This window comes from Schistocerca serialis, chromosome 6 (assembly GCF_023864345.2).
Source record: "Schistocerca serialis cubense isolate TAMUIC-IGC-003099 chromosome 6, iqSchSeri2.2, whole genome shotgun sequence".
NCBI classification, from domain to species: domain Eukaryota; kingdom Metazoa; phylum Arthropoda; class Insecta; order Orthoptera; family Acrididae; genus Schistocerca; species Schistocerca serialis.
Genome location: NC_064643.1, coordinates 484,848,941 through 485,137,298, shown reverse-complemented (window position 1 = coordinate 485,137,298; position 288,358 = coordinate 484,848,941). Strand labels below are relative to the sequence as shown.

Sequence of the window (288,358 nt, the reverse complement as noted above, 5' to 3'; positions counted from 1 at the left end):
GGCACGCAAGCCTCCCCACCAACGGCAAGGTCCATGGTTCATGGGGGAAGTCTGTCATATAATGTGTGTAAATAAATATTGTGTAATATTGTGTATGTGAATCAGTAATGTTGACAGTCATTAGACATCATGAACATTGTGTTGCTTACCCAGTTCCTACAGATCTTTAATGTGGCATATGATAGCTTCACCTCATACTTAATGTTTTTGGTGTTTTCATTTCTAAATTTCAGATATTTAATTTTTTGTGTGCACAAACTGTGACATCTATAATTTTGTGGGAAAATACAGTGATGCTTCCATCATGACACAGGACCTCTGCTGTGATTGATGGCATGAGCAACCTGAGCAACTGCAATATTAATTTACATTTACATACTATTTTTGCTGTATTTATATTTATGTATTATGAAGATATGTGTTTTAAGTAATATAGCACATTACAGATTTTTCTCTCAAACATGTCCTTTTTAATTTATTTTATTTATTTATATTTTATTTATCCATCCATTGACAGTAAATATTGTATGGATGTTGTCAACAGTACATGTAAGCCATTTCAAAGAAATGGGACACAAACAATATATATGTAAAAAAGTACAAAACAAAATAATACAATGAAGTTAATAATAATACAATGAAATTAATATAGCCTATATACATCCCTGCTTGTTATTTTAAATGCAAGGTCTGTTTTTCATAAGGCTTTAGTTTTGTCCTCCCTAAATGGCAAGTCCATATATACACAACACTGCTTAAGTATATATTTACATCACACAACAGCTGTCCTTTAAGTATGTAAATGTAATTAATGATTAGGTACAGATAGAATATTTTCCATTTTGCCTTTATAAATATCATCAGAAAAAATTTATTGACCTACATAGTCATTTACAGAATAAAAACATTGTTCTACTAGAAATTTTTTAAATTCTGTTTTAAATTTGTTATCATCTTCTAACTGCCTGAAGTTGACTGGCAGTGCGTTGTACAGTTTTGGACCGATATGGCTCACATGCCTTTGTGTATTCGTTCTTTTTGTTCGCTGAGTATGGAGTGCTGCGCTATTACAGGTATTGTAGCTATGGAAGTCGGCATTTGTCTGAAAATCTGAAATGTGGGTCCTGACATACGATACACATTTGTATATGTATAATGATGGTATAGTAAGTATTCTAAGCTTTTTGAATATGGGTTTGCAGTGTGTCTGTGGATGACTGTGAGTTATTATTCGGATGGCCCTCTTCTGCAACAGAAAAATTTGTTTTAGGCGCACTTTTGTGGAACCCCAAAATATTATTCCATATGTGGCAAGAGATTGAAAATAGCCAAAATATGCCATTCTGGCACCCTCTGAGGTACAAACATTTGCAATAATACTGAGGGCAAAACAGGCTGAATTAAGTTTCTGTGTAAGTTTTATTACGTGGTCATTAAAATTTAAGTTTTCATCCACATGAATCTCCAGCAATTTTGTGGATATCACTCTATCTGAGGCTTTGTCACCCCACACTAGATCAAGATTTACATTTTGACATATTTTCCCAAACTGCATATAATTTGTTTTATTTACATTCAATGTCAACCTGTTTGCATTGCACCAAGAGTGGATGTAATTTAGTACTTTATCAGCAGTTGTTGGTAGCAATTGCTTTGGTGCACTTATTATCACACTAGTATCATCTGCAAATATTATTGCTTTGGCTGCATCACCTGAGGTGTGAAAATCATTTATATAGACAAGAAACAATATGGGCCCTAGGATGCTGCCTTGTGGTACTCATATTTCTACATTTTTTGCCTCTGATACTGAATTTATTTTGTGGTTGGAGTAAGTTGATGTCAGTCCTACAACCTGTGTTCTGTTTTTTAGGTATGATTCAAACCATTCTTTTTCCTATCCCATGTATACCCAATGCTTCCAATTTTTCTAAAAGAATGTCCTGGTTCACAGTGTCAATAGCTTTGGAGAGGTCTAGATTTACTCCTACTACACTATAATCTTTTTCTAGATTTTTGATTATTTGTTCAGTGTAGCACATTACTGCTGTTTCAGCATTTTTACATGCTTGGAAGCCATGCTGATTTCTGTTAAGTAAATTACGGTCATTTAGATATTTGTTGATTCAGTGCTTCATCAGTTTTTCTAATATTTTTGAAAATGCTGGGAAGAGAGATATTGGGCAGTAGTTTTCTACCTTATACTTGTCGCCGTTTTTAAATAATGGCTTCACTTTTGAAATTTTCAGCCTTTCTGGAAAAGCTCCTTCACTGAATGATAAATTGGCTATGTGTGCAAAGGGCTTTGCAATTTGTGATGCTGTTGTTGTAATGATTGACACAGGGACCTCATCTATGCCAGCCGACATTTTGGGTTTCAAGCTTTGTATCACTTTCAACACTTCACCCTCATTTGTTGGCTCTACCCTCATCCTACAAGCTGTTTGTGGATATTCAGGTTTTTCTTCATTTGTAAATTTTAAGCTTAATGAAGTTGTTGCATTTATGAAATAATTTTTAATATAATTTGGCAAATCTTGTTTATTAATATTGACATTTTTTAAATTTTTGAGGCTAATGTCCTGGTTTTCCCAACTCTTCCCTGTTTCAGTCTTCACAATACCCCATATGGCTTTTGATTTGTTTTCAGACTGTCTTATAAAACTATCATTACTCATGATTTTTGCTTTAGCAATTACTTTTCTATATACCCTCTTGTAATTCCTGACATATTCTATGAATTGTGGGTCTGTGGATGTTTTCATTTTAGAAATTAGTCTCTTTAGAGTTCCACAGGAAGTTTTGATGCCAGCTGTGATCCAAGAACTTGGCTTTGTATTGCCATGTGACCTGATTTTTGACAGCTTTTTGGAAAACACATTTCAAAATATCCCACAAAAATGAAAGAAAATGTGTTATATGCATCATTTGTATTTGTTAGGGATAGTACTTCTGCCCAAGCCTCATTAGTTAGTATATTTATGAATTCTACACAGTTCTCTGTAGAAAAATTTCTTTATACATGAAGTGTGTTTTTTTCTCTTTCAGTGGCCTTGAAGGAATTTTGAGGACAAGAGCATTGTGGTCTGATAATCCCAAACCAGTATTTGTTACTTCAACTTCTGTGCATCCTACATTTGAAAATATATTATCAATAAGATTGACTGTATTATTTGTTATTCTTGTGGGTGTGTGTATGTGTGGAAGCAGGTTGAAACTACATAACAGATTTATGAACTGGTCTTTTAGCCTACTTTCACTCATAAGATTAATATTGAAGTCCCCACACACAACTACAGTGGCTCTATCGGTTACTTAGGATGAAGTGTCAAAAAATGTGGCACTTTAGCACCACAAAGCATAGTAAGAAGACGCGTTTTGTAAAATATGATGTCGGTGGTTAAAAATGTCACTACCCTTTTTATGCACTTAATTTTGTACATCAAATTTATAGTTACAGTACAGGAATTGCTTCTTATCACCTATTAATGCACTTTTGCTTACCTATTAATTCATTTGTTTATAGACTAAATCGGCGCATCTCCCCTTCTGTACTGCAAAATGGTCTATGACCAATGCATTGCAATTTCGGTGATTCGGTGATTCTTCTTCAAGATAACACATTGCAAGCCTATGAAGTCTGTCCTCATTCACCGTATTATGCATGAATGTTTTCACGCTCTTTAACTGAGAGAAGCAACGTTATGACCCTCCTGCCATCATTAGAAAGGTTAGTATTATCTGCAGAGGTTTGACACTTTCAGGAAAATCTTTCGCCAAATTGTTTTCATAGAAAAAGTTTGATGAGGTAAAAGCACCTGATGCTTTCTCAAAATACTGATTCTTCTTCGAGATAACACATTGCAAGCCTATGAAGTCTGTCCTCATTCACCGTATTATGCATGAATGTTTTCACACTCATTAACTGAGAGAAGCAACATTATGACCCTCCTGTCGTCATTTGAAAGGTTAGTATTATCTGCAGAGGTTTGACACTTTCAGGAAAATCTTTCACCAAATTGTTTTCATAGGGAAAGTTCAATGAGGTAAAAGCACCTGACGCTTTCATAAAATACTTTAAAGTGTATGACACGTTCAGTCCATGATATAAGTCTGAAGGCTGTAATTTAAACAAACTAACAGTTCTCTTTCTGGGAAAACAGCTTTATGTTATGAAAACAATAATGGCAATAATGGTTCAAACTGTTGTGCAATTGACAAGTGCTCCTTAAAACTGAATCGATCACTGATCTGAGTCATGATGAAGTTGCAGACATCTTGTTTACTCACCATTCTTGATTCAATGAAGTGTCCCCATTTTGCAGTTGGTTCTTCCTGTTCTCAGTGATTGTCAGTGTCAAATGAGGCCCTAACATGCTGGGCAGAAGCTGCAGTGTGAGATGCATATTCCTTTGTTGTAGTAGATTGAGCAGAAGAAAATAAATCTTTTGTTTATTTTCCCCAGTAACACATACTGTATTATTACAACCAGTTGTGACAAAGTTGCAGTCAGTGGTTTCGCCAGCTTCAGTTACAAGGAAATTGGTATTAGACCCTTCACTGCTGATGAGATTAAGGCACACTTCATAAACTGATTCCAGCAGTTCATTTCCAATTGTTTTGGACAGGGCTAAAACAAACTTGGTTTTCCAGTTTTTCAGTGTGCTGCTTGAAGACGGTGTCCAGTTCTGTCATCAGATCAACCAAACCTTGAAAAATGCCTGGGTTCTTGGAATTTTCTGTTTCATCATGGCCCCTTAATACAAGCTCAAATGTGCCACAAAATTTAATATAGTCATCAGTTTATTTAGTGTATACCAATTTTTTAAAGATTTTCATTGTATGTTCTTACATTGAGATGGTAAGCACTATGTGGCTGGCACAGACTGTCCATTCTCCCTAGCACTGAAAGTTCAATAACTACCTAAAGGTTTTTCACTGGAATTTTGTTTTTTCACTTTTAAGTGAAAATTTTTGAGTCTGTGACACAATTCTCAACCCAGCACTGTAACTACTATTTTTCACAAGACATGTGAAACAGAAAAATGTATTTTTCACTTCAAAACCACCAACCAAGCAACTACTCAGTTGCATTCTACATTGCTCTGTTAAAAATGTGTGTATAACCTTACCTGGATTTACACTGTTTTTGTTCTTGATTGATGTTTAGATCGGGTCTGGGCACACCTAGTTTCTTCACTTTCTCCTAACTGCAAGTTCCAAAATTTTATCTGATAAACTGCATACAGAATTTGTATTGTCTTGTTTTTGAACTCATGTATGCTAAAGTTATTGACAAGAAAGTAAAATACACTGAACTCCTGCATAATACACTCACAAAAAGGAACTTACCAATAATGCATGTTACCCACAAACACAGTCAGCAAGTAAGGAAACTTGAGTAATGGGACATATTCCACATGTGGGAGATATTTTGCATGTTTATCCTCCAGTCATTCATGAAATTGTCGCTAGGTGGTGATACTTGTTACCATCAAGGACGTTTTAACCTCCTTGGTTATTGTACTGTAGTGCACTCTCGTGAAAGATTTGCAAACTTATTCCATAGGTGAGTGGAATAGCCAATGACAGAAACACAAAAACTATCTGGAACACTCTCAAAACAATAATACAGTGGAGATTGATGACACATCAAATATTATACAGAGGCACACAGAGACAGGGATTTGATAGTGAAGTTTCAGAAACTCCTTTCATTCCCTTTTGATGTAAGCAGTGGAATGTGAAAATTGTGTGCAGGTTGGTAGAACACCCTTAGGCTGAAAGACCAGAGCCTTTGGACGTCCATAAGGGCTGTACTCCAGGGATGCCATGCCCCCAGACCTCTGCTGGACAAAACTAAGTTGCATTTCAAGGTGCAGCCTTAATACTAGCTACTATCTATTTGAAAAAAGTAGCATGATACACCGAAAGTTTCAAAAACGTTGTCTGACATTCTTTAGATGTGTGTTGGAAACAAGTGGCATGCATTCTGAGAATTTAAATTCTGTAATACATTAGAGAAATTTATTTTTATATATATCTGGGGGTGACTCCACCTCAAAAACTTTAACTATGGGGCATGCGTGAATAGAAACGTTAATGAATGTACCACAACCTTGTAAGTAACAGGCACCTGAAAACTGTCCACCAATGGGAATCTGTTGTTTATTATAACTCACCAGCCTCCATGACACTGGAGTCAGAGGGGGAGAACCCAAATCCATGTAAGTCCAAGAATTCATCAACGTTGCTGCTGCACCTGTATCCACCTGCATTCTCAGTTACTTGTTAAACACACAAACTTCAATGTATAACTTGCTTTGGGGCACTGTCTCTGCTGACACAGTGTTCACACCCATTTTTGTTTCATCCTCACTCAGGTTTGGAAAGGAGTTACATACAGAAGCAATGAATCCCTTCTTGTGGCATCTATTACACATTACTCACCACTTGGAACATATCGTAAGTTTGTGTCGAATGAGGCAGTATGGGTACAAAGGCAGCAGAGGACAAGGTTGTTGCCACCTGTGACGTGGGCTGTTGTTGATGTGAATGGTGGTTACCTACTCAATAGTGAGATGTCTGCTGGTTTGCTGCAATAGCATCCACATTCCCTTGTGGCTAAAGGTGAGATGAAGTGATTTCTGAAACTTTGGACCAGGTTGCTATCTGACTAACTGCAGGCCACGAAACTTCAAATGGTTGGGCTATGTTCAATACTTCCTTAAGTATAAGATTTTCTTACTTGTAAAGCTCACTCTCAAACTTCCCTATCAAGAGTAAAATATATGATTGCATCATGAACCATTTGATCTGCATAGGATTCCTTATGAACATTTGCCACAAAATTATGACAACTACTAAGTCCATGTAGTTCTGCTGCCCAGTCCCTGCATGTCTATTTTGGTCACTTTTGGCAGCTGTAAGACTCTGTGAGTGCTTTTACAATGATAGGTAGAAAGTAACTCACACATCTGATTGAAAGAGAGACTCGAAGGTTTTTGTAAGGGGCGAGCTTACACAACAACTGGTACCTGTGAGGTGAAATCCACGACAAAGAAAGTTTACATCTGTTATCCCAAATGCCCAGAAATGATGCTGCAGGCATTTTTTGTAAGCACTCTAGTCTCCTGCTGCATCGAGGTACACAGAGAATGGCAGTTGATATGTTGTTGGTGAATCACAGGCTGTGTCAATGTAGTCATTAAACTGGAAATAGCAACTGTCAGTGCCTGCTGTTGCTGAAGCACTGCCTCTATGTAAATTAAACTCAAAGGACTAATGTATGAAGTGAAACACATGGGGTTGAATGCTGCACCCCTCACTGAGAAGTGTTCTAACCCAAGAATACTGTATTTAAGTGCTCAGACAGCACACATATATGGAAGTGAAAGCAAGGTACAATACACTGGCAATACACAAAGTGGCCAGCAAAGCTTTGTGCTACAGCCTGTATGTGCATTAGTTCCAAAAGGGAGCACAGCCAGCAGGCTGTGCACACAACTGCTGTCATGTTAGCGGGCCAGATGGCCTCTTGTGGTTTAATCAAGCACACATTTCATGCGTGAACTGTGAAGTGGCACAAAACAAAATTGGTAGCTAAGCAGTGATGCTTTTACAGATTTTCAATATCTCTTTTTCACTTATTGTACAACCTGAGCCTGCACTCATTTGAAGAAGCAGTCTAAGAATTTTAACTAATTACACAGCATAGAATGATTACCAAATCATGATATGCAATTTAATTTTAAAAAATTCCATCAGTCTACATCTTTAGCTGTGCTGCTCCCAATACCAATCTGGAACAATTACATAGTGCATTATTAAACAGGCTCAGCACAAATTCAGTCAGCAGTGGTGGAAGCCAACTCACAATGGCAATTGCATGTGCACAATTATTAAATTATAGTTTCAAGATCATACATATTCATCAACACTATAAAGCAGCTTATTTAAAAGATACATTAGAGCCATTTTAAATTCCTTGATTTTTTTGTGTCTTAATGTGGTGTGGTAACTTGTCAAGCTTTTTCCCTGCTAGTAGGGGCCCATCTTGTCTAAGTTTTGGTTTTGCATATTCACTAAGCACTTCACTTTCTGTTGTGTATTGTACTTATGATTTTTCCCCCCCTCCACTAGTTGTCTTCAGTATGTGTTATTTTCTTAATGAAACATGTAACTTTCAAAATATATAAGCAAGGTAGCGGAATAATTTATAGCTTCTTACCCAGTGGTCTGCATGAGCTTCTAGTAGTTGCATTTCCTATGGTGCATATAATTCTTTACCGGACAATAAAGCAACTTATGCTGGCAGGTGAGTTTCCCTAAAAAATTATGCCGTATCTTGACAGTGATTCCAGCTATGCTTAATATATATTTTTTATCATTTGTTGTGTCGTACAGCCAGTGTGAATGTTCATGTAATGGCAGGTGGTACATACTTAATTTCTTACTCATGAAGGTTTCAAGTTCATATCACTCCAGGTTTTCTTAAATCCATATACCAATAAATTTAGTGCTGTTTACAGTTTCTAATTGTTTTCCAGATAACATTATGACAGGGCTTGAGGGATGTGTCTTTAGTGTTGTATGTAAATGCGTAGTTACTGTCTTTCCTGCATTTGTGATGAGACTGTTTCTAGAGAACCAATAAGTTATGTGTAACTTGCATACTTTGATTTCATTCTCTAGTTCATCTACAGTTTTCCCTTTTACCAGACTGTTGGTGTCATCTGCAAATTTTATATATGTCTGCGAAGGAGTTGCTGACTCTTAAGCCATTTATAAACAGAATATAATGAAGTAGAAATTAATTCACAAATGGAGAATATTAATGCCGCTGCATGTAAAACTGATACACAATCTGAAAGTGACACATTTCAATCAGATATGAAATCAACTACCAGTAATGAGCAGATCATGATTGTAGTTGTTCGATATTCAGCTGATCTCACTCTCCCATCCTTTCGCATCAAATGTTGTGAAAGATATTAACTAACATGGCCACTAAAAATGAAATGGCCATATTTAAGAATAAAATTGCTACAATGGTATCAGATGAAATGACCATATTTAAAAGTAAAATTGTTGCAGTGATATCAGATGAAAACACCTAAAATTTCGATGGAGCAATGAAAAATATCATAACGCAGATTTGAAACATATGTAAATAGGCAGAAAATTCCATACATGATTTCTCTTTATTATCTTTTTGCAAATGTTGATCAACTGGATGAACGCAATGGAGAAAATAATAGAAATGACATCTATATACTACCATTTGCCATGGCAAAATTAGCAGATGATTGCAATAATACAGAAAAATTTGAAAACTGCTTTTCTGTCTTGCCATTTGCAGATGATTATTTGTTCCGTGATGGTCAAATGTTGTTGACTCAGTATCCATAGTCAAACAGAATACAAGTGAAGGACTGCAACAAAAATTAATTTGTCAGGGACGTAAATTGTGTCAGTTTTGTGAAAAAATTTAAAGCAATTTACATAAAGAGGAACCAAAGTGGCCAAACAATCTCACATCACTTATGACCACAACACAAATTGAATTTTGATGCATTTAATATAAGTCCTCACTTATCCTAATTTCAGTTATGTTTTAGTAAATATGAAAGACTATTTTACAACCAAGCACAATACTAATATTTTATATGGAACTGTGTCTTTTTGCAACCCACCCTACGATCTGGATGCAGTACTTGTTTTTTCCAATACTTATGTCCTGCTCTGATAATACGAGGGGCATTTGAAAAGTCTGTGCAAAAATGAAAACTACTTATGTGTTGGGGTGAACCATTTTCATTTTTTGACATAGTCTCCTTCTAGACTTATACACTTTGTCTTGACATAGTCTCCTTTTAGACTTATACACTTTGTCCAATGCTGTTCTAATTTGTTGATCCCTTCTGAATAACAGAAATTGTCCAAGTCTGCAAAATAGCTATTAGTTGTTGCAATCACCTCTTCATTTGAATAAAATCTTTGTCCCACCAGCCATTTCTTTAAATTTGGGAACAAACAGTAGTCTGAGGGAGCCAAGTCTGGAGAATAGGGGGATGTGAAACGAGTTAGAACCCTATTTCCATTAATTTTGCAACCACAGCTGCTGAGGTGTGTGCTAGTGCATTGTCGTGATGGAAAAGGACTTTTTTGTGGTCCAATCACCAGCATTTTTCTTGTAGCTTGGTTTTCAAATGGTCCAATAACAATAAATAATATTCACCTGTAATAGTTTTACCCTTTTCCAAATAGTTGATGAGGATTATCCCTTGCGAATCCCAAAAGACAGTCGCCATAACCTTTCCGGCCAAAGGAATGGTCTTCGTCTTCTTTGGTGCAGATTTTTTTTTTAATTTTTTTTATTTTATTTTATTTATTTATTTATTTATTTTATCCATCTTTAAGCATTTACATGCAATTGATGTTGTCATGAGTAATATACAATTTACATATTAAGAAATATAACTATTGTGAGGTATCACACATAGCTATACATTTTAAAAGAACATACATAATAAAAGAATACATTTCATACATAAAGAAATCCCACATAACTAGAGTGTGCATTTTAAAGAATGTGCATAATAAAAGAATACATTTCATACATAAGGATTTCTCCACATGTTTAAGAGTTAAATGTGGAACTACAGAGACAAAAAAAGCTTAGGAAGAGGTACAAGCAAAGTTGCAAGTTGTTTCGTAAGTCAGGTCTATTTTTGAAGAGTTTTCAAATTCTTTAACAATGTAAAAAGCTTTGTCTTTCAGCCAGTTTTTAGTCTTACTTTTAAATATATTAAGAGAGACACAATGTGCCTGCACAGGTAATGTGTTGAAAAGCCTTATTCCCATGTATTCATAACTGTCTTGTGTTCTCTTGAGTCCCTTGGTAGCCCATTGTTTGAATTGTTGTTTGGTCTCAGGAGTATAGTAACGTATCCATGTTTCATCCACAGTGACAAAACAATGCTTAAAGTGCTGCAGATTCTTCCTGAACAGCTGCAAACCATCCCTGCAAAACTTCACATGATTCCGTTTTTGGTCAAGCATGTGCAATCGTGGAACCCATCTTGCAGATAGCTTTCTCATGTCCAAATGTTTATGCAAAATATTATGTACCCATTCATTTGAGATGCCCACAGCACTAGCAAGCTCACACAACTTACCTCTTCTGTCATCCTTCAACATATCATGGATTTTATCAATGATTTCTGGAGTCGTAACCTCCACAGGGCATCCAGAATATTCAGCATCACTTGTGCCCATATGGCTACTCCAGAATTTTGAAACCACTTATAAACTGTTCTAACCAAAGGTGCAAAGTCATTGTAATGTTTATCAAGCTTCTCTTTAGAGTCCTGAGACAGATGTTTTCCTTTCATAAAGTAATGTTTAGTCACCACACAAAATTATTTTTCGTCCATTTTTTGACAATCACTCAACTTCCTTGATTCACACAAACGCCAAACACAAAGAAAGAGACCAATATGGCATCTTTCCAAAGATGCTATTAACTAAACATGACCTCGATAAGCGCCGGTGGTGCCATCTCTCGGACTTTGCACAGACTTTTCAAACGCCCCTCATATAGTACATGACATCAACCAGCCTAGTAACACACATGACAAAAATCAGAACAAGATCCAGTCTCACTACCTAATGCCATATCATCCATGGCATAAAATGAGATTTTAGCATATTTTCATGTTCCATAACATTTTCTTCAAACACTAACAGTTACGTGTTCAAATCTGATATGAAGTTAAAGAGCTTTTTAACTAGATGATCTTGCTGTCATATGGGTACCAACTCATGGCCATTACAACTACAAGAAAAGAAAGGAATTAATGCTATCAGCCAGACTGGCACTTGCATTATGACAACTTAGCCATATTTTAGATAATTTATAAATGAGAAACAACTGCCGAATGACACGCCATGCTACATCCCAATGTGCAGTGGACAGTGCATCAGTCTATGGCTAATAACAAATAAAGGTCACCAAACGCTACATTATGATACACCATAAGCATCAATAATGATCGTAATTGGGGCAACAACGTGTCCCAAGTTAATATTGAGAACCAGAATAAATAAGATACTAATCAGATAAGTATTGAGTACAATCAAAACATGGATCTTCAAGACAAGTTAATTGAAGAAAATATGAAATTTTGTGGCCCACAGAATGAAGTTATACAGGCCACAACACTAGCTATTGTGAGTCGTGTGCCAACCACAATTGTTACAGATGTGGGGGCAGCAATATGTGCTGTATCATATAATTTGTACTAGAGGATGAGGGCATTAGATCCCATTCCATATTTTCCTGTCCAGAAATGCCAAATTATGAATGCAGTTGGCGTTAAGTCACTTGGGTTAGGATGCAGGCTTCTGTGATTAAGCTGAGAATTGGAGTGATGATATGTCCATTCCTACCAAATGCTCATTTAGTTACTGATTGCCTGTATTCTCAGCTCACTCTTGACGCAATGGATCTTGTAATATTGAATTCCCTAATGATTTCCAAAATGGAATGTCCCATGCATCTAGCTCCAACTACCATTCCACTTTCAAAGTCTGTTAAGCCCCATTGTGTGGCCATAATCACATTGGAAACATTTCCCATGGATCGTCTGACTACAAATGACAGCTCCACCAGTGCACTGACTTTTTGTACCTTTGTACAAAATACTACCATCATCTGTATATGTACACATCAATGTCCCATGACTTTAGTCAAGTCAATGTATTTACAGATTCTCTGTCCAAGTCATTTTATCTACAGTTTCTTTTAACCAGTAACATATTTTTACAAATTTTACTTAGCTTCTTGTCAGCCTTTAAAATATGATTTATAATCTCAGTGTAGGATTCATATATATTTAAGATAGGATCTCATTTACTGATATACACATAAAAATCAGTTCAGAGACAGTCACTACAACACATCACTATCTGAAGTACATGACTGAAAAATAGCAAAGTACTACTATTAAGCACAAAACAAACAGATGCTCACCCAGAAGGAGCAGAGGAAATAACTCTTAGTCACAAGTTTTGCATCAGCAGTACACCACCATTTGTGTGAGTATACTACTTATGTTTACTTTGTGAACAGGTGAGTACATTATGTGTGTGCTTGTGATTGTTCTGTGTGTAAATGGTACATGGCACACAGTGCAATATATTGGTATAAATATTTTTATTTATTGACAGGGCATCTTTCTCTGGAATTTTACTGGTCACTCAGTTTTATCATTTCATGACTATCTGTTATTCTCTTTACAAAATAAGTGTCATAGAATCAAAATGTTTAGCATAGAAAATATTCAGCAATCATAATAAACATATAAAAATGGTAGGTAAGAGTGCTACCACACATCATCTTGAAATTAATGTGTGTGTACTTATGAAAACAGATAAATACATTTCCAGCTAGTATAGATCCTGTATCACTGATACACGTGCATGTTGCAAATATAATGCTCGTTCCAGAATGAAGTCAGGATATGTGATGTTTGATTCAATGATCAGTATTACAATTATCTTGTAGCTGGTACTTACATTTCATGATGTTCATTTACTCATTTTGTATATGCTGAAACTTGTTCACATCCTTGTTTGAGTAGAAAAATTGAATCTTATTGCTTCTAAAATTTGTGAGCAAATAACAAGCTATGTGTGAAATCCATGAAATGATGTATGGTCCTTCATAAAGTAATTCCCATTTACTGTGAAGATTTGTTGTGATTTATGAGTAAAACATGATTTTCTACTTCATAATTTTGTGTGTTTCTGAAGTTCTCATCACACTGCAGTTTTCTAAGATGTGCTTGATAAGTGAGTGCAATTAACACAGATCCTACCCTTTCTTCATATGATTCTGCTTGTCTTGTAAATTTTGGAAGAGGGTCTATCCATCCATTGCCTTCTTTGACATTCAATGTGAAGTCTGCAGGATGTATTGTGTGCCATAAATAAGAAGGTGGTTCACTACCTGCTCAAATAAATCAAGATATGAGTATAGGACTGTACAAACCTGCTTAATTCTTGGAACACTAATGCAAAGTTTATGTTTGCAGATTAAAGTATTATATTAAAATTATTTTACCATCTTCTTGAAAAACATTCTCCATTTATAAGCAGTGATGTAAGATACATCGACCATTAGCAGTGCCTTGGGCTCCCCCAGTGTGGTAATGTAATCATTTAAAATTCTTTTGATAATTACTGAAGCTGTGGCAGACTTAGCAGCTTATAACTTTACAAATTTGAAAAGAATGTCATATAATACAATAACAAGAATGCAGGGAAAGACAGATTGCCACATACTGTAAATAAGATACATTAAGTTGCAGACAGGCACAATTAAAAGACACTTACCTAAAGCTGTTGGCTCCAGCCATCATTAGAAAAAAAGACACACACCTATTTCTCTTTTACTGATGAAGGCTGTGGCTGAAGGCTCTACATTAGTGTTTTTTAACTGTACCTTTGTGCAACCTAGCATGTCTTCTTTACAGTAAGTAGCAATCTGTCTTATCTTACATTGTTCATATTCCTACTAGGATTTTCCATTGTGTCATATAATACAATAACATATTTGATAACTTCACAGAAGGGCAAGTATGGACTGACAACATCAACAGCTGTGATTTCAAGTGGTTTGCTAGGCAAAATAGAATGCAGTTCATTGTTATTAGTTTTGTTGATGGATTTCGCTTTTGGATGGATGACCAAAGTGCTAAGTAATCAATGTACTGTTTGTTGCATATTGGAAAAAGTAGCAAAATATGCTAGGTTTTCTTACACACTTTGTGATACTGTAGTGTCCCCAGTGTATACCAAATAAGTTTACCTATGCTTTCAAATGGTACTCATACACAGCAAGTATTTGTATCGCCTGTCACCACTGATAATTCAGTGGCCGATGGCCTTCACTTAATTACTGAGAGCAGCGGCATTTGTGTAGAGTTGTCAGTACTAACAGACCAGCAACAGTGCATGAAATAACCACAGAAATCAATGTGAGACATATGATGAAAGTATTCATTATGACAGTGCAATGAAATTTTGTGTTAAAGGACTGTGGCAATAGCCTTTGCTAACAGTATGACACTGCCTCCAGTGCCTCTCCTGGGCTTGTGAACGTATTGGTTGGACTCTAGGCAACTGGAAACCAGTGGTCTGGTCAGATGAGTCCTGATTTTGGTTGGTAAGACTTCATGGTAGGGTTCAAGTGTGGCACAGACTCCATGAACCCGTGGACCCAGATTGTCAACAAGGCACTGTGTATAATGGTGTGGGCAATGTTTCCATGGAATGTCCTGGGTCTTCTGGTACAAATTAAGTGATCACTGACTGTAAATAGTTATTTCAGTTACTTGAAGACCATTTGCAGCCATTCATGGACTTCATGTTCCCAAAGAATGATGGAATTTTTATTGATGACAATGCATCTCACTGGTCCTTGTGATTGGTTTGAAGAACTTTTGGTCAATTCAAGCAAATGACTTGGCCACCAACATTGCCTGACATGAATCCCGTCAAACATTTATGGGATATAAACAAGAGGTCAGTATATGTACGAAATCCTACTCTAGAAACACTTTCACAACTTTGGACAGCTATAGAGGCAGAATGGATCAATATTTCTGCAGGGGACTTCCACCAACATGTTGAGTCCATGGCATATCAAGTTGCTGCACTACACTGGGCAAAAGAAAGTCCAAAACAATATTAGGAGGTATCTCATTACTTTTGTTGCCTCAGTATATAAAAGCCTATAGTTAATTAGAAACCTTATATGGGAGTATCTAAACTTCTGTTGCTACAAAACCAAATTAGTGATGCGTATGTGATAAAACAGTAATCAATTGTGTGTTGCAGGCAGGGAATTACTGCATTCTGCATAATCCCAATCCCTGGTGGGGTGCTAAAGTGACATCAGAACAAATAACAGTATTTCTGCTTGATACAAAGGTGTACACTTAGCTCATGAGGAAAACTGAAGGTGCTTTCTCCAAGAGGGTGTGCTACCGAAGGGGTGTCAATGGATTCCACTGCACAGTAACTCAAAACACATCTCCAACACCAACCCTTCCTGAGAAAACTTCACATCACGTAAGCACAGTGTGTCACGTCCAACGGTCATGTCTGAACTAAGCTGCAGGTGAGTCTACAGTAATGTGATTGTCACTGAATAGTTGTGCTATGCACATTATTGAACATTCTAAATGTACATGCTAAGAGACCTGTAAGTCACCAAAACATGGACACCAAAATATTCATGTGAACTTATCAACTTTTTACTGTTGTAGATGAACAGCATACTACAATGATAAAAAAGGAGAAAATGAATATTTAATTTTGTCTGAATTGGGCAATATCCAAGCTCTCCAATTACGTAAAATCGAATGAAAACCAATAATTTCTCTTGTATATAGTATGAACATTCCGAACTCATGTTGCTATTTGTCAGTACCTACGAAATTCAAACTTTATCTGTTGTCTACATATTTATCTATGTATTTTAACTCTGCATGCACCATAGTAGTGCATCTTTTTTAAGAAACTGATAGCATGGTACCAATGTTTCATGAATCCTGGAGCTTCAGCACTGCTGTACATACAAGCAGGCATTGAGGTAAGAAGCAATAAGACATCACTGTGTACATAGACTGCTGAGCGTACTGAAGAAGATCACACCAGCCAGCCTGTCATTGCCCTGGGACATCATGCAACCTGTGTCTGATGTCACTTCTCCACTGGACATGTGACCTACATTGTATTACGAACTCAAAGCACAAGTGTCTCAACTCTACTCTCACCCACAGAACAGCAGCATTGCTCACATGTCATGTTAATGTATACAAATGAACAAGTCAGTACCAGGAACATGATAACTAACAAATCATTCCTTCAAACATATATATAATTATACGTTCTGTGAGGGCTTGGTAACCAGCTACAGTGGGGTGGCTGAGATGATTGGGTTCGTGAATTTTAGGAAGTAGGTAGAAGGTAGGGGTGCGGGGTGCCGGTGGGGTCAGGAGGTTGATGAAGTCAGGTGAAAGGTTTTGTAGGGGGCCTAAGGTTCTGAGGATTCCTTGAAGCCTCCCCTGGACATTAGGTATGGGATTACCTTGGCAAACTTTGTATGTAGTGTTGTCTGAAAGCTGATGCAGTCCCTCAGCCACATACTCCCGACGATCAAGTATCACTGCCGTGGAACCTTGTCAGCCGGAAGAATGACGATGGATCGGTCAGCCTTCAGATCACGGATAGCCTGGGCTTCAGCTGTGGTGATGTTGGGAGTATGATTAAGGTTTTTCAAGAAGGATTGAGAGGCAAGGCTGGAAGTGAGAAATTCTTGGAAGGTTTGGAGAGGGTGATTTTGAGGAAGATGAGGTGGGTCCCACTGTGATCGAGGACAGAACTGTTCCAGGTAGGGTTCAATTTGGATAGTGTCTTGGGGAGTTGGATCATTAGAAGTAGCATTAGGATTATTTTTCTTCATGGCAAAGTGATATTTCTAGCAGAAAGTACGAGTGTAGGACAGTAAATCTTTGACGAGGGCTGTTTGGTTGAATCTGGGAGTAGGGCTGAAGGTGAGGCCTTTGGATAGGACAAAGGTTTTGGATTGGGAGAGAGGTTTGGAGGAAAGGTTAACTACTGAATTGGGGTGTTGTGGTTCCAAATTGTGTTGATTAGAATTTTGAGGTTTTGGGGGGAATGGAGCTGGAAGTGGGAGATTGAGCAGATGGGAGAGACTGGGTCTGTGTGCAATGAGAGGAGGTTGATGTTTCTTGGAAAGGTTGTGGAGGGTGAGTGAGTTGCCTTTCCAGAGGTGGGAAACCAGGAGATTGGATAGTTTTTTGAGGTGGAGGGTGGCATGCTGTTCTAATTTGTGGTTGGCCTGTAGGAGGATGCTCTGAACAGCCGGTGTGGATGTGGGAGAGGAAAGATTGAGGACTTTTATTAGGGATAGGAGTTGACGGGTGTGTTCATTGGCTGAGTTGATGTGTAGGTGAAGGATTAGGCAGGTGAGGGCTATGGATTGTTCAGTTTGGAACTGGTATAGGGACTGATGGAAAGAAGGGTTACAGCCTTAGATGGGAACTTTAAGTATGAGGCCTTTGGGGGTAATGCCAAATGTCAGACAAGCCTGAGTAAATAAAATATGGGAGCATAATCTGGCTAGGGCAAAGGCATATTTGCGGAGGGAATGTAAATAAAACTTAATGGGGTCGTTGTGGGGATGTTGTCAGGGTGACATGGTATTAGAAGGTGGAAAGTGTAACATGAGGCTGAAATGAAAATAAAAATATATGGGGAGAGATAAAGATGAACTAGAAAGCAACTGGAGATCTGGTGTGAAAAAAGTCAAAAAAGTGTTGGTTAAAGCTGAGCTATGTTGATCCTGTGGTGAACTTAGGTTGGTAAACAACAAGGCGCACAAAGGTTAGGTGGTTGCGTTGCCTCCAAAACACGTTAAAATGTGGAGAAATTTGGGAAAATTTCAAAAAAAAAAAAAAAAAAAAACTGCGTGTAAATGTATTAAAAGGAGTGGTTTTGTGGTGGCAGATCATGAAAATGAGGCAAAAAATTGTCTGGCGAGGCAATAATGACGTTAAAACCTGTGGGAAGCAGCTAAAAAAATGATCGGTGATGTGGGAGAAACAAAAATGGAAAAAAGCGAAAGTTGTTAGAAATAGCCAAAATGGTTGATTAATAGGTGAAAGGAACTGTTTGTAAACTGTGAACGGTGGATTTTATAGCAGCGGTAGTGTTGAAAGCGGAAAAAAAAAATATTTTTTGGTTATGGTTGGAAGTAAGTTACGTATTATTGAGTATATATAGGCAGGATAAAATTGTATGGTAGATTACGGTAAAAAGGGGAAGGTGAATACGAAGTGAAACTACTTGCACAAACAAAAGAGAAAGTAAGATGACAGAAAAGATTTCAAAATGCAACAGTGACAATAACAAACGTAATTGTTCAGTTCAAATTAATGATATGAATATAACAGAGGGAAACATTCCACGTGGGAAAAATATATCTTAGATTATTTTTCCCACCTGGAATGTTTCCATCTATTTTGTAATCATTCAGGGTGCATTTTAATCCTCTCCTCTAAAAATTATTTTTTTTGTGTGTAACATTTTGTGTAATGATTACAGACCTAACAACCAATATGTTAACATTCACATTATCTGTACAAATAAATGAGACTGTGGTCTTCTGTTTTCTCAAGCAGAATTTGGTGATGCCTGGCTCATCACCTTTCTCTTTTGTCATCCTCATCTTATCATGTAAGTATTGTTCTCTGTGCCTCCGAATAATTTATAATATATTAAGCCAATTCTCAATTAAAATGTGTTCAAGTACTTTATACCTACAACAGGCCACATATTTATGTTATAATTGAATTAATTGTTTCATTATTCAGCCTTTTGCAAGAGAAATATAACATTTCAATGTGGCACTGATCCGCCACTGGCGTGAGTTTGTTGCAAGTTTTCAATATCTCTTTTTCTCTAAATGCACAACCTGAACCTGCAGTCATTCAAAGAAGTAGTCCAAGAATTTTAACTAGTCACACAGCATAGAGCAATTACCAAATCACAATATGCAATAATCATTTCAAAAATTCCATCTGTCTGTATCTTTAGTTGTATGGCTACCAAAGTGAATCTGGGACACTTACATAGTGCATTATTAAATAGCTTCAGCACATATTCAGTGAATGGAGGTAGAAGCCAACTCACACATTGTAAGGAAAAGGTAAGGAACAGTATCATAGTTAGCCTGCCTTTATATGTTTGACAACTTCCTTGAATTATTCTTAAAAAGCTCTTAACTCATTTTGGATTTTGAGTGATAAAACTTATTATCTTTAACTTCATTTTGAATGCTGTTGTACAGAAGATGTGAAACACAGCTGATACTGTGCCATGCATTGGCAAGATAGAATGCTAGCTGATCTGTTACTTAAATGAGCACCCAACTTTTCTATCAGTATGAGCCAGTAATTACTCCAGACCACAGTTATTGAATGAGAGAACTTGAACTCTGTGAATAATTCTGCTTTAAAATATTATAATATGCTGTGAGATTTGAACATGAGAAAATTTGGGAAACCAGAAAAGATGGGAATAGAACCCGATACAAAAAAAACAAGTCCATGTTGAAGGCAACAATGTTTTTGATCTGACTATAGAAAAAGCAGATTCTGATGTTGATATTTCACAATCCACAATTGATAATGTAAGTAATTTGTTTGCAGAGGCTGATGTACAACTGCCAATTTGTGTGTAAGTTATGACGAGCATGCAACATCTCATGTTGGTTGATGATTTATTTGAAAAACTGGTTGAACTAATAACTTCTTGAGATACTAAACTAACAAATAAAACTGATCACTTAATGAAAGAACAATCTTCTAAGTTGGGTCACAGACTAAAAGAACAGTCCAATAAAATTTTTATCACGTTGCAAAAGAACAAATCATTATGATGGAAAACAGTTTGATGATGTAGTTGAAGTTATAAATAACAGATTACTACCACCTTAGATTCCATGAAAACTGAAATAGCATGTCTGACTAAAACATACTGTGAAATACTGGTTGCAGTAAGCCCATTGTCTGAGGATGTTAAGAAATTAAAAAGTCAAAACTGACACAAAAGGTTTAACATTTTGGCACTCAGGCAAGAACAGAGAATAAATCAAACCCTGTCTGCTCAAGGTGAACAGTATAACAAAATGTATAGTGAGTGAATTTCAGAGAAAATGCTGACATTCTTGAAAAAGCCTAAAAGGAAATTAATGCTACAACATAATCAGTTGGCATGGAGATCCTATCTCAACCAGGAACTTCATGCAAAATGAAGCAAAACAAGCTCAGTCATATAAGACAGACATCAATGTAGCTGGCTTGACTGATGTGAGAAAATAGGAACCTGAGATGATAAAAGCTCACCATTTGAAACGAAGCCTGCACCAGCACATATGAATGAAAGATTTGGTAATGCTAGGCAATTTAATCAGTCTATTCCACATCATTAAGGTTGCATCCAGAATGTTAGTATAATTCAGTGGGAGTAGCAGCCATGATAACCATTGTGCTTTCAGAGGAAAGTGTGATCAAGCACTGTAACTTGCAGGTTTACACACCTGAGAAAAAGTGTCCACACTCCCTCATTTTCTTTTAAAATTTGAAGGGAATCCTCCCTAAAACATGGAGTGGCAGAAAACCCAAAGAAATTCTGGTCATACATAAAGCACAACAGTGGCAAGACGCAATCAATACCTCCACTGAGTGATAACAATGGTGAAGTCACTGATGACAGTGCCACTGAAGCAGAGTTATTAAACACAATTTTCTGAATCTCCTTCGCCAAAGAAGACAAAGTAAATATTCCTGAATCCAATCAAGAACAACTGCCAAGATGAGAAACATAGAAATAGACATCCTTGTTGTTGCAAAGCAGCTTAAATCACTTAATAAAAGCAAGGATTCCAGTCCAGGTTATTCACCAGTCAGGTTCCTCACAGAGTATGCTGGTACAATAGCTGCATATTTAGTAATTATATACAACCACTCGTGCACAGAAAGAACCGTACCTAAAGACTGGAAAATTACTCAAGTCACACCAATACCTATAAAGGAAAGTAGGAGTTATCTGTTGAATTACAGGCCCATATCACGAACATCAATTTGCAGTAGGGTTATGGAACATATACTGTATTTGGACATTATGAAGTACCTTGAAGAAAATGATTTATTGACACATAGTCAGCAGGGATTCACAAAATATCATTCTTGCAAAACACAACTAGCTCTTTATACTCATGAAATAATGAGTGCTATTGACAGGGGATGTCAAACTGATTCCATATTTTTAGATTTCCAGGAGGCTTTCGATACCGTTCCTCACAAGTGTCTTCTAAGCAAACTGCGTGCCTATGGAATATCACCTCAGCTGTGCAATGGGATTCGTGATTTCCTGTCAGAAAGGTCACAATTCATAGTAATAGATGGAAAGTCATCAAGTAAAACAGAAATAATATCAAGTGTTCCCCAAGGAAGTGTTATAGGCCATCTATTGTTCCTGATCTATATTAACGACATAGGAGGCAATCTCAGTAGCCATCTTAGGTTGTTTGCAGATGATGCTGTCATTTACTGTCTTGTAAAGTCATCAGAAGACCAAAACAAATTGGAAAATGATTCAGATAAGATATCTGTATGGTGCAAAATGTGGCAATTAACCTTAATAAAGAAAAGTGTGAAGTTATTCACATGACTACTAAAAGAAATCCGCTAAATTTCGATTACACGATAAGTCACACAAATCTTAAGGCTGTAAATTCAACTGAATACTTAGAGATTACAAATACAAATGCCCTAAATTGGAATGATCACATAGATAACACTGCGGGTAGAGCCAACCACAGACTGTGATTCATTGGTAGAACACTTAGAAGGTGCAACAGGTCTGCTAAAGAGACTGCTTACACCACACTTGTCCACCCTATTCTGGAGTATTGCTGTGCAGTGTAGGATATGCATCAGATGGGACTGACGGATGACATCGGAAAAGTACAAAGAAGGGCAGCTCATTTTGTATTATTGCGAAGTAGGGGAGATAGTGCCACAGACATGATATGTGAATTGGAGTGGTAGTCATTAAAACAAAGGTGTTTTTCATTGTGACAGGATCTTCTCAAAAAATTTCAATCGCCAGTTTTCTCCTCTGATTGCAAAAACATTCTGTTGGCACCCACCTACATATGGAGAAATGATCATCATGATAAAATAAGAGAAATCAGGGCTCTCAAAGAAAAATTTAAGTGATCATTTCTCCCATGCACCATTTGACAGTAGAACAGTAGGGAGACAGGTTGAAGGTGGTTCATTGAACCCTCTGCCAGGCACTTTACTGTGAATAGCAAAGTTATCACGCAGATGTAGATGTAAATGTAGATGTAGAGATATAACATACAGTTTGCAGTATCCTACATGCAAGGACAATCCACACTAGGGGCTGCAACAACTTCTGGAATCCGTTCAACTTTTGATCAATTAGAACAGGCTTTTGTTGTGAAGTATTGGTCAGAGCATGCCCGATTTCACTTATGATGTGAAGTTTTCAATACTTAGACATACAGCCTGAAACAGGGCAGTCTCAGAAACTATTGTGAGAAGTATTTAGGAAAAACACACTACTGGGACAATCTGTTAGCACACAAAGATGTCACAGGAAGGTAGGTATGTAGGTTGGTTGGTTGGCTGGGTGATTAAAGGGACGAAACTACTAGGTCACCAGTCCATTTTTCCTCAAACCGACAGGTCTGCGTAACTGTAGATAACCTACCACACAAAATCCAGGGGAATAAAACTCCTAGGTCTATAAAAGGTCAACAAAGATGAGATAAAGGACAAAAAGAAGAAAGGGAGACAGATGAAGAAATGCAGCCAAGGTGCCCCATCTAGAAAGCAGCCACAAGCCCCCAAAAGCAGAGTGCAGTGGAGGGTCATACATCCCCCCAGCTCCTGGCACTTACTGGAGGTACCCCACTCAGAAATTGCCTACTAAACACTAGCATCACAGATAGGGAAAGAGAAGTACAGAGAGACATAAGACGAAAAACTCTAACAGACCATGTGAGAGGGGGGGAAGAAGAGTGAAAAAGTGGGTAGAATGAGGACCAGGTTGGATCACCAAGCCCAGACACCCACAGCCTGGTCTTGTCAAAGGAGGCAACAAAGTGTTCTGCCAACCACTCAATGGGGCAATGAGGTTAAGCAGTCCTCCCATAAAGAGAGTGGTAAAATTCCCATTCATGAATAAAATGTAAAACTAAGTAAGGCACTGAGGTATCATCTCCTAATACCAGGGGTAGCAAGGCACGGATATTAAGATTCTGCTGCAGGATGACTAGATTGGGACAGTCCAGCAAAATGTTGTCCACCATCAAATGGGAACCACAATGACAGTGGGGTGTGTCCTTGTGACTGAGGAGATAAACATATGTCAGCCAAGTATGGTTGATATGGATCCGGCAAAGAACAGTAGAGCCCTTGTGAGAAGCCTGCATGGAGGACTTCCACAGATTCTTAGTCTCATTTATCACCCACAGTTTCTTTGGTGAAGTCAGAGTGAGCCATTCTGTATTGCAGATACCTAAAATTTGACAGCGTAATACTGATTGGAGGCCTGTTTTCGAAATACTGATATCAGGAATCAGTTTACTGGTAACCAGTTTGGCCAGGCTATCAGCGAGTTTATTCCCCGGGATACCAACTTGGTCCGGCATCCAGATAAAGGTCACTGAGCATCCACATTGCTCAAGGGCATACAGGGAATCCTGGAAAGTAATGACCAAGGGGTGGTGAGGGTAACACTGGTTGGGAGCTTTCAAACTGCTCAGGGAATCACTGCATGTGAAGCAGGGCCTACTGGTGCAGGAACATATATGCTCAAAAGCATGAGAGATGGCTACCAATTCCTCAGAGAAAACATTACAGGGAACCGGCAAGGAGTGCAGTTCAGTATGTCCCGTGTCAGTAAAAGCAAAGCCAATGTGACCAGCAACCATCAAGCTATGAGTATAGACTAGTTCTGAACCCCAGGACAAGAATGGAGAAAAATTGGTAGCGGAGGGTCTCAGGAGGAACAGAGTTTTTGGACTTCATGACAGATCAAGAAAAAGCTGTGGCTGAAGGATGCACCATGGAAGTGTAAGTGAGTGGGCCCAGAAGAGAGGTGAAAGAGAAAACAACTGGAGTTCAGAGAGATGCAGACTGCAGTCATAGTCCCTGATCTGGGCCACCATTACAGGAGATGGATTTCCATGTTTGGAAAGAGGGGACAGTAGTTTGGATGCTTAGGCGAGCTACAAACATGGGTAGCATAATTGAAAAGCTGTTTTTGGTGCTTGATCTGCAGTGGAGGTACCCAGCCTCCACAAGTAAGCTGTTCACATGGTTAGTTTGAAAGGCTCTTGTTACAAGTCAAATAACACAGTAGTGTCTTTGATTCAGTATCTACTTTGCTGAGGGTGATGTTGAACCATATGCCAGACTCCCGTAGTCAAGATGAGATTGTATCAGGGCTTTGTAAACAGCAGAAGGGTACTGTGATCTGCACCCCAGCTGGTGTTACTCAGGCAATGAAGTGTATTAAGGTGCAGCCATCACTTTTGTTTAAGCTGGCAAAGATGGGGAGTCCACATCAACCAAGAATTGAAGACCAGTCCAAAAATGCAATAAGTTTCCACCATATTGAGTAGCTGGTTGTCAAGATAAAGTTCTGGTTGAGTGTGAACAACACAATGTCAACATAAGTGCATGATGTGAATCTTGGAGGTTGAAAAGCAAAAGCCATGGGTGAGGGACCATACCTACACCTTTTGTATGCCACCTTGCAGTAAACGTTCAGTGACACCCACACCAGAGGAGCAATAGTAGAGGCAAAAGTTGAAAGCGTACAAGAAGGGTGATAATGAGGACCCCACAGCTGTTGCTAGATCACTGGTGGCTAATAGAAATAGAAGAACACTCAGTACAAAGCACTGCGGGACCACACTCCCTTGGATATGGGTGGTACTTTGGGAAACACCAACTCGAACTCAGAAAGTACAGTGTAACAGGAGGTTCTGGATAACAATCAGAAGTGGACCCCAGAGACCCCACCCATGTTAAGTAGCAAGGATATGGTGTCACCATGTGGTGTCATAAGCCTTTTGCTTAAGGTGTTGACATCGGGCAAAAACTGTTCAGATGGCAGACTACAGATAGACCAAATTATCAGGAGCAAAATGGCCCAGGCAGAAACCACCCTGGGATGGAGCAGGGAAAACTCCAAAATTCAAGAAGCCAATACAACTGCTGGCTCCCTGTACATTTCAACAAATTACAGAGAACATTGGTAAGACTAACTGGATGATAACTGTCCATCTCTAGAGGGTACTTGCCTGGTTTCAGTACTGGGCCAGTGATGCTTTCTCGGCATGGTGATAGGAAGTTGCCATCACTCCAGATGCAGTAAAAGATGGCAAAGATATAATGCAGACAATCCAATGATAGGTGCCTGATCATTAGGTTGTGGCTGCAGTCTGGCCCTGGGACTGTACCAGGGCAGTGGGCTAGGACACTGACAAATTCCCACTTGCTGAATGGAGAATTATATGGCTCCCACTGGTGCACAGTAAAAGATAATTGCTTTTGGTCTACCTGCTGTTCCAGGACAAGAAGACAGAGGCTTGAGCATAAAGAAGAGCAAAATGTTCTGCAACAGTGTCTGGGTCAGTGTAGACAGTGCCATTTGAGGTAATAGCAGGTGCACCTGCACTTCTTTGCTATCTGCAGAGACATCTGACCTTCACGCAAATCTGTGAAGGGGAGATATATGGTCCGATGGTTGAAATGTACCACTACCAGCATTCTTGTTTCCATCATTTTATAAGGTGGCATACCTGGTCATGGAAGCATTTAAAGGCAATGGGGTGCTCCACCAATGGGTGCCACTTACAGCACTGGAGAGCCTGCTGACTATCTCTAATGCCCTCTACGATTTCTGATGACCTCCAAGGAAATGTCATCTGTCAGTGCAGGCTCAAGGAACAGGTTATCGCCAAATCAGCTGCCAGAAGAATGGCTGTAGTTGTATTCTGGACTGCCTCATTATATCACCCTGCAGCAGCCAAAGGTGACAGCACAGGCAAAAGCACTCCAGTCAACTTTGCTGAAAGACCTTCTGAGCAGGTGTCCATGGGAGTGATGCTGACAGAGGAGCAGTAAGACTGGGAAGTTGTCTCTACCACTCAGATCATCATGGAGTCTCCAGTGGTTGGAAAGGAAAAACCTGGGCTGCAAATGGAAAGGTCAATAGCCAAGAAAGTTTCCTTCATCACACTGAAGTGTATGGGGATACCAGTATTCAAGAGGCAAAGATCTGGTTATGCCAGTAGGTTTTCAAGGTCTTTACTAAAGCCACTGACAGTGGTTCCACCCCATAAATGGTTATGGTCCTTGAAATAAGCCAAGATTAGGAAAGTTGGGGAGAGCTAAGAAACCAATGCAAACAATATGTTCTGAGACACTTCACCATCGGGAGGAAGGTACACATTGCAGATGATAATATCCTGAAATGTCCTTACCCAAACAGACACTGACCCTGAAGATGTATTAAGAGTCATGAGTTAGCTATACAGAACTTCCAGAACATATGTGCAAACTTCACCTGACACCCTGTCATAGGTGGCATGATTCTTATAATATCCCCAGTATCCACGAAGGGCCAGGGTCTGCAATTGCCGGAAATCAAGTCTCCTGGAGGACAGTGCAGAAGGTAGAGGTAGTGTTTAAAAGATGTCTTAGCTCAGCCAGGTGATGCAAAAAACTGCTACAGCTCCACTGGAGAAATATGTTGTTGTAGTACTGTGAAGCCATGAAGGGACCAAAGAGGTAAGTTGTGCCCTAGGGCCAACTGCTTACACTAGTTGAGGGCATCAATACACGTAAGCTCTGGATTGCATTGTGTGGTGCAAACCAGGGTCTCAGGGGCCACCACAATCTCCAGCTCAGCCACAGCAGTGCAACAGGCGGGATCTGATGGCATGGGGTACACCAGGATGTCTACCTTCTTGGAAGATTTTTTCTTATCATTCCTCTCCTTAGAGAATTTTGATGATTGTGAGGGCTTCTCTGAATCAGTTTCAGGAGAAGATGGCGATTGTGAAGCCCTGCAACCAGTAGCTTGTAGTTCCTTCAGCCACTGACTGGTGTATGGTTGAAGACTGGGGGAAACCTTGGAAGAAATTGTCCCATGGGACCCCCTTCCTGTGAGAGAAGCTGGAGGAAGGTGATTTGTCTCCAACTGGAATGTGGGAACCAATGTCCCTGGTGGATGGGAAGCCATTGATCCCAAAACAGGTGTGGTGGAAGCAGCTAGAAGGAAGCCCCCAACCATCAGGAGGGCACCCCCAGTTGAGCACCCCTGAAGGCCCACTTTAGGAGGTGTAACAGGTGGAAGTACCAACACTGAAGAGGTTGACATTGCCTAAGCTGTGACATGGCAGGGGTATGGGGGAGATGCACAAGGAGTATTTGCATACAGCGCTCATCCACAGTCTCTACAGGGATGGGGCTAGTGTTCCAATGTGAAGACGTGTGCCTGAATTTCAAGCACTTTAAGCACTGCACGGGGGGAAGGAGGGAACAAATGGTTTCACACTGCACCAGTATACCATCACCTTGATCTCTTCACACAATGACTTGCCCTCAAAGGCCAAGATGAAGGCACCAGTAGTGACCCTATCGCCCTTTGGTCCACTATGTACACAACACGAGGTGTGCACACCTTGTCACTCCCAATTAGCATGCAGTTCATCATCATATTGCAAGAGCAGGTGTCAGTGGAAATTATGCACTAAACCATATTTACACTGTTGTGGGGAGTGAAAGTCACCAGTACGTCCTTCAGCTTGTTTCAAGTGAGCAGCACTCATGACTGAGCAGGGGATAATGTTTTGATAAAAACTGACCGCCTTTTATTTTAGAGATGGCTGCCACTTCCCCAAACCTGTCTTCTACATTCTCCTCAAAGAATTAGGGCTTTGTTGACAAGAAGGAATCCCCGTCAGACCTTGGGCAAACCAACTATTGGGAGAGTATTTCTCTGCTTGCTGCTTAGCACTCTGTTCCTCCCAAAGCATAGCCAGGGAATGGAACATGTTAGGGTCATATCTCTCTGAATTAAAAGAGGACTTTCCTTCCACTGAGATTGCTGGGACCATATGGCCACCTGTGGGAGATAACTTCATCCACTTCATATGCAGCTCCATGGTGTCATCCAGTAACTCCAGCAACACATACTTTTTAATTCTGTAATATGCTCCAATTCCCTCAGTGCTCTTTGGAGCATATGCTACAATTAAAAAGCATGTGTTGGCAGATGTACCAGGTGGCTTGAACGAGGGTGAAGAGCTCTGCTGTATAAATCAAGGAGTGTTCCAGCACCCAAAGCCAAAAAAGATCAGTTCCAATGAGAAAGGCACAATCAACATCATGGTCAGGCTTAGAGCCATCAGTGTACATGAAGGTGCTATACTAAGTTGCATGTGATGGTCGATAAATTTCAGCACTAGATCAAACCCAGAGTAATGTCCTTGGAAAGCGAATGACGTCCAAGATGGGCCTCCATGTGAAACCAAGATAGTGAAGGGTTCACAACTGTGACAGATAGTGTGAAGTGAAGCTGCTGGAGCAGTAGCCAAAAGCTAACTCCAGGAGATAACAGAGAAGAAAAGCACACACAATATTGGCAGTCAATGAAGTATCAAAAAAAGAGAGCACAGAAGGGTGACTGAGTATGGAAGACAAACAGCATTCATATCCACTGAGGAGGACATCACACCAATATGACAGTGACAGTTCAACAGTTTCTGATGGAGACTCTCAACTGGGCTACTATAAAAGGCACCAGTGGCCAAACATATAGACACTATGGTGGATTGTGTTAAGACAGCATAAAATGGACGGATGTGCAAAAAAATAAACGAAACACCCACAATCTAGTTTTGAATGGACAAGGGATCAGTATAAATGGAGGAGGGTCATCCAATCCACTCGCCCAGAAGTACCACTTAGGACATGTTTGGCATTGAGAGACCAGGGACAGTGTGCGGCCATGTAAGTCATTTGGGAGGAACAAGAAAGTTTCTTATCAAGCATGATCCCCAGGAATTTTGTAGTTTCAACAAACAGAAGAGGCCTAAGTTTACACTAGCAGAAATTAATACAAACTGTTTTCTCAGCAGAAAAATGAAAGTCATTTTCAGTGCCCCATGAGTAAAGATGATCGAGAGACATCGCTGAAGACACTGCTCAAGGAGAGAAGTCTGTGGAGAACTGCAGTAGACTACAAAGTCATTGATGAATAGGGAATCAGGAATGCCATGGCGGGAGACAGGGCATAATAGGGTTATTAGCTATAACAAAGAGGATGGTACTTAGGATGGATTCTTGAGGCAACCAGCTCTCCTGAATAAACGTATCTGGCAAGACCAAACCCATACATACCTTGAAAACTTGGTCTTTTCAAAATTACTGAAGGAAATGGGACAGGCAGCCTCAGAAGCCCCACATGTGTAGAGTACGGAGAATACAAGTCCTCCAGCAGGTGTCATAGGCGTTCTCCAAAAAACCTGGCCACAGTCTGGTATTTCCACAGATAACCATTAATGATATGGGTGCACAAAGTGATAAGATGGTAAACCGCAGAACGGCGCACAAGGATCCACATTGTGCAGTGGTTAGTAGACTGCAATACTCGAACCCAATACCAGCCAACCATGAATGAAATGTTCCAGCACCTTGCAAACACAGTTGGTGAGAGAAATGAGGCGGTAGCTAGAAGGAGGGCATTTGTCCTTACTGGGCTTAGGTATGGGTATGAAAGTGGCTTCATGCCAACATCTGGGAAAAGTGTCAACTGCACAAATGTGATAGTACATACATAGAAGAAAGTGAATGCCTGCAAAAGAAAGGTGCTGCAACATCTGAATGTGAACATCATCTAGCTATGGGTCAGAAGGTAGCAATGAGGTGAGAGCATAGACAAGCACCCTTACAGTAAAGGAAGCATTGTAGCATTCACGATTCTGAGGAGAAGGATATTGCTTGAGCTGTCTCCACTTGCTTCCTTGGGAAGAAGGTGTGTTGATACTGGGTGGATCTCGAAATCTCCATGAAACAGCAGCCCAAGATGTTGAAGATAGCAATAGGGTCCACAATGACATCATCTGCTATGGTCAGGCCAGAAATTGGGGAATGAACCTTGGTCCCAGAGAGCTGATGGATGTTGCCCCACATGATGGAAGAGGCAAACTGTTAAAAGAAATAGTAAATGAAACTCAGCTAACTTTTCTGCTATCCTGAAGAACATGACGAGACTGCATATGCTTCTGTTTATAATAATACAGGTTGCTATCATAGGATGATGGTTAAAAATGCAGAGAGTGTGTATCCACATGAGGATCATGCTGTGGCAGGCTTCAGTTCACCAGGGGACCAGCAAATGGGGTGGTAAAGAAGAGGTACAAGGTATGGAATATTCTGCAGTGGCAGAGATAGTGTTCATAAGGTACTCTAGCTGGTCATCAAACTGGGGAATTATTGTTCATCGAAGGTAGCCAGGGAGCAATAAAGCCTCTGGTCAACTTTAGAAAGCTGCCAACTGGGATTACACACAGGTGTGGTAGGGAGTCAACAAACAGACAGCACACGGGAAATGGTCACTCAAGCATGTGTCAGAGAGAATGGACCACTCGAGATGATGGGCAAGCTGGGCAGTGCTGGAGTGCTTGGAGTCTGAAAGGAACCTAGGCACTCCATTGTTAAAAGAAATGAGTTTGAGTAATTTGAGAAGGTCAGCCAAGAGGGAACCTCTTGGACAGGTTCTAGAAAAGCTGCAAAGGGGATGGCGGGGAGTAAAGTCTGCCCTGGTGACAGCGAATGACAAAGTAATTTAGACATTACAAAGAGAAAAGGTGAAATGAGGAAGGAAAACATAGACTGCAACAGCTTGCAGCTGGGTGTTCAGTGAGATCGGTTGGCTGTGGATGCCATTCCAAATGAACAACATGACTCCCCAATGAGATGGAATGCCATCCTTGAGGGGGAAGATCAAAGTGGACTGGAAGGAAATGCAAGAGGTCAAAGCAGTTGCGAGGATGCAATTTCATTTCTGGAGGCAGAATGCAACCAGTCGCTGCAGTTCCAAGAGCAGCCATAATTCCTCCTTGTTGGACCTAAGGCCATGAATGTTCCGTTGGAGAAGAGTCCTAACAGGGAATGGGGAGGAGGAACAAATGAAGGGCAGTCACCTTGGTGGCTGCCAGGTACCAGCCTTTGAAGACTCACTGCTATAGGGCGCAGAGGCGAAAGGCCTGTTCCATGAAATCTACTGAAGCATTTGGCATTCTGCCTGGGTCAGCCTGGGGATTACAGGGCACAAAAACGGTAGGCAGTGCACACTGTTGAAATGGAGGTCAGCTGGTTGAGTGTATCATGCAGCAACACCACTGAAGAGGGTCTATGAGTTGGGGAAGGAGAAGATTATTTGCCTTTCTTAGATTTCTTTGAGCCTTTACGGTTGGCAGATGAAGATTCAGACGTTTGGTGGGTAGCAGAACATAACAAGTCTTCACAGGAGTGGTCTTTTCATCCTTTCTGGCCTGCCAGTTGTGGAGCAGGTGATTTTGCTGCTGTGGGTGAATAATTGGTGACTTGCTGTGCAGCTGCAGGAGAAAGAGACCGGGATGCTACCTTGGTACTGGGTGATTTCACAACTGCAGTACTGAATTGGAGATCACAACTCCGTGTGGCCATGCCCTTTGTAGAGCAAGACATAGCAAGAATGGTACTGTAAGTGCTAGATGGTAGAATGCAGAGCTTTCAACTAGCCAACAACTTGTGAGCAACAGGGTTGGGTACTTTTTTCTTCGCCTGGATCTTCGGGATGGTCCACTCATCAGAGTACATGGGACACTCATGAGATGAGGGGGCATGGTCACCATAACAACTGATGCAACAGGGAGAAGAGGGAGATGAGCATCTCTACCACAAGTAACACATTTGGCCATGTTTTGACAGGACATGCGAGTGTGTTTTAATGTTGACAGCAGTAGCAACCCATCAGGTTTGGAACATGCCATCCGAACATGATGACTACATCGCCTTCTTTAATCTTTGATGGAGGCACTACTCAATCAAATGTGAGAAAAACAGTGCATGTAGGCTCTAAGGTTGCGTCAACATGATTCAATTCCCAATGGACTGCAATGATGCCCTTATCAGAACACTAATTTTGGATTTCCCTCTCAGTCAAAAAATCAAACAGCCAAGTGTAAATAACACCACCCTAAGCATTTAGTGTACGATAAGCTTCGACACAAACAGGGTAGCCATGGAGGAGCGAACCTGTAAGCATTTGTTGGGCTCGAAAATCGCAATTGGTCTTCAGAAGCAAAGTCCCATTACGTAAGCAAGAGCAGGATTTCACAGGGCCTGCAATTGCATCAACATCAACCTTAATGATAAACACATTAACTGTAGCAAAAGACTAACCTCCTTTGGTATGTGACACCGTGAGGAACAGAGGTGCAGCTGGGAGAGTCATTGAATCTTAGCCCCATTCCATTTATGCTTACAAGGGAACCTCCCCATCGCACCCCCCCTCATATTTAGTTATAAGTTGGCACAGTGGACAGGCCTTGAGAAACTGAACGCAGATCAATCGAGAAAACAGGAAGAAGTTGTGTGGAACTATGAAAAAAATAAGCAAAATATACGAACTGAGGAGACCATGCGCAACATAGGCAACATCAAGGATAGTCTGAGCTCAGGAACGCAGTGGTCTCACGGTTAGCGTGAGCAGGTGTGGAACGAGAGGTCTTTGGTTCAAGTCTCCCTTCGAGTGAAAAGTTTGGTTTTTTATTTTCGGACAATTATTATCTGTCCGTCCGTCCGATGTGAGGTAACTGCTCTTATGTTTTCATCACTTTTTTGAGAGTGATTATCACATCCACAAGAAAACCTAAATCGGGCAAGGTAGAAGAATCTTTTTACCCATTTGCTAAGTGTACAAGTTAGGTGGGTCGACAACATATTGCTGTCATGTGACGCACATGCTTTCACCAGTGTCGTATAGAATATATCAGACGTGTTTTCCTGTGGGGGAATCGGTTGACCTATGACTTTGCAATCAAATGTTTTTAGTTCCCATTGGAGAGGCACGTCCTTTCGTCTGCTAATCGCACGGTTTTGCAGTGCGGTTGCAAAACACAGACACTAAACTTATTACAGTGAACAGAGACATCAACGAACGAGCGGACAGATCAAAACTTTGCGAAAATAAAGAATGTAAAATTTTCACTCGAGAGACGGCTTGAAGCGAGGACCTCTCGTTCCTCAGCTGCTCACGCTGACCACGGGACCACAGCGTTCCCGCGCTTAAACTGTCCTTGTTGCATATGTTGCGCATGGACTACTCAGTTTGTATATTTTGCTTATTTTTTTTCATAGTTCCATATAACTTCTTCCTGTTTTCTCGATTGATCTGTGTTTAGTTTTTCAAGGCCTATCCAATGTGCCAACTTATAACTAAATCTGAGGTGGGTGCGATGGGGAGGTTCCCTTGTTAGTAGACATAGCCTGAGATGAAGATGACTGGCTAATTGTGAAAAAATCCCCCATGATTGCCAGCGTCTTCAATAATGCACTCCTTCCAACTGTGGTCCTCCTCAGTGGGAGGCTCACCCTCGTTAGGTGATTGGTCACACCTCAGCTCACGCCTCCCGAATGACAGACAGGGGGACAATTTGGCAATTGGGAAGGTAAAGCTCAGGAAATCACTCCTCCCTGGGCCTGGTCTCCAGGCGGTATGTGCGGACTCTACCTGTCAACCCAAGTTGCATATTATTCATTACTGGTACGCATCAAACACGTGCCCCAGCCTTCAGGAGCACACAGGGGAGGACAGGAAACAGAGAGAGACCTCAACAGCTGAAGCGGAGGAGATGGGCAACAAAGAAAGAAGGAGAAAACAGACAAGGGACTGACTGTTCCAGTGAAGGACTACTGAAACTTCAGAGTGCATTCCCAAAAAATATCCAAGGCATGTTCCCCAAGAGAGGGGAAAAAGTAGCAGAAGGGTAGACATGCAGCACGGAAAGGAGTAGGTGCTGTGAAGGCTAGGGTCCCGTGGTAGACAAGCAATAAGTCACGAAAGAGTGGTGAACCTCCTGGGGAGGGGAGGGGGGGGGGGGGATGGGGGGGGGGGGGGGGAAGGTCATACTTCTGTTTTGTAACGAACTATGAACTGATATTTACATGTGAAGGCCCATGAACTCCGTGGAAATGTAATCTAGATAAATGTGTAATGTGGACTAACTGTAACATGAAACCATTATTTAATCACGTTTTAAAATACCATATGTTGACATGAAGTACTCTGAAAGGTTAAGTGATCATAACGAAACTAAATACATTGCTAGCAGGCAATAAGTTGATGTGTTTTGTTTGGTGCTGCACATTTTAACAATTTTTAGAGAGATAAACTCACACTGCCATATTGTTCTACGGCACACCATTATAGAAGTGTGCACAGAAACGCCTAAGTGAAAAATCCGTGTAATACGCACGTGTATTTACATATAAAAGACGGCCTTGGAATTTTCCATTGTGTGCGACAGGATGTACGTATTTCACGTGCGGACTTTAAGTTCTGGATTCGCTTATGTCACTGTTCTGCATAACATTTCCCTGATTGTATCAACACCTGTTTGTACTGTTATATACTGTGAAATTTCGAACATTTGCAAACACCGTGATAAACTTGTATATTTATTGTCAACTGTAGGCTTGAACTTAATTGTGATCTTTTCACATTTTTGAGAACAGTAGGCCTATCTTCGTTCAAAACAGTCATTCTCTAATTTCATTGCACAATTACACTGAAGCGCCAAAGAAACTGGTACGGCCATGCGTATTCAGATAGAGATGTATGCAAACAGGCAGAATATGGCACTGCAGTTGGGAACGCCTATATGAAACAACAAGTGCCTGGCGCAGTTGTTAGCTCGGTTACTGATGCTACAATGGCGGGTTATCAAGATTTAAGTGAGTTTGAACGCGGTGCTATAGTCGGTGCACGAGCAATAGAACATAGCATAACCGAGATGAAATGGAGGTTTCCCCGTACGACCATTTCATGAGTGTACCTGAATGTCAGATATCAGGAATCCGGTAAAACATCAAATCTCCAACGTTGCTGCGGACGGAAAAATATCCTGCTACAACGAGACCAAAAATGATTGAAGACAATCGTTCAGCGAGACAGAACTGAAAGCTTTCCACAAATTGCTCCAGATTTCAATGCTGGGCAATCAACAAGTGTCAGCTTGAGAACCATTCAACGAAACATCATCGATATGGGCGTTCAGGGTCGAAGGCCAATAGTGTACCACTGATGACTGCACGACACAAAGCTTTACGCCTCGAATGGGCCCATCAACACCGACTCTGGACAGTTGTCAATTTAAACCATGTTGCCTAATCGGAAGAGTCTCATTTCAAATTGTACCAAGCAGATGGGCATGTACAGGTATGGAGACAACTTTATGAATCCATGGATCCTGCATGTCAGCAGGGGACGGTTCAAGCTGGTGGAGGCTCTGTAATGGTGTGGGGCATGTGCAGTTGGAGTGATATGGGACCCCTGATACAACTACATGAACTCAGATGGACTCAGAAAGGTGACACATAAGTAAGCATCCTGTCTCATCACCTGCATCCATTTATGTCTATTGTGCATTCCGACGGACTTGGGAAATTCCAGCAGGGCAATGCAACACCCCATACATCCAGAATTGTTACAGAATGGCTCCAGGAACACACTTCTGTGTTTAAACACTTCCGCTAGCCACCCGACTCCCCATACATGAACATTCTTGCGCATATCTGGGATGCCTTGCAACGTGCTGTTCAGAAGAGATCTACACCCTTTCGTACTCTTACGGATTTAAGAACAACTCTGCAGGATTCCTGGTGTCAGTTCCCTTCAGCATTACTTCAGACATTGGTCGAGTTGATGCCACGTCGTGCTGTGGCACTTCCGTGTGCTCGCGGGGGCCCTACACGGTATTAGGCAGGTGTACCAGTTTCTTTTGGCTCTTCGGTGTATATGAGAAATAGATTATTTTTGAGAATTTTCGGACGCTTACAAAACTATATTTTCTTACGTTACCGGTACAGATGTTTTGGATATGTAACATATTTCATAACAAATCAGCGTTCGTGGCTACAGTTCTGCCAAAGAATACATCACCCCTGAATTTCTTTATTCAAAGCAGATCAAGAATCAGAATCAAGAATTTTATTTGCCATAAATCATTTTGCAATGATATTGGCTTCATCATACAGGATGTACTAGTACATACAGAATAATAAAATAAACAAGTGTCGGTACATTATAGAATACATTTCAAGCATGGCAGTGTACCAAACTACACTAGGATAGCTTCTAAAAGTTAATGCAATAAGCTATACTACAATCTAACATAATATACTATTGTATTGTTTATTGTATACACTATGTAATTACACATGATTAACAACAGCACACAGTAATACGTTTAACTTCAGACAACTTTTAAATGCTAATATCTTCCTCAGGCATCTAAAAGAACTCTTTAATGTCATAGAATGGATGATCTGAAAGCCAGCTGTATCACTTGATTAAAAAAAAAAATATCCATAGCCTGAACATGAATTAGCAGTTTATTGAACATTCTGAGTGGGTTAACTTTGTGGGAATTTCCTGTTCTTGCTGATCTGTGGCAGTGTGTGTCTAAATTACCCTTAGCCCTGGTGTTGCGTTCATGTATTTCTCCCTCTGTCAATACATTCTGAACTATTATATGTAGAGTACAGACACACAGATGTATAAATTTATAATTGAAACTTCCTGGCAGATTAAAACTGTGTGCCGAACCGAGACTCGAACTCGGGACCTTTGCCTTTCGCGGGCAAGTGCTCTACCAACTGAGCTACCAAAGCACGACTCACGTCCCGTCCTCTCAGCTTTACTTCTGCCAGTACCTCATCTCCTACCTTTCAAACTTAACAGAAGCTCTCCTGCGAACCTTGCAGAACTAGCACTCCTGAAAGAAAGGATATTGCGGAGATATGGCTTAGCCACAGCCTGGGGGATGTTTCCAGAATGAGATTTTCACTCTGCAGCGGAGTGTGCGCTGATATGAAACTTCCTGGCAGATTAAAACTGTGTGCCGAACCGAGGCTCGAACTTGGGACCTTTGCCTTTCACGGGCAAGTGTTCTACTGGCAGAAGTAAAGCTGTGAGGACAGGCATGAGTCGTGCTTGGGTAACTCAGTTGGTAGAGCACTTCCGTGCAAAAGGCAAAGGTCCCGAGTTCGAGTCTCGGTTCGGAACACAGTTTTAATCTCCCAGGAAGTTTCATATCAGCGCACACTCTGTTGCAGAGTGAAAATCTCATTCTGGAAATTTATAATTGTGAGTATTCTGAGTCTTGAAAAAAGAGGACGACAGTGCTCCCTATGACCTCTTTTACATATTATGCATAAGACTTTTTTTTTTATTTTTGGTAATATCAAGATGTTCTTGAAGTGAGGGAGTGGCCCCATATAATCAGACCTTATGAAATATGTGACTGGAATAGCCCAAAGTATGTCACCCTAAGGTACTCTAAGCTCACTACCTCCTTTATTTTCAAGATAAGGTATACCACTGGAGATATTTTTTCGCATACGTGATTCACATGTACCTCCCAATAGAGTTTAGAGTCAGTGTGAATACCTAAGAGTTTTACCAACTTATTGCCTACTTCATTTGATGTTCCCATTAAAAGTTGATGGGCTTCATCAGGAATGCACAGGAGCTTATTGGCTGCAAACCAGTCCAAGGCCTTATCAAGTGTTTCTCTTGTTAGTTTATTCAGATCTGAAATGTTCTGATGTGTGGTAAGTAGTGTTATATCGTCAGCATAAGACACGACAGAGTGAGCTATGTTTTTAGATAAATCATTAATAGCTACAATGAAGAAGAAGGGTCCAAGGATAGACCCTTGTGGTACACCTGTGCTGATTTCCATTACGCCAGAATTTACATTTCTGACTGAAACGAATTGTTTTCGGTCACTTAAATAAGAATTTATCACAGCTAAAGTGCTCCCTATCGCCCCATAAAACAGTGGTTTCCCACACAGTACGTCAACAGGAATACAATCATAAGCTTTGCTTAGGTCACATAATACCAGTGATACCATGTTATTGTTTTCAAAAGTTGTTAAGGTTTGGTCAATGATATCCAACATGGCCCCAGTTGTGTTTTTCCCCTTGTGAAAACCAAACTGCTTGCTACATAGGATACTGTGTTTTTCAAAGAAGCTGCTTATTTGTGTATGTATCAGTGCCTCAAATATCTTTGAGAATATTGGAACAATGGAGACTGGTCTAGAGCTTTGGGGAAGATGTTTGCCCCCTTTTTTAAAAACTGGGACAACTTTCGATACCTTGATAAATATGCGTGTTTGAGAATTTTTGGAAACTACCATTGTCCTTTGCACCTATGATCAATTTGTAGTAAATCGGTGTTAGTGATTTAGTTACTGTAGCAGATATTCTAACTAACATATTGTGTTTCATCCAGTTTTTCCTTAAAGAGTAGTAGCTCTATATGTTATCTGCATTTGTAGTAAATTGACTCTGTTTTCGAGAATGCTAATAACTACAATACACTTCAAAACTTTTAGGAAACTAATAGTTTTTATCACAGTGTTTTATGTTGCCTTAATAGAAATCACGTTTTGTGTATTTTCTTAAATTCTTATAAGGAATTAGAACCTTTTAGCTCAACCAATTAAAGATAATCAGTGAACTTAATTTCAAGTTATTTGTTCACTGCCTTGTCAAAATGCAATCTCACTGTGACTGCTGCTGTCGAGCATGGGACAAGTGGGTTGATGTTCGTAGGCAGCTGGAAATCACCCTGACTACCATCAAATGATTGGCAGCTGCTGTGAAGAGGTGTGTTGGAAGCACTCTTGAGAGTCGGGTACCTGTGATACTGTTACCAGAGGTACCTCAAGTACTTCCCTCTCCTCTGGATCCTGTCTCCTCTGCAGAAAGCACAGGTTCTGTCATTACTCATACACTTGACTGTGAGTGATATGTCAGTGGTAGATCTAGGCATCCTGTACAGAGTGAACGAGAACCAGAGAGGATTAAGGGTGTTGTACCGATCCCCCTAATCAACTAGTTTGAGATACTGTCTTTCATTGAAACTGAGCCTGTGGGACTCACTTCAACTGTTTTGGGGAAACCTGTTTTGTTGGTGTCAAGAGGCGGCATACGCTAAATGGTAGAGAGTAGAGGGTCTATTACTGGCTGGCACTTCAAATGTATGGCGAAAGATAGTACACCTTAGGGAAATGACAGCAAGGGACAGGAATGGACACGAGGTCCACTAATTGTATATGCCTGGAGGCCTTATTCAACACACTGGAGAGGCTATTCCAGTAGCCACTGAGGGAACAGGGTGCAACCAGCTGCAGATAGTGGTGCACCTTGGAACAAATGATGCCTGTAGTCTGGGTTCTAAGTCATACCTGGGTCATTCCAGCAATTAGCAGAGAAGGCTGAGAAGACCAGCCCTGTGCTTGGAGTTTCAACGAAGCTCACAATTTGCAGCATTGTCCCCAGAACTGTTTGTGGCCCTTTGGTTCTGAATCGACTAGAAGGACTGAACCAGAGATTTCAAAGGCTCTGCGGCTAGCTAGGTTGTGACTTCCTAGATTTGAGCCATAGGTTTGAGAATTGTAGGATTCCTTTAAATGGGTCAGGTGTACACTATGCAACAGAGGCTGCTACTCAGTTTGCTGACTGTGTGCGGGGTCCACACAAAGTATTTTAGATTAGGTGACTCTCCATCCAATCCAGGTAACGGTAGCTGTAGTTCAGTTCACTTGCACACAAGTTCCCAAATCATACTGCAATCATCAGTGAAGACTTTAGTCAGTCAACAATTAATTGCGAAAATTACAGTTTTGTTTGTGTGATAAGACTTCATGTGAAACATTACTGAATGTCTTCTCTGAAAACTATATACAACAGATAGTTAGGAATTCCACTCATGATACAAATACTTTGGATCTAATGGCAATAAACAGACCTAACCTCTTTGAGGATGTCCACATCGAAATTGGTATCAGTGACCATGATATGGTTATGGCAGCAATGATTACCAAAGTACAAGGGATAACTAAAACAAGCAGAAAGATAAGCATGTTTCAGTAAACCAGTTAAAAAATTAATAGTGTCATATCTCAATGAGGAACTAGAAATTTTCAGCACATGACATGACCATGTAGAGGAACTATGTGGTTCAAATTTAAAAGAATAGTTGACCAAGTTCTGGACAGACATGTACCAAGTATAATAGTTCACAATGGGAGGCAACTTCCATTGCTTACAGTCACTGTAAAGAAACTTCTAAAGAAACAGAGATTACTGCATAATAGGTGTAAAACAAAGCATAGAACTACATGGAGGTGCTGGCTGTCAAGAGGACAATGCGTGATGCCTTCAAGGATTGCTATAACTGAGTATTGTCAAGAGCATTTCACAAAACCCATACTCATTTTGGTCGTATGAAAAGGCAGTTAGTGGCACCAACGTTAGTGTCCAGTCCCTAGCGAATGAGACAGGAACTGAAATTGAGGGTAGTAACGCAAAAGATGAAATGCCTAATTTCATTTTCAAAAGTTCCTTTAAAAAGGAGCACCCACGAGAATTGTCCCAATTTAATCCTCATACCACTGAAAAGCTGAATGAAATAATCGTTGAAATTGAACAAAGCCCAGGCCCAATGGACTCCCTGTCAGCTTCTGTATGGAATTTACCACTGGGTTAGTCCCTCTTCTAATTATAATCTATTGTAGATCCCGCGAACGAAATGCGTGCCCAGTTCTTTGAAGAAGCACAGGTACATGCACTGCTACGAGAAAGGTAGTGAAGTGATAAACAAAACTACCGTCCCATACCCTTGACATAGATTTGTTTTAGAATCTTAAAACATATTCTTATCTGAAATATAATGACGTATCTTGGACAGAATTTCCTCCTTATTTCCAACTAGCATGGATTCTGAAAATATCGATCCTGCTAAAACCAACTCGCAATAACTCTAAAATAACATACTGAAAGCTTTGGATCAAGACAGCCATGTAGATGCGATAATTCCTGATTTCCGAAAAGTATTTGACTCAGTAGCGCACCTACGCTCATTATCCAAAGAGCAAACATATGGGATATCAAGTGAAATTTGTAACCTTGTCAGATGAAGAAGTAGCTTCAGGTGTGCCCCAGGGAAGTGTGTTGGGACACTTGTTTAACTGTACATTAATGATCTTGCACACAATACTAATAGTAACCCCTGTCTTTCTGCAGGTAATGCAGTTATCTATAACGAAGTACTATCTGAAAGAAGCTGCATAAATATTCAGTCAGATTTTGATAAGACTTCACAGTAGTGCAAAGATTGGCAACTTGCTTTAAATGTTCCGAAATGTAAAATCAGGGTGTGTAGGCCCAGGAAAAACTGGTGAATTTGTTCATCTGTGAGGAAACCGAGGAAAAGATGCGTGTTTTTTTTTTTTTTTTTTTTTTTTTTTTTTTTTTTTTTTTTTTTTTTTTTTTTTTTGCGGTAATTTTTCATTGTTTTGGTTTTCAGCTAAATTTTCGTAATTTTGGCTGGTAAGAACTGATACTCTTACCAAGAAAAAAAAGTAAAATAAGACTAAGTTGCAAAAGAAATGCTCCCTTTACATTAGCAAAACACAGTGCGCGTGAAAGTCTGCTAACAGCAAAATGTGCCGAAGGCTTTAGAATGAGGACTATGCAATACTTCATAAAATCAGCTTCCGATTCCAGGCCCACTTTCATTGGCCGCGCTTCCGATGAGCGTAACATCACTACTGTTCACATTAGGTTCGTTTGAGCAGTTGCAAGTACTCGCAGACGCATGCGCAGTTGAGTCGAATATAAGCAGTACTTTCTCCCGCTTCTGGCTATTTTACACAGGGTAATTCACGAAGATATGCAAATATTTTAATATGTTATTCTACAAGCAAAACTAAAGAAAAAGTTCATATAAAAATTGGTCCGCAAATGTTTAGTTACAGAGTTAAGCCGGGTTCACACACGCAACGAAAGTATTGCCACAAGTCAAGTCATTCTGGAGTGGCGCTTTGAGCTACCGTTCACACAGGACACCACAAATTCTTCGTAATTGCGCAGTTTGCAAAATGGCGTCAACTGTCTCAGCTGATTAAACGGCTGTACATATTACTAAATAAGATGTTTTGGAAACATAATAAATGAAAAATACTACTTGCCAAAGTGTTTATCGTCTCTCTTGTCTCCACTACATGTTTTAAGAACCGGTCTGCAGCTTCAAACCAAGCAAGGCTGGGTTTATAAATACCGTCTGTAGACGCATCACTCTTAAGTGATTTCAGTACTTTTTTATGTTCATTCATGTAAGCATTTCGAGTGCTTCGAATTTTTAATTTTGTTGAAGCTACATCAATTCCAGGTACATATTCGCGCATACTGTTTACTATTTCAATTAATGCAGCATCTCTCAAATTTATGTCTTTGTATGATTCGCTTTCGTGGTTCCAAAGGCATTCTCGTTCTTGATATACTCCCAAGAATCTCATAATTGACGCTGTTGACCACTTTTTCGACATATTAATAGCAAACGCACAAACAAAAGCACTATCTGCAAACGAATATGCACTAGAAAGGTTTTAATCCAGCCGCGAGGTAGCAATCGAATGACGTTATCCGGTTTTGGAGAAGGCAAAATGGCGCAACAAAGTAGAACCAAGTTCAACTTTTTGTGGCGTGACAAAAGTTGCGCTTCTTAAATGGAGCCACTGAAAACTAGGAGTTCACACATGCAACTACAAAGCAACTGCAGTTTGCCACTAGCAGTGGCGATACTTTTGTTGCCTGTGTGAACCCGGCTTTACGGCTAATATGAGGTTTTGCCTGAAATTGAGCAACTTCGCTAATATGAAGCCATCGCAAAACTGTACGAGGTTAAAGTAAAGCACAATTTCCATTTATTTTGTTGTTATTGGTCTGGTGAATCTAATAAAACATGTCCTAGACGTGTATCTGCAGTAGTTTTCTAGAACATCCAGAGAAGCAAATTTGTTGTACTTTCTGTTAAGAAAGTAGAAACGTTTATATCGTTGTTGGCAACCGTTAGTGAGTTGCTTTAGTCGTTTCCCAACCTTGAATGTGTTAGTTTTCTGTACTGTTCAGTGAATGAACGTAACACAACTGTATTTAAGTGAAACTACATAGTAACTGTTGCAGTTTGTAGATTGTTTACAACAGAGGAATACGGCTGCAGTTAATGAAAATGGCGTACGTTATCCAACTAGGGGCCGGCCGCGGTGGTCTAGCGGTTCTAGGCGCACAGTCTGGAACCGCGCAACTGCTACGGTCGCAGGTTCGAATCCTGCCTTGGGCATGGATGTGTGTGATGTCCTTAGGTTAGTTAGGTTTAAGTAGTTCTAAGTTCTACGGGACTGATGACCACAGTAGTTAAGTCCCATAGTGCTCAGAGCCATTTATCCAGCTAGGAGGATTCCGAATGGACAAACCATTAGTGGAGTATTTAGAATGTTCTGGGAGACAGGTTCTCTACCTAGCGTTCAGAATCAGAACGAACGCTCGATACGTTAAGACGATGACGACGATATGATGGATGCTGTTCAGCCATAGCCCGGGTACCAGTAAACGATGTATCTCTCAACAATTAAGCATTTCACAATCTAAGGTGTGGCATACACTGAAGTACAATAATATGTATCCTTATCATAAACAAAAAGTGCATCATTTACATCCGGTAGATCCTGCCCTTCACTTTGAGTTGTGCAACTGGTTAAACACGAATCAGCAGTTACACAAAAATTTTCCAAAATTAAATTCTCTACAACTTCTGTTGAAAACTATGTGCAATTGTCTGGAATTTCAAATTAGGCCAATAGTTGATTAATAATTTTACGAAATTACTTCTCTGTTTCCCTGGATGTTCTGGAAAACTACTGCAGATACACGTCTGCGACATGTTTTATAAGAGTCATCAGACCAATAACAACAAAATAAATGGAAATCGTGCTTCACTTTAACCTCATACAGTTTTGCAATGGCTTCATATTGGCGAAGTTGCTGAATTCCAGGCAAAATCTTGTATTAGCCATAACGCTAATGAAACATTTGCAGACCTATGTTTATGTAAACACTTTTCTTTAGTTTTATTTGTACAATAACGTTAAAATATTTGCACATTTTCACATGAATCACCCTGAATGTGACTGTTAGCTGTATCAGCAGTAGCAACAAGTTACCCTGAAAAAATTTTCCGACACGCCCAAGCTGCCAGATTCGTGCATGCGCGGAGCACTCTGAGTTGTGGTGAGCAGGGGTAATCTTGACGTGACCCGTGCTTAGTTTAGTAATTATGCTGTTTCCATTTCACTGACAGCTGTCATGTCAAATGAAAACAGAACACATTTCTACGGATGGGAGCTATCAAGTGAGTTAGAATACTTTAACATAATTACGGAAAGCTAAAATATGTCGTTATTAGTTTCAGTTTTCTTATTATACATACATCAAATAAGTTTTGCATCACCCTGGTTCCCAGAACTCCTGAAGATAGACATTGACTGTGGATATTGTATCACAGACACAGGCCCTTTGGCTGTTCAGAGACGTCACTAAACCCGCCCAAAGATGTAAACAACCCATACATGATCAGCGCCAATTAGATGGAGGGAGTCCCGATCAGTTCCAGTCATTCCACCAGGAAGAAGGTACACGGCTCGTGTTGTCTGTAGTTTAACCATGCCTAGATGGTCAATACCGCGGTTCGATCACCTCCGCATTGTTACTTTGTGCCAGGATGTGCTCTCAACAAGAGAAGTGTCCAAGCGTCTCGGAGTGAACCAAAGCGATGTTGTTCAGACATGGAGGAAATTCAGAGAGACAGGAACTGTCGATGACATGTCTCCCTCAGACCACCCAAGGGCTACTAGTAAAGTGGATGACCACTACCTAAAGATTATGGTTCGGAGGAACCCTGAAAGCAACGCCACCATGTTGAAGAATGCTTTTCGTGCAGCCACAGGATGTTGTGTTACAACTCAAACTGTGCGCAATAAACTGCACGATGCACAATTTCACTCCCGACGTCCAAGGTGAAGTCCATCTTTGCAATCACAACACCATGCAGTGTGGTACAGATGGGCCCAACAATATGCCTAATGAATCGCTTACAATTGGCATCACCGATGAGTCTCGCATATGCCTTCAATCAGACAATCGTTCGGAGATGTGTCTGGAGGCATCCCAATCAGGCTGAACACCATAGACACACCGTGCAACAAGGTGGAGGTTCTCTGATATTTTGGGGTTGTATTATGTGGGACCAACATACACTGCTGGTGGTAATGGAAGGTGCTGTAACAGCTGTACGATACGTGAATGCCATCCTCCAACTGATGGTGCAACCATATCGGCAGCATATTAGGGAGGCATTCATCTTCATGGATGACAATTCACGCCCCCATCGTGCACATCTTGTGAATGACTTCATAAGGAAAATGAAATCGCTCGACTAGAGTGGCCAGCATGCTCTCCAGACATGAACTGTATCGAACACGCCTGGTATATGAATCTTCAGGATAGATTGAAAAGGGCTGTTTATAGACGATGTGGCCCACCAACAACTCTGAGGGATCTACGCCGAATCCCTGTTGAGGAGTGGGACAATCTGAACCAACAGTGTCTTGATGAACTTGTGTATAGTGTGCCATGAGCACCTCTGTAGGTCTCACTGTATGGTGGTACAACATGCAATGTGTGGTTTTCATGAGCAATAAAAATGGCGGAAATGATGTTTATATTGATCTCTATTCCAATTTTCTGTTCAGGTTCCGAAAATCTCAGAACCGAGATGATGCAAAATTTTTTTTGATGTGTGTATTTTATTTACACGTGTATTAACCGCCCTACGGAACAATGAATTTATTTTTGTCGATTTGCTACAGAAATTTTGCTTTTATTAATGTTTTCCGCAGAGGCAGTCAATTTATTTGAAACAAGGTGTGTCATTGAACACCATTAGCTACTTTCACCTCTTTGCTGAATTTCAAATGCACGTTCCAATCTTCTGGCAAATATGGCACTATACCATAAAGAAGAACCAAACATGAGAGAATACAGTACTGGTACTCGAAAAAAATTTGCATCCCGAAAACTACAATGAAAAGGTAATATCAGGTTGGGACACACTCCTTTGTGAATTTGGACAGACGAATGTGCACTTTAAGCCCATTTGTGCATTTCAATGTGGTTTACGAAATTCCGATGCTCTTTGAGTATCATCCGATGTCCTGTTTCGTTTATGACGTAAGATCTCACAATGCTATACACATACGAACATATGGGCTGCTTTTATGTCATCATAGCTGCGCGTTTTCTGGTGCTCTCTGACAGCTGTTGAAACGAACTCTTAACACGTTGTAGGAAAATACTGTGAATGGTGGTTTGAAAAGCGTTACTTTCAAAGTAAATTTCATAGCAAATTTCTTAAATCACAGAGCGTTTGACTCTTAATTTAAACCATAACACTCTGAAGGCCAGCCACTTACAAGAATTTCGAGCTCAGAAAACTAGACAGTCATGTCACTACTTAAAATTTTACTTGCACATTTGTCTGATTTATCTTAAAGTGGAACACACGCAAAAAATGACGATTATTATATATGAAAGCTTATCTTTTCTCGTAGTTTATTAATCTTCAAGACCAATATTATATGTGGAAGCTTAGCTTTTCTTGTAATGCTTAGGTGATGTTGCTATTAGCTGACTACATCACGTGTCCCATGCTCTGCAAAATCTGCTATCATTGGCTGGTGAGATCACATGGCATGAGGTATGATTGGATTACAAAAGCGTATCACAATCTCGATTTCAATGCTTCAGAAACTAACGTGCTGTGTTTGGTGGAATTCAAATATATACTTTTGTAATACGAAAATATGCAGCGAATCTTAAAACGGAAATACGTAGCGTACATGTTGCTGCACAAAGATCTCTCCAAAGCGAGTTTTTTTCCCCCTAGGGTTCGTTTTCTAAAGCGCCAGTGAGTTCTACACCTGTGTATAAAACCATAACCATTCAAAGGATTGAAAGGTTTTACAATTCCGAGGGACATATACTGTCACTTAAAATGGAAAAAAAGTGTATTTTCACCTGCAAAAAAAGTATACGGGAATTTTTTTTCCTTGTGCGTATATATACTCTGAAAAAATGCGCACTTCACAGAAAAAGTACCTATCATATGACTGTAATTCAATGAGCCACTGTTGGAACTGGCCAACTCATACAATTACCCTGTGTAATACTTTGTAGGGATGTGAAATGCAATGATCACGTAGGCCCAGTCGTATGTAAAGTAGATGACAGACTTCAGTTTATTGTAGAATACTGGGGAAGTGCAGTCCACTCTACAAACGAGATTGCTGACAACTCACTCATCCAACCGGTTCCCTAGAGTATTGCTCATGTGTGACCTGTACTAAATAAGACTAACAGGGGATACTGAAAGCAGACAGAAAAGGGCAGCACAAATGGTGACAGGTTGTTTTGATTCATGGCCGAGTGCCACAGAGGTACTGAAGGGACGGAACTGCAGACTCTTCAAGGTAACTGTAAACCATCCTGAGAAAGTCTGTTAACAAAGTTTCAAGAATCTGCTTTGAATAATGGTTTTAGCATCATACTACAATCCGCTATGTATCACTCGCATAGGGATCATGCAGATAAGATTAGAATAGTTACTGCATGCACAGAAGCATTTTAACAAGCATTCTTGCCGTGCTCCATGTGTGACTGGAACGGGAAGAAACCTTTAATAAATGGGACAATGGGACATACCCTTTGCCATGCACCTGATGGTCGTTTGCAGAGTATAGATGTAGAAGGTAGCAGAGTCCAAGCCATGACCTAATTTACCTGTGGAATGATAAATCGCATGTAGCAAGTAGACCATCTAGTGATGTTTTTGTAAATTTATCCATGTTTCAAAAATCGATTTACACTTTAGATTTATCCTATTACTTGACAGTGAAAATACTTGATCAGTAAAAGCCTGAACATTGGAAAAAATTTAAAACCAATATGTCACGTATCACAACCTATTTGTTGTACCAAAGTGTAGTGCTGAGCACTAACTAGAATTGAAAACCTGCCAGTAGAGTATTGTGTGTACAGTGAAATGACTGTGTGGAAAATTTCATGCTGTGACATTCCTTAGTTTAAGTGGAAAGCCAGAGGAAACAGTTACTTACATGGTAGACCATCATATTGTTTTTACTAATCTATTGTAGATTTAAGTAATGACTTGGCCTTTTGTAATGTTGTTTTAACTATTTTGTATGTAATCGTGTTGTTATGGAATCAAAATCGAAACTGATCCATTGTGGTGTTTTTGTAAAAGTTTGAGCATGTGAAGTAATTACACATTACCTTGTGATTTGCTATTTTGCATCTCATTCCTGAAGTAACATCACATGCGAGCCTAGTGTCCTAACCATTTCTCCATAATTATTTCTGTTGTTTAGAGTAGCCCTCCTGACCTGTATATTCCACGATTGGAAACACAGACAATAAGTAACAGATCCACACTTAAAAATCTGTGTGTATCCTACCATTATACTTTGTAAAGGTAAAGTCTGTATAATATGAAAATGCTTTATAAGTAGTGATTATCACAATTCAGGGACTAGAATGCAAGAATGCATCACACCCTCTCCAACAGCCAATTAGTGTTCAGTAGTGTTCTGCTGTCTATCACCTACTCTTTTCAACCTCTACTTGGAAAATATGATTGACCAATGCTCATTAGATGACAAAGGAGTAGAAAATGAAGGAAGAAGAGTAGGGTGTTTTAGGTTTGCTGGTGACATGGTCCTTCTAGCCACAGGGGGAAAAGAATTATGGGATTCAGTGCACACCATTGAAGCTAACAGAAAAAAAGTGTTGGCACTAGGAGGAAATAAAGAAATAAAAGTTATGCTGAATGAAGAAATATTAGAACAGGTGCAAAATTTTAAGTATCTTGGAAGCAGGATGGACACCAACTGGAAGTGCAGCACAGAAATTAAAATAAGGATAGCAATGGCATAAAGACACATTTTATAAGAAAATAAGAATTTTCTGCAGCAGTCTGGCCAGAGAACTGAGGAAAAGACTCATAAAATGTTTTGTATGGGGTGTTCTGTACGGCACTAAAACATTGACTTTGAGGAAGGAAGACAGAGAAAGGCTGGAGGCTTTTGAGATGTGGACATGGCAGAGGATGGAAAGAATAAGTTGGATGGACAGAGTAAAAAATGAAGAGGTACTGAGAAGAGTGGAAGAGAAAAGACAGTTACTAGATGTAATAAAAAAAGAAAAATAAATTGGATTGGGCATATATTAAGAAAGAATGATGGGCTGATGAAAACAGTTTTAGAAGTTTATGTAGAAGGGAAAAGGAAGCGAGGAAGGAAGAAATTTCAGATACTGAATGACGTGATGGATGGCACAACATATAGCAGCCTTAAGAAGATAGCAATGGATCGCAGAAAATGGAGAAGCAAAGGACCTGCTAATATAGCAGAAAACTGATGATGATGATGAGTGTTCTGAGCACTCTGCTCTGAATGCCATAGCTAATGTTAGCATTAAATGTGATCATAGCGAACTGTTTAGTGATTTTTTATTCCATTTGTTGCGAGTTGTCATCACTGATGGTGGTGGTAAGTAACACATTCCCCATAAACAAGGGGGAAACATAATTTGCAATATATAAGCTTTCTTCAAGCGGAAATCGTGCATGCACGTACCACAACTGTCGCTTGGAACTGTCAACAATCCTATCCTCATCTGTGCCTCGACATGCACAAACCACCATCGTTCGTGGATCAGACTATAGCTTTGGTGAAAACACGAATGTGCAGATGCACAAATACTATACGACAAAGTGACACTTTCGGTGAATGAAGTGGACATGCTATGAAGCTATGTGCAAGAAAGTGTCTCAGTGATGTGAAAACAATGTGCTGGTGAAAAAAAATGAATGTGCACTGTGATAGAGTGCTCACCTCTGCTCAGCAGTAAGTAGGGTGGTGGTGGGTGAGACTTCGAGGTGAGACGGAATCCTATGAATCCTGAGGACACAGACACTTCTGAAAAGCATGTAAAAGGATTGTCAACAATATTGCACTCTGCTATGGACCTAGTTTTTGCCATGTTGTGTTGAGTGTGTGGACAAATTTAAACTTCTCATGGTACACAAGTTATGCCAGTCTGCCATTAAAGGGCACTCTAGCAGTGCTTGTGGCAAAGAATTTAAAGAAAATGTGAGCAGTGCTTGTGGCAAAGGATTTAAAGACAATGTGAGAACACTATGGCTGGAAGCAAAAGGGAACTACAGCCATAATTTTTCCCGAAGGCAGGCAGCTCTACAGTATGGTTAAATAACGACGGCATCCTCCTGGGCAAAATATTCCAGAGGCAAAATAGTCCCTCCACTTCAGATTTCTGTCTGCGACTACTCAGGATGTCATCAGGAGAAACAAAACTGGTATTCTACAGACTGGAGCATGGAATGATAGGTAGGTAGGTTAGAAAATTAAAAATGGAAATGGATTGGCTGAAATTAAATAGCGGGAATTTGTGGAGTTTGGTGGCAAGAGGAACAGGACATCTGGTCAGGTGAATATAGGGTTGTAAGTAAAAAATCAAATACAAGTAATGCAAGAGCAGGTTCAATAATGATTAATGAACTAGGAATATGTGTAAGCTACTATGAACAGCACAGTGTACGCATTATCACAGACAAGACAGACACAAAGCCAACATCCATCACAGTAGTACGAGGAAAAGTAAGAGAAGGAAAAACTGTAGGTGAATATGAACTGGAGGGAAAGAATGAAAGACAAAGCTGCCTGGTAGAATTTTGCACAGAGCATAATTTAATCGTATCTAACTTAATTTACTAATCATGAAAGAAGATTGTATGCATGGAGGAGAACTGGAGACATTAGAAGGTTTCAGATAGATTATATAATTGTAAGGCAGATTTCAGAATCAGATTTTAAATTTTAAGACATTTCCAGGTATGTGTGTACTCTCTGGCCACAATTTATAGGTTAGGAACTGTAGATTAAACTACAGAAATTGTAAAAAGGTAGGAAATGGGACCCGGATAGTTGAAAGAACTGGAGGTGGTTGGGGTTTCAGAGGGAGCAGTAGGCAATGATTGAGTAGAACAGTGGAAGAAAATACAGCAGAAGACGAATAGCTAGCTTTGACAAATGAAATAGTGACGACAGCTGAGGATCAACTAGGTAAAAAGACAAAGCCTAGTTGAAATCCTTGGATAACACATGATATACTGAATTTAACTGATGACGGGGCAAAATTTAAAAACATAGCAAATGAAGCAGATAAAAGAGATTGTCAGGAGGTGCAAAATGGCTAAGTAAGAATGGCTAAGTAAGAATGGCTGGAGTATAAATGTAAGGATTTAGAAGCATGTATTGCTAGGGCAAAGATAGATACTGCATACAGGAAATTAAAGAGATATTTGGAGAAGAGAGAAGCAGCTGTATGAATATCAAGAGGTCAGATGGGAAACCAAGCTTAAGCAAAGAAGGAAAAGCTGAAAAGTGGGAGTAGTATATGGAGGGTCTATACAAGGGAGAACACTTGCAGGCAGTACTGTAGAAATGAAAGAGAATTTAGATGAAGATGAGATGGGAGATATGACACTGCGAGAGGAATTTGACATGTCACTGAAAGACAAGGCCCTGGGAGTAGATGACATTCCATCAGACCTACTGCTAGCCTTGGGAGAAGCACCCATGAGGAAACTCCTCCATCTGATGTGCAAGATATACAAGACAGGCGAAATACCCTGACTACAAAATAATAACATGAATTCTTTATAGGAAAATGAAAAAACTCATAGAAGCCGACCTCAGGGAAGACCAGTTTGCATTCCAGAGAAATAAGGATACGTGTGAGGCAATGTTGACCTTACCACTAATCTTAGAAGATAAGTTAAGGAAAGGCAAACATACGTTTGTAGCATTGGACAAAGCTTTTGATAATACTCTCTTTGGAATTCTAAATATAGCAGGAGTAAAATACGGTGAGTAAAAGGCTATTTACAGCATGCATAGAAACCAGACGACAGTTATAGAAGTTGACAGTGTAACGAGCAATAAGCAGTTTGGACCATATATATTCACAAATTTATGATCTTATTTTTTCTTCAATCTTATTTGAAATGTTTTACACTCACTGTATTGTATGTCATGTTAACACAACTAACTCCTGTGATTAAAAAACAAATTTCATAAAATTACTATACTACAAAAAAGATATATATTTTGTTTGTGTGATATACATTATCATAATTGTTCTACTGTACTGTTGAGTTTGATTTAATGTTCTATATTTCAGTCTTAGTTTGACTATATCTTTACTGATGTACTTTGGAATGACATTAACTGCCCACCGTCGGGTTGTGTGAGGGAAGGAGAAACGTAAAGTTTTCTGGAGTTGTGTACAAATGGAATGTATTTCACTGAGTGAACATTGTAAATTTATGACAGCAAGGCATCTAGGACTATTAAATATGAAAATTACACATGAATCAGTTTTGTCATCTACATTGTTCACCAAACATGTCAACCAATAGGGCTTCCAGAGAGAAGAAATTCCAGCAACGGATTTAAGGAGATGATCAAGAAACAAGATGAGTACTTTTGCTTTAAAACTATCACTAAACCTGGCCAGCAATATTTAATTACTCAATGAACAATTATTACAATTAACGGTCATCCAATGTGCGTAACAAAGGTGGTCATTAAAACGGGCATGAATAGAAAGAGGTGTTTGAGAGGGGCGCGAGAGTGTTGTAGCCTATCCCAGATGTTATTCAGTCTGTGCATTGAGAATGCAGTAAAGGAAACGAAAGAAATATTTAAAAAAGGAATTAAAGTTAAGCGAGAAGAAATAAAAACTTTGAGGTTTGCTCATGATATTGCAATTTACTTTATTTTATTTATTTACGTCCAAGGACGACTCTGTAAAATGGTACTGGACAAGTTCGAAAAATTACAGGTTTCAAAAATGCATGACTACATGCATATGTATCATTTTGTTAAAGAAGCCTCTAAAATACAAACCCGTAAAAACAAAAACACATTGATATACCTACATAATTACAAAATATTAAATTCATTTTCTGCTTTCTGTAAGTTTTGTTACATATTTGCAGTTACATATGAAACACTGAATTTACTTTTTGCTGCAAGTTATTCTTTAATACTGTATGGTCAAGTTTTAATCAAGTGACAGTTTAGTTTATTTTTGAAAGCACACATGTTTTCTATAATTTTATATAGTTTGGCAGATGCTTTATAGAAGACATCTTACTTTATAGGCTCTGTCAGTTAACGTGAGCTATTTTCCTTCAACATGATACTCATTTTCATTTCTTGTTGTAGTTGTGAATCACTGCAGCATGGTTATTTTATACATAAATAATTGTTTCAGGCATCTATAATTGCACAGCTGTTAATAAGTTTCGTTCTTTGAATTTACTTCTGCAGGAATCTCTAGGAGATAATTTTGTTATGCAACTTACAACCTTCTTTTGTAGCTTTCGTACTCTTTGATTTGTACACTTGCAAAATTTCCCCAGACAAGGATACCATATGAAATTTGTGGATGAACTAGCATCAGTACAATGTCAGCAATGTTTGTGTCTGTATTGTCCTTGACATTTTTCTCATTAGAAATATACCTGAACTCACTGAACAACAAATATTACGAGGATCACTCCAAAACAAATGCACACTATTTTTGTAAAAATACAGTTTTCATTCTGCATGTGTGAAAATTTTACAGTGTGTAGATACATCCTTCCCGCTCGTTTTCAAACTTAGTTCAACCTATTCCCGTGAGTGGTGCCGTCACAGCATGTCTTCAAGATGGGTGCTACACTTGACATTCGTCGGAAGCAATGTGCTGTCATAGAATTCCTGTGCTGTAAAAACGAGACATTGGGAAACATCCACAAGAGATTGAAAAAGGTGTATGGAGATGCTACTGTCGATCACAGTACAGTTAGTCGGTCGGCAAGCAGGTTACGTGATGAAAGCAGGCGCGGAAATATAGAGGATTGTCCTCGCAGCAGCAAGCCTCGTACTGCATACACTCCAGACAATGTGCAGAGTGTTGACAAATTGGTGACTGCTGACTGACACATCACAGTGAATGAATTGTCATGCTACGTTGGGATAGGGGAAGGAAGTGTTTGCAGAATACTGAAAGTGTTGACATTAAAAAAGGTTTGTGCCAGGTGGGTTCCCAGGATGTTGACAGTGGCTCACATAGAAACAAGAAAACGGTATGCAGTGAACTTTTGGAACAGCACGAGAATGGTGGAGATGAATTTCTTGGAAGAATTGTGACAGGTGATGAAACATGGCTCCATCATATTTCACCAGAGACAAAGAGGCAATCAATGGAATGGCATCATGCAAATTCACCCAAGAAAAAAAAATTCAAAACCACACCTTCTGCTGGAAAAGTTATGGCTATGGTGTTTTTTGATTCCAAAGCACTCTTGCTTGTGGACATCATGCCAAGTGGAACCACTATAAATTTTGATGCTAATGTGATGACACTGAAAAAACTTCAACCTCAACTGAGTCGTGTTGAACTACATTGGCAAAAGCAGGATGTTTTGCCGTTGCATGACAATACACAGCCACATGTCAATCAAAAAACAATGGAAGCGATCAAAAAACTCAGATGGACATCACTGAAACACATGCCTTACAGTCCTGACCTGGATCCATGTGATTATCATCTCTTTGGGAAACTGAAAGACTCTCTTTGTGGAACAAGGTTTGAAGATGATGACTCCCTCATGCACGCTCCCGAACAGTGGCTCTAACAGGTTGGTCCAGAATTTTACCGTGTGGGTATACAGGCACTGGTTCCAAGATGGTGTAAAGCAGTTGAGAAGGATGGAAATTATGTGGAGAAATGAAAATATTGGTCCTAACGGATGTATTTACACACTGTAAAACTTTCAAACATGTAGAATAAAAGATGGATTTTTTTTAAAAAAATAGTGTGCATTTATTTTTAGTGACCCTCATATTTATACACTTCTCCCTTGTCAAGTACCTATCCACCACCACACACAGGCATTTGTAAGTTTCAGTCCCTTTCAGATCAAAGTCTCCAAGCTTGACAGTAATATTGTTCAAGTTATGTGGTTTCTTTTTCATGTATGTAGTTTTATTTATGTTTATGAAAAGATCATTTTCTCTTAAATTATTGTTTCCATATTTTGAGAAGCTTGCTTTTGTGTTGCCTGTTGAAAAAACCATTTTGAAAAAATGAAGTGTCATCTGCACAGATGACAGCATTTTCCAGCTACTATTTTGTACATGTCATTTGCATATAAAAAGTAGTGGTCCCAGCACTTATTCTTGAGGTTCTCCATATTTAAGAAATTCAGAATTTGACTAGGCATTTGTAGCAGTATTGCACACATTTTGGTTTATTTCTACATACCTTTCTCTATTTTCCACAAATGATTTTATGATATCAGTTGTTTTCCCCTTTACACCATAACACTTCAGCTTCTTTAATAATATGTTGTGACATATGCTTCGAAAGCTTTTTACAGGTAAAAAAACATACCATAAACTTCTTGTTTTTCTAGCGCCTTGGTTACATACACTATAAATTTAGCTATTGCTGTACCGGTAGATCCACTCTTCCTAAACCCATGCTGGGCATCATTCAAAGTACTGGACTTTTCTATAAAATTTACTATTCTGTCTTTAACTACACATTGAATTACTTTAGATAAGATAGGTGTAACAGTCACTGGTCGATAATTTCCTGGATCTTCCTTGCTCTCTCCTTTGAAAGTACAGATCAATTTACTCTTTTTTTAAAGATGTTGGAAATATTCCTTTTTCCAAGTCTAAGATGAAGATCAACTAAAGCGAAACAAGAGTAATGGAATGTAGTCATATTAAATAAGGTGATGCAGAGAGAATTAGGTTAGGAAGCAATACAATTAAAATAGTAGATGAGCTTGCTATTTGGACAGTAAAGTAACTGATGATGGCCAAAGTGAAGGGGATATAAAAGGTAGCCTGGCAATAACAATAAAAGCGTTTCTGAAGAAAAGAAATTTGCTAATATCAAATATAAATCTGTGTGTTATGAAGTCTTTTCTGAAAGTATTTGTATGGAGTGTAGCCATGTAAGGAAGTGAAAACATGTATGATAAACAATTTAGATAAGAAAAGAATAGAAGCTTTTGATGTGTTGCTACAGAAGAATGCTGATTATTAGATAGGTAGATCATGTAACTAATGAGGTGGTACAGAATAGAATTTGGGAGAAAATAAATTTATGGCATAACCTGATTAGAAGAAGGGATTGGTTGATAGGACACATTCCAAGGCGTTAACATATCACCAATTTAGTTCTGGATAGAAGTATGTGGGGTAATCAGAGTGAAACCAAGAGATGAATACAGCAAGCAGACTCAGAAGGATGTAAGTTGCAGTAATTAAGCACAGATGAAGAGCCTTGCACAGGATACAGTAGCATGGAGAGCTGCATCAAACAAGTCTTTTGACTGTTGACCACAACAACATGAGAACACTGAACCCTGGGATTCAGTAGGAGGAAAGTAAATCAGTTTACTTTTAATGTCAGTACTTTGTAAAGCCAGCAAACATAAATGATAGTACCACTGTAAAACCAGTCAATAACCCAAGTCCCTACAGTTGTGGACTGCGACTGCATTGAGTACCTGAAAGTCTCATTTAATGTTGATAGGTTATTTGATCAGGAATCTAAATAATGGCAGCTTTGTATCTTCAAGCTTCTATGTGCATTGATACTTCTGTATCGGTCTGCTTTTTCATAAGAGTCGCATGGTGGTGAGGAAGGTTGGCTGCAATACCATCAGTCCGGCAGTCTTATGATCACCAGTGATGCTGCTGCACCTGAACTGATTACTTGCTCACACCTACTTGATGCCAACACTAGAGGGGGCAGAACCCAGCCTCGTCCACCATGCTGATCCTGAGACCAGTGAGTATAAGATATACAATCTACTTTGCTTTCTATTCAGCAGACATTTTCTAAATTCATTTACTATCAGCTAGACATCAGAAGACTGAGTCCACTTTGCATTATTTTCACTCAAATGTTTCTCACTGAAAAGCATCAAGACTGCTTAGTATTACATAAAATTAAGATTTAAATTTGTCATTACGTTAATGAAATTTCTCAAAACTACTTAATCATGGTACAAGGAACTATAACATAAATTACTAACCCCATATTTGGAGAAATCACTAACACTGATAGAAAATATTTTAGCATTAACAGTTACTCACTTTTTTTCCAAGGTGAAAATACACTTTTCCCATATTAAGTGACAGTGTATTTTCCCTCAGAACCACAAAACTTATCAATTCTTTTAATGGTTAAGGTTTTATACACCAGCACGGAAATTCCTGGCACTTTAGAAAATAAACTCCAGAGAGGAAAAAAGAAGTGTTTTCGAAAGCTCTTTGATGTACCGCAACAGGTACACTGAATATTTTCATATTACGAATGTATATATTCAAATCCCACCAAACACAGCACATTAGATTCTGAAGCATTGAAATCAAGACTGCGATTTGCTTTCGTAAGCTGATCATAGCTCGTGTCACATGATCTCACAGCCAAAGATAGCAGATATTCAGAGCATAGGACACGTGATGATGCAGCCAACAGCAAACTCCCTCAAGTTGCATGAACACACAAATAGGAAACGTTAATGATTTAAATTAATATACATAGTATAGCTATAAGAAAAGCTCAGCTTTCACATATAATATTCGTTTCTCTTTGTGTGTATTCCATTGTAAGATACATCAGACAAATGTGCCAGTAAAATTTTAAATAATGACATAATTGTCTGTGTCTTCTGGGCTCGATATCCTTTTAAGTGGCTGGCCCTCAAAGTGGTAAGCTTTAAATGAGAATCAGACAATCTGTGATTCAGGAAATTCAAAGCACATTTGCACATGTAACATGTGTGCACAGCTACGATGCCATAGGAAGTGTGTATGTTAATACGTATATAACATTAAGAAATCTTACATTATGTCGTAAATGAAACCGGGCATCAGAGGATACCGCCAGACCATCAAAATTTTGTAAACCATACTAAAATGCATTATTGGGCTTGAAGTGCACATTCATATGTCCAGATTTGCAAAGGAGTGTGGCCCAACTTGATACTAACCTTTTCAGTGTGGTTTTTGGGATGCAAATTTTCTTTGAGTACCTGTACTGTATTATCTCATATTTGGTTCTTTCTTATGGCATAATGCCACACATGCCGGAAGTAAAAAACTTGCACTTTAAATTCAGCAAACAGTTGATATTAGTCAACAGTGTTCCAAATAAAGTGACAGTCTTTGCAGAAAAGGTTAATAAAAGCCAAATTTCTTTAGCAAACTGACAAAAATAACTTCACCGTTCTGTGAGGCAATTGATGTCGGGCTGGAAGAAAAAAAGAAAAAACCTGGAAATAAAATAAAATCAGAGAACTGGAACTAATAACAGCTTGGGTGCACCAGAAAATTTTTTTCGGGTCACATCTAGATGCTTGTTGCTACTGCTGATACATCTAACAGTCACATTTAAAGTAGCCAGAAGCAGGAGAAGGTAATGCTTGTACGCGATTCAATTGCGCATGGGCCTGCACCTGCTTGCAACAGCTCAAACAAACCTAATGTGAACAGTTGTGATGTCACGCTCATCAGGAGTAGGACCAATGAGCATGGGCCTCTCATCGCAAGCAGTTTGATGTTCCGAAGTAGGGCATTGTCTTCATCCTAAAGCCTTCGATATATTTTGCTGTTGGCAGACACTTGTGTGTGCACTGTGTTTTGATGATGTAAATGGCATATTTCCATTGCAACTTTTATGTTTTATTGCTGCAGTATTATTCTCTAGCAGTGGGCTAAAGTGAAATTCTTTGTTAGAGTGTGCGTTCTTACCACTCAAACCTACAAAAATTTTAGTGCAATCTAAATGAAAAACTCCCAGAATCCTGAAAGATTCCCAGGTTTCTCCTGGTTTTCACATGAAAAAATTCCCGGGTTTTTCCCAGATGTCCCGCCAGGTGCGTATACATTGTGCTTTGCCCTTAGCTATCAGCAACCCTGAGATTATAGGCCGATCATTTCAATGTACCTTGTATTTATCTCACACAATAGAGATGTGAACGATTCAGTCATTCATCTCGAAACAATGTTGCTGTCGGTCTTTGTCCATGACAGACACCAGACCCCATTTAGTAATTAAATGGTTCACCATCTTACAGTGATGTGCTGTTCTCCTGTGAAATAAGGGTGAAGTAATATAAAATATAAAGGTACATGCAACATGTCAATCTGGTGGGTTCTGAAGGTAAGTAGGACTCATTTACAAAGAGTATAAACTCCTTACCTTTTCTTCAGTCACAACTTCATGAACACACAATAAAAATTAATGTGGTGCCCATTCTTTCAGGTATGTCAAAAATACTACACATTATTTCGATCCAGCAGCCATTATGAATTAAGACACAAAGGAATTATGACACTGGCTGTAAGCATGCACTGATTTAAACCAATAGGACAGGCTGAAAATTTATACCAGCCAATATTCGAACCCAGGTCTTCCACTTCTGAAACAGATGCTTTGCCCACTAAGCCATCTAGACAAAGTCATGATCAATGGAATGAATGTTCTAAGCTTATTCATATATGAAACTATCCCCTTCACTAGAGACTACCTCTTAAAACTAGAAGAACTACTACTGAACAAAAATGTATGCCTCTATTGTACCAGAGGGAAATCAAAGACGCAACAAAAATATCGCAGATCAATGGCCTGTCAGAGGAGCATAATTAACATGGCTTAATATTACACAATAAGATACCAGAGGAAATAAAAATTGTTATGTACACAATATTTAAAATTAATCTAAAGACATTCCTAATAAATCACTGTTTCTATTCAGCAAAAGAATTTCTGAACATGTAAGAAAAAAGCTACTTAAAAATTAAATTGTAAAAATACATATCTAATTTTAATTTGCCTACTATCTGCTAATATTATGTATTATTGTAACTTTTCTTTCACCTATCCAAAGTCAATTGTAGAATTTGTGCTGGTTGATAGAACTGGACCAATAAAAATCCGTCACTTATTAATAAGTGTTCTTTTTACACAACTTTCATGAACATAGTATGAGAGGAATGATAGTGGTACCATAATTACCCTCCATCACATGCAGTAAGGTGGCTTGAGCAGTATAGCTGTAAATGGAAATAATGTTTTTCCTGCGTAACTTACCTGCCATGTCACAATCCCTCCCATCCAAATTGACAACACAGAACTTGTGCTGTTAAAGCCTCTCTAGGTGCAGTAAATGTTGCAGAAGTCTCTGGTACTGTGTGTAGTATTGTCTACATAAGAATCACAATACTTCAGCAGAGCACCTGCTTATCTACAGGTTCGTATGCTTGACAATTATGAAAAACCTCAGAAGCTAAATGGTGTAACACAATCCTATCAAGAATATGATTATTAGCAATGGCACATGGATAACAGTTAATGATGTTGAGAAGCAGTAAATATAAGCCTCTAAATGGGCTGAATTATCTAAGAGACAAGACACAGTGCACCCTACTTCTCTTGTTGCTCTGACCTCTACAGTTATAATTCAACACTTTGCTTGGCTGTAGAATGTGACACTGCCTCCAAAAACTGTGTGTATCACAGAGGAGAAAGCAAAAACATAAATCCAAAAGTTAATTTCTCTACAGCTTTGGATAGAAGAACCAATATGTTTATCTACTTTCAGCACTTCACAACAGAAAAATTAAGGATAGTATCACATTAAGAATGAAGTAATGCAAGTGAGCACAAACATATACCATAAAAATGGGAAAGGAAATCAGGTTTGATGATCTGGAAATGAAGGTTGCAGGATTAGTCTAATTTAAACCAAAATCTGGCCAACTAGATTGTGATTTGACAGCCAACCTCTCAACTGTGAGTCCAGCAGCTTAACCATTCCACCGTATCATTTCGTATCTTAAAAATGAATGTAACATGATATAAATGTTAATTCTATGCATTATTTCTTGGCGCCAGTGTTCCTAGAATTTCATTATTATAATGCCCTCCTAGTGCTCACAATAGTTGTCAACTTCATCATCTGAAGATGAGCATGTGGAATACCGAAGTGTCTCCATAACAAAAATGTGAACTTGTTTCGTAGTGAGTACAATGATTTACAGGTGAGTAAAAGTGAGTTTTACCATAAAATAATCACCTTTTATTTACTACATAAACAATAACAATAAAATATAGGACAGTTTAGTCCATACTCAACAATTCACATAATTTTATGTAAATATATACAAAACAGAGTAAACTAATTTAACAGTGCATTGTTTTACCCTCAGTACTGGTAGGCATTCTACCAAAGTAACCATCATTTACCTGATGGTTCACTCTGATTGACTTCAGTTAAAATTTTTTTTGAAATATGGTAAACTTTTGAAACTTCCACGACCACCCGTCTTTGGCACCTTAATGATTACTGTTTTACAGTTACTGCATATGGAAAAATTTACAAACAGGTCAGCCATTTAACCAACAGTTCACATATTACTATAATTTTTCCACTATGTACAAATAGTGATATAATACATAATATTTACACAAGATAGTACATCACAATACATTGCATTATTATTAGACTGCCACTGTCTGAATTAACAGTCCACATAAACATTTGAAAGTATGGACAAATTATTTCATATTTGAGCATAATTTCACAACCCATTTACAATACACAGAATTTGTAATATGTTGTTGAACTGTAAAAGCAGTCACAGCCAAATTTATTTTTATTCTCCTAATATAGGAAGAGTCCCTAACACTATAGATGTCTCATTCTAATAGACATATGAGCACATTTGGCAAGAATCTTCATCAAGGACTGTAATAAAAGCATTTGTGATAAAATGTTGTTAGCTTATCTAAGAATATATATGGAGATAAAACCTTCATGATGATCAACATTAAAATGGTATTTACTACCACCAGAGCATAATGATTTAATAAGTAACAAGATTCAGTGCATTTGTCCTTTTTAGAAAATAGAAAGCCCATCTCTTCCTGAGAGTATTATAAAATTTCATAGGAAAAGTTATGTCTCTCACTCTCCAAGGATCAGACATCAGGACTCACAGCATCATTTTCATCACAAATGAATTACTACAAGATGTCATTAACATTTGATGTATTGCTCTAACAGTAAAATTTATGGAATAAATAGTTTAACACAATTTTATATGCTGAATCAAATTCCATTTGGTTTAGGAATGTATGCTCCGACAGTATTATAAACCTATCCTCCACAGGTATTTTATGCGACGTTTACTTTAAAGAATATTCTCATGGTAAAAAATCATAGTATCAACATGATAGGTAATGTAACTCTCAGCCAATCATTAATTAAGACACTGATAATGGTCCTTTTTTATATTATTTCTTAATTATAAAATATTTCTGTCAAACTTTAACAGCGTAACACTTTCCTTAGGTACAGTCTACATACTCAAGAAAAGAGCTCAAAACTGTACTGCCTTTATCATTCTTTAGCACCATGTAAATAGTGATAATTTCAGTTTACTGAATAGTACACAGTACTACATGTGGTTATCAGACTTGGGTTTCTTTTCTCCCCCCTGCCACCCCAAATCCCTTCCCAGCCCTGGAAATGTAACTGCATGTTCCTTGCACAGTGTATCCCAAGGAAAGGCGCCTGCAACAAAAGAGAGAGTACAACAATGTAAAATGCATTAGATATGCAAACCCTCTCATGTTATATCTGATTCCTGAAGTTCCCTTTCCTTGGACCAACTTAAAATGAAGTTTCAGTCATCCATTGCTCAAAAATGCGTCGCACACAGGGCTAGGCCAATTTCGCTGTTCATCATCGCTCCACACATACAAAAATGCCCTAAAATAGCACATACAATGAATGTCTAGTATTTTCATAAAATTTCAGTGCTAAAATGCTGCATCTGGTTCGGTCTTAAAAGCAATGTGGTACTGCTCTGGTGTTGCTGGAGCAATGTGTTGTATGATGACAGGTGGACTGAGGATCTGTTGATCAGGAGGACTCAAGCCAGCAGAGAGGGGGCTTCCTGAACAGTGAGAGCCACCATTGGCTTGGTCTTGCTGCTGTTGTGGTTGCGGCTCTTGTAACTGCGGCGGAAAGTCACCTGCTGCTGCAGTTGCTGCCGAAGGGCTAAGTGGGGCAGGTGTTGGAGTTGCATCATTTGCTCCTGCAGGAAGTTCTCAGTTACAGAAATCCAAAATTGGAAAACATCTTTTGCAGAATACTTCAAGTGAATAACAAAAATGTATAATACAAGTAACACTTTTTCATTGAAGAAATACAAATTACAAATCTTGTGTGTATGTAGTCCATTAACCAAAATCATTTGGAATAATTTCAAAATAGTGAAAACAGGATGTAATGCAAAATAAGTGTCCATATTTTGCCACAATCTAAAATATACACTAATTTTCATACAGAGGGGGGGAAGGAGGGGATGTCACAAGAAGAGTAATGAATTATACAAAAGCATTTAACACAAAATTGAACTTGCAGACTACCTGCACTACAAAACGCTTGTATGATCTGTCCACAGCAGACAACTGTTTCAGAATAGAGTGCTGGTTAATGCAGAGAGAGAGAGAGAGAGAGAGAGAGAGAGAGAGAGAGAGATAGAGAGAGAGAGAGAGATAGAGAGATAGAGAGATAGAGAGATAGAGAGATAGAGAGAGAGAGAGAGAGAGAGAGAGAGAGAGTAGACACCTAGGTTAGCTTATTTAGTTGAGTGGTATCAGGCGTCATTTACTAGAAGAAACCCAATGGAATTTTAAGCACGTTAAACTAACACACAGTGACCAAATGGTTAACCATTCACTATTGTTTTGGCAACAATTTGTAACCAGATATTTAGTGCACAGAAGGTTCAACAAATGAGAATCGATGACTATGATGTAAGCTGGCACTTTAAGGTAGATAAAAATCCTAACTATGGCCTGTCCTTTCTGCAGTCACTGGAAATGATATGTGCACTTTTCCTCAATTGATCTGTAGTACACCATGTTGTTCAACGGTGTCCAACTTTTGCTAGCAATGAGACAGCAGACATTCTGATTTGGTGATACATGACGAAACATTATCATCCAGGAAACTTTCATAAAAGACACATTTTTGGATGAACATGTGGGCATGTTTCCTTCATTTAAACAGATAGGCATTACACTGTAGCAGAATCAAAACACGTTTTAAACAAAAGTCTACATAACCTGAGCCAAAATAACAAAACAACCTATTCCAGAAAGTAAAGATATAGATTACTGTTGAAGATCCAGAATGAGAAATGGCTCAGGAATGGTACATACAGTGACATGTGCACATGAACAAATGATGATGATAAAGGAAGATTGGGGGGGGGGGGGGGAGGGGGGGAGATAAAGGCATAAATTAGGTTATGTCTCCTCATTCCATTACATAGCACATAGCAATAAAATATATATCTTTTGGAAAAGAAAAGGAGACAAATGCAATACAATTACTGAACTATGGGCTCTGAAATTATGTGCAAAAAATCAAAGGACTGCAAAATAAGTCATTTTATTATTACAGTGTTGTTCACCAAAGAGGCAGTTAACATTTTATTGGGAAGAAATATTTGACAACTGTCTTTCATTTTTAACTGAAGTTAAATTTCTCTGCAATTAAATTCAAACTGCTGGAATTATCAGGAAAATTTTCCAATATGACAAACCACAGGGTTAAGTTCACTTAACAAAATTATTACAAACAATGACTGCCAGAAAGACTTAAGCCAAACCATCCAGAACTGTCTGAGATTAAGGTGGAATTTCTCTTCAAGTGGTTGTACTTTAAATTTAAGACCATGCATTTCTTGTTACATCACACGTTTTAGACATGTTAATGGAGTACACAGATCCAAAACTATACCATTTTCAAAACATTCACTATTTGAGGGGTAACATTTGATGTAACTTTATATAATGGCTGAAAGGTCTGGATGCACATATCTTACACAGAATTTTTACAAAACAATGTGCTACACTGGGCACAGCGAGGGAGAAAGGAATAAGGGTATCTGCAGAGAATAAACTTAACAACATAAATGAGAGAATTACATCAGCTAACAAGGGGACCTTGTGGACTGGCCCTCTTTAATTTCTTTGTACTGGTAAAATTTGGAAGTCAATGCCTGGACATGAATTCCAAACAGCAGTGACACAGATTTTAGAAAAAATTAAAGTTTTAAAATATTTCATAGCACCAAAGTCTTTGGATCTTACTAATAAAATTGCTAGTATCTGAATGCATAATAGCTATCTCTGGTAATCATAGAGTCGCTGGTTCTCCTAATTTTGTCCCCCTAGGAATGCCTGTTTTCCACAGTTGGTAACTAATGTTTAGCTTACACCCAAGTCTGACTTCCTTCCAATCTATTGTTAAGTATGTCATGTGCAGCACGTTTAGCTTCTGTGTGCATCAGGTACATATCACTAATAATGTTCAATCTCTTAAATAATATTTTACTTTCTATTTGATGTTTTGCATTTTAATACCAAATTTTGTTTCACTGTGAATGTAATTAATAATTAGAAATAAAAATGATATTCAGCAGTCGTCAATTAACATTTCCATTTGTTAATAAATATTTAATTTAAATCAAAGTAGTAATAAGCTGCTCTTAGTGAGATTACAAGACTTTTGCTATTCACTCAGAAACTGGCAGCTTATTATTAAATTATAGTAAGGTCCCCTTGTGAGACTGATGAATTCATGGGTAAACATTGTGTATTCTAGGTGGAACTCAAACTTATTCACCTTTTATGGGCAACATTCTAACAACCAAGTCAGTAAAGCAGTGCCTATGAAAGATGAAAATCCAGGCTCGAACATTTGTACAGGACACTCCTGTTCTCTCATGGTTTTACTACAGTGTAAACACTACCGCAAAGAGAAAGTTTTAGAATAAAACACAATGATAATCCATAATTTAACAACTGTCATTTCCTTTGCGATCTACCATATTACTGCAACAGTCAAAAATTCTAGTTTATTTCTGCCTGCAGTAATTCCTGGTGTGCTACCTGGGCATGTGCACCCAACACTTCTGTCTTCAAGTCGTGGCACTGTTAGCAAGTGTCTTGTACAATGTTCAGTTGCTCTTTCATAGGTAAGAACTGCTGTGTAAATATATCTTACCTCCAAGCAGCATTTCCTGAAGTAAACTGTCAATTCGAGCAACCCCAAACAATTTGGCAAACTGAATTTGCTCAATCATCTGCCAGTTAATTGACTGAAGAGCAGGTAGTGTAAGCAGAATCTCTCCAAAGCGACCTCTAGAGTCATACTGCCGGTCACTGATGTAGTCCTCAAGATTGATTAGTATCTGATGACGAACAGTTTTGATGCGTGCAGGATCGCTGAGTCCTCTGGCATCTACAAAATAAATGAAGATAGATTGAATCACTCAATACTAATTTACTATAATAATGTGGAGAGAAAGGAAGTTGGAAAAAAAATTTAATTCTTCAAGCAAAGTTTAACAAAACTTTAGCTGTGTCTGGCCTGAAATTGGAAGAACCAATTGGTTTAGGAATGTTATGCGGTAGAGATACAAAAATGTGGTGTCACAATTATTATAAATAATGATGGCAGATGAAATCATGAAGGAGCCAAAAGCACCTCATAGAGGAAGCAGACTAAAATTGTTGCTATTTCCCCACGAGATTGCATTATGAGGAAGGACAACTATATATACTAACTTTTTAAAAAAGAAAGAAAGAAATATTGTATAAATTGCAGTATGGAGAAAAATAAGACCATGTTTGTAACTAGAGCTGACAGAACAGAAAGGACAAATTAATATTAACAGACAAGAAATTGTAACTATGGGCAACTTTACATATCTGGGAAGTGCAAGGTGGAGGTTGAAATTACCAGAAGGGTAGCACAGAGCAATGCGTTTTATCAGTGTGTGAGGGGCTTAGTCTGGAGAAACGGTGTGCAAAAGAAGTGTAAGGGAGCTCTGGGCAAGACATACTAGACACCCATATTGACACACACATCCAAGACCTGGACAATGACAAGAGGGGAGAGTATAATCCAAGCCAGTCAAATGCAGTTCCTAAGTCATATTTTAGAGAATACAAGGAGAGACAGAGAGGAACAAAGATGTTAGAAAGGAAATTGGATTAAAAAGCTGAATGACAGCACTGAGATGAGGTGGTGTAGAGAGAATGAAAGGTGGAAGAATACCAAAACAAATAATGGAGACCATGACTGAATGCAAGAGGGAAATTCACAGCAAGATGGAAAACTTGATCAAAAGCAGTTTAAGGATAAGGAATTTGGACTGGAGCAAAAATGTTATAGAAGAAGAATGCCATAGGGACAGGGAAAAGCAGTAAAGTATCATGAATAACATGCTTGGTTAAGGGGAAATGAAGGCAACAAATGTTAACTTTGTTTTGCTACTATTTCTAGTATAAATGGAGCTTTTATTAGATTGTGTAGACATTACTTTCCTTTTTAGTCACTGACAATAAAACAGAGAACAAGATTTTACTCCATCTTCTGTGAGTTTCTTCCAAATTTCAGTATGTGTTTGATAACCATTTAATATCTATTACATGTAATATTTGGTGTTGTAATACATTGAGATTTTTTGGTTCATCAGATAGATTTGCAATTGTGTGTCCTTATGAGATGTTAAAAACAGTTTAACTTCACCTGCAGCCTAATGATATATCACCAATGTAAGAAGCGGTCAAAAAGCTTCCTTTTGAAGGCCAAATAGTCGGTAATTGGTATGCTAGCCAGTCTAAATCTTCGTGAATATTGAGGCAATCATACGACTGAAGTGCCAGGTTGAAAACACCTGTTTAGTAAAACACTGTGTCCTCCTGCATAAAGAAGTCCATAATTGCCTGAAGCACATCCTCATCTGACAGGAATCGTTCACCCTTAAAGTCCTTTTTTGTGACTAAAAGCATGGTAATCACAAGGGGAGAGATTAGGACTATAGTGCTGGTGCTCAAGAGTGTGCCACTTGAGTTGGCACAACTTCTACATTATGTTATTTGCAATATGGGGATTTGCATTATTATAGTTGGGACCACTAAAATTAGGAAAATAATAAATTCATTCGAAAGTTAAAGCTCAGACAGAATTTATGGCATTTCCAAAAGAGTACCAAAAGCTTGTTTCCAACAGTAAGTAGCATTCTCAGCAACATACGCAGTGGCTCACTGAAACAGGCATTTTTCTGGATGGGCTGAAATGTGCTATTGTTAATCCACTGCATAAAAAGGGTATAGGTCTGCTACTAACAATTTCCATCCAATCACACTTCTGACAGCTTTATTCACAATTCTTAAAAAAATTAATATAATCAGGAGTAGCTTCACATATTTGTAAAAATGAAGTACTAAACAAATGTCAGTTTTGTTTAAGAGAGACTTTTCAACGGAAAATGCTATACATGCTTTCACTGATCAAATATTAAATGCTTTGAATAACCGAACACCACCCACTGGGGAATTTTGTGGTCTCTAAAAGGCTTCTGACTGTGCGAATCATGAAATTCTTCTAGCTAAGTGTAAGTATTGTGGTATGAGTGGGACAGTACACAAATGGTTTAATTCATATTTAAATGGAAGAATGCAGAAGGTTGAAATTAACAGCATAGATAGTCTGCAGGAATCAGCAGAGTCCTCTAAAGGGGGTGGTATCAAGAACTGTGTCCCATGGGTTCAGTCTTCAGTCCCTTATTGTTCTTTCTATATTAACGACTTGCTGCTTTATATTCATGAAGATGCAAAGCTAGTTTTTTTTCCTGATGATACAAATATAGTAGTCACACCCAACAAGCAAGAATTAACTGAGGAAATTGTAAATAATGTCTTTCAAAAAATTAAGTGGTTCTCTGCACATGGAATCACTAAATTTTTAGAACACACACACACACACACACACACACACACACACACACACACACACACACACACACACACACACAGTTTACTAAGGCAGAATATTCAAAATTTCTGGGTCTGCACACTTATGAGTAATTGAACTGGAAGAAACAGCAAATGTTAGTGATAAATGTATCAGTAAATTAGCCTACTATGCCCATTTTCATTCACTGCTTTCATATGGTGTCATATTTTGGGGTAATTCATTATTAAGAGAAAAAGTATTTGTTACACAAATGTGTATAAGCAAAATGATAGCTGTAGCCCACACAGTGCCTCCTTGTAGACATACATTCAAGGAACTAAAGACACCCACAGTACCTTCACAGTACATATATTCACTTATAAAACTTGTTTATAATCCATCCCGATAAAAAAAATAAAAGCCAAGTGCATAGTTATAACACTAGAAGAAATGATCTTCACTATTCTGGGTTAAATCTGACTTTGGCACAGAAAGGGGTGAATTGCAATGCCACTGAAGTCTTTGCTCATTTACAAAATAGCGTATGTCTGACAGCCAACCAGCTTTTAAAAATAAATCGAAAGAATTTCTGAATGAGAATGCCTTCTACTCAACAGATGAATTTTTTACATATGAAGTAGTAACTGTAAAAAAAGAATTAATTAATTAATTTGTGTAAAAAAACCTGTTATAATGACATGTTTCATATTATTACAAAATCTCATAATCATTATTTTGGAACAAGTATTAATGTACTGTAATAAAACAGCAGAATGCCTTCTTGCTGTTTTTCTGTATGTTTCACCTTAACTCCACAGATTCTTTGTTCTCCAATGGATATCTACTGGTGTTTGTCCTTCAACTGCAAAGACCAGGGTAATAGTACATGAGTCCTGTTTGGATGCATTTGGTAATAATGTTGCCACAATTCACATTCCCACCATTACCGCAGACACATCGGAAAGATACAAATGCCACACTAATCCCTTGCCTGCAAGTCATTGCATATACACTGCAACACTGCCATCAAACACAAACTTTTTGATCTCCCCTTGTACCACAACCCACAAGAAAAGACAGTTTCATGTTGCTGATCTCATTTAGTTTTCCACGTATTTTTTACTATATTTAAAAGCAGTACAGTGTATCTGACTTTTTGCAAAGCCTTGTTTATGCTTGCGATGGTGCAACATAATATTCAGCACAAAAGTAAGGAAAACAGTTATAGAAATTTCTAAACTTTTGAAGCAGTCTCACACAGATAATTTCCTCGGTTGAACAGAGTGTTGGAAATGATTCTTCTGATTCAAAAGTGGTCATTAATCACTTTCAGATGGTATTTGACTTCAGCCAGTGGCTTTTACATTCATAACACCAAGGATTTGGTGGGTTACAACTGCTGTCTGCCATAATTTGAAGTAGGTTATAATTTCAATTTGTTCAGATCATGAGATTTTAACTAAAAATATTATCTGCAGTGTAATTTTGTGACTTATCTGCAAAAGGATGGAATGTATGTTTTCAATGAAGTCCTTGAAGAAGCTTCAGTTTAAACATTCTTGTGAAAGATCCTCAGAAGTGCAGTGAAAAGTAGAGACTTATGAACTGAATCAAATGTCAGTGACCAGAGTATGTTTGAAAAGGAGCTTGACAACAACCCCCCAACCAAAAAAAAAAAAAAAAAATGAATGGCAATGTTTATCCAATACCCAAGTGATGCTCACAGTTTTTTCCAAGTCAATGGCACTGTCTGCCTCAAGCTCAGGTAATCAACATCACTATTGTTCATGTGTTTTGAAAAGACTGATTGATTAAATTTACAAAGCGAGAAATGTGAGCAAATGTAAAATGTGAGAAAATGTAAAATGTGGGAAATAACACTTTAAAGTTTAAAGTTACATACAGGATACCACCTAGCATCTTTGCACTTTACATATGATATATGTACGTAATAGGCATTAAAATACTTATCAGAGTTTTTTTATTATATAATGAAGGTTTTTTATCTAATAAAAATTGCTCGTGTAACTGGGACTGATAACTGTCTGGGAAGTACAAACGTCTGACTATTTCCTTCATCACAATTTATGTTTTTCGGGAAGCACATGGCTGTCATTCATTATTTAAACAGTTAAACACTGCACCAGTTATGTATTTTTTTCATGCTTAGCAGGACGCATTTCGAGAATGGTTCTCTCATTGTTAAGTACTAATACCTAGGAAAGTATTTTTTGTGGTGTTTGTGTGTAATATCACAAAATATTTTTACTACACTTAAGAAGAACATATTCTCAAAACACGTTTTGCTCAGCATGGAAAATATGTAATTGGCACTTTTTAAACCAAAAAGATTTGATCAACACAAAGCGAGTGAAGATGTTAACTAGCAAATGACAAAACACACTAAATATGGTTCGACAAAGCTGTCACGACAATCACAAAACTGAGAATCTGCAGTAGACACAGTTTGGAAATGGTTGTGATTAGTCATGATATATTTATTCAGACAAACCTAGTTACTCCTATCAGGTACCATGCGAGCACAGCTTGGCAGCGGCAGGAGATAGGGCATGAATTGTTACAACTTTTACAAGTCACCTGTTCAAATCCACTGAGTAGAGCACCCTGAGTTAAGAAACTTAACCATGTAATGTTTGTACACAATACATGGTGACTAACATCACACTAGAATCATTTTAAGTCAGTTTTTTCTTCACAAACATTTTTTTTATGAAGCATAAATTGTGGGGAAATTATGAATATGTTTGCATAAAATCAGGTGCAAATTAACATTGTAGACGTAGGAGATTTGATGGGAGCAGTAAAAAAATTGTCGTAAACAGGAGGAGAACATTGATTATGGGAATGTAAAAGAGGGGTTATACTGCAGAAGATTGTATGAAGCTGAAATTGGTTTAAATCTGAATCTGTGATGCGAAGAAGACTAATTTCAGAGTGTGCTAGTCGTATTTAGATACACCAGAATGAGAAAAACAGAAGCTGGAAATTCTACGAAAATTAAAAAGAAAAACTGCTGTTTACTGTTTGTACCTCAATCTAGTTCATCCACTCCTTCATCCATAACTTATTTTCTGTAGGCCCTAACACAGAGAAGGAGCAAGTTCAGCCACCTAATTGAAAAGATTTTCCCTTGCTTTTGCACCTGCAAGCACCATTCCTTTTCGAAGTATGAGAGCTGCGTGCATAAGTGTATCTGCTGAGTATAGGTGACTAGTGGGTGTGCATGTAGTACTCCTGTCAAAGAGTACCAAAGGGCCCACTGAGCGTAATATCTCCATCGAATGGATGGATCACCATTAACGGTATTCCTCCACATCATGGGAGACTTGCAGAAAGTTTTGGAATTGAATCTAGGAGACTGGAGCAGAGGCTTATAATAATTAGGGTCTGCATGCCACCACCCCTCTTGTCCTGTCATAAGGGCAAAAGTAAAATAGCAACAGCTTGTGATGTACCCAGATGGTCACTCAGCGAAGTACTGGCCACGTCTGATACTGCTTAATGATGCTGTCATTTACAGTGTAAGGAAAATTATGTGTTCCTCATATACATATAATTGATTCTGAATTTCTGGATACCTCAGTTTCATTCAGATAATCCTCAGTAGTACTTATTGAATGGCACTTTCTCATTAAACACAAGAGCTAGAGGTCATACAATTTCATCACTGGCACCCAGGCAAGTGTGTGTGTGTGTGTGTGTGTGTGTGTGTGTGTGTGTGTGTGTGTGTGTGTGAGAGAGAGAGAGAGAGAGAGAGAGAGAGAGAGAGAGAGAGAGAGAGACGGGGGGGGGGGGGGGGAGGAGACAGACGGGGGGGGGAGGAGACAGAGGGGGCGAAGTAGAGGGAGAGAGGTGGGAAGGAAGGGGAGAGAGGTGGGAAGGAAGGAGAGAGAGGAGGGTGGGAAGGAGAGAGAGAGAGAGAGAGGTGGGAATGAGAGAGAGAGGTGGGAATGAGAGAGAGAGGTGGGAATGAGAGAGGGGAGTAGAGAGAGGGGAGGGGGGAAGGGAGAGAGAGGGGAGGGGGGAAGGGAGAGAGAGGGGAGGGGGGAGAGGAGAGAGAGCGGGGAGGGGGGAGAGGAGAGAGAGCGGGGAGGGGGGAGAGGAGAGAGAGAGAGAGAGGAGGGGGGAGGGGAGAGAGAGAGGGGGGAGGGGGGAGAGAGAGGGGGGAGGGGGGAGGGGGGAAGAGAGAGAGAGGGGGGAGGGGGGAGGGGGGAAGGGGAGAGAGGGAGAAGGGGGGAAGGGGAGAGAGGGAGAAGGGGGGAAGGGGAGAGACGGAGAAGGGGGGAAGGGGAGAGAGAGAGAAGGGGGGAAGGGGAGAGAGAGAGAAGGGGGGAAGGGGAGAGAGAGGGAGAAGGGGAGAGAGGGGGAGAAGGGGAGAGGGGGGAAAGGGGGAGAAGGGGAGAGGGGGGGAAGGGGGAGAGGGGGGGAAGGGGGAGAGGGGGGAAGGGGGAGAGGGGGGAAGGGGAGAGAGGGGGGAAAGGGAGAGAGGGGGGAAAGGGAGAGAGGGGGGAAAGGGAGAGAGGGGGGAAAGGGAGAGAGGGGGGAAAGGGAGAGAGGGGGGAAAGGGAGAGAGGGGGGAAAGGGAGAGAGGGGGGAAAGGGAGAGAGGGGGGAAAGGGAGAGAGGAGTAGGGGGCGAATTTCCAAGGGCTACACTTATACTCCATGAGGTTGAAATATTCTAAAGTAATAATTTCTTATTGTTTACATACTTAATGAAACTAAAAGTAAGTACTCACTTGGGTCAAAGAAGACAATCGCCTTGAGGCATGCAAATTCTGTGTCATCGATCTGGACCTCGCTGAAGGGTTTCACAAGCTCATCCATGACACGGTCTCCAACACGGCTGATGTCCACATCTGGTGATACGCCCGCTTCTTTAAAATGACCTGTTGCATCATGTATTTGCCAGCCCAGCTCCCACCACAAGCAAGCAATATGAACAGCCAATTAAGCATGTTCCCACACTTATTATTGCAGCAGAAATGAAAGAGATCTAAAGGAATATTGAAGGTGGGATGTGATGATGTGCTCCAGAGTTTTAAGAACATTTCTTTACTAGAGATAAATGATTTATTCAGTAAAATCAAAGTAAGCTCTACATTTTACTGTGTAAGAAAGGAACAATATTTTTAATTATGGTAGTACAGATAGCATGCATAATTGCATACCCATAGTCTCAGAGGTAACTGCTTTATTAGGCTGTCCCTTAAGAACTGAATCCAGAATACAAAAAATTCAACAGGAGGGGAAATTTGCATTCTCAAATTAACGTAAGAAGGTAACATATTGCACGAAACTCTCACTGATTATTTCAGATCTTCTGTTTTTATTCTGTAGTTATTCCACAAAGATGAATCTTATATTCTTCCATGTTTTAGTACATCAAAGAAACCTCTCAAGATCATGAATAAAACTTTTTGTACGCTGTAACATCATATATAACAGCCCTTCCTCCCTCTAAGTCCTCTGTTACATCATTTTTACTATAAAAAGGGAAGTACGGAACATAAATCTATAAGATTTATGTAGAATTTGAATGTAACAGTAATCCAATAAGTTTCCAACTGATAAAATACTGCATTCCCTGCTTAAACTACGTCACATGTCTGTTGCTGCTCATTAGGAAACTTAAAAGAAAATTGTCATATTGTGTCATAAGGAATTTTCTTGTTATCTTCAACAACATAGGAGAAGATATCGGTACTTACCATAAAGGTAACATGCTAAGTTACCAACAGGCACAATTAAAAGATACTTACACATAAGCTTTCAGCCACAGTCTTCACCAGAAAAAGGGAAACACGACACTTTTCAGGTGTGAGCAGCTGAAGTTGGCAGTCATGTGCATGACATGTGCTTCCTTGTGTGAATGAATGGTGTAGGTTTCTCTTTTTCTGATGAAGGCTGTGGCTGAAAGCTTATGCGTAAGTACCTTTTAATTGTGTCTGTCTGCAACTTAACATGTTATCTTTATGGTAAATAGCAATCTATCTTTTTCTGCATTATTGATATTTGGACCTGGCATTTCCGCTGTTTGTTAGTTACCTTCTTTCAAAAACAAAAAAAAAAGTTCTGTAGGGTCAAGTCAAGTAATTTTGCAATAACACAATTTTTCTGTCTTACAGTTTGCCATTTACTGTTGTTTAATTCTTTGCTTATTTCATGCTCTTAAATTCAAGAGCTCATTTCTTCAAGAGAGAGTGGAGCGTCAGAGGGTTTAGAAATCTCTTGTACAGATTTTAAACTGACTGACTCTTCCATCTAATCGCAAATGAAATTACGTTAAACTGAAGTATGTCTTTTAGATTTTGTCAAACATACGACATTAAGTACAGACACAAAATTTAATTTTGTATTTATATTTTGTATTAACAAAGCATTACAGTTAGCAAAGATTATCATGCAACATACAAATACAGGGAAAAATGTGCACCTAACTAACTTCAGTACAGAAGTTATTCTGAATAATGTGCATGTGACAGCGATGGGGATCTGTGGTCATAACAAGCATGCAGTAACACATGCTAACAAGCAGCAACACATCCAACAGCTATTGGTAATTACCAAGGAAAAGGCTACAGATATAGGCTTAAAGATTCATGAAGAACATTGAAGGAATGGAGAAAGTGAAGCAGGCAGTAGAAAGCTGGGCTGACCATCTACGTAAAACTATAAAAAGCAAAAACAGAAGAAAACTTCAGAGCAATATTGACATCTACTCTGCAGTTGGAAATGAGGCTGCAATGGCTTTAATAACTTTGTTTCCTTAAATCTATATTAGTCTGATTCTTAAGAACCCTAAGTTTTGGAGGAACGTGGAACAGATACCACAAAATTAGAAACTTTTCATCTCCATTAGATGTTGCTTTCATGAGGTGTTGGGGCAGCCAGTTTTATTGTTTCACTTGCTAGGAGATTCTGAGGGCTTGGAAATGTTCCTCACTTCCTAGCAACTATTTCTGCTATCAGTTGCAGATCATTATTAAAATTGCTGAATGGATTTATTTATCATCCACAACTGATGTTGATCAGAGACTAATCACCAGTAAGTGAAGCAGTTTCATACCAACATTAAATGTTTACATTTTATTATAGATATGATGCTACTTTGATGACAATTATTGTGTAATTAAAGCCAATCATTGATAATAAGTAAATCATTTGAAGCAACTGGACTGCTTTCTTCAGTATCATATATTGCAACACCTGCAAGCCCACCACAGTGCTGCATGACAATCATGGGTAAAAAAGTTTATGTTATTAACGGTGTTGCATGGATATCCTGGACAAGACAATTCCCTTTATTCATACTTATTTTGTGTTCTTAATGAATCTAAAATATAACTGTCATTTAAGATATTACACCTTTGCAAGACACCATTAATTATGGATGTGATTACTTCTTTTATCCTCCAATTTCTTACTTAAAAGAAAACTTTTGAAATATGAAAGAACTTCTTCTGCTTTTGCTTTGTTCTTTTCTACATTAACCCCTTATGTTGCTAGCAACAGCACTACTACTACTACTACTACTACTACTACAATAATAATAGTATGAATAATAATTACACAATCTCTAGTACAATGGGCAGGAAAGATGACAAACATAAATACAGGATGAAAATGTTCATATTTGTGCAGACTTTCTACAAATGCATTATGATTTTGGTTACTGTAACACCAAAAGAATAAAATGTGTTATCCACTCACAATCCATATTATTGTATTATGTAGTTTCAGCTTGTATTAATATGAACACACACTATTTTATTGTTCTGTTAGTCATGAGTATCCATGGCTCAGTACATTATTTATGAGCACTTAACTGACATTTATTCCTGGTAATTCTTCCACTGTGTTGCAATTTTCCCAATCAATATTACAACACGTGGACTCCTTCAAACCTTTCACATCATTGTGTTGTTGGTAGTATGTTCACTGAGCAGAAATAATGGTCCGTAGACTGTGAAATTTTTCCCAAGATCAAATAATGCAGTTATCCAATGCAGCAGTGGGCATCCTGACCAAAGTATGCTCTCTTAAGTAGATTGGTAGATGAGCTACTTATGAAAACATAATGTGAATGTCTAAGTATGTGTAATTAATGAGGTGTATGTAAGATGAAATTCTTGGAAATTTGTGAAGGTGGCACTTGGCTGTGGGCTAAAACAATTCCAGGAGGAAAATTGTGTGGTACTGTAATCCTTCATCTTCATTTTTCTTCACAATTGCTTCTACAGGATTTTGTGTTTTGGTGTTTCATTAGCAACTAGTACTGTGAAGAAAAGGTCTCATCACATCACAACTACACAGTGCCAGTGTATGATCTGCAAACCAAGGAACTGAATAATTTGTAGTTCTTAAGTGCAAAAGCAATGGGGAAACTAGAGCCACACACATTAGCATGATCACAAAGATGATGGAATTGACACCACATGTACATTTAATTGCATATAAGCTGAGAGGCCAGTAACTTTCTTAGAAGCTATTCAGCTGTAAAGGGTAAATTCTTGATTGTTATGTCATCAGTGCTGTACTTGAAATTAGTACAGTGAGTTTAACTTTGAGTACTTATAGTCAAGATGCAAGGAGTAGTTTTTAATTAAGGGACACTTGGTCACATGCCACTACTATGCAGGGGATGGACAAATTTACAACACAAGTACCATTCTAAAATTTCATGATTCAGTATCTGATAGCTCTGTTACTATAATGAAAACCATTTCTGTTTCTGAAAGCTTTATTTACTTTACACTTATTTGGATTCCAAGCTTTTCATTGTAGCCTGTAACAATAGTTATGGACCTTACAATGTCTGGTTACAGATTGCACAGCAGCTGGGACTGAAGATTGATACTGCATGAATATTTTATTATGTTACATCAAACTTTAAGATAAACTTTCACAACCCTAAGACAGTTTTAAATGCACTACTCTAAATACACAGAACAAAAGACACTACCTATTTTCTTTTAACACAACCAACCACTATTTCTTTGTGAACCTTTTTCTATGAACAATTAAGTTTGACAACATTTAACATGCAAAATATAGCAGTAACAGCAGTGAGTTTCATTTTTCCTGCACAATAGCATTATGTATGAACATATGCTGTGATGCTTACCTGGACAATGCCTAGTAATTATACAATTGTTTCCAAGTAAGAGAACATCTTTCAGATGCATTGACCGTCTTGCAAGACCAAGCAGGAGATGTTCACCAGCATGTGCCCTTAGTAATGCCACCTGTTAAAGTTCAAAACGCACACATTTAAATATGTAGAATACTTGAATAATGCTCAGATACTGGCAAATAAAACTACTTTCACAGGAATTATTCTGATTTTGACTACATATGAGGAAAATATTCCAATGTTTGAAGGAGAAGAACTATGACAACTTATTTCTGCATATTATTTCTTAGTGACAAAAATTACTATCAAGCTGTTACAACTGAATATGGAACATAAATGCTACGATTGCAAATCTGAATATTTTTTCGAGTAAAATAATTACATAAAAAGGAACCCACCATGATTTTTATTTTTACAATAGGCCTAAAACAGATGTGGTTTTAGGTAACAAGAGTAATAGCAGAGTTGAAAAAGGAGTCCAAATACAATTAAAATCAGTTTATTTGGTTGTAAAAGAGTAGGTCAATCAAGAAATTCAGCTATAGCCTTCAGTGTAAAGAAGACAATAAATACCAACATTGGAGATATTGAAGGAATTGTTTTATAGGTCAACAAAGGATATTCTGGGGAAATACTCAAGTATAGGCAGAATTGTGTTTCCATTCTAATGTGGGCGTAGAAGATGTCTTAAGAAATTGACGCCTGATAGAATTTCTCTCAACTGCAGAAAACTAGCCATCACCCGATTTTTGGCCATGTATGAACTTATTTTCATTTTTGAAGTGTTTAATTTATGATTTTGGATGTTGATAAAGTTTTCCAACACTTGTATGAAACTTTGACACACATCTATTTCACCATTTATCTATCAATAGTTACATATGCTATGGTATTATACCACAAAAATTTGACTTCCAACAAATGACAGTAAAAGGATATAAAACAGAATATTATCGCTCATTCTGATCTCGCAACATCACTTTAAAGTTACTCTAGACAAAAGCCACTATTTATATTCTTACTGATTTACAATGAATAACTGATTATGGTATCAATGTAAGGAAGTCAGTAACATTGGGAATATTTACACTATTTTTACAATATTCTCATTACATGTCATTTTCATGAAACTCAAAGAATTTACACATGTCAGAAATATCCTTTACATGGAAATGATGGTAAAATTTAAAGACTGTATTCACCTATATACTAGCCTGATTTATATAACTTTGGGGGAACCTGCTGGAGCAATACACAATGTACACTAAAGTGACGAAGGTCATGGGATATCCAGTAACATTGTTATGGACCTCTTTTTGCATTGTTATGGACCTCTTTTTGCACGGCGTAGTACAACAACTCTATGTGGCATGGACTCAACAAGTTGTTGGAAGCCCCTGCTGAAATATTGAGTCATGCTGCCTCTATAGCCATCCATAATATGCAAGTGTTGCTGGTGCAGGATCTCGTGCACAAACTGACCTCTCAATATGTCCCATAAATGTTCAATGCGGTTAATATTGGTGATCTGGGTGGTCAAACCATTCACTCAAACTGTCCAGAATATTTTTCCAACCAATCCCAAATGACTATGGCCATGTGAAATGACATCACTGTTTGGGAATGATGAAGCCCACAAATGGCAGCAAATGGTCTCCAAGCGGCCAACGATAATGATTTCCTTGAAACAATCAGTTCAATTGGATCAGAGGCCCTGTAAAAAACAGCACACACCGTCATGGAGTCACCACCAGTTTGAGTGCCTTGTTGACAACTCGAGTCCACAACTTTGTCGGCCTGCGCCTCAATCAAACCCAACCATCAGCTCTTACCAACTGAAGTTGAGACCCTTCTGACCAGGCCACATATTTCCAGTACTGTCCAACCGATATGGTCACAAGCACAGGAGAGGCACTGCAGGTGATGCCACACTGTCAAAAAGGCACTTGTGTTGGTCATCCGCTGCAATAGCCTCTTAATGCCAGATTTCACTGCACGGTCATACCAGATACGTTTGTCATACGTCCCACATTTATCTCTGCAGTTATTTACTCATTGTTCCTTGTCTGTTTGCACTGACAACTTTAAACATTAATACCACTGCTCTTGGTCACTAAGCAAAGGCTGTCTGTAACTGCACTGTCTGAGATGAGAGGTAATGCCTGAAATTTGGTATTCTCAGCATTGTCTGAACACTGCACCTCACAATACTGAGTGCCCTAATGGTTTCTGAAATGGGATGTCCCTTGCATCTAGCTTGAACTATCATTCTGTGTTCACTGTTAATTCCCATTGTGTGGCCATGATCATGTTGGAAACCTTTTCACTTGAATCACCTGAGTATGAATGATGGTTCCGCCAATGCACTGCCCATTTATAACTTTTGTATATTATACTACCACCATCTTTATATATGCATGTCACTATCCCATTATTTGTCACCTATGCATATATACTATCCTCTTTTTGACACCAAATGCATCACTCATGCTGTGACGGTGATGAACAGTTCATGAATATCTTTTACACATGTCAAAATTATGAAGACAATGTATGATTTCACAATACATTTGTTCTGTATTAATTTGTGACTCAATGTCAAAACTGACACTGTTTGTGACTCTGTGGTGACTGATACTGATTGAAAATAAAACCTCGAGATCTGGAAACAAGCTGTTACACTTCTGCCATGTAATTTCCACAGCCCAGGATCTAATGAGTTGCACTAAGACCATGCAGTTATTGCTATCCCTAGATTCTGACACCATTTGCAAGTTAAGTAAGTAATTAACAATGGGTGTGAAGATTTCTTTCTTGAACATTTGGTGTCAATGTACATTGCATGTGAAATGGTTTGCACTTGGAAGCAATGCTGTCTTTAAAATTAATATTTGCAACACTGATAATTAAGGGAAGGTCTTTACAGTATCTATTAAGAGTTAGGTCAGATGATATATAATGGCAGATCTACATCATGCTGTTAGTTGAGAATTTCACTGAAAAAGAAGGGCAAAATTACAGAACAGTTTTTCCATGGGAAACTTTTTATATGATATAAGAAATGATAGACACAGAATGTTAGTATAATTTGCAAAGAAGTTAGTACAATTTTTCCTTGGCACATTATGCCTGGAGATGATAAATAAGAATCGGACTTAAGAAAGGGAGGAATTACACACAGTTAGAAAGAAACGGGCTGATCAGCTAATATGTCATATATACATTATGAGAATTTGTGTAATAATAATGTGGAACACCAAGGTAAATTAAGTAACACATTTAGCATCTTAGAAAATAAATAAGCTATGATACAGACAGGTGGTAAGGTAATTATTTAACAAAGGAAAATATGTTGCAGGTATAAAGGAAAAACTTGAATGAGAGATGGCAACTATTAAAGATAAACTGAGAATTTCGAGAAAAATGTAATAGCAACATGAAAGAATATGTTGAAGTAAACAAAATAATTCAGAAATGTCTGAAGAGGATGTGAAGATGTAATGAAAATATGACAAAAAAAAACCAACTGAAAATAACAAGAGTACAAAACAGGCAAAACAACCTACATTGGCTGGACATCAGATTTCATCACTGAGGTTGGAAGGTGGCCCACTAATGGTACAAGTAAGAAAAGCTTTTTTGTATATTTTTATCATTCAAAAATGAATGAGAAATAAATATAATGAATAGTGAAAATAATGACATTTCAGAAGAAATGTCAAATGATTTGTTTACTGTGGTTGGACAAAAATATGGAAACACCATAAGAAATACATGATTGAACACAAATGCAAGAACTAGACAAGGCTGCAGGTTGTGCTGCTGTACTTGACCATGAAGGGCACCTTGCAAAGTCCTCTATATGTTGTAAGTGCCAGTCACGCTCAGAACAGTGTTCTGTGTAGTATGAGTATGTTGTGTCAGGGTAAGGGTAAGAATATAAGTAAATTTATTGTGCTCGTGTGGTGGAGGCTTCCATAACCAAGGTAACTGAAGTGTTGTTTGTTTCAAGGGGCACTGCATGGAAGATTTATACTGTACACAGAGAAAGTGGAAAATCATCATCAGCTACATTACAACACAGACAAAAGTGTGTAGCATGATCATGATACATGGTCACTGAAGAGGACTCTTGACAAAAATAAGAGGATTGTGATAAAAATAAAAGGACAACACATGCAAAAGTCAATGCAGAATAGAAAAGCACACTTGTGAATCCTATTAGCACCAGAAACAACACAAATGAAGTTTCATAAGCTGGGAACCAAAGGACAAGCTGGAATTGCAAAACCATTACTGCAAATACCCATAACAGGAAAACCAGGTGCTGAACCAGGACTATGGAGGAATGGAAGAAAGTAATTTTGTTAGATTACTCTTGTTTTAGAGTGCCTTCAACTTCTACCTAGATTACATTCAAAGAATGAAACATGGCAGATGTTTGGTCATGATTTGATATTCTGTGGTCCCCAAGGTTACTCTACGAGGCTCCATTACTGCCAACGATTATGTGATCATTTTGGTCGATCAGGTCCATCCCATGTTACACAGTTTGTTCCCAATGGTCAAGCCATGTTCCAACACAATAGAGCCTATTTTCACACAGCTCACAGCACTCAGGACTGATTTTGAGAGCAAAAGGATGAAATGGTCTGGCCACCAAATCTCATTATTATTAAGCTTTTGTGGTATACTTTGCAGTGAGGGTGCATGATGACTATCCACCTCCATCACTACCTGAACTTGCTGTTGTTTTTGCAAGAAGAATGGTACAAGATCCCCTTTAAAACCACACAGGACCTGTATTTATCCATTCTGAGACTACTGGAAGCTGTTCTGAACATCAAAGGTCTTCCTAAACCATATTAGGCATTTAGTGAGTTGTGATTTTCGTATTTCCAAATTTTTGTGTACCCCTTGTTTATAGCCAATTGAGATATGTATAAAGGATGGATGATGGGTGACCAGATGTGACGAAACTGGAGTGAAGGCAACCTGTAACAACACCGAAACAATGCTGCAGATTTTCTATTCCAAAAGAACGGGGATAGCAAGACAAATTATAAACATACCACTCTTCTCTCTGCAGTGTACAATATAAAATATTCACTGAAGGTATGACATAATACATTGATGTGTTCTACGGATGTGGACAGCATGTAATGTTTATGACTAATATTCAGGACCATCTGAAAGCTTTTTAAAAATCATGAAACCTTAAAGTAACATTTAACTTTGAAGCAAAATAGAGTTTTCAAATTTACTCCTTCAGTAATAGCACACACTCCAATGTACTGAGGAATCTTTAAGGAATGGAATGTTTGATTAATGAATCTTATTTCCATAATTGTCCACTTCTGTGCTTTACATTTACTTTAATTTTATTGAACATATTACCACCATTCAAAATCCAATAATATTCATTTAAAAACACTATTTCCCCCCTTCAGGAGCATGTGGGAATCAAGTTTTGAGCAAATTCATCTTCTGAAAGAGCAAGTAGACAAATTTCAAGATACTTTTAAGAGCTGAATTTTTCAGATCTTTATTGTTTACAATATAATGTACACATTGTTTGTTACCACAATACAAATATTTGGCATAAAAACATTTTATTATTAAGTTCTCATTTGGTCTTGTGCATTAAAAATTTTGACCCCAAAGGGTGTCTCGCTTAATGTAACTGTTTCATATTAAAGGCCTAATTTACTTTCAAATGTTTATAACATTGAAAACCTTACCATTCAAATTATTGTTTTAATAAGAAATAAGATGGCACAATTTTGTGAATATGTAACGTTATTAAAATCAAATACTAGCTTATAATCATGACTTTTCTATATCCAAAAATAAATAATTCTGAATGAAGTATTAGTAACTGTACATTTTAATCACACAATTTTCCCTGGATTAGATCATGGAAGTAGAATGTAGCGTAACAGCTACCGTGCTAGATACTTATGTTAGCAATAGTTACACAAAAAACTTAATTTCTAAAAGTGTACAAATACTGCTTGTAATTTTTACTGAAAACTTATTTAATCTGTATAAATCATAGGGGAGAAAAATGTGAGTGCAGAGCAGCAGGGAAAAAAACCTGATCAACATGTTTTAGTCTCACTCCATGGAATTCTAATTCAGAGAATTAAGAATATGCCACACTTTTCTTTTTGAAATACTGCTGACATACAACTTTTCTGTTGGTTTCATTATAACTGCAGCAAACTTTTTGCTTTATTACAGTCCTATGAAGGAAGTTACATAACACATTCCATTATTTATGCAATCTATAGGAACATGCTTGTAAATAAAATTAATAACTTCATACTAATTTTTCTGTAGAAATGAACTGCCTAAACATTTTTTTAGAAGTATTATTTCAGATGATACCACAACTGTAAGTTTCAGTGTGTTAATGCCCTACATTTTAGTTGCATGTGGGTTAATTGAAAGTAATGCAAAAGTCATATTTCTTACCTGGTCATCCAAAGGCAATTCTGTGAAAGCATTTATGTACTTTGCCCATTCTACAAGCACCAATAGCTGCTGCTTCATTGAGTCACAAACATCATTGATGTTGGCAAGCTGCTTGTTTGCGAGATTGAAGTTTGCATCTGGGGTGCTAATTTGCTACAGAAAGAGAAAAAATAACTGAGTTGTACAGAAGAGACTAACAAAAACCAAAAAACAATGTAAGGCAAGCACAGACCTAAAAGCCCTTATTTTGTACATAAAAGCTATTAGTGCTAGCTTCATCTAATTAAGGTTCTTTACATTTATAACTGATGTCATCTTTAATAAACCTCTATTTGGCTTTATTTGGCGAATAGAAGCAGTGGAAGACATATTTTACTCGGAAAGGTCAGTCAACTGACTACACTGGAAACACTGATGTCATGTATATTTGGTTTATTTTGTTGGTATTATCAGGACACAAAATTATCTAAAAATAGTTATGAAACCAGAGCTTGTGTTTCTTGTATTGCATTTCAAACCAAGTACAACAGTTCCTGAAAAATTTGAAAAATATTACAGACTATTTCTGCAATATATAAAAGCAATAGTCACAAAAGTATCTACTTCACGGAGGACTGATGTTACATTCTGACCCAAATTAAATTTTCCCCCAGTATTGGTGCCAGTATGATATTAAATCATTAAGGCCAGAATCTTTGACAAAACAGTAAAATCTCTTATTAATTATGACTCCGGCACTGTTGTACTATTTGAAAAAATTTCGTTAGTTTCACAATGAAAGTTTGTGGACACTGTTCTGTTAGCCAAAAAGAAATAATGATGGACATGGGACATAATTTATACATGCAAAGTGGTGTCTGGAATGATTATTCACTGTGATAGTGGATTCTCTTTCAGATGTACACTACGTGATCAAAAGTATCCAGTAACCTGGTTGAGAATGACTTAAAAGTTTGTGGCACACTCCATCGGTAATGCTGGAATTCAAAATGGTGTTGGCCCATCCTTAGCCTTGATGACAACTTCCACTCTTGCAGCATACGTTCAATCAGGTGCTGGAAGTTTTCTTTGGGAATGGCAGCCCATTCTTCACTGAGTGCTGCATTGAGGAGAGGTATCGATGTCTGTCGGTGAGACCTGGCACGAGTCAGCATTCCAAAACATACCAAAGTTGTTCTATAGGATTCAGGTCAGGACACACTGCAGGCCAATCCATTACACGGACGTTATTGTCATGTAACAACTCCGCCACAGGCCTTACATTATGAAAAGGTGCTTGAGTGTGTTAAAAGATGCAATCGCCATCGTCGAATTGCTCTTCAACCATGGGAAGCAAGAAGGTGCTTAAAACATCAATATAGGCCTGTGCTGTGGTTGTGCACATAACATCAACAGGTGCAAGCCCCCTCCATGAAAAACACAACCACACCAGAACACAACTGCTCCAAATTTTTCTGTTAGCATTACACACACTGGCAGATGAAGTTCACCAGGCTTTCGCCATACCCACACCTTGCCATCGGACCACCACATTGAGTACCGTGATTCGTCACTCCACACAACATTTTTCCACTGTTCAATTGTCCAATGTTCACGCTCCTTACACCAAGGAGGCGTTGATTGGCATTTACCAGTTTTATGTGTGGCTTATGGGCAGCCGCTCGAGCATGAAATCCAAGTTTTCTCACCTCCCACCTATCTGTCATAGTACTTGCAGTGGATCCTGATGCAGTTTGGAATTCCTGTGTGATGGTCTGGATAGGTGTCTGCCTATTACACATTACAAGCCTCTTCAAGTGTCGGTGGTCTCTGTCAGCTAACAGATGAGGTCAACCTGTACACTTTTTTGCTGTACATGTCCCTTCAGGTGTCCACTTCACTGTCACATCAGAAACAGTGGACCCAGGGATGTCAGGAGTGTGGAAATCCCGCATATGAGCATATGACACAAGTGACACCTGATCACCTAACCACGTTCGAAGTCTGTGAGTTCTGCAGAGCACCCTATTCTGCTCTCTAACTATGCCTAATGACTACTGAGGTCGCTGACATGGATTACCTGGCAGTAGGTGACAGCATAATGCACCTAATATGAAAAATGCATGTTTTTGGGGGTGTCCGGATACTTTTGATCACATAGTGTAAAACTTGCTCAGGACTGTTTCAGCAAAGAAATGATACAAAAATACTGCAATGAGGTGTGACAATCAAACTGAAGAATACAGCATCCCGGTGTTTAAGATCTTGGGGAATTGGAAACAGTCTTTAGTCAAAACATTGTTCTTTACTTAATGACCAGTTTTGATTCACTAGATCACCATCAGCTTCATTTATCTTCTTAAATTAGTAATGCAAACACACAAAACTTGCAGCTAATGTGAGCCAGCAATACAGTTGTTTATCATGGCATTGCAGGTTTTTGTTTCCTGTGACAGTGCCAAATGATGTGACTTACACGATTTTGGATTGTTCAAGTTCATACATACAGAGTTTGATTTAAAAAAAAGATGATGGCAATGTTTGTTATTGGCTTCGCATATTATGTTTGGGATAACAATGAACTGAGAAGACTCATGCTTAATCAGCATGCAATGTTAAATGTGTGCTATACATTTTCTGGTCTACCTTCCTTCGAGTTATCACTTACACCACATATTTATTTCCAAAATCCAAATCTATCTGTGCTTTCTTCTAATGTTCACATTATTTCTTATTATTTGGATTTGACTATAAGGGGCCCAGAACCCGACAAACTTCTTCCAAAGTATACTTTACTTCACAAACTATGAGAATATTTTAAATGCAATAACGATTCATGGAGTAAGAAGGATATTAGCAGAGTCGTCTTTTTAACTATCACATGAATAACCAAGTTTGGGCTTATCAGTAGGATGTAATACTTCAGTAGGTTTTCTTCTTGCATGACCAAATAACAAAACTTTGTTGTGTATAGAAGTTTCTTCTGACTACCTAAAATAGTTCAGTGCATAAACAACAGGAAATAATAATTTACTTGTAATACTTGTCAGATTAGTGGTACAGTCTAGATTTGTCACTGAGGAAGAGTAGATCATGAAAAAACTCATTTTTTTTAAATTAAAAAACCAGTTTTTTCTCAATAACTAAAAAGGGAGAAAACATTTTTTGGCCATTCTTCTTTTGCTTATGAAGCAATGCCCATGTAACAAAACTATAATCAAAATCTGTTTAAGAAACTGAATTATGCATTCTACTTTAGCAGAGTGTCAGTTTTCTCCATGAGAAGTATGTTTGTTAAGAGTTACCAATAACAGGATTGAGCAGGGCTCCTCTAATAAAAATTTAAAGAGAGAGAAAGTTAAGCACAAAGGTACACTTGTAATATTACTGAGCATGTTTTACTTGCTGACTCACCTCCAGAGCAGCTCCTACTTGGCGTGATAACAGTTCTGCATTAAGAAGTGATGCTGGTGACAACCCATTTCCTGTTGTATGCTCCTCAAGGCTTGTTCGGCGGCAGCTTATCCTGTCACGCTCGTTTTGGACAGCTGTAATTTGAGACAAAAATTTTATATCTTGCTTCTTTCAATGTAAATGTTGTGATGATGGTGACTCATTCTATATGCTGAACCAGAACTCAAACTCGCCTTTTCTAGGCAGCGTTTTCACCAGCTGATCCACTAGAGCAAGACTGATGGACTAACTAACAGTTTTAACTTGTCCATGGCTCATCTCCATTTATTAGATACTTGATAAAAGGATGACAACGCTGGTTCTGAAAGCCTCTTATTGACTCACTTTCAGCGGAATATGTTTTTAAAACTGATCGAACATACAAAATTGCTGTCACTTTGTACCACTGATAAATTCTAATGAGCCTAACTGCAGAATTATTTGCAGCCGCAGTAGCAAATATTTTTATATAGATGTGAAGTGTGTGGAAGATAAAAAGCTTAAAGAAGGTAAAGTGCGTAGAAAATACGAGGGTTGGAACTTAAATAGTGGCAATCATTTATTCACAACTGATACAAAAGAGTTACATGTTTGCACCTGTTACTGTCCTTCAAAGTAGTCCACAGCATTGTGCAGGACCTGTTGCCAGCGATGTGGATGACGTAGTATACCGTTAACAGAGCCTGTTCTGTTGATGGTCTAAAAGGAGCAGTCTACTGCCTGTCAAATCTCTGGAAAAGTTCTGAAGCAAATGCAATGAAGTGGTTCCTTCATCTTAAGAATCAAATGAGTCACAAGGACGTAAGTCCGGTGAGTATGGTGGATGATACAGCACTTCCCAGTCGAATCGACTGAACAGAGCCACCATAGCTTGCGCTGTATGCGCCCGCATATTGTCGTGCAAATGGGTGGGTGGGTTGTGCAGAAATTGTCACCGCTTCTTTCACAAAGCTGGTCGCAGGTGATGCTTCAAAAACAAGCAGTAATACTATGCACTGATGGTGGCATTCGCTTCAGAACTGTTCCAGAGATTCGACAGGCAGTAGACCACTCCACATTCACATCATCAACAGAACAGGCTCTGCTAACGGTATACTAGGTGTTCCACATTGCTGGCAAAAAGTTCAACACAATGCTGGTGACTACTCTGAAGGACAGTAACAGGAGCAAACAAGTAACTCTCTTGTATCAGTTGAGAATAAATAGTTGCCACTATTTAAGTTCCAACCCTCATAATTACTTTCCGTATGATTACAAAAATTGTTAAATTTGTTCTATGCAGTCTGTTAAATAAAGTACAGAATGGTTAAGTTTGACAAACCAATTTTAGTCTACAATGGAAGCAATGTTTCTGTCAAATTTACCTTCCTTCTTCATTCCAGCTTTAAAACATTTGCGTAGACGGCAGTAACGACACTGGTTTCTTTTATCCTTGTCAACTACACAGCTGCGACTGAATCTGCAATTACAAGGAATTACAAGTTAGTTACTGACATAATGTGTTTAATAAGGGTATTTCCACATTGGCCACTGTAAGGCATTTCTTGCGTTTAGCTTGAACACTTCCTGGTCAAAAGGCATAAAAATGGCAGCTCTGCACAAATCCTTTTCATTTCTGAATTTGTATATGTTGATTCCTGTGAATCCAGGACCCAAGACAAAAGAGAAAATTCATAATTGCAAAACATCTGCTTGAAAAGAATCCACCTAGGGAAAGAGGTTATCTGAAGGAACTATGTTTCTATATAGCAAGAGATGAAATTAATGATTATGAATTCACTGGTTGAAATGTGCTGAAAACCATCATATGTCCTCAGAAACATGTAACTGTGGGATATGCTAGAAAGATCTAGGCTATTAAATCTGAAAAGGCTAGATGACCTGGCCAGCAAAAATAATGATTGTTACTTAGGCATTGCACAATAGAGATCAAGTAAAGATCTCTTGCGGCACATTTTATCCACAGTACACTGTAAGACATTATGCCTACCATACAGTAAATTATAAGGCTAACAAATCTGAAGCATGCAATTTGTTGGTAGTTCGATCAGCGGTTTCATGAACTGCTAACTGTAGTTTATGGCAACTTCTGTAAACTATTTCCTACAACTCCAACATGGAAAAATCAAGGAAGTTGAATTGGGAATGAGGAAATGTTACCACCTCCACCTCCACCTCCTTTCTACCTGCACATACAAGAAATTACTGAGATCCTAAAACTCAAAGATGGCTGCTAACTTCTTCACACCACAACTTAGAACTAATAACTTTTATATCAAAGCTGACATGTTGTCCGTGGTAACTCACTACAATAACTAATAAAACTTTCAGGGAGCTAATCAGACAGGTCAAAAGAATGTGCCATGACAATAAAATATGTAACTTTCAGAATAATGTTGCAAGAATAATGAACACTTTACGGAAAAGTATTACGTAAGAAAAAGTATCAAGGCAATATAACCCACAAAAAAAAGCATATTAATAATAATGGAATACTTTCAATGATTATTTGTCATCCATTATGTGTGAAAACCTAATTCAATAAACTAGCAACTCCTAATACGTTTCTAATAATACTGTCTTAAAAATGAATACACAACTATTGAAAGCAGGTAAGCACATTTAACAAGCAATAATTTCTTTCAATGGAAACATTTTACTAACAAATTTCAGTTTATGAATTAACCATCAAATAGTCAAGCTACATATTTCTTTTTTTATTACGTATCAGCATAATGTGTGGATGAAGAACTACTACTGAAAGGTATTTAGTTACATGGATAATCTGAAAATGCTTTATAAATTAGAGGGCTGCAGAATTAAAAATAAACTGAAGTTTCATGTGTATTTAAATAAAATGTAGCCTCCCACATCCAACAGCATTTATTCCAACGTTCAACAATACTGGAAAAAACATGATACCATGTCACACTTTCGTCTTGGGATATCCAAGCACTTTTTGCAGCACTCAACCACTCAGCAAGATCAGTACTGTTTGTCTACATATATATGTATGAAACACTGTTTCCATCAATCAAAATTTGTTCTCATTTTTGCCATGAGCTATTGACATGTTGCTTTTTTCTCTTCCCTCTCTTCTGTGGGAAATTGCCACCCCCCCCCCCCCCCCACCCAAAAAAAAAATCAGTAATGTAATCAGTTTTTATTTTATCCGCTCAGATGATAGGTGAAACATTCTTTCACATACTTCTTCAAAGAAAATGCACTTGCTATTTTGTTCATAGGTCTGTTTTTTTGTTATTGCTGATAGGACAGTGCCAATTTGTTAGCTTTAGACAGAGTGCGCATAATGCTTTAATGAAACACAGTGATCTGAGACTAAAGGGGGACCTAATTACACCTCAATGATTGATAACCAATTACAGAAATAAAATACAGACACAGTGAAAATTTTACAGTAGCAAAAAATTGAATGTGGAGTCCCATGTTTGTCATTTCTGAGACCTTAATTTATTTCTGCTGTATGTAAATTAATTGGTCAATAAAATAAATGATGGAACCACAGTAGTCTTTGCAGATGACACTAATATTCTAATTAAATCATACAGTGAGGAAAATCTGCAGGAAACAGCAATATTGATTACGCATACTTCTGCACAGTGGGTCAGGACCAACAAATTCTTAATTAATTCTGAAGAAACTGAGGCAGTTAACTATCACACCACAAAAAATGTTTATCCTATAAGTCCTATTTTAACTATTGAAGGAAGAAACTTCTCACTTGTGAGTCATACAAAATTTTTATGCATTAATATTCAGAAATGTCTGAAGTGGGAGAGATACCTTAACCATCTAAATTGAAAACTGAATACATTTAAATATGGTCTTAGGATTCTCACTCAAAATACAAGGTGCTCATCAGTGGTGACAACATATGCAGTATACACTCACTACTGATGGGCAGAAAAATTTTTCAGGGGAAGTCCACAATTAAAAAACATTTGAAGTACAGAAAAAGGTTATCAGGGCAATAAAGGAAGCTAAATGAAAGGATTCCTGCAGATCCCTTTTGAAAAGTCCAAAAATACTGCCTCTCCCTTGTTTGTACATGATGTGATACTAATTTTAATGGAAGAGTGTGTCTTAAAGAAAAGATCTTCAAACATAACCATGATTTACACACGTATGAATCCAAGCAGGTGCTTAAGATAAAAATTTATGCAAACGAAAAGTGCACCATACTGGAGTTAAGTGTTACAACCATATGCCTTCTTACTTAAAATGCATACCAACAATACACACACTATACACTTTTTGTTTGACCACCACCACTACTACTACTGTGTCTGAATTTCTGGAACATCAAAATAAGCAAGTCTGATTTATCAAATATTATTAGTTATATAATTATGTACTGTCTCACTTCATATGATCATTTACTTGTATTATGATCATTTACTTGTATTATTCTGATCACACAGTCTCATAAACAGCTACTGTAAGTGTAAATTGTGTTATCCCGGACTTGGCCTCAATAACATGTACAAACAATGTATTAAAAATGATTTCCTGGGCCAAATAAATAAAAATACATAATTTTTGTTACATTCTAGAAAGAATGACAAATCAGCATAGTTCCTGCTGGAGCATCTGAAAGAGTGTGTTGGGGCTTTTTAATGTAAAAAATGGCTTATCAGCTGTTGCAGCACTTCTGTAATCAGAAGGTCAAGCTACATCCTGGTTGAGGAGCCTGAATATTGGCACGTTGCCAACTCCTATCTCTAGTTATGACATGATTTGGGAAATATTCTGCTGTCTGAGAAACAACACTATGGAAAGAGAGTAGTAGTTCTTTAAAAACACCTAGTTAATAGAAATTGGGGTACAGCACAAGTTCTGTAAGGAAACTGCCAATGAGCCACAAACACAAGGAGAGAGTTCAGCAGCAATAAGTAGAGATTTTTGTCACTTAATTAGTTCTTTTTCAGACAGATTAAATTAATAGGTTTTGCAGACAGCAAATGTAGAGTGGCATTCATTATTACTCAGTGACTTTGGCAACTATCATGGCTGAGGACAAGGACATCAAAAATGTTATTAGGCCCTAGTCTGAAATTTTGTAAGAGTTGACTCTGTGCTAACATAATTAAGCCAATACATTTTGCTTTTAAAAATGACTTAGTGAGCTTCACAATGCAACTACTTGATGCTAATGTTGCTTATAATATTATTGATCCATTGATGGTACCTTATATGCTGCTACAGAATTTAGAAAAGCACAGGGGAGGCAGCTAGCAGTTGTTGATAATCACTTTTATTAATGATTAACCTGCACTTCTGTTGGAACTGTTTTGGAAATAACAGGAAATTTATAGTACAGTCTATGGACTGGGGAAGAGTGTCAGATACGATTCGAAATTTCTACAAGAGTTACCTGCTGTCTTGTTTGGTGAGCTGCTAATACAGTCATGAATATGAGTGAATAAAAAAGAGGGGACTAATTTCAACTTGAGCTTGAATTTTGTTGTCATAATTTAATTCCTGTGGAAGCCTACTGGTACTGAAAACTATGAACTCTTCTTGAATGTGTGCTACAGCTGCATAATTTTTACCCATTTGATCCAGCATTTCCTTACTAACAGCTATTTTGTTCATGTTACTGCAGAGGAACATAGAAGTGTTAATATGTTTTAATATCAGTGTAAGGCTAAATATTTGCAGTGGATATACAACTCTGAATTAAGACTTAAGAGTATCTGCTAGGTGTCTTTCTTCCATTCTAAATTGCATTTTGTTACTAAACTATGCCAACCCATTGATAATTGCACACTGGACTCACATTCGGGAGGACGACGGTTCAATCCCGTCTCCGGCCATCCTGATTTAGGTTTTCTGTGATTTCCCTAAATCGTTTCAGGCGAATGCCGAGATGGTTCCTTTGAAAGGGCACGGCCGATTTCCTTCCCAATCCTTCCCTAACCCGAGCTTGCGCTCCGTCTCTAATAACCTCATTGTCGACGGGAAGTTAAACACTAACCACCACCACCATTGATAATTAAAGCATACAAAGTTAAGAAACTTAATTACATATATACTTATTGGGCTACTGATGGATTTGCGTTAACATCTGCATTTTCGTAAAATACAAAGGTAGTCAACTTTTGATATTAGCATTTCCTTTTTCTGCACATGTTCATTCTTCAGCATATTCAGAATTTTAGACTACACTCAGCACAATTTATTGGTCACTGACATCACTGACCCCTTCACGATGTGAATGGTGGCTGATTTGCATGCATGCAGGTGACATGCACTCACCCTGATTAGTCTTTTTTGATCAAAATATCACTGGTGTGAGATGGGAATTCCTAAGCCTATGTTGACATTTCCTGGCTACGAAGCAGGGCATAAGCAGCTAAAATTTTTACTCTTAAATTAAATAGCTACAGCCTTCTCACAGAGGCCAACATTGCACAGTACAGGAGGATGTGACAGGCCATGGAATAGGATAATGGCTCAACACCAGGACAGCAATAAATAGGTCTACTGAACTGTCAGTTTGTCTTCCAATCTGATGTCCAGCGGGAGACTGGATCTTCAATACCTCACCTACTACCTACAATACAGATACTGAAATGGGAAATACTTCCGAACACCATCAACTTCCCCTATGCTCCACAAGACTACTAGGCCTATGACAAAAAGCAAACTATATGTAAAGTACTCTAGTTGCTAAGATTCTTAGATGTTGATCAGAAACATTCTCAGTACATTTTACTTTCTCCACAATTTTTAATAGTGAAAAACTGATTCTTTCTTTCTCTCCAAAGACCACCACCACCACCACCACCATCATCATATTGAACAATATTGTCATCAAAATTTTCTTTCTTTGTAATATTATGCAGAGGGAAGTTATGATGGATAAATTAGCAATACTTAGTTTACAGCTAAATCTTACAAAACACACATTCACATGAATGCACACCAACAGAATGGTTGTTTGGCAAGAGGTAATGTGGTCATTAATACATACTAGGTATGTAAATTGAAGGTGGAAAGGGAAAGAGAGGAAAGGAACGGGAAAGGATCACTGCTGTCAGCTGCACTGGGACATTATGCGGAATCAGTGGTGACGAGTGACAACGTGCACTGGACTTCGATTCGAACCCAGGATCTCCTGCTTATTAGGCAGGTGCATTAACCACTGCGCCGTTATCGCAACTTCACAGACTATCTCAGCACATCTCATGGCTGATCCACATTCCCATCAAGTGCCACCTATCTGCAGTCCCTGTCCACCAAGCACTCATGTAGCATATTAGGCACTTTCGCCCCTCAACCACGCTCCACAAACTGTGTTAGAGCTGCCTGGCAGCCCCACTCTGTGCGCTCTACGAATGGTGCTCAGGGCTGCAGTCAGCAACATTTGGGAGGCTCTACAAAATGTATTTGGCATTTTATGCTACCTGCAATGCTCACACTACCTAGAAAAGGCAGTGCTGGTGTTTCTGTTGCTGGGAGATGACAACAATGATGAGGACTTTAATGACAGTGACACAGAAACATCAAGTCAAAAAACTGCTGATGGCGGTTCTCCAGGAACGCGTTCTGTTAGTTGTCGTGTAGGTAAGAATAAATTTGCATTTACAGGGGCATCACATGTAGCCTGGTCATGGGAGCTAAAAACAACAACAACAATAACAACAACAAAAATTTGTGGCTTTTGTACAACTTGATTCAAAATTTAATGTAAAAAAACTGTCCCTTTAGTTGGGTAGGTGATGCACCATCAACAAAGATAAGTAAATAGGAAAAGACCTGTTAAAGTGACAGGCTGGAGTGCTAGAGACTGACCTGCAGGTGTAAAGGTGGTTCTTGCGCACCGAGCGCCGAAAGAAGCCCTTGCAGCCGTCGCAGGACGCAGCGCCATAATGTTTGCCTGTGGCGCGGTCACCACAGATGGCGCAGTGTTGCTGGCCCAGAGCAGCAGCGGCTGCTGCCACTGCTGCCGCTGCTGACCCCGATCCACCTCCGCTGCCCACGAGCGCCGAGCCATTGCCCACTGCAGGCACTGCGCTACCACCCCCACTGCCGAACACTGCTGCCCCTGCTGGCCCCACAGCCAGACTGTGCAGCTCGCCAGGTGGGTCGCCAACGCAGCCACTGCCTGCTGCACTGCACTCTGCAACATAAACGTAACACAGTCAGTCACAGCTTTGCTGGTACATACATTTACACAGCATTGTTCCAAACCAAGCAATAGTTTTTCATGGTGGTCCATGCAAATACACACACTAAAGGGTAACTTTACTGATGATAGAGGAGTACAAAGAAAAAGACATCACCCACTTACATACAGTGTTGCACGAAATGATGATGATGATGATGATGATGATAATAACAATAACGATAATAGCAATAATAACAATAATAATAATACAGGTCCCAACACAATGTGATCACCACCTATGTTCGACATTAATGTGCAATAACCACTCAGAGGTGGCAGCACTAGCAGTGGAGAGTATATAAAGGGCTTCAGGAGGACATGGGAAACAGTACAGTCGTTGTCACAATCCAGAAACAGAGTGATTTACCTGATGTCCAAAAGGGTATGACCACTGGCTTTCAGGCCAAGAGTGGTAACATTCCTGAAACGGCTTGGTTTGCTGTTTGCATGCCATCAAGGTTAGAGTGTACTGTGCATGTCAAAACCAGTGTTGAGGCATCTGTGGTGCACCATGGGCCATAGATGACTGGGGTGAGAAACGGCCGCAGAGATGTGTACAGGCAAATAGATGTGCAACTGTTGAGCAACCAACTGTCCAGATGAACCAGGGGGATACCAACAGTCTCTCTTCAGTGCCCGCTGGTGTGTACAGGCCTCCACAGCTGGTGCCTGGTTAACACACCTATACTGACCATTGTCCATTGGTGATGAAGGCTGAAATTTATATGCCAACACTGCAACTGTGTGTCAGATTGATGACAGTTGCTTGCAGGACATGAAACATCTGAAACCAAACAGCCTGCAAGAACTGTCGGAAGGGTCCAGGCCAGAGAGCATTCCCTGGGTGATATAATTTAGGAAGCCACAATGGATCAACACGAGTATGCACCTATCCTTGGGGACCATGTCCCCATCCATACATGTGGTCTGTTTTTCCTCGGCACACTGGAATCTTCCAGAATGACAATGCAATGTGTCTGCAGCTTTCAGTGTACATGTTTACTGTACTCGATTGGCCACAAAACTCCCAGGATTATAATCCAGTCCAAAGTATGTGGGACCACCTCAATCTGGCTGCTCGTACCATGGATTGTCAACCAAGAAACCTCGCACAGCTAGCCACAGCAGTGGAATCGGTATGGCTCCACACCCCTGTTGGTATCTTCCATCACTTCATTAGCTCTTCCTGCATGTCTCACAGCGGTCTGTGCTGCAAAAGTGGTTCTTCAGGATTCTGACATGTGATCACACCAATGTGAGTGGACTGTGTAAATAATAAAGCTAAAACTCTAGTCCAAAAATTAGGTGAAGTATTTAGAGGTATTGCACACAAACTGTCCAAATAAAGTTTCAATGCCACAGTATTTATTAGGTGTGGCATACCCTTGGCTGCCTCTGGTCTTTGCACTGAATCACCAAGCCAGTTATAGTGAGACCTACTGCTAAACACTAATTCTGAACCATGGACCAACTACACTTTTTCACATTAAAGATTTTTGTCAGAGGCGAAAGAACTTAAGTGACTGGTAAAATTCTAGGACTGACCAGGAAAGAAGCCCACATCTTTAACTCTGCAATCTAGCACTTATTGTTCATTTAGTTTCACCACACAATTTCATTAATATTTATTTTCCTGTTAAATATTAATATTTGTTAGCCATAACCCATTAAATACATTATCTATATTACAAAGTTTATGAAAGATTATAGTCATGATATATACTTCACTGAAACGTCTGCGTGTCACAGGTATATGCCCACACTATGTTTTCTGTTACACCAAAACTTTATGAATATAGTGCAACAGAGTAAATCAGTATTGGAATACTTGTTCTTAAAATGAAATATGGCTATTTACGAGTTTGGCTATATGTACCCAATATGTTGCATTTAATTAAAATGAACAGATTACATGGTTCCATTGACATCCTGAAATAGTTGCTTGGAAACAATTTCTCAATCTGCGTGACTTGTTATCTGATGATGAGTAATGAGCCAAGAACCAGTTAATAATAAACAAGTATTAGGACAAAAATTCAATTGTTTGCTTTTCGTCCTGAAATATAAAATGTTCATACCAAAATGTGTTTAAAGAATCCATTAAGATCACACACATTTTGCTTTGTAATAATTACATAAAATAAAAAAGTATTGTTTAGTACTATTTACATTGGTCGCGGCAACTACAAGCTAAATATGTATAATTGACAGGAAGTACACAGGTATTTAGAGGGTTCCATCCTGAACAACAACAACAACAACAACAACAACAACAACAACAGCCATCAGTCTAGCATGTTTTTAGAATTTGGGGATAAAACAAGCATGAACAGCTTGACAGATACTTGGATAGACTCTGGAAGAAGGGAGAGAATTAAGGTTAAACAAGGATACTTTTAAGGAAACATTGGAGTAATCACCTCAGATGTTGTAAGGAACGTACACAAGAATAGTAGGATGAAGCTTTGAATTTCTTCTCTCCTGGATTCCACTCCAATGACACAGACTCATAATGACAACCACCTGCACCATCTCTGTCAGTGATCTCTACACAATGACTCAGACAGCAATGGGACTGGGACTGTCAAGTACGAAAGTACACACCCCTGCTCAGGCATGTCTACAATGGTGATGAGTTCCATGCAGCGAAGAGAATGTAACAAAATTAATGCCACCAGGGGGGGGGGGGGGGGCGGAAAAAGAAAAAAGGTCTGTTGGGAGCATTCTGACCTGAAAATTAACTTGGAGACACTTTAAATGCCGGTACACTGCAACAGTACCATTATACTGGACAGAACTTTTAGGTATGCAGTAACTGAAACAGGATTAAATTTTACAAATTCATCATTACAATGATAGTTTTGCAGCGAATAAAGAAACAGTTTTGAGATTTCGCGACAAATGGCTATGGGTACACTTCCTACTAAAGCTACTAGCTGATGCACTGAGGTGACAAAATTCATGGGACAGCAATACGCACTTGCACAGATGGTGATAGTATCACATACTAGAGGTATAAAAGGGCAGTGCATTGGTGGAGCTGTCATTTGCACTCAGGTGATTCGAGTGAGAAGACTTTTGACATGATTATAGCCGCATGACGGGAATGAACGAACTTTGAACATGGAGTAGTTGGAGAGAGACACTTGGGGCTTTCCATTTCGGAACCGTTAGGGAATTCGACATTCTGAAATATATAGTATCATGAATGTGATGAAAACATCACATTTCAGGCATTACCTCTCAACACAAAGAATACAGTGGATGATGGTCTTCCACGAGCAGCAACGTTTGTGTAGAGTTAACAGTGCCAACAGAAACGCAACACTGCATAAAATAACCACAGAAGTCAATATGGTACAGATGACAAACATATCCATTATGACAGCATGGTGAAATCTGGTATTAATGGGCTACAGCAGCAGATGACTGATGCAAATGCCTTTGCTAACAGTGCAACGTTGCCTTCTGGGCTTGTGACCATATCGGTAAGACCCCAGACAATTGGAAAACCATGGCCTGGACAGATGAATCCCAATTTCAGCTGGTAGCGGATGATGATAGGGTTTGAGTGTGGCACAGATCCCATGAAGCTATGAAGCCAAGCTGCCAACAAGGCACTGTGAAAGCTGGTGGTGGCTCCATAAAGGTGTGGGCCTTGTTTACACAGAATAGACTGGGTCCTCTGGCCAAATGAACCGTTCAATGACTAGAAATGGTTATTTTTGGCTACTTGCACACCTTTTGCAGCTCTTTGTAACTTCATGTTCCCAGGCAATGACGAAATTTTTATGGAGGGCAATGCACCAGGTCACAATTGTTAGCAATTGGTTTGAAGAGCATTCTGGACAATTCACACAAACAATCTGACCATTCAGATAGCTCGATATGAATAACATCGAACAATTGTGGCATATAATACAGAAGTCAGCTGGTGCACAAAATCCTGCACTGGCAACATTTTCACAATTATGGACATACATAGAGGGAGCGTTGTTCAATATTCCTGCAGGTGACTTGTAACGACTCGTTGAGCCTTTGCCATGTTAAGCTGCTGCATTACACCGGGCAAATGGAGGTCTGACACGATATATGGAGCAATCCAACGACTTTCGTCACAGTCAGTCTATCACCACATGTGTTGGCTTTCTTCACACTGACTCTGATTTCGTAAGTCAGTCTTTTTGGTGGGGCATGATGCACATTCGGTTTGCCAAGATTTGTCTTTCTGGCAAGGGGCGGGCGGTGTTGCAGGTGGTATCTTCCTCCCGTCGGTGAGTAGAGTGTCAGAAAGAGATGTGCTTAAAGGTCTGCCCAGCTATAGGTGCCTGAGATTCGATTCACGCAGGTCCGCATCAGTTAATGCGACAGACAGCTGGGTGGATTTGAGAAGGCGCGCGGCAGCGCCACGTGAGGCCTACGACGGCTGTCGCATCGAGCTGACGGAGCCTGGGCAAAGTACACGCCGCCTTACTGACCTGCGCAATGCATCACCGGTACGAGATTTGCGTCACTGCGGGGTTTTCAGATAACTCTAGCCTGCTTTTGTTTTTATGCTCACTTCTCTCCCTTTCGCAACATCCTCTTTTTCCTCTCTCTACGACCCTGACCCCTAACGCAGTTTCCCTCCCGCCACTATTCCTTAGAAAGAATAGAAAGATTGCTAGATGTACACAAGGGCAAGGGATCGTCAAAAACGGTCCCTTGTTTCCTACTGAAAGCACGTCATTAACAGAAGGAAAGTTAAAGAACTAATTTAAAAATTCTTCTCTCCCGGAACTTTCAGACCCAAGAAACCTGCCTACAACACGCAAAAGAAATGCAGTGTCATGAACAAATCACATAAATAGAATAAAACTTACGCCAGAAAAGATTGGTACAGTATTATTACCTAATGACGGAGAAACGCAATCCATATTTCTGATGCATAAAAATATTAATATTTCTGTAAGAACTCCAATAAGTGAAATTTAAATGCAACATAAGTTACTGTGTACATTTCATTGTTATTGAAACGGTTTTAATCCTGTCTTTCTAAGTACAAAAATGCTTATTTTTTAACAAACGCGTTTAGTTTCATTGAAAAAAAAAACATCAGTGGTCTGTAATGAAAGATACTTATAAACTGGCTTGCTTTCTAGATCGTAAAACAGTTCGTTACAAAATATGTTAATTTACTTACGGCATTTTATGCCTGATTTTCGCTCTAATCAGGAAACGTCATCTATTTGCGCGTTCTTGGGTCATTCCTTCGTTTAGCAATGTTGATTCTAGCCTAATCCCACACTGCTTTGCAGAATTTCGCATATTTTCATTTTGAACACACCAAACTATAGCACCAACAGTGTGTGTGTTTCATCTTTCTGCCTATTATATTTATATATTCATTAGTGTGTTTTGTTTAGTGTTACCAACTTAACCGCTAGTTTATCTCTTATCTGAAACTGTTGAATTCTGAACTACGGGAAAAGACTCTATTTTAAAAAGGTACTCATCTTACATTTTACTGTCTTTGTGCATTTTTATAGCATGGTGATTACTTACTGTTACTGTTCTTTTACAGACCTCTGAGGACATTTTATTTCAATTAAATTAAACGTGATTGGTGGCAAAAACTCGCATCTTTTTATACTTCCACAGACGGAATTAAAATACCTTCAATAATTACAAAGCAACTACGGACAATATTGCCATGCAAGTGAAACTTCGATTTTGGGTTGGTGTATATAACGTCGTCGTCATTCCGAATACTGGTTTGATGCAGCTCTGCGTGCTACAATATCCCGCAAGCCTTTTCATAACTATATAACTCATAAAATATACACATCCGCTTCAAACTACTTACTGTATTGTGCCTTGGTCGTCTCCTGTAACTTTTTGCCTTCTCTTCCTTCCACTAAAATGAAGATTCTTTAATGTCTTCCGTTGGTCCCTATTTATCAATCCCTTCTTTTAGTAAAGTTTTACTATGAACTTATTTTCTCCTCAGTTATTTTAGTAACTTCTCATTTCGTCGTGATACATTCCATTACATCTGTGAATTACTGATGACAATTGATTCTTAGCACTGTCATTGGTTTCTTTTAACCTTCCCGTGGTTCTGCAGCTTCGCACTGCATAATCTCCGCTTTTCTGTTATTCACCCAAACTTGTATGGGACTCCGATCGAAATTCACTCAGCGTGCTCGATGTAACAGACCAAGTTCGACAATACCTCAGCTATCAACCTAAAACAACCCCCCGTATCAAATACAAAATGAATGCTGACAGCATGTGCAATAAAGGAAGGTGAGCTGGACGGAACAATATTTTGTTCAGCCAAAAATATCCGTCCGTGCCCCTTCTCCCACAGCATTTACCATAAAGGTTCCTGTACGTAATTTCCGTCTCTGGAAGCAGTAACGTTTCTAACAGTTACTGCTGAAATATCGCAACATGCAACGGTGGAAATCGATATCGTTAATAATTTCGGTGCAATTACTCTATTTAAAAAACAACAGTTTCCATAACTATTCGTGTAGGTTAATTGTATGACAATTTTTGCTAACGATATTCCGCGTTTACCGATGAACCGACTTGTAAGTTGCTCACGCATAGTATCATGCAGATGTAGATGAACTCTCAAAACTATTTTATTCTAACAGATCAAGCCCGTGGTAGTCTACAGTCTTAATCGACTAGAAGTATGAGTAGTTCGAAGATGTTAAGTACTCTGTAGATATCAAGTGCAGACTTTAATTGTAGAAAGATGACTAATCATTGTTGAGAAACACATCAAACTTCTTTTGATCTGATTCCTTGGCCTAGCGACCCTATTGCAGCTTGCTAAGCGCTCACAGACTGCCGATGTCCAGTCCGAACTACCAACTTCGCCCGCTTTGCACGCTAACAGTGAGTTGGATGATGTTTTGCGGTAGGACATCGCTAATAGATGGGTACGCGCGCAGGTCAGTTTCCTGTCACAATGCCCCTCCCCACTGTGACAGCACGCATGCCACGGAAGTGAAACGCGGATTCCTTCGAAACTCTGTAATTTTTCTGTCCAGGAGCCTATAAAAAGCGCGTGAAAACGGCTTTTTTTTTTACGAAGTGTGGAGCTGGCGCCAGTTTGCTCGTTTCACTTGCTGGCGCGAAGCAGGAAGGCGGGCGGCGCCGAGTTTGTGCTGCGTGCGCGTCATTGAAGACTCGCTTCCGCCGATAGCACGCCGGCCGCGCACCGCTCGCCGCTGCCGGCTGCCGCTTCTCAAACGCTCGGATCTGCTGCGTCACTAATAACCGCAGCCACTACATGCGCCAGGACGGCTTAAGGTCGCGCGGGACCTAAGGCACCGATTTACTGCGAAGGAGGGGTGGAGGCGGGGGGGGGGGGGGGGGGGGACGTGCTATTCAGCGACATGCACTTAAAAACAAAGCAATTATTGTGTTACTTACACACAACACTTCAAGCGAACTTCTAATAAAAAATTATTTCATTAATTTAAGTACAAACAGGTACTACGCACTTAGATTTTCGAAATATTTCTGATCAACACGACCAATCTATACTGCGGAGACTTTACCGTGACTGTCTGCCTACGAGCGTAAGTAAACGAGAACAAGGGTCCCACACGAGCGCTCGCCTCGGCACCCCACACATTACAGATTTGTCAAGCAATCATCAGTCAGTAATATGAACGTCGGTAAGTTCTGCTAAGGGAAATAAACTACGTTTAGCAGCAGTTGCAGCTGACTCGAATCCCCACGAATACTTGCAAAACAAATTTAAAGTAAATGGGAAAACTTGTTTTGAAATTATTTTTTTGGAAACTGTAGGTTACTTTACAGAATATATTACATTTTTCACTTATGTCAAATGGGTTGTGCACGTCTTTCCAGTGTTCGAGTAGTACAATACGTTTTACGTTTGCTAGCCCTCAATTCCTTCTCTCTCTCTCTCTCTCTCTCTCTCTCTCTCTCTCTCTCGTTCGAGAGCATAGCCATGTCATTGTCAATAGCAGCACTACTGATTATCTTAATTTTTATTGTATACTGTACGAAGGAGAGTTGGATTAGATGAAATGACGAGGGAATTTAGTATAACTGTGTAATAGATTTGTCCTGAATATTTAAAATGTCCTCTTAAGATTACAGTACGTATGTATGTATGTCATTCTGCTTAGAAGTTAAAACTTTAATAATGCATATAATTATTTCACGAATAACTCGAAATCGTAAGATGGAGCCCACTGTATCGCGACTATTGCTATGAACTTCCTATCAATTCTACATTTAAAGCATTAGCTTCAAAATGCTAACCACTGAAAAATCGTAGGAAGTATTTTGTATTATCTCCTAATATAAATGGCAACTCCGGCTTCCACTTCACTTTTCGGAGTGGTTCGTGACCCTGGATAACTATAAAATTTCTTACTCAGCGTGAGCAAAGCCCAACGAAACAAAAATACACAACCACGCTTTATAAATAGAGAGCCGTATTACCAACATCGCTACTAACAAGCCAGGCAGTTATATTACAAGCGCGAATCGTATGCGATTCATCACATTGCCTGGGTTTTCCATGCTATCAGCGACCGATCGCTCCGATTTGCCCACACACGCGCAATTTGCGAAGTGATCGGTCGCCCATGCGAAGGATCACTGCGATTCGTCGCTCATGTGTGGAGCCCTTTAGACCGTCCGAAGTGGTGGTGCGGGGGCGGGGGCAGGGCGTACGGAAGGGGGAGGGACGGAGGGAGAGAAACAAGTCCCGCCTCCCTCTCTTACAGTCGTTTCTTACTCGGCGAAATCAGAAATGCTACACGGTCGTGCGGGTTGCTGATCCCTTCTGACTATTTCCGTGTTTTACTCGAACCCTGTGATGGACCAGGATTAGTCTTTTCATTCCTTTCAAATAACGAAACAATGAGCTACGCACAGCTCAAGGTAAACCGGAGTACACAGAGCATTTGGTAACTACCATCGCCAAATGCTCGCTGAGACGTAGTGTCGTAAAGGTGGTACACTATCTGATCATAAGTAACCGAACGTAATGTGGAATTAAGCACTAGATGCCACCGTAGGCGGGTTCACAAATATAAAGGAAGGCGAGGCGTATTGTGTTGTCCCTAGGCAAGCCGTAACAGCAGAGCCGGTCGGTTACTGCCGTCGAACATCGACTAGTCACTGGATGTCACCCGAATAACGAATCCGTCAATTACACTGCTGCAGATATAATTGTGAAATGGAATTGTGAATGAACAGCCACAGCTAATCCAAGCCAAGGTAGTCCTCGCGTACAGACGAGCAGGGACCTTCGAGCATTGCGGAGGTTCGTTGTTAAAAAAAATAGCATGAGATCAGTGGAACGAATCACTTGAGAGTTCCAAGTGGCTATCAGCAGTCCAGCAGGCACAATATCCGTGCGTATGGAATTAAAAGAATAGGACAGCGTTCGAGCAGTTACTCTTAAGCCACGCTTTTCTGTAGTCAATGGTAAGCGACGCTTGAGAACGAAGCTACTGGACAGTGGACGATTGGAAACGAGTGATTTGGAGTGATGAACCACGCTATGCACTGTGGCAATCCGATAGAAGGGTTTGGGTTTGGCGAATGCCTGGAGAACGTTACCTACGATCATGTGTGACGTCTAGCACCACTGCCTTCTCTGCTATTAGCTCTTGACGAAGACGGCTGCCATTCCTTCACAGACATTCAGGTATTTCTCAAGGACAGTTCAAGCCGGCTTAATGTCCACTAATAGGTGGAGTGATATGTCTGATTAGTAAACTAGAACTGCCACGTTAATATCCGGCATACCTGACTTATTAGCTCCGTTCTATATGAAGGGAAAAACCACCGTATAGACGGGTAAATATTCAAATGAAATCGCGTAGTTTGCGTCCCTTTCAAATAATGAACTTGTTAACCCACTGAGGTAACTCCACAGTAATGTCAGGACTGTCATACAGTTATCTCGATTCGATCAAAATCATTAGGAGTCGGTTCAGCTACTCAACGTCACTGTATCTTACAGGCGGTTTTCCGCACTCATTTTGGCACTAATGGGCTGGATAAGCATTTCTGTGACAGTTATGCAACGCGAACAAAAAGACTACGAATGAAAATGGCTTCTCGTAGAGGCTATTTCGTAAATAGATTTTAACACTCGTGCACTTCACCTCATACATTAGTCTAGATTTTCTGCCCGGCTATGATTCGAAGTAATGTCTTCAAAATCGTGGAGGTTTAGATTCGTTCCGTTTGTCGCAAGATATCCTCACGATAGTGATAACAGAAGGTGTACCTTTTACCTTATTCTCGGAATTAAGAGACGTTGATATAAGAGCTTCGATGTGTCCATGGAAACATTCGTATAAATATTCCACAATAGCATCACAATTTTGATATTCAACATGGTAATAGTGTGCAATAGCCTTTTAGCCTGTTGGCTGACCTCTGCCGTATAACCAGTACCCATATGCCTTCCAAAACATACATTACGAAAGGACATCCGTTATTGACAGCTGAGGAGAGTTCCACTCGAGCACTCCATTTAATGTTAGATACTCGTTTCAGCAGATGAATGTGGTATTCAAAATTTCACAGTTTGCTTGCCAGAAGTCACCACCAACAGGCGAAAGCACAGAATATGTGTAATACGTAAAATGTGGTTTAACGGAGCAGAATTACAACAGATTCATTGAATACAATTCCGAGGACAAATACGTACTCTTCAAACGTTTCAAAAATTCACAAAACTTCGTGTCAGTATGTTATTTACAATGGTTTAAAAATGCTGCTCAGTTTTAAACATTTTATTAGTTTCAATTAAAAATTGCGAAAGGTTACTCCCCCCCCCCCCCCCCAAAAAAAAAAAAAAAAAAACGGGACTGCTGTTTGTGGGTGCCACAGCGAGTGATAAAGTATCTTAACAGCCTCTGTAGGTATGTCATGTGTGTGGTTGTGCATTCTTACCACCTCGTCTACGTTTCGTTTATGTAAACATATACGACTTATGGAGAAAGAAGCAGTCCACAAGCTGGATATACTGTAATTCGCAACAGAACGGAAGAGAATCTAGTTGGTTCAGGACCTTACGCCGAACTCCTTCGCGGCGGCATCCTTTTATTAAAGCCACTAGCTGTTCAGGCCACGTCAAGCGTGGTTTAAAACTCAATAACATGGAATAAAACTAACTACCGCCACTTCTATACATGTCTGGTACACTACACACTAGGTTAGCTGCGATTGGACGATGACGACAGCACGTCGCCATCAAGAGGGCGTGACTCGCGAGCAAAAAGCAGGATGTGTAATTAAAGAATACGGGCTGCTCCTTACGGCAAGCCAGGAACGCTGAGGGTTGTACAACTCCATAAATTCTGTCTGTTGCTCCGAGATCTGTAAAGACAGCACAAAAGACACAAAGTACACTAGCTGATAAACGATATTTTCTGCTCTAGGTGTTTTTTGTTCTGTCGACACGGCGGTATGCTTCGCTGAAACGGGAACCTTTTTGCAAAAAGCCGAACATCTGCTGGACCAACTATTGACGTATTTTATGCTCTTAATCACTTGGCGTGGGGTAATCTCAAATATGGTGTAAGTACTGTTGTACCAAGGCAGTCATAACATAAGTCTAAACCTAAAGTGAATTGTGTGGAATTACTATCCTACGGAACATTGATCTATCTACTGACTGCTGCTTCCATCTGTACGCAACATTCTAAGGCATTAGTGTTTCCAGTGTTCGACATATGGCCAATACATCGCACCATCAGCAGTGGATAGTGATTATTTAAACCGAAACCGCTACTGTCCTACAATAATTTATTACACTGTCCTTCCGCGGCTAGTCTGACGCCGTTCCAAAATGTCTCACATAGGAAATTATTCTGGATGTACCGAGGATCCAGGCTACGTTCTGTGTTCGTCAGACACACCATGTAGTCAGTCATGAATCGTCAATCACACCACGCCACGCCACACCAGTCAAGAGACGCTCAACATTTCTCAGCGTGAAAAAAACATTTTGCTTTCGTTTTCCAATTTTTATTTAAACTCCGTCCAAACAGGCCTCGGAAGGCCCAACGGTACCCACCGACCGCCGTGTCATCCTTGCTTCCCCCTACTTATACCTCCCGAGGAGATCACGAATGTAAAATTAGAGAGCTTAGAGCGCACACGGAGGCATTCAGACAGTCGTTCTTCCCGCGAACCATACGCGACTGGAACAGGAAAGGGAGGTAATGACAGTGGCACGTAAAGTGCCCTCCGCCACACACCGTTGGGTGGCTTGCGGAGTGTAAATGTAGATGTAGATCCTCAGCAGATAGGCATAATTGGACGTCAACATGGAGGGTCATGTTGTCAGCACGCCGTTCTCCCTGCCGTTGTCTGCTTTTGTGACTGGAGTCGCTACTTCTCAATCTAGTAGCTTCTGAATTGGGTTCACAAGAGCTGAGTGCACCTAGCTTGCCAACAGCGCTCGGTACACCCGGGCGGTCACACATCCAAGTGATAGTCAAGCCCTACAGCGTTTAACTTCGGTGGTCCGACGACGGGAACCAGTGTATCCACTGCGGCAATGCCGTTGGCTTTCTTTTTCCAATGGCGCTTGTAAATCCATACATTCATTCCAAACATCTTTCCAACTTTTAATGACACACAACAAAATACGATTTGTCTGCCAAATAAGCGTGTGTCAATCGTATCATGATGCTAATCTTCATTCACCCAGCCATTCAGGTTCGAGAACAAATAATTTTTCCACGATAATTGTGGTTAAGCTCTGTGGATATTGATTAAATTACTTGAATAAATACACGGACCAGCAACATTTTGTACAGCTTTACTTATAACACGTATTTCGGGCTTTCAGCCATCTTTAGTTGGTGCAATACATTTACTAGCGTAACACACACAGTATGTATAACACATAAGGAGCGACAAGTTAGAATAAAAGTATGTACACATAGTTATTAATTAAACGTAAATATACATCTCGGAAAACGTCACAGCTAAAATTATTTTGCACAGAGTAGTGGCAGCGTACAAAATGCTATCGACAAACGGTTTTACTGGTGAAGATAGAAGTGCACAAAGCCAACGGATGATGGACGAGAACCCGAAAGACGTCTGCGGCTGGTCGCTATATTTCTTATTGTAAAAAGTAATCGTTGGAGGCTGAATCCAGTTAAATTAGCGGTTTCGGAAGCACTTCACAACTAATTCCATGCAGTACTGCAACGACGATGAGAAACGTGTGAGCGTAGCTCATCGTGATGGCAAGGAACTTTCTTCTTTCCAAGACGTGGACGTTTAGCGTAAAACGTACCCCTGAGTTTGTCCAGTAGTGATGTCTCGTGCTCACTAGTGATGGCCCGGTCCTTGCGGCGACTGGACGAGCGGCACACGGGGACGAGACGACCACGGCTGTCGCCACGGGTTTCTTTCTGACAGGACCGGTTTCTCTTACTTTGGATCGCTTTCGCGTGCTGTCACCAACTGCTTCGACTACTCAGTCTTTGGCACGTAAGGATGAACCCGTTTCATATGCTGATAAGAAATGCAGGAGGAACACACTGGAACTACTTTTTAAAAGCTCAAAACCGTCTGAGCAATATTTACGCTAAAACAATTGAATCAGTGATTAACAAACGCAGCACTTGACGAGCTGAAAGCTTTGTCATGCTCAAAACTTGGCGTAAAATGTGGTGGAAACGGCCGATAAAGAGTTTTGTAACTTCAGCGAGTTGTAGTACCTTCAACTGAAGCTCGTTAGGTACGGCGTTGTCAAAGGTGGCCGCGATCTTAGAAGGTTTTGGGCGTTCTAAGCACTCAACATTTTCAATAAAAGCACTACGACGTTTAAACTAAGCAAGCAACGCCTTAACCGTCCGGAAACGAACTGGAAGAATTCTTTAACACCTAACAACACTTTATGTTTACTGGGGTTGAAGTTTCAAGCCACTCTGCTTCACTGAAACACGCAATACAACTTTATCCACGTCGCTTTAACCTTGAACACTCGATTATTTAGTATAATCGCCAAGAACAAATTATTAAAGAACGTCTATGAAACCTTTCAGTGTGCTGTCTAAAGAGTCGTACGTACTTTTCAAACAGACTGTTTTACAGACATACTTGCCGATAAGTTTCTTAAGTTCTTTTTGCATTACGTGTATTCACGGAAGCTCAACGATAGCCTGGAATGAAGTTTATTCTGATATGCGTGATGCTCTGTTGATATTGAATGCAGTGGCGTTCCCAACACTTTTTTTGAAGCCAACGTAACCGCCAGAGTAACAGCACTGGGGCGCTGCATATCGACTTCACTTACAGGAAATGTATCAACAGAACAGCAATGACTTCTGAATTCTGAGGTGATTCTGTGTTCCAGGCAACCCTGTACAGTAGCTGCCGAGTGCACATGACACACAAGGAATATCTGAGCACTGGCCTCCCTACAACTGTCACTTCTTTGTATTAAGTTGACTCAGCAGCCAGCACTGATTAGCCCGTCGATGTTTACGGCTAAGGAGGCCTCGGCGCGTCCAAACAATGTTCCCTGCACGATACGGCTCTAGGCAAACAGCTTGAGTGGGAGCAACAGTATGCTCCCAAGACTCTAATAGAAATCTTTCTAAGATGTCAACATTTGTCGCTATTCAATTTTTTTTCTGTTCGCCGACGTTTGTTAGACCAATCAACTCATCAACGGTTCCGGCAGGAAAAACAGTTACAAATGCGCTTTACATACATTTAAATCTAAATTTGGGTGATCTTCTCCTGTAAATACATTAAGAAAGAAAAAAAAGAAAAACTACGCAACTCAGAGGAATTATCCGATTGGGACAGAAATCGATAGATGTGATGCACACGTACAGGCAAATGAATTATTACAGTTTTTAAAAAACTGGATAGGATTTATTCGAGATATATATATATATTCACCAATTGAGAAATTCAATAACGCGTCAGACCACCTCCGGCCCCTATAGAAGCAAGTATTCGGCTTGGCATTGACTGATAGACTTGTCGGATGTCGTATGTAACTCTAGCGGCCTTACTTCTCTCTTGTCACACTGCATCTGTGCAGATCACTAGGCAGTGCACAGCAGAGGGCACTTCCAATTGTTTGTATCACTTATTAGGCTGCTTGTCGCCTTATTCGTAATCCTAGTTCTTTGAACATTGAAGTAGTTTTTCACGCGATAGCTGGCACCATCCTGAGGGGAAAAAAAAGGTCCGTCTAGACGGGTTTTACAATGTCTCCATGACTAGAATGTTGACGACTGTTCCACTTCGTTTTGAGGGAACGTGAAATTACATGGAGTCCTGTCCAAGAATTAGGACGAATAATGGCCTCTCCTTTCATAAGTGTCTCGTTTAAGTGCAAAATTTGTTTCCTGTCAAACCAAACTCTCAAATTATATCCACATTGACCTTCGGAACACCGGGTACACAGTTCAAACGGTCTTTGAAGAACCTGTGACTCAGCTACAGTAGTGCTACATTTAATTGCTCCTTGCTCGCAATCTAACTACAAAACACGATATCACTATGATTTATTTTGCGCTGTTAGGATGTATCAGTTCTGGGGATACACTCGAGTCTACGACTTCTGCTACCAACGAAAGATACACGCGAACAAAAACAAATTTTTATCACGCGCTTTCCCCTGTGTGTGTGTGTGTGAGAGAGAGAGAGAGAGAGAGAGAGAGAGAGAGAGAGAGAGAGAGAGAGAGAGAGAGAGGGGGGGGGGGCGGGCGCTCTGATTGCGAAGTGTGTTTCAGCACAATGTTTTACTCTTTTGACATACACTCCTGGAAATTGAAATAAGAACACCGTGAATTCTTTGTCCCAAGAAGGGGAAACTTTATTGACACATTCCTGGGGTCAGATACATCACATGATCACACTGACAGAACCACAGGCACATAGACACAGGCAACAGAGCATGCACAATGTCGGCACTAGTACAGTGTATATCCACCTTTCGCAGCGATGCAGGCTGCTATTCTCCCATGGAGACGATCGTAGAGATGCTGGATGTAGTCCTGTGGAACGGCTTGGCATGCCATTTCCACCTGGCGCCTCAGTTGGACCAGCGTTCGTGCTGGACGTGCAGACCGCGTGAGACGACGCTTCATCCAGTCCCAAACATGCTCAATGGGGGACAGATCCGGATATCTTGCTGGCCAGGGTAGTTGACGTACACCTTCTAGAGCACGTTGGATGGCACCAGATACATGCGGACGTGCATTGTCCTGTTGGAACAGCAAGTTCCCTTGCCGGTCTAGGAATGGTAGAACGATGGGTTCGATGACGGTTTGGATGTACCGTGCACTATTCAGTGTCCCCTCGACGATCACCAGTGGTGTACGGCCAGTGTAGGAGATCGCTCCCCACACCATGATGCCGGGTGTTGGCCCTGTGTGCCTCGGTCGTATGCAGTCCTGATTGTGGCGCTCACCTGCACGGCGCCAAACACACATACGACCATCATTGGCACCAAGGCAGAAGCAACTCTCATCGCTGAAGACGACACGTCTCCATTCGTCCCTCCATTCACGCCTGTCGCGACACCACTGGAGGCGGGCTGCACGATGTTGGGGCGTGAGCGGAAGACGGCCTAACGGTGTGCGGGACCGTAGCCCAGCTTCATGGAGACGGTTGCGAATGGTCCTCGCCGATACCCCAGGAGCAACAGTGTCCCTAATTTGCTGGTAAGTGGCGGTGCGGTCCCCTACGGCACTGCGGAGGATCCTACGGTCTTGGCGTGCATCCGTGCGTCGCTGCGGTCCGGTCTCTGGTCGACTGGCACGTGCAACTTCCGCCGACCACTGGCGACAACATCGATGTACTGTGGAGACCTCACGCCCCACGTGTTGAGCAATTTGGCGGTACGTCCACCCGGCCTCCCGCATGCCCACTATACGCCCTCGCTCAAAGTCCGTCAACTGCACATACGGTTCACGTCCACGCTGTCGGGGCATGCTACCAGTGTTAAAGACTGCGATGGAGCTCCGTATGCCACGGAAAACTGGCTGACACTGACGGCGGCGGTGCACAAATGCTGCGCAGCTAGCGCCATTCGACGGCCAACACCGCGGTTCCTGGTGTGTCCGCTGTGCCGTGCGTGTGATCATTGCTTGTACAACCCTCTCGCAGTGTCCGGAGCAAGTATGGTGGGTCTGACACACCGGTGTCAATGTGTTCTTTTTTCCATTTCCAGGAGTGTATTTAACTGCACGTTACTTCTACTTCGCTTTTACTTGTGACGGAGACCAGGGAGGGTGCCTGCGCTGTTCTGCAAATGCAGGTGGTAACTTATAGGTCTATTCACTTCCATAAGATGGTCCGAAACGCGATAATTCGATTTCTGTACCTAAGTATTAAGGAACAAGAAAATTGCCGGAGGATTTGGGGCATCCTATTTAGTGTAATGATAAGTCCTCTCAAATAATTTATTTTTTCACAGCTTTATTCTTAACATTAGGCATCTTAGTTCTCTAGCACATCCCACACTACAAGCTGTCTCACTGCAAACCTGCCATAGAGAGAACAGTTTGTTAACTGTGTGCACCAGCGACGACGAGTTCTCTAAGTCTGGCGTTATCAGTCTGGGGTTTCCGTGTTTTATGACTTATAGTACGTCCCAAACAGCAAGAAAGATTTCGCATCACATAAAGAGATTTCTTCTTGGGAGAAGAATACATGCAGTGAAACAGAAACAGTAGTGGGACTGATTGTACAGCGTACAACACCAACTCCTGCAGACGAGAAAACTTCAACGTTGAAGTATCTAAGAAGACTGCATTGTAAGTATTTTATCCATTGCGTTGTTGATATTCATGAATTAGATGTGAAAATCTTACTGAATCGAGACGATAAACATTCAGAGGAGAAAAGGCTAAATTGGAAGAAACTCTTTCACGAGCAGATCCAAACTGTGTCGTTATCGCATGTGAAAGAAAAGAATACAAATTTAATGTGCTCTGAGTGCTATCGAGAAACAGACAGACCACTACACAGTAACTACCCCGCCTAAACTAACAGCCAATGGAAACGTTCGCTAGCCAACGTTCCACGAAAAAGACATGTTAGGAGGCATTTATGTAACACAGTGAGAAGCAAGCCTTTTTTTTTATCGCTAATGTCTACGCGCTGACGAAGTTAGCGTGATAAGCAGTGATGGAAGATTACGTACAGCAAAACACACCCACCAGAACACTTGTGCTCAGAACCAGACACTGCGGATCTGAAGTGAGGAGGGCGGGGCGCTAATGTCTAAAGGTCACTGTGTGCTGACGACGCACGCGTATTTACGAACAGTTTTTGACACTTCCATTCGTGGGAATTTCGCTGCTGATAGCTCCATAGCTTACTTCAGAACACGAGTCCGGTACCATAATATTCTAACAGTCTTTTAAACTCGCTGTTGTGCACCTGCACAAACGACAAATTCCAGCTCTCCAACTGCCCAAGTAAGAAAATTTCTCTTTACTGTTTTCCCAGTATAATGTATCGACAAAGTGCTGTTTGTCAAGTGTTTGATGTTCCATTATAGTACCAAAATTATATATCGTACGGAAAAGTTATTTCGGTCGTATCTTTTTAAAAAACCGTGCGAACATACTAATCCTCAGTCACTAATATATAGGTGGCAAATTTTTGCAGTTGGTAAGTAAAGTGGTTTTTACAACGGCCAATGTTGTTTTTGCAGTTGTTTCGTTAGAGTTATGGTTTCCATAAGGAGCTAACTTGTATAGGTAGCACCGCTCGCAACGCTGACGCCTAGCTTCAGTGGTAAGGTCTTAACGTATACATGTTTTGAGCTATTGGGCTGAAGCACCCTTCGAAGCAGACTATGAGATACTGACTGTCAGAAAAGTTACTTTATCCAGATGCTGTTTGATTAATGTGAGAGATTAATGAGCACTTTCAACCCCCCCCCCCCCCCCTGGAAGAAGAAAAAAGAAAAGAAAAAGTATGGCATTGTTGGTCGGGAGGCACCATCCGGGGAAGTTCGGCCGCCGAGTGGAAGTCTTATTTCAATCGACGCCATATTGGGCGACTTGCATGCCGGTGACGAGGATGATATGATGACGAATACAAGAAAACGCCCAGACCACGAGCGGAGACAACTCCACCCCGGTCGGACTCGCTTCACAGGAGGCAAGCACGTTACCACTCAGCTAAACAAGCGTGCCCCACTTGCTGTGAACATCGCCTTTGTAGCACAACGATTCGCAATTTTAGATCAGAGAGTGAGTTTATAAACTCAGGAGCAAACTGCATTTTCTTTGTAAGCAGTAATTAAAACTTCAGCCACCTATTCCTCTTTTCCAGATGTGTAGGCCCTGTCGTGCAAACTTTTAGGTTTTCGTGATCTCAGAAACTCATGAGATGAGATCTGGACACGATTATTCGACTAAATCTAAAAGCAGTGTTATGTCCTCCCAACAGTCCCCAGTCGTCTAGTCAATGATGCGCGAAGTATGCTTTTAATCATCAGCGTACGATAGAGTTAAGAATAGCCGCGCATCCCACTCCTGAGTGACGTCATTGTTCCACCAGCTCTAGAACCTTTTAGAACTTAATAAGCCCCAAACTTAGGCCGTTCTGAACATACCGCATAATAGACTAAAGTTAAGGTAGTAGCAAACCTACTGTAAATCATATGTCTCTATTCTACTTGAATTGTCTTTTCCGCAACAGCTCTTCCTGACTCCATATTTTACTACAGACAAGCACAGGAACTGTACTTCAGCATGCTGTATATCCAGGACGTGTACATGTCACGATTGTAAGCCTTGGATGATGATGATGATGACGATGACGACGACCGCGCGGTTATCAGCGTCCGCACGAATTTCCAACCTTTGCTCAGTCCAATCTCGCCACATTCATGAATGAGTATGAAATGATGAGGACAACACAAACACCCAGTCATCTCGAAGCAGGTGAAAATCCCTGACCCCGCCGGGAATCGAACCCGGGATCCCGTGCTCGGGAAGCGAGAACGCGACCGCGAGACCACGAGCTGCGGACAATCCTTGGATGAATCACAGCAGAGAAATTAGTATCTTAACTCTGAACTGACGCACTGGAGTGGCTTTCCAAGAACCTGGTAACGTTTCTCAATTATTCTCTTCCTTACATACTTTCCCACATATTCTTTGAAATAAAAGTAAACTGTCACCAAACACGAAGAGTGCCACAGTGCTCCCACTACACATGGTGATATTTGTCGCACTATGGCCTTGCCTTGCTCAAGTGTATAAACACGCTCACGGGGCAGTTTTAGAGGGTGACCTACAGTTGAACATTTACTCCATACTGCGGTGCAATTTTGTTCCTTCACGTATATGCAAAGTATTGCCGCAGGTAGAAATTAATGACACACCTCTTGCTGAAGCGGACCAACGGAAATTAATTTTATCACCTGTAGCAATCGCTCGGTAGGGACCAGATATTCTGCAAGACGTAGAAGCAAAGAGCGGAAGCATGCTCAGGCCGTAAGGGAAGGACGCTTGCGCATAACAGATTATGCAGAACGCTTGCATCAGCTTGGCAGCGAGGGCTTCTCTAGAAGCCCACCGCGTTCACGTCACTTCCTGATGGGGAAGCGACGCCGCTGCCACTTTGCCTTCCGCCGGCTGTGGTTTGATTAGCACGGCCAGCTCAACAGGTTGGCTACCGGTGTCCGCGCGGTTTCATCTACACTGTCAAGCATCTGCCATTACGTACTTTATCTGTTCTGTTTTCGACATGCGAGGTGAGGCAGCTGATACTGCGCAGGAATCGACAGCCAAAAGTGAGCGAGAATTCACACGCAATAAACACAATGAAACTATTCGGGTAGAGCAGAGCCTTAAAATCCTCCTAGCCATCCTGATACAGGTTTTCTGTGATTTCTCTGGCCACTTCAGTCCAATGTTACGATGCAAGCTTTTAAAAAGATTGCAGGCACTTTCCCATCACATTACTGTCTCCGTTACCTAGTGCTCTGTGTATAACATTGCAACGTTTCTTGTTTCTAGTTAAAATTAAAATCGGGGTTTGTACTCATCCATATTATCTGTCACAGCCATAGTCCTGGATTCGTAGACAACAACTGTAAATAGACCGAAGTCAAATGAATAATCAAGTATTAAGTTTCAGAATATTGTTTACGGTAATTTTGAAAAATCCAACCTTCTTTATAAAAACCCAATTTCTAACATACTTACAATACTGAAAATGAATCTTGCTGAACAAGCTATATGCTTTCCATCCAAAATAACAAAGTACTGCGCTACTATTCCAACATGGCTGGCACTATATACACTCCTGGAAATTGAAATAAGAACACCGTGAATTCATTGTCCCAGGAAGGGGAAACTTTATTGACACATTCCTGGGGTCAGATACATCACATGATCACACTGACAGAACCACAGGCACATAGACACAGGCAACAGAGCATGCACAATGTCGGCACTAGTACAGTGTATATCCACCTTTCGCAGCAATGCAGGCTGCTATTCTCCCATGGAGACGATCGTAGAGATGCTGGATGTAGTCCTGTGGAACGGCTTGCCATGCCATTTCCACCTGGCGCCTCAGTTGGACCAGCGTTCGTGCTGGACGTGCAGACCGCGTGAGACGACGCTTCATCCAGTCCCAAACATGCTCAATGGGGGACAGATCCGGAGATCTTGCTGGCCAGGGTAGTTGACTTACACCTTCTAGAGCACGTTGGGTGGCACGGGATACATGCGGACGTGCATTGTCCTGTTGGAACAGCAAGTTCCCTTGCCGGTCTAGGAATGGTAGAACGATGGGTTCGATGACGGTTTGGATGTACCGTACACTATTCAGTGTCCCCTCGACGATCACCAGTGGTGTACGGCCAGTGTAGGAGATCGCTCCCCACACCATGATGCCGGGTGTTGGCCCTGTGTGCCTCGGTCGTATGCAGTCCTGATTGTGGCGCTCACCTGCACGGCGCCAAACACGCATACGACCATCATTGGCACCAAGGCAGAAGCGACTCTCATCGCTGAAGACGACACGTCTCCATTCGTCCCTCCATTCACGCCTGTCGCGACACCGCTGGAGGCGGGCTGCACGATGTTGGGGCGTGAGCGGAAGGCGGCCTAACGGTGTGCGGGACCGTAGCCCAGCTTCATGGAGACGGTTGCGAATGGTCCTCGCCGATACCCCAGGAGCAACAGTGTCCCTAATTTGCTGGGAAGTGGCGGTGCGGTCCCCTACGGCACTGCGTAGGATCCTATGGTCTTGGCGTGCATCCGTGCGTCGCTGCGGTCCGGTCCCAGGTCGACGGGCACGTGCACCTTCCGCCGACCACTGGCGGACAACATCGATGTACTGTGGAGACCTCACGCTCCACGTGTTGAGCAATTCGGCGGTACGTCCACACGGCCTCCCGCATGCCCACTATACGCCCTCGCTCAAAGTCCGTCAACTGCACATACGGTTCACGTCCACGCTGTCGCGGCATGCTACCACAGTGTTAAAGACTGCGATGGAGCTCCGTATGCCACGGCAAACTGGCTGACACTGACGGCGGCGGTGCACAAATGCTGCGCAGCTAGCGCCATTCGACGGCCAACACCGCGGTTTCTGGTGTGTCCGCTGTGCCGTGCGTGTGATCATTGCTTGTACAGCCCTCTCGCAGTGTCCGGAGCAAGTATGGTGGGTCTGACACACCGGTGTCAATGTGTTCTTTTTTCCATTTCCAGGAGTGTATATATATATAATGTTCTTTAACAATGCACTGTATTGTTGTAAGTGGTTTTCAATGAAATAACAAAGAAAACTCATCTCTCAGAATTAGCTCAACATTTCATTAATTATACTGACTCTTACATATAAAACATACGAGTGAATTTTAGCGTGTGTAATAACTTAAGCGTCTACAAACGCTTAGGTATCGAGGGGTAACAATACATTGATTATTTTTATTGATTACAGAAGATTCATGCTTCGGAGAATATTCCTACCAATTACAGGACCTACACCCTTCAATACAATTATTATGTAGTAACTGGCTTCTTTATATCCATCCCACAAGTTCATGTTTACCTACACCCCTATAGTATTTACGTCAGAAATTTCTGTTTATGGTCGAAAAATGTTTTTCAATCGGTTTCAGTGGGCTGTTACGTCTCAACATCCTGGATATCAGGGGACGTTTAAGTAACTCCATTGATAGCTAACTTTGATCCTCTGATCGATTTGTTCTTCTGACTTGTTCCTCATGATATTGAGGGCAGTAACTAGAAATGATTCTTACGATGTAATGAAAGTACAATTCCACACTTAAATGTAGAAAAGGTGAGTGGTACAGCCTACATTGACGATTTTGATACCGTCTTCGATTTTTGTCTAGATGTAGAACTGTCTCCTTTGACTTTCGCATTCGGAATAGTTTTGAGTTAGTCCCTTGTGTACAAGTAATCAATCAATGGATTAGTGTTGAAACAATGACGTTCTAGTTGTTAACTACTACTTGGTTTAATTTTTTTTTCCTGAATGTTTCGCATACTGACGGGTAACGAATTTAACAATCACCAATTCACTTTAGTTTATTAAACCATTCTCGCCAGAGATTAATAAACAGCGATAAACAAAACCTGCAAAAGAAAGTCCAACCGTGGCGAAGCAGTAACTGAGGTTGGACTCTCGTTCGGAATATGCGCCTACCAAATCTCTCACGTACCTCATCTCACCCGCAGTTTCTTTTAATCAGTCCTTCAAAAGGAACACAACCGGCGGAACTACTGCTTCCACCCGGGTTTTTCGATGAAACGTAAGCCTTAAGTTTTCCTTCCCTGTGAAATGACATCAGTTTCATTTCTAATATTAATGAAAAGTTTCTGCTCTCAGGAACCTAACCTATTTCCAGGAGAACAAGCATACAGCCTTTAAGAAACACAGTGACCATCTTTTAATTTTTCTCGTTAAATATTTCAGCCTCATGTCACTCAACAGTTATCATTACCAGTTTCGGACTTATTACCAAGTCATAATTATAGGACTGGAATACGTTAAAATATTAACTCGCAAATGAACAGAATTTTAGTTATTTTAAAAAATGCAAATATCAAGGACATCTTGATATCTGTCATTATGTCCCTGAAGGATGAGTTTGAATCCTCCCGACAGCTTGAAATTTTTACTTATTTGAAATACATCTGTTAAATTTAGAGATATTTCCAGAATAAAAACTTTTTGTAAGTGTTGCCTGGTCTGTTTTGATGTCTCTTTGTGTTGGTTTCCTTTTTCTACCTGCTCGCTATTGTCTGATAGTAACTTTCATGGCGGTACTTTGGCGTACACACGCGACCGCCACTTACAAGGAGCAGATCGCGTCTGCAGGTGGGCGTCAACTATCCTGTTCCTGGTGAACGACTACCTCATCCACGTCAGCAGTTAGGTCTTTTTTTTCTTTTTTTACTAGTTTTCAATCTGAAAAGGCTTTCTCTCTCAAAATCAATTATACGTTGTGAATATTATTTATCTTGTATTTGAAATTCAAGACATACCAACTTGATATACCGAGAGTCAGCTGTAGCCTCCACTTTAAACAGTTGCACCGCGGATATGTTTACATGGTGTCTCTCCAGACCTCCAGTTGAATTATCACGTAACGTGTTCCAAGAACGTATGGTTATGTCTAGTAGCTAGTTTCATTTGTAATTTAGTTTCTCCTATATATATATTTTTAAGCAGATCATCTGATGACTTCGTAGTCGATTGAAATTACTAATGGTATAATTTATGTGAAAGTATAATGAAAATGGCCCGCCTGCCTAGCTGCGCGGTCTAACGCGCTGCTTCCCGAGAGGGAAGGCGTGCCGATCCCCGACACGAATCCGCGGTTTTCCATCTGCCTCGGCGAATGCGGGCTGGTTCCCCGTGTGTGTGTGTGTGTGTGTGTGTGTGTGTGTGTGTGTGTGTGTGTGTGTGTAGGACAGATTTACACAGAAAGTAGGAGTAATAGTAGTAGGAACATTGGGAGGTAGTAGTACACAGGTAACAAATATTAGACATCTGTCGTCCACTGTAACACTGTAAACTAGACAGTTTTACCAGCTCCCTGCAAGAGTCCACCACAACAGATAATTTTATCTACAAACTATTTGATTAATTCTCCGCCAGTCAAATGAAGGCTTATATCTAATCCACCTACGGCAAGAGGAGTAATAATCCGATAACGGGAAGATTGACAAATGTAATACGATAAAGATTTTTTTTTGTAGGCAGACCGTGAGAAAAGAGATGCACAGCCCATGCAAAGAATACCAAGTCAGTCAATAAAATGCTGGAACAAACATTTCCAGTCTCCCTATTACGGCGGAAAGGACCATGTAAAGTTATTTTGCCATCCAGTTTCTCGGCCTCGCACATAGATGGTTGTCCACATCTTCCAGAGATTTATATATATATATATATATATATATATATATATATATATATATATATATATAAAAAATTACGTTGGTACGTGAAATGTCCTGGCAGACTGGAACTGTGCACCTGGCCAGGACTAATTAAACCTTGCCTTTCGCGGGCTGTACTCTGCGCCACTCTGATATCCCAGCACGATTCACGACTCGCCCTCAGAGCTTCAAATTCTACCAGTGCTTCTCTCCTACTGCCCAAATTTGGCAGACGCTCTCCCAAATACACTAATCACAAGTATACTGACACCCCTACGTAATGCGGTATTGACCACTAGATGTCACGAGACGCAGACACGGAACTGTGCAAGGAGGTTGGGATCACTGTGTTGTCAGTTGCGACGCATTGACAGCAGGACGGACCACTCAGGCGAGCTAAGTGATTTCGGACGCGGATTTGCGATTGGATATCACCTAAATGAGAAATCCATCAGGGACGTGACAGTCCTTCTGAAGTTTCACAGGGCAATTGTTGGTGTGACTGATGGGGGAATACGAAGGAGCAATAGCAAGCAGCTAAACCAAGGCCAGGCAGACCTCACGTCATGACGGACAGGCACCGTCGATCATTGCGGAGGGTGGTCGTAGAAAGATCGTATGAAATCAGTGGAAGAAGCCAATCGTGAGTTCGGAAGTGCTACCTGCAGCCCAGATAGCACAATGACAGTACGTATGGAGTTAAAAAGAATAGGGTACAAGAATCAAGCACCTGGTCATAAGGCACACATTTCTGTAGCTACTGCTACATGACGCTTTAGTTTGTGTACAAACAGCGGCGCCACTGAACAGTGGATAACTGGAAATGAATGATTTGGAGTGATGAATCACGCTGTGCCATGATGGCAATCAGATGGAAGGTTTCACACTGCCCGGTTAACATTACCTGCCGTCACGATTAGTGCCAACAGTGAAACAGGGAGCCGGTGGCGTTATAGTATGGAGGTGTTTTTCCACGGTTAACATGTCGTCAACTTACTGAGTTTATGAAGACGCTAAATACGAAAGGATACGAACACTTTTGCAGCACTGTGTACTGCGTTCAGTAGAAGAAAAGTTCGGAAAAGACGACTGTATATATCAGAGTGACATTGTATACTGTCGAAGCAGCACCTGCGAGGCAATGGTGTATACGCAGGACCATTCCTGCTATGGTCTGGTCTACTCAGAGTCCCGAGCTGAACTCAATGGAACCATTTTGGGATGAATTATAAATTAGATTTCGCTCTGGACCTCAGATGTCGGACCGTCACTACCTTTTCTCATTTCGGCTCTTGAAGAAGAATAGGTTGCCATTCCTCCGTAGACATTCATTCATGCACCTCACTGAAAATATCCCCAGCAGAGATGAAGACGTTCGAGGCGAAGAGTATACACATCCTATATTAATGTCCAGTAATATGGATGTTCGGAAACTATTTATCAGGCAGTGTATCTTCCTGGTCTAGCACTCCTGGAAGAAACGATAGCTGCAGTTGCTGGCGAAACGGAAGGTTCCCGGTAAAGTCCCAACATTTCAATACACAGAATTTCAATACTGCGGGCACCCCTCTGCAGAGTGAAGATTTATTCTGGATATTAGTACGTGTTGAGCGATAACGTAAATCAAGTGACTGTTTCACCTGGGAAATAGAATTGTATGTAGGACTTTATGTAGTATCGTGTGCCGATCTAGTATTTGAATACCTTGCCATCAAAAAGGTCTTTGTTGTTTACGTTTTGTAGTCTACGGGAACACAAAGTTAGTGAAAGATTATATGAATCTACTCCATTTCCAACAGTTACGAAATGGTCTAATGAACGAGAAGGAGTCATACTTCTCTTTAACTCGCAGATCAAAACATCGCAGAAGTGAACGACTAGGTATGAGTTGACTGGCGACTAAAAGTGTATCAAGTAGGTCACGTCATACGCATGTAATAAGAAAGCAGAGTATTCTGTACATAAAGATTTATCTGTGTGGAAGCACTGTGCAATATGGGGACAATACCTGGTCAGTTTTAAAATAGATTTAATTGATTTCGTATGTGGATAAGATACTGTGAATAAGTACCACTTTTGTACAACAGGAAATGTAAATGTACAGGTGCCTTAAGAAAAATGCCGACAGACTTTAGGGGCAGTTTCCTTACACAGAAATAAATAAAAAATGGTAAGTAAACAAGGGTTCTGAAACGTGTACCTTACGAGCTATGAGCACTTTTTCTTCTTCGCTAGTGTGAAACACCTCTTCTACTGAAGAAGTGCTCATGGTTCTTAAGGTATTTGTTTTACAGCCCATGTTTACTACACTTTTTCTTGTTTTGGTCCATGCTACCTCCTCCCACAATACGAAAACAAAGAGCTTGCAGTAGAAGACGAGCTAGTGCTCAAATTTCTTAAGGTATGCGCTTTGGAGCCCTTATTTACTAGTTTATTTTGTCTTGTTTTGGTGTAAGGAATCAATCGCGTAAGTTTATCGGTGTTCTTGTGGGACACCCTGTACTTTCATGTGGCAGGAAGCTTATGGGTCAGCACATTTTCGGATGCAAAAAGAAATTTATTTGATCGTTTATCATCCAAAATGTGAAGCAACAACTGGTGAAACATATCCAAGTCTTGTGAAGCAGCTGGTGAAAAAATAAAAGATTAATAAATAAATAGTCCAGTAAAGTCTCGGATTATAAAAACATTCTCCACTGTCACGAGAATTTAATGTACTTCGTTAACGGTGGAACAGAGGGATCTGAAGTAAAACTTTTTCGATAATTCACTTGTTTCCCAACTATTAATATGTAAGATATCGATGGCCTGGACGACGCTTGGAGTCCAATGAGAAGATTCTGGCAGTTAAAGAGGCGCATGTTTCAGATCTTAAAGAATTGCACTCCGCAATTTTTTTCTTTTTGCGGAAAACGTTGAAAGATGTGTTGTTGACTTCATTACTGTCAATTCCAAGAAATTTTCTCCTCCTCCGTTAGGATAATCATTACACATATGCGTTTCCTGACCTGAAGTTACCTTTGTATTTCGCCTGATATTTCAACGCCATCTACGGGAGCACTGCAGTCCTTATGGCTTACATTAAGAATTCTTTTCATTTTCATTTACGGACAGAAATGTTTACTACAGAAAAAAATTCGGAATTTTTCACAGCAAACTAATACGCACTGTAAGGTGACATTAGCAATATCTGTGCAAATTTCTAAAAATACAATCACCATGACACAGCAAGTTTGCTTTGAGAATGCTTTCTCACGATGAGCGTGCAGCAAGGCGCGGGTTTTGCCAAGTCACGGCCACTGTGCGCATTTCCACGACGGCAAGTGGAAAACCGGTCAGACGGGCGTACAGGTAGGTGGCGCGCGCGTCCTTCGTTGGAACTTCGTGAACGAGACGGGCCGTGAGCTAGCCGCACCTCGCCACGCGACTACCTCACCTAGGTAAGTTAAGAACGCCTCTTGTTAAGATCCATTATTTTGTCAAATAATTAGCGCCAATAGTCGAGGTTGAAATCTGAGGATCCATTAGCTGACAGTCAGTTTGGATTTAGGAAATGCAAAGGCACGAGCGAGGTCGTTCTGAGGTAAAGAAAAATCAAGACATTCTTACGGTTTATCCCCCCCCCCCCCCTCTCTCTCTCTCTCTCTCACTCTCTCTCTCTCTCTCTCTCTCTCTCTCTCTCTCTCTGTGTGTGTGTGTGTGTGTGTGTGTGTGTGTGTGTGTGTGTGTGATACATACATATCTCCTCCTCCCCCTTTCCCCTCTCTCTATCTCCTCCTCCTGCACTTCCTTTCTGTCCATATCCTCTTCCGTGCTCTCTCTAAGCTTAAGCTTTTTTATTGTTATTGCAAACTAAACACTAATTGGGAATTTTAGTGGCTTAAAACGAATGGGTATATCGACTGGAATCGTTGGTATACGGGGTGTGAGAGATCCCTCCAGCTATCGGACCTGTGGGGAAAATAGCTTCAATGATAGTGATCCCCATAGTTTGAATCTGCGAACGGGTGGGATTAATAAGTTCGGAAGAACCAGATTGCACCCTAGTATTCTAATCATTAGCCGAAAAACCACAAATACGATTTTCCTGTTTTCAATTAAAACCGAACAACACGAAGAAAACGAAAAACAACACACTGTGTCCAATTTTTCTTTAAAATTATATGTAAGTAGAAAAAATACGAATATTGGAAACCTGTTAGTCTTACGGTTTAAATACCCTGCTATCGTAGTTAAAACTGACTGCGAGAAAGAAAACGAAACTGCAAGTTTTCACAGCACAGCATTTTCTTTCTCTCAGTCGTTTTTAACAGAAAACCTGTAGTTCATTGTTTATGAAACTATTTATTGTCCAAGTACGTCCAAATGTCTATTAGAATATTGTGTAAAAATCACAAGTAAATCAGTCAAGAACTTTTCGAGGTATTTGGGAACAACATAAATCACCGACCTACAATGTTATAATGGAAATGAGCGTTTGGCGTCATTGGCCGGGAGGCCCCTCACGGGGCAGGTCTGGCCGCCTTGGTGCAGGTCTTATTACATTCGACGCCACATTGGGCGACCTGCTCGCCCGTAGGACGGCAATCCGTCACGCTGACCACTCAGCTATCGGGGCGGACATATTATGATATAGGTGTATGAATTCAAGAACAAAGAAGCAAAAATTAGAATGGAAAGGCAAGAATGAAGTGCTCGGATTATATAGGGTGTACGACAGAGACGTAGTCTTCCGCCGTACTCTTCAACCTATGCGTTGAAGAAGCAAACGTTCAAGCGTGGGATTAAAATACGGGGTGAAAATATATCAATAAGTTTTGTTGGTGGCATTGTTATCCTCAGCAAAAGTGAGGAAGAACTGCAGGACCTGTGGAATAGAATGAACACACTACTGAGCACACACTAAGGATTGAGACTGAACCGAAGGAAGACAAAGGTATTGGGTAGCGGAGATGAGGTTAGCCGTAAACGTAACATCGAAATTGGGGCCCATGAAATAGACGAAGTGAAGGAATTCTGCCATTCTAGTTACGTATGACGAATGAAGCGAGGAAGTGATATGCAGACTGTCAGAGACAAACAAGTCTACTGCTATCAAACATGGATCTTTAATTTGAGAAGAGCAGAATACTGTGTGGAAGTGATTCACGGACTGTGGGGAACCGGAAGAAGAGAATCGAAGGGTTTGAAATGTATTGCTATAAATGTTGAAAATTAGGACTGATAAGAGGCGGCTCTCTGCAGAATCAGCGAGGGACGAAGGGACAGGATGATAGCTGATGTGTTAAGACAGGAAGGAGTACTTGAGGGAGCTCTAGAGGGTAAAAACTGTAGCTCAAGGTAGTATTATACTATATCCTATAAATAATTGAGGATGTTGGGTGTAAGTGCTACTCTGGGAGGAATGTGTGGCGAGCCGCATCAGACCAGCAGAAGAGTGATGACCAAGCAGAAAAAGGAAAACAATCAAAGACGTGAAGGATCCTTTGTGTGGTAACATAACCCATAGTACGTAGCTGGAATGCTTGCGGTGGATTAATTTTTTTTTCTCTCAGAATTTGGTGAGGCAAGATAAGAAATGTTGATAGCAAACAATTTTTGGTAAGACAACTCTTAAGGCATCTGATTTCAGCCGTTAAAACAGCATCTTACCAAGAAGGTTAACTTACTAAGCACAGATACTCTGTTTCCATCTATTTCGTTTACTGGTGATGACAATAATACCTCGACATTTGAAGCTTACAAAAGATCCGATTTCTGGCATGTTTTCAGCTATCAAAACAGAGGACTCTGTAGCGCCAGTCACACTCTCTTATTATCCATCACACAGGTGAAAATCATCTCTTTTGCAGAGCGACAAACTATAACTGTCCACTGGACTAGGCAGTGCATTCGGAACTTAACTTGCAATATGGAGGTGCTACCCCAAATAACGTGAAAGAGCTTCTGCGAAGTTCCAAAGGAACGGGGAAGGATATAATGGAAATTGGAGCTTCAAGTCAGTCGTTCGGACATGCTCAGGTGGGGTGACTACCAGTGCTGAGGTCGTGAAAGGCACGTATCTCTGTTGGAGTACAGGTATGGCACACAATTTTAACTTGACACACACAACCGAAAGTTACCCTGTTGTCACTTTTCATATTGCAGTTAGTGTGGTATCACGTATCGATACCACACCACGGGCGTCATAGCAAGTTTCCATCTAACATTGCTAGTAGTTGCTTGGAATCCGGCGGACCCAATGAAGCACGACTGCTGAGCCATACCCTCAGAGTCTCTATACCATGAGCGCCCTCTGCTGCCGCGGTAGAGGACGTCCTGCGACAGCTGTTCAGCCACTCGCACTCGGACCCACATCGCTATGCGATGCTACACAGAAGCCATCTAGTCACGGCTCCACTACCATAGTTCGTGCTTAGTACAGCAAGACCCTTCCTTGACACTGATGAGCTGGGCTCTGTTTCTTTATGCTGTATTTGTATCTAGTATTCATTCACTTTGAGAACTATAACTTAAGTAAACCTATCTATTTTGATATCTTGTTTATTAATCATTCCAACGATGACAGTTGTCACACCAGTCTATAGCCCACTTCTCCTTACTGTTGTGTATGAAGTCGTACATAACCACTGGAAATAGGTGTGGAAACTTTTAGCGGTTTTATCTATACCACGTTAACAGCACGACTGTAGTGAAAAATATTCTGTCCTGTTCAGTATGATGAGAGGCGATAGCACAAGGTACAATTAGGAAATCTTACGAAACTTCGACCATCTACCGTGCATACACTCAGTGAAAACACACACATGCAAATTGTCTTCTTAATAACAGCGGATGTGAGTAAATATTTTCTAAACAAGAGGCATTCTTATTTATCAGCATAAAACATCTATAAAGAGAACAAACGGCTTCATTTCTAAAAGCACGTACACGTCGCTAGTGTCAGATCGGTATGCTTGCGACAGCATACACCAGTGAAACTTTTGTTGCTACAGACGAGCTCTCTCAATTCCGCGCTGGGGCCGAACGCTGGTACCTGTGCTGAGAGACTGCGTTCTGACCGATATGAAATATTTATCATCCGATTTTTCGACAACTATTGGGGAGGGGGGGGGGGGGGATGGTTCAAATAGCTCTAAGCACTATGGGATTTAACATCTGATGCCATCAGTCCCCTAGAACTTAGGACTACTTAAACCTAACTAACCTAAGGACACACATCCATGCTCGAGGCTGGATTCGAACCTGCGACCGTAGCAGCCGCGTGGTTCCGGACTGAAGCGCCTAGAACTGCTCGACCACAGCAGCCGGCATTTGGGGGAAAAATTTTCATTTTTGCAGATCATACAGTCTGATACCTTCAGTCAATAAAAAAAACCAATTTCTTTTCGCTGTCCGTCATACTTACTGCGCTGCATCAAATTAAGTAAAACACTGCACGAAATTTCAAAGAATTCGAAGAAGTAAAAACGCATTGCGTAAACTTTACGTATGGTTGATTTTAGCTCATACCCTGCATTGAATGAGATGTCGATGAGATATTGAAATTTTATTTAAATCTGACGGCAGAAGAATATCTTATTTCTTTCTCGAGTTATTGGGTTTTACCGTATATCCGAAGGAAGGCCGCGCGCGACGCGCTCATTCATGTCCTTGCAAATCGCGAATTGTGTGATCCCAACAATCGTCAAATCTCAAACAGTTCAAGATATCGAAACGAGGTTTTCTGAAAATGATAAAAAGCAGTAAGACATATACGTTGTATGCATGAATACTCGAAACTCGAGTTATGGAAGTAATTCGTCCGCAGCAGTGAGAGAGGACGGCGCCTCAGGATGCATTCAGACGTCCATAACACTGTAGAAAACCCAAACAGCGAACGTATACAAGTCTGCATCTCCTGTGTATACAGACCTACGGCTGCTGAAGGGTTAATGCGTTCCAAAACGCCCTGCATAGAAACGGGATTTGTCCGCGGCTCATACCTCGGAATCTATTGGTGACTGAAAGATATGATTAAGTGTTTTGGATAGCCCTTCGGCTAGGGGCCATTTGTATACCCAATACAACGATAGTATTACTGTACTCATATCACAGTGTCGAAGTTCGAATATTACACACTTCCTCCAACTCAGGCAAAAGCAACAAATCGGTTCGTTCGTTTTGCGTTCCATGTAGTCTATGTTGCGCCTTAAAGATCTTACGAAGGCAACATATAGTACATGTGCGGTTTCTGACAAAACCCGAAAAACATGGTTTTCGGGTACCAAAACCGAGCCGTGGATTTAAAGACAGGTATGCACAGCACATGCCTGAAATTTTTACGACATATTCTAAAACCCCGAACTCGAAAAAAATCTTTAAAACTTCCTTGACATCTTTATCCGTTTTTCAGTTTCTGAGGTTCACAGTTACCCTACTTCTACACGCGAAATATGCGCGTAAAATCCTGTTACAAACGAAAATGTAGTTTGTAACGTGACGTATCACGGAGAAGTAATATACTGTAAAGTTTCTCCATCATCTTCAGAAGAGTTCTGGGAACGCCATGTAGTACTGATGCACATGCAAAATTTTTGTGCACGTAAGATCGGTTTTGAGGGGTAAATAGTCTTGCGTCATTTCAATTTACATAAGTAAACTGCCAAAATGTTACTGACCCATAAAGTTCTTTTCGTATGGGTGACATGACCTGCTGCGGCGGGAAAAACGAGTGAACCAGTGGAAATGATCCTAACGTGGCGCAAAAACGGAGAATATGCTTCTATTTAAAAAGACTGACTAGAAAATGGGGTAACAGCTGCCTTATTGTATCTGCCTTAGCACCTTTAAAAATTTTCCCAAAAATGTTGGCATGCGAACATATCCGCGATTGTCATGTTGAGAGAGAAGGAGCCAATGGCAGTAGCAAAATAATGGAAGATATAAGACAGCGGCTGTGGGATAGAAAAAGCAAAGGACACATTGGTAGTGTGGGGCATAGTGTCAGTGGAACATAATTGATAATGACGTAATTGTGTTACGAAAAGAATGAAGGAGACAATGCCAGTGGGAGAGGAATAAAGATAAGGAGAAAGTGGAAGTTGATGAGAGCTAGTGATGTTGAGAGTGTCTGGCAACGATAAATAGGAAGAGGAAGAGAGAGATAGTGACAGAAGCAGTGGGATTGAATGAGTGAATGAATAAGTAGTATGCGAGAGCAAGAGGGAGACACTGACAGTGAGAGGAGACATACCAGTACGACAGAACGAAAGGTACTGTGGCTGTTACGCAGGCGACAATGGCAGACACAGAGAGGTGATGACAATCAGTGAGAGAACGGGCAAGTGGGAAATGAGTTACAGTTAGGGGAGTTCGTGGGAGTGAGAGGTGAATTGCATATTGAAAAGAGTCTTGGAACTAGCCAAGGTTACGCTTTCGCCGGCCGTGAACACACACTGGGAGCGCCAACTGCTTCCGTGAGCTGCGGAGAAAGCCAGCGATACATGGCGTCCACACACACACACACACACACACACACACACACACACACACACACACACACACACACCTGTGTACGATTCCTTCAGCGGCTATAAGTAGCACGTGTGGAGGAGACAAGAACGTGATAATATCATCTATTTTCTAAAAACGTTTCATTTTTAAAAAGGACGAAGCCCAAACCAAGTTCTTTCAACTTCTAAATGATCATTTTCACAACATTCAGAGCATATGTAGACGCTGATAACACAGTAAAGCGAAGACCTAGTCTCAGACTGGGAGACCTCAGTGGAAGTGGGGCTGCTGATTACCGTGCAGTCAACGTCGTGGCCATAAGAGCTGGAGCACGAACTTATGTGGACGAGGATAGATCAATAAATAGTCTTGAACTTTTCCTGTACTGATTATTTGGAAACTAAGGAAAAAATTAAGCAGGAGATAGCTGGACATGGATTTGTGGATTAGAGCCCCTCTCCTCACGATCCGAGGCTAAGCTTTTATATACTGTGTAAAGTACCATGTTAAGATTCAACTGCCCTAATAGAGAAGTTCCACTGACACTTCTCCGTGCAATGTCTAATGATTAAGTCTATCTACTAAAGGTTTTAGATAGAGTGCAGAGGATGCAAACTGTCTCTGGCTCCTCATCCACCATTCTGAATTAGGGAGCTATGAAGCCGCCATTATGCGAGTAGGCACAATAGAGAGATTAGCGGTTTAATCTATGACTTCGGCACACCGTTTTCACATCCAGAGTGGTACAGCACGACCTCTGCTATCCTTTCAGGACATATTCAGGTAGTGGAACTTACTTCCTTTTCAATGATGACCAACCAGTTACATCTGGGCCGTGCGTCAATGCGCAAATATACATAAGCGACACCTAACAACAAGGTGTGTATGGCAATAACAAAACAGTGGTCGACTGTGAGATACCTCGAATAGAGTGCTGTATTGTGTGGATACATTTCACAACGTGGAGTGCGATTCAAATAGTAAACTGGTTTCCTCGCCAACATAAGTGTTTCCATCGGTGAACTGCTGCGCACCCTTCACGTGTGCTCAGATCAGCGAATGCTCCACTGGCTCTTTTTCATACTTTATTGTGATGAAAATTTTTTGTGTATTTGCTCGTAATTAACCACATCTTTATTTACAAGTTTTTTATTCTTATACACGTATTTCAGTACGAGTTTTGAACTTAATCTCATCATCTGGTGATTGAGTATAGGTATGTGTGTCATCGAGCATAAATACACGTTTAAAATAAATCCTCTCTTGCTCCTGCTGTCAAACATCACTTTACACATGCTAGACGTATTGGTGGTCTAGTGGTAAAGCAATCCTGTCAACCAAAAGGTCACGTGATAGGATACAAGCAATTTTTACTCTACCTATACTCTAGCCTTCACCTCTCAATAACGTGAAGACATGCCAGGAAAGGCACGTGGTTTGAGTTCCGCGTTAAACTGTAGGTCGATTTTCTCCTGCAGGATTACTGGGATACTTTCGGGCCATGCAGGCTGTCGAAGTGGTGTCTAATTGAAAGAATTGCACGAGGCCAGTTATGCCATACAACTATTGCTTTATTGTGCCTGTCACGAAAGTTGTTCATCACACCACAGGAGGAATTTAGAGGAAATAGCTGTGGTATGGCTTCCTCTGATTACTCAATTGATCCATGGTGACGTACCTAACCTGGCGACAGAGTACAAATATAGATCAGTTGGACAAATAGTCTATCAATGTCATGAAAGACATGAATCTCGAAAACTCCTCTCATAACAATGAACCAGATACCGCATGCTCAAGAACATAGCGGTAGAACGGCATCGAATGCAGAAAAGTCGTCTCCACACCTTCCTTATCGAAATGAGAAGTACATCTCTCCCCACGGACTGCAGATGAGTACAAAACGCACGACTTTGTCCTGGGTGATTTTTCTGCTATTGCAGGCAATATTTTCAACGGTGTGTGTGAGTCACTGGCTAGAGACAATAAGTTCCGGAAGTGGGTACTGACGGTGAGTCATGCAGACAGCAGCTAGTATCTGCTCTCACGATGATAAGGCGCACAGCCCGCGGACAGATACGTCTACGGAAAGCTGACAGCTGTACCACTATTCTCCTCTACACTTCACTTCAGAAAAAAAAAAAATCACAACATTGGAAATGTAGATGCATGATACGCGACGGCAAAAAATGTTCCCACTATAAATCTTCTATACCTGGACACATGAAGGGATTTTCTCTGCCTCGTGATGACTGGGTGTTGTGTGATGTCCTTAGGTTGGTTAGGTTTAAGTAGTTCTAAGTTCTAGCGGACTGATGACCATAGATGTTAAGTCCCATAGTGCTCAGAACCATTTGAACCATATTTGGACACATGATCTCTCAGAATCACATTCACAGATTCTCGTCTATGCACCTCACCAGAGCTTCACATCTCTCTGAAAATCGCCCTTATTGTGGTATTCGGTATCACTTTGTTGCTTTATTTTGTGGTCGACGAACATTCATCGGAAACAATGATTTTCTCGAATTCCCTAAGAAATCGTGACATTGCTGTTCGCGCTCTCCCTGTGTTTGAAGAGTCTATCACAGAGCGAGAAGCGTACACATCGATTGCCCACTCACAGTGCTGCTGTTCACAAGAAAACATCGCAGAGTAACCAACAGGAATTCCGAAACGGCGTTGATATCTTTGTTCAGTTTAGAGAATCATAGTTTGCTTTAAATGCGCACGAATTAATGATAAAGTGCAAAAAATTAAGGAAATGATAATATTCATGCACAACGTAAGTAATTAGTGTCTCGCCTCAGCTACGTCACAAACATACAGCTGTAGTATTTCACGGAAATGTGAAGGGAAACGAATACACAACGTTAGTAATAGAGACAGCAGATGGAAGATATGAGTGTGGAAGGATTGCGCGTACGATTATCGTGAGACATACTTGAATAATACTGAAGTATACTGGGATATTCGCCGAACTGGCCTGAAGAAATGCGTGAACGAAATTCGTGCACCTATAGCCAGGTTATTTAATACGGCTGCATCACACGTTGCCTGAAAAGTTTGAAAACAGATGCAAAACTGTCTAGTAGATATACACAACCAGTTTTTTTTTTCGATATTGTACAAAACAATCACATTGTCTCTATGATACACCACACTGAAGTGCCACAAGATGCGGTGAGAAGAGATGGTTCACGGGGATTTGTAGTATCCATATGAGAATATACCGGAAAAAGAAAAAACTAGCGATGCTATGAAACATCCTTCGCTACCACTAATAATCCGCTATAAACCAAACCCTGACAAACCATTTCATGAGACCTTCCTCGTATATTCGAAAGCTATTTTAAGTATCAACACCTTGCGGATATTCTTTTCATTTCAGATTATGCAACTGATATTTTGCTGTCTCTGGCATATTTGTGGTAAATTAATGTATTAAGTTCCCTTATTCTCCGACATACACGTAAAAATCAGAAGCCATTGCTTGGACCTTCATGCCATTTCACCTGTGCTCATTCGTGTAGACAGCATCTTCAATTACCTACATACGGTCCTTCAACTCGTACGACGACAAAAAATGTGAACGATATCTCCTGCTTCATGACGCTTAACGAATGTATTAGGAAGTAATCGATAGATAGAAAGTGGTCGATATCCGTACGTCTTAGATCTTATTATTTTTTTTTTTCTGGTTTACTGGCACTCTGGTGCTCACATTTACGTGGAACTGCGACTCACTAGGAGTAACATAGTAGAAAACTAAGCAATAACCTACACAAACTACTTAGGCTTGTGAACACAGGTGGTTAATACATAATGGGAAACATGCGGATCAGATCTTTAGGCAAGCCGCGTCCCCTTGCCTACTTCGTCAAATCGTAACACAAACGAATCTATGCGATCAGCACCCACATACGAATATGTGAATATCCTTACATGACGAATGTGATAAGTTGCACGCTGTCGTCGATATAGTCGACAACAGTCTTCCCATGAGGAAAACCATCAACGTCTAACAAAGAACGTGTAATAGATAGAGATCGACTAAGACTCTTATTTGAGGAGGACTACGCTTATTTGACTTCTGCTTCGTGCCTAGATGTGTTTTACACACAAATGCAAAACCAAATTAAACGAGCAAATTAAATAAGTAACTTTACTTAGTAATTCAAAAGTAAAAGTTGAGAAAATGTTTTGTTTTTTTCCCTATTTACTTTCTCAGATTAATGATTCGTTACGATTGATACATAACTTAATTCTTTGGTTTCACATGGCGACACACGTCTCGTCCGAGTATATTGCCGACATTACTGTAATCTGAAAGAAATACAAATGGCTAAAGTATCAAAGTTCAAGAAAAAGATAATTCAATTCATTTTCTACTTCAGTTGTTACTTCAGATAAGATACGTATCAGCCACTTGTTTGTTCACTCCTAAATAACAGCAAGCGGCAAATTGTCCATATAAAAATATACTGAAAAAGACACAAAAAACACTATTACGTATGCACACCAACAATCGTCAGGCATCTATTTGTTATCAAAATCTTCCGACATACTGCAATTCTATCGAGCTATTCACGTCATCTACTGTTAAGTCTGAAGCACTAAGGATTAAAAATTAACATCAAAAGGAAAGACAGTAGCCTTGAATCTAAGCAAAAGCTTGCACTGCAGTAACAGAATCGTTGCTGCGAGTTAGTTAATAGAAGAACCGTTCCATAGCGAAGGAACGTTTCTACGTAAACAAACTTGAAACAACACACAAATGTTTTGAAATCGCAAGTCGCGCCGCTCGGAGCTTTCTTTACCTTGCGTGTATAACCCCATCTCCTACCGTTACAATGCTACAGCGCCGACTGACGACGGCTGTGTGGCACGACATACTACCTGTTGCGCGAGCGACGGTGGCGCACTCTTTCGGCCTTCCGAGACTCGCGCCACAGCGCCACGTTCCGCGCTCATTATCCGGAGCTTGGACAACGCTAGCTGTCGAGTCTTGTTTCGCGTGATGTTCGACTGACGCGGCAAGGATACGGAATCTGATTCAGTTTAAGTGTCAGAAAGCGTCCGACTCGGCAAAATAATTCTGCATGACAAGCATTTGAAAAATACGTTTGTGAACAGTTCGTGTAAACAAGGGCTAGTCTCGACAGCCTGTAGATCTTGACGACAAACACGTTCACTGGAAATCGGAGAGTCCCAGCTTGAATTTCGCTACATTGAGTGTTTTTTCAGTAGTCGAAGAGCAGACTGCTTTCTTTGTAAAACACCGCTACTTTTTGCACCTGAAATATCTTTCAAAGACCATTTACTCAGATTAACCGTAAGGATGGCCTGTTTAATTTCGATTAATGGCGATGAGTAATAACAAATCAATAATAACAGTTTCCAATATGATCACGACGAGGGCAACACGGAACAACTTACGTCGGAAAACGGTGAAAACAAGAGATAAAAATATGTTAAAGTATTATTTACAATCATTCAAAGTGTCAAGCCAAGTTAGTGCAGTTGTTAATACACTGAAGTCGTATTAGGAAGAAGAGGGGTTCAAATCTCAGTTTGACAATACATGTAAAGATTTTCGGTACTTTCCCTAAATCATTTCAATTTAGTCTTTCTCCACTTACAAGCTTGAGCTTCGTGTCTTCGTCGATGTTTTGGGGCAATCTCTGCCTGACAAACAAGTATATTTAAGGAGTAAATGGTTCAGCTTTCAATCTTTCCTACACCAGATCCTTTACTCTATTGTCCGCAGACTATGCAGTACATTCAGTTTATTTACTTGGTAATCTTTAAATGCAGAGGTTAAAAATACCGCTTCAGTTGTAAATTATTGTCACACGACCGGTTTCGGACTGTTATAAGCCCATCCTCAGGTGTCGTAGCTGTGCTGTGGTCCCCGAGCGCCGCGTGTACCAGGCGCGGTGTGCTGCCTATGAGCGCAGAACAAGGAGTTCTTGGGTGAGACACATTGTATGGCTTTCGGTGCTGGGGAGTATGGTACAGCGAGGAAAACGAGAAATTAAAAAACTTTTCATTACACACACAGCGCTTGACATTCAGTGTGAAAAGTGACAAACGCTCTGAGCAGCGCTTTTGTCTAAAGTATTTTTGTTGCACGTGTAATGACAAAGATCAGCCTAAAATTGGTCTGAAGAGCCCATAAAATAATTTCTGTCACTCTAATACCGTATTCGGTATTTTCGGACGATTATTTATGGTGTCATTTCGAGGTTTTTACGGAAGTTAAAAGTGAAGTTACGTTCACCTTCGGCGACACTGGCGTTTCATCAGCTGCCTGCTTGATACAGCACACTTGACCAGCTAGTGATGTAGTACTGCTCCCCTCGGGAAATGAGAGTAAACGACAGGGTCGATTTGAAATTTCGCCACTAGTTAAGTTCGTGCAGCGATGAGGCTTCTCCACACTGGAGGGGAATATTCTTCAAACAAGTATTGCAGCCAAAATAAACGTTCAGAAACTCCAATCAATCCCAAACAAATACCTAAGGAGGGTCAAAATAACCTAATAACGCTTCAAGCTTGGTGTTAGAAGGCGTCAAGAGACACTTCGAAAATCTAGCCAATGTGTTTTACGGAGTATGCAAACGATCTACGAATGTGGCTATATATAGATAAGGCCAATACTGTCTGGGGTTTTTTAACGCCTGTTATTTTGGCTCGCTGTAGGGAAGCTACACTGTAGCTTTGTTTCCTCCTTTTCACCTGAATTTCCATTTATACCGTGGATTTAAGTAGGAGTGACGTCTTGTTTTGGCGTGCAGACATTGGTTTACTACCTAATTTTACTAAATATAATTTTTTATATAGGTTTCCAGTATATCTGATTTGCAAAATCCAACATAAAATATCTAGTGGACGAGTATAATAAAGAACGCAGTGTAACGTATGAAATTTGAGCAAACCCCTAACGTCGTACTAAAGTGGAAAAGCGGATTAGATAAAGGGGCTGAAGGATAAGTTCCAGGACAACAACATTGAAAAGCCTCCTCAAAGAAAGACAGCCGAATATGTACAGCCGGCGTTGCTAACTATGGCGGAAGTTTTACGTACTACCGACGCCGATATCTACTGTGAAATACGACAAAAGCTGCTTCCAACTATTCGAAACTGACGGCGGGCAGTGCTGTGATGGAGAATTTGCTTGCTGCGCGACGCCCATCTGTGACCTGCGCTTAGTCAACAGTAACTGTTGGAGTCCTATTTGTCAGCATGCAAGTCCTTGAAAGGACAGGTTTGCAGCAAGACAGGTATCCGCACGGACAGAGAAAGTCTGGATCACCACGTACTGTTAGCACGGTGACCATTTATTGCGACTTCCCTCGATGCGGCCGCAGGGAGGACGCATGCCGGCATTGGCGGCGCTTAACGACAAACTCTGGGTACAGGAGAGCCACCACGGCGCCTTCTCAGACGAGTCACGGTTCTGGGTAGAACATCGCGACGGGCGTACACGTGAAGGCTCCGTGGATGACGAACGTTGCCAGACTGGCGCGACGGTATGCGGTGCCACTGACTGCACAACGCGATCAGCTGTGGTTCGCTTAGGCGGTAATTCGGACACCAGCATTTATATTTCTGGCTTGTTAAGACCGGTCGCTGTGCCCTATTTTCGAGGTCTTCGCGACGTTACAATTCTAGGTAAGCAAAACGGTTTGGAGACGCGGTGCTAGGATCCGAACAGCCATTACGAAAGTGTAACTTAAATGCTCCAGGAACTGAAACGGGAATCCTTGGAAGACGTAGCTCCGGCGAAACGCGGCTGGGTAAATTTAGAGAAGCTGTGTTCTAAGAAGACTGTCGTGCCATCATTGTGCTACCAGAATCGTAGAGCCTATCTCACGTAGTGATCATGAGAATAAGACCAGGGCAAGTATAAAAGCAGTCAGTCCCTTTTCCAGTCACTTTTCCCTCGTCGCGATAGGAACGTGGCAGAAAATCAATAATATCTTAAGCAGGACGACCTTTATTGCACTATCTTTATATGTCGTTACTGACCAGTTTCTACCTGTGGTCATTCTGAAACGTATTTGCGTCGGTGCTATATATGTATCGTATTTTAGAGGTTTTGGGAAAGCCTCTAACTGTGTCAATCATGATTTAAATAACGAAAAACTGCACCACTTTTTTTATGCTTAGCACAACGCGATTCGACAACTCATTCTCATTTTGAAGTGATTCGTTTACATGTACATTTTTGTTGATATTTGGACATTTGATTCTTTTTTAATTTACTGGTTTTCGGGACGCACCCATTCAACCATCTCAACAGTGGAATGTCACTTATGACGATACGAACGTAAGGACTATAGAATACCCAGTCCCTGAGCGAAGAAAATCTCCGATCCAGATGGGAATCGAACCCGGGTCACATCGGCTAGCAATTCGCCGCGGCCGGCAGTTGTGGCCGAGCGGTTCTAGGCGCTTCAGTCTGGAACCGCGCGATCGCTACGGTCGCAGGTTCGAATCCTGCCTCGGACATGGATGTGTGTGATGTCCTTAGGTTAGTTAGGTTTAAGTAGTTCTAAGTTCTAGGAGACTGATGACCTCAGAAGTTAAGTCCCATAGTGCTCAGAGCCATTTGAACGAATTCGCCACGCTGACCGCGCAGCTACCGAGGCGGACGGTGCGAATTTCTGCCACTCTTGCCCTGTAGCTGTCTCTTTGGGGTAATAAGGTATTTTGTCTCCTCACAGAGTGTGACACACAGGCAAAGCATCACTTGCACAGTTTGATTTTGTAATTAAAAAAAAATGGCTCTGAGCTCTGTGAGGTCATCAGTCCCCTAGAACTTAGAACTACTTAAACCTAACCAACCTAAGGACATCACACACATCCATGCCCGAGGCAGGATTCGAACCTGCGTCCGTAGTGGTCGCGCGGTTCCAGACTGTAGCGCCTAGAACCGCTCGGCCACTCCGACCGGCTTGTAATCAAATTTTGTTTCTTCTCTGATTTCGGCTCTTTAGGAAGAATCGGCTACCATTCCTCCACGGGCATTCAGACACGTTGTTCGAAGTGTACCCAGCAGAGTCCAAACCATCATAAAGCCGTATCACGTATTGATGTTCACTAAAAGATGTCCAGAAACTTTTGAACAGGTAGCATACCTCACAGGGCCATCTGACTTCGGCTATGTGTCATTTTGAATGCTTACTCATTTGAGCATTTGAGAACGACTCGTCGCCCCGAAATCAGTTCATCGTGCAAAATGAATGATTGTGATCTAACTGCGGCCGAGGTGGAAAATGGATTTGTCTTTTAATTTGTTCTTCTTTTCACTCAAAGCAAAGAGATTTTAGCAACTACTGTGAAGTAATCCAACCCGTAGAATCGGTGTGACGGAGTTTGTTCAGCATCAATACGATAATAATCTGAGGAGTGCAGAGCAGCCGACATCGGAAGGCAGCCTGGTAAGTGCGCCACTTAAGCAGGTTGGTTTGCTGGCTTAGCTGGAGAAAGTCCCTCCCGGAAGAGAACCAGATTCCGCCTCGAGAGGGCGTCAGCCGGCCGTCAATTAGCAGTCCAGGACGTCGGAAACCGGCTCCCATGGGACACGTTCCTTCTCTAAACCTTAACAAGTTCTTCACTCCGAGTGCCGATCTCAGCAATGTCGAAGTAGCCTAGCATATGTCTGACTTATTTATGTAATTCATTTATTGCAAGTTGATTCAGGTTGTTTATGTGTCAATGAAACAGTGTCATGGGAAACACAGACGGAACTTATTCAAAAACAAGAAAACGGAATACCAAAATACGGCACTATACAGTTCCACATTTTAAATTATGATAAACATCCAGGAATCAAAGAGATAACAACATCGAAAGAAAAAATACTGATGAAGAATACTCTAGTCTTCTAGAAGAATCTTATGTCGACCGAAGTGACCCCTTACAGCAGCTCCTGGGTGGTTTTTTGTATATTAAGACCGAGGACTACATCGTGAGAAATGAAGGCTGGGTGATGAATACATGGAACTACGAGAGGCATATCCTAAAGACTGAAATAACTGACAGATGCTGGAAATGTGAATGACCTGGTTGCCCCACACTTTAGGACCTGTGTATCTGGGAAGACATAACCAGTTAGCACCTGCTTAAACGCCTCAATGCGTCTTGTAATTAGACTAATCTGTTCTTCGCTGTCCCTGTGAAACCGGAACGTAGAGTGTTGCATTTTTCTAATGTCATTAGGCTTTCATGGGATAGAATGCGTGTATCTTCAGGTTCCTACCAGTTCATTTGTTCCAGCATCTACGTGACACACTTTCATGGGTCGAACAAACTTGTGACCACTCGCGGTGCCCTTCTTTGTGTCGTTCAGTAACCTATATTAGTCCTATCTGGTATGGCCCCGGTACAGTTGAGCAATATTCTAGGATTGGTTGCACGAGTGTTTCGTAGACAATCATCTTTGTAGACTGATTGCATGTCCCCAGTGTTCTACCACCGAAACGCAGTCCTTCGCCTGCTTTATCTACCACTTAGCCCATGAGATAGTTTCCGTTCATATTCCTACAAATTGTTCGACGCAAGTATTTGTAGGATTTGACTGATTCAAATCGTGACTCACTGACATTGTAGTCACATTATACAATGTTTTTCAGTTCCATGAAGTGCAAGATTTTACAGTTCTGTATATTTAAAGCAGATTGGCAATGTTTGCACCATTTTTAATCTTATTAAGATCTTACTGAACATTTGCGCAGCTTTTTTCAGACAGTATTTCATTATAGATAAGCGGAAGGTCTCCGGTTACTATTAATATTGTCTCAACGAAAGAGAAACAGAGAAAATAATTTCTGTAATAGGTCTCGTGCACATCATGAACTTTGTTGCAAAATACAAGTAACGTCACATAAATAAAATTTTGTTAGAAACAAACTACCATCGTTTGACTATGTGCCTGTCTGTAGGCTTCTCACATGAAGATGAACAACTTTGTGTCTCCGTTAATGAGTTAAATATGTTGCATCATTACTTTTAAACCTAACTCAGTTCACATTTCATGAAATTCTCAGCTCTATGACTTTGCCTAGTACTACTCGACACAACACATCTGTTTCTAGTATTTTTGCTTCCCCTCTCCTCATTCTGAGACTTTCGCTTTACAGTTGAAGTTCGCTGTTGACACTAACAGCGTATCTGGTGTAATATCCGATTTGTAGTATGCTGCAGTCCTCATTCTTAAGCAACTTAATTCACAACAAAGATCTGAAAATGTTTTCTCCCGTTGGTTCTCTCGCCTTATCCCCTCGCTGGTGCTGATCTGCTCTTTTTTATTAGTCGTGTTGTTTTCCTTTATACATCCTTCAGCTACGTCAGCTGCTGCTGCTGCTGCTGCTGCTGTTCCTCAGTAGAAAACATTAAATGCAAGACAATGATGGCGTGACATTTTCTCGTAATTGTGATTCTCCTAAAACGCTTGAGGCAGATTTCAGGATACTTCTTAAAGAGGAAACTGCCGATTTCCTTCCCCATGCTTCCCCAATCCGAGTTTGCACTCGGAGTCTAATGACCAACTCGTCGACGGGACGTTAAACCCTAATGCTCCTTCCTTTTTCGTTTCTACAAAGGGTGACTAACAGACTTCACAGACTATACTGGGACGTAGTTGTTTCTCGCTGCGGAGATAATGGCGGGTTCCCCCACGAATAGTCGTAATGAGAGGATTACTCACCTCACAAAAACTGGCCGGGGATGCTCAGCAAGGGGCCTGCTGATCCGCAAACGGATAGCAGGGCTCTGCAGGTCATCGGAAAGCTGACTCATAACTGGCACCAAAATCCGCAGTCAAACTGTCTCTGACCAGCAGAACAACACCGCGCCGTGACAGCTACAGTACCGGCAAACAATCAGAAACGTTAAAGTCGTACTGACGGTACATTTAACGTAAACGCTTTGAAATTTTGATACGAGTGGGAGAACAGCCTGCTGAACAGTACAAGCCAATTACAAACAGCTCATCAACCAGACTGGAATAAAGTTGGCGAAAGGCGTAAGAAGAAGGAATAAAATTTAAAATTTCGAAATCATGTGTGTTTATCTTTGCATGTAGCTAAAATAAGAGGCAAAAACGATAATTTTAAAACTTTTCATAAATATGCTATCTGCTAATTAAATTCAAACCACTTATAACCAGCAACAGAAATGGCTTCATGGAGCAAAGTACCATTGTAGCCACTTAGAAGTCCTTCTGTAACAGTCGTTAACATGGTACCTATATAAAAACCATAGTTTAAATAAATAAATGACTTTTGAGTTAGTATCACTAAATCTCTGTGGCTGTTGATGGATGCAGTTGTTTGTACTTAAAATAAGAGTTATATTGAGTAAAAAATTGATGACATTCTGGAAGACTTATAAAAACGTAATGCATAGCCTGGCAAACACACTTTAATTTTCCTTCTGTCGCGGTGGTCGCCGTATCCCGCATATCTGTTGCCAAAAGACTCGATCTTACTATTTTTCCTCATCAATTTCTGTTCCTCAACTCTCCTGCGGTTCTTTGATACCCCTGGGCCACCTTTTTGATGGTCTTACCTTTTTCTTTCAGGAGGTTGCCATGGCCGTCTGTATTCTTTCACTTTTCTGACGTTCTCATACCATCCAAGTCGTCTTTCATCCATTCTTTCCGTAATATGGTAATGGTCTGAGTCCTTCCTCTTGTTTCCTCATTTCTTACTATGTCAAGTCGGGAAATTCCACAAGCTCTTCTCATTAGTTCTAAATCTCTATCTCTTTCTCTGAGTATCCGGCACTCACTCTCTTCACTTATCACTTCCACGATGGATCACTGTACTCGGTCTTTAACCTTTAAATTCATTTATGAGGAACAAAGTATAGGGTTTAATTTTTGGATAGCCGCTCTTCCCTACCTGATCTGTTGTCGAATATCTTGTAACATCTTACATCATGTTGTAGGATATTCCCAGGTATTTATACTCTGTACACATTTTAATACGAAAGGCTAAATGTATCGCATCTAAGTGGAAGAAAAACTCCGATACTATAAGATCACTAGTCGGGAAATCAGCGAAAGAAGTTTGAGAGACTGTGTGGGACAAATCTACTAGGTGATCCACAAGTTACGACATAAAGGACAACGACAATACTTCTACATGGACTGCCTGAACAGTCTAACAGATTCAGAAAAAGCAAGATATTCCTTTTTCTTAAAAACAAAAACTTTCACCCTTTTGTGGCAGATGGCACTTCAATTGAGCTCTTCCTGGAATGAAGTAGTGCGCACGCTTTCTTAAAAGAAAAGTGTGCTTCCTCAATCCGTAGATCATGTTACATCCTATTATTTTTCTTTTGTACCAGCCATAAAAACTTAATTAAGAGGTGCTACAACGCCACGTGTCAGTTCAACGTTTTACAGTTCTAGCAAGAATACTTGTGAAAAACTGCATCATGTAAGCGTTCTTCCGTGTCGAATTCTTGATTTTCTAGTCCTCTGCTGCTTTTGAATCTTTCGGAATGCATGGCGACAAGCGAAGTGATCCTCGAAGTGTTGGGATAGAAACTACCTTGCCATGATTCAACAAGTGCAGTGACTGATCGCATACAGCATAGCTGCTAGAGTGGCTGCCTATGAAACATCTATTTATCTTGAATACGAAGTCCTTGAAAGCTCGAATAATTAAAGATTTAGTTTTCAAAGAAGAGCACTGCGATTTGTTATGGGTACGTTCGGCGAGCACTAGCATCTTATGGCTATTCTAAGTAATTCGAAAGAATGAAATAAATTTTTAAACAATTTTGTCAGTCTGTTGGCTGTGTTAAAGTTTATGAGAAATCAAAGTGTCCACTGGTGGGGGCACATTCTTCCACAAACAGTGGTCTTCCACACTACTACTACTTCATGGTCCTGCAATTCCATATGAGACAAACACACTGCAATTCCATATGAGACAAACACACTGGTTTGCGTCTCTTCTGGATGGAACGTCTACAGGAGTACTGCACTACAGTAGCGAATACTAAAGTATCTTTATTCGTCGAAAACAGGCAAATCTGCAAGCTCTCTGACAACCACCAAACTTCACTATCTCGCCCTCTACACTTTACCCTTCCCACTCCAACAGAACGGTCGTTGTCGTTAGGTTCTAATGTTTTGTAGTTGACTGTAATTTATTTACGGAATTAGTACTTCTGCTTAACTTCTAGACTCCACGCACACATGAGTGAAGATCGGCAAACCAAACTAGAAGCTACTTGCGAAGTATTGCAATTAGCATAACACGAATAATGCGACAGGTAACAGTAGACTACAACCAAATACTCGTGTTTGAAACAGTCATATACCTTGTATTTTGTCAATATGTCCACAATTAGTTGATAATTTTCTGCATTATTATGAACTGCCCAAGTCAGCATGTGTTCTAGGCAATAAATTTCTAATGATTTATTTTTATTGTTTTAGTTTGGGTTAACTGCTCTTGATCACTATGGTGCAACAATTACAAATATATAAAAAAACACGAGAGAGAACGGAAATCAGTAATTTTGTGCCTTATTGTAATAGTATCCAAAGAGAGGCAAATGATACTTCTTATTAAAACGCCACATTATCACTAAATTGTGATCCATCTCGCAGAAGTTTTTCATTGAGATGTAATGAGATCAGCAGTAGGATATACAAGAAAAAACTAAGTAAAACTCAGAAATAAGAACAAAATTACAGAGTATAAGATATAGCACACAAGAATTCACGTAGTACGAAATGTATGGGCCAGCACGACAGAACACAAGTCGCACTCCTAACGGGGAGATCACTTGTAAAGTATTAAAGATTTTTCTCACTCGACTTTCTCAGATTATGTTCAAATTTTGTTTGCAGGTTTGCTGAACAACCAAATAAAAACAGATAGCTTTCTAGACAACAAACGTTTCTACAACTCGCATTAGGAGTTGTAAAAAGTGAAAATATCGAGGCTACATTTAAAAAACTTTGGCAAAGTTTGAAGTGCTATATCGTAATGATTAAGCGTGACAAACGAAGCTCCAAAACTTGGCACGGTTGGTAAACAGCATCCTGCGACTTTTATGTCATTTGATTAACTAGTTTGGCCCCAAGTGGCACTAAAAATCGTCCATAAATTTTGCCGCGACAAAATTTCTCGCAAGTTTACGTAGTTCGATCGCTTCACGTATTTGCCTTAGGAAGCTTTCTTCTTGCGGTCTTCTTTTCTAGTAGTTTGCTTATAAAAACTGCATGTTGTATCACTTCTCAGTTTATAGTCTCAGATATATGGGGTGGAATTCGACTGCAAACAAATTTGCCGCAAAAATTAGTTACTGTTAAGTCCTTGTGCCTCAAAAGGGACGCCTAATTCATAATTGTGTTAACCACCATCTGAAAGGAAATTCTTTTCCCTACAATATGTAAAAAGTCCACAATTTGCTTTTATCGCTGAAGATCTTACGCAAATCAACACATCGAAACAAGATCGTAGACTTTGAGACAGAAGTAGGAAATACATGCACAAACTCAGTGTGCATCAACTGAAAAATGGAACACCAGGGTATTTTGTGATTTTTCAACTTTTATAAACATTACGAACAAGAAGAAATAAATCAACTGTTAAAAAACTATTTTTCAAGTGACTTTTCATATCGTTGCTTTGAAAACGATCTATTCAGTAAGTGAAAAAGACCTCCCAGAGTGCACGTTTGGCAGTTTTCCATTTGCTCACATATAATTCGAGTAATTGTAATACGTGAACTGTTGGAGATTTTTCTCTTGAATAAAAGGAACTGATGTTGAGTCATTCTGGTTTGTGATTCTGCGACGAGTCTGGTGTTTCTTCATCATAGAGACGTTTTACTGACAATGTTTGAATCTTTGTAAGGATCAATGCTGGAACACTTTCTAAAGAAGGATCATCGTATTGGTATATATAGATATCAGCCAAGCAAACTCCGGAGGACAGAAAGACGTCGGAAAGGATGGAAAGACGCATAGCGTCAAGAAGATGCCGTAATCGGCGGAAATGAGGAAGGTCATTATGTGTATTGCTAACGAGCTTGAAGCTGGTCGTCTTGCATGGAAACTCATAGCTCACATCGTGACTAATTGTAAGCCGACTGCAAGATTCTGCTGAATGGAGAAAATGGCGAAGCAGTCGGACGACCAGCTGCGGCCGACGCATGAGTCATGCACTGACTCAAGAACACGCGCACGCACTCGTACAAGTGCGCGCTCACACGCACACACACAGTCGTGGAGTATATCGGTATGCGTGCCTCCAGAATCAGCGCGATATCCTCCTCCTCCTCCTCGAAGATTACTCAGTGTTGGAGGTACGCACGTGACAATGCAGGAAGAAAAGATGCCCCACTAGCGAAACCTGTGGAAGACACCCGCCATGACGTCTCCAGGTAGTTATTGTTCTGTTGGGCTCTTTGTTCCATAACTGACACCCTGTATCGTTGTATTTATGGTGATCTTTAATTCCATTGTAGAATAATTCTTGCGACGTCATTTAAAAAATAAAATAAAATCTCCTTTACGTGCTTTCTTGTATTGCATAATTTTTCACTTGTGTAGTCCAAGAAAATACACATCTTTATAAAGCGTTCAAAGTCCTTTTACAGAACCAAACATCCTTTGCTCGCTGCCTATTTAATGTGCAGACCATACTAGCTTAAGTGACAAACGTTTCAACAAAACGCTTACAATTGATACGCCACGTTTTTTATGTTGCTATTTCGGTTTAGCTGTCGTATTGCTATGGGTCCTTGATCTAATTTGTTATTTACAAAAATCGCACTTGTGCCAATATATGTTAAGCGTGCTCCCAAATATGTGAATGACTTGACTCCTCTGATATTATTCGCGCAAGCAAAGTTGACACAAGACGCATTTTTGATTTACATTCGCTCCCATCAGCCATTGCGCCGAGAGTCAACTTGGTTTGTGCGCACAGTATTTGATTCTCCAATGTCTGAATCTCCTTTACTACTTCTCTCTCTGCTTAATATATATTTCTACTTCATATATCAGTCTCATTTGGCTTTCGGGACGTGTCCCGACAGCAATTTCAACAGTGGAAAGTGGATACGACAGTGTGCTTCGACAATACACGATACGGAGTTACATGGGCTTAGACTTGTCATGTGGCGTCATGCAGGCGATTTTCGAGTCAGTTACGACATTAAAAAGATAAAGACAACGCAACACCAAGTCCCCGAGCGGAGAAAATCTCCGACCAGGCCGGGAATCAAAACCGGGCCACTTCTGTTAGCAACCTGCCTCGCTGACCCCGAAGCTACCGACGTGGAGTATTCCCACTTCAACTCTCGTAGCGTGTAGCTACCATCTTTCATATCCTAGATGGTGGAGGGCGCTGTTGCAGCCTGATTACACTCCTCGACAGTCATTTTCACCTCGATATAATAAAAAAACTAGTACGTAGTTTGGTTTGTAGAATCCGAATCATCTATCAATGTTCTAACATGTAACACTTTTGAGCTTTTAAGGGCGTTTATTGTTTATTATCCCATATTTCGATGCTTACTGTTCTACTGTTTAGATGCCTGATCTTTTGTTTTACACCGGAATGTTAGCAGAACTACAAGTTGTCACTAGATGGCAGGTGTGATAAATGGCAAACAAAAGATCATCATTGACAGACTTTTCGAATACCAAAGTGGAATTACCTTGAAAATATGTTTGAGCTATTTTAGACCTATTGGCATCATAGCCTAATATGTATATATATTAAATATTGTTGGTATCTGAAGTTCTGAATACGTATTTCTTGTTTTTCGTAATTTTGTCAGTGTTCGCCACTACCGCTTTTGATTCTGCTGTGAATTTAGGAAACGTGATGGGATAGAGAAAAACTGATTTTACCAATGAATTCACACCCCAAAATTAGACAAATCTACTCATTTACAAACCAGCCGCAAAAATGTTGACTAGTGTTTATCAGTGAAGAAATGACGCACAGGTATTTCTTAACCTCATCCATCATTCACGACCGTGTTGTGCCTGAGACATAAATAGACAGCTTTTGGTTTCCAACATTGCAGATCGCTGTTTTAACCCATTTATTGCAGAGCTCATTTGACTCAAGAAGTTACGGGAACACGGTTTTACTCCTTGAAATATACTTAGCATGCAACAAGCACAATAATGATATCGCTGAAATATAAGGGTTAAGGACGCGAACGGTCAGGCGCTCCGCAAACCGAAATAGGAAGGAAGGAAGGAAGGAGAATGATAATATTATCACCAAGACACAGCAACTAGCAATACGATGACTTTTCTTTCTTGTTCCTCTGTCCGCATCGGCGCAGTGTCGACACGGTTAGTAACGGTTCTGGTATGGTTCATTTAAGGGGTGGCTTGATGCACATCCTGTTGCCGCCACTTTACCCTCAGGGACGGGAAACGTGTGCCCCATTTGTCTGCGCGTAGTGTTACACATGCAGGCAAAAGTTTTCGAAGTGTTTGCGAATCATGTATTGAGCTCTGTGTCCAGCTAGTGGGAGTGGCAAACTGCTTAAAAATTACATCCAAGCTTGCCGGCACATAGACCGTCGTCGTTAATCCGCCGGACGGATACGGTCTGGGGCCGGAGCTCCTCCCACTCCCGGAAGCAGGGTTTTTTTCCCATTGCGAGGAGGAGGGAGCGTCAATTTGGACACTCGGTGGGACTACAGAGGCATATTTCCTGTGAGAAAAACATTCGAATAACCAGAAAATAATAGGTACTAAGAGCGGAAAATGCATACATAACTGCTCATTGGGTTAACACCCCAACTCCGCGGTGGGTTAAGAAAAACACTACAAAGAAAATTAGAAGCAAATTGTCTGTATTTCGGATTGCGGACAACTGCACGACATTAAGAAACAGCCAAAAATCAATGACATTTTTCTCGCCGTCAGTAAATAAGTAGTGAAATGCGTGTCCACAAATCGAATTCATTGAGTTCGTCATCGTTTGTGGGAAGTCCGGAAAGTAAAGCAGGTGAGGAGGTATTTGATGGAGAGTCGTACGGGTAATGAAGTCCAACATCTGTCACCGCAGCAACCAGACTCCTATCGCCGATTCGCACACATTGCTTAGACACACTTGGGTACATCACCTTTTATTCCTTTTTACTGTGTGTGTTTTAACTTAGTTGTTTTATAGTTTGACTGCCCTGAATGGATCCGTCCACTTTCAGCGGACCCTCTCTTTCTTCTGTGACTGCGGAATCGTGGGACTGACGACTTCGCCGTTTGGTCCCATAAACCCTCTCAATCAGTCAATCAAACACACGGCTATCGGGGCAGATATACAATTCTATGATTTGCAGAATATAGACGTAGATTGCAATTCTAGTAATCGCTGTTAGGCCTGTAGGTAACTAAAACTGTTAGAGAATCTAAACACAGCCACAGTCTGATGTAAAGCCTATATTCTGCCGCAGGATTTAACCAATCTCCACACCAAATTTCATCAAAATCGGTTCAGCGATTTAGTCGTGAAAACGTGGCAGATGGAACTATTTCCCCTTTTATAATGTTAGTATGGAGACTGATTTTCAAGTTTATAAGTAGGTTGTCCCGCCTGAGAATCGTCAGGCATATTTTCTCTAGTGTTTCGGCTGATATTTCCGATTTTAAGTTTTGCAATGTGTGACTGAACTAAGCTAGAACAAATACATCTTCCATGCGACACCCATTCGATAGAGCGGCCCCAAATTAGTCTAGCGCTACATTCGTTTTATCGGCCTGTATCAACAGGAACGTAAAAAAAAAAAGACTGACCAGTACTCCAGGAAGGACAGCACCAAAGTGGCCCCCGCTGAGTGCTACCGGTATACAGTAGCGCTGCAAAGTTGCTACTGGGATACTGGTTTATTGACCGTGGTGTTAACACACATCGAAAAAACGAATATCGCACTAGACAAATGGTTCCCAATCTGGGTGTAATTACCCCTGATGGGTTAAATGAAATTTTTTCAGGGATAAAAACTAAACGATTCGATACTGTTTCAGTCTCTAAACTAAATTATTTTCAAAAGATCATTACTAGTATCACAATTTTGTAAGACTCTGTAAGTTATCAATAATTACTTTTTTCCTTTATTAGTAGCATTAATGCGGTGGAGGATACAGGTTCCTCACACAGTCCACCAACTACACACATACGTTGTGCTTCGTGCCGCAATTCGTTGACGATAAACATGAGACATATACCTAACAAATGCTCAAGAAAAGTCTTCTCCACGTTGTAGATAGTACCTGCTGTAGTCCAGAAATTGCTTCATTACTCGCTTTGAAATAGATAAATGAATTAATTAACAGCACGACACAGCAGTAATTACATAAGGAATACTATAGTACTGCACACAGTGTTGTTATTATTTGGTTAGACACAAAGCATTAACAGTCTGAAGTCGTCCAATTTCAGCCAGTTCAGAAGTAAGACAGGCAGCAATGAAGTGACTTACAAACAGTAAGTATAGTACGAACAGGAAGAATTGTCGACACATCTCCACTTGATTGATTTTAAATGTGGTTGCAGAGTAAAGGTCAAGGTAGTGTCGCGATGGAGAGGAATAATGTAAGGGAAGCATGTTTGGTAATAAGTGTGTACCCTCAATGTGGGTAGTTAGCTTTCTTTTCTTAGGAGGAGTTGTGGGTAGCACTTGCGATACGCCCCAGCTTCTTTCGTCATTCTCTCACTCATTCACTCTCTCTCACTCTCTCTCTCTCTCTCTCTCTCTCTCTCTCTCTCTCTCTCTCTCTAAATATTCATTTTTCGTCACTTTAAAAAAATACAAAGTGTTCCAAGAAAGTTTTTCATTCTACAGTGTAATTAGGTGCTAAAGTTGGTGATAATGTGGGGGAGGGAGTGGCAACAGTTGGCAAGGGGAGAGAGCGAGGGTACTAGCTGACGACTGATTGCACTCAAGGGTAATGGTCTAAGAAAGGTTGGGAATCACTACACTAGACTAATTTGGAACCCCTCTATCGAATGGGCAAGTACAATTTCGCTTTAAAAGTCAGTTTGTCATAACGGGAAGCAAGCTAGCGCTTTCAGTCGACACTGGACACGGCAAGAAAGATGCACTATTTGTTTAGGCTAACCGCAACTACACATTATAAAAACAAAATTGCAATTTTCTGCCGGAACACCAGACAAAGTGCGCCTAACGACTCTTACTTTATATATTCCACGCTAGGAAGTGGGAGCTGTTCACAGGTGCATGTGAGGATGGGGCTGGCAATTCTATACATTAAAGAAATTAAAAAGCATCCTTCTAGCCGACGAAAATTTATGTATAACGGCAAATAATGACAAAATGTTGACGTTACAACGCTGGGAAACTTTTTGATCTTCAAATTCTGTAATACGAAGAAAATCGAAGAGAGATAAACCTTGTCAGCGATGTCCCATCTCACTGAAATGAGTCAAAACGTACAATGGGCACCGTACGAATGTAGCGCAGTGGCAAGATAACGTAATAGTATTCTGCATGACGGCAGTTCAAATGCCTGTTCGGCCATCGAGATTTACGTTTTCCTTTATTTCCCTAAATCGCTTAAGGTGAATGCAGAATCGGTTTCTCTGGAAGGGCACCGCTGATTCCCTCCGCTAGCTTTAACCAATCTGAGCTTGTGAACCGTCCATAATGATGCTAGGCTCTCATTAAACCCTTTTGTTGTTGTTGTTGTTGTTTTTTGAACTACGATAACGCCGCCCCCCCTCACCTCCTCCCCTTGCAACAGCGACCTGTAAAGTTTGAATGGAATGCAGGTTTGCGTGTACGCGATACTGCACTGTAACAGTGGAAAGGAGAACAAGTAATGAGCGAAAGATTAGATCAGCAGTTTTTGCTGCGCTTGGACTGGAAGAAACCCTGAATAACATTAGTGTTTTATTTTCCTTCCAGTTTCCCTGCTTATGTATAAATGACGCTGATTACACGGAATTGCGTGGATTTTCCCGCCGTCCTTGACAGAGGCTCGCGTTGGTTGCGGCGGAACGGCAACGTCCACTTCTTCACTTCTTCTCGCCTCATCGCTCTTAGAGTCTCAGTGGTCCAAGGCGCGCAGCATCCGTCTAGCTAAGTGCGCTCTAATTCTGACTGTCCACATATCTGCATTTTAACAATCTACGTTCTTAGTTCCGCTGAAAGAAGAATCTTTGTAAATCAAGTATTTCAAGTTAAAAATCATAACAATGCATTTCGAAACGTTTATCACAACATTCTGTAAAAAGTCTGGGCATTTTCATATCGCTTTCGTTACAAGCTTACATGGGGGTACTGTGATATATGTGAACATCAGAATAAATGAAGTTCTTTCGATGTTAGGAATATTTTGACTCTTTCAATTACAGATTAACAGCTGCAGAATATAAATACATGGTTCTGCGCTATTTTAATTTGCTAAAAGCAGCCTTGTAACAAACTGGAGTGTGACAGGTGGCCGGTGGGGGGGGGGGGGGGGGGGGGGACGGTCATCAGTCGTTCATCTGGTTTGATGCGTGCAGCCAAGAATTTATCTCCTGTGCTGACTACTTCATGTAAAGAGTATCACTTGCTCTCTATGTGCTCAATTGTTTTTGGGACGTATTCAAATCTCCGTCTTCTCCCACAGTTTTTACCCTCTGCAGCTCCCTACAGTTACAAGGAAGTTAATCAGCAATGTCTTAACACTGTCCTATCATTGTCCTGTTCCTTCTTTTTATCACTGTTTTCCACATATTCCTTTTCTGACTGATTCTGCGGAGAACCACCTCATTTCTTATCAGTCCGCGTAATGTCAACACCCTTCTATAGCACCACGTCTCAAATGCCTCGAGTCTCTTCTTTTTTGATTTCTCCGCCGTCCGTGATCCACTTCTTGCAGGCTGTGCCCTAAACGTACGTTCTCAGAAATATCTTTCAATGTCCGATACCAGTAGATCTGTATTGTTCAGGATGCCCTCTTTGCCTTTGCTAGTCTACTTATGTCCTCCTTGCTTCGCCCTTCATACGTTATTTTTCTTCCAAGGTAGCACATTTCCTTCACTACTGCTGCTGCTGCTACTACTACTACTACTACTACTACTACTACTACTACTACTTCGCGGTCCCCAAATTTTATGGCAAGTTTGCCACTGATCTCACTCGCGCTCCTTCTCATTACTTTCACCTTTCCTCACTTTCCTCTCTCTATAGTCTGTGCTCAGCAGACTGTTCACTCCATTCAGTATGTTCTGTAATTACTCTTCGCTTTCACCGAGTACGGCAAGGTCATCAGCGAATCCATCATTGATATTTTTTCATCCTGCATTTTAATCCCACGCGTAGGGAAACTAATCTTAGGTTCAAGACACTTGCTATCCACCTTTTGAGGCGGTAATCCTTATTTTACAACGTGCTACAACCTCTCTGTTCATAAAAGGTGCGTGCAGGTATACAACATGCGTACTTCCTCGCGTGATGAGGTTCAACAGAACAGCTTGTGTCTCGGTGCCAAGCTGACAGCATTGCACGCGAGATACCAGCGCTCGTGTTAGGACACACTGGCTGTTGGCCAAAGCAAAGCTCTTTACTGTCAGTAGGCCCACAATTTAGCACACAGCCGCGCAGGCCTGCATTGCAGGTAGCACGCGATAACACCTGCAGGCGCTTGTCTGGTTACGGCGGGTGCAAGAGCACGTGCAGCCGGAGGCATTCTGATCCGGATTTTGGCAGCGCGCAAGCGGGCATCGAGCCGTGCTCTATTTACGTCCTTACGCTGGCACGGCACCCACGTTTTCTTTCGGAACCAGTAACTGCCCTTCCTCAAGATCCTCGTCTAATTCTTTCGCCCCGTCTTTTCGAGCAACACCATAGCTATTTTACTGCCTCCAGAACCTTTCAAAATTAGATTTTCGGCTGTCAGGCACAGTAAACCGCCATTTCATTCAGTCACCAAGTTTTCTTTCAGTCTCCGCATCTTTCCAACTCTCCCTCTATAATGAGCACAATTTCCGATCGTCATGTCCACGAGTTTCTTCTTCGTAGTCGCCGTCTATCCAACCCCATACAGCCTTTCACAGATATCAGGACTCATTTCTGATCCTGTTCTTATTAAGATGTTTTGTACGTGCCGCACATTTATCTGTCCAGTACAGCAGGAATGGCACAGCCATCACCCTCTGAAAGTGCTGCTAGGTATTTTTCTTTTCAGGACACCGTGCTAACATTCCTTTACCGCTCAGGTTCTCTCTTCATTTTCGTTATATGATCATTCTTCTACCGTTTTTATTTTCTTTTGTAATTTCTCGGAACGTCTTGCGACCACTATTTTAATTTTTGTTGCTTTTTAGTCCCACAATCCTTCCAACTCTTTTTGCTAGGAGTATTTTTTTTTTTTTGTTTAAAGGACCACATGCTTTTACTTCCTGGATAGGAATAGGGAAGACTCACAGCAATGCAGCTGCTGTTACTGTGGTATTTTGTGATTGCTCAGTGGGTCGCTCACTAGAGATTCTAGCTGTGATTCTGTATGCGTCCTGTTGCGAGGTTTCTCTTTAATGTAAATATCTTATAGGTTAAAACGTCCATCGTATCTGAAGCTGGTACCATCTGACCTTACCCAGCACCATGGTGTAAATTTCGCTATACATAAAATAATAAAGTTGGGTTTTCGGGCAAAGTGGATCGCGATGTGAATCGGTAACATGCGGAGACTTCTTAAAATATCTCGTTGTTTATTAAAATTATTTAGAAGCAACGTAGACTATCTTTTTCTTACACGCGTCTCGGCTACTAAAGGTGACTGCATAATAGTCTTAAAAGTGATGGATGTTTATGCCGTCGTGATCATCATCATCATCATCATCATCATCATCATCATCATGTCAGTGCTGAAAGCGTTACAACACTGGGCATTAAGTTCGGGAAAATAAGGTAAGGAAGCATGAGATCAAGTCGTCAGACTGCTATTTGGACTATCTAGGAGGGCTCTGTTAAAGACAATCTTTAATTAATAGTTTCAAATGTTTACACCACTTCCTGCGAATGATTGGAACAATCTGTTGGAAATGTGTGTTGGAATTATGTCAAAATGCTGTGTTGAGTAGCAGCGTCACATGAAATATATAAACCTTGGCAAAATGAATAGCCCTCAGAGAAACTACGAATTAATATTATAAATATCTAACACTATGGCTTTGACCTTCAGCTGCTGGATCCCCCAAGAAACAGATCCAAGACCTTAAGAGTCTGATTTACAGATTTAATTCCCTAAGAATCGCCTAATTTAATTCGATTACACTGCACTATCCTTGTTTTAATTTATAATTCATAAATAAGAAGATAATCCAGAATATTTACAACAGTAACTTGCTTGATTCACACAGACACAATTGGAGGCAATCGTCTAAAGCAATTTATCCTCTTTTGTTAGACACTAATCACTGTAGTGTAATTTCACCCTGCGCTGGACTTCCTCGGGTTTAACAGTTTCACTATTCAAAAAACACTTATTACAAATCGCTGTTTTAACGCGGTGCACCTCGACAATGCTATGGCCTTCTTTGCAATGACGCAGTTTTATTTTCTGTGATGCAACAACCAACTGCCAACAGTTTAGCCATTCAAGGATAACTCCTGCCAATGCCAAGTCGACAGTACACCTTTCCGGAACGTTATTGCTCTTTTAAGGTAAAAGAGGTAGTGGGTAAAATTATGCTCTCAATCATGAGCACGACCATCCAAATGTAGGCTTTATGTGATTTCTACAAATCACTTTAGAGAAGGAGTACAGTGGTTTCTTTGAAAGAAGGCATGACCAATTTCCACCCCTTCCCCACCCCAAACCCGAGGAAGGTGCTCCATATCTAATGATACCATTGTGGACGGGACGTCAAACCCTAATCTTCCTTTCCCTTTTGTATTATTATTGTAGACTCCGTACCTTTCCCTGGAGTTCTGGCTTCTGCTTTTATATTTTATCTATTTTAGCTGTAAACAAACCATAAAGTAGATTTCACGTTAAACTTATCCATTACGGATATTTTAGAACCCGTGACTGTTAATCGAATGTAAATACATAAAATTGCAACCAGTCTCTTTTTGAATAGTTATTTTTTCATGAACCGGTTTTAGAACCTTTTCGGTTGGTTTTCTGAAAAGTTTCGCTGTCACAGTGTAAATACATACAGATTGTGTAAAAGTGTGTGAAGTGAGTACCGACAGGTCATCAAAATGGAAGCGCACAGATGGACACTAACAGAAAAAAGCCAGCCATACTGTCGCAGTAAGTACGAAACTAGAAATTTTGCATCCACATCGACAGATAAACAATATTCATGGCGATACATTAAAGCATATTCCATCTTCTTGTCACAGAGCTAGCACCCAGCATTATGCTACAAATATGTATATAACTTCCAGAAAGCCATCTGAAGATGAACCTGGAAAGGTTCTAAAACCGGTTCATGGAATAATAACGATTCAAAAAATGACTGGTTGCAGTTTTATGTATTTACATTAAATTTCAGAGTCGAGATAGCGCGCCCCCACTCACTCCTCCCTTTCCACTCAGCGCGGATGGGGCTGCTGTGCACCCCTTTTCCAGACGGAAGACTATTGAGGATTAAGAGACGGAATATAGAAAACAAAGAAGTCATTTGTAAAAGTCAATCTGAAGGGAGGGATACGATCAGAAAAGGCGCTCCACAGTGTCGATCAGTAAGACATCAACAGGGACCACTTGATACGCCTGCTGAAGCACAGGCCGCTTGCGCTGTTGTGTGTTACGGACTGCACTTTCGCAGTACTCTGCAGAACTGGGTCTGCTGAACTCGCAACTAGCACCTAATTACAGCAGAGTTGTCTACCTCGCAAAGCCTGCACGTATCCCGCGGAATGCCAGCAAAATGTGCCTCGTTTTTCTATTTTCTCTTGTCGCCCTGCCTTTGAATGCTTGTTCGATATGTGTGTGTTAGAGACCACTGGGTCTGTAGTCGAAACAGCGAATATAAAAGAAGAATATTTGTTTTTTCATCTTGTATGCATTCCTATACCGTTCATCAGACTGTCATGAAACTTGGGTAACTTGTGCACACGCAAAGGTTTCTGAGGACGTAGGAACCGCCTACCTCACGAGGAGGAAGGGAAGGGGTCAAAAAGGGGTTGACATACCAGCTTAATGTAAAAAGCTCGAAAACGAGGTGCTGGAATTTATTTCTCGCTTTTACCTGGCTTAGAATATTGTGGAAGTATGAAGCGCTATCTGTCTCTTATTCGTGTTCAATGCGTCAACCAGGTCGCGAGAACACTATAGCGATATACAGATGCATCTCTCCTACCAGTCGTCAGGTGCATTTCCTCTGGTGTTTCAGCAGATATTTGACATTTCGTTTCTGCATTGTGTAACTAGAGTCAGCGCAAACGAATGGTGTTCATTAAGTCTCTCATGCGACGCCCAATGTCGATGGAAAGCGTCGGTATGTTGCCCGTTACAAACAAAATGCGGAATTTTACGTGTCCACTCGATAGAGCAGTTCCAGATAAGTCTATTGCGATATTTGTTTTATCGATTTGTATTAACAGAGAGAGTAAAACAAGAAGAATAGCCAGTACTCCAGGACGGAAGGCACCTCCCTGACGCGTGCTGACTGCTACCGCTAAGCGTGGAGCGCTACCTAGTCACTGCTGGATTGCTGTTTACTCTTCCAGTGTTACTGTCCCTGTTAATACATACCGATAAAACAAATATCACCGTAGACTTATCTCGAACCGCTCTATCGAATAGGCACGTAAAATTGCGATTTAAGAATAATTTTTTTTATATATAGGAAACAAACCTAAGCTCTCTATTGACACTGGGCGTGGCATGAAAGATGTGACGAACAGGAATTGGGCAGACTCCAGCTACAGTGCGAAAATGAAATTGCAGGTATCTGTAGTAACAACAGAAAATGCGGCTGATTTAGAATAACACCGTGTATATTATACATAAAGTGACAATTCCGAATGCCAAGCCAAAAGGATGTGTGCTGGTTCCACGTATTTCCTTCATTCCCACCGACATGCCATACGATTTCAAACGATCGCAGTTCCCCGTTCTCCTTGCATTCTCAATCATCAACAAGGCACAAAGTCATTCGTTCAAATGGCTCTGAGCACTATGGGACTCAACTGCTGTGGTCATCAGTCCCCTAGAACTTAGAACTACTGCAGACATCCATGCAGCAGTTGGCCAATGTCCTCTGGGGCGCTGGAGCCACTATTCACGTGTCACATGTGCCACGCTCTGCTCTCATTACTTCAGCGTCAGTTATTTTAGACGTGCATCCCAGTCATCTCCGTGGGACAAAGTGCGGCGTTTGTTGCGCGTCACAATGCGTCACTGGCGGCGGCAGCGTTTTCTAACTAACCTAAGGACATCACACACACCCACGCCCGAGGCAGGATTCGAACCTGCGACCGTAGCAGCAGCGCGGCTCCGGACTGGAGCGCCTAGAACCGCACGGCCACCGCGACCGGCAAGGTCATTCGTTTCAAGTGCGTGGAGTGCATCTGGAAAATCCATAATTTTCACAAGGTCATGTATATGTTCCGTGCTTACGAATGAGAAAACCGAAAAATTTGTTCCTCCTGAAGACCAAAAAGCCAAAAATACTTTATATCCCACTGCACTTGAATAAGCTTCTACAAATTTAATTTGATGCACAAATATCACTGTCTTTCATTTATTTTGTAGATCTAAATGCATCCGTTTTGAATAAATGTACCTACTTAAAAAGAGACACTGCAACACATGCCGGGCACTGCCAGTTGTGAATAAAATTGGAATTAACATCATAGCCGAACACCGAAAGCTCATCATTAATTGTAGAACAGCGATGCGTTGACACTTCCAGTGAAATGGTACGTTACTGCATAGTTTATCGTCGAGGATACCGCTTGGGCACGTAAGTGGACCACCTATCTGCTGCACAGAGGGCAGACATCCATGCAGCAGTTGGCCAATGTCCTCTGGGGCGCTGGAGCCACTATTCACGTGTCACATGTGCCACGCTCTGCTCTCATTACTTCAGCGTCAGTTATTTTAGACGTGCATCCCAGTCATCTCCGTGGGACAAAGTGCGGCGTTTGTTGCGCGTCACAATGCGTCACTGGCGGCGGCAGCGTTTTCTGCAGACGCTGTCATGTGAGGGCGGAGTTAGTCACTCAGCGACAGGGACTCCCTGACTCACGTGCTCGTCCGCGTTATGCGGAAAGCTCCAGTGACAGATCGGATTCCGTGTAAGTGTCTACTCGGCACAATGAAAAGTGATATTGAAATAAGCGATGCTTTATTTTATTTTAAAGTCATGCTAGAAAGTTTGGAGGCCAACAAATTCAGACACCAAAGGAGTTCAGTGCACTACACTTGACTCTAGACGCCCAGTATAGCGCTAACATTTAGTGTCTCAAAAACGTACACAGTCATTCCTCGTATTTAGAGCGGCAGAAGGTAATGCTTACCACAACTGCTATCACTCCCACAGTGTAACGCTACGAAAGGATACTTTCGGTGAATCGCTTATTTCTCGACTACTTGCAAATCTCCAAGAAAAAAAATGTACGTTCTGCATCATTTACCTGTTATGCTATTGTGCACTGGCGTTCTTAATACTGATTTTAACTCATCGCACCTCATCTATATAGACTTATTCACAGGCTGATACAACAAATTTTCTTTAGCGGAATATATGCTGAAATGAACATTGGTAACCTATTAAAACGGTGAACCGGACAGCAATTAAACCCGGTTCACTGCTCTTCATTCTAGGAACTACGTACGTTTAGTTTTAGATCAATAAAAGGAGACCCGTTTCAGTAGTTCAAATCCACAACTCCCGGCAATGTACTTTTTTTGTAGCGTTTTGCCCATGGTTGCAAGTCCACGGTTTCGTATGGTGTCTGAGACGATTTAAATGGTTTCAATAACAAACAGAAACACTGCATAATGTTTATTGCTACTAGCCTACAACACAAAATAGCAACATTTCTTGCTGCATTTCTATATAGCCACCGTATTCTTAATCAAAGTCGAACATATACGGCTGTCAAACTATGCTACCACGTGTTGCTCAGTTATTTTGTTACAATTACCATAACTCACTGGAAAACCTCCAAAGTTCAGCTGGGGGGGGGGGGGGCAGCATTTATTTATTTAGCTTTCAGAATTTGTACTCTATTTAATCGGCTAAACGCATTTTTGAACTAAAGACTTACTCGTATGAACAAGTACATAAATGCAATTTTTACAGAATTATTCGATGTCCAAACTGTCAAATTTTTTTCCACAATCAATTTTTAACGAACACCAAGATAAGCAAATTAACCTATTTTGTTATCACGACATACTGTTTTTTTTAATTACATTATTTGTAGTAGTTTTTTTATTGTGATGTCTTGCAAGGTGATTATTATGGCGTCAACGAAGTCCTACGTTAGAAATATTAGGCTAGTGCCTTAATTTTTTAGCGTGTTCCCATAAGTTTAATGAACACAACAGATACTCATAACAAGGACTTTAGTCATCAATAATACATTCTCCTTCACTATTTGCAACAGCATGCCAACTCTGGAGTAACTTTTAGTTTCCGTGGTTGTGGAAATGGCGTAGTTTTGAGGCGAAAAACTCGTCGAGCCATGTTCGGAGCGCATTTTCATCCATAAAGGAAGTCCCTTTCCAATGAGAGCAGAAAATGTGAAAATATGAGTAAGATCGGTGCGGAACTACCTTCCCAATGCCACTCCTGTTTTTGTCTGTCTAGCAGATCGCCGGCGAGCGTTATCGTGAAATAGCACCCTTTCACGCACTCTTCCCGATCGGGAATGCGTCTGCCACACTTCTCAGTTGTAGAAAATAAAAGTCAGCAGTGGTGGTTACAGATCAAGGAAGCTTTTCGTAGTAAACCCCACCGTCGCTGTTCTACCAGATGCGTAACCTTATCTTTTGTGGCTGCGCCAAAGTCTGTATATGGGGAGTCGCTGCTTTGTTTGGGCTCAGCCCACCTTTTCCGTATGTTAGCATAAAGACATCATTTCTGATCACCAGATATGATACAGGATAGAAATGGTCAGCGTTGTTCATGGACCAATGGATGATGAAAAACCAGACGCACATATGGCCACCCACGGGTTTTTGTGATTCTGGCTTAAGAGCATGCGGTACCGACACACACGATTTTTCGGAATTCCCCTCTGCATACGAATGTCGCACGATAGTGGAATGATCATAGTTCACCATATTTGAAAGTTCTCGAGGACATTGACGTAGATCATTGTGGATCAATGCGTTTAAACAATCTTCATCAAACCTAGAAGCTCTTTCTGAATGTGGACAGTTAAGTCAAAACGGTCCTCCTTAAAAAGAGAACACCATTTTCTTTCTGTGCTCTGTTCAATGGCATTATACCCATACAACGCGCAAATGGTTCTTACTACCTCCGCTGCTATCACCCGTCTACTGAACAAAGAAGAATATGTCGGAAATGTTCCGATTTCTCCACTTGGCACCCCATTTTCTATCGCCCACAGCTCCACACTATCTACAAACGCCAAAATGACATTATGTAAACTCAAATACGAACAGTGGACTATAAATAAAAAATATAATCGATAAATAAACCCATAGCAACAGGAATACCAACACGTTAAACATAAAGGATACGAACGTAGCACTAACTTAACACAAAGTGTTTTTGGAATCAGTTATCATCTGCAAAATTTCAAAATACATTTGAGGCAAAGTTTTAGTTTGATTTAGAGGATCGAAGCAAAATCCAGGAGCACTCATAGATTGTCGGTTCCGTTCGTATGCAAATAATCTGTACGCGATTACAAACACGGTCACTTAATTTGTCAAGGTAAAGTATTGCTAAAGTTATGATTTAATTAATGAATATAGAATAAAACATCGCGTTTTGACCTCGTACTTCGTACCTCAAGTAGTCCGCAATGCTCGCTGCGGTTGGTCTAAGGAAGCTATCCTCCACAAAATCTATTATGATCAGTGAGAAAATGAGGCGATTTTGCTTCCAATGAATATTATCACACAGTCCTATCACACTAATATGAGCACTTGTCAACAGCCTTTTGCAGGCGGAACGCTGCGAGAGCTACAGGAAGAGATTGAATGAGGTTCTGGAACTACGCCTGCTATGCGGAGCCACGTCGATTGCAGCGCCGTCGCGAGCTGCACTGGGTTTCTCGGATGAGGATCCACGGCACGTACAGCCCGACTGAAACGGTCCCACAGGTTCTAGATTGGGGTTTACACCTGGTGATTTTGGGGGCCAAGGGAGTAGGTAAACTCATTCTGGTGTTGTACGAACCACGCAAGTACACAGAGCTGTGTGGCACGTTGCATTGTCCTACTGGTAGATAGCTTCGTGCCGAAGAAAAACAAATTGCATGCAGAAGTGGATATGGTCCCCAAGGATAGATGCATACTTGAGTTGATCCATTGTGTCTTCCGGAATGGCGAAATCACTTAGGGAAAGCCACGAAAACATTCCTCAGTCCGTAACTGTTGTAGGGGGGTTTGCTTTCAGACATTTCGCCCTGTACACCCTAACAGTCATCTGAACGATGGAGCGTAAAACTTATTTCATCTGAAAACGCCTCCTGCCACCCTCATCGGACGTCTAACTGCGGTACTGGCGTGCAAATTCCAGCCTTAGTTACCAATGAACGGCAGTCAGCATGAGCGCAAGGACCAGGCGCTTCCTGCGTAGACCCATATCCAGCTCGTCCGCTGAACGGTCGGTGAGGAGACACTGTTGGTAGCCCCTGGGCGGTCAGTTGCAGATCTATTTGCCCGTATACATCTTCGCAGCCATCTATCATCACTGTCATCTATTGCCCGTGGTGCACCACAGTTGCCTCGGCGCCAGTTTTGAATAGCGCCATTTTGCCATGCTCGGTACACGAACAGTTTACAGACTTACGCGTTTCTGAAATGGTTCAATCCTAGTCCAGAAAGTCAATGATCATGGCCTTTTGAATTTCAGGTAAGTCGCTCCGTTTCCGCATCACGACAATGACTGCACGGTGTAATTAAAAAAAAACAGGTATGAACAGAAACGGAAAATTTCAGGCAACTTTACGTTTCACCCGAAAGTGCTTCATGTTTCAACTTTTATCACACAAAACTTTATGTTATGACGAACACAAAGTTTTCGTTTGAAGCAATCTGTTACATTTAGGTCCCAGTTTTGCTAATCTCTGTCTCGCAGACCCTGACTCGTCAAGCTGTACAAGTAAGTCAGTATCTCATCATTATTAGTGTGTGTTAATGACGTATGGTGTGTGAAATACTTGGAATCTTTTTTACGAGGCCGATAATCTAGTAATAAATACTGATTAGCGAGAGTGTTCATACTAATCGACGGTCGTAAACGACATTGTCAATGATTTCAGTAATTCACCATCAGATCTTATCAGGAAGAAATCGTAGAAGCTTGTCACTTATCACAGAATCTCTAATGGACTCTTCGCACGGTTTATTAAATGTTTTCTCACGTACATGAAACGCTGATACTTTCTTCGCAACTACAAATATCTAAAGCTATACTTCAGAGAAACGGCATCAACTCTTTGCTGTAGTTTTCGTTATATGCTGCAAACCTCGAATTCCCTGGTTACCGTAAGTACGATGAATACACTGCTGATCCAAAACATTATGACCATTTAAGTCACCAAGGAATTAAAGACATCAGCTCTCAGTGGGCACTGATTTATAGCAATGGAAAAGTTGAAAATTTGTGCTTGACCGGGATGGAACCCATATCTCCTGTTTACTAGCCAGACGTGCTGACCACTAAGGACACAGTGGTCGCCACATCGACTACCCTAGCACGCCTCCGGTCAGACTCAGATTCTCAACGGATACACACGCTAATGATGTAGTGCCCCTGCTCATAAGCCTCATTACTCGTGACATCTCGCCGATTCCGTAAGAGTTCGAACTTTGTCTGAATCTGCACTGTAGGGATCATTGGCAATCATCGGCTTAATTATATGTATACGTGGTGTCTGTTCTTTCGGACACGTTTGGAAGAACAGACACCACATTACGTATATTACGACCAGTGCCCACAACGAGATCAAATGACGCCTCATGGCCTTACGGGCATGTAACGAGTCATAGCGACGATGCGGGACGCAAGCGGGGAAATCCACTGACATAAGCGACTCTGACAAAGGGTAGAACATTCTTATGACCCGTTGCCTCGGAACGCGCGTCTTGGAAAAGGCGAAGCTGATCGGCTGTTCTAGTGCTACTGTCGTGAGCACCTATGGAAAGTGGTTGAAGCGCGGTGAAACCACGAGTAGGCGACGAAGTGTTGGATCTCCATACCTCGTCACGGAAAGTAGAGATCGGAAGGTTGCCCGTTCTAGATAGGCATCAATCATTGGCAGAGCTGATGACGGAGTACGACGCTGGTGCAGACGCAAGTGTTTCGAAGAACGACGTTCAGCGCACATTGTTGAACAATGGGCTCCGCAGCATATGACTCCTATGTCTTCCCATATTGACCCAACGACGTGGTCAGTTACTACTGCAATGCGCACGGGATCATCGAGATGGGGTCGTCATCAACGTAAACCTGTTGCTGAGTCGGATGAATCACTTTTCTTGTTACAAAACTTCGAGGGCCGTGTACAGGCACGCAATGAGATGTACGGCTGTTCGAAACCGCACCACGCCGGTGGGGCAGTATTATGAACATTCAGGTGGGCTTCCACAGGACGTGTGGCAGTAATCGAAGTAATGTCAGTCATAATGGCGATGTCATCTTCCAGCACCATAACTGTCCCTTTCACAACCAGAATTGTGCTGCACTGATTTGAAGAGCATGACAGTGTACACATGTTAATGTTTTAGGCACCAGTTTCACTTTATATAAATCTGATGTAACTGATCGAGCACACTATAGGGAGGCTGATCCGGGTCCTCTAACTACCGGCGCAGACATCTTTTTCCACAGACTGACGCAGACCTACAAGGACTATTCAAATCCATATCTCGCTGAATTGCACCCGTATTGCGTTCCAAACGTAGAGCAACAAGCTATCTAGCAGGTGGTCTGTGGTTTTAGGTTCATCAGTATAAATAATCGTGAAACAGTTTGAGCTTTCAACGTGTCACAATCACGATTGCTAAGAGATGCCACTCATCACGTTTCAACTCGTCTTCAGACACTGGAGTATGCTTACTTCGTAGTGTTCCGTTTTTATTCCAGAGAATGCTGAGCTAACAGCAGTTTTTGTTTGTTTGCGAACGTGTACTCTATTGCCAGCGTCAGAAAAGCTTACTCTTATCACTCGCAAGCGACGCAATAATTCGTCTTCCTCTGTAACGTACAATACAGACCAGGCACTCATGATCATGTTGCCAATAGCATTCTGAAAGAATACGGGTAGCAGAGATTCCCACTCGTAAAGAAACTTCGCTGTAATTTAACATTCACTGGTGGTTCAACAACTTTAATGATGGGGACATCCGGAAAGACGACGTGTATTGTATTCGTAAGTCAATGCGATGAGGGCGCTGAACTTTGACCACGGAAACCAGGCCTCTAGTTTAGATGTAAATTTATTGATTCCCACAATACGTCAGATCAATGCTCTTTCCTTACGAAGGAAAGTGTACAGAGTAAAAGCATAAGCCAGTCGGAAAAAAAACAGGTAAGTAACAGCTGTGTCTGAAACCCGGGTAAAAAACTAAAATAATACCTGTTTCTAACAAAGATGAATATAAAAGTAAACAAATTCAAAACACACAAACAGAAGCAAGAAAACGAAGTCTTCTTCGCGCTATTTTCTTTCTTGATGATAGCGACTGGCAGTGAAACTTTGGTGGTTCTTTTATGAGTGAAACGTTGCATTGCTAAGAGAAAGGATTTTAATATTTCCGACTCATTCGGAAAAGGACTCAACAAGTGGATCATTGCTAAAGAAATTGAGCTCACTGTGTTTATTTTTGGATTAATTTTGCCACTGAAATAAGTTACAAATATATTTAAATATTTTTACCCCCTGACATATTTTTCTTCTTCAATGTACTTGAGATTTATCGTGTGAAGTGAGTATCACGCAGAATTTCTACCTCTACCCTCTGCAAGCCACCTTACTGTGTTGCGTGGCGGAGTCTCTCTTTCTCTCTCTCTCTCTCTCTCTCTCTCTCTCTCTCTCTCTCTCTCTCTCTCTCCCGCCCCCCCCCTTTACCTGCTCCATTCTTGAATGGCACGTGGGAAGACTTATGGTCGGTAAACCTCCTATTAGCTCCAGTTTCTCGGATATTTTAGTTGTGATCATTTCGAGAGACGTTTGTAAGCCAAAATAATATGTCGCTCAGTTCTTCTCAGAACCTGCTCATTCTGAATTTTAACAGTAAGCCACTCCGCCATGCATAGTCCGTCTTTTGCAGCGTCTGATATTGGAATCTGTTGGCCATCGCTATAATGTTCTCGCGGCGTCTAAACAATCCCAACAATCCCATGTCGTTCTTCGTTGGATCTTCTATCTCTCTTCTACAATTACGTGACAAAAGTGATCTCTTAATATTGTGTTGGATCTCCTTACGCCGGCGGACTGCAGCTATTCGACGTGGCATGGATTCAAGAAGTCGCTGGAAGTGCACTGCAGAAATATTGAGCGATGCTGCCTCTAGCCGTCCGTAATTGCGAAAAGTATTGCCGGAGCAGGATTTTGTGCATGAACTGACCTCTGGATTGTGTCCAATAAATGATAGATGAGATTCACATCGGGCGATATGGGTGGCCAAATCATTCGCTCCGATTGTCCAGAACGTTCTTCAAACCAATCGCAAAAAATATGGCTCTGTGACAGGGCGCATTGTCATCCATAAAAATCCTATCTTTCTTTGGGAATACAAACTCCGTCAGTTGCTACAAATAGTCTCGAAGTAGCCAAACATTAACATTTCCAGTCAATGGCCGGTTCAGTTGGACAAGAGGACCCAGTCCATTCCATATAAAAATAGCCCACGCCATGATGGAGCCACCACCAGCTCGCACAGTACCTAGTTGACGACTTTGGTCCATGGCTTGGTGTGGGTCTGCGCCACAATCGAACCCTACCATGAGCTCTTACCAACAGAAATCGGGATTCATCTGAGTCTTATGGGGTCCAATCGATATGGCCATTAGGCCAGAAGAGGCTCTACAAGCGATGTCTTGCTGACATCAATGGCACTCGCGTAAGTCGTCTGCTGCCATAGTCCATTAACGCCAACTTTCGCCGTGTTGTCCTAAACGCATACGTTCGTCGTACGTCCCACATTGGTTTCTCCGGTTATTTGACGCAGTGTTGCTTGTTTGCTAGCAGTGACAACTCTACGCAAACGTCGCTGCTCTCGGTTGTTAAATAAAGGTAATCTGCCAATGCATTGTCCGTTATTAGAGGTAATCCCTAAAAATCTGGTTTTCTCAGCTCACTCCTGACACTTTGGATCTCGGAATATCGAATTCACATAAATCACCTGAATAAAACTGACAGTTCCACCAAGGCACTGGGCGTTTATACCTTGTGTGCGCGATACTGGCACCATCTGTATATGCAATCGCTATCCCATGACTTGTTACCTCAGTGGTTAATCCAACCTGCCAATCCCAATGTATCTCAACCCAGGATGTGCTTTTCCTACAATTTGCTGGAATCACTCAACAGAGGAAAGTCCACTGGACCTGACGGGATACCAATTCGATTCTACACAGAGTACGCGAAAGAACTTGCCCCCCTTCTAACAGCCGTGTACCGCAAGTCTCTAGAGGAACGGAAGGTTCCAAATGATTGGAAAAGAGCACAGATAGTTCCAGTCTTCAAGAAGGGTCGTCGAGCAGATGCGCAAAACTATAGACCTATATCTCTGACGTCGATCTGTTGTAGAATTTTAGAACATGTTTTTTGCTCGAGTATCATGTTTTTGGAAACCCAGAATCTACTATGTAGGAATCAACATGGATTCCGGAAACAGCGATCGTGAGAGACCCAACTCGCTTTATTTGTTCATGAGACCCAGAAAATATTAGATACAGACTCCCAGGTGGATGCTATTTTTCTTGACTTCCGGAAGGCGTTCGATACAGTTCCGCACTGTCGCCTGATAAACAAAGTAAGAGCCTACGGATTATCAGACCAGCTGTGTGGTTGGATTGAAGAGTTTTTAGCAAACAGAACACAGCATGTTGTTATCAATGGAGAGACGTCTACAGACGTTAAAGTAACCTCTGGCGTGCCACAGGAGAGTGTTATGGGACCATTGCTTTTCACAATATATATAAATGACCTAGTAGATAGTGTCGGAAGTTCCATGCGGCTTTTCGCGGATGATGCTGAAGTATACAGAGAAGTTGCAGCATTAGAAAATTGTAGCGAAATGCAGGAAGATCTGCAGCGGATAGGCACTTTGTGCAGGGAGTGGCAACTGACCCTTAACATAGACAAATGTAAAGTATTGCGAATACATAGAAAGAAGGATCCTTTATTGTATGATTATATGATAGCGGAACAAACACTGGTAGCAGTTACTTCTGTAAAATATCTGGGAGTATGCGTGCGGAACGATTTGAAGTGGAATGATCATATAAAATTAATTGTTGCTAAGGCAGGTGCCAGGTTGAGATTCATTGGGAGAGTCCCTTAAAAAATGAAGGCCATCAACAAAGGAGGTGGCTTACAGAACACTCGTTCGACCTATACTTGACTATTGTTCATCAGTGTGGGATCCGTACCAGATCGGGTTGACGGAGGAGATAGAGGAGATCCTAAGAAGAGCGGCGCGTTTCGTCACAGGGTTATTTGGTAAGCGTGATAGCGTTACGGAGATGTTTAATAAACTCAAGTGGCAGACTCTGCAAGAGAGGCGCTCTGCATCGCGGTGTAGCTTGCTCGCCAGGTTTCGAGAGGGTGCGTTTCTGGATGAGGTATCGAATACATTGCTTCCCCCTACTTATACCTCCCGAAGAGATCACGAATGTAAAATTAGAGAGATTAGAGCGCGCACGGAAGCTTTCAGACAGTCGTTCTTCCCGCGAACCATACGCGACTGAAACAGGAAAGGGAGGTAATGACAGTGGCACGTAAAGTGCCCTCCGGCACACACCGTTGGGTGGCTTGCGGAGTATAAATGTAGATGTAGACGTAGATGCTTTATGTGGTCAGTTCAGTTTAGGTCGCTGCGGGTGGCTACTCAAAGGTATTTTACGGTAGTTATTGTTTCGAGTAATTTGTCGCCTATAGTGTAGCCGCAAAGCAGTGGTTTTCTTCGTCTATTTACTGGGTATTTAAGCTCCAAAATGATAATATAGATGAAAACTGAAGATTAAAATACGGGTAACAGAGTGCAGTCGAATTGTATCCGATGACGCTGAAGGAATTGCATGAATTAGGAAATGATACACAAATAGTATGTGCGAAACTTCCATCCTCAGACGTCGCAGTTATTCACTATCCGAACACTTGAGAGAGAGAGAGAGAGAGAGAGAGAGAGAGAGAGAGAGAGAGAAAGCGTTTGAGATGTGATGCTATGGAAGGACGTTAAAAATTAATGGACAGATAAGATAAGGAATGGCAGATTTCTCCGCAGAATCGACGAAAAACAGAACATGTGGAAAGGACTAACAAGAAGGAGGGGCGAAATGATTCGACAAGTGTTAGGACATCAGGGAATAGCTTCCATGGTAATTGAGGGAGCTGTGAAGGATAAACACTGTAGGGGGAGACATATTGGAATACAACGCACAAATAATTCAGCACGTAGGATGCAAGTACTACTCTTTAGATGAAGAGTGACAAGTTAGAACTTCGCAGCTGGCCTCACCGAATGAGTAAGAAGAATGATGACTTCAACAATGATATCCTACTACATAATTTAGACTTTTCATTTCTCAGTCACTTTTATCGTTCCTTCAACAAGGAAGGAGGATAGGGTTAAATGGATATCAGCGACGTCTCATACGAAAAAGCGAGTCGGTTGGCTTATTCTAATAAACAAGAAAAGCCGCCATGAACAGGAATGTTCGTTTGAGCACCTGTATCCTTAACATTGGGCGGTGCTGTTGGTATTATGCACGTCTTCCTCCAAAGTGGGTGCCAGCGTAAGGCGCCAGTCGTGGCTGGATTCGTAGTTTAAAGTGAATTTCCGAACCGTGGTGCGACTAGGCGACTTTCTAATAAACAAATTATAATAAGAGGAAAACGGAAGCAATGTTCCAAAGAAAATAATACCTGATTGTTCACTTCGCTTGAAGAGCTACGCTCTAACTCTGAAGCAACGTGTTGCCTTGCAGTTTATGCGGCAACGTACGAAAGCCAATCGCGGAGTGACGTCATCACTTAAAAGCCATTTGCAGCCGGCAGCGATTACCCCAGCGTCCTCTGCGACACTTGGATGTGACACGGTGATTTACATTCCTGATTGCGCAACTAACGAAGGGCTGATGTAGTAGATTCTGAAATATACCTGAACTTCTATGACACAGCTAAGCGTCCGACGCTGGAATTCTTCCATTCGCTTAGGTTCCTTTTCGGTAATGCTTCGCAGTTTTAATCTATTTAAAATCAGCACAATAGAATTTCGAAATGCGGTTGTAATGAATATTTATCCACAGACGTCTGTTTCCAATCTAGCGAACAACTTCAAACTATTTAGTTTCTGCAAATAAAACTTAACTACGTATCTGACGTCGTGGAACCTCCCTTAAAGTGAAAGCAGCGTACATCCGTGAATACTTGTTATATACAGTGGCCCAGTGTAAATACACCGCCTGACAATAAATGTAAATCACCCAGAGGAGATGGTCAGATGTCAGTGAAACTGACCGGTACGTGAATGATTAGAGCTGCAATTCTCTGTGACAAGAAAGACGGCCACCACAGTGCATCAGTTTGTTACCAGGGATAACGTGACAATTGAAAAGAGGCATGAACTGCATCAGATGCTGAGTGATCACTCAGGACGTAGACTGCAGCGTATTAGTGCGAGACAGCATTATCTACACAAGTGAGGAGCGCCGTGTTGCACACCAAGCACATCGTAATTTAACATCTGCGCCTGCCATCCGAGAACAAGTGATGGACCGCATGCAACACTTTGTCATCCTGCGCCATTGGTCGCAACCTAGCAGCAGTTGGGGAATTACCGCTTCTTGCGTGGGCAGTCGTTAACAAAACAAAACAAACGGGGGCGGTTGGAAGGATGCTGTGACCGGGAAGCATGCACTGTTGAACGTCGTGGCAATGCATTCGGCTATGAATTACGGTTCTGCACTAACCAAGATGACCGTCGTCAGGGAACATAGTGGCGACTTGGGAAAAAGTCCCTTCATTCCAATGTTTTGAAAAGGCACAGCTGTGTTACTCTTAAGTTCCATGGTGTGGAGACCCATCGGGTGTAACCTCGGGTCGCGGCTGGTTGTGACTTGAGGCACAACAGTGCTTCAACGTTCCTGTGTTCTCGTGTGTTACCTCCTATGTGACAGTCTCGTAGCATCATTTTTCAACAGGACACTGCTCATCTGCGCATGTCACGTATATACCCTTAACAGCCGAAGAAACTGGTACACCTGCCTAATATCGTATAGGGCCTTCGTGAGCATGCGGAAGTGCCGCAACACGACGTGGCATGGAGTCGACTAATGGCTGCAATAAAGCTGGAGGGAACTGACACCATGAATATTGCAGGGCTGCCTATAAATCAGAAAGAGTACCAGGTTGTGGACAACTCTTCTGAACAGGATGTTGCAAGGCATCCCAGATATGCTCAATAATGGTCATATCTGGGGACTATGGTGGCCAGCGGAAGTGTTTAAACTCTGAGGAGTGTTCCTGGAGTCACTCTAGCAATTCTGGACGTGTGGGGTGTCGCATTATCCTGCTGGAATTGCCCAAGTCCTCTGGAACGCACAATGGATATTAATGGAGGCAGGTGATTAGACAGGATGCTTACGTACCTGTCAGACTCGTATCTAGACGTATCAGGGGTCCTATATTACTGCAACTGCACATGCCTCACAACATTACAGAGACTCCACCGGCTTCAACAGTCCCCTGCTGACACGTAGGGTCCGTGGACTCATGGGGTTGTCTCCATGCCCGCACACGTCCATCTGCTCGATACAATTTGAAACGAGACGCGTCCGACCAGGTGACATGTTTCCAGTCATCAACAGTCTAATGTCGATGCAGATGAGCCCAGGCGAGGCGTAAAGCTTTGTGTCGTGCAGTCATCAAGGGGACACGAGTGGGGCTTCGGCTCCAAAAGCTCACATCGATGATGTTTCGTTGAATGGTTCGCACGCTGACACTTGTTGATAGCCCTGCATTGAAATTTGCGGAAGGATTGCACTTCTGTCACGTTGAACGATTCTCTTTAGTCGTCGTTGGTCTCGTTCATGCAGAATCTTTTCCCGGCCGCAAAAATGTCGTAGATTTGATGTTTTACCGGATTCCTGGTATTCACGGTACACACGTGAAATGTTCGTACGGGAAAATCCCCAGTTCCTCTTTCCTCGGAGATGCTGTGTCCCATCGCTAGTGCACCATTGCAACACCATGTGCACACTCACTCAAACCTTGATAACCTGCCACTGTAGCAGTAGTAACCGATGAACAACTGCCTCAGACACTCGTCGTCTTGTATAGGCATTGCCGACCGCAGCGCCGTATTCTGCCTATTGACATGCCTCTGTATTTGTATATGCATGCCTAAACCAGTTTCTTTCGCATTTCAGTGTATGAACACACTGAGTGATGTTGAGGTGCTCCTGCGGCCAACAAGATCCCCAGATCTGTCCCCCAATAGAACTTGAGTGGGACCAACTCTGACGCCAACTCAGTTCCAATGCCAGTATCCAGGATATCAAGGGACAGTTACAACAGTAGTGGACCGTCTGGCCTCAGAAGAGGTACAACTGATTTATAAGAGGCTTCCAAACCGAATTAATGCATGCATCCAGTCCAGAGCGGGTGCTAAGTGATACTGATAAGTGAGTTCATACTGACAAATTCCTTGAAATTTGACTCGATATTGTAACCACTGAAATGACATCACATTCTCCTCCCATTCTAGGCTGCTTTTTTTTTTAAAATCAAGCCATGTATTTGATGCGAATGGCGGAACATTCAATGCCGAAAGATTTTTTTTCTGTCATGCAAAATAGCTAGACGGTGGTGTGCCTCTGACCTAAACATGAAACAACCGGTGTGTTTCCAGCATCTTTCGCTTATTTTTGCGACTAACAGCATTTTAGAAGGTACTGAAGCAGCATTACTCTCACACTTCTAACGGTCAGTGATGCTTTTCTATGCAGTGCTTTAGACACGGCTCATTTAACGACCTCATGGTGTCAAGAGATTCAGTAATTCTACAGCTCCGAGGTCACCAAGGTGGTTCCGACTGTAACAATAAACGCACTGTGGTGACGTAGATGAGGTCACAGACTTAATTAAGGCGTGTCGCTAGATCTCGCTCTCAACGAGAAGCTAAACTCGCACCTACTGTCGTTCGTTTCAAGGGAATAAAAATTCAGAATACCTTATACAAGTAATAGGACGCCTGGGAAAAGTTTAATAAGAATTTTTAATATACTATTTAACAAGAGTCTTATTCCCACGCCAACACGACCGCTATCAAGTTTTCGCGGCAGTCCTTTATCCCGCGCTAAACTCAGCGCGATACGGAGCCATTCGCACTGGTACTCGAGATAAAACGGCGCTATCACCGATGAGGGGAAAAACAAAAATCGCGTAGTCAAACAGCGAAACCCGTCAGCGGCGGCAAATCCAGTCCGGTTCATATCTCGCGAGATAACTGCTTCGACAAGCATGTTTTGTGTACAATGCGGTCCCTCGGTTGTTATCAGCCCTCGGGTAGGCGCTGCTTTGCACTCTCTATAACAGCTTCACTTTGTGTCTGGGGTTAACCTAGCAAGCTACTGAACAAAAATTCGAGCCTCGATGCTGTTGACTGTAAAACATGCACGAATACTGCCAATGGCATAAGTGTTTCCTATAGGTCGCGCTTTTGTAAATAAATAAATAAAACCTATCGTAAGTTAAGGCCATATCCTCTATATACGAAGGTGACAATCTTTCTGATCGAAAGTAAGGCGGATTTAGAACTGATTAACGAAATGACCAGCCAGCTTAGCATGGAGTATAGGCTGAAATGAATAACAGAAGGACTAAATGAGAAACGAGAATTTCAAACAGCGAAGTATAGCAGAAGAAATCAGACCGTTCTGCTATAGATGACGAAGGATTGGCCAATATGGCAGAAGGATGAGAGGCAACCACAGCAGATTGTTACCGATTAATAAATCGTATCCAAAAGAAGCTCTGCAGCCTTAAAATGTTGGCATGAAACTGAGGGAAAATTTTCTGAAACAATATTTCTGAAGTAGACCATTGTACGGGCATCAAATGTGGTCCATATGGAAGCGGAGAAATAAGAAAGCATCTGAAACGTGGTATTCCAGGAGAATAAAGGATGTAACTCACATAATAAAGCGGTGCTAGAAGAATGCCAGAAGACAGATGTCTATGAAAAAATCTGTGCTAAGAGGAGGAACCGGTTAATGTATATACGCAGGACCATTGAGGAGTCATGGACACTCCACTACATGTTGCTTATTTCCTATGGAATTCCCGTTGGCAAGACATCTCACCGAATAAAAACGCTCAGAAATTTATCTGTTAGCGTCTTTCAGATGTCAGCATTAGTGAAATGTAGGGTAGTGTTGACATCTGGAAATGCCTCAGTTCTTTGACATCTCAATCGTTTTCGTCTTCAGTACCCTAATGTACGGAAAGCCTTACTAAAAAGTCAGTTTACGAGACTGGATTATTGAAACTCTGCTTGACAAAATATCAGTTTATCGACGGTCATGTCTTTTCTGTTTTATTCTGAAATACTTTGTTTATAGTATTATTCTCGATGATCGAAGTAATGGTTTCATTTTTCTTTGGATGGAAAATTGGAGGGAGGAACGAGGTCGGGAAAGGTAGGATCATAATCTTCTTTTAATCATTTGGATTAACCAGAATTCATGCTAAAAACTTTATAATAGCTTCGTTCCTTCGTTTGCAGTGTGTTTCGAGAAGGAAGGGGAAGGGTAGGACCGCCAAATCCCATTCCTACTACAATGTAACCTCTCTGACACATTCTACCCATCATCTTTCTATAAGTCAAGTAACTATACACCACAGTATGATGCTGAATAACCACATGTAACCGCACCAAGATTGTGGAGGGGGGAATACAGACTTTTACCTGGTTTGAGTATATACTCGAGTATTTCCATTTCCATGAGGTGGATTAGGAAAACCGCAAGTAAGTATAGTAACGAAAGGTTGGAACACGGCTGGAACGCAAATTATCAAGAATACAAGTACCGTTTCTAGCCACTGAACAAATACGTTCAGTTAATGCTGCTTGGATGCGTACGAGAAGAACATTGTGGTGCGAAAAAAACAGCACCAGGCAATCTGCGACCGTCAAACTTCTTCAACGCAACATTTTTCGTAATTATGGATGACTTGGAAGAGACTTTGATTATAGAAACCCGAGTATTGGATGGTCAGGAGATGTTCCACCCCTAAAATGACCAGATCGTGATTGTGGACATGCCTGTTCCCCAATGGATTCTTCAACCGAGGATAGAGGAAGAAGTCACTGGGTGCCATTTCAGAAAAATACGGGAGTGAGGAAAAGTCTGATAACCCAAAGAAGACGCGTGTGTGACCGTGTCCTGTGATGAATGACCTCGTGCGTTGTCGGGGAGCAAAACCACTCACTTAGATATCTTCCCGCTAAGCTTCGTTTTGACAACTTCCCTTAACCTAGTTAGAAGTGTTTGGTAGTATGTTCTTGTGACGAGCATAACCTGCTCTAACTGCACCATACCAGTCCCAAAAAACTCTCAGTACCCCCTTGCCCAACGATGACTGGATCTTTGCATTTTACGGCGTTGGTGGATCAAATGTTTCCACCGGTTGCTTCGCTCCATTGTGTCGAGATCACAGTGGTGCACGAAACAGCCTTTCTTAGTGATAGGGTGGCCAAAGAAGTCATCTGGGTTGGCCTGACATCGCTGCTTAGGTTTGGCGACGTTTTTGAATGGGTGTGCCTAATCGCACCAGGGGAAGGCGATCTTTGTCATCTTCAAAATTTCGTGTAAGACGCTGGAAACTGATCCATGCCCGATTCGACTTGTTCCGCTATCACCTCGACTATGATATGTCTTCAAGCACCACGGTCTTTACCTTTCATTTACATCTACAGCTATACTCTGTGAACCACCGTGAAGTGCAGGTTGGGTGTATGTCCAACTGTAACAGTTATTAGGCTTTTCCCCGTTCCATTCGAAGAGGGCGGGGGGTTGATGTATTCCTAGAGTCATCATTTAAAGCTGGTTCTTTGAACTCTCGTGGTAGTTTCCGTCTATCTTAAAGAGAGTGCCAATTCAGCTCTGTCAAAATGTCAGTAACACTCGTCCGCGGGTCAGGCAAACCTGTTACCATTCGTGCTGCCCTTTCCCGTATACATTCAGTATCATCTGCAAGTCCTATATCCTACGTATCCCACATAATTGAGCAATATTCTAGGACGGGTCGCACGAGAGATTTGTAAGCAATCATTCCGTTTCCCTAGTATTCTTCTAATAAACCGAAGTCTGCTAGCTGTTTTACCCACGACTGAACCAATGTGATCGTTTCACTTCATGTCCCTACAAACTGTTACACCCAAATATTTGTACGAGTTTACGGATTTCAACTCGTGGGTCAAAATATCATAGTCATAGAATACTATGTTTTTTCGTTTTGTGAACAGCGCCGTTTTACATTTCTGAACTTTTAGAAGGCAAGCTGTCAGTCATTGCACCACTTTGGAATCCTATCACCCTCTGACTGAATATTTGAACAGCATCGTTCAGACTGTAATTTGCTGTAGATAACAGCATCATCTGCGAAAAGTCTGAGGTTGTTATTAATGCTGTCCGCATGATTATTAACATGCAACATGAACAGCAATGGACACAACACACTTCCTTGGACACACTCGAATTTACTTCTACATCTGACGACGTCTCTCCATCCAGGATAACGTGCTGTGCCCTTTCTACCAAGAAATCTTCAATCCAGTAATATATTTCATCTGATACCTCGTATGCCGACCGGAGTGGCCGAGCGGGTCTAGGCGCTACAGTCTGGAACCGCGCGAGCGCTACGGTCGCAGGTTCGAATCCTACCTCGGGCATGGATGTGTATGATGTCCTTAGGTTAGTTGGGTTTTAGTAGTTCTAAGTTCTAGGGGACTGATGACCTCAGAAGTTAAGTCCCATAGTGCTCAGAGCTTGTTTTTCTTTTTTGATACCTCTTATAATCGTACTTTTGATAAGAAGCTTAGACGTGACACTGAGTCAAACGCTTTTCGGAAATCGAGAAATACTGAACAACCTTTCTTACGATTCGCATTTCTTCATAGAGAGTTGGACTGCCACTTCCGTCTACGTGATTTACAATTGTCTGGAAACAATGGAAGTTTCTGTGCCATTTAATCCGTGAGTGGTATGATGGGTTTGATCCGTAAATTTCTATTAACTCAACGTGGACTGTTTCAGTGTTGTTTCCTTTCAAATGCTGAAAACGGCCTACAGCACAATATTACGTTTTATCAAAGGGTTGCACCATTTTCTGTTGGGTCCTCTAGCGCTTCTGTGACGCGTTTATTTCAGTGTGTACCAGGGCTGCTGACATGTTCCTCCAAAAAAATGAAAAATTAATTATATAACTTTAGTTTTTCGAGCTGGTGATTGAAACATTTTCGAGCTGGTGATTGAAACATTCGTCTAGAAAGTAGATTTTGCTCTGGTGGTACATGAAGTAGCGCAGCGGCCAAGGGAGACGGCCGTCGCAGGACAGACGCTTCCTTGCCCTCCAGCAGCGTCACATTTGGCGCTGCGAGTCTGCACGAGAGATGCCGGGCGATGGAGCCTCGCCAAGCGAAACTGGTCGCCAAGTCTCTACGCTCTGACGTCAAACCAACAGGTTCCCCGCGCTACCTGCGTAACACTCGCCACAATCGCAACGAGCCTGACGACAGCAGCGACCGAAGTAGTCTTTTTATGCCAGGTCAGCAATTTTATTAATTAGCATCGGCTTACAAGTCACTAGAAGGTATATGCATTCCTCCGTCGTTCTATACGTATTACGCATTGCGTACGTGGATGGAAATAATCTCAGTTACTGCTTTTATAGCGCAACTTCCTGACGTCAAAAAAGTACGAAGCGCGTTTTTAAAGTAAGCGCCGTTTTGAAACTTGGCCTTTGGAGCTCTGTAATAGCCGCACTGTGCACAGTCGTGAAGTACTTTCAGCTACTGGCTGTCCACAAAAACTACGTTAACATTAATTTATTGTTGTTTAAAAAAGCTCAACAGACAAAGTGTCTCCGGTTGTGAAAGACGTGCAGTTATGCGTTTCTTAGATACAAGAGACGTGAAAGCTTCAGAAATTCACTGGCAGATTAGTGAATTGTATCGAGAAAATGCAATGAGCAATGAAATTGTTAGAAAATGATGCAGAGCATTTAAAGATGGCTGCAGAAATGTGTACGGTGAGAAACGGAATAGGCGATCGTCTACCATTACTGATCTGGCGCAGGAAATCGATAAAAAAATTCAAAAGACAGACGGAACACGATTTGATCACCCTCTCATGCTTTTCCTCACGTTTCAAGAAGTGTTCGGTACGGAACTATAACAGAGCGCTTTCAGTATCGAAAGCTGGGTACCAAAACTGCTGACTGAGCTGCATAAAAACCAGTCGTTTGGGCAGTGCAGTAACATTCCTCCAGAGGCACTGACTGTGTCGATGGGAGTAAGTTTTTACACGTTACACCTGAATCAAAACAGCAGTCCTCGGGATGGAGGCATTCAACATCCCCTAAACGACTCAGCCTAATAACTCCCGTGCACTGTGTTTTTGAGATAGGTAGGTAGTTTTGCTTATCGACTTTGTGACTTAGGGTAGCACAGTCAATGCAGACAGCTACTGCGAGACCAACTGCTGCGTGGAAAAAAAAAAGGCACTGGTTAAACCAATGAGGTGGCAGGTTTCTATGAGGATACATTTCAGAAGCTAATCGTACGAACGGTAACTGCCTTAATATGGCTGGAAATTACATTGAAAAGTAATTTAAGGTGCAGAAAAAATTGTTCCAATACTGTTTGTTTTATTTCATTTTATAACGGTGCTTACTTTAAAAAGGGGCCTCTCATATAGTTTTCAAATTACATTTTAAAAAGTTTAGATGGACCCATCCTTTCAGAATGGGTCTCGAATCACTCCGTATGACTGTCAGAACTATTCGTTTCATATCGATGTCCATTTCAATTTCCTTCTCATACCTCTTATCTAGCTGAGCTAGTTGCTATTGAGCTCGTTGTCGACGAGAAGTAAGACTCTTAATCTATTTGCATCCTTACGTTTGTCGACACATCACACCTCTGGTCCGCAAGCTCAGTACGTTCGCTTCATCATTAATGAGACATTTCACAGAAAACGTCACTTGCATAGAGAAACTGTAGCTCCAATTTATATTTAACCTTTGGTGGAAATTAATATGTGGTTCAGTTATCTGCGCCAACATCTATATTACACGAGCTACTTTACGATATATGACAGAGGATACTTCTGGTACTGCTATCTGTTCCACTATTCCCGCTTATAATCAGGAATGACGCGTGCAGGAACGACTGTCGATAAACATGCATGTGGCGTCTAATTTCCCTGACTTTCTCGTCGTGACCCTTTCGCGACGTGTGCCATAGCTGATCAAAAGTATCTGGACACCCCCACATAAAAGTGGAAATCACCACTAAATATGATGAAAGGTGGACTGCCAGTATAAAAGGAGGTGGGGGACTATTGTGTTGTCAGTAGAGAAGCTGTAACAGCAAACCTGGTCGAACAGTAGAGCTCAGTGAGTTACAACGTGGGCTAGTCATTCCATGTCACCTGAGTCACAAATCCATAACGCACATTTCAACCCTTCTAAAGTTGCCCAGGATGGCTGTTTGTGATGTGAGTGTGAAGTGGAAACGCAAAGGAACAAACACAGCTCACCGAAGACCATGCAACCTTATGTACTGACGCACAGGTACCTCGAGCACTGCGGAAAGTAGATAAAAAAAATATAAAAAAAAGGTAGCAACCCAGTTAGCACACAAAATGTTTGTAGGGGTTAAAGAGAATGGGGTACAATGCTCGGGCAGCTCCTCATGAGACTCAATTTCTTTCGTCAATGCAACGTGACGCTTGAGGTAGTTCAAAGAATGATGCAACTAGACACTGGATGATAGAAAACTAGTAATTTGAAGGGATGACTCACTCTGTAACCAGTGTCAATGCGGTGAAAGTGTTTGGATTTGGCGAATGCCTGGAGAACATTACCTGCACTGATGTGTAGTGCCAATATTGAAGTCCTGAAGAGATGATGTACAAATATGGGAAGGTGGGCGGGGGTCTTATTCACAATAACGGTGCGGTCCCCTTCTTGAGTTTAAGCAAATGCAATATTCGGAATGACGTGAACACATTTTACAGCTGTGTAATTCCCACAGTAGAGGAATAGTCGGAGACGATGACTGCCTGTATCAGCATGACAGTGCACCCTGCCATACAGCAGCGTCTGTGAGGTAGTCGATTGTGGACAGTAAGATTCCTGAAATTGATTGGCCTGCCCATTGCTTCGACCTGAACCCAATGGAACCCCTCTGCAATGCGTTCAGGAAGTCTACTTCGCTCCAGAGCCACGGCGTTCAACACCACAACCCTCTCTGGTTTCGTCTCTTGAGGATGAATGGGCTGCCATTCCTCCACAGATATACAGACATCTAACTGAAGGTGCCCCCATCAAGCTCAAGCCGGGGGTGGACACACCCGGCATCAATATCCATTAATATGCTTTCGGATTCTTTCGATCAGCTAGTATATGAGAGAGGAAATTGTCTCGAAATTTGGTAGAAAATCCGAAGAAATTCTGGTCGTGTGTAAAGTACACAAGCGGCAAGACGCAGTCAATACCTTCGCTGCGCAGTGCCGATGGTACTTTTACCGACGACTGTGCCGCTAAAGCGGAGTTATTGAACGTAGTTTCCCGAAATTCCTTCACCAGGGAAGACGAGTGGAATATACCAGAATTTGAAACACGAACAGCTGCTAGCATGAGTTTCTTAGAAGTAGATACCTTAGGGGTTGCGAAGCAACTCAAATCGCTTGATACGGGCAAGTCTTCAGGTCCAGATTGTATACTGATTAGGTTCCTTTCAGATTACGCTGATACAATAGCTCCCTACTTAGCAATCATATACAACCGCTCGCTCACCGATAGATCTGTACTTACAGATTGGAAAATTGCGCAGGTCGCACCAGTGTTTAAGAAGGGTAGTAGGAGTAATCCATCGAACTACAGACCTATATAATTGACGTCGGTTTGCAGTAGGGTTTTGGAGCATATGCTGTATTCAAACATTATGAAACACCTCGAAGGGAACGATCTATTGATGCGTAATCAGCATCGTTTCAGAAAACGTCGTTCTTGTGCAACGCAGCTAGCTCTTTATTCGCACGAAGTAATGGCCGCTATTGACAGGGGATCTCAAGTTGATTCTTTATTTCTAGATTTCCGGAAAGCTTTTGACACCGTTCCTCACAAGCGACTTCTAATCAAGCTGCGGGCCTATGGGGTGTCGTCTCAGTTGTGCGACTGGATTCGTGATTTCCTGTCAGAAAGGTCGCAGTTCGTAGTAATAGACGGCAAATCATCGAGTAAAACTGAAGTGATGTCAGGTGTTCCCCAGGGAAGCGTCCTGGGACCTCTGCTGTTCCTGATCTATATAAATGACCTGGGTGACAATCTGAGCAGTTCTCTTAGGTTGTTCGCAGATGATGCTGTAATTTACCGTCTAGTAAGGTCATCCGAAGACCAGTATCAGTTGCAAAGCGATTTAGAAAAGATTACTGAATGGTGTGGCAGGTGGCAGTTGACGCTAAATAACGAAAAGTGTGAGGTGATCCACATGAGTTCCAAAAGAAATCCGTTGGAATTCGATTACTCGATAAATAGTACATGGCAGGACACTTAGAAGATGCAACAAGTCCACTAAAGATACAGCTTACACTACACTCGTTCGTCCTCTGTTAGAATATTGCTGCGCGGTGTGGGATCCTTACCAGGTGGTTTTGAAGGAGAACATCGAAAGGATGCAAAAAAAGGGCAGCTCGTTTTGTATTATCACGTAATAGGGGGGAGAGTGTGGCAGATATGATACGCGAGTTGGGATGGAAATCATTAAAGCTAGGACGTTTTTCGTCGCGGCGAGATCTATTTACGAAATTTCAGTCACCAACTTTCTCTTCCGAATGCGAAAATATTTTGTTGAGCCCAACCTACATAGGTAGGAATGATCATCAAAACAAAATAAGAGAAATCAGAGCTCGAACAGAAAGGTTTAGGTGTTCGTTTTTCCAGCGCGCTGTTCGGGAGTGGAATGGTAGGGAGATAGTATGATTGTGGTTCGATGAACCCTCTGCCAAGCACTTAAATGTGAATTGCAGAGTAATTATGTAGATGTAGGAAGTAATATTGACCACCTCTGCCTGAGACGTACCATCTCGAAATTTGAACAGTAAATTCCTCCGCGCTGCGCCGCTGGAGTTGGCGGTGCCTTTAATTTTAAAGTCATGCTATAAGAAATACCCCGTTACAATATGCTGAAACTGTCGTATTGGTACCGGTCGCTGCGTTCTACGTGAGAAAAAGTCATGTACTTTTGTGCTGAGCTCGCCCTGTTTGTCCACTAAATAATTGTGGCTGTAATGCGAAACTTAACTTGTATCCAATCTCCCGACTTCCTGAAGACTTTCGATTCCATTCCGCATAGGCACATAGTTGGCAATTCGTGCTCTCCGACTATCGATGCAGGCACGTGACTGAACTGAAGGCTGCTTAGCAATTATAACTTAATAGCTCGTTTTAAGTGTGAAGATTTCATCTGAAGCGAAAGAACTGTCCAGCACAGCAGAAACTTAAATGGGCGTTACTGCAATAAAACCTTTTGTGACTACAGGCTTCATCGTCAGAACATTTGTAATAAGTCTAGGACACCACAATGAAGGTGTTTTCCAGCGCAGATAGACGTACTCGGAAAGCCTGAGAGAACACGTCCCAATATGAGACAAAGAGAAATATTACATTCTTCAACTTAAATCTCGAGTAACGATAAAGAAATTGAAATGGGAACAATCTGAGCGGATGCCAAACGCTAATGTAAATCTTTCCTTCCATGCAACACACGTAAACGAGACAGGAGAGGAGAGGGTGGGAGGTGTGGAGGGGGGTTGAATCGGTTGACTCTAGTGTTGGTTTGGGGAGTACAGATTTAGTTGTAAATGTGAAAGTTTCAACAACTGGTCCTCGACTCTGCCTTCATTTCCTAAAACATGATACGATTTCCTGATATTTCTGTGTTTCCATACCGGCCTTCTTTCGCTGTAAGAACCTGAACTTTAGGTTATTTCTGTCAGTGGAATGCGGGTGTAGAACTCCCGTGCGAGGAGAAATGGGTATTCCATAGTTCTGTGAGTGCGAAATATAAGAATATGTAATACATGATTTCTTTTTTGTGCCACCAGTCTTTCAACAGGTTTGATGTGGTCTATCAAGACTTTCTCTCGCGTTCCAATCTCGTCATCTCAGAATAACTTACACTTTTGTCTTCAATTATTTGTAAATTATAGGTCAACCTCTGCCTCCCCTCAAGTTCTTGCCAGCGTTCATTCTACCAATTCTGCGGAGAGCCTTATTTCCTGTCAGCCCAATTAATTTTCAGCAACCTTCTGTAGCTCCATCTGTCAAACGCTTCGCTTTTCTTCTCTTTCACTTTTCCCAGAGTCCTTGACTCACTTCCATGCAATGCTGCATTCCAGACGTACATTCTCAAAAATTTCCTCTTCCAATTAAGATCTGGATTCGATACTAGTAAGCAGAAATTTTTTAAGCGAGTAATGCCCTTTCACTATGCTGCTTACATCACCCTTGGTCCGTTCACCGCGTATTATTTTGGTTTGATCACTTCGTATGCTACATGGTCCCCTATTTTGATACTACCTTTAATGTTAATCTTATTTCTGCTCCTCCCTCAATACTCTCGTGGTCCTTTGCTTTTGCTATTCATGCCATTTAACAGATCCTGTAATTCTTTCACCTTGCTGGTACACTGTAATCCGTATTCGCGATTATACTTTATTCACCAACCTGGTATCTGGCATGGCTCATCCGCAGTGCCATATCAGTGTTTATCAGTGACATTCAGTTGTCAGCTTTAAAAGTTCTGGAGAATTTCCACAATTACATGGATTTATTACGACAAATACTGGGTGTTAAAAAGAAAGCAGTCTCTGTTTTGAGAGGTTTTAGTCGTTAGTAAGGTCCAAAACAAGAAAAATATCCAGTAAACATGGACTCTAAAATGCATACCTTAGGAGCTGTAAGCACATGTTCATTTTCGGTACTGAGACATATATCTGTTCTATTGCAATCTCTGTGCTATTACGAGCGACCAATAGAATGCAGTGAACAAGCGAAGACACATTCCGCTGTTATGGTCCGTAGATACAGGATGCAGTAAACGTTTGTTAGTTTAAAATCATGAACATTGCTGGATGCAGCGACTGTAGAATGGAATCTTCGTGAAGATAAAGTGAAATTTAGGCATTCAGTTGCAGAAATGAAAGGTTTATTCAACCCACCAGACATAGGTTTCGACGTCTTTAGAAACGTCTTCTTGAGAAGAATCAATCGCTACACCAGTTACATAATATTACAAAGGTAGGTTAAAACTGTAGCTATAAGGCATCAATGAAAGATAAAATTTACCTCCATAATAGTAAAACCTTATAATTCATGCTGATTGTCTTTGGGCTGTACTTCATCAAATATAACTGAACTACAACGGAAGCCTGGTGGTAGTACAGGTTCGCAGTCATGGACGTTGGAAGGACGTAAGGCCACAGGAGTCTGCATCGTGGCACTAGAGCGTAGCATTAAATCAGTGAGAGAACGACAAGGAAGGAAAACTGTCCTGACTGTTTATAACGAACCACCACAACGTCCGCCTGAAGTGAATGACAACCAAGCTGGCGATCAGGCTAGTTTATACTGTAGCAAATGAGGCAAAATATAATCTTATGGCAACTACCTTGTTGTTACTAGTAGTCATTGCCGCTTTGTAATGAATATTCAGTTAATTACGAGACGTAAAGCTGAGTGTATAAGCGAAACAATCGTAAAAGCATTGCCTCCCAGCGAACACCTGTTTATCGTCGTCCTTTTCACTTCGTATCTTAAGCTGGATTTCGCGCTATCGTCTTTTTGTTGTGTATGTCCGTCGCTAACGATAGGAAACTGCGGTTGAATAAACAGCCTTCGTAGATAACTTTAATCCTTACGTCAATATGGTGAATGTATATCTGTAAGTTGTTCTTTAGGTCGACAATATGTTACTGTTAGAGGCGCCACATGAGATAAGGATGAGCTTAACGGATTTATTATCAGATCAAGACAAAAGAAACACACAGGACTAACTGCTTCGTGAGCTCAGAGCATGTACAATGCTACCATGGAGTGTAGTATTGTGTTCAAATGGTTCAAATGGCTCTGAGCACTATGGGACTTAACAGCTGGAGTCATCAGTCCCCTAGAACTTAGAACTACTTAAACCTAACTAACCTAAGGACATCACACACATCCATGCCCGAGGCAGGATTCGAACCTGCGACCGTAGCGGTCACGCGGTTCCAGACTGAAGCGCCTAGAACCGCTCGGCCACCTCGGCCGGCTACTGTGTTCACATTGCTGACAAAAGCGATGGGAGGATCTAATCCATAACCCTTCTGTCGCCTACCACTCTAAAATAGACAACGGAACTGACAAATATAGCGTCCCCATACTCTGACGCAATCACAATCATCAACAAGACCGTAAGTCCATACGAGATTAGACACTGCGTAGAGTTCTGGGATTTGCTATAGGACGTTGACACAGAAGGCGATCGTGAACAGCTGCACGCCAAAAAACACTCTTCCTCCCGATCCTCATCCCTCTTCCTCACTTACCACTTAAATCACGATGGTAGATTTACCTACAGCGCCTTGATTCGAACCAGCTGCATCCAGATATAGTGCTAACAAAATTAACATGTGATAGCAGTGTCGATTCGGGAAAAAGAGTTTGTATTTATTTAGTTGACGTTGGCGTGTTCGAGGTCTTGAGCTTCAGCTGCCCTCAAGGCTACATTTTTCTACTTCAGGATTTTTATAAAATGCTTTCAGAAGAATAATAAACTCTAATTTTATTGCTCGTTAAGCGCATTTAAACGGGGATTTTTGGGGGGAGGGGGTGTTAAGAGAAGGACGCCTCTATTCGACGTTGGGAAATGCGATAAACCTTTAAGGTGGTCCCCCTCCTGAATACACATTACGTATTTAACCTCTATGAGAAACTTATAAGAATTCTGAAAAAACTGAACACGGGGTATAAGAAAATAATGTATTGCTTTTTTCCACCTACACATCTTGATAAACAATACACCTAGGTAAAAAAATGTTGCTTTTTTAATAGTCTCACTAGAAAAAGATTTGACCGACTGTGCATAACAAGTGTCTACGTAATCGTTGGGTTCTTGACGAAACAGAAATTTCTTCTTATTAAGATGTGGACGTTTGGCCTGAGTAGCATACTTCAGTTTTTCCAGTAGTGAAGTTTAACACTCCCTTACAATGGTTCTGGTCTTACAGATGTATCCTGTGAGCACGACAGCTCCAGAGTTCCTGAAAACTTTTTTTTTGTTGTTGTTCTTGCTGCTGTAAATCAAGCCCATCATTCTTTCTTTGGTGCACTTCCACACTTCGTCACCCACTGTTTCGACTGTTCTGTTCACACATGAAATTATAAAATTTTTATCTATAATAATGGAATTTAACAAAAATCCTCTGGAATCGCGGTTGATGAAGAGTAAATGCTATTGAGCAGTGTTCAAACGGAAAATTGGTTGATTGTTAACAATCACGAGCAGAAACTTTTGTGCAGGATGTGATGGATACTGGCATTAGATCTTTGCGATCCCAACGAGTAAAGGTATCCTCAAGCGGCGATTGTCAAGTGTGACATTATGAATGTTTGCCACACGTTTGGCAGCAGTAGAGGTATTTGAAAGATTGGTCCGCTCATCGTATTAGCACTACGCTTATAAGAGGTTCCCATACCCGCTTTTCTTACACTGATTTCTCAGTACCGCCTCTGGCTGAGCATGTAAACACTCCAATATCTATTCTGGAAGTATCGTTCTAGTTGCTGGATTTCCTCCTTTTCCGCAATCGATATTCGCTGAAACGTGACTGGGTTTTCAGTTTCCTACTTCCTTTTAAAAATGGCAGCTAATCTGGACGAAATGACTGAGCAACGAAGAAGAAAGAAAAAAACGATTAGCCTTACCAATTTGTCCACCTCAGGCGTTAAGCTGATAAACCGTAAAACGAAACAGCTAATATACAGAGATCATTCGCATAGAAGAACTGACGATCAAATACTTGAACAGGCTAGCAGAAATGGTTCAGCCCTTAACATGTAAATTCATCTGCGAAAATCAGTCTATGACATTCATCTTGTGGAAGTTGTGTCGTATATAAAAGTAGCAACGAAGGGAGTGAGCATGCTTAGTTCAGCAACCAGTATCTTAATCGTCGAAAAGGAAATAGAACACTTTATTTAATGTTGAATGCAACATCCTTTATTATAAGGGGTAGTCCAATGAAAATGAGACAGATGGAAAAACAGTAAGTAAACTGTTTACAATTTCAAGAGTAATCGCTATCAATGTCAGAACATTTATCCCGCTGTGAGACAAGACGGTCAGTGCCTTCACGGAAAAATGCGGTTGTCTACTGAACCGTGATTGTACCCAGGTGTGCACTCTTCGTCCGAAGCAAATCGACGGCCACGAATGTCTCTTCAGGGCTCCAAAAATTTCGTGGGGAGAGATGGGAACTGTTGGAGGATGTACGAGGTGCATTCAAGTTCTAAGGCCTCCGATTTTTTTTCTAATTAACTACTCACCCGAAATCGATGAAACTGGCGTTACTTCTCGACGTAATCGCCCTGCAGACGTACACATTTTTCACAACGCTGACGCCATGATCACATGGCAGCGGCGAAGGCTTCTTTAGGAGTCTGTTTTGACGACTAGAAAATCGCTGAGGCAATAGCAGCACGGCTGGTGAATGTGCGGCCACGGAGAGTGTCTTTCATTGTTGGAAAAAGCCAAAAGTCACTAGGAGCCAGGTCAGGTGAGTAGGGAGCATGAGGAAGCACTTGAAAGTTGTTATCACGAAGAAACTGTTGCGTAACGTTAGCTCGATGTGCGGGTGCGTTGTCTTGGTGAAACAGCACACGCGCAGCCCTTCCCGGACGTTTTTGTTGCAGTGCAGGAAGGAATTTGTTCTTCAAAACATTTTCGTAGGATGCACCTGTTACCGTAGTGCCCTTTGGAACGCAATGGGAAAGGATTACGCCCTCGCTGTCCCAGAACATGGTCACCATCATTTTTTCAGCACTGGCGGTTACCCGAAATTTTTTCGGTGGCAGTGAATCTGTGTGCTTCCATTGAGATGACTGGCGCTTTGTTTCTGGATTGAAAAATGGCATCCACGTCTCATCCATTGTCACAACCGACGAAAAGAAAGTCCCATTCGTGCTGTCGTTGCGCGTCAACATTGCTTGGCAACATGCCACACGGGCAGCCACGTGGTCGTCCGTCAGCATTCGTGGCACCCACCTGGATGACACTTTTCGCATTTTCAGGTCGTCATGCAGGATTGTGTGCACAGAACCCACAGAAATGCCAACTCTGGAGGCGATCTGTTCAACAGTCATTCGGCGATCCCCCAAAACAATTCTCTCCACTTTCTCGATCATGTCGTCAGACCGGCTTGTGCGAGCCCGAGGTTGTTTCGGTTTGTTGTCACACGATGTTCTGCCTTCATTAAACTGTCGCACCCACGAACGCACTTTCGACACATCCATAACTCCCTCACCACCTGTCTCCTTCAACTGTCGATGAATTTCAATTGGTTTCACGCCACGCAAATTCAGAAAACGAATGATTGCACGCTGTTCAAGTAAGGAAAACGTCGCCACTTTAAGTATTTAAAACAGATCTCTTTCTCGCCGCTGGCGGTAAAATTGCATCTGCCGTACGGTGCTGCCATATCTGGGACGTATTGACAATGAACGCGGCCTCATTTTAAAACAATGCGCATGTTTCTATCTCTTTCCAGTCCGGAGAAAAAAAATCGGAGGCCTTAGAACTTGAATGCACCTCGTATAAGGGCTTCCCAGTGAAACCTACGCAGCGTACTCTAAACAACCGGCATGTAATTTTAAGGTAAAAAATGTTCTCTTCAGACTGGAACCTTTACGATCTGGCACAGTGGATAGGCCTTGAAAAACTGAACACAGATCAATCGAGAAGACAGGAAGAAGTTGTGTGGAACTATGAAAAAAAATAAGCAAAATATACAAACTGAGTAGTCCATGCGCAAGATAGGCAACATCAAGGATACTAAAAACTCAGGAGCGCCGTGGTCCCGTGGTTAGCGCGAGCAGCTGCGAAACGAAAGGTATTTAGTTCAAGTCTCCCTCGAGTGAAAAGTTTTATTTTTTTTATTTTCAGACAATTATCAAAGTTGAGGCACTCAAACATAATCAACTTCGCTCTCCAAAATTCCAGGACATGTTCAGATTTGCTTGGACACATGCAGGATTTGACGGTCTACACACGGAAAAATTTGAAAACGTTAAAAACATATGTTTTGACAGAGCAGAGGGAAAACTGTGCGACTGTGAAACTGTTGCATTCATTTGTTGCAGTTTATGTGACAAACTCTTATGTTTTCATCACTTTTTTGGCAGTGATTATCACATCCACAAGAAAACCTAAATCGGGCAAGGTAGAATCTTTTTACCCACTCGCCAAGTGTACAAGTTAGATGGGTCGACAACATATTCCTGTCAGGTGACGCACATGGCTTCACCAATGTCGTATAGAATATATCAGACGTGGTGTCCGGTGGGGGAATCTGTTGACCTATGACCTTGCGAGCAAATGTTTTCGGTGCCCATTGGAGAGGCACGTCCTTTCGTCTACTAATCGCACGGTTTTGCGGTGCGGTCGCAAAACACAGACACACAACTTAGTTCATTGACGTCTCTGTTCACTGTAATAACGGACGGATCATAACTTTGCGAAAATAAGGAAAGTAAAATTTTCACTCGAGGGATGACTTGAACCAAGAAACTCTCATTCCGGAGCTGCTCACGCTAACCACGGTACCACGGCGCTCCTGAGCCCACAATATCCTTAATGTTGCCTATCCTGCGCATGGACTACTCAGTTCGTATATTTTGCTTATTTTTTTTTCATAGTTGCACACAACTTCTTCCTGTTTTCTCGATTGATCTGTGTCCAGTTTTTCAAGGCCTATCCACTGTGCCAACTTATAACAAAATATGAGGGGGGGGGGGGGGCGATGGGGAGGTTCCCTTGTCAGTGGACGTCCTGTTGCGGTACTGGCGCGCAAATTTCACCCTCCGTCGCTGGTGAACAGCAGTCAATTTGGGTACACGAACCAGGCAAAAACAGTAGAGGTTCATACGTAGCAACGTTCGCTGAACGGTAATTGAAGACAGACTGTTGGTAGCCCTTCGATCATCTGGTTGGTCAGCTGCTCGACAGTTGCACATCTATTCACTCTTAAACATCTCCGCACCTGTCGGTCATCCCTGTCATCTATGGCCCGTGGTGCACCACAGCTGCCTCGGCGCCTGTTTTAGATAGCGCCATTTTGCCTTGCACTGTCTGCTTTAGCCAAGGCAGCACACAAATCGTTAACTGACTTAGCCATTTCGGAAATACTTCCACCTTGGCCCGAAAGCCAATGACCATCTCCTTTTGGACGTCTGATAAATGGCTCAGTTTCCGCATTACGAGAACTACTACACATTTTTCGCTCCCCCCCCCCCCCTCCCCCCTCTCCGGCATCCTTGATGCGGCCTCCACTGCTAGTGTTGCCACCTGCCGTTTGTGAGTGGTTATTGCACATTGACGTCGAACGTCGTACTAATGTGACTGGACCGTGTATAGCGAGTCGCGATGAGCCGTGGGTGGCCCTTACGCAAACCGCGCCGCGGCTTTCTTGCGCCTTAATAACCTGGCTTGCCGCGAGCGGCCTTGGCGGCGTCTCTTCCACCCGTACAGTCACGGCAGCAGCCACATGGGAACTCGCTTCTGGTTCGCGACAGTCGAGTTCCACTTCCATTACTTATACTGCCAGCCGCTGTCAGACCACAAGAATGTTGGACTTTCATAAATTTGTGAACGAGGTGCAGCTGGTGGCTGTAACTCTGAGGACTAAATTTTGAAAGTAAGTCTTCGCTATAATCGGGACAAATACTCGTAAAAAGCATTCCTTACTTTTACTCGTTACTATCGTTACTGTACGTACTGATGCAACCATTACATAAAAATGCTATTTTCCTAACCTAGTAAATTGTGGGTATAAACGTGCTGATCAATACGACATTGATAGGGACCTAAATACGTAGTGTATTTCTGGCAAAATTTGCGTCTATTTTTGACGATTTTCGCATCTAACTTTTTTAAGACGAAAAAAGGAGTGATTGGGAGTTTTTTGATTGAAATATTTGCTTTTGGAAGAACATTTTTTTCACAAAATGGTCATTGCTTTCTTTTTCGGTTCTACTTAAAGCTTCGATAACTGTTTTTGTTGAGAAGCAGCAGCAGCAGCATTTACGGCCAGTGGACAGAGTGCTTATCTGGTTTAAGGTTTTTCTTCAAAATGGTTCAAATGGCTCTGAGTACTATGGGACTTAACATCTAGGGACATCATCACATACGTCCATGCCCGAGGCAGGATTCGAAACTGCGACCGTAGCAGCAGCGCGGTTCGGGACTGAAGCGCCTAGAACCGCTCGGTCACAGCGGCCGGCTAATTCTTGAAATTTTTCTTCTTCCACCAGTTCGATAGTTCCAAAATCTGCAGAATACTGGTGGGTATTCAAACCCTTGCGACCCATTCTTGGCAACTGTACAGACGTAACAGCAAGGCATGTTGAGTAGCAATAGAACCAGAAATAACTATTCCAAAGTTAGGGGGAGAATTTCGGCGTGGTCGAAACAGGTTGACAAGTTTTGTTTCCCAGTCGCTATAGTGCAAAGTGCAGACAATGTAAACTGGCAATTAGAATTACCAAAGTAAAAAAGAAAACAATGAGCAAAGCACAAAATGTCGAACATATTGTCGCCTAGTCGTGGTTTTACCGCCCGGCAGTGGCACGCGAACAGCCGACCGCTTATGTCAGTGGATTTTCCAATTCGCGCCCCGTATTATCACTAGAATAGTTACCCATTCGTTTCTGCTTCGTCATATACAATCACTTTTCATTAGACGGTATTAATCATCTGCACTATTTTGACTACTTGTGTCACCGTTGTTGTTAGTTATGAGTTATATATTATGTTTATGTTATGATTTGTAACTTCTCTAACACTATTTTTCATGTGACATGACACTGTTTATGTTCACGATCAGTCGGAACGCGCTTTTACTAGAGTGCTTTCAATATACGATCAAAAGTTTAATTTATCCTTCAGGTTTTGTGTGACACAGTATTAAAAAATTCCCTTGTCTGTTCATATCCTCACGTGAAAACAAACCACATTCATTAACTGACAGTATTTCCAGCATCAGTTAACATTCACATTCTAACAAACAATGCGCTTGCCACTTCAGATATGCATATCAGCTGACTGCTATCTTGTTAGACTTATTAGAATGTCTTTATTATGAATCTGTGCTGGCCGATTCCCACTACTTCCTTCTGGCTGTAAATTAGATACGACTATAGGTTACAGGGTGAACCATAACTCCGCTGACAAAGTTTGAGAAGTTGTTCAGGGATATTTTCTACGTATTTTGGTATAAGAGACCTGCGATTTCCACTGGCTCGTTTCAGAGTAATGATGTATTAGCGCTTTTCTGTTTATTATCCCAATTACCTTTGTTTCTTTGAGAACACCTTTACAACAGTGAGAAAGTCTGCAATACGTAATCACCAAACCGTACCAGAGGAAAGATAGAGTAATGCAACAACCACGAGACAGCTGAAAAGATACTGTGATGAAGTTGCCGCTCAAGAGAAGAACACGGGAAGTGTTATAACCGATTTCCTGGAAACTTCGGCCAGTGAAAGGACGGTCAAAATAAGCGAACACGTGTCTCTGCTCATAGGTAGATACTCGGCTTTTTCTGAGAAAACGACGGTCAATGTTTTCGAGGTACTTTATGTGCCTTTGAGCGATTAAACAGAACTGAAGCGGTTGCGCAGTGGTTCGAGTCGCGACTTCACACTTTTGCGCTCCGTGTTCGAAAGCCGTTTATTATTCTATTTTTGTTCCTCGTTTATCTATCCGTGTCCGATGACTATTACTATACGAATACTTTCCATTGCATATTGAAATAACATTGTCCTTATACGTTTACTATTTTTTGTCTGGTAAATGAGTTTAATAACAAAAAATAACAATAAATGAATAGAAAAATTATCTGAAATTGTCTGCGGTGAAATTCCTTTAGTGCATCTTGATTCATAATCAGCCGAAAGCGCCAGTTTTCCGAAAGTATTCCGTTACACGTGCTTTGCCGCGAGATTATTGCCAACGCGTGAAATCTTCAGCAATGTTAACGACGGTTCTACCTCGAGTGAGATTTGAAAGAATGAATGTCGCTGTGGCAAAACCTGCATTAGCGCCATGCTCGAGGTATTCCGAATTTGTATGTTCGGAATGTTTGTACGATCGGTAAAATCAAAGGGACTACACAAAATCTTCCAGGAGAATAAACATAAAAATACAATATAAGAATTAATATCATAATGGAATACAAGAATATGAGAATTTAAAAGAATTATAACCCTCGGAAATTCCGTACACCAAGCATTATATAAAGTGTGTGACATTTATTATGGCACCCAGTTGTAATTCTACAAGTAATGTAACACCTCTGTATCCCCTACCTTGATAACAAAAATCCATGCACAATCTTCTAAGAACATGATAAAGAAAAAAATTCAAATAAAAATAAAAACAATAATATGGTTTGGAACACAGGACGCACGAGTGACAGACCACGACGCTAGCCACTTTGACACTACTTAGTCTGAGCTTATCGACCGCTAAAAGGCATCTAAATTACGCTGCAAACTTTAACGGTCGTTTTCTCCGGAACAGTGGAGTATCTGAGGATAAGCCGAAACGTGTGTTAGTTTATTTCGACTCCTGTTCCATTGAGAGAAGTTTCTGCAAAATCGGATTATGGCACGTGCCGTGTTCTTCTCGTCGGCATTGCGTCGTAGCACTGCTCTTTCACTGCATTCAGTGGACCCACATACGAGGTGCACGTCTGCCAACTCTTCACCAGTTAACGTAACCATACCGCCGGGTGTCAATGTTGCCGTACAACTACCACTGCTGGTAAAACAAACCCGAGACCCAACAGAGCAGTACGGAATGCAAGCTTGTGTAAAGTGGGTATTATTGTTGCAGACAGTAAATGCCGTGAGTGAATGAAGCAAGTTTGTTTCCAAACACACACAGCACATGCCGTCAACATTTGCGCTGTTGTTCATGTGTTTTTAGGGCAGAACGGATGACAAATAGGTTAGGAGTTAAGAAATCAAACGAAATGTAATTACGCTGTAACGAGTCACCGGAGACATCAAAATTCTCGGAAAATATTAGTGAACAGCCTCCTAAGTTTTGTCGGTGGCGTTCTGGTTCACGCTAACGGAACATAACATTTGAAGAAAGCATATTTTTGAATATACGATTACTCAGAACTATACTCGTGAGCAACTGTATTTGCTATTTGTTTAGTTTATTGAGACTGATCATCGGTGTCAGAAGGATCATACGGTTTCCGAAGTGCAGTTAGATGGGAACTGATTCGGAAATTTTACATTTCAAGCACATTTTTAGTAATTAGTGCCAGGTCGTAAGCACATGTTCGAAGTTACCTCCCGAAAAACCCGTTTGCGGACCCATGATTCCAGGAAAGTTTTTGACTAGTGTCGTTAGCTGTCACCCGTGTGGTTCCAACTGTTGCTATGATACATCCTGTGAGTGGGTATGCTTAAAAAAAAAAAAAAAAAAAAAAAAAAAAAAAAAAAAAAGTACTGCGCTTCGGCTTTAAAACGGCAACGTGGAACCCGTTCGAGATCATTTTTTAAAATCATATTTACTATTCCGACTGTCTGAAGGACACAACGTTAAATTGTTGCCTTTAGCTTAACGTTAAGGCAGTCTCGGGTTCAAGGCGCTGCGGAACCTTGGCGACGACGCGGTCTTGGTCTCAAGCACATCGCGTCGGAGTGCTGGCGCGCACTGCGCATGCGCCGATCCTAACCGTTTTGTTTACGCGCTGCGGCCCAGTTCCGGCCACGCCGTCCTCGCCCCCCGGGCAGCCACGCGGCCTGCTGTCACGTCGGCACTCAGCTGGTGTCGCGCTGCGATCCTGGCCGTCATCGGCGAAGCGTCAGTGCCGGTGAAATTTAACAGCGTACGACGACGGGGAAACCGGAAGACATATTATAGCCCGATTAAAATTAGTTGTCAGTTGACACTTCATGCGTTGGAGCTGGTTTCCTCCAATAGGAGCGCTCAACGTCATCCCCGAAAGGTTCGCTGTTGCCGAACGGTCTCAACAATTTATTAGTTCATTTCCAATTAAGTGTCTGGATTTCTTTCTTAATATATCTGGATCCCAAATCCTGAGTCTGGTCATGTTATTTCGTATCTCATCACACATAATAACCGTACCAGAAACCTCACACACAACGGTGCTAACGGCGTTACATATACAGTTGTTATAATAACAGAGATCGTCTTACACTAGACAAGTTTCGCACGACATTGAGTGAAGCCAAATTATTTGACGCTGCAAATTCGCCGTTGCGACTGATACACGAGAATCATGTTTTGAACAACAGTACGAATTGTGGTGGCGAAGTGCAGTGGTTAGCATATAAAACTGACATATAAAAGATCGTAAGTTCGAAACTCGTCTGGTACGGCGAAGCGTTTTTAATTTCTAAATCGAATCAAAGACTACTTTTTTTTAATTTATTGCTTTTAATGTAACTTTTTATTTCTAATAGTTCGCCGCGTCTTTTTCTCATCGTATTGACTTGATTTTTCTTCGTATCTTTTTTTTTCGATCTGCCTGTATGATCTACAGTCTGCAAACAAGTGCCAACCAGGACTGCTCATCGGTCGGTCACGCGGCAGCCTGTGTAGCCAGTGTGACGATAGTTTCATGTAACCAGTTATAGCGAGAAATCACAGGCTGCTTTCAGCGTTGAATCTGAAATCTTTTTGTCATGTGTTTGCTCGTTGAAGTTAGCTTTAATTGCTGTTGACAAAGCGACAGTGATTTTAGTTCTGCTGCGGATTGACAGCCGTTTTCTCGGATACATTGCACACCACGAGGTTGTGGGTATATTAGGACAGGAGGTTAATCGCAGGGTTACAAAACGCGTTGTGAGCTGCAGTTTAGTTCAGTCACCAATCACTTAAAATCGGCTGTCGACAGAGCTTCTCGCTTTTACATCAAAACTCGTGCCGGCCGCTTTCAAAATTGCTCCACGTTAGAGATTAACAGCATTTATAAAGTGAGCCGCCATGTTTGTGTGTTGCCTATAACCGAGCGATAACCGGCAGCCGTACCAACACTTAGCGGCAAGTGACAGATGTCAACTATCAAGTAATTTTAATCGAACAGTAGCTAAAGTACACGTCACGAGGCAGCGCGTTGGAAATACACTCTTGATATGCACATATGTATTGATAACTGCGGCACACAGACAGTCCGCCTCCGTAGCTCAGCGGAGGAAAAATAGAAATGGTCAACCTGTCTGGCTGCTTTGCGCAGAACCAGGGTTCGATTGCCGGTACCCCAGATATCTTTTTCTTGGTGGGTGCACTCAGCCTCATGATGAGAACTGAGAAGCTGCTTGAGTGAGAAGTAGTGGCTCGGAAGTGAAAAGAACCGGCAACGACCGGGAGAGCGGTGTGCTAGTCGCTTACACCTCCACACCGTATTCAAAGACGCCACTGGCAGAGGACGACACGGCGGTCGGTCGGTCCCTATTGGCCTCTCAGGGACAGAACGCGGAGCTTTGCTTGTTTGCTAGCATGCGAAAAGTCAACTAAATTTTATATTGAAAAGTGTGATCGCGTTCTCCACAAAATTGATCACGTATGATCAAGTATTATAAAAAGATATATTCTCCACCTGGAATGAAATACGAGAACTAGCGATTCGGCCTACTTGAGCACATTTCACGTGCAAAGTAGTGAACAAACGAGCAACGAAATGTGCTAGGAAGTAAATCGGGAGCCGCTGCAGAGAAGTACCAACAGGTGAATCAGGTGAACTGCTTTCAGTCCGTCTAACAGACGCGTAAGCTGCAAATTCAGCGGTCATCACGCGACGTGATGGCGTAATGAGGTACGAATACTGGCTAACGCGGAAGTGTTGAGTTTGGGACCTACGGTTGCCAGTGCGACGCTGCGCGCGCCGGCTGTCCCCGATAAGAGCGCAGTGTAGCCATGCCGGGGCGCCGTTATGTAAACCGGCTGCCGCCTCTAGAACGGTGTCCTCACTCGCTCAGCCATTGATGCACAGCATTTTTTTTCTCGGAAGCTTTAACGTCTTAATTTAATCCTGCTTGTACAATTCAGTGTTCCGGAGGAACAAGGCTGGTCCTGTCGACTCACAACAATGTGACCACAGCCTATGTTCAACGTCAACGTGCAATACCCACTCTCAGGTGGCAGGTGGCAGCAGTAGCGGTGGAACGTATAAAGCTTGTCGGTGGGGAGCGGGATCGCCACTGAAAACAGTTCAGTCGTTGTAATGTGCAAACAGAGCGATTTATCTGACGTCCAAAAGGGCGTGGTCATTGGCTTTCGAGTCAAGGATGGAACCATTTCCAAAAAGGATAACTTTCTAACCTGTCCGCGTGCCGCAGTGGTTAAAATGCATGGCAGAATGGCGCTATCCAAAACCGGCGCCAAGCAACTGCAGTGTATTGCGGGCCACAGGTAATAGGGGTGAATGACGGTTGCGGAGATGTGTACGGGCGAACAGACGTAAGTATTAAGCAACTGATCCCCCAAATGAATCAAGAGATATCCACCGAGTGGTGACAGGTGGCGTTTTCAGATGAATCACGTTTAATGCTCCATCGGATAAACGGCTGAGACCCTGCAACGGTCATCGGAATGGTCTAGGCCAGAGGGTGCAGCGTTATGGTCTGGGGAATGTATTTATGGAATTTCCTGGGCGATCTCGTCGTTCTGGAAGACACAAGGGGGTCAACACTTTTATGTATCTACCCTTTAGGATCATGTGCATCCGTCATCTCTGCATGCAGTTTGTGTTTCCTCGCAAGATGGCATCTACCAGCAGGGCTAAGCAAAATGTCACACGGCTCGCAGTGTACATCCGTAGTTCAAAGACCACCAGGATGGCTTTACTGTACTTTCCTGGCCACCCAACTCCCTGGACGTAAACCCAACAGAGAATCTGTGGTACCGCCTCGCTGCGGTGGTTCGTGCCATGGATCCTCAATTCAGAGACGTAGCGTAGCTGGCTACTATACTGGAGTCAGTATGGCTCCACATCCCTGTCGGTACCTTTCAGGTCCTCACTGACACTTTCTGCACATCCACGCTGCAAAATTTGGTTATTCAGACTTTTCACAAGTGGTCGCACTAATGTAACTGGACAGAGCAGATGGAGAAAGGCAGTTCTTTGCTGGATTCTAAGAAATAAGAGGAGACCGAAACGATGACGTAATGTAGGATGGAGATCCACCTTTAGCAAAGCTTTCAGGAATAACAGAGGCGTAAGGCTGAAGTCCTAATGCATGGAGAGGTCTAAAGTCTCCTGTATCCAGCAGTGGCTCTGAAATAACTGTTCTGCATGATATGCTGTATGCCCTTCGTGTAGTGGCCCCCAAATAATTATATTTGTAAAAAGTTCATGTATAAAGAAGGTTTATAGCAAGATGGCTAGTGATATAGCGCTAAGGGCAGAGTATTCTCCCGTTTAATTAGCTGTCGTAATTTTATCTACACAGATACTGAAAAAACTATAAATATTTTTAGATTGATCTATTTTCATTCACAACACATTCAGCAGCCCTCAAAAAGAGAAGTATTATCGTGTAACGGTTGTATATGTTTATAACGATAGTTTTTCTAGTAAAAACAGCTGAGGAATACGCCAAAGGGGCCGCCGAAAAACTGCAGTTGTGGGACCGTTGCTAAAATATTAGTAGTGTCCACGATATTTGGGGCACCATGTACAGTTGTATGTAAAAAAATTCTTCGTGCTGTCACACGCTGACAAATTTCAATCATCACTATCGTCTACGTATCTAAATCTTGATCTTGTTTATTGTTACGAAGCCAAATATGTAACAGAATTTTAAATTATGAAGCACATATCTCTTTAATACATACAATATTAATAGCTCTATTAAGAATAAATTAAAACAAATACACATTAAAAGATAATTTATAGTCTGTGAATAAAGTTTCTCTTGTACTTCGTACGTTGCTTCCATTATACATGTATCGATGAGGGTGGAGGAGGAGAGGCATAAAAGAGCAAGGAGGGGAATCAGGAGTGAAGAATGTAATTATTCGTCTCATACAACACTGCAAGACTTTCTTTTACAAAGCGCTATGCTCTGTGTGCCTTCTCTAAATAGTGAGGTTGTGTGTGAGAACGACGTACTGTGATTACAGGCTAGACGCGTGTTCCGAAAGAAGCCACGTGTGCAAATTTTTAAAGAATTTCCTGAGAACAACTTAAATGTATAGTATTATTATGGTGCCGGAAGTTGCAAAAAGCTTGTTTCCAGAGTGAGAATTTCCCAGACTACGGGGAACATTAAGATCGAGGCAAGCAAACACAAACTTTGGGTGCGAGGGAAAAAAACCCTCTGGAAGCGGATTAACGATTTACAGCGACCATATTAGCGAACTAGTAAAAGGCAAATAGAACGCGTACCTAAAAAACCTTCCCGTTAATTAACAACATGACTTATCGAGAGGATTATAGAAGTAAGACTGTTTTAGTGAAGAAAGAAAGATGAAAAATTAGACGGGACTGTCCGGAGTGAAACAGAACAAGATTTCATGGAAAACAAAACAAAGCATACGAAGTAATGAAGCCCTTTAATAAACAAGTAGATATTTTACAACAAAATACAATATCCGGAAAGGAATAGTTAAAGTACCTTGAATGTTCATGGACTGATTATGAAGAGGAACCGTAACAAACACCAATACCAATTACTTTGTAGATATGATATCCATGGAAGAACTTCAAAAAGTGAACCAAGAAACAAAAAACAAAGTCACCAGGCCCTGACAATACAAACATGAAGTTGATTAAATATGTATCTGGATCAACTAAGACAGACTTTTAAATTTTATGGCACTGTTTCCGGCTGAGATGACATGGGCTAGACGAATGGAATGAAGCTTCGGTATGCCTTGAAATAAAGGAAATAAATCATAATTCGAAAATAGCCGAAAAATAATTTTGTTAAATTATTGTTACAAACAGTATGCCAAAATTATAAATAAGAGATTAATACTAAAGTGGAAGCACTTACGTTACAGATGTAACATGGTTTTAGAAAATATAGGTCATGTTTGACTATCTTTATACTCTGGGGCGAGTGACTGAGAAAAGCAGAGAATTTAAATTATCTTAATATTTTTTAATGATTATGAAAAGGCGTTGTCAAGGTAAACGGAAAATGCTACGCAGAACGGTAAAAGAAACGGTATATCCAACGCATCTGATTACGGCAGATCGATCGTTATACAAAAATTATTAAATAACGATGCGTACTGCAAGAAATTGGGCAGAATCTGTCGATATTAATCAACGAGTTGGAGAAGATTGCCCACTGTCCCCTCAGTCATTACAGTGTTTATACTGACGATATCATTCATAAATGGATAACTATATTAAGTGACACATTAAGAAGTGATAATTTAAATTTCACGACGGCACCATATGCTGACGATCATCTTATAATAGGAGATTCTGAATGAAAGCTCCAAATTACAGTACATAAGTTGAGTTAATCTGTCGCTGGAAACAGAATGAAAATGTCGACAGATAACAAATACTTATAGCATTCCGAGGACTGGAACAAGTAAGAGCCAAAACTGTTAGATCGACAAATAATTGACCAAGTAACAGAGTTTAAATATCTAGAGTGCATTTTTAAATTTCCTTAGATGATGTAGAGCTAAAATTGGCCCTAGTCAAATATTTCTGAGGAATCATACAATGTGCACGAGAACAAAGTGCAGGGAAAAAAGACGTTAATTAAACTCTACGAAATAATAGCCTTGCCTTTACTGCTGTATGGTAGCGAATGCTGAACCCAAACATCTGATCAATTATGACTGATGGACTCATCATAGACAAAGTTCCTCCGTTTTGTAGTGTTATATTTATTACTGGGTCACAAAAGAAATACCAGTATTACACAGTACTTAATAGAAGCCATTACTACTGTAACTGAAAAATACAGACTGAACTGGAAAGAATGTACAACGTACATCTAAAAATTGTATAATTCAAGCTGCACTATTATATAACCCAACTGGAAAGGGAAACGTCGGACGTCCGTTAAACAGTTGGCAAGAGGCGGAACACGCTAAAACGCTCAATCCTTTAAGACTATGATGACTTTTATAGCCTCTTCGTATCAGGTATGTCGCATAACTTTGCAACTACTGTGCAGTATTTTCGTTTTCTTTTTAATCATCATCGTCATCATCATCAAAGCGGTTTCACTCTTTAGATGGGTTCTTTTTTCACGACTCAGGGTACCATTTTTCCAGCTATATTGTACTGTTCAAGAATCAATGTCCTGTTAAGATTCGGTGCCACCTCTGCCTAAACCGTCCTCGTGGCGCCTACCTTTAGCTTCCATACTGTATGGTGCCTCAACCATGAAGCGTAAATACCATCTGGCTCTGTAATGGGAGATGTCTGAAACCTCTGTCGGACACTGTCAGGTAGCTACTGACACACTACTGAACAGGCAACTGTGCCGAACACAAGACTTCTCAGAAAACAAGCTGTTTGTTCTTGACAACGTGAAGACTTGCCTCAATGTGTCGATATCATTACTGCTGTATTTATTTATGAGGATTAGAAGTGTTCGGCTTCTGGTGACTTTAATTTCTACTTTTTCTGTCAGTAATAACTTCTTTGCCTTTTCTAATTAACGCTGCCTTTTATCTTTATTTCGGTTATCTTTATTTGTGTTATTCTAATTTGTTATTCTTGTTGCATGGAAATCAAGTTGTTATGTGTTCTTTCGTGATCCTGTTTGGAGTTCCAAGTACAATTCTTTAGCAGCTTGGCTCGTTTCTAAATCTGTAATGCATATGGATTTACTTCTTTCGGAAACATCATCACAGCACTTATTGCTCCCGGATTTAATTACCAAGAAAAATCTCTCAATGTGATGAAAGAAAAACTATATTTTGAATCAAATCTGCTAAAACTGCATTTCTGATCGATTCTCAAGAATTTAGCTTTCTTTACTTTTGTTGCGATACCCATTTCAAGCGATTACGTCCTAGTCTAGAGGGCATCAGTTCTGAACGTGCCACTGCTTTATTAGCGAGTTTCTTCGTGTCACCAGAAAAAAAGTATTTCAGCTAACTGAAATCTTCGATATCACTTCGGCAATTCACAACCAAACTCTCACCTTTCAACTTAACATAGATCTCAGGCTAAGCAACATAACAGTCTGCAGACACAAATTACATTCCAAACAATAATACAGAGGCAAAAAAAATTCAGTGTTCTGCCTTCTTTTTGTTTGTATACAGATACACGATACAGCATCTCTACGTCACGGACGAAGCCAAAATCTGGTATCAGTAAGTTCAAATGAAATCATTCTCGTGCTGTAATATTTAGGATGCCTGCGCAACCCTCTTAAGCGCGCAAGTATAGCGCAGTTATGCCAGTTGTTACGTGGAACTCCACTCTCACAAAATTGAACAGAATAGGCTGAGATTAAGACGACCGGACGAGAATTGATGCGCCCCGCCAGACGTCAAGTATCAAACAGGCGCAAGCACCGCAACCTCAGCCCGTAAGTCTTTCGCAATGCTGTGGATCTGTGAGCAATGGCTGAGGACGAATGCCGCGTTTCTCGGTGGCCAATATTTCCTCATTTCACTCTTCTTGATTGTTTCCTTGTGGGACATTCGAGAGGGCTATTGGACACGCAGTTAATGCTTTGACGTCTTCCAGATCTTCCTCTTAGCTTTATTTATTCTCAACATTCCTGTTCAAAACAGCTTGTGCTCTCTGATTAAAAAGCCAAAGCGGTTACGCACATGAAAGTTCGTTTTGACAGCCGGAAGTGCTTCACTGCGGACGATACTATTCGATGTGGTACGCCCTTCCCGTATTAACGACCTGGAAATTAGCTGACTAAGCTACAATTTAAGGTGGGTTACGAACAGTGGTATAACTTAGCTTTTCCACACACGCTATTAATTCCCCTCCTTAATTCCAGTCAATGATCACAAATTGTTGCCAGCCTGCTGTGTTCGTCTACAATAACCTCCAGATTTTAATAAAAAAGGAGCCTTACATTAGCGTACCGTGATTATGACGATGCTATTTTGGCTTAATATTAGGATAATTTTCTGGTTCATACATATCTGCAGATGGTTATTAAGGGCCGAACTCTATAGTCTGATGACAGTTTGTTCGTCACTACTGACTGGAATTCTGCCCTTCCTGAATCACTATCTCAGTTCGCGACTATGTTGCAGCTTGTAGCCTAATACTAAAAACTGGTAGATGTTGAAGCCGCGTTAAGAGCCAGAAAAAAAATTCAGAATCAACAGGCTAGCGAAGCCCGAACGGTTCTGGGACGTAGCCACTCAGAAATAAAGTAATTTTCTATCGTCCACAGTAACTATCTCACATGCTAACCACTGGTATGTTTCCTCTACAGTTTTCAAACTGTCAGGAAAATTTCTTCCTCCTTCTTCTTTGTTTCCAGTAAAGGCCAGTTAAACAGCAGCGCTGATGGACTGTAATCCGGAACGCACCTATTTTCATCATTAACATTCCTATGTTTCACTTTTATTACTTTTACTCATTTTTTGCAGATAATGACAAATATGTAACAGTACCTACAACTTGTCGTTAGTTCACAGTTTCGAAAGCCAGGTTCCACTTTACATTCTCTGGGGTTCCTGTTTTCCTTACAACAAAGTGACTACAGAATTAGAATGCAAACTTGTGGTTGTCTTCGTTACAGTTGCTTAGTGAAGAAAGCCAAAATGAGGTGCATATATTAAAACTTACTGTTATGACATACTTTAAACGGTTGCGGTTTCTCAAGTATGAAAGAATTTCATTTAAACTCTTTGCACGCGGACGTTTGGCGTTAAATGGTTAATAAAGTAATCACATGGAAGTTATCCCTTTAGAGCGCCATTTCACTGATGCACAGATGCACACCTAACAACGGGAGTTTAACCTAATTACTGCATTGTCCCCTGGAATGAAAGAGGAGATTTATAAATATCTATATCCATATAAATATTTGTAGGTAGAACTATACTTTATGGCGCCTACCTCAAACTATAATGGAACACGTGAATATCCTGACCAATCACCGAAAACTGGCCGCTTGGTGTACTTCCTTCCCCACAGGGGGGTAAATGCCTCAGATACCGAATCATTTCCCGTTATCCGCCCTCGAAAAAATTGAAAAATGCTGTAATTTAATAATTTATGATTCAGATTGTGGTTTCTTCGGCTGACTAAGCCAAGTGGTTGGTATAGTGGACAGGCATTCGGCAAAGTTCAGTTCAAAACCCATCTGGTCATCCTAATTCAAGTTTTCCGAACTTTCTCTAAATCATTTAAGGCAAATGCCGAGTTAAATGTGAGTTATGCAGATGAGTAGGAAAACGATCCATCCCGTCATGTTTGAATACCGCACTAGTGGTGTGCTGCTTGACACAGTCAGGTCGATTAAATGTGTAGGAGTAACGCTGCAAATTGATATGAAAGGGAACGAGCACGTTATGGCGATACTAGGAAAGGCCGTTTCGGTCGACTTCGGTTTATTGGAAGAATATTAGAAAGCGTGGTTTATCTGTAAAAAATTTTGCGACGCATTCTTGAGTACTTGGTTTAAATGGCTCTGAGCACTATGGGACTTAACATCTGTGGTCATCAGTCCCCTAGAACTTAGAACTACTTAAACCTAACTAACCTAAGGACATCACACACATCCATGCCCGAAGCAGGATTCGAACTTGCGACCGTAGCGGTCACGCGGTTCCAGACTGAAGCGCCTAGAACCGCACGGCCACACCGGCCGGCTCTTGAGTACTGGTTGAGTGTTTGGGACATCACAGCAATTCAGAGGCGGGCTGCTAGATTTGTTACTGGTAGGTCCGATCAACACGCGAGCATTACGTAGATGCTTCGTGGACTCTTACGTTCTTTTCGTGAAATATTATTGAGAAAATTTAGAGAATCGGCACTTGAAGTTGATTGCAGAATGATTCTCCTGCCGCCAATGTACAGTTAGCGTAAGAACAACGAAGATGATAAGAGAAAATGGGGCATGTCCGGATCCATATAGTCATTTTTCCCTCGCTCTGTTTGCGAGTGGGACAGGGATGGAAATGACTAGTAGTGGTAAAAGGTATCCTCCGCTATGCACCATACGTTATCTTCCGGAGTATTTATGTAAATGTACATGTAGATAGTCCTTTCGAAACGGACCGATTATTTCCTGCAACTCTCTCCGTGCCCAATATGACTTGGTCGTGGACCGGACGTCTAATACTACTTATCCCCGCTTCTTTCTTTCATATTTTACTGGATAATTTAGGCGAGCTAAGCAAATAAGGAACAATGCAACATTGAATTATAGCGCTAGCTGCTGATACGGAATGTAACCTAATACTCGTGGCATCATGTATATAGTAAATCGTAATGAAACAGCTCATATTTAAATGTGGAAATCCGTATATCTATACTTAGCTGTTTACTGGAATACGAATTATAGAATGAATTGTGATAATACGACTTACAGTACGCCCGTTTGTACATCAGAAAAGAAAAGCTTCAACTGCTTCCTGTGTAGAACGGAACAGCTGTTGATTACATAGTTGCTTATCTAAGCAAATTGCGACTGTTAGGTCCATCTGCAGTCTGAGGGCTCGTTCTCGATGCTACAACCGCCACCGACCTGATGGCCGAGTGTCTAGGAAACAAAATTGTCCTAAGTCAGCTCAGGCAAGACGTTGCCCGTGGGATTATTACCAACGCGACTGTGGCACGCTTAAATCGCTTTAGCGTGTCGCGTTTCGAAAGGTCCGCGTTTAATGGTTGGCTCTCATGCTCCAAAACAAAGCTCAGGACGTCTCGTCTACTTGAAGTTGGAGCGCCAGAAACCCAATGGTTATCAATGACTTCACGTCTTTTCTCTATGTTCTCTTGGTAACGTCAGCTGGTGTATACGACATTTTGATAAGGAATTATTACGTTGTCTAAACAGACATATTTCAGGCTTGGGCTGCAATGGAGTGTGTAATAAAGAAACCTAATATGCAAACATTAAAATTATCAAACCGTCGGTAGTATGAATATGTTCTTAGTTTCCGTACTTGCGGTATGCGAGTTTACGTTCTTACAGAAGTAATATTTGGCTAATAATTGGAGTATTACAAACTCTCCGTCAACTTAATTGCACTATGCAAAAACAGTTCCGCAATACTAACGTGCTATGATCGTAAAGTACATATGTAAACAATACTAATAGCAAATGAATTAAGATTTTGTTCATTACATTTCTGATTATAGAAGAATATAAGTCTGGCTGCAAAAGAAGACACCGATAGAAGGCAACAGAAGAAGTAATGTAGCCGTACACGTACGCAAACTTGTATAGATAATTGATTTGCAGACATTCTTCCTTTATAAATCTTCCTGTATTACGCAGCTTATGGCAAGCTTCCACCTTTTAACTCGCTCCTGGATATTACACTCCGTCAGTTGTTTCTCCCTCCTGTCTTCTCGAATACCGTCATCGGACTATGAGCATAGTCTGTGCAAACATTTCGCCTCAAATGCTGTACATCGTGGATCTGTGCTATGTGCAAGGATGTGACGCACATGTCACAAGTAATGGCTGTCGTTTTGAAAAGTGGTGGCAAAGACGATGTGCAGATTGCGACTGTCAGAGATATCAATTTAGTGAAGGGCCTAGTTCAGCAAACAATGCACGTAGATTGTAACGACTGTGTCGTGAATAATTTCTTCTAGAACCATACAACAAACTCCTCTGCGAATTAAATCTTTACTATCAGTTTTATAGTAAAATAAACAGTTTTTCATTTCGAAAAATATACGTGTTGTACTGTTTTACATATATTCCATTTACGTTAAAATTACTACATAGCTTACTTCCATGCTGTGAAAACGATATATAAACAGAACATCTCAAGTCCGAAATGTTCGAATTGTCATTATATAGTATACCGAAGCGCCAAAGAAACTGGTATAGGCATGCGTTTTCAAATACAGAGATATGTAAACAAGTGGAATAAGGCGCTGCGGTCGCCAACGCCTATATAAGACAAGTGTCTAGTGCAGTTTTGGATCGGTTACTGCTGCTACAACAGCAAGTTATCAAGATTTAAGTGAGTTTAAACGTGGTGTTACAGTCGGCGCCCGAGCGGTGGGACACAGTATCTCCGAGGTAGCGATTAGGTGGGCATTTTTCAGTGCGACAATTTCACAAGTGTACCGTGCAGCTTTACTGTATGATTAAATGATGATGGCGTCCTCTTGGGTAAAATATTCCGGAGGTAAAATAGTCCCCCATTCGGATCTCCGGGCGGGGACTACTCAAGAGGACGTCGTTATCAGGAGAAAGAAAACTGGCATTCTACGGATCGGAGCGTGGAATGTCAGATCCCTTAATCGGGCAGGTAGGTTAGAAAATTTAAAAAGGGAAATGGATAGGTTAAAGTTAGATATAGTGGGAATTAGTGAAGTTCGGTGGCAGGAGGAACAAGACTTTTGGTCAGGTGATTACAGGGTTATAAATACAAAATCAAATAGGGGTAATGCAGGAGTAGGTTTAATAATGAATAAAAAAATAGGAGTGCGGGTTAGCTACTACAAACAGCATAGTGAACGCATTATTGTGGCCAAGATAGACACAAAGCCCATGCCTACTACAGTAGTACAAGTTTATATGCCAACTAGCTCTGCAGATGATGATGATGAAATTGATGAAATGTATGACGAGATAAAAGAAATTATTCAGGTGGTGAAGGGAGACGAAAATTTAATAGTCATGGGTGACTGGAATTCGTCAGTAGGAAAAGGGAGAGAAGGAAATGTAGTAGGTGAATATGGATTGGGGGGAAGAAATGAAAGAGGAAGCCGCCTTGTAGAATTTTGCACAGAGCATAACTTAATCATAGCTAACACTTGGTTCAAGAATCATGAAAGAAGGTTGTATACCTGGAAGAATCCTGGAGATACTAAAAGGTATCAGACAGATTACATAATGGTAAGACAGAGATTTAGGAACCAGGTTTTAAATTGTAAGACATTTCCAGGGGCAGATGTGGATTCTGACCACAATCTATTGGTTATGAACTGCAGATTGAAACTGAATAAACTGCAAAAAGGCGGGAATTTAAGGAGATGGGACCTGGATAAACTGAAAGAACCAGAGGTTGTAGAGAGTTTCAGGGAGAGCATAAGGGAACAATTGACAGGAATGGGGGAAAGAAATACAGTAGAAGAAGAATGGGTAGCTCTGAGGGATGAAGTAGTGAAGGCAGCAGAGGATCAAGTAGGTAAAAAGACGAGGGCTAATAGAAATCCTTGGGTAACAGAAGAAATATTGAATTTAATTGATGAAAGGAGAAAATATAAAAATGCAGTAAATGAAGCAGGCAAAAAGGAATACAAACATCTCAAAAATGAAATCGACAGGAAGTGCAAAATGGCTAAGCAGGGATGGCTAGAGTACAAATGTAAGGATGTAGAGGCTTGTCTCACTAGGGGTAAGATAGATACTGCCTACAGGAAAATTAAAGAGACCTTTGGAGAGAAGAGAACCACTTGTATGAATATCAAGAGCTCAGATGGCATCCCAGTTCTAAGCAAAGAAGGGAAGGCAGAAAGGTGGAAGGAGTATATAGAGGGTTTATACAAGGGCGATGTACTTGAGGACAATATTATGGAAATGGAAGAGGATGTAGATGAAGATGAAATGGGAGATAAGATACTGCGTGAAGAGTTTGACAGAGCACTGAAAGACCTGAGTCGAAACAAGGCCCCGGGAGTAGACAACATTCCATTAGAACTACTGATGGCCTTGGGAGAGCCAGTCATGACAAAACTCTACCATCTGGTGAGCAAGATGTATGAGACAGGCGAAATACCCACAGACTTCAAGAAGAATATAATAATTCCAATCCCAAAGAAAGCAGGTGTTGACAGATGTGAAAATTACCGAACTATCAGTTTAATAAGTCACAGCTGCAAAATAGTAACGCGAATTCTTTACAGACGAATGGAAAAACTGGTAGAAGCGGACCTCGGGGAGAATCAGTTTGGATTCCGTAGAAATGTTGGAACACGTGAGGCAATAGTAACCTTACGACTTATCTTAGAAGAAAGATTAAGAAAAGGCAAACCTACGTTTCTAGCATTTGTAGACTTAGAGAAAGCTTTTGACAACGTTAACTGGAATACTCTCTTTCAAATTCTGAAGGTGGCAGGGGTAAAATACAGGGAGCGAAAGGCTATTTACAATTTGTACAGAAACCAGATGGCAGTTATAAGAGTCGAGGGGCATGAAAGGGAAGCAGTGGTTGGGAAAGGAGTGAGACAGGGTTGTAGCCTCTCCCCGATGTTATTCAATCTGTATATTGAGCAAGCAGTAAAGGAAACTAAAGAAAAATTCGGAGTAGGTATTAAAATTCATGGAAAAGAAGTAAAAACTTTGAGGTTCGCCGATGACATTGTAATTCTGTCAGAGACAGCAAAGGACTTGGAAGAGCAGTTGAACGGAATGGACAGTGTCTTGAAAGGAGGATATAAGATGAACATCAACAAAAGCAAAACGAGGATAATGGAATGTAGTCAAATTAAATCGGGTGATGTTGAGGGGATTAGATTAGGAAATGAGACAAAGTAGTAAAGGAGTTTTGCTATTTAGGGAGTAAAATAACTGATGATGGTCGAAGTAGAGAGGTTATAAAATGTAGACTGGCAATGGCAAGGAAATCGTTTCTGAAGAAGAGAAATTTGTTAACATCGAGTATAGATTTAAGTGGCAGGAAGTCGTTTCTGAAAGTATTTGTATGGAGTGTAGCCATGTATGGAAGTGAAACATGGACGATAACTAGTTTGGACAAGAAGAGAAAAGAAGCTTTCGAAATGTGGTGCTACAGAAGAATGCTGAAAATAAGGTGGGTAGACCACGTAACTAATGAGGAGGTATTGAATAGGATTGGGGAGAAGAGAAGTTTGTGGCACAACTTGACTAGAAGAAGGGATCGGTTGGTATGACATGTTTTGAGGCATCAAGGGATCACAAATTTAGCATTGGAGGGCAGCGTGGAGGGTAAAAATCGTAGAGGGAGACCGAGAGATGAATACACTAAGCAGATTCAGAAGGATGTAGGTTGCACTAGGTACTGGGAGATGAAGAAGCTTGCACAGGATAGAGTAGCATGGAGAGCTGCATCAAACCAGTCTCAGGACTGAAGACCACAACAACAACAACCGTGAAGATCAGGAATCCTATAAAGCATCAAATCTCCAACGTCGCTGCGGCCCGAAAAATATCCTCCAAGAACGGGACCAAAAACGACTGAAGAGAATCGTTCAACGTGACAGAAGTGCAACCCTTCCGCAAATTGCTGCTGATTTCAATGCTGGGTCATCAAGAAGTGTCAGGGTGAGAATCATCAAAAAAAACATCATCGATATGGGCTTTCGGATGTACCCTTGATGACTGCACGACACAAAGTTTTACGCTCGCATGGGTCCGCCAACACCGACATTGGACTGTAGATGACTGGAAACATGTTGCCTGGTCGGACGAGTCTCGTTTCAAATTGTATCTAGCGGATGGACGTGTAAGGATACAGACACAACCTCATGAATCCATGGGCGCTCTGTCAGCAGGGAACTGTTCAAGCTGGTGGAGGCTCTGTAACGGCGTGTGAACTGTGTGCAATTGGACTGACAAGGGACCACTAATACGTCTAGATACGACTCTGACAGGTGACGCGCGTAAACAGCTTGTCTGATCACCTGCATCCGTTCATGTCCATCGTGCATTCCGACGGACTTGGGCAATTCCACCAGGGCAATGCGACACCCCACACGTCCAGAATTACTACAGAGTGGCTCCAGGAACATTCTTCTGAGTTTAAACATTTCCGCTGGCCACCGAATTCCCCAGACTTTAACATTATTGAGCGTCTCTGGGATGCCTTGCAAAATGCTGTTCAGAATAGATCTCGACGGATTTATGGACAGCCCTGCAGGATTCATGGTGTCTGTTCCCTCTGTCAGTACTTCAGACATTATTCGAGTCCATGCCACGTCGTGTTGCGGCACTTCTGCGTGCTCGCTGGAGCACTACACGACATTAGGCGAGTGTACTAGTTTCTTTGGCTCTTCAGTGTATATTAAGTATCCACAAACATTTACGAAAATTGTAATACTAAGTACATACGTCTCAAATGGATTTTAATATTAATACGCAAATGGTTAGAGTTACGGCACTGTACCTGTTCTATTCGTTTCATAATTCATTAAGATGTACAAATATTCTGCAATCAGAGCGTCTAAACATCGTGTCATGGAACCTTAAATAACCTGGGCATCGTAATCCGTACGGAACAATCTATCAATTACGCCAATCACTTTAGGACATTACACGGGATTCGTCCCGAAACAGCACAGTCTGCCACGCATAGTGCTAGAGAAGGCGGTCTCATGCCCATCGCAGTGTAAGGCGTTATACTGCACAATCACTCAAGAATTGAATCCTACGCAATGGCACCAACTCAACCCTAACAGGTGTCGAACAGCTGACGTGACAAATTCGCAGCCATTACGGCGATTCAAGGTAAAACCGAACACTGTGGCCCAGGCTGTACGGTCCGTTACGGCCATCCAGATATGATGGTCACGTTACATGAAACACTGTCATACTGTCTCAGGGCACGACACTCATTTAATCACTGGTGCCACAAGCGTGTCACTGTATTAGCGGCAAGCCCTCTACGAGTCGAAATATCAGGTTGTGGCAGACTTTTTCCAGAGACCATGTATTTCCTCAGGTTTGGACCCTTCACATGCTGATATTGTCGCTTTTTACGTCCATGGGGCACGCCGCTCCTTGTTTCCACCTTTGCACTATCTTTGATCTGGTCTCTCATTGAGCTTAGCGCACCTATCACACAAAACGGGAAACTGCTGGGCCTACTTGCAGGTCATATCTCTACAGCCTACATCTATGTTTATTGCCGCCGAGTCACCTTACGATGTGTAGAAAAGGGTACCTGTAGTACACTGTCCTTTGCCCTCTTCCCTGCCCCATCCGTGAATGGCGCCTGTGAACAACGATTGTCGGTAAAGCTTCGTATTAGATCTGACACCTCGTATTTACTCTGTTGTCATTTCGCGAGACGGATGTGGCAGGAAGTAATATGGTGGCCCACTGTTCTCGTCTTCTCTCGGAATTTCAACAGAAAACCTCTCCGTGATGGAGAACGACTGTTATTGAGTGTGTCTGTAGCACCCTTGCGCCGACTAAACGATTACTTGACGAACCGTGCCATATTTCTTTCGATCTTCCCTATCTCTTTATTTTAATCCAACGTGGTGCAGGTCCCAGGTGGAGGAGAAATAATCAAGAATCGGTGGAACTAGTATTGCGTAAGCCACTTCTTTCATGGATTAATTACATTTCCACAAGATTCTTCCTATGACTCAGTCTGGCATCCGCTTTCCGTACCGTTTGTTTTATGTGGTCATTCAATTTTAGGACGAGCAGCATGGATACTCATTAGCATTTTACGCTAGTTACAATTTTGTAGCGATTTCCCGTCAATGATGTAGTTGTACATTAGAGGACTTTTTCCATCAATAACTGCGCACTACGTTGCATTTATTTATGTTCAGAGTCAACTGCCAGGTCCTGCAGCAATAATCGATCCTCTGTTGCAGGTCATTCTGCATGTCGACACTGTCTTCTGGAATTGTCACCTTCTTACAGACAACCAAACTATTTGCGAATAGCCTTATAGAGATTCCGAAGTTATCCACTAGACTATTTATATATGTATGTTACACTGTGAACAATAATGGTCTTATGACACTTTCTTGGGGTACTCAAATTATATTTACGTCTGCCGATTTTATTCCGTTAAGGGTGCCGTGTTGAGGTCTATCTGCAAGGAAGTCTTGAATCCAGTCACAAATCTGTTAGGATACTCGGTAAGCTCGTATTTCACTAAGACCGAGTGAAGCCGTATCACATATGTTCCTAGAGTCAAGGAACGCGGCATCAACCTGGGAGTCGGTGTGTGCGGCCCTTCGGACCTCAGAGCTGAGGTTTCACAATATCTGTTTGCAGAAGCCATGTTAAGTTTTATAGTCGAGATCTGCATTCTCCATAGACATCATAATACGTGAGCATACAAGACGTTCATTAATTCTGCAACAGATCGATGACAGCGATATAAGCCTATAATAAACTGTATCTGCGCTTTTTTCCAGTCGCTAAGTATCCTCCGTTGCTCCATCGACCTACCATAAACTTTTTGTATGTCCATACTTTTGATTTTACGTCTGGGTGATCATGGCCGTTCACTATTTTAAGAAAATAAAAAGACTATAGCCGTCCTTATGTTGTTATTTAATGTGTAGCTACCAGTTTCGGCTCTACTGTGCGCCTACTTCAGGCCTTGGTTGATGCTGGAGTTACCACGATTCATATACACGACGCATCAGTGGCGAACACAACTAATTTACGCAGACTATCTCTGACTGTGATGTCATCGGAGGTTGGAGAGACCACATCAGATAGTTTCAGATACTCTGCGTAAATTAGTTATGTTGGCCACGGATGCGTTGCATATATGGATCGTGATAAATCCTTCAGCATCAACTAAAGCCTGAAGATGGCACATTGAAGCAGCGATACAGGTAGCTACACAATAAACAAGATAGTAAGGACGGCTGTAGGCGTTTCATTTTCATACAATACCATAAACGTTTGTTAGAAGTGAAGTTAGTCTTTTCGCATGATCTCTGGAGAATCTTGGGGTACCTCAACCAATCCAGAAGACTTTCCACTACGAAGCGATTGTAGTTGCGTCTTGTTCCACGATCAACTGTCTTAACATCTGCCATTTCGGTGTTCGTGCGACGATTGAAAGGAGAAACCGTATTACGATCATCAGCGGCGAAACAGTTCCGGAAAACCGAATTTAGTATTTCAGCCTTTTCTATGCCATCTTTTGCGTCAATGTCACTATAGTCATTGAGCGACTGGACAGATATCTTCGATTCACTTACTGATCTTACGTCGGAGCAATACTTGAGGGTGTTAAACAGATTAGATGAAAAAAATTTAGTTTCAAATTCACTGAACGCTTCTCTCATCGCTCTCTTTACGAACATTGTCGCTTCTTTCACCGTTAGTTTCTCAGTTGGGCTGATCTCTTGAATCGCTATTTTTTATGTAGCAAGTTCAACACGACTGTTCAGCCATTTTATATTAAGTCAGTTTACACACCGCGTGTTCCAGAAATCTTGCGACAGACTTCGTGGGGTTGTAGTGTGTTTTGAGCAACAAATCGAGGATAGGAAACCGAGTCCGGGAATGTCATCCAGCAACGCTACAAAACATCGAAGTTGTTGGCACCGCACCTGCCACTGTCCCACCCCTACCGCAGCAATCGCGACTTTGACGGTGACGGACCGTAGATGGAACGTCTCGCATTATTGTTTGTTATTCAGTAGTTACAGCTGATTGCCACACTCACTAGTGGAGAAGATGGAGCTAGCTACTGCGTAGACAGGCCTCTATGAATGCGATGGTCTGTTGCATTGGTGGATGACTGTTTCGGACAGGGGTTTCCATCCAAAATTAATTTATTTTTCTCCTGGTACCCTCTAAAATCTCCAGTCTTTTTCGGTGTGCGGGAGAAAAACTGCAGGTTGAAACCAGCGTATGAAACAGTCACCCACTAACGAAACAACGTCGTATTCATACGAGATAAGGCCTGTCTACGCAGCAGCTAGCTCCATCTTCCCCACTGGTGATCATGGCACTCAGTCGCTATCACTGAATAACAAACATTGCGAGACGTTCTGCCTACGGTATGTCAGCGCGCAAAGTCACTTTTACTGCCTAAGGGTTGGCCTAGTGGCAGGCGCCAGCGCTTAGAACGTCAACGCCCTGTAGCGTCTTTGGATGACGTTTCCAGACACAGGTTCCCATTCTCGATTTATTCCTCAAGACAACCTCTAACACCTCGCAAGATTTCTGGGATACTCTGTATAGCACAAGAAGGCATCGTATGTAGAATCACAACGAACTCCAAAACGCGAGGAATATTTGATTTTTGTAAGACACGTCGACTCAGACGATAGCCAGGTAGCTAATGGGAGGGGATGGTAGACTATGCACGGCGATTATCAACAAGTCTGAATGGCATCCTATTCCTGGTAAATGACTATCATACCAGTAGGCTCGACTGGACGTAATTGCTATTTCAACGCAGTTTCCTGTTTCACTGTGGGCAGTTGTGCCAGCGTGCGACCCGCCTGTCTCAGATGACGTTAGTTGACGCTGGCTGCGTCCTTGGCGGCTGCCGTGTGGCAGCAGGCGATCGGAGGATAATGATGCTGCCACTTCAAACGCAGCGTTGCGAAATGTCTGTTTTAACGCTCCCGCGGCCTTGAGACACCTGCCCAACAACCGCTCTGCTGCCACGACATGTCTCGTAAAAACGAGGAAAAAATAAACAGGAAAATAACATATGAAACCTATTGAGTGCTTGTCACTGAAACATGTGTAAGTCATTTATAGTCAGCGCACGACCGACACACCACATATTTTAGACAAATAGAAACCTTGGTATACAGTAACTATCATGGAATTTGTCTGAGACGATTTAGCAAAAGAATGCGAGGGTATTTCTAATTGGACGCTGGAATAGAATTTGAGCCGCCGTCTTCCAGAATGCTAGTTCAGTGTCTGCAGTGGTGCGCTTACTCGTCAATTCGCGAGGAACGGACTTCGTATCTCCGTTGTCGTCTTAAGACCGAAGACGAGTTTGGTGTATCTCTCTGCCGTGCCTGATCGTCTCTGTATAGTTACTAAATCAGGCTTTGCTCTATCATCCAGAGAATAGTATGATTCGTAAACCGTTTTGCAGGATGTCCCTACAAACTCAAGCGAAATATCACATAAATGAAAAAATAAAACAGCTTTGCTTAAAGAGAAATATTTGCACGCTGCAATATGTACACGATCGTCAGATTAACGAGGCGGCTAGAAATCTGCGACAGTGTGGTTAAGCATTAGAGTTAGCAGGCTGTCCTTGTGCAGTTCTCAAATGGAATTACACGTTATACAGGTGCGATTCTTTATATTTTCCTCAACCGAACTGCCAGGTTTTACTAACCTCGCTTGCTTTTTCATGTAGCAGTCATCTATAAGGGGCTTTTAAGCGAACGGAGCGTGTATATTCGGTGCACTGTGTATGATATTTTATATAGTGATTTTTTTGCCTTTGAAAAGCATATATAGTGTTCTCGCATGTTCTTGGAATGTCTGTTTATTACATGACACAAATTATTGTACATACGAACGAGATGCTTCGAAGTGCAGCACATAAGATCGAAGAGGGCAACATACATTTGCCGAAACAGGTAATTTGAATAAACGTTCTACTAAAGCATCGTGGCATTTTGAAGTTCGTTATTTCTACTGTCACATTAACCTAGATCGCCCCCAGAGTGGAATAATGTCACCCATATATGAAATCTTAATCGCCATGAGGATTTGTGGCTAGTTGTGCTTCACGTATTTACAAAAGCGAGTGTATGCGTATCGCGTGTGTTGCAAAAAAGTAGCTGACTAATTTGAAAAATCTGGCGGCGAATTATATTATCACCTGACCCATCAGCCGTAGCGTGCGCGTTACAGAGCCGTGGCGGCGGTCTTCCGGTTCTCTCAGCGGAGGGTGTACGTGTATGGGCGCTGGCAAAGCCTCGGGGCCTACCTACGGCTGGCAGCTGGCCAGACCATTACGACGGACTGCCGAGCCGGCATTAGGACGTGTGCTCTGTCGTTCTAAATGAGTCGCGCTGCCCCTCCGTGTCGTTGCCACTACGACAGAACTTCACGGGCCCTTCAAGACAGTACAGCGCATTTTGATTACAGTAACAATATGCCATTCACACTCCGCAGATTTCGCAACTATTGTGCCGTTCATATACATGTTATCAACACTCGTACTTCCACAAATGAGATAAAAGTGTAACAAGGCGGCTGTTATACCGGTTGATAAGCTTCGGGCGTCGTGACCATTAGCTGTTGAACTTTGATCAGTTTAAAATAGCAGTGACTTGGGGAATGCCATAGTTTGCAACGAATTTTGGATTAATTAGCGGTCATCATAAGCTCCACTATTTAAACTGGATTTAGAACATTAATACAGACCTTGGCCTGTTGATGAAAAACCATTTAACTAAGTGCAGCGCCTACGTAAGGTGCACCGCCATTGGGCTTGCTGACGCTAGATCCTCTTGCGTCACTGTCTATGGCTGAGCAGAGAGTGTAAAAGGGGCAGTGAAGCAAATGTCTCATCGTCTGCTCAGCACAATATCCACAGGGTACGTCTTGATCATCAGCCTCCATTTTCATTTTTGACATTGCAGTTTTACTTCGGTCAGTTCGTACGCGAAGACGATTATGTAATATGCATGTTGGCGTCTATTTCAGTGGTATCCAATTACGTTGAGCTCTGCCTTGCCAGTGTTGAAGTCTCTTTTTTGTCTTTAATTTCACTAAGGGGCGGTACTTGAGAAAGCTTTTCGTGCTGCAAAGACGGTGAGCAACAGGTTCCGGACCAGAAGTGGGTGTTTGTCACCAGTGCTCACTTTGCTTCTTTCGAATTTGGTCGCTACTATCCATTTGAGGTCGAATGGAGCTACTCCGTCCAGAACTTCGATCTGCTCCATTCTAGATGGCGTCAACCATCCTGTCACCTGGCGGCAAGGCTGGTGTGAATCAATGTCAACCTGTTTCGAGTGTGTCGATCAAAACCACCAGAAGCACATTTTCCTGCCAAGTAGTACAACGCTACGGCAGACTAAGTGCATGTGGACTTGCTACTCACTTGTGCAGATTAAAATCTGCTTGCTGTAATAGCCTTCGTATTGTGAAACACACGTATCACCAAATGGAAGCAAGATTTGCCTGGAAAACTACATCGAAACATAGTAATCAGTATACTAATAAACGCATCTGTTGATGCTAAAAAGCGTGTAAACACAAGCTCACGAGAGGGAGGAAAGGCACTCAACGTTAGTGTTAACGCTCGACCGTCTAAAAAGTCGTTAGACTACGATCTCGTACTGGACAATGATGGCGAAGAAAAAAAAAAAACTGCCGGCACCTTTTCAAAGGAACCATCATGGCATTCGACTAAAGCGATTTATGTGATATCTAGGCGCGGATGGACGGATGGGGTTTTGATTGTCGCTTTCCAGGATGAGTGAGGCTAACAGATATCTTAACCGATGCTCAGTGCATCACGAAAGCAGGGGCGACAACAGTCACAATACTGCACTGATCAGTGAATATAACAGAGGAACAGAGACAGCCCGAGGACTTTCTCAACGATGTTTGGTTCCACCAAATGGTTACAAGCTGCCTAATGGATTCTCAAAATTCCTGGCTGTAAGAGGGGTAGAAACATACGGATAAATGCGTAGTGTACGGACAAAACACATTCTACCAGTACTTGGGTTGTTTCACCCTCAAATGCTCGGTGCACTTAAATACTCTCCGAAGTATTTTTATTGTACTTCATTCAAGCAGTCTTGGAAGCACAAAAGAGACTCGAATTCTATATTTTTTCACTTTTATGTCAATTTAAACCAAGATTATTAACTCATTTCACTGTTATGAAACTGCTAACATATATACGTCATCAACATTTTAAGTAACAAAAGAAAGAAAAAAGTTATACTTCTTATTTTGAAGAGTTTTCCTCGTATACACTAAGATATATTTGGTCTCTCTCTACTTAATAGTTTTATGTTGCCCCTCTAATAGTGAATTCTAACTCTCCTTTATAAAGTGCATGCTGTTATAACAACAGTCCACCATATCAAGAGTATGTTTTCCAAACGAAAGCTTATTCCTTGACTTACGGTAGTATGTTTGTAGAATCAATTGCGTGTAGCCTTTCTTGAATTATATATTTCTATGAACTAGGACGCAGTGCAGATATATGATGAACAATTTTCATCTTACGTTCTTTTATGGCTGAAAATACGAAGTTAGCAAATAGAAAGTATAATTAGTCAATAACGGTTCCCTTATACGTCAACGATTCTATGCATTCCAGATTTACCCTCTGTACATGTAATTCATACCATGTATGAAAATCGATTTGTTGCAAATAAATTCTAAAATGTCTAGATAGAGTAAATCGGATATTACCAAACGCCATCAGACAGTGCTTTTCTGTGCTACTTCGATGAACGGCTATCCTTCGATGCGAATAAGAAATTGGAGGGTAATGCGTGATCGTCCGAGGATTTCATTCGCCCTATGTGTAATAATATACTTGTTAATTAGATATACACATGCTATGAGAGCATATTTATCCTACATTTAACAACTTAATATGACATGTTTTCAACACGTGGGCGTTTCTGAGGTTGCTCTTTTCATTCCGCATGCGAGGTTGGAATACGCATTTCGCTCTCCGATACTGTACCTTGTGGTACACATGATGTGAAACTGGTGCTAGTTACGTAGTTTATGAATTAGTTATACACCTGCGCCTTTAGCACATAAGCAACTAACTACGAGTGCATTCTAAAAATTTCATTCCAAATGTTCGACAATTATACATCGGACATACGCTACATGACTCTTCGATGATTAGTTAACAAGTGCATGGCTATTTACAGTAAGCCTCCTAATATTTCAAAGCATTTGCACTAGATTTTTCAGTTTTAAACACAAATATAGATCATCGCAGTGTGTGAAGTTACTAAAATACCACAACACATATTACAAGAGTAAACGTCTTTAGTTTTGATGGCGTTACCTATGCCTGGTTGCTGTTCCTAAGTTATGTTCTTTATTCACAAACATCACTTTTCACAACTAGGCAGTGTGTCGATGCTCTAACTAGCAGGCGAATTCGTAAACAATAGAATATAAATGCCTGTGAAAATATTTGTAGATACTTTCATTTTTCCTACCTGCTACTGAGTATATATATTTTTCTTTGTGATAGCTATGTTATGTTTTTAGTAACGCTATCAGTTTTTCGACTACATTTCTGAAAGATTTTCTTTTATAAACTGGAACAAATTAAAAGTAAGATGTCCCATGTAACGAAAAGTGTCTACTCTCTAGAGGTAGACACAGAAAAATTGCTAAGAAAACGAAACTGTTAGTCCTGTCCTCGGGCAACTTACGCCGCGATACCGTTTTACGTAACTTCGTCACAGCCAAGCACAGCGTATGCGGTTCAAGGTGAAACATGTGCTCCCTGTGACTGGCAGAACGTTATCAGCATCACATTTTGGCGTTCAGTTTGTAAGAACTGGCCCATTCACATATTTTTCTCACAATAGCAATGAAAGTGAAAACATTTTTATTCGTTATCACATCACCTCGCTGAATGAATCATCCGGACTTCTGCTTGCAGCGATTTAGTTCTACCACGGATAATTCAGCAAAGGTAGATTTAAACCCCCCTCCTGCTGTAACCAAATAGCAACATATTCCAGATTGAAGCCTGAATTTTATCACATCTAAACTAAAATCAGTACTCATGAGCGCGATTCCATGGAGAGTTAAATTTTTTTTCACACGTGCCTAGTGGCTGAGAAGGAAACACGAGAACGTGAACAACTAAGAGCTAAAGTTTCATGACTACACAACTAAATATTCATGCTTTAAAATGTGTGCTATTGTAGTAGAGGGAAAGGGAAAGGAGGGAGGGAGGGAGGGAGGGAGGGAGGGAGGGAGGGAGAGAGAGAGAGAGAGAGAGACAGAGAGAATTGAGTCAGAACTTAAGGTGAGTATAAAAAACAGTTTGTTCACATAACAGAAGACTCAGATAAGTAGGAACCTGAGAAGGGTGAGTTATGTATTGAGAAAGTGTTCTAACTGCCACGTGCAAAATTATTTGCTGTTATTTGTAAGCTGAAGCTGGCTTTAGTGAACAAATTACTTCTGCGAGTGATAGGCAACGTTTTACTGAGGACACTGTAATTCTGTGAGAGAAGGAAAAAGACTTGCAGGAACAAGGAAGGAAATGAGATTGAGTTTAACGTCCTGACATCGAGGTCATTAGTGACCGAACACAAGCTCGGATTGTGTCAAGGATGGCGAACGAAATCGGCCATGTTCCTTGCAGGAACAGTTGAACAGAATGGAGAGTGTCTTGATAGGAAGTTGTATGACGAATACCAACAGAGTGAAACTAAGTTAATGGAATGTAGTCGAATTAAATCACATGATGCCCACAGAAGTAAGTTGGGAAATAAGACATTGAAAGTAGTCGCTGAAACTTGTTATTTGGGCAACAAAATAACTGACGATGTCCGAAGCAGGGAGGATGTAAAATGAAGACCGGCAATAACAAAAAACGCGTTTCTGAAAAATAAAAGTTCTTTAGCATGGAATGTAAATTCAAGTATTTTCTGGATTTATACAAATACGTTGATCCTTTTACGAAAGTGAAACTTTGATGACAAGCAGTTCACACAAGAAGCGAATATAAGCTTCTGAAATGTGATGCTATAAAATACTGTTGAAGATTAGATAGGTAGATCGAATAACTAATGTGGTGGTACAGAATCGATTGTGGTGGGTTGGGAGGAGGGGATGGGGGGGGGGGGAGAAGAAATTTGTGGCACAAAGTACTTAAAAAGGGGACCGATTGGTAAGATACATTCTGAGGAATGAAGGAATAGTCAGTTTGGTAATGCAAGGAATGTGAGGAGGACGGTGGAAGGGGGAGGGGTGTTAAAACTGCAGAGGCAGACCAAGGCTTGAATACAGTCAGCAGGTTCAAGATGACGTAGGCTGCAGACGTTATTCAAAGGCGAAGGTGGCTGCATAGGATGAGCGTGAAGAGCCTCATCATATCATCTACAAACTGAAGACCACAACAACGCATCAATCCATCAATCTACTAAAAAGCTCCAGACGGGCAGCTGTTTCACAAACATCAGATCCAGCACAGACTACTACCTGCAGTGAAGTATTTACAAGTGATTCGTTGATCTCTTCGTCCTTCCCCAAACCGCACTTCATCACTAAGTCATTGACCTATCGAATGTTGAGGTACTCCCCCCCCCCCTTCCCCCCAATGCCAGAACTAATTGCGTCAACATCGGAACTAATTGCTGCGGTAGCATTTCGATACAAGGAACTTTTCACCTCTTGACAATGGCCGAGGAGTACTTGGTGGATCGTAAACCACTTGACCGGCTGGAAGCCCGAGAGAATTTTACAAGATAACCTTATGCACACAGCGTATTGGGCAAGCGGTAAGCCCTAACCGGAACACATCAGTCAGGACCCTCAAAGAAGAAAAATATTCTGACATTTTTCGCACATTAAAAGTGTGTAGCCTTATATCTCCTGTATCAATCCTGGTAAGTTATAGACAAACGTTGTAACACTCCACATATACATTTTAACGACCCACGATAAGAATTACTAACAAGTATACAAAACTCAAATTTAACTAATGATGAAGATAGCAGAAGTTACAAAATCTCCTGGCGTCAAGAGGGACTTCAGGAAGATGATTCAGAGCGTACGACTGCAACACAGCTTTGTGTTTGAAAGTCAAACGCCCATAACGGAATAGCTGCAAACATCTGAAATCAGGCACCACCGAAGGACGCCGACAATTGTGCGACCAGACAGTTGAACAAAAGTATACGGTGGAAAAAATGGGCAAAATATATCTTTCATTTTCTTGATATAGTCAGCCGCCTCGTAACTGATTTGAAGCTATCCTTCGTATCTTTCCATACCGTGCTAATCGTTTCCTCTGCCTAATACCCAAAACACCAGCAATAGTCCGTTACTCGTGTTTCAGTACTATCGGTCCTTACAAATTTTTCCGATTTCAATGGCAAGTAAACTTGTGCAAAAGACGTCTGACTAATTGGCCTCATCTTTCGCGGAGGGCTTTTCCGCAGACTTGCGAGGGGACTTTAAAAAGCAAATTACATTTGTCATCCCACGCTAAGATCATTGCGCAAGTAAAGCGTCGCACGGTCAGAAGACAGCACTAGTTCTGGGTTTCCAGCAGAGACAGCTCTGCCGCGGAACGTGCAACAGGTGCATCACATCACGGTGTGTGGTTGAAATGGCGCGACAACTGCTAACGTATACCAAAATTGAAGTACGCGAGAAATACGATTATTGTGGGCAGAATTTCTAAATAGCACACAGATTCACTGCGAATTTCTGGCGGTACATGCACCAAATGCAATGTCACGTTCACCCATAGTGAAAAAGGTGCCAACAATTTGACAGGCCTGCACAGACATCGATGACGCTGGTCGGTAAGTCCAAATCGTGATACATCAATTTCCATGTTTTCCGTAAGCTGAAAGAATATCTGTGAGGAAAAGATTTTCCTAGGCTGAGGACGTTCACACAGCGGTTCTCAAATGGCTCCGTGGCCAACGAGCAAATTCTTGTCGTCAAGGAATTGAACGATTGGTAGAACGTTCCGATAGTTTTTTTGCAGAGGCTTGGGGATTATGTTGAAATGGTGTCGTGTAACGTCTGTGTGTAATGCAGTATTAAATACAAGTTACGTGGTGGACTATAATAACGTGTAACTTACTTTTTGAAGTATTCTTTTTGAAGTCTGAACAATTTGGGAAAACAGTTTCATGAGATACCAAACGAGCTCTTTTGATGAGGAAACCATTCTCTCTCTATGCCACCCTGTTTATTTTTTTACATTCTTTGACAGTTAAATCTTGAAGATATGTATTGTTTACCCTCTTTGGACTGCCTTAACGAATATTACTTAATAATGCTTTGGCAATCTTTAGCAGTGCACAGGATAGTGCCATAAAAGCCTAATCTGGATAGTACTAAAGGTAAACATAATACATAATCAAACGGCGGTTTACTTTTTAAAAAGTATTACACGATTGTGGCTCAACGTCATCGAAAACTTGTTTTTTATGGCTTGCTTCACTCGACTATCTTACGTTACTTTGCTTTTAACTCTGTGTCTGACAGCCATCTTTGGAAACGGTCACTGAAATACGCGCCAGAGTATTTTGACTTCTGGTGTATGAATAGTTAACATGTTGCTGTAGCATGGGCGTCCGGAGAAACTTTCCAGAGGGAAGCGGGACTAAAATTGCCATTTGTGATATAAATGAGTTGGTCAGTATCGAGACGTGACATGCCACAAGAACTAAATTTTACAGTCGACACGAAAAAGTTATTTTATTCCGGAGAATTGATTGTCATCCTTCACTTTTAGTAGTGTACGAGAATTCTGTAATGAATATAAACTCTGTATACCAGACTCCATAAGTGAAAACGGTTGGGCGAGGTGTGGCGGTAGTGAGGGTCGGGGGTATGTGTTGTAGATACTGGCGCTACTGTAGGATAACAGGTGCCCAGAGCAAACTTAGAGTTTGCGCCCCCACCATTTCCCCCACTTGAAATCTCCCAATTTTTTGTTTGAATATCACCGGTAGTTGGCCTGTTTATTGAGATCAACATGATTTTACGCTGAAGTAAAAGCTACACGTATCGAGAATTCATATTTGTATGACGGATCAAAAGATGGAATAACACAGCTCAAATTTGCACTTCTTGCAAAAATATCGCGGGTCCGTTTTCAGTTTCATCGCTGATCAATGAAAGCTGTAAGAAACCCAACAATAAAAGCACTCTCGTAGCGTTGTCTCTCTTGGTTTAACGAGAGTGGCTGTACCATATGGGTAAAACCAAGAACCAAGCCTCTCTGTCAGGGAGAGGTAGGTCTTGCAGAATTGTTGCTGAACACAGTCCTGTCCGAATGTCTTCAATATTCGCTTTCGTACACCTCCGACCCCTTCCCATTTTAGCGCCCTCCAATCTGTTTTCCTTTTCTTCCCTCTCCCACTTTGTCCCTCACTTCCTCCCTTCGTCTTTCGACATTTCTGACTATTTTCTCCTGTCACAAAACTGCCGCCCCACCACCTCCCACGGGACTCGGGCCCTAGACACACGCTCCCGCTGCCGTATCCTATAGTCCGATTCACGAACGATGTCGGTTCGCGGAGGTCTAGGCACAATCGGGAACCGCACAGTTGCCTGTTCCAAGCGACAGCTGTTGTGCGCCCAAAACATGTGATTTTCGCTTGAAAAAAATCGTGTGTTCCGCAAATTCTCTCTCACATGTTTATGCAGAATTTGTCGCTTACTACTCCAACAGTGATCACAACTCACAAGAAATGGAACAAAAATGGCTACGATACCGTTTAAGGTTCGCATTGGCTACAACACTCACAGCAGAGTGTTTAGAACACTACTGAACGCCCAGCTGCTGTCTGAAAATGCGTGACTTAGACGCGCAGAACAAGCCTACACACGACCGCCATCGTTCGTGACTCCAACTGTAGATACGCCACTGGGTATAGGCAACAGCATGGGTGAATGTAACAAATTACGCGTAGCTTGGATGTAATCATCAGAACGAAAGAAATCCTGCTCATTTGAGGAGCTACAAATGGTTCCGCCGCAGTATAAACACGTGATTAGCGAAAGACGCTGTCGCAGCAATTACAGAGAACACCTACGGTGAGATCGCTTAATTGCAGTAACAGCCACAGTACCTGTGTCGCTCGAAGTCTGCGAATCTTCCAAGAAGAGGGGCGGTGATACAGACGACGCACGTAACGTCGACATTGCGGTTGACGCCGGTCCTAAGTGATGGAATAAACCGATTACGTACTACACCAAAAAGCACAGCTGTCATGCAGGTGGAGTGGTTTAAGGGAATTGATGACGCAGCTAGCTGGAGGTGGGAGCGCCGCGTGTATTAGCAGTCGCGGCGCGGGGTCGGAGGAGGGAGGGCCATCAGGTGGGATCGAGAGGTGGCGGGAGGTGACGGATGGCACTAGCGCGTGCTCATATAACCGCGGCTCGCGGGCTGCGCAACTTGGCCGGGTAACAAAGCTTGGCAGTGTGCGAGGAAGCGGCCGCGTAACGCGCCGACGAGCGGTTGGCAGGTCGGCGCGGTCCGGCTGAAGGACGGGGCCGCCTCCGCGGGCGTACGGTGTCGCAACGGCGACAGACGCGGCCGGCGCTTGGCACCGACGCACCGGCGCAAGTATGCGAGCTGGACGGAGCGGAGGCGGCCACGCGACGCACTACCGCCGAGCCCGCTGCTGCGGAGGCACTGCCGCGGACGTGCGTACGCGGCTGAGCTGTCGCTACTGCCGTCGCCCAGCTGCGCCGCCTGGCGGCCGGCCAATCGCGGGGGGAGAAAGCCGCTCCACCGCTGCCGGAACTGCCGCACTCGGCGGCGTGCTTCGGAGTCGCCGTGTCGAGTTCTCACTCGCGTACTTCCACTCGCTCAGGATCGTTTCCACACACAGTGAGGTGCCAATCACGGGATGGCGATGTGCACATTTCCGGATGGCGGCGGTACCGCGTACACAAGGCATAAAACTGCAGTGCATTGGTGGAGCTGCCATTCGTACTCAGGTGATTCATGTAAAACGGTTTCCGATGTGATTATCGTCGCATAACGGGATTAACACATTCTGAAAGGGGAGCTGAGTCGGAGCTAGACGTACGGGACATTGCGTTTCGAAAATCGCTAGGGAATTCAATATTCCTAGATCCACAGTGTCAAGAGTGTGCCGAGAACACCAAATTTCAGGCATTAACCTCTCACCACAGACAACGCAGTGGGCAACGGCCTTCACCTAACCGACACCAGCGGAATTTGCTTAGAGATATCAGTGCTAACAGACTCGCAACACTGCGCGAAATAACCGCAGAAATTAATGTGGGACGTAAGACGGAAGTATCAGTTAGGACAGTAAGGCGAAATTTGGCGTTAATGAGCTATGGCAGCAGACGACCACGCGAATGCCTTTGCTAACAACACAGCATCACCTACAGCACATCTCCTGGATTCGTGACCATATCTTACCGTCTAGTAAGGTCGTCTAGTAAGGTCATCCGAAGACCAGTACCAGTTGCAAAGCGATTTAGAAAAGATTGCTGTATGGTGTGGCAGGTGGCAGTTGACGCTAAATAACGAAAAGTGTGAGGTGATCCACATGAGTTCCAAAAGGAATCCGTTGGAATTCGATTACTCGATAAATAGTACAATTCTCAAGGTTGTCAATTGAACTAACTACCTGGGTGTTAAAATTACGAACAACTTCAGTTGGAAAGACCACATAGATAATATTGTGGGGAAGGCGAGCCAAAGGTTGCGTTTCATTGGCAGGACACTTATAACATGCAACAAGTCCACTAAAGAGACAGCTTACACTACACTCGTTCGTCCTCTGTTAGAATATTGCTGCGCGGCGTGGGATGCTTACCAGGTGGGATTGACGGAGGACATCGAAAGGGTGCAAAAAAAAAGGGCAGATCGTTTTGTATTATCACGTAATAGGGGAGAGAGTGCGGCAGATATGATACGCGAGTTGGGATGGAAGTCATTAAAGCATAGATGTTTTTCGTCGCGGCGAGATCTATTCACGAAATTTCATTCACCAACTTTCTCTTCCGAATGCGAAAATATTTTGTTGAGCCCAACCTACATAGGTAGGAATGATCATCAAAATAAAATAAGATAAATCAGAGCTCGAACAGAAAGGTTTAGGTGTTCGTTTTTCCCGCGCGCTGTTCGGGAGTGGAATGGTAGAGAGATAGTATGATTGTGGTTTGACGAACCCTCTGCCAAGCACTTAAATGTGAATTGCAGAGTAGTCATGTAGATTTAGATGTAGATCGGATGGACCCTAGACGACTTGAAAATTGTTGCCTGGTCACATGAGTCCCGATTTCAGCTAGTAACAGCTGATGGTAGGGTTCGAGTGTGGCGAAGACCCCGCGAAGTCACGGACCCACGTTGCCAACAAAGCACTGTGCAAGCTGGTTGTGAATCTACAATGGTGTGGGCAGAGTTTACATGGTTTGGCTGGGACTTCTGGTCCGACTGAATTGGTCACTGAATGGAAACAGCTATTTTTTGGCTACCTCGAGACTATTTGCAGCCATTCGTGGTCTTCGTGTGCTCAAATAACAACGCAATTTTTATGGATCACAATGCACACGTCACCGGACCACAATTGTTCGCGATTGGCTCGAAGAACATTTTGGACAGTTCGCGCGAATGATTTGGCCATCCAGATCGCCAGACATGAATCCCATTGAAGATTTATGCGACATAATCGAGACGTCAGTTCGTGCCTAAAATCCTGCACTGGCAACACTTTCGCGATTACGGATGACTATATACGCAGCACAATTCAATATTTCTGCAAGGGACTTCCACAGACGCCACGGCGACTTGCTCCACTACGCTGGGTAAAAGTAGGTCCGGCTCGGTACTAGGAGGTATCCCATGATTTTTGTGTCACGTCACGACAGTGTAAATACTCTACAGACCATTGTCATGTAGACTAGCTGAGTACTAGATGTCGCGAGAATATCTGCACCACAATAGGGCGGAAATGATTTTCTCGGAAGTTATTAATGCCGAAGTTTCCAGGATACACAACGGCATATAACAATTTATTGCAGAATACATTACGAATAACACTCATTAAACGTCCGAAAATGTTCAGAAATATAATTTTTCTATGGAAGTAAACAATGAAATTAAGGAATAATTTTTTAATGAGGATTTCTACCCAAAGCTTTCTAAACAGCACAAATTAAGTTTACAAATCACAACAAAGTACAACTTCTGCGACCCACTTGCACATAAACACGCAACAAAATTAAAAGGTCATTTAGATTTTGCATGCGAACTGCACGCCCTAAGGCAGCGGTTAGTGACACTTAGCTAAGGGATGTCGAGAGGGTTGCTATCTAGCTGGTGCCTAGACACCAATGAATATATGTTTCTGTACTGGGAGATTTTTAATGTGCCCATCAAAAGTGTGCAGGTGACACCGAGGGAGTTGCCGAACTAGGATGTTATAGACGGACACTTTGCCATTTCATTCACGTGCGTGTCAATGTTGCAGCCCTCGCCCCTCTCCTGCACCTGCCACATGGGAACAGGGGTGGTGGGGAGAGGGGGGAGGCAAAAACGGAGGGATGAAGAAGAGAGATAAACACCATTTCTGCTTCGGATCACGTTCAAATTTCGTCGTAAAGTTTTGAACGGTCCCTAGTAGTTACACGCTGTATACCAGAGAAAAATTGTAGTCGCGCTACATTCCAAAAGGGCGAGATCATATTCTATGTATTTGCAGTCACATGACGTCCTTAGAGAAGGGTTGAATCGTCCGGTGGTGTCTGAGTGATGTCACACACTGTCTAGAATGCCGTCCTGTTGCATATTGTACAGGAAACTGTCGTTTTCGATCGCGAAATGTATGGAAACAAATGCTCAAAGAAAGAAGAAACGTCATTCAATCCATTTATACGTCTTCTGAGGCTTTTTCGTGTCTATTCTACGCAGTGGTGTGTCCGGACGTTTTCCTTGGCCACCCATAAGGAAACCGCGGAATTTCAATGCTCAGTGCCTTGGTTCTGACCTCCATCGCCGAGGCTCAAGAGAAGGATTGAGATGTGGGTAATGGGACGTGAGACTACCTTACCAGGACGTGTCACGTCCACGGAGACGGTAGGCTGAATTGTTGTGAAACATGGCGCCAATGAAACATCGTTATTCCATCTTATACTTCTCATAAACTTCTGAGCTCCGGCTTTTTTCCGCTCGTGTCGACAGCCTGCCGTCTGAATCGTCGCCGAGCCCGACGGTGAAGTGACAGGGCGCCACGCTACTGCGCCATTACAGAAGAAGGTTGTAGCTACCCTAGAGTGAAAATTAGAATATGTGCATCGCAATGAGAGAAAATGACGGTTTCAAAAACGTGACATACAATTTTGTTGTGCTGTGTATTCGTAAACATAGAATATATCACGATACACACTGTGATAGAATGAATGAAAGATAATGCGAAAAATATAGGGACAGTAAAATGTTAGATTTCCGAATTTCAAATCGCGCACGATCGCACACACGATATCACACGAAGGAAAATCTGGAATTCATGTTATACAATATATAAGTATATTAATACGTATCTCTGGTGTTTCAGAAGATGACTGCTCAAAAATAATGAAACATAGATGTATGATACTAATCATTGGATAGATCATCTCTCCAAATTTTTAACTCAAATTACAGGTGGGCAGCGACTGTGATGCGGAAAACGTCGGTACATGCATGCTATTCACTGAAGTTGCTCCTGTGGAGTCTGCGAAGGTGAAACGGCACCAATCTGCTGTGGTAAACTGTTCGTCGAGTTGACAATCTGCAGGCGCTAACTAATTCGAGTTGACAATCTGCAGGCGCTAACTAATTCGAGGTGACAGTACGGAGCGCATAATTTATCTACGAGGATTGTCCAGAAAGTAAGATCCGATCGGCTGCGAAATGGAAACCGCAGTGAAAATTAGAAATGTTTTATTTGTAACATTTTGCTTCCACTAAGACAGTTGTAGCGTTGTAGCAACTTTCCATTACCCTCATCACATAAGGCAGCCGCCCGTGTTTTCCGCCAGTTCTCTACACTGGTCTGCAGCTCATTGTCTGTGCCAAAATGTTGTCTTCAGAGCCCGCGGGCCACGTGAGCAGAGATGAATATCAGAAGGAGGCATGTCTGGGCTGTATGGTGGGTGGTCGAACACTTCAGATCGAAAACGTTGCAGGAACGTCTTCATTGTCCCTCCAGTGTGCGCCCGAGAATTCTCATGAAGAAGGAAATGCATTACAGTTACGTTGTGGGATTGCATGAAATCAGGCGAAATCTCTGGACTTGGCGGGAGACACCATTTTACGACATCTTTACGTGCTCACTCTGCGCTCAGAACAGCGAAGTGCAATGTGACGCGATTGACAGGCATACTAGAGATGCTGTCCATCACATCTGTGTAAAGCTTCATCGCATTTTCACTGTGATTTCCATTTCGCGACCAATCTAAACTTATTTTCTCGACACCCCTCGTGTACGTCCCGACACACATGCGCCACCGCCGCCCTCCCCTCCCGCTCCCCCCTCTCCCTGGTCCGCCTTCTCCCTCACAATGGTGCGCTCTGCAACTACACCACGGCGTGTAATAACTGGAGAGGCTCTATCCACTGATATGTTTCATTTTTCTGCATGTCTTTACGTTTTCACGTGGTCGTGTTCTGAAACCCAGAGATACATACTTCATGTTTCTCGATGTAATCAATTAAGATCTGTCAAACGGTGTTTGAGCACGAAAACAATGCCCAGCGTAACAAGTAGGCTTTTGAATGATTTAGAACGGAATAGAATGGACTGTCTCCGAGAATATAACAATTTTTTCAGCTAGTCAACCACTTTATGTTTCTCGATGGCCTGGTGCAAGACTTTCGACTGAACGACAGTTCGGCGACTTGCGTGTCACTAATCTACCGTTTTTATCCAACCGAGGAAACGGGATCTAGAATTTAACGCAGAGTCTGAACCATGCGTCATTTCTGGCAACCCGTCACATCGTTCAAATGTGACTGAAGACAGACAGAAAATTTCTATCGTCCGACCGGGATTTTAGCTCACAACCCCTCTGCTTCCAGGCACGAGCTTTACCACAAAAGCAGCACGCCCGATAGGTACTTGTGAATAACTGAGTGTAAATAAACGGGCGGAATGTTTGGACTGTTTACTTTGCTGCGTTTGTGGCACTGTGATAGCTACGTGGTTGACTAGCTGAAAAAATTGTTATATTCTCGGAGACAGTACATTCTATTCCGTTCTAAATCATTCAAAAGCCTACTTGTTACGCTGGACATTGTTTTCGTGCTCAAACACCGTTTGGCACATCTTAATTGAGTACAGAAAAGACGGCTGCCTGATCACTTACTGCTGGTACGTTGCTATCCACATCCTCAGAGGACGGATCCCTCTGAGTCCTCCTTTCTGGGTCTCGCAGTTTTCATAAAGCGTTAGGATATTTTGAATGGGGGTGGCTGGTGAATGTCATTCTTTAGAGACACACGAAAAGATCATTTAGATCGAAGGTTTAACGAACAAATATGACTATTGTAAAACATGAGCGGAGTAGAAGTGCTTCCATTCTTTTGTTCTTTGTGGCTTCCTTATATTCTGCTAAATACGAGCTAGTGCTATGTCTCTTTGGAGACTTCCCTTCTTCCAGAACATGACGTAATTTTAATACAAAATAGCCGTAATCTAAAACGGTATAGCGTCAGATATGAGACATTAAACGAAACCGACATAGGTTATGTGATCAGCTAGTTTCCACCTTTATGTAACAAAAGAAAACAAAACTAAAATGCGGAATGATAGAACTAAGTTTGTTAGCAGGACGAATTATTAGTCCTACTTTAAAAAAAAAATTGTAATAGTCATATCAGAACTGTACCTTTGGTGCCAGCAATTCATTAATGCTTATTTTCCACTGGGCACTAAGTGTTGATGAGTGGACGCTAAACGTTAAGTCTATATGACAAGCGTAGTCCACTTCGTAGTGCTGTTAAGACCATGAATGAAACAGTAGGTCGCAATGTTTAGGTGTGTTTATGAGACGACTGTTCGATGCAGAGAAAAAACGATCAACGCACTTGTGTGTGTTCATATTAAGGTACCACATATGAAAATATCTTAACTTGTTCCCAGAACACTCTGTATACTACTGACCAGTAGAATTGGAACGCTATGAAAGTGACATGCAACAATCATCAAATTGGCAGAAAGTTTCCTACAAACATGGATATGCAAATGATTGGCACAAAGCAGTTAGTAGATGAGAGTAACTGCACCAATATTCTTTATGTGAGTAAATATTACACAGTGGGATCTCATTCAGAAATCGCATCTGAATGTAGGTTTCTTAGTGAGAAGATCCTGTTATGCTTCGTATAAGAAGGAAAAACGTCAACTAACACGTGTCGGAATTCAATAGCAGTAGGACCGTGACCTACAGAGATTATGGTTTATCGTTCCACGCAATTGCTGTTGGCTACGGTCGGGATTACAGAGCTTCAAAGCGAATAAGAAATGTATGGATCCAAGATATCTGTAGTAAACGGCGTCCAAGAACTCAACGGCCCTACAAGACTAGCGCTTGAGTCGAGATAAGTTTTATTTTTAAAAATGGAAAAGTATACGTTTTTGGTCATTTTAACGTGCTGACGTATCTTGTTTGTTAGTTGTATCATACAATGAAGGGACGGAGAGCGCCTCTGGAGATGATCGTCGCAGCTCTGGACGAAACAGCAGCTGTTGGTGCCATCGTTGCAATTTTCGTAAGAGACGCACGAAAATTTGGAATTATTTTGCGAGATGAGTGAGGGATATTTTTTTTTCCAGACAGCAATTTTATTGTCACGACAGGGTGGCCAGAGGCAACGCCTAGAACAGTCACAACCAGTTTTCCGACGATTTTTAAGTAGAGTAGCGCTGTGTGTTTATTTTATAGTGCCTGTAAAGTTCAACGGAATGTTTCTTCGCACATGCATTCATTTTTGCAGACACTGCCCTACTGGTTTTCTTGCCAAAACAAGGCAGAATGACTAGCAAATCAATGTCTCTCCCTGTGCGGTTCTCTACGATTTGACTGGAACACTACGGGACGTAGACATTTAGGACATACGGAGGTCTGGGTCGGTCCTGGAGGCGTGCTCTGATGGCCGAGGTGGTTAAGGCGACCGCTCGCGTGAAGCGGGAAATCCGGGGCCCTAGTCCCAGTCCCAGTCCCATACAACGTCTAGTAAATCGTACAGCCGTTTTATAATCGTATTCGCTATTTGTGAATGTATTTCATAGTCATCATTAAGTTCTAGCAGTTGGTTGTTTGACAAACAAGTTATTTTTATCAAGAAAGACGTATGTTTTTACTGACCTAGAACATTAGCTAACTTCCCTTTGCTATGGAAGTTAATATTTGTACATCAGTTTCAATACTTATTCACTATATTACTTCATAAGAGAAGTACGTGTTTTGTATGTTCTTGAGGCACGCTGTTTTCGAAAATTACACTTCAGGAATCAGAGAATAAAGATATTACGCAACCAAGATTAGAATCACAACATGCCGTAAGTTTAATACGAATCCATAGGAGGCTGAGTTTGCGAAGGTAACAGCTATTTTGCTAGTCTAAGTTACACGCCACAGTAACCAGTAACTGCGTGTACCGTTGTATGAACAGATTCCAGGAACGACTTCAGGAAAGTAGTTATCGTTATGAGGCAATGGTGAGCTATCAGTGCTTCTATTAACCGTGAAACTACTGCCTGAGCACTAACATGTATCCGCGGCTGTGCTGTCAATGTTATTTACAAATGACGACAGCTGGAGCTGATCAGGAAGATAGAGAAAGTTGAACCAAACGCGTATGCTTTTTGACCTCAAATTGTAGCAAAAGCTGGTTTTCCTACGACAGGTGGCTTAGAACCCTAGGCGGAGACTTGGAGTTTCCCGGAAGCGAGCATCGCTAACTTGCTCGCTCTTAGGGAGCCACGGAAGCGCCTCTGTGGTCAGTGTCGTCGATCAACGCGCGGAGTGAGAGTAGAGGGGAAGGGTGCGGGAAGAGCGGCCATCGGCGGAGACGGGAAACGAGGTCAAGGACGTCTCCGGGAGAAAATAGAAGCCGGCCGGGACGTGGGTGATGGGTGCGGGCTGCCTGCCCTTCAATTGGCGCCCACAGCCTTGTCTAATAGGCGGCTGCCTCTCGCATCTTGGTGCTTTACCGCCACTGGAGCCGGCGAGAGAGCAATAGAGCTCAAACAGACCTAACCTGATAGGGCATTGAAAACGGATACACCAAATAAAAGCGTGTCACAATACCTTTCACTTCCAAACAGCAATTAACTACTGAGACGCGTGTGGAAGATATGCAGCTCCGGGTAAAAATACAAAATATACATTCCTTCAAAGACAGTAGACAAGATACTGCAACGGAGGAAAAATGGAACATTGAAGTTTAACGTCCTTCGACTGAGAGATCATTAGAGATGGAGCGCTAACCCGGACAGGGAATAACATGATACATCTTGTGAAGCCACTGGAGACCTAAATGTGTGTAACGTTTTTGTTTACATGTGGATTCACGGCCTCGATATACTTTCTACATGAAAACATTGTCCGCTATGGGCAGTTCATTTTCTGATTTATTATTAATTTTTTAAATTTAGAAAATTTGTACAGCCCATATCGGACAACGTTTTCATTTGAAAAATATGCCGAGCTGTTGTCCTACCAAAATTTCAAAATCGTACTGTCCATAACAGACAAAGTTTTCATTTTTAAAACTGTGGCTGTGGACCCACTTGCAAAACAGAAAAGGTTGGACGGTTATATGGAGATTTGAAACAAACTCATCCTACAGACGAGTCCCGTGCACCAACTACCACGCCACTTCGATAGGTAGGACTGGGCTGCAACGATGTTTGGGCTTGGGCCAGATAGTGTACCTGTTTAAACACTGAGTACATATTCCGGATGAACGAGATTCAACAACAGATAACTTAGCAGTGGTCGCCAACGAGATCTTTTCCCTATACCAGCTACGCATGTATCAGAGGGTCACATTTCAACGTTACTATAAAACACAGGGCAATGAAATTTGTAATCCTTTCGCTATAGACAATTAGCGAAGTTAAACAGAAATTATTAATTTCTGTTAGAAAAACTCAGAGTTATTTGTTGTATTATTTAAAAAATTAGTGTTAAAATATTGCACGTTTATTTTCAGACATCCTGTAATAAATACTCTTATTCTTCTAACATTGCAAATCATTATTCGCAATACCTGTCATTATTCGCAATACCTGTCATTATTCGCAATACCTGTCATTATTCGCAATAGCTGCCTCCGCAGCCGAGGTCGCTGACGCACTCCTGTGAGGTGGCGCTCAACTCGGATGTGAGCCGGTTCGAATCCTGGTGTCGAAGGAGCTTTTACCTCCAGTGTTTGTCCAACAAGGGAAAGGGAAGTGGTGACGTGTCATGTTCATGGTGGCTTACACTTTCACCAGTGTCCTGGATTAAATTACAAACCTCTTTGCAGTGCGTCATGCTATGAAGACATACGACAATTTTGATAGTGATCCGCACGTCAGATGCGGACGTTAAGCTCGCATGTGCATCCACTGTGATTTTGGGTGAGAGGAGTAGGCTCAACGGAACTCGCTTGCATTGCGAGGGATATAGCCATTGTGTGAAGGAAAATAATGTCCTTACCGATTAGGCGGTTGAACCTACTACTAGTAGTCTCCAAATGGAGGGTACGCTAAAACAACATTTTTCTGCTCCTTCGTTTTCAAATACTATTTCCTTTGGGCCTACACTTCTTTCATTCTTCGAGAATGATGTTTCGTCTCTTCTTGTGCTCATTTTTATTTATTTTTCTGTCCTGAAAGACTGCCTGTTCTATTGCTTCTTTCAAAAGCGTTCTGTTTTTATTGTGTACAAGTCGACTCCCACCTTTTAAATTTTTTTGCTGTTTCTCTCAGCCATGTGATTTTCGATGTGTGTCTGTTTAGTAAGTCAAATAGTTGTTCAGTTGTTCTGTTTTTATTCATCCTACAAATGTGTCCGTAGAATTTTAATCTCCTTTTTCTCATTACATCCGTTACGTTTTCAACTTTTGAGGTGCAGTTATGTATTAGATCTTAATCTGCATTTTGATTCACTGCTAGATTTGGGTACTAGTGTTTTTCATACTACTACTCTTTCAACTTATTATCTGCTTTCCTAATTCTTGATTCGTAGTCGGTTTATGAGTTCCTGCTGATTATAGTCTTTCTAACTACACCATTGTTTTACAGTGTTTGTTTTGTGTTTCTGGCTAGAGATTTTTTACTACACCTGTTTCTTGTTAGTTGAAACGCCCTCTCCATTTTATGTATCGTAGTCTATGCTGCTATCTTTCCCTTCATTTCATTTAATATCCATTCTACATATTTAAAACAGTCTAGATACTGCTTTATTTATTTCAAGCTTTTGAATTGCATTATTGATGTCTGTCATGAATCTTTTTATCTTCTTATAACCAGTTACAAAACAGGAATACCGAAACACAATACGGAAAAGTGAACTAATCCTGGAGTTTGGAAGGTGAAAGTTAAATACGTTTTGAGAAAAGACTACATGAAATTTATATAAAGACATGAAAACAATTGAATCCTGCACTACTAAAGTCGAACTACGTATTGAACAGTCGTCCGATCAGGAGTTGCGTCTTTTATTATTGTACTCAGCTTCATTATCTGCCTGGCTTTTGTATATATACTTGTAAACGAGATTTTATCTCTCTCTCTGTTGAGAAGTCTTAGGCCACTGCCGGCCGTGGTGGCCGAGCGGTTCTAGGCGCTTCAGTCCGGAACCGCGGGACTGCTACGGTCGCAGGTTCGAATCCTGCCTCGGGCATGGATGTGTGTGATGTCGTTAGGTTAGTTAGGTTTAAGTAGTTCTAAGTTCTAGGGGACTGATGACCTCAGATGTTAAGTCCCATAGTGCTCAGAGCCATTTGAACCATTTGTCTTAGGCCACTTGTAGCCTTAAGTTTACAGTTGATGCATTTATAATTTTACATGTCGTACATTCGCCCCTCTTAACTTTCTTCTTCTGTCCGAACCTCACTTGTTTACAACTGGATAGGGAGTGAAAATTTTAAAATATTAGTGTGTCATGAAATATCTATTTCTTTTTCGACCATTAAAACCAAAGTTTGAAAGGATACCATGTTTTCCATAGTGTTTCCCTCGTTGTAGATGCGAATAAATGAAAGTGTTGGCTGGCTTTCCGCAAAGCTGTCTCACATTACCACACGAAATATTCGTACATTCAGTCACCTGTATGGCAACTCCAACTGCGTCACAAAAAATTTCGCAGCACATTCGATGAGAAGTGGTAAGAATATACCAACTACTATTGTTTAAATGCTCACAAATTTTTCGCTCCGATCGGACGGCAATGCTGGTTGGTTCTCCGGAAGCAACAAACATCTGCTAGATGGAAACTGAAAGCAAATCCCGACGTCAAAACTTTAAACTTTCGATGAGACGGTAGCAATCTAACGCATTTCACTGTTCGTGAACGTATAGCCGTATAAAATCATTGAATTGTTTTTATCAGCTACCTAATAAAATGTTATGGAATATCCACGTATATGCACGTTTATTTCGTGATACGCAACATATTAGCATTTCGACAAGCCTCTCCCCGTTGTGACTGCTTATTGTCTGGCCCTTAGGATGTGAACTGTAAGTTAGCAAGCGCGATTCCGTGTCGATCACCCAACTATTCCCCCACACACACGTTCGCAGGCTGGTGGAGGTGAATGCTACACAGAGCTGGCCTAACAGCTGCCAAGAGAAAACGCTGCTAGTTTCACGTCTGACTAGTCGATGTATCGAATGGCGAGTGCAGTATGGGCAGACAAATGGCACGCGCGGCCTCGGTGTTGTCGGGGGCGGAGATAGGGCACAAATACATCATTAGTTCGCTAGCTCTGCTGGGGCCAGGTACTCCGCCCAGAACGTAGTATGACTGGCGTTCCTGCAGAAGACGTCTACTGTAGCCCTAAAATCGAGAACGCGTCAGTTTTGGTGGTATATTTGCACATAATTATCAGTGTATCGGTTATCAATGAGGTGGCGCAAACTCGTTGGTATTTGTTTCATAGGCCCATAGTCAGTATTTGTCTAGATGAAAAGAGATTAAAATATCTTTGGCGGGTCAAGAGGTATGTTAAGTGAGAGAAGCTATGTAATGCTGTACTGATGATTAGGCAACCACCGGAAAGTTCGGGGTTGGTGAACGCCTGGAGAACGTTACCTGTCATGTGCAGCACCAGCAATAAAATACGGAGGAGGTGATGTTACAGTACAGGGGTGTTTTTCGTGGTTGGGTACCCTTATTGTACTTAAGAAAACGCTAACTGCGGTGGGACATACATCCATTTTACAGTATTGTGTACTGCGTACACTAGAGGAACAATTCGGATGGTTCAAAAATGGCTCTGAGCACTATGGGACTCAACTGCTGTGGTCATCAGTCCCCTAGAACTTAGAACTACTTAAACCTAACTAACCTAAGGACATCACACACATCCATGCCCGAGGCAGGATTCGAACCTGCGACCGTAGCAGTCGCACGGTTCCGGACTGCGCGCCTAGAACCGCGAGACCACCGCGGCCGGCGAACAATTCGGAGACGACGATTGCATCAACATGGCTATGCACCCTGTCATAAATGAACAACTGTGAGGCAATTGTCTGTGAACAATATAACTCTGAATGGATTGTCCTGCACAGAATCCCGATCTGAACCCAATGGAACACCTTTTGGATGAGCTAGATCAGAAAGTGTAGAATGAGTCGTACTCTCACATCGCACAGTATATAATCACCCGAACATTTAATACCAGTCAGTTTTGGGTGTAAACATGCATTTAATTATCAGCATATAGATGATTAATGAAGTTACTAAGAAATGTTTATGTATTCATTCCACGACACCAGCTCAATAATGACATGAAGTCAAAACGTTAGGTGCATCACCCTGTACACGGAGGAGTAACGTGTTCTTAGAGATTCTGCGAAGTGGTAGTGACGAAACTGCGAAAGCCGCTGTCAATCTAATACACCAGTTTCTGTACAGGATCTTTCAGTTGAATTTAGAAAGCGTATTTATGTCTGGCCGTTTAATACGTGCCAACTCAGCTCTCCTAATACTGCTGAGTATCTGGAGGTTCGAACGGCATTCAACGTACAGAAAAGCCCAGCTTTTAGCTGTACCTTTGGTTCCGAGAATTATTACGTTTGAGTTATGCTGTTGTTTTCTAGAGCTTTAAAAAGAGAATTTTTGTGATGTACGAGTTAGTATCAGTGCACCTTACCTATTCTCACGACTTTTTTTCCTTTCTTTCTTTTAAACAACTAGCTGTTTCTGGGCCCCTTAACCATTACTAAGAGAAACGAAACTTTTTTTCGAAAGTGGACAGAAGTACGTCTCGAAATTTGATGAATAAAACGCAAGTTTGGTACAGAAAACAGTCACTATAGTCTTGTGAACGTAATTAAGCGGATGTGAATGTGTTCTGCGCAGAGACAGGCGGAGAATACCTTGCAGCGTTGGGAGTGTGCCCTCCGTCTCTGTCCCACGCCACACGCTCTAGCCATTGTTGGGCCACTCTTTCTGCTTCTGATTCCCCATAGAAAAATTTGTGTGGTCAGACAGCTATCACTGTTACTTGTTAACACAGCACTTTTTTGTGTTTGCTTTATGCTACCCATAATTAACCCTACAATGCTAAGTACTCGTACCTTCACTATACCTAAGCTAAGACAAAAATCGAAGCAAATTCCTCTATTTTTTTTAATCTTTTTGAGTCATCATTCTTATGATCGATTCAATGCAGCTTCCTACGAATGCCTATCCCATGACAATGTTGTGACAATCTCATCGAGAGCGTAGCACTTGCACCCTTCGTCGTGAATTATCTGTGGGATGTATTCTGATCTGTCTTCCCCTACACTTTTTACCCTCTACAGCTCCCTCTAGTACTCTGGAAGACATTCCCTGGTGTCTGAACACAGATCCTATCATTACGTCCCTCCTCCTCGTCAGTGTTTACTATATGTACCTTTCTTCGCGAATTCTGTGGAGAATCTTCTAATTCCTTACCTTATCAGTCAACCTAATTTCCAACGTTCTTTTGTTGCACCACATCTCAAAAAACTTCGGCTATCTTCTGTTCCGGCTTTCCCACTGCTTCTCTTTACTCACACTACAGACAGACGTGGCAGAACGACACTATTGACTAGAGGGTCTCTGGTACGTTGCCCCTTGTTGCTGCTGCTGCAGCTACTCCTGATGTCGCTCTGCTCTACCTCCCGCCTTACGCCTAAACTGCTATGCCTTTATTGAACGTTGTCCAACCAGTCATCACGTGAGAGACGTAATTTTCCTCCTGAAACCTCTTGTATTTAATTCACAACAAGGCAGAACTTATGTTGGAATCTGTCGAGATTTATTTGAAAGTAGCTGACGAACCTGGCGTTGCCCGGGTATTCATTTTGCCAATTTTCTGTTAGAAACGAAAAGATAAAATGAACTGTTTTTATAGTGTAATAACGAAAACATCTTCCAAATTATGAAACAGTCGTACAAAGGAATGTGTAATGTACAATCGTAGAAGTACAGTTTCCAAATCAAGAAATGTAGTAAGTGAAATCGAAATTCTCTGTAATGTTCATTTAACTCACAACTTCATAATAAATAATATTTCTAGTTACATGACCAAGCAGCTGAGAGCGATTCTACAACGCGATTTTGTTAATATCTCTATGGCAACGCCTTTTCATAGCTCTATAGACGGCTATTGTTTTCGCCTACAGTCGCAGTTGAAAGCTGTCAAAACGGCTGCCAACTGTCAGGCATTTCCCTATTCACGAAATTGACGGAAAGCGTTAATTTTAAATTTATTTTTTATTTCTTAGTAGCATTCATGGAAAACGAGTTCCCAAGTTCCAGTGAGGATATCGTGTCGAAAGTAAAGTGCATGAAACACAATACACGCGTGACGCGACCTTCCTGCGATGCCCACTTTTTGAAGGAACATTTCAATACTAGTTCGGTGAACAGCGATTGCATGGATTATTTTCAAGCAAAATTGCACGGGATACATTTAGAAGGTTGTGGTGTATATACTCTTTGGATTTATAGATCATTTGTGACTGTTCCGTATCTTAGAAACAATAACAAACCAGTTGCTTTGTTTATGAAGAAGCAGATCTTGTTTTGCCTTGTGTTGACGGGGATGGCATGGCTATCAGACAGAACCCATCCAGTGTAAGTGACATGAAAAGTACAGTATGAGCTACATATTTCCACACTATGTTACAGATGAATATCCCTTTAATCACCTGTGTCGCATTAGCTATTGTAAATATCTACCGGTCCAGAGGGATAACAACCACTATGTTCACAAGCAGAGGCTTCCAAATTGTATTCTGGATATTGTCAAGCCCACTTACAGGTTTCTGCCTAATCCTGCGTTTCTAACAAAGCGTGTTCACGGCAAAATCCAGAATTCGAATGGTAGTCTAAATTCGCACATAGGGAAACGATGCCCTAAAACCACATTTTCATCTGATACAGTAGGGAGAACAGCAACTTATGGTGCAGTTCTTGTATTTAATAATGGGAACGTAGGGAGGACGAAGGGCTTTAAGATAGGAAATTTCACTCAAGACATATGGATAAAAAGATATTTATAGCGCCTCTCTGCGCCTGAAAAGTTATTTGAACACCTGGTAAAGGAAAGAAGGCAGAAAACAAGATACCAGAAGAGAAGCCTTGAAGGGAAAGAGGACCATGTGTACAAATCTGATGCCTTCTGATGCGGTGACAAGAAAAAACGTTAGGTTGAATTTAAATTGCATTTTTTGAAAATTTGGTTTCTTTAAAGTTTATGTATTTTTTCCTGAGAGTCTATGAATGCTAGAACTACGAAATTTTTACGCTTATTTCTATAAATCCAATAAATGTTCTCCCTAGGGTAAATTTTGAAATTTTAATGTAAACTGAGATATGGGGCAAATTGCTTGGAATTTTGCATGAATTTTATTATAGTTACAGAATTATAATTAAAGAATTATTAAAATTCTCCTATTCGATGTATCAAAAAATCTCGTGACAGAAGCGTGCTGTATGCACAGACATTAAACAGAGAAAATTTGGTAGAAACTTATTTAATAGTTTCTGAGGAAAAGGTACATACATTATTTTTTGAAAATAAAATTTTTAAATTCCATAAATAAGTTGATTGTATGTAACTCAAGGAACTTGAAGCAAAAATGTTAATTTCATGGTACAAAATTCCATTACCCCATTTTCAAAATTGTGATAGTGTGTGTTTTTCCCGAAAGTCTCCCATTAACTTGATGCGATTGTAGTTTTGTGTTACTAGCAAAGAATGAAAGTATTAAAATTTCATGCACGATGCGGAATTTTTTCACACGTATCAGTGTTTGCGACGTCATATCTTTTGAACTGCGTGTTGTAGAATGCTATATTTGTGTAGGTACAGTCAATGGCATATATAGATGTCTGCGCAATATGATGCGAATAGAGCTAGTAGCAAACAAGTAATAAATTTAAACATCATGATGCGGCCGATTTCATACATCTCATTTTTTATGACTTATCTCCTGAACTATAATGGGTAAGTGATTCTTACCCCCATAGCGATTGTTGCCTGACCGTACGGTATACGTGTATCAAATTAGGTTGAAATCGGTGAAGGGGTTTAGGATTAGATGTGGAACACAAACACACATGTATTGAAATATGTTCATTACTGTAATATGTATGGACTACATTCTGGTAACAAGATGAAAATACTCGTAGAAAAACTCAACCTAGGAAGTACATTAGGGACGAATGGATTCTAACTGAATCAACTGCGTTATTTACGAGGTGGAACAAATCAGCAGGTAGAACTAGCGTGGGAAGGATGGTGCAGTCTTGCGGCAGAGCTCGCTAGAGCCATGACAGGCGGCAGACAAATATACAGCCGCGTCGGACCGAACAATAGCGAGTCCTGAGCCCGTTCTTTGCGCTGGCTTACGTCTGCCTGCACTGCGTGTCACCGTTCTCCACACACGACACTTAAGAGGCATCGCGTGGGACTTCTCTCCGACGGAAGCAGATGTCTATACGTAACTCCACGAGATGAAGTATAATGCACTGCTTACGCGCAACAGATTCTCAATGTGAGGCGATGACAACAAGATTCTGTAACGCCATTAGATACAAAAAGATCGATTGTGAGCCTGTAGTTTGCGTTTGTTATTTTTCTTGCTTTCCTGATGACAGTTTTCTAACAGTGTTGCGCAGTTCGCCTGGAGGATCAACATTCACTTCTGCGTCAGTGGACGCTCTTGGAGGATCAAAATATCCCTTTTGCACAGAGGTTAAGGACCTCAACGTCTTTGTGACAAACACCTAGGTGTGATAGATCTCGTCACGGGATACAGCTTTTGTTAAAGAGAAAATATTCCCTGACACTGACCAAGTGTGCGGGATACTACCTACCCCAGTATACTGACAGTGTGATTTTCAACAAGAAACCCATAATAATAAGTCTCTAAACGGATAAATATATTCTAGCACTTTGAGCACTATGCCTGTACGTCATAGGAGCGCGAATGTATTGCCCGTATGGACGGCGCATCTTTTCCATTCACTGAAAAGTGTTTTCCCGCATCCTACACGACTGCCGGCTGTACCATAGATGTAGTAGTTCATATTTCGTACACTATTTAAAATTGTGCATTTACTGAACATGCTGTAGGAACATCAGACACTAGCTGTCGGAATTGTCATGAAGAACAGAAAGAGCCTACAACAAGCTTCAAAACAAGGAAGCTAAAGCCTTTGAGTGTTCTATTCCAGCGCTCAAATGGAAAAATAAACGTAATCTATACTGGTTTCCTACAATACATCAGGCAACATAGTGATAGCTGTACTTTCGAAAGGAGATTTTACAAGAATAATAAAGCCAAACATTCTCATAGATAATAGCAAGAACAAGACAGGTGTAGTCCGTGTCAATCAGCTCTACAGCTACTACCCATTCGCAAACAAAACAAAGAAGGGGCGTAAAAACTTTTCTTTCACGTTTTTTCGATGTCTGCTGTAAATAGTTTTATTTTGCACAAGGATGTCACCAAGCAAAAGATATCTCTATTGAAATTTATACAAAAGGTTAGCATGGATCTGGTAGCTGCAGGAGCCAGAAATTTTGGTCACCAATTTTCAAAAAAGGTACCACCCGGTGCCAACGAAGTAAACGCCACGTACCACTGTAAAGATTAGTCTTACACAGAAGAGACTGGCAAGCGGATAAGCAAAGAACGCAGGTCGTGCTACAAGGACAAATGTTGGTCTTAGTGTACCACAAGGTTTCATGACTACCATTTGGAAACAAATTGTGTGTAAATTACATATAATCGTTTTTGTCATAGTATTAAAGAAATATACAGTTATGAAGTTACTTAGAGTTTTCGTTTCTACGTGAGATCTTCGTGAGAAAATGTAAAACTTCTTCTGGCGGGGGATTTTTCATGTTTTTGACAACTCTGATACACATGCAACCACATATGTACGCAAGGATATTTCCTCATCTATAAAGTATGAGGTTTAAAGTGATGCTAAATGCGTGCCTCTAAGTTCCTTGACTATTGTGTAATTATTCTTTATATTTGCTAGAAGCTCGCCAGTCGGCATACGCAATCGAAGAGGAGATATATCAGTGTTGAATGTTGTAGAAGAGAATCAGTAACTTCAGTTTCGTTCAGCCTACCGCCTTCATGCGGAGCTGATGACTGTATTATAGGCAACATACATTGCATACGAACGCCGCAGAACTTCTACGTCCTGTCGCCTCTCAGGGAATAATTAGTTAAAATAGGCCTAGTGTCACCGGGAAACGTCAGCGAACATTTAGCCTCTCACAAAAGTTGTCTCCCGTGACTTTGTCACTCCTAGGCGTCTGCCGCAAATATTTTTAAACACTATAGGCATACATATGTAGGTATGAGGGTCGGGTATCGCTAAATACTTACTAAAGTAGATGAAATTCGCACGCGTCTCAGCGCCCTAAGTTAGCAGCACAGCGCATAGTTAGCGGATTTCGTGCCTATTTCCAAATTGGTGGAAACGTAATGCATTGAAGAAACGATAGGAGTTGTAAGAGGCATGCAGTTTGTGGTTCTAATTAGAGAAAGAGCAAGGAAATTCATTGGGATGTTCATCTTTCCATATGTGCAGTATAAACAAAGATCGCAATATTTTGCAAACAAATCCAGTCAGATTTTTCATTAGCCCTCCTGACATCTGTGAGTCTTAAGGTAGCCCGCGAAAAATCCTTAACGCTAAAGGAAACAGCGCATTAAAGGGCTAAATATGAAGATATCCTCACACAATAAAGATTTAGTGCTTTGCATTTTTGAAGAATAATAATGACAATTTTAAAAGTAAGAAGGGCCATATTTAGGGGTGGTGGTATACTTACGTAATATACCTAACTAGCAGGTAGCTTCATTGAAATTAATTGTATTTATTGTGTCGATACAGATGCACGTTCGATATATTATTTAACAATCTTATTTCCATTGACTGACTGGGTTGAGAACGTCGATTGGCGTCGTACACACACCCAAAAAGCATCTCATTCCCGATTTTTGTTTCTCACTACGAACGGAAGTACGAAACGAAGCAATGGGCAGGTGCGAGGGCCGGTCACCGCCATGGAATGGGAGTAATAATTGGCACGCCAAGAGAAGTCGCGGTCACTAAAAGAACGATGAAGGGGAGAGTAAGGGGAGAGGGCAGATAAAGTTGGCTGTTCAGAAAACAGCAGCATGGAGGTAAAAATATAATAATGGAACCCTCGTGGCTGTTCGAAAAGCAGAATTCCCACAAGCGCTGATGCGTCCCGTTAGCTCACCGGCTGATCGCGACCTCCTGACGCACTCTATTCTAACTTCCTTGGTTATCGCCATCGATGTGAGAGTTACTCATTTCGGAAGTGATTACGAATTTTAATGCGAACTGTTAGTAGTGCCCAGAAGTCAGGACGTTTGAATTCCTGTGTAAGGCTTAAGGGAGATAGACCATGACACCCCTAAAAACTGGGATTTTTCAAGAAAGTCGGAATATCCATAAACGGTAGACAAAACAGCAGCAGCTGTATCCTGGCTGCCTCCTCATTCATTGTTCCATCAGGTGCAACAAACATACTCTGTGTACTACCTGGTGATCTGCCGTATCTACCTTGGCTGTAATTACTGGATAGAATAATAAGCAACACAATAGACGGTAGATTAAAGAGGTACTATATAAAGCTGACTGACTACAGAATACGTAAATACTCCAGTCTTGACGTTAGAAATATATTTTTAAAAATTGAAACTCAGGATGCCTTCATAACATTGGCTGATCTAAATACAGCCACCGTTATGTACGATAGAAATCGTAAGACGAGTTGGGATATAGCGAACAGACAGGAGCGTGTCCTACAACTTCGCAAAAATAAAACAGGAGTAATTCAAGTCGGAGCCCAATCAAGATTTTTTCGTGTTGCGAGGGGTTCTAAGTGATTTCTACATATCATTTTTAATGTTATTTAACAAATATGCACAATAAGCAATGAAAACGCAGAAGGAAATTCTAGGAAAAGGTAAAAGTAACGAAGAATCTACGCTCGATTATGAAGAATAGAATGACTAATTGGCACATGATCTGGATTAAAGGTAAACGAAGGAAATAGCAAGGCGATGAAGAGTAGTAGAAGAGAGTGATGAATTTCTAACCATTCTGCGTGTAGGAGACACGAACAGAAAACTGAGATCTAGTAGGCTAATTACACGATGTAACTGAAGCAAGGGGTACATCAGAAAGCTGACTGGCACAGGGCATGAACTCTTTCTTCAACCGAAGATTTGTACTATCAACAAATGCTGATGAGAAATTTAATATGTTATCAAAACTATACACCGGTATCAGAGAATTGTATGAACGAAAACATACACTGCAGAAGATCGGAGAAGAAACTGGACCCTTATAAGTATACTGGAGGGGGATGCTAAATATTAGTTGGACAGATAAGTACAAAGTGGTAAGTTACTTGAAGAAACAAACAACGGGAACGCCTTTACTAGATAGTGGCTCATGTTCCAAAGTGTCAACTTCCTACAGTAAAGGCAAAATGAAGTGGCAGACAAAAATCAGAAAACGTAAAACGCGTCGTCGACAGGAGCGGAACTAGGCTGAGGTAACCGGAGCATTGTCCCAGGGCTCCCGAGAACAAGGGACCCTTTCGCGCCCGAAAGAAAGAAAGAAAGAAGAATAATGCCGAAATAAGATGGAGAGGAGAATTAGAAAATTATCAAAATCGATCTGTCAAGTGACTCCTGGATTTATTTCCATTCATAGTCTTAACTCGGCATAAGCAGACAAGGGCTACTGGTGCTAAACATGAGGACTTCTCGACACAGAGACATCCGAAGGTTATTTTTAAGCCGTTCGTGTGTAGCGGGGTCGATGAAGGCGACCGATGGCAGGCGATATTGCTGCCGAGATTGACAGAGACGTGTCTCTCGTGTGTCGGGCCTATAATGAACTCCTCGTTGACGGCACTGCTCGATGCACCAGACCAGGTGTACACAACGGCGAAAGAAGTCACGTACATACGATACTTTCTTCTAGAAATGTGTTTGTCACCAAAATGAAATGCAGCGTTAAGCAATGTCGCCTATGACGTCAGGCCTATTGCACACAGTATCGTTTGATCTCCGGCAACCTCTACGTATCTAGTGCTAGAGAGGCGAGAAGCCAAGAAAATATGGACGAATTGATCTATGTTTGAGGATACGAACTGCATCAACAAGAAGTCGATAAATTTAATTATTTGTAGCAGAAGCACTAATCTTAAACAGCATTTCATTCCGTTTAAAGCCAAACTGTAGAAGACGTCCAGGATATAAAAGAAAATTTAGTTTTAAGAGAAAAATAGAGCTTAAGGCCTGAAATCGACCTATAATGCATTACAAATTCCTATAAATATATGTTATTTCTTATGACACGTCCGTGTAAAATCGTGTGTGTAAGGAAACCATGGTTATACACTCGACTGATTGAACATTATCTCTACGAGCACATGCAGAAGTGCACTTGGCACGGAAACATCACGGGAGAGTGGGCAGTTTGTAATGGGACAGTTCTGCTGTAATTACAAGATTTATAAACTCCAGGATTCACCAAGACAAACTGCTTCAGAGAAATTGTGATAAACAGTCTAGATAACTGGTTTGCAAAAACAAACTACCCTGATTACAACTACATAGTCGGACATCCACGAGTCCATTACAAGTATACGTCTTTAATAAAATTATTTACGTTGTACGTCGGCAGAAATGTGAAATCGATTTTACCCCTTTGGTTTGTGTGTCACGGACTGACAGAACTCTTGAGGTTTGTTGACTGGCCTGCCTTCTGACTAAGATCATCGTGCCGTGCTTTCCATCCTTCTTTGCGATCTTCAGTTCGTTGTAACCGCTTTGGAAAGACGCTGCAGCAACTGGCGTTGTCAAACATTTCGATGTTTGGATAAGCATCTCTTAACCTTATCTTTGAAAAACACTTCAAAATATTGAAATTGGAAGCCGTATCTATCCTCTTCATCAGCTCTTCTGCCTGCAACTTTAAAGAATCTATTTCGTAACTACCTCCACTGTTTCTGTATCTCTGCTGTATTTGAAATCAGCTGCATATTTTTCAAAATAATATATAGAATGTTCGCTTTACAGTGACAACAAAATCTAAACATACAGGTTGTAAGTGCAGATATTTCTATTGGTGACTGAGGACGGTGTACTGAACAACATTACATCAGTATTTACGTCATTTGCCATTACAAGCCGTTTGGTTTTAGAATGGTTAGTAACTCCAAGTATATGTGGCAAGAGCAAGCCAATAATGCGTATTTTCCCCTGGGCAGCAGGTCGTGAGTTGAAGTGTGGACGCAAAACGCTTAGTCTATACTGAGTGGCGTAGTCTACTAGTCTACTTCGTGGTGCAGTACGACCGTGCTGACAGCACCAGGTGGTGAAGTTCGTGACGTGTTTGTGGGGAGACTGTTCAACGCACAGAAAAATTATTCACATGCTGATTTTTGTACATATTAAGATAGAAATATCTACATTTATAACCGTTACACCCTATATAAGTAGGACCTAAACCCCGTGACCTAATATCTGAGCCATGCATCTTATTACCAATGACAGTGCGTACATTTGTTTACAGGAGCGTTCACCTCAGAGCCACAGAATATAGCTGTTTATAGGATCAACGACTAATAACAGAAGGCTTATTCTTGCATTCCTTTTTGTGTACTAGTTACATCGTACCAACAGTGTACTATATGCAGGGGAAAGTAAATTACATAACCAACCCCCACCCCCATATTTTTTTACTTTCTTCCTCCAGTACCGACTCCTTAGTCTTCAGCCGCCACAAAATCGGAAAAATCAGAAGCATATTTCCTTCATCACGTGCTTGCCGACCTTTGAGATCCTATAATATCGTAGCGGAGTAGCGACAAGAACTCCATAACTGAACGTGAGCCAGTTGTCTAGTTGGCAGCTGTGTAATACATGCGCACTGTTGGCACATAAACTATGTTAGCGACAGGAGTTTGTTCGGTGATAGTGGTTTCTTTCTGGTGCTATTAGGACGAAACGACAGTGAAGAAACGACATTGTGACAACAGCGCGCGTATACAGCCGCGGGCAGAGGAAAGGGCTACTTCTCGTAGGCAGAAGATAGGAACATGTGGCATAGGAGAACTGACGTAACCGTCTATCTTTCTCGTTTTTGTTTTTCCCCGGAAGGTTTTTGCGCTCACTCCGTGCCCATGCCAACCCTTCGGTGCGGCTCTGTTCGACAACTGCAGTATCTAGTATCGTGCCGGTTTTTCGAACTAATAAGCGTTTAAATGTTCACCACTCGCTAGGTACTCTTCGTCTCAGTGACGGTTTACGCAATCGGGAACATGCGCAAAAACCGCAAGACTCAGAAGCTGACAGGCTGCACGGAATGTTCCCTGTGAGCACGCGATGACGCAGCAGCTTGCGCGCCTGGACTCTCGTCTGACGCGTTTATATTGTCTGCCAAGGCCGCATCGTTTGACACTTCGCTAAAGCAATATTTTCTCGTTCCTTGCTTACTATCTGCGAAAAGTTTTACTGACAAACATTACACTGGTCGCTGTCAACTACAAAAACTAAAGCCGCAAGAGTCACACGTAAATCTCCGTCAAGTCATCCGCACTTAATCGCATTCATGCCCACACGGCATTCCATACGCAAGTTGGAATTCATGGTTCAAAGATAGTGACAAAAGTTCTTGTCTCACGTAAACAAATCAGAAGCGACGTCGTCTATCTGCGGCAGAAATACGCATATTTCTTTGAAGCGAATCATTCCTTATGGATCATACGAAGCACTCGAAATGTAATTTCTCACAGGTCCCCTGCACATACTGTTACACAACGCCGTCAGATGTCCCTATAATTCTGTCTGTCGGAACCACTTTTTACGCCTTTAGAAATTAGCAGTTACATTTTTTGGTGACTCGTGGAGTCAAAAGAGATCTACAGAAATTAACTGTTAAAAATAAAAATGATTCTGATGCTGTAGTATGATCTCAGGACACCAGTTATGCAGAGGTTATTATGGAGCTGCATTCGAGCGCGAAGAACGAGGAACAAATTTCTCACCGGACATTCAGACATGCGTTTCCTTATTTTTCGACATCGGTCTAGTTCAGTGCTGGGATGGTTCCTTCAACAAGGGCCACAGCCAATTTCTTCCCTCAATTATATCGAATCCGAGCACGATTTCCGCTTCTAGTGACCCCGACACCAATGTGACGATACTGCACGGCGCGATGTTACAAGCTTTCAGGGATGATGGAAAAGAGTAAGTGTATAACTTGGGGTAGAGGACTCTGGCCCGGAAACAACCGAGTCGAAAGTTATAGGTTCTGAGCCTCTGACAGGGAAATACATGTACCGGTACTGTTGTTGCTAAGATTGTACGGTTGGAAACTTTCAGAGGTGGTAGTAGGGTCAACAGAAGAAAAAACGTCCAATAGGTATCGGATCTAAAATGCGTACCTTAAGAGCTACGAGTATATGTACCGTGATGCAATTCTTCTGCGCAATAAGTCCTCTTAGCTCTTAAGGTGTGTAATTTAGAGTCCAGGTTTACTACTAAATTTTTTTCTTGTTTTGGTCCATAGTACCACCTTACCACCTCTGAAAGGTGCTTACCCTACCATCTTAGCAACAATACCTGTATATATTTTTTCCACTGTCAATGGTATCAGACCTATTTTTGTTTATAACTTTTGACTCCGTCGTTTCCGGACCGCGGTCCCTTACCTCAATTTGATACGTTTACCGTTCTCCATCATCCCTGAAAGTTTGTAACGCCACTTATTCACCCTGTATAACTCCCCACCCTTGTGGATTTCGAAGAAGATATATCGATGCAGTTTCTCTGTGGGATTGATGTAATTTCGTGTCTAATGTCTCACACTGCAGAAGAGCACTACTGTGTTCTGTTCTGGACTCGAGAATCGAATTTAAACCTGATGTATGGTGTACTAAGGGAGCGACCGGGCAGCAGACTGCACTGGCGGTGCTGCGTGGCCTGAGACGTCAGCGGCAATTATCCCCATGCGCCGGACAGGCCAGTAATCGCCAGAGGCGGGGTCACTTACTGAGAGAGCGCCGTCTCCTGGCGCGGTCGGCCAGCAGGGACGTGGTGAAGCCGCGAATGCCCACGGTGACCATCTCGAACAAGACGAGCGCGTGCTGGCTGCGTCGCGGCTCGCCTTGCATCCGCGCCACGGAGACGCGTCACGCGGGCGGGCCAAGGCGTCCGCCGACCGGACAACTGACGCATCGCGCCGCGGTGGGCGGCGCCACGCCACCACGCGCTTCCCGCGCTCAGCACCAGATGGCAGCTACTGCAGGCCGCACTCGTTTCGACTACTGTCGACCGCTGCCCTCGAAAGATCGACTGCTCCAGACAGTGTTTCACAGATTCGCCCTGAAACTTCGACTCCCGTAGAGTACAAGTCGAAGTTTGGCCGCTACATCCACGCCTCCACGGTCGAAGTCGACAAACAGTAGCGCGGTGAAGTTTGACATCGGAACTAGTCGCTTAAAAAATTTCACTGCTGTTGTTTTGACCGTCGTACAGTGGGCTCTTAATGCAGTAGCGGAAATCTGTATAAGGGCAGGGTGCTTGCAAAAGTAATAGTACATATAAAGCATACATACATCGAATTTCTTTGAAAGTAGTAGATACATATAAGACAGAAAATAATCACGGAATTACATAATTTCTTCCATAATATCACTAACAAACTATCGCGTTTCCATTTCTTGGGTGGAAATTAGTGTAAACGCACTTACTGTCCTGTTGTGTTATTACACTGTTAGTACTGTGTCCAACATTCGTCTTCCTAATTACCTCAAAATTCTCTTAGGCATTGATTTTGTTATGGTTTGTAGGTCTTGTAGTGAAGTTGTCGCCCACTCTTCTCGTGTTGCTCTTTTAGCTCACATGCGGCCTCAAATTGCTTACCATTGCGATACACACACCTTATAAATGTTTTCCATGGGGTCAAACCGAGGCTACGCACAGGCCAGGCAAAACATCGATATCTTTATCTTCAAATTACTTTTTTGTTTTGCAGAACCCTGCACAGATGCAGTATCTTAATAAACAGACATTCGTCCCCAAAGTCCTCATACATTCAAATCAATTCTGTTTCTAGCATCTCAGTGTACATATTAGAGTTCATTCTAGTATTCACCCAAGCAACATGTGATTTACCTTTAGTGCAGAAGGCTTCCAACACCAGAATTTCTGCTCATTCTAAACGGCTTCTCTGTTCTCATATCACGCCACTAATACTGAAATTAATACGGTCAATCTAAATTAAATTACTTATCACTGTAGATCATTTTATCCCGCTCTGAACTTCATGGTGCATGTTTTTCAGAGAACACTGTAGTCTGTTTGGATGTGACAGCAGGGTTCTGCAGGGGTTTCTTGAATGCAGAATGTTTGTCATTTCTTAAAATTTGTCTTATACGTGTGGCAGCTACTGGCAACTGAGAATCAGTAATAACCTGAAAAGAATAACGGTTTGTCGCCCTTGGTAACCATTTCGACGCCTCAGATAATTTTCTACTCTGCTCATCTTTTCTGTTCTGTCCATATCGTGCACCCAGTCATAAGAAATTTTCAGTCATTGTACGGTTCAAGTTCTTGGCGATTTGACGATTAAAGTTCCATTTCCTTGTTTGAACCGATTTTTGCTGCATCATGACTTGCTAAGTTTTCAGCGTTGCATTGTTACAATCGTGATTTATGTACACACCATGGACTGTCACTGATGATGTTTTTCCTATCTGTAGTAAAGGCTCATACGCACTCTTACACGACACCTGCTTTTATATCGAGTTCCACCCTGTACCACCTGAACCGTTGATGTTTTTTGCACGCCGTACAACTTAAATAAAATACTGTACCATTTTACTGCATTTGTCGGTAAGCTGGATCTCATATTTAAACAAATGAAATGACAATTCCTGAGACTTTACTCGTCTCATACAGATATGATTTTTTATAGGATCTCGTACTATTGCATATACACGTGCAAAAACATCTCAACAGGCAATGTTAATTTTCCTTCAAATATCCATACCTTTTTATTGATTTCCACAACTGTAGCGTAAGGCAAGGGTGTCAAACTAGCGGCCAGTGGCTCAATATTCATTGCGCAATAATTTTCTGTCAATATATCGCTCCGAAGTGCGAGGCCAAGAACGACACGATGTTACTACGCAATATTTATGCGAGCGACGCGTCACTTCGTAGCGAACATGACGGCGCTCGACGATGTGGAACTCCTACGTACTGCGACAGAGTTTCTTGCCTTGCAAAACACAAGCAGAAATTATGCAGCACGGTCGAAATAGGACTGAAAAGCTTTCAGTATCAACGGAACAACCGGCTAACTGCAGCATATATTCGTAAACAATAACTAATTACAAATTAAACAAGTGACTGTGTAATTTTTAATTCTGTTTTCTGTGTATTTGTCTACTGTAACAACTGTAGCAAACGATATACAACAATTGTTTACTAATTAATAACTGAAAGCTTACAATATACTATGTCTGTGGTATGAGAACTGATGCGGGGAGAAAAAAAAAGTACTGGACAGCTGACCTGATCTTATTTGGCAATTCTGAAAACTGTTACAAGTAAAATAAACATCTCTGCATACTGCCATACCATCACGATCTTCAGTTTCCTCTGTCATTGAGGACAATGAGGTATGTGGCGTTTCCTGAACAGTCAGGAATTTCTTTTTAATACAAATCATCCAACACGCTCCCTGAAATTTTCAGTTATTTGCGTAAATTCATTCGCCGAGAATTTAATTCGGTCTCGTCAGGAACTTCCGTTTATTGCGCAGTACTATCCTTACATTGTGGAATATAATACACAATATATTGACAGTGACTGCAGAGTATTAAAAATACTGAGCGAAAGTCAATGTTATTAATGCTCTGCTATCTCCTCCAATATATGGCGCAAACTGTCGACATCATAGGCAGGGAACTGGCATCAGAGCGGTGCCAATTGGTTGCCTAACTACACGCGTCTATGACTACTTTGCATGTTTGCACATTTTTAAAATTCTCAATAAATGCAGGCAAGTAGCACCGAAGATATTGCCGAACTGTAGGTTCTTAGAGGAACCCTTTCCATGTATTCATACAAGTGTCAATGGTGGCACCCTTAAATGACTGCGCTACAAAAGGACACGAAACAGGATGCCCGAAAAAAGCATAGGAACCATTTGCTGCTTTAGAACACTTTCAGATTTCGTGGAATGGTTTTGAATGGTCCCTAGTGGTTCCAACCTGTACACGAGGGCAAAAATTGCTGTCGTGCTGCACTCTAAAGGGATGTGATCATGTTCAATCGGGAAGCCCCACAATGTCCTCAGATAGGGGTTGAAACGTCAGCAATGTCGTCCTGTTGCTCTTCGAACTGAGAACTGTAGTTTTCGACCGCGAAACCTGCGGAATCAATGCGACAAGGAAAGGGATTTCGCTGAAGCCCTTTGTGCCACCCTCTGAGGCCTTTTCGTGTCGAGTCTGAGGGGCCATTTGAATGAAAATCTTTTGCTCGGCCACCTATAATAACGAAATTCGGAGTGTGTTGAGGAAGCAGAGTACATTCTCGGTTCAAAAACGAATGCATAAGCGAAGGCTAGTAGAGAGATTCGTGCGCCTGTGAGAAGATCTTTGCGCGAAGCTTACACCAACTACCACAGTAACATCTTAGCAAAAAGATCTTGCAGAGAACCCGATGAATTTGCTAAACGGGTCTAAGACTTTCCTTCAGTCCCTTGTTGATTAGTGTGGTGTTGCAGTAGAAGACAGTAAATTGAAAGCTGAAGTTTTAAATTTCACGTGCAAGAAATCGTTTACACTGGAGAATCGTACAAACATTTGACCATCGGACAGACACTCTTATGGACGACATAATAATAAGCATCCCTAGAGTAAAGAAAGAACTGGAAGATTTGAAGCCGGCCGGAGTGGCCTTGAGGTTCTAGGCGCTACAGTCTGGAACCGCGCGACCGCTACGGTCGCAGGTTCGAATCCTGCCTCGGGCATGGATGTGTGTGATGTCCTTAGGTTAGTTAGGTTTAAGTAGTTCTAAGTTCTAGGGGACTGATGACCTCAGAAGTTAAGTCCTGTAGTGCTCAGAGCCACTTGAAGATTTGAAAGCAAATAAATCACCAGGTGCCGATGGAATCCCAGTTAGATTTTACAAAGAGTACTTTACGGCATTGGCCCCTTACCTAGCTTGCATTTATCGCCAATCTCTCGCCCAGCACAAAGTCCCAAGCGACTGGAAAAAGGAGCAGGTGACTCCAGTATATGTGAAGGGTAGAAGAACGGAGCCGCAAAATTATAGATCAGGGTCTGTTTGCTACAGAATCCTTGAACATATTCTCAGTTCGAATACAATAAACATTCTCGAGACTGAGAATCAGCATGGTTTTAGAAGGCATCGTTCGTGCGAAACTCAGCTTGCCCTTTCTTCACATGATATACTGACAACTGTGGATGAAAGCAACAGGAAGATTCCATATTTCTAGATTTCCGGAAACATTTGACACGGTGCCCCACTTCAGACCGTTAACGATGATACAAGCATATGGAATGAGTTCATAGATATGTAAGTGGCTCGAAGACTTCTTAAATAACCGAACCCAGTATGTTGCCACCGACGGTGAGTGTTCATCGAAGACAAGGGTATCGTCAGGAGTGCCCCCAGCGAAGTGTGATAGGACCGCTGTTTTCCTCTGCATACAAAAATAGACTCGGTGGACAGCGTGCGTAACAAGTGCGGTTGTTTGCTGATGATGCCGTGGTGTAGGGTAGTTGTCGAAGTTGAGTGACTGTAGGACGACTTAAACAAAATTTCCAGTTGGTGTGGTGATTGACAGCCAGCCCTAAACGTGGAAAAATGTAGGTTAATGCGGATGAGTAGGGAGATCAAACCTTTAATGTTCGGATACAGTACTACTAGTGCTCTGCTTTACACAGTCAAGGCGTTTAAATATCTGGACGTAACGTTGCAAAGCGATATGAAATGAAACGATCATCTGAGAACTGTGGTAGGGAAGGTGAATGGTTGACTTCTGTTTATTGGAAGTATTTTCTGAAAGAGCGGTTCACCTGTGTTTGCGAGTGGAACAGAAATGGAAATGACTAGCAGTAGTACAGGGTACCGTCCAGCACGTACCGTACGGTGGCTTGCCGATTATCTATGTAGATGTAGACGAAACTGCGTGATTTTAAGGCAGATGTCGCTGTACTAGTTTCCATCATAGAGGCTTCAAAAGAAAGGGTGAAACGTGGGTTAGAGGGTGTGTCATTACCCTCCGCTTCGCGGAATTGTGGCGCAATTTGGTGACAATGTGACACCGTTAATCCACCTTACACTTCAGATGAAAAGGTGTAGCATTTTTTCGTGTCGACACTTTGAAGTGTCGGCGAGCCAGAAGGTGGCATCGCAAGGCGCCTCGCTTTTGCACTGTTACAGAGGAAGGATGTAGGTGCCTTTGAGCCAAGTTTATAACTTACGCGTCGCAATGGGAAACAATTACGAGGTTTCGAAATAATGATACTTCATTACTATTGCGCAGTGTAGGTGAACATGAGATGGGAGTTATATTATTGTGAGAAGCATTTGACAGAGCACTGAAAGATTTCAGTCGAAACAAGGGCAATGGAATAAATGACATTCCGTCAGAAGTACAGATATCTTCGGGAGAGCCAGCCATGATGTAGCTACTCCAGTTGGTGTGCAAGATAAGTTGGGCCAAATACCTCCAAACATTAAAAAGAATGTTGTAAGCCCAGTTCCAAAGAAAGCAGGTGCTGACATCTGTGAATATTACTGCACTACAAGTTTATTAAGTCAAAGCTGCAAAATATTAACTCGAATAATTTACGAAAGAATGGTTAAAGCCAACTCGGGGAAGATCAGTTTGGATTGGGAAGAAGTGCAGGAATACGCCAGTCGATACTACCCCTACAACTTCTCTTAGAATATAAGTTAAGGAGAAACAAACCTACGGCTGTATCAGTTGTAGATTTGGAAAAAATTTGTGACTATGTTGACTGGAATATACACTTCGAAGTTCTGAAGGTAGCAGGAGTAAATTACAGGGGGCGAAAATTTATTTACAAATTGTACAGGAACCAGACGACAGTTACAAAAGATTAAGGATATGAAATGAAAGCACTGGTTGAGAAGGGAGTGAGAAGGGGTTGTTGCCTACCCCGATGTTGTTCAGTCTGTGCACTGAGTGAGCAGTAAAGAAAACCAATGAAAAATTTGGAGAAGGAATTAAAATCTTAGGGATTTACCTACGACATTGTAATTCTGCCAGAGACAACAGAGGTCTTTGAAGTGCAGCTGACTGTGTGTTAGAAAGAAAGTGTACGATGAACATCAATAAAAGCAAAACACGAGTAGTGAAATGTAGTGGAATTAAATCAGGCGATACTGAGGGAGTTAGATTACGAAGTGAGACACAAAAAGTATTAGATGCGTCTTCTTATTTGGCCAGTACAATAGCTGACAGGTGAAATAGAGCGGATATTGTAAGACTGTATAGCTTTTTTTTATTGGTAACGCCACATAGCGCTCTGTATGAAAATCACTGGCTGTGCTGTATGCAGTCTGTGGCTGGTTTGCATTGTTGTTGGCTATTGTAGTGTTGGGCAGTTGGCTGTTAACAGCGCGTAGCGTTGCGCAGTTGGAGGTGAGCCGCCAGCAGTGGTGGATGTGGGGAGGGAGATGGCGGAGTTTTGAAATTTGTAAGACTCGATGTCATGAACTGCTATGTATATGACTTTTCAACACTATTAAGGTAAATACATTGTTTGTTCTTTGTCAAAATCTTTCATTTGCTAACTATGCCTATCAGTAGTTAGTGCCTTCAGTAGTTTGAATCTTTTATTTAGCTGGCAGTAGTGGTTGGTGGTTGTTCTGGGGAAGGAGACCAGACAGTGAGGTCATCGGTCTCATCGGATTAGGGAAGGACAGGGAAGGAAGTCGGCCGTGCCCTTTGAAAGGAACCATCCCGGCATTTGCCTGGAGCGATTTAGGGAAATCACGGAAAACCTAAATCGGGATGGCCGGACGCGGGATGGCCGGACGCGGGATTGAACCGTCGTCCTCCCGAATACGAGTCCAGTGTCTAACCACTGCGCCACCTCGCTCGGTATCTGGCAGTAGTGGCGCTCGCTGTATTGCAGTAGTTCGAGTAACGGAGATTTTTGTGAGGTAAGTGATTTGTGAAAGGTATAGGTTAATGTTAGTCAGGGCCATTCTTTGTAGCGATTACTGAAGGTCAGATTGCGTTGCGCTAAAAATATTGTGTGTCAGTTTAAGCACAGTCATGTATAATTGTTCAAAGGGGATGTTTCAATATAAAATGTAGACGCAATGACAAGAAAAGCGTTTTTGAAAAAGAGAAATTTGTCAACATCGAATAGTGATTTACGTGTTAGGAAGCCTTTTCTGAAGGTATTTGCCTAGGCTGTAGCCATGTGTGGAAGTAAATCGTGGATGATAATGAGTTTAGACAAGAAGAGAGTAGAAGCTTCTGAAATGTGGTGCTACAGATGAATGCTGAAGATTAGATGGTTAGATTGGGTAACTAATGAGGAGATAATAGAACTGGGGAGCTGAGTTGACAGGCCATATCCTGAGCTATCAAGGGATCACCAATTTAGTACTGGAGGGAAGTGTGAGGGTGAAAATCGTAGCGGGAGATCCAGAGCTGAATATAGTAAATGCATTCAGAAGGATGTAGGTTGCAGTAGTAATTCGTAGATGAAGAGAGTTATACAGCAGGATAGAGTAATATAATAACAGCAACAACACGGTGTACTCGCACCGAAAACGCGCTAACTTCCGGGTGGTTTCCCAACTCAGGCAGCAGTCAATATTTGTCTATAAATCTTATCTGCGGCTCTGATAGTTGTCCTAATAATGTCCGAATGAAATCGCCTTCGACATGCAGCCGAGTAGCGACATATCGCATCTCCGCCGGTCACAATAAGAATAATTTTCTTATCTTAACTAAAGGAAATTAAATATTGCTTTCATCGTGTAGCTAGTTTTCCTCTTTTGTCTGGAGGGAAGTCGGACGGTAGGAGCGGCAACGCAGCAGATAAGGCTAGTATTTGGAGAACCGTTGCTAGGAGCGCGGCAGCAGGCAGGGAATTGTCTACGTAGCGCTGGGCTGGGAAGACAACCGACGCCACAGCTCCACATATTTAAGGTGCGACCACGCGATGCCTCATTCCCCGTGCGTTAGTGCAGACGCTCGAAAACAAAGGTGCATGCGTCAGAATTGCCTGAAAGTGTGCAATGAATCCAGGTTCACTGTAGTATCCGCTCGGTCGATATCTTTACAATCCAATACTACTGTGAAAGTTTAGTATTCTTCATGGAAAATATAAACAAGATTGATTACTTATAATGCATTTTCTGCAGAGCTAAAAAGGACGGCAACAACGCTTCTTCATCTTAAAACCGATTATTCAAATCCAAACTTGAGGTACTAACAATGATTACAAAATTACATTTCTTGGGTAATAAAATTGTTTCACGGCATTATTTTCAGATTTACAACTAAAATGATATTGTCAGTATTAGCGCATATGCTTCTCACGTTATTCTTGTATTGTAAACATCTTGATATATTGTGGACAACGCGCTAATCAGAATCAAACCACTAAATTCATTGGCACTATTGGTTTTAACTGATTTTAAAAACTCCGCCTTCCGCAAAACACGGTGCTTTTTTTCTTTTCCCCGACATGTATCGACGCATTAGAGATATCTTCGGTGGCTCTCGTTTTACCTCCGTAAAACATACGAACGTTTGGTCGGTTCTTTATTTTAGACGTAAAAACAAAAATCTGTGAATTCTACTTTGTTGCCTGAAACTGTATCGATTTTAAACACTGAATTATTTGAGCAGTCTTGCTTTTCTGCATTTTATGGAACTAGAATGTGCCGTCTGCAAAGTAGGCGATATTATGTTTCTTTGCTCGAAGAGCAACTGTCTTTTACACTTATCCCGAGAGCAACAGTACCGTTTTTTTGCTATGTTGTGCATCCCTTGCTGTGTTTCGTGGGTTGTACAGGTAGGCAAAATAAAACTGACGTGGAAAAAAATTTCGTGCACCGTGAGATGGACAACTCAACTCTCATCATATGCACCTGAGGTTGATGATGTAAGCTGGCTTGCCCATCTTATGGAGCACTAAATACTTTTTTTTCAGGTCAGTTTTATCATAAGGGGCGATGAAAAAGTTTACGTTTGAGGACGGTACTGCAGCGTATACGCAACGTAGCGCGACTCCGACGGGTATACAAGCACTGACGTGTAGACAAGGCATTAGTTTATCATGCGTGTATTTCCGACGTGCGTGCGGTAAATGTGGAAACGTAAACTACGGCGACATTATTACCGAAAGCGTCCAAGCAGTACCAAACGTGCTGTTATTCTTTTCTTGGATGCCGAAGGATAAAGACTGGTAGACATCCATCGGAGTATGAAGAACGTGTATGAAGCAGCGGTGTTATCCAACCTCCTCTCGCCCCAAGAAGTTCAAGAGCCAGCTGGAAAGGCGATGCTGACCATGCGCTTTAATTACAGGATGCCATTGCTTATTGATTTCAAGTTACTGGTGCCTCTGTTACTGGGGAACGGTATCTATGCGATTACCACACCTTCGGCCCCTTAAAAAAAGGCCTTGAAGGGTCGACGATTCCTATCGGACGAGGATGTGCAGTAGACTTTATGGACTTCGTAACACAGCTGGATACGGAGTTTTACCAAACTGGTATCATCAGTGTAGTGTGTCGGTAGGATTACCTCACTGCTCACGGCGATTTTGCTTGATTGGCATACCGATTCTGAACTGCACGGCCTTTGAACGGAAACTTTTATAATGTCCCTCAAATGTCCATCGAGTAATTATTCACACTATTCACAATTTTTCAACACAGGAAAAATGCAGTAGGAGTTTCTAAGATGATTATTTCAAGCTTTTCCATTTATTAGATTGCAAATCATTTAGGCAGACGGCTTTTAGATCTAATACACTATTTTTACGATATTTTTCAGACTGGCTTCCAGAATAAGCATCTAGTCTCTATGAACTTCTTTTCGTTAGAAATCACGGTGCGAAACACTCAACAAAACTCTTCCAAATGCATGTTCACTTCATAAGCAGGATGATCACGCATAGCTGTTGTCAAACAGCGCAAGGTATTCCCAGTAAGAAGGGGAGTTATGTTCTTTGACGTGCGCCATTCATTGTGTCAAAATCAAGTGCGAAACAGCACCTTAATGCCTACTGTCCTGGCAACAGACTTCTGCCCACACTGTACTTGAAAACTGTAAGTGTGACCATTATTATTTATAATTAGTTGTTATGCGTTCACACTTTTTCAAATCGATTTATGCGATTTAGAGAACCATCAGAAGTTAGACTTTTAACGAAGATTACTTCTTAGAATCAATAATTTATTCGATTCTTGTAGTGGCGAACTGGCGTCCTATTCTCGCTATTTCGGTAACTCGTGACGCAGATATCTCTGTTTACCTTTCGAGGTGGTACTGAATAGTCGTTCCTCATGATTCCCGAAGAATCCTCTGTATAATGCAAGGGATGGGCTGCGAAATGCGGTAACGACCTCTTGTAAATTGTATCTCGCACGTGAATTGTTTGTGGCCACTCAAAACTGGGCAAATATCTCATTTTTTTCGACAGTACGGACTATGCCACAGCTGGCGCCATAGTTGCTCCAGCGTATGAAACAATCGCTGCCAAAGAAGGGAGACCTTATTGTATTTGATTGTAATGGAGTAAACGAGGCGTTCTTCAAGTATTCACACCACTATCGAAAGTATTTCTGCTTATAATGTTCCTTGGCAATCCAGAGTACTCTCTTACAGAGTTTCATTATCTGAAGGAAATACGAGATCACAATCAAACAAATACAAAAATGACTTTCTCTGTAGACCTTTCGTCCACTGTATTAAGCACTATGAGCACACTTTTTGCCATTTTAAGAGAAGGTATGAAGAGATTTTACACCCAGCTTTAGATCTGCAGGGAGCATTGCCTTTAGGTGGAGTTAACCCTGCCTTGCTCATGCACAGTGACCACTTAAGAAAACCGAAACCGGCATCTTCTGCTCCGTGGAGAGCACCTACAAAGTTTGAAACTTATACGCAACGCGAACGAGCACGTAGCATTTTATGTAAGTGAAAATAAAATTATTCTGTGAATTTGTTGATGGTATACCTGAGACATTGTCCACAGCAGTCTTGCCACAGTAATGTATTGAAATACAGAGACGTCGGACAGTGACATACTACTTTAATTCGATTGAAGCAGCCAAAGTACTACAGCAAGGTATCTCGTTTTCCTGACAAACAGTGCTTGAAAAAAAAAATCTGTTTTATCATATCCAGCAGTGAAACTTTAGAACATAATTGTGTTTACACTGAGATATCTGTAATCAAAATTCCTTGGCCTCTTAGAATTTGATAGTGTAGTCTAATTTCTGTTTGTCATCCAATACCTCCTTATTGACAGAGGAAAAAAAAACCGTAACATAAACATTGTGTGAAGTTACTGACAACATTATTTCTAGAGAATAACAGTCTTGTCTGCGTTTCTGCAGAACCTGTTCTCTTGATCCTGTATTCATGCCTCGGCTAAGACAGTTCTGCTAGGAACGAGACGCAGAGAACAGCAACAGCACGCTGCACCAGGGGCCGCCGTAAGTTTCGTCATGTGCCACGGGGTTATCGTCTACTGCCCTCAAGATCGCTGCCCGGAATGCCGATGACAGAACGAGCACGACATCCTTCTCATGTTTGTGACGTCACCAGCATTTTGCCGTGAGCCTTTTACGCGACATACTGGGTCTTAGGAAGCCATTACTGCTTCTGGACGCAAACACTGCATCTCTACCCTAAAAAGCAGTTCTTAACAACAACCAGGTCCTATATGTATATACAATCAACGATCTCATTTTCCAGTTCACAAAAAAATATTCGAATGCTTTCTGTTGTGCCTTTCGAATCTAACGTTTTCTTTTGAGAGACAAGGTACCGAAACCCATGAATATACATTATTTCTGTTCTTTTATTATGTATTTCAAGAGTGCATTTCAGATAAAGAAGTAAATTTTTAACGTTGTTTCCACTCAGAATACTTACCAACCCTATAGCGAACAGTGCTGGAGTTAATACGACTGTGGAATAAAAGTCGGTATAACGAGTGTTTCGGTTGACAAACTATGCACTGTGTATGCTTTTAATCTCATACACCGAAGGTGCAGTATGCTGGATTCGATAATAGATCTCTGCAACATTAATAGGGATGTTTGAAGCAACGCGTGTTACATTTTATACACAAAGGGTTTGAAAAGTGTTCCTTGAAAATATGTCCGAGTGGGAAAGTAAACAATCCTTACGAATCTGGCAATCACTAATTCTTTACTAATTATATTTGTGTTAATCATAATGTACTATCTTTCGTTCTCTGGTAGCAACAGCTACACGAAGACTAATTCAACGACACAGTTTGATAACGTAGTTTAACGGCATTCCTGTGAAGTAGGTATACTTCCCGGATTCTTGAACTGCCCATCCATATGCCATGAAAGGATCCACAAACCTGATGAAGCCAAATTTTGCTACAAACCGAATAGTGTTCTATTGTTTATGTCTTTATATCTTTCTTTTCTCTGACAACCAAGAGTTTGGGGGGAGGGGGGGGGGGGTGCGCACCCCCCCCTCCCGAGAGAGAGAGAGAGAGAGAGAGAGAGAGAGAGAGAGAGAGAGATTCTATTTTGTCGTATTAGATTGTAGAATGTGGCTATAGCGGCGTCTTTTTTATAACTTATTGAGGAAAGCAGTATTACCAAGACACTTCACGGAAAAAATTATTGCATGACATCATGAGTGGTATTTGGACAATTCTTTTTCGTCGCAGAAGTATGTAAGTTTTTTATCCCTCCTGTCTCGTTTATCTCGAACTGGTTAAGAAGTTGTAGACGATTAATTGGCATATAAAAAAGACTCTGCAATAACTACATTTCACAGCCTGAAACGACAAAAATAGAATACGTGGAATATCAACAACCCTGAGTGACATACTTTTCATTAGCGAACTGAACGCTATCAAAGCCACATTCTGCACGCTACGAATCAGATACGCTATTTAATACCAAAAAATTCAAGTTCCATTGACGTTGAAATACAGGTTTAGACTAGTGAAGGTATTATGTAACTACGTACAGTTCTCGACTGCATTCGAGTGAAATTTAAGAGAAGGAGTACAGTGGCAAGGCCAAGTATCTGATCCATAACTGATAATCGTTAAGTTTTTAAACTGATAAATATGATTGTGTGGCTTCTGGTCTTCTGAAAGGCTTCCGCTATGTCTTCGGGTCAGTGGTTTCCGACTGTTCCGGTTCTTATTTTCTCTAGCGGCTTCTCATTTGACCTCATGTAGCTTTCCACTACTCCTAAATGCACGATAGTCATTCTGTCACCATAAACGAATGGAGAGTACGAGTACAATCTACGCATCAGTAGCCAAAGGCAATGTCGCCTAGTACAAGTTGTTGACCTGCGATAATAAAGCAAATATGATAGAAGCAATGGATTTACGATCATTTGATGCCTCAGGGAAGAGAAGTAAAGTGATGTAATGGCTTTATGGTATGCAGTAGGAATTTTCACAAGATATAGAAACTTGCTATATTGTGTAAACTATGCGTTGCAGCCTTGTGCGCGTTCCGCCGGGAAAACTGTTTTCTCGTTGCAAAATAGGGGAAATTACGCTGTGCAGGCGGGAATGGTCTGGATATCTAGTAATTCCCTGTTTCTTTCAACGCATACAGTGAATGCAAACCAAACCACTCGAAAAACTTTTGCACCGTCCACACGACCAGCGTAGTTTGTATTTTTTTAAATCTAGAATCTCATTTGCAAGATTCCTTTGACTTTAGTTTATAGCTATGCGCAGACAATTGTGTAATGGAGGTCAAGGTAAAACTGCATTTCCAATGCAGTTTAGTAGTGTGCGCTGCATCGCCAATACTGTACGAGACATTATAGATTGCGTGCATCTCCAGCTACACTCCGCAAGCCACCTCGCTGCATGCTGTGGAGGATACATTGTGTACCACTGTCAATTTTCCCATTTCCAGTTCCAAGTGTGAATGGTTCCGGGAAAGAATGATTAATGGTAAGTCTCCATGTCAGCTTGGAGCTAATTTTACCATCGACGTCTTTCGAGAGGTATAGGGGAGGGACCAATATATTGGTTGATTCTTCTAACAAGGGAACCTCCCCATCGCACCCCCCTCAGATTTAGTTGTAAGTTGGCACAGTGGATAGGCCTTCATAAACTGAACACAGATCAATTGAAGAAACAGGAAGAAGTTGTGTGGAACTGTAAAAAAATAAGCAAAATATACAAACTGAATAGTCTACGGGCCACATACGCAACATCACTGACACAAAGCTCAGGAGCGCCGTGGTCCCGTGGTAGCGTGAGCAGCTGCAGATCGAGAGGTCCTTGGTTCAAGTCTTCCCTGGAGTGAAAATTTTACTTTATTTTTGCATAGTTATTATCTGTCCGTTCGTTCATTGACGTCTCTGTTCACTGTAATAAGTTTAGTGTCTGTGTTTTGCGACCGCATCGCAAAACCGTGCGATTAGTAGTACGTAGTACGATTAGTAGTACGTGCCTCTCCAATGGGAACCGAAAACATTTGATCGCAAGGTCATAGGTCAACCGATTCCTCTACAGGAAAACAGATCTGATATATTCTATACGACACTGGTGACGGCATGTGCGTCACATGACAGGAATATGTTGTCGACCCACCTAACTTGTACACTTGGCGAATGGGTAAAAAGATTCTTCTACCTTGCCCGATTTAGGTTTTCTTGTGGATATGATAATCACTCCCAAAAAAGTGATGGAAACATACGAGTTTGTCACATAAACTGAAAATAAAAAAATTAAACTTTTCACTCGATGGAAGATTTGAACCAAGGACCTTTCGTTCCGCAGCTGCTCACGTTACCACGATACCACAGCGCTCCCGCGTTCCCGGTCTCCTTGGTGTTGCATATCTTCCCATTAACTACTCAGTTTGTATATTTTGCTTATTTTTTGACAGTTCGACACAACTTCTTCCTGTTTTCTCAATTGATCTGTGTTTAGTTTTTCAAGGCCTATCCACTGTGGTGCCAACTTATAAATAAATCTGAGGGGGGTGCGATGGGGAGGTTCCCTTGTAAGAACGCATGTGTGTGAACTCTAAGGTATGGTTCTCAGTGAGGCGATACAATATGCACTACGGCACGCTGCAATTGGGGTCGCGCAACACTACCGTTGTCAGTGCGACACGTGTGTTCCCACAGGAGCCATGCAATGGGCAACAAGACACAACAAGAGGCAATAGCCTCGGCTGTGGCACGTCGCTGCCAGTCTCGTCACAACTTCCAAATGTGTCAGGTAATTACTTGAGACTGGAAAGAAGTATCAAAAATGGTTCAAATGGCTCTGAGCACTATGGGACTTAACATGTGTGATCATCAGCCCCTAGAACTTAGAACTACTTAAACTTAACTAACCTAAGGACATCACAAACATCCATGCCCGAGGCAGGATTCGAACCTGCGACCGTAGCAGTCGCGCGGCTCCGGACTGAGCGCCTAGAACCGCTAGACCACCGCGGCCGGCAAAAGAAGTATCGCTCTCCTTCCAGTATTAATAACAATTTCGATATATTAGCTACATTTAGTACACAGCAATGTATACCTAAAATGCACCATTCGTAAACTGGTCAGTAATTGCATCTTATATTGCAAAATTTTCAAAATATGCCTATGTTTTACTTAAGTTCGAAGTATGACAGCAACTAGGGGCAATAGTGAACAGAAAAGAAACTATTAGCTGTGATATCAGACTATAAGATGCAAAAAAAATTAATTTTATCGAATAGTTTCTTCAAATAAAATGAGAAAGATTGCGTAATGGAGTATACGCGAGAATTCCAAAACAGTGGTTTTTAATTTTTAATACAAGAACTACTGAATAACTACAGCGATGGATATACTCGTAGCATTGATTCAGTTGCATAACGAAAGTTTTTTTGAAGGAACATCAGATACTTGAAATTCCATTTCTCTGTGTATCACCTAGTGATATTACACAATCGTATTGGTTTTGTATCGCTATCGTTCCAGTGTGAACCAGTTAAGTCGCTTCAGCTACGTTTCTTATCCCTCCACCAATGCGGGTTGCTTCTGTTATCTATCACGAGTCGCTTCGCGTATCGTATCACCTCAGGGAGAAACACGCCCCTAAAACCAAACCCCCACCATGACGCAGAACGTGTCTCGTTCAGCACCTGCCACTGGAGGTGGCTGAGGATCTCCTTGACGTTTTCAGGCTTATTAAATGAATCGGAAACGAAACTCACTGCTCTTCTTTGGATCTTCTACATTTCCTCAAATAATCCTGTTTGGTATAGTTCGCACAGTGACGAGCACTGTTCTATTAGTCTAACGAGAGACTTTGTCAGCTATCTCCTTTTCCCTGAGTCGCATCTGCCTTACCTGAGATTAGTATGAGATCGTTCCACTTTAAACAGCTCCATACGCATATCCTTAGATTTTTTTAGGTGTGACTGCTTCTAGTGATCGTTCTTCAATCGTGTTATTTTATAATGGGTCCGACTACTGGTGCGCAATTTACATTTGTTTACGCTATCAACTGCACCTAGCGTCGATCCTCTACAAATCTTCCTGCATTTCGCTGCATTTTTTCTAGAGTTGCGTCTTCTCTGTATACAACATCGTCGTCGGCGAAGAACCTCATGTAACTTCGGACGTTATCGGCCAGGGGTATGCCTAAATTTGTTTGTACATCTGAAGATAGCTTTCATCGAGAATGAAATGCTGAGTTCGGTTTCCCAGAAACTGTTCAACACACTGACACAGACGTTCTGATATTCTTTACTTTCGTATTTCGTTCATTAGGCCCCACAGCGGAAACGGCAGAAATTTCATAATACACTGTCCAGTCTGTCAGCATCCCTCGAACGGTCATTTAAACCACAGACTACGAGCGAATTGCCGTTTTACGGCTAGGAGAGGGAGAAGCTGTCCGCCGCATTAGTGGTCAGCTACAACAGCTACTGAAATCACAGTTCGTAGCTGTCCCGAGGTGAATGCGACGGAAAGTGCGCTGTCTTTCTGGAGGCAATTGGGAAAGTTGTGTCGACGCAGACCTGGCGCAACCGTCTTGACACGATCAATTTGGCCTCTAGTCGCCCATTACGACCAACGGTGCAAACCGTTCATCAGCGTGGTACGCAGAGGAAAAGGTGCTGGGTTCCCTTCAACGACGAGTGCAAGATTTTCCTAAAACTGATTATCATCAAAGAACAGTGTTAGACAGAGAGATACCAATACACCCCTCAGGGGTGTAGTGCCATGGATTCAACAGGAAGGTGAGTTGTATTTTGGGCCGTTACCATCTAAGGATGTAACACGGCTGTCATCACTATCGCATTTCGACGATGGGTTGTGTTTCAAGCGCACAACGGTCCCATCGTGAACATCTTCCAATAACGAAGGAAGAAACAAGATACTGAATGTTACCCAGCAGTAGACTTATTTCACAGATGAACACTACCGAAAAGACTGCTTCTATTTTAGTTACCGTTTAATTTTTATTTCGGAGTAAAGTAACTTGTTTTAGTCTCATAAAGCTCTTTCTTTCATTCCCTGTTCTCCGTGAATCTAAGCTCAAACGCGTTTGCAGATACGCAGGTGGTGCAGTATGATCTTGTTGTGTATTATAACACACTCAGTGTCACTTATCTTCTCTTTTCTAAAGCATACAATGTCGTAAAAACATTGTAATGAAAAGAAACAAGAGCACAGGCCCAGCAGCGTCGCAGAACGTTATGGAGTTCAAGGATTTACGGTACAGAAAACAACTCGCCCCCCTCCATACTGTCTCTTGTCGAAAATCTTGTGTTGATATCTTGAGGGGGCTCGGAAATTATTCTTGTTGACACGTTATCTACCTCATCCAAGTTTTTATGAAAAAACTCGTCTTCCGTTTGAACTGTCCGTACACTCAATATCAAATAATTAAGTGAAGCTACATAATAATTTACCAGTTCGACAATCTATGAAGGTGTCGAGGACACTTCTTTGTTTTCCACTCCAACGGAACATGCAAATTAAATGAGATAAGGTGATTTCCCTACGTTTCTTATCTTATCTCGTCGTTATGATCCTAGCACTGCTGTTACGTGTCACGTAGGGAAATATTTTGAAGTGTGTCACCGTATTTAGACATACTCTGACAGCTTTTCTATTGGCAGTAAACAGCTTCCGGCATCATTTAAATGATCTCCATATATACGCTGAGACTAAGTGAAGTGCGCAGCGGAAAACACTATTTTTTGAGAGTGTATTGAGGTTTCTTACCGTTACATCCTCTAATGTAGCGTGGGAAGGCTGACAGTGTTTGTGCGTCTCTATGCGAGTTTTTATTTGGCTAATTGTATGTGCAAAATATTTGTAGGATATATACGCAGATTTTGAGGGATATCCGTTGCTTCTTCTCGGAAAGCTGGCTCTTGAGATTTGATATGAGAGAACAAAGGACAACCCACGAGGTGTGGCTCAAATGTTGGTTATAAATGGCGACACGGTGCCTGTGTGATAATTAACTGAACAATTGGGTGTGAAAGTCTTGTGTAATATTAACATGATACAACAAAATCGTAAAAAATTAACAAACGTTTCATTTAGTTTCGAATTTTTTCTGAATACAGCCGGGTTGGATTTTTAGCAAACGAGAGGGCTTCCTTTTGAAACACTGTCCTTGTACTCTTTTACAGTGAAATACTGATCACTATGTTGTGATGATCTTTAACGTCAATCTGCCCTGTGCAGTATTTAGCGTAGTTCAGGAGAGTATTTTGGAAGCATTCTTTTTCTCTAATTAGCTTTAAATACTACAATGTCACTTTAATAACTTCGTTTACTACGAGTTTTCGTTTGTCAATGAACTGCTCAAACAGATTTTGGTTTTCGTCTTCGTAAAGACAGTACAGCATTTGACAAGTTCCGTAATATGTGTATTGAAGTCGCACTGAAATTTAGTAGCATTTTTCCGCGTCTGAGCTATGTCATCTGCCATTAAATTCACGCTGTATGTCCTTCTTGCGTTCCCATAATATGAGATGGAGACTGTGGTAGCGCCTCATGCTAAGCCTAGTATCAGTAACTCGGACGGCCGAAAGTAATACTCGCGGCACGCTACAGTGCGAAATCCCGACGTTATCTGCGCTTTCGGTACTTTCTTATTGTGTGTGTCAACCAATTCATTAGTCTATTCAGCTGATGCTATGCCTTTCACATTCTCTCCCCTGCTCTTTCCTTTTTTAGTGCCATCTGCAGCTATCGTTTTCAGCGAGACCATAAAAACCAGAATACACAATCGTCCTGCCTGTTAATATGTCTGGAACAAGAAAGATGTCTTAACAACGATAGTCACAGTACATCTCGTCGCTGTATAGTATACACCGATAACTTACGTCTGCTACGAATAGTACAGTTACGCAGCATTCGGTGAAACTCAAATCTGATCCCAAGTAGACACCATGTTACTGACACAGTGTAGTACTTCAACGGTATAAAGCAGTTTCGGTTTCATTCTCTATCTCTTCACCATAAAAAAAAACACAGGGAGACGAGAGAGAGAGAGAGAGAGAGAGAGAGAGAGAGAGAGAGAGAGAGAGAGAGAGAGAGAGAGAGAGTAAAAGAGATTAAGTAAGCGAATGCTTGAAGTTTTAGACGATGCACGGAGAAGGGAAACGTTACGTAGCTGTGGTTTCTGTCACTAATGTTTAGTCAGCACTGACGTCATAGGACAACAAGAAACACACTGACAGTGCAAACTTTGCGTCGCCATACTTATATTACCTTAAAACCTTTTATTTTCGTATCTCAATGCTAATTGAACTGTGAAGGGGTAAAAATGTTCTTCAGTACCAGGTATCTTATTTCACTGAACATGCCGTCTGAATTGTACGTAATGCCTTGTTTCCGAGATTTTTGCAATGATGGTTCGACAATCTTTGAATGGTTTGGAGGAATCACTTCAAAATATCATTAGATGTAGGATTTGTGAATTGGCGTTTCATATTAATTGAAGAGATATTATTGTGTACGAAAATCAAGGCCGCTATCAGGTCAAATACATCAAGTCAGGAAATTAAATTTTTCTTTAGTAAAACAAGTTACGTCTGTTATTAAATACAAGTTGTAGCACGCTGGCACAACGTGAAAGGCAAGACAAGACACTTGCGGGAAGCCTGCCTGTGGTAAAACTGTGTACAAGCCATGGTAGGCCATAACGTCTCATCGATTGTTGGTCATGTGTAGAATGGTTACCTCGAGGTGGTATGTACAGACACACTGCAGATTCGGCAAAGAAGCTGTTATTGTTAACAAATCGCTGAGACTTTAGTGCGGTTCTTCGATATAAGCTCAAAAATGAGGATGCAGGATATCTTAACCTTTCAGACCAGCTTGTCCTGGTGAAAATTTAAAAACTTTTTCGGATTTCGTATCTCGAAATTGCTTCTACCTGTGCTGAGATGAAAGGCAGCATGATTCCAAGCAGCATGTATTAGCGCTAGTACCACTATGATAAAGTCATTAAACAAATTCACGGTCGCAGCTGTTTTCCTTGACCAAACACAAATACTTCGGATTAGCCATTTTCGAAGTAACTTAAAAGAGATACGTGTGTGTGTGTGTGTGTGTGTGTGTGTGTGTGTGTGTGTGTGTGTGTGTGTGTGTGTGTGTGTGTGTGTGGCGCACGCTACCATACGTAATGTTTGGTGTCTAGTGTTTATGGAAACCCATGGGAAAGAATAGTGACATGCTGGTGGCTATTAAATGTGATTTAGGAAGCCTGAATTAGGATTACAGGACAGCTATGGGAATGCTGTTGTCCTTAAGACGAGACCAGCTTTCTTAAACGTGCGTCACCTACCGTCTGTGGTCGCTGTGTTGATTAGCTACATACAGCATATGAATGATACTAAAATAATACTATTAAATTGGTTTACATGATACACACAAGACACAGGGCTAACATAAGTAACTTCAAGTTTCGATTATTTCACACACTTTTAGGCAAAACAGCTCTCGATGATAGTGCTGTTACACTGCATTAGAAGACAAGAATTTTGCTAGAACTGAACCAACTCTACAGGTTCTCTTACGTGACAGAATTAGCTCCATATAAGAGGGTGACCAAACTCTTCCTGCAGTACTACTGTTTCATACACATATTGTATGAGATCCTTCTGTTTCATACGCTTAACATCACCTTCCTTTCATTTCCTTCAAGGAGCTCAATCTGGTAATTTGTGCTAGTCTTTTGTCGTTTGGAGTCGAATATTTTAACTTCACTCACGGTTGGAAACGACATAATTCAATAAAGATGCAACCTAATTGTATAAAACTGGACATATATTACAACCAGCGTTCAGTGTCAGTTCCTTCTCTAGAACCACCCATGTTGATGAATTTTATGTATTCGAAAACTGCCCGGAATCATTTGTACCTGTGAAAAACACGTTGAGTACACATTATAAAAGCCATCTAGATAGTTTTTGGAAACTAGCTGTGGTAGTAAGAATCTTAGTGAGTTACAATACTGTCTTTCCAGCGCCCTGTCATTCGGAAGGAACATTTCATGGGGAAATAATTGGTATGGCGTATAACTGCACCAGAGTGATGCAACGGGTTACTGCAATTTTCCTACTTGTATCATTACGAAAATTAGGGAATATCACATCTGGGCAGCTGTACAATTATGTGAACGGCGCACTGTGAGTGATTATGGAGTGTAACGCAACCGTGCCTATCTTTGTACAACACAAGATCTTTCATGGTTAACTGTTATTCAGATTTATCTGAGAGGAATGTATCGTGAAGGGCATATCGAACTCCAGTCACTAACAGTACCATTTAATCATACTGACAAACAATTTCACGATTTTAACTGGGATTTTTTAAAAATACTTACGCGGTTTATCAAGCGCTATTGTCCATTACAGAAAATCTATGTTATCGAAGATTAACCGTCCTTCGAATTCGTGGTACCTTTATCGCTTCCAACGTTTACATCTTGAATTGTGAAAGCTACGCATGTGTAACACGTTGGCGTCACCCGGTATCTACGCATTGTTTTCATGTTGTTCTCGTGCTCCGTGCCTTCTGAAGTTGAGATATACTCTTATTGTGATATGCTTTAGCGTTGCGCCTTAACCGTGTTGCCTTGGTGCTATTTCCTAAACAATAAATTACTGCCACATTGTTAAGTGGCTATTCTTCACACATGCTTATGTATTGTTTCTATAATATGCAGAATGAAACTCATTTGTATTATAGCTGTTAGATCGTTACCGCGTTACCGTAATAAACACAGTGCGAGAAATGTCATACTATGTGGAACTATTCATGTATACATCCGATGCGATCTCATTTTGTAAGAGAAAAATCTCATTATTTCGTGGGCTGTTAGTTTAACGGAAACCATGTCTTAGAAAGGCTAATCATTTACATATGATTACATATTAGATGAGTCTTGATGGAATATGTGCGTTCAAGAATGTGAGTTCTATAGTACCAGAAGTTTTAGAGTTTCAGAGTCTTTTTAGGTTGCTTCCTTAGTACTTCACTACAAAAGAATGTTTAGTTTCAAGACATACTTGCCAGCAATACAAAAACTTCAAAGTTTGTATGAGCAGTTCAACGCTATTACATGTTTACAATTTCGATATCTCAATTCGCAAATTTTATGTGGAGGCTGCAACACAAATGCTTGCTTTCAACAGTGAACAGCACAAACTCTTTTCCTCCGAAAATCAGACGAATGAATGGTAAGAAACGTGAGAGATGGGTGAAAATCTGGAAGGCAAAGCAAAGAGGTAAAGTCGTAAGAGCGAGAGCGACAGGACATACAGATGGAAGATAGGGGTTTTAGGGAAGATTACCCATACCTTTCACGAACACAGGACGAGTGTTATTGTTACTTAATGGACTGTTACGAAAAAGTCGGTATTTTTTAAAAAAATTGTTTCTATTCTTTCTTTGCGCTGCTGTTAAAGGTGTCAACTCTCTATGATTTCACATAGGAAAGAACCTGATTCTCTACTTGCCTTATATAAGATGATTCAACTATCCCTCCCGACAGGTTTTATGCAACCTGCAATGCTTTCAAAAATTATGTGCGAGATTGTTATATTCTTGCAAACTCCATGTGCAAACCATTAGTATGACAGAAAAATATGAACAAGACCTTTTTATAGATACTTTAATGTAGTCACATTTTTTACTGGTATACGTTTTCGCTAGAGACAATGGTTTTCGAGTTATTCAAGAAAAACGCGTTGGAAGGCCACTTTATTAGGTTTTTCTTGAATAATTCGAAAAATACGGTCTCTAGTGAAAACTTATCCCAGCACAAACTTTAACTACATTAAATTTTCTACAAAAAGGCCCTGTTCATTTTTTCTGGAGGACTAAGTTTGCACAGAGCGAGCGAAAGAATATGAAAATGTTGCACGAGATACTTGAAGGTGTTGCGGGTTGCATAAAATCCATAGGTAAGGGGCAGCTGCATCGCCCTGTACACACTATTCATCTAAGAAGATTCGAGACTTATTTTGTTCCTGGTGTGCAAGTGACGTCATCGCAGTAACTTCAGTGGCAGCTTGAACTAACAACTGTAAACAACAGATGAGCATTCGTCCAGTCGACTGTGAGCAGATAGTCTTGAAAAGTCTATGTGAGGCCTTTTGTGTCAATGCTCTTTTGTCACAAATCGCAAAGGAGCAACAAACCGAACATCTCTCATCTATATCATGCGGCGCAAGCCACCAAACGATGTGTGGCGGATGGTACTGCTGGTAGCAATAACTAACCCCCTTCCTCTCTTTCACTCGCGAATAGCGCTTGGAAAGACTGACTGTTGGTAAGCCTCTGTATTAGCTCTAATTTTTCAGATCGTCTGTTCAAGTGATTCTCCAGAATGTTTTGAAGAAGAGGGAAGAGCAAAGTTTTTGTCCCCACACAGACTGGCCATCGAACAAAAACTACGACGTCTGGACCATTGCTGCAAATGACTGTAATGAAAAACGCAGGACGTTCTTTTCTGGAAGGAATCATTACGGGTCACGAGACTGTTAATACGAACCTAGCACAAAACGACAGAGTGCGAATGAGTGAACAGCACCCGAGAGAGGGACTTTTCTGACAGTTTGACATGGTTGCATGAACGTTGTGTGCGTTGTAAGTGGGAGACACTATGCAGAACACCTGAGGCCTTAAAACCACATATGTGCAAAGGAAGCTGAATGTCATGTGTGAGCATGTGAGCTAAGGAGGGAAGAAAGAGGAAAAAAATTATAGACTACGGTGGAACATTGATATGTATCGAGACGAAGTGGATAACTGGGAAGGTTATCTCCAGATAGGGCTTGCAGATCGTGTAATGACCCGTGGTAGAGCAGGAACGTTTCAGCGAAAGAATAGGCGATCCAGTATTGCGGCACAGGGAGTCCCAATTGCAAATAGTGGGGGGGGGGGGGGGGGGGGGGGGTGGCAGGCACCTCTCTTACAACAAAAGGAAACCTTCGGAACTTCCTCATCAGGACAGGGGAATGGGAACTTTTTTAAACAAGTAAGTCCAGACAGGAACAATGTTTGCGGTAGTGTATTTGTTTATGTATAGACACTGTAAAGTCAATCACTTGATCGACATTTGAAGTGTACCTGTATTTCTCCAATCGAATTGGGTGGGAGGTGCTTGTTAGTAGGTCACTAACAACGGTTTCCTCAGAGTTTACATTGGTTTGATATGAATTTATGTTTCAATGCTGGACGTTTGTACATCGAAACATCTCAGTCTTTATTACAAAATAACGCCTAAACATTCCTGTTCAGTGCAGTAATGATCCATTCCAAGACTGCCAATTTAATGAATGAAAAATGCTTTGGAAGTGTGAATTCTCAAATGAAATAAAAATTTTGGCCTACAAACCTTAACATTTTTAGGTGTCTTCTCTATGGAAATAAGGCACGTTCGAAAGAGTTGAGGTCACATTTGTTCAGACCCCTCTGACAAAACACTATCGTGAAGATTGGCGTTTACCTCATTTCTTTGATATTCCTGTTTGAAATGTATCTTCTGGTGCTTTTGCTTGTGTACCGGATCAAAATTTTTTCCTATGACTCATTCAGGCGGATACAAGCATGATCGGCACACAGAAGTTCAAGTTTGATTGCAACACACTCCGACAAGGGCGACGATAACTTTACTAGAAATCGTTTTCTTTCGCTGTAACTCGTTAGTGTGCGAAAGAAAGTACTGTCTCACTGGCGGCAAAAACAACTCCAACCAAGATGTTTCGTAACTGTCTTGTTGCGTCTGATTTTCAAACACGTTATCGGAAGCCTTTTTATAAACACTAGCCAAGAGCTTTTTTTTTTTTTTTTTTTTTTTTTTTACAGAGGCAAGCGCGACCGAAGAAACCGTTCTTTATAGTAACAAGAAAGGCAGATTAATAGGAGTTCGATTGCATTTACTCTTCAGAGAATTAAGGAAATCTGCTGAGAGACTTTTTTTCTCCTCAGACGAGGCAAGCCATTTTTCCTACAAGAAATTAGTTACCTGAAATTACTTCAAAACGGTGCTCATGCGTACTACGTGTATTTCTGTCCGTTATGACATGTTGGGCACTGAAAATATTAATTTAATGTCCAGGTTTCGTACACATGTATTTTTCCCCTTCTATTCGTTAAATGCAAAAGCAACTGATTTAGCGGAATTTTGGTAGCTTTCTTTCGCTATGCTCGAAGAAAAATTCTAGTTTGGTCTCTTTGAAGATACTTTTTCCCCCCACCCCCCCCCTGAGCAGCAGCCCTTGGGCACTGCTATACGAGCAGTGCCGAAACACTTTTGTAAGAGCTTATATGCTGCTTCATTTTTATGTTCTCCTGTATGTCATCTCCGAGTGTTTCGAGGTAAGGAATTATTAGACAATATAAACTGTAGCGTATGAATAAAAAAGAAACGTTTAAAATATGGTAGGCCAAAAGCTCAACTAATTGTATTAGAAAAAGAATGTACAGAGTTCGTATTTGTCTCAATATCTTTTATTCTTAACAGTGACACGTCGTGATGGCCGGAAATTTCAATGTTTAGCCCTTTTACGAAAAGGATTACTGTTAACAAAACAATTCTAACTACAGTATTATTTCGCTAACAGACGAACTTGTCTGGACGTACTATAAAAGCGTAGCATCTGCATTGCGGTTGCTTAAGTAGCTCGGAATATTTGGGTATCTTTTTCTTAATAGGTACCAAAAGCCGTCGCCTCAGTTTCTGAATCATACTCTTTACAAAACCATGTCCTTGACAGTTTTTAAGCACAGTAAAACGTAGTTTGGTAGACGCTGACATCGACGAACATATAAAGAAGCGTTTACCAGTCACTAAAGGAAGCAAGACTCAATATTCAATGTGACGGAACTAATGGCAGTGTCAATTACGTGCAATGGGTTAAGTGTGCAGGACCTCTGGGAAACCTCTTTGTTAGGCGGTGACAGACACGTATGGTAAAGCGCAAAATAGGTACCGCTGCTTTCGCACGAGGCACTGTTGTGAATGAGTGCCCACACTCAGAAGGATTCACACGAAAAAAATTAGTATTAAACATTGCTTAATTAATTGTGAATATTTAGTGCGCAGTTCACAGTTCCTAGGCAGCTCGACCAATATCCATAATTACTGGAGAGCCACAGAAGAAAAAAGCAGCTTCTCGGACGCAGTCTTTGAGCCGATATGCCAAGGGACAGCAGGTAGGAACACCCGCTCCGAAGAGAAGTGGGTCTGGACGGGAGAGGTAATGCGGGCTGCGCCGGAACTACTCACCGGCGAACTGTAAGAACACGTCCTCCAGCTTCATTCCCTCCACAGGCTCCGTGCAGACGTACATTGGATCTGTGAGCGCCGACTACTGAGTGTGCCGCAGCAGCCACTGGTTTCCGCGACGCTGCTGCCGCCCAGCGGCTGATGGCTACTGCCCAGCCGACTGCCGCGCTCCTAGCGGCCGTCACGGACCGCCAGCCTCCCAACTCTTAGAGCCTCCGGAGCTGTACCCGCTGTTTATCTTTACGTGGGTGCAGCCGACAGATACGTAGCTCTACATCTGTAGCTCTCCTTCACACATTGAAGTCTGGTGTATATTAGCGGGAAAGTAACATCAGGGATGTATACTAGACATTGTATGAGGAATGGAGAGGTAATGTACCAATGGCCATTTCGAGGAGTCAAAGCTATGTTTAGCACACGCAGCATGTTACATGCAATACCTGCACGTTTGCTGTCAGAGTGTTTTTAGATCTGGAACGTATTTTTGCGACACGCACAGCAAGTGCAAAGCCTCAACGAAACCTATCTCGGACGTCAGCATGGGGCGTGGGCATCTCTGCTCACAAGATTGTTTGCTAGGTTCGTTAGAGAGTGAAGTCTAACAGACAAAAAGTGAAAAGAAAGGAGCAATTGTTCAATCACGTTTTAAATACTTGTGTGCAATTCCAATTATCACCGTGAACGTAAACGAGCTGTAAAACGCATTGGCGTTCGTTTTCAGCATAGTAATCGGCATCAAAAGAATAACACGGAACATCTGTCAATTTTCTGTCATCTGCATTTGTACCATTCTCGGTAGATTTCAATAGTTGCTCCTCGGAAATAAGAGATAGTGTACTATAAACCAAAACACTTTCATTCCTTGGCCCATATACCGTAGAACCTATGTAATACTTGTTGTGGATTTCATATATCAGGAGTCTATAACTTGTTGCCACTACTGTGACGACATGTCCATATCCACAACTAGTGTTACACGTGTTCTAAAGGTACTTGGATCAAGGAATGAAAGTACTCCTTTGGTTTATAGTAGACCTGAAGATGGCGTAAGTGTTGTGCCGAAACTAGTCGTTTGAAGTAAATTTGATGATACGGCTGTGGTGGTTGGTTTTCTTTATTTATATCATCATCAGCCGCTCTCCCAAGGGCGCGAGGACGGTGTACTTCCACAAGTCTTAAACGTTTGTCTTATCTCCTGAAACACCCAGCGGAAGCACCGACGTCACGTTTACAAGCAGCCACTGTAGTATTTGCAAGGCTATACCCGAAATAATGCAGTGTTTTCAGAGTGCCAGATCACTAAAAACAGTGTACTTCTTGGAAAATACACCCCTGAGGCATTCAAAAGCGTGTCAGCCGTCTTCTCTGAGAAATACTGCCGAAACATCTCGTAACAACGAAGTTCACAAAATTTGTGCCTGATAACAGTCCAATTACTTACTCTTCAAAGCGACGTTATTGAAAGCACACAGGAAAGTCTCTGTAAATTCCACTGGCCATTACGTTCAAGAGGGCGCGTTGTTACTTCTGAAACTACAGCAGTAAAGAGCGGTTAGTTCGATCTCCAAGGTACTGTCTATATATCTGACGACATCCCTGCTCAAGCGTAATTGTTGAAGATGTCAGAATTATTTCCTGACAAAGGTCGTTACTTAACCGTTAAAACCTCATATTTGGAAGCAGAAGGCTTCAAAACTCCGTCCAACTATCCTGGTTTAGTATTTCCTACGTTGGAAGGATAACTTGGCATGGCTGATTTCCAGCGTCATCCTCGTTCAACAAGACACCGTGCAACGTCTTTGATGACTTCGTTTTCGCCCAGACGTTAAATTACAAACTTTTATCTTTCTGAGAACTGGAATTCATCATAATTAGTATAGCACGTCGCTCACCTTGTGACAGACTACAGCTCTGCGCCAATGAGCGACGCAGAATCTGTTAAGGTGGCAGCGTTATATTCCCATAGATTGGTGGTTTGGTCGTCATTCACTCACTTTCAATAGACAGCGAAGATCATTATCACAGCAACGGGTGAACGAGACTATTTAATGAATCTCTTAAATAATACCACTCGACACACAGACGTTTCGCCCCAAAACCAACCTCTTTTCATGTCTCCTGTTCCGCTTAACAGTATCGGTAAGCCTCCAACGGCCACTTCGCCAGTCAGCAGGTAATCAAAAATCTCCTCTTAATCAAATTCTCCTTCAATTGCAAACTTCACTGATACCTTAACAGATATACAGCAAATCTAGGTGCAGTAGCGCAAATGTCGCATTAACAATGTTCAACATCACTGGGCACGAAGTGTCTGTGGCTGTCGACTTAGACCATTGGTCTTGCAGGACAACTTAACGGTCAAATATGTTTAAAAATCTTGAAGAATAGACTGTCTTTCGAGCCTTGGAAAGTGCCACTGGTAGTATAACGTGCCATGTGACTGACGTATGAAGATGCGTCACAGAACTTCCTTATTGTTGCCAAAGGGTTAATACCCTCTCTGAAAGATGGCTACCCTTGAGGGGTACTGCGTTTCTGCTGCCAGATCATCACATTTAAATTCACTGACTTGTTTGCGGGAAAGTTTGTGTACTAGGGAATCGACATGTGATACGCAGATACTTTAACACTGCACCTTCCAGAGTAATTTTATAATTGTACAGAATGAAACAATATGGGCGAAGCTTGTTATCTGACTAGTACCAATAATATTCGTTTGACCTCAACTGCCAACAGGTCCAGCATAATTGAATCAACGACACAGCTGGGAATGTGGCCGCCAATATTTGCGCTTCCATGTCAAGCTAAAACGAAGTCTCTGCAGCTGACAGCCAGGAGCTGTTTTCTTCTTAAGCTAAATACACCCATCTGCTTTTATCAATCTATCAGTCTTCATGAACTGATAAATCTCTTATCTGCTGTCCACTTAAGCTGAAAGTCGCTGCGTCACTCTGACTTTCGCATTTGGTTCTATTTTAGTATTCTTTGAGGATGATCTGTTCCCGTAATTTTCCACATTCCAGCGACAAATTAGCTGTACATGGATTCCGTGCCATATATCCCACTGAGTCTTCTCTCGTCATCAGGTGTTTCTGTTAACTTGTTATTTCGTACTTTGTCGTCCATTATATTTTAGCACTCCTCTGTAGCAAATGCAGTTGATAATACAGTTTTACTGAACTCGCCGCTCTTATCGTAAATTGATCGGTTGCTAGGTCCTGACCTAGCCTACATAGAATCTAATGCTTCAGATGATAACGTCTTCGTAAAGAACATAAAATTTTAAGTAATAAGTCTTGCTTCTGATGTAGCATAATTTACATTCACGGCCACTACATATAATTGTTTCAAATTATCTGTCCCTTTCCAAATCGATATTTTTGCTTCTGTTTCCATCATTAGCTTTCTTCGTGTGGTTTAAGTTTTCGCTTTTATTTTCTCTTTTAGAAATTAGCCTCTGTTTCATTTACATGTATTGGAGGTCAGAACCACCTCTTACTCGCAGTGACAATAATAGGTTTTGTGGTGGCCTACTTCAATGAACTAATTCAGCAAAGCCCGATGTTCGAGCAATGCTCATTTTAATTTTGGCACATGTTTAGACTAGCCGTCTGAATCGAGTGAGATTTTTCAGTCTAAGCCCAAGATCAAAACACATCGATTCCGAAAACTACTTTCCTTAAAAGATATTTTATTTTCTATTAATTGCTTAAAATACCAATAAAGATTAAGGGACAACTGTTGTAATAGTTTGTCTAGATGAAATCCAGTTTCAGTTTCGTAATCCTCTGATCAAAGGGAATCATTCGAAATGAATCACAACAATATTTCCTTTTATTTTTATTTTAATATTCTTCTAGTAATTTTTGTTTTTGTGTGTTTTCAGCTCTTCCATATCGTTTTCAACCGGTTATATCAATGTGTAAGCGGACGATCAAAAAAGTTAGAGGGCGTTGCTGAAGAATATAAGCAATGTAGCGCGTCTCCGATGCGGTTATATAACCACCGACATCTAGGCAAGGTATTAGCGTGACGTTCGCGTCTTTCTATCGTGCGTGCGGTAAACGCGGAAACGTGAAACGCGGCGACGTTATTACCAGATGCGTCCAAACAGGATCAACGTACTGTTATCCTTTTCTTGACTGCCGTAGGACAAAAACAGGTAGACATCAAACGCAAAATGAACAATGTGTGGGGCAAAATGTCTGTCGAAATTCACAGCTGCGATATGGTTCAAGAGCCAGTCATCTACTGGAAAGGCAATCCTCAAACTGTTCTCTGATTACCCGGACCCAGTGCTTACTGATTTCAAGGAACCTGGTGTGACCATCACTGAGAAACGGTAACGCGCAACTCTGGAGAAGTTATGGCGCACAATTAAGCCGAAATATCCGAGAAAACTGCGAAAAGGGTGCTGTTGTTTCATGGTAACGAGCGTCTCCATATCGCAAATGTCGTAATGTAGAAGCTACGCCACCTCAATGGAGAGATAATCATGCAATCGCAATATAGTGCTGATCTCTCTCCATGCGACTATCATCGCTTCAGTCTCTTACAAAAGGCGTTGAGGGATCGACGATTCCTGTCGGACGAGGATGTACAGCAGGCAGTTGGGGACGACTTCACGCAGCATGACACGGTGTTTTACCAAACGGATATCTTCAACCTGGTCGCCGGTGGGACTATTTCCTTAACGCACATGGCGATTTTGCCTGTTTGGCATATCTATTCTGGACTGCACAGCCTTCTAACGGAAACTTTTTGATCGATCCCTTATTTATTAATATTATTTGCATGTAGACAGATCTGGCAGTTTGTGAGCAACTCCTAAGTCTTTTGGATGCGTGGAATTATCCGTTTGATTGGTCATCAGCATAATTCAAAATAAAACTTAATTTGTAAGATATGCTATAATTGTGACGTAGGGTCTGCTGACGCCATGAGAAGGACCTGAGGCGACATCAGAATAAGCGAAGCAGCGTCAGCCCAAGACGGCAATTGTGGGCAGTCCTGCTACGACACTGACGTAAGTAACTATTTGACGCTCTGACAGGTACAGATGTACATGTTTTGCATGATGGTGTTGTATGCAACACTGACGCAGAGAGATGTTTCATTACTTTTCAGTAGCATTACTGTTTTTGCACATATCAATAATAAATGAACATTACTCAAAGTTCTTGTTTATAAAGTTAACATCACCTAAGACATAAAATTGATTAGAAGACCTCTTACCCTGGACAATCAACATCCAAAATAAATGTGTAATTGGGACTCCGCATTAAGAGCTGCAGCTCGTATTAATGCCATTTCAAAGAAACATGCATAACTATAACGATGTTCTCATACTTTAATATTTTTTTCTGTTTCATCAGAAGCAAGTAGACCGTGTTCTGAGCCCATTAAGAAAGGGCCATGATCTTTCTCTTCTAATGATCTTTCTCTTCTAATGTAAGTATCGCTGATACCTTGGGACTTCCGGCCAACCAACCAGTTCTGCACCGTGGATTTTCTAATCTGAGTCTCCCTAGGGGCCGCTGATTTCGCCAGTCATCCACCAGCAGCGGATGTGTTGTCAACATCTGCTAAGTAGTGCCCTCGCCAACAGCCTTCAGTTCTGTGTACACTACACAACAATTCAAGGACTACTTTTTTGAATCAATAATCGTCTCCCAATGCGACTTAGAAGTTTTAAATTTGACTCAAAGATGCCTAATGCCTTGACCTACAGTGGTGCAAAAGCGTGGCTGCCTGCGACGTCACCCTCGAGTCCTGCGGCGTTTCAAGCAGCAAGATGCTGACACGTGCGAAAAAAAGCCAGAGCTCAGAAGTTGACGTGTAAGGTGGGCTAACGACGGTACACTGGCACTAAACTTCAGCACAACTCTCTCCAACGTCACCACGGATTTGTCACACAACTGGAATGTCGTCACACCACCAGCCCCTCTACACTCAGCGTTGAAATCACGCAGTT

General features: G+C 41.4%; 1 protein-coding gene and 1 pseudogene across 6 annotated transcripts; both read right to left on the bottom strand.

Annotated features, from left to right (window-relative positions):
- Window positions 1-62,182: 62,182 nt before the first annotated feature.
- LOC126483732 (hepatocyte nuclear factor 4-gamma) lies at window positions 62,183-282,521 on the bottom strand. Of its 6 annotated transcripts, none has more exons than XM_050106840.1 (10): window positions 282,385-282,491; window positions 228,674-228,763; window positions 96,834-97,161; window positions 90,380-90,474; window positions 88,977-89,110; window positions 85,584-85,736; window positions 79,098-79,218; window positions 74,710-74,859; window positions 67,213-67,449; window positions 62,183-64,228 (listed from the first exon to the last, which is right to left on the bottom strand). In XM_050106840.1, the coding sequence occupies exons 1-10, from the start codon at window positions 282,446-282,448 to the stop codon at window positions 63,951-63,953; spliced, it is 1,650 nt and encodes a 549-aa protein (XP_049962797.1). In that variant the 5' UTR covers window positions 282,449-282,491; the 3' UTR covers window positions 62,183-63,950. The 6 variants fall into 6 exon arrangements, with proteins under 6 accessions (XP_049962797.1, XP_049962798.1, XP_049962799.1 ...); XM_050106841.1 differs by having other exon boundaries at window positions 74,710-74,847; XM_050106842.1 differs by having other exon boundaries at window positions 74,710-74,829.
- LOC126485517 (5S ribosomal RNA) lies at window positions 109,664-109,785 on the bottom strand (annotated as a pseudogene).
- Window positions 282,522-288,358: the final 5,837 nt, after the last annotated feature.

What these genes read in the sequence shown, in the direction of transcription:
- LOC126483732 (XM_050106840.1), bottom strand. Translation starts at nt 282,448, where the DNA reads ATGTACGTCTGCACGGAGCCTGTGGAGGGAATGAAGCTGGAGGACGTG. An exon ending in AATTGCCTTTGGATGACCAG is followed by an intron (nt 79,219 to 85,583) that starts GTAAGAAATATG and finishes GAACTTTAACAG; the next exon opens with GTGGCATTACTAAGGGCACA. An exon ending in GATTGTCTTCTTTGACCCAA is followed by an intron (nt 67,450 to 74,709) that starts GTGAGTACTTAC and finishes TTTATTTTGTAG; the next exon opens with ATGCCAGAGGACTCAGCGAT.